Below are 269,614 nucleotides of genomic sequence, written 5' to 3' on the forward strand. Positions count from 1 at the left end.
GTCCAGATCGAGGGAACTTCTCTCTAAATAGGCTTCAATGTGAAGGGATGATGGTAAGAGAACGATTTGTAAGAGAACGGATGGTTAAGATGAAAAACTTTGGACGGTTGGAAATTAACGACCGAATTCTCAGTAATTTTTGTATCGATCTGATTATAGAACAGTATCTTATCCACAGTGAGGGTGTTATTTTGGACGGTCTAGATTAAACGACATGTGTGTCATATGTAGGGAGGCAGAGAGAATGCGTATCGATTTTCATGCTCCGCCAATGCACCGAGTAACTCCTATTAGCTCTAAACGAGGAACGTGGATTGCGTGTCTGTGGGGCCCACAGTGAAGTTTATGTTTTATCCACTCCTTCCGTTATCCATTTTTTTAGATAATTTTATGGTAAGAACGCAAAAATGAGGTAGATCCAAGGCTTAAGCGGACCACATGGTGGGGATTGAACGCCCACCATTAAAAACTTCTTTGGGGCCGCAGAAGTTTTGATAAAGTGATAAATGATATCTGTGTTTTCCCTTCATCCAGGTTTAAGTGATCTGATGAATAGGATGGATGGCAAATAAACATCACGATGGCCCTAAGAATATTTCAACGTGGTTATGTTATCACCATTGCCTCTTCTGGTGTGGTCCACTTGAACCTTAGTTCTGCTTCATTTTTGGGTTCACACTCTTAAATTATCTTTAAAAAATAAATGGACGGTATGGATAAAACACATACATCAACCTGGGACCACAGAGCCTCTTCCTGTACAGAGTGGTAATCTCTATCCCGAAATGAGAGGTTGGAAGGATGGAGATGTGACGGCTCCGTTAAGTTGTACTCTAAGGGCGTGTTTGGGGCAGTGGGATTAGAAGGGATTAGGTGGGATGGGATTCAACTGGCCCGGTACCAATGCCACTCCATGTTTAGGAAGAAAGGAAAAGCTTGGAATTAGATTAGATGGAATTGCATTGGGTCTCGTGCTAATTTCACTCAAGGTTAGCAAGTTGTGTAGGTCCCACCATGATGTGTGGGCTATATTCACACCGTCTACTCATTCTTTGAGATTATTTTAGAGTATTAGGATTGAATACTCACCGTTGAAAACTTTTTTGAGTCCACATAAGTGTTGGATCTACCTTATTTTTAGGCTCATGTCATAAAATAAGATTATAAAACGAATGAACAATTTAGAAATAACACGTGTGGTATTCTCAGTACCTTCAATGATGGCCGGTATATCCATTCAATAAACATTACTGAAATTGAACTTTCGGAGTCGTCCGATCAGTAGCCATAGATCCCACAAAAAAGAACCAAACAGCTTAACGGTCAAAATTCAGTGCTTTAAAGTAAATAAAGTTAGACGTAAATTTAAATTTTGAAATCCAATCAATTTCAGTAAAAATAGACGGCACGGATTGAATCTTCACCATGCAACTTGTGCTGTAAAAAGAGATTACTCCACCGTACTAATGTTCTCCTAATCATACCGTACTATCTCTCTCGATTTCCAAATTGTTCGTTGCTTGGCCTTCAAGCCTTCACTCCTCGACAGACGAATCGAGTTGTACAAGGAGAAATGCTATGATACTCTGGCAAAGTGTGATGGATGATACGCACAAATGTCGGTGGATCAAAGGTTTTTATTGCTTAATCAATCTGATTTTCAGATCCCGACTTAGTTATTGTGTAATTCATGTTCATTGTTGTATGTTATTTTTTTCTATTTCAGAAAAGTTTCATGTCTATGAGGTGTATGAAAAGATCTTCTTAAATACTTACATTGATTTAATGTCACGTGCCATCAAGTAACCAATAAAATAATATAGTTGGCACAGTCAAAAACAAAACACAGTAAAAAAAACAAAATTAAGCCATGACAGAAGAATATAGAACTTGGCCTAAAGAAGAGAAATAGTCAACATCAGATTTATTTATTTTTTTCAAGTAAGAGGTTTTTGTTGCATGGACCATTCACTATCATACTTTTAAAAGCAACTGTTTGGATCATTGCTCAGTGGGCCTAGTTGAACAAATTGGAAGCCCAAACAAGAGTAAATCATTTGGTGAGGCTGGAGTAACATCAGGAATGATAGACTATGTACATGGGGCCACTTCATGTGTGTGTTGTATATTGACACTGCTCATACGTTTTTCCAACTTATTTTAATGCATGAGTAAAAAATGAAATAAATTCAAATTCCAAGTAGACATACCATAGGAAACAGTGGTGATTGAAGTCACACCGTTAAAAACTTTAAAAGGCCCGTGGTAATGTATGTTTGATATTTAACTTGTTGATAAGGTCACACGGATGTGGATAAAGGAAAACACAAATATAAGCTTAATTCAAAACTTTCGCAGCTCACAAGAAGTTTTCAATAGTTAATCACCATTGTTTCCTGTAGTGTGGTCCACCTAAGATATTGATATGCTTCATTTTTTACACCATGTCATAATATAAGCTGAAAAAGTAAATGGACAACATGGATATACAAAATTACCTAAAGGTGGACCCCACTACCATAGCTTAACCAAACTAGTATTATCCCAACTAAAGGTGCGCATCGAGTCAAGTCGAACCGAACTGGGTCCAACTCGACTCAATCCGATTTTTCCAGGAACTTGACCCGAACTCGATTCGATCCGGGATTGAGTCCGGCAAGGCTAACTTGATCCGATCTAAATCCTTGCTGGCCTGACCCGAACCGAGTCCGATTCGGTCAGGGAAACCGAATTGAGTTGGATCGAGTTGAGTTTATCCAATCGAGCTGAATCAAGATCGGGAAAAAGAGGGAGAGAAAGAAGGAGAGGTGGGAAAGAAGGAGAGAAAGGAGGAGAGAAAGAGGGAGAGAAAGGAGGAGAGATGGGTGGGTGCGGCGCCGTTTGGGTAAAGAAAGAGAAGAGAGGGGTTAGGCTTTCGTTCGGATGAGGGGGATAGTAAAAAAATGAAAATAAAAAAGTATTACTTATATAGTACCTGACCGAATCGGATCAGACGGATCGGTCCGGATTGACCACGATCCGAACTCGATCCGATGTGCAATCGGATCTGAGTGGTCCTACTCGAGCCACATCAATCTAGGCCTTCTGTTCGGATCGGGTCGGATATGCTGGATCAGGTCAGATTCTGCGTAGCTCTAATCCTAACCTAGCCGAATCCGCTCCCGCACAATCAATCACATCCCAACAATGTATCTCACCCAATTAATGGTGAAAATGTTGTATGAATTACAAAAGGAAGCACCCAACAGTCCACGCTCAATGTTCCCACATGGCCTGCATTTTTTGGGAAGGCCTAGATCGCAACCATGTGCGATGTTAACACGTATCATAAAACTCTCCATCCACACTGTTGGATGTGGACTTTGGTCGCATTACATGCTAACTAAGATGATCACATGCGTCCACATGTTAAACATTAGATCGGTGTAGGAGATAGGCCACCCAAAAAACAATGGATAGTCCATTCATGAGGTAAACTGCATTATTGGCATTAATTTGACAAAGATGATATAACTCAACAAATAGACATGACCACCTTATCATTGAACCAACATTATTTTCATGGCAAACATCCCCCTTTTCAACGGCTCAGATGTTCTAGACAAGTGACATGTTACCATAGAGAGGTCAAGCTGCATGTGTGTACATGTCAGTTACCTCTATCACTCCTAATACACTAAGTCTAGAAAAACTTTAATACTCAATAGAGTGTGATGGTTAATGCACTGTATTAGATATTGACTAGAAAATAAAAAATAAAAAAATCTCACTCAGTATAAGTCATCCATTCATCGTCTCAACATCTGTATCTATCTAGATAATATATTACATAAGCAACTATCCGATATATTTACCTTCCTAGTTAATTTCTATAACGTAAAATTAGTCATGGACTCGTTTATGGTTAAGATGGACCGAAGAAAAGAAACTAAGAAAGCTCGAACACAGTTAGCATATTTCAATCGGTCGACAAAATTGGTTGACAGGTCGAAATTCCGCCAAAAATTTCAGATTGCTTGTTGTCTGATTTCTACCAAGTTATATAGGTTGAGAGATCTCGTCAACAATTGAAATCTAGTTTGATCGGTCGACGGATTGAGTCGATAGGTCGAAAATCATAGAATTTCTTATTTAAATCTCTAGTCACTTTTTGGTTGTTTCAACCAGTCGACAAGTGCAAGAAATTTGTGCGAGTTTCTGAATTTGTTTCCTCATTTGATTAGAATTCTTTGATTACATTTTTAGAGTTTGTTTAGGATTATTTTAAGGGTGTTAAACTTATTTTTATTAATCGTTCATTCAATAAAATCAATTTCTTATAAATTTTATTCTTTCTTCTCATGGATTTAAGATTTCTTCTTGTGAATTCAATGTAGCTATCAATTAAGGAAGACAATGATCGACCTCATCATGCCCTTCCCTACATCATTTTAGTTATAGAACATTTAAAATATTTAAAAGACATCAAATTTATTTTAAACGAACTTGGATATATTTTTAGAAATTGATAAGCACCTTAGATAGCTATTGTCATACAAACCTTTCAACATTATATATATATATAAAAGCATGTAACAACTTATATTTTACTCATATGTTTTTAGTTTTTTAATGCGAGTAGTCTATTCATACTTCCATGTGTGCGGCATGCAACAAAGCTCAAAAGTATGGTGATTATGCAATAAAAGCTTTGTGAGGCCCATTGTTATGACCATGTGAAATCCATACCGTATATGCATCAACTCATGTTATAAAACTATCTAAAAATAAGGTAGATCAAAATCTTGTATAGGCCATAACATAAGATAAGCTATCCATCTCCAAAACCATAAGCATCAAAAAAAATTTTGATTTCTCCTATTTTTCTTCTCTTTTCCCAGTTATCCTCTTTTTCATTTCACATCTTCTTTTTACATGTGTTGTATGTGTCACTTCCATTAGTTAGATGGTTAACATGTAATTCCCCGAGTTTTCATGGCCCGAGTTTACACTCGTGGCCAAGAATTTTGGGTGTTAATAATATAATAATTGAATGCTTCAAAATCACACCTTATTTTTTTTAGATCATATTAATAAAGACAACCATTCACAAGAATAAAACCAACCATACTAAAATTCTTATTACATTTAAACGTAAAAATTCAACTAATCATTTATTACTCACTCAGGTGGGAACTTATTACAATTATGCAAATAACAGCATGAAATGTAATTAAAGTTAAACTGAAATAAAAGCATCGACAGTATAATATCATGTCACTCGTAATCGTTCATAGGGAGATTATGCATCTCTCATATCTTCAACCTGTGCATTACATGCATCATGTATATGGTTGGAAAAAGTTAATGTTTTACTCATAGTGATGGTTATCCTTTAAGATTAACACAATTTAAGTAATTTATAAAAGTAATACAATATAAAGGTTCCGATACTTTTCATACTCCACTACTATGAAGGGTATTAGTATACAACTAAACTATATAAATGCATGCCTAACATAGTGTGTGTGGCTCATCATACACAGTGACCGTCACATTGTGAAATATAATTCATAAAAATTTGGCTCACTCCACATCCCATAATTACGGAGATTCGTTGGCGCGTCCGACACTACCATAGATTTATGTGAGCACCTCAATGCTTTTTAAATTGTTGTTTATCGTATAAATAAAATGTCAAGTCTAATTTTAGCTAATAAAATCCCTTATGAAATGCTCTGATACTGTTATAAGAAAAATTGATGAATCAATAAGACAAAGTCAGGTCGAAACTCGTGCACTTTATCAGGTCTGTCAACAACCGATACGACTAAAGGCTCAACTTATGGCCCCAAATCGAGAAGGAAATAAGGTCGGACTCGACCACTTGTTAGTCCTCAAGAGCAGGTCGGAGAACTCATTGATCCGCCCGATGTCAAAAGGAACTCAACTACAAGTCACCAAAGGAGTTAGGTCGGCATAGCCACAGGTTGTCGTGACCCCTCTTCTACTAGTCCTGATCTGGTCCCAACAATGTGTACTCAAGATCCTAGTCGATAATCTATGAAGGTGGCCACAACATAGATCTGCCTATGATTTTATCCGAAGATCATGAAAGATCCTCACGACACGTTTAGGATCCGAATCCCTCTATAATAAGCACCTACTAAACAAGGAGACCGCCTCCTACTCCACCGCCCTCTCCCACCTATAAATAGGATCATCCCTAATGGTGAAAGATACACACAATCTTAAGCCCAAAACCATGTTCACTATCAAGACCCAGGTTCTTTACCTGACTTAGGCATTGGAGGATCCCCTGCAACAATCAGGGTATCCTTTATTCACTCTTTGTGCAGGTATTCGAAGGTTCCGAGAAGGCAACCCAGATTTCTGCATCAACAGATACCACAAAGAAAATAAAGAATAATTTTTTGAAAGTAAAATTTTTCACTTTGTATCTCTCATTAGATGGTATAAATTTATATACATAAAACATTACTATGATGCACTGTAAATTAGGATATGTTACAGATATAAGTATTTATAAATCATGCTTTAGATATAATGATATAAATTTTGAAAATTAAAAATATTATTTCAAATCATTTAAAAATCCATTAATAGATTTTGTATTATTATGGGGGTTATTTATCCACCATATCCACCTGCTATTTATCCATCACTCAATCTCTTTGATATAATTATAATTATTTAGAGGACACCCTCCCACTATTATAAGTATATGTACATAGCCTAAAAAATTAGTTATACTTAATATCTATTGTAATTTAAACAATAAGAGAACCATAATAATTGGTTTATTACTCTCATATTGATTTATACATGGTTATATCAACTACATAGTAATATATAATAAAGTTATCTCGCAATACCACACATTACAACATATGATCAACTATTATACAATCATCATTATGATAAAATGTGCATTTATATATAACTAGTCTAAATATATCATGTCCCGAAATTTGAATACAGAGTGTGCACCCTCATACCCGAGTTACAAACTATGACTCGTAAATGGAGTATATACTTAAATCATATGTTCATATTGTTTTTCAGATGATTAGTTTACATATACTCTAAGTCCACAATCTCAAACATTTAACAAGACATCTCACATTCAATTATTCTAATCATGCACATATACCAATTACCAAGAAAATTCATAAGCATTCAGCCCACAAGTCTAAAATATTTACAAAAACTAAGTATTTTACTATTGCCCACCCATTTCGGACTTTATTAAGCCATTAACTAATAAATACTTTAAAATATTCAAAATGTTCCAACAACTTAACTAAAATTAACGTAGAAACATAACTAAAGAGAATAATATAATTCAACTAAATATGCTAGTGAATTAACACATTCAGCTCATCTTCATCGAGATTGGGACACTGCCATTGTGGATCGTCTACTGGTTCACCTTCCTACCCTGAAACTTGAGCAACGATTTCATCGTCAACTAAATCTATATGGCTTTTTCATTAATATAATGTCAGCTGGTCAGGCCCAATGAGTGAACCCATCATAGTTCATGCACATCATAATTAAAATAGGAATGCATGAATGTTATGATATGCATGCATGCGTGAATGCATCAAGTGGGTTGATCAATCTACTTTCTTAAGTTGGATTCTATCAACTCACATCTCCCCTTCTTGGGGTAGGCTTCTGTTATCTTAGTAGGCTTCCACATATTGTGGGCATACAAGGATAGTTCTTTAGGTCACCTAGTACTGTAAGTACCTACAGGTCATCCAGGGAGTGCCCTCTAGTATTCAGCACAATTATACAATGTATGAGAATGATTGATGCATCAAATTAATAATTATCACACACACACACACACACACACACACACACACACACACACACAAGCAAATTCAGTAAAATATTCAATACAAAGAATCACATCAATAAAACAACAAATCAATCAACTATTTTAATAACAACAACGGAAAGGAAACATGTTGGGATTACTCACCCGAACTCTTGTGATGTGGAATATGATATGTTACCCCAATATTAATTAGTTTGCAATCACCTAATTACATAGCCCAATTAGTTCATTGGTTTCATTTATCTAAACTTATATCATCAGTTCATCTTTAGTTAATCGATTCCCCATACACCCGGAGAATCCAACCATTATATTTCACCCACAACACATACAAACAATTATCTCTCCATGTGGGGTCCATTTGACTAACCAAAGTAATCTAATTATCCCGATATTTTCAAATGATTAAGGGTTACTACCAATTTATATTAATCAAAACATCAAAGTTCAAAAAAAAGACCCCATCGATGAGACCTTCGATAGCATCAACACCCATCGAAGATCATTTGATGTCATTAAGTAGCAACCTCCAAAACTGTCTAGCAATCAATTGGATTTTTGTTTTTTAAGATTTTCTCGATTGGATTGGGCATCTATGAATGGCATCGACATCTGCTCGATGGGATCAAGTAGTTTATCAATGCAATCGACGGACCCTATTACACACATATTTAAGACATTAGACAATAGTCGGCAACGAGGATTTTAAAGTACCCTTAGTATTGATGCGAAGGTTTTCAGTTTAAGGTCAACAATGGGCCAAAAAGAGACAACGGTGATTCAAGATGTCGACGACAATATTCATTGATGTTCTTCTTCTTCACTTATTTTCTTTCACTCTATGAATTCCTGTATGTGATAATATCAAAATTTTGAAAAAATATCAAATTGTGGGCATGGCCAAAGTTACACCTTACGATAAATCATGTAGATAGAGATTATCAGCCAAGCTCTAGCTTGACTAAATCTAGTCCAGCCGATGATTTATGTGGGCCATGTCAATCTGATCGAGTTCTAACTAGGGGTGTACACGAACCGAGCTAGCTCGGTTAGCTCGCTCGACTCGACTCGAAAAAGCTCGATTCGAAGCTGAGTTCGGGCCGAGTCGAGCTGATTTTTTGAGCTCGAAAATGAGTTTGAGCTGAGTTCAAGAAGGGCCCAGCTCGACTCGACTCAGAGCGAATCTAGCTCAAATCAAACCAATCCGATGACTCGGTTACTTTGCCATTGATGTTGCTCACCAACTGTTTGATAAAATGACTCAACGAAACGTGGCTGGTGGTAAAGAAAGTATGTACATGAAAGATAAGGTTCTAATAAATATTTAAAAGCCCCCAAACAAGGAAACAAAAAAATACTAATAATAGGGGAGCAGAGGTGGCAACCCTCAGAGCCCCAATGTGGTCATGGGGCCCAACTGCAGGTCGGTCCGTTGCGATGTGATCCTTCTCTTTCTCAGCTGCTCAGCAATGATGAAGGCAAGCTTAAGGGACTAGGAGGCATTGAGCCTTGGGTCGTAGTGTGTGTGGTACCGTGAGCTTAAGTCATCAAAGGTCACAGTTCGAGACCCCCCAATGCACTCTGTCACATTCTGGCCGGTTATCTCAAGATGGACGCCTCCCAAGTGGCTCCCTTCTCCCTCGTGCACATCAAAGAAGGCTCGTACCTCAGCCCGAATTACATTAAAAAAAAGGTATGTACATGAAACGAATACCCTTTTTCTCTTTGTTTTTCTTGATTTTTATGTTGCTTAGAAGGTGTTTGATAAATACCTGTAAAACCATTGCTTCTGTTTGTAAAATAGTTGAATTTTGAAGTTGTAGTTCAGGTGTTTGTGGAAATGCCTCAATGGCGAACTTGGCTCGAACTTGGCCCAAGCTACTGACTGAACTGAGCCGAGCTGGCCAGTCAGGCTCAAGGATTGAGCTAAGCCGAGTTCGAGCTCAAGTTAGCCAGTGGCCGAGCCGAGTTCGAGATAAGGCCAGCTCGACTCATTCGACTCGATGTACACCCCTAGTTCTAACCATGGTAACTAATCGGGCCCGTACGTGGGCTTGTGCTTGTCTAAGTAGGGGTGTGCATCGCGCCGAATCGAGTCGAGCTGGCCTCAGCTTGGCTCGGCTTGGTCACCAGGCACACCCAGCTCGAACTTGGCTTGGCTTGATCAGCAATCGTACCAGTTCGAGCCAGTTTCAAGTTTCGAGCTTTCGAGCTGAGTTCAAGCTGAAAATCAAAACAACAACAACAAGGAACATCATACAACAACATCTCCACAAAATCCAACCAAAAATCAAAAACATGAATGCAAATTCCAAGAGAAAAAAATAAAGAAGAAAATCTAAAACTCACCAGTCTACGGATCTTCCTAGCGGGAGAAGACAACGAAAAATCAGACGTTGGACGTCAGACGGTGAAAAATCTAGCCATTTCGCTGCAAAAGGCTGGTCGCTGGTCGGATGGTGAGACGACCAAGAGAGGCGGAGGTCAGGTACGAGCAGGGAGAGGGACGAGCAAGGAGAGAGGATCGAGGACTCGAGTGTAGGTTGGGATGAGAAGGGGCCAGGGCAGGGAGAGGGTGCTAGGGTCGGGCGGGTGTATTTTGAAAAGGAGGGAAATGAAAAGGGATTTAGGGTTTTTAATATATATATATATATATACACTGAGTCGAGCCGAGTATCGATCCGAGTCAACTTGAGCTGGGGTCAGCTCGAACTCATTTTCAAGCTGTAAAAAATAGCTTGACTCAAATCGAACTCAGTTTCGAGTCGAGTCGAGTCGAGCTTTTTCAAGCCGAGTCGAGCGAGTTGACCGAGCTGGCTCGGTTCATATACACCCCTATGTCTAAGGGACACTCGGCCCAACCCGACTTATTAAGCAATGACGGGAGAAAATAATAGGCATGCTAACTCCGTGAGCATACAGACACAAGAACACGTGCCAAACGATGACATGTGTATGAGATCTGAGCTTTTTATTAGATGTGATCCATTATTTAAATACTAAAACCTAAAAATAGGGGTGCGGCCACCGAGGTGTGTGGGACCCCTGACTGTGGGGCCACGATGATGTATCTGATTATATCCATGATGTCCATCCGTATTGAAAGCTGGCATGATCCAAAAAATGAAGGAGATCCATATCCCAGATGGACCATGGTATCGGAAATAATTGTAATTGGCCACTAAAACCTTCTTGTGGATCACATATGTCACGCCTCAAACCCAAAAATCGGATTCACAGAAATCCCGATCGCCGAATCCGGTGCTAACAGCCTCCGTAGTACCCCATTCTCGGCTCCTAGCATCCATACGTCAGATTCCGATTCTGAGATTCTATAAGGAGGAAATTTTATTTATTTATTTATTTTCTTTTTTTACATTTAACTCGCAATAAGCATAACCATAAGATTACCCAATTCACAAGGCAACATCATCATCACATATCCACTAATATAACCATTTGAGTACAATGCTGAAAAAAGAAATACATAAATCGAAAATCAAGCTCCAGAGGATCGTTGCATGCTCCAAGCTCAACTCTGCTACAACCTAACATCACCTGCACGCATCTATCGTGCATAAGCTTATAGAAAGCTTAGAGGGCGGTGTAAGTATGTGCACAAGGTAAGTGCCAAGTATTCAATACAATGCCATTATCATACAAACTGGAAATTCTGGTAATCCGTAAATCGTACAATATTGGAATAAGCAGAGATACTAGCAAGATCATGAATTATCTGAGTAAGCAGAAATACTGACAAGAGCAAGAATTATCAGAGTAAACAGAAATTCTAACAAGATCATAGATCATACGATAACAGAGTAAGCAAAAATATGGACAAGTTCATGGGCCAATCAATATCAGAATACGCAATATATAACAACTATACAAACGAGGAGTCATAAAGAGTCAATATCAAATGTCGAGAATGCAATGTAATGTATAATTCCTTATGTGTTCACAAATACGTCAGCTGTATTTAAACCATAAAAATGCAGAAACACAATAACCCAAAATGTCGTATGCCGCGAATGTAATGCAATATGCGGTGCGAATGGAATGACCATGCTGGAGTGTGAAGTCGGGATGATAGTACGTAGTATCGCAGGCTATGGGGTCCATCACAAGTGACTTCTATCCAAACCAGTCCCATACCTAAATTTGGATAGTCAGACTCAATGTGGTAAACTCCTGATCTCAGGTTAGTCGCGCCCCCCAACCGAAATCCTAGTCATTGCGAAGGCACACGTAACAACTAGTTGCGCACCACCAACCCGAGTGGATGGTGAATGAATGAATGCATGAATGAATATGCAACTCCTGCCCACTAAATCCACATATCAGTACAGTTCATCTCTGGGATCATCAGCGGGGTTTAGTACACTCCAAATGGCATTATCTCTCTCCCAGCAGCACAGTCCAAGTGAGCGTAAGAAACCTCACTATCCACTGGCCAATAGTCTGCCAATACCTATCCGGCACGTAGATAGCGGACCCATTCACGAGCTGGTCAAACTCGGCTTAGTAATGCCCCCTACCCTCGAGCGGGTAAGGCCACACCCCCTCCCAACCGACCACGACACAGTGGGAGACGCGACCTCCTGGTATTCGGCACTTGGGTGCTCATGTTTCCACTCGGTCTCGACGTTGGGGCGTCTCTTGGCTTCGAAGGTTTAGAGATTTTCATCCAGGGACATCTATGGCGCCCGTATGCTAGAACCAAATATTTCCGGTGTCCCATCTGGCCATCCACGATATGCCTGTGGAGGCTACGGCCCTGATGTCGCTAGGGCACACAATGCAAGATGCATGAGTCATACAATACAGTCATGCATCAATCTTGCGCATACCATGCACTCATGTGAGATAACATCCGCCTATCAGGGAGTCTCATAACAATCTGCCCAACGACATATGCAATGGTCAACCACATCCCATAACAAACATGTAGATGATGTGTATGGGCATGTATCATGATGTTATGCTATCATATACTCATAATCAGTATCAATAATTAGCATTGATAATTAACCTCGACAATGTGGACATTTAACCAACATTGCCCCAAGGAATGACCCATATAGAGCCTAGCATATAGTGGACACATGGCCTCACACAAGGATCTAATATACAACATCATGGGCCTCACTCAAGAGCTAAATACACATCACGATGGGCCTTTCACATGGGCCTAACATACATCACAATGGGCTCCATCGTCTGACCCTTAAATGCATCATAATGGGCCTTATCACATAGACCTCATATTCATCAAATTAGGCTTAAAACACATGCCGAATATACATCACAATGGGCCTCAACTACGAGTCGCATATACACCGTATAGGTCTCGACAATCGGCCTCGACAATTGAAATCGGCCTCGATAATTGGAATCGGCTTCGCTCAATCGGAATAGGCAATCGGTCATGACAATCAGGATCGATCGATAATCAGAGTCGGAAAATTGGTCACAACAATCGAATTGATCGATAATCAAAATCGGCAAATCTGTTACGTCAATCAGGATCGATAATCGGTCACGACAATCGGGATCGATCGATAATCAGAGTCGACAAATCGGTCACGACAATCAGATCGATCGATAATCAGAATCGACAAATCGGTCACGACAATCGGAGTCGGTAATTGGTCATGACAATCAGATCGATCGATTATCAGAATCAGCAAATCAGTCACGACAATTGAATCGATCGATAATCAAAATCAGCAAATCGATCATGTCAATCGGGATCGACAATCGGTCACGACAATCGGGATCGATCGATAATCAAAATCGGTAAATCGGTTACGACAATCGGATCGATCGATAATCAGAATCGGCAAATCGGTCACGGCAATCAGAGTCGGTAATCGGTCACGACAATCGGGATTGATCGATAATCAGAATCGGCAAATCAGTCACGACAATCGGATTGATCGATAATCAAAATCAGCAAATCGGTCACGACAATCAGGATCGATCGATAATCAGAATCGCCAAATCGGTCACGACAATCGGATCGATCGATAATTAGAATCAGTAAATCGATCACGACAATCGAGATCAATCGATAATCAGAATCAGAAAATCGGTCACAACAATCGGATTAACCGATAATCAGAATCAGCAAATTGGTCACGAAAATCAGGATCGATTGATAATCAGAATCAGCAAATCGGTCACGACAATCGGATTGATCGATAATCAAAATCGAAATCGGCCACGACAATCGATCGCTCGATAATCGAATCGCCAAATCGGTCACGACAATCGATCGATCGATAATTAGAATCGAGAATCGATCACGACAATCGAGATCAATCGATAATCAGAATCAGAAAATCGGTCACAACAATCGGATTAACCGATAATCAGAATCAGCAAATTGGTCACGAAAATCAGGATCGATTGATAATCAGAATCAGCAAATCGGTCACGACAATCGAGATCGATCGATAATCAGAATCAGCAAATCGGTCACGACAATCGGGATCGATCGATAATTAGAATCGACAAATCGTTCATGACAATTGGGATCGATCGATAATTAGAGTCGGCAACTAAGTCACGACAATCGGATCGATCGATAATCAAAATCGGCAAATCGGTCACGACAATCGGGATCGACCAAATAAGGCATAAGGGAAGGTCATAATGTGGACATTAAACCACCATTGCCTAACAATGTGGCCATTTAACCGACATTGCTCCCAAGGAATGACCCACACAAGGGATTCATACACAACTTAACGGGCCATACATACATCGCACTGGGCCTCAACCATAGGCCTTGAATACATCACAATGGGCCTTGCCAAATGGGCCGAAAATATATCACAATGGGCCTCGTATACATCAAGTGGGCCGCACCAACGGGCCTCATAAACCTCAAGTGGGCCGTATTAATGGGCCGCACCAACGGCCCTCATAAACCTCAAGTGGGCCGCATCAATAGGCCTAATTACATCATATTGGGTGGGCCCTGCACGGCCAGCAAGTGGGCTTCCACCTTCCAAATGGGCCCACCAAATGAATAGCATGGATGCACAACACCTATATCCTAGTGTTCCACGAGGCTAGGTACGGTGCAGCTGAAATAGATGTACGGCGTGGCTAAAATACATGCATCAAGGTGGGCCATACGTCCATCAAAATGGACAGACAGTGTGAATACAACACGTTCATCAAGGCAGGCCTCATACAGACAGGGTGCGCCCCACAGCACCGTCCATGTACAAATGGTGTGGATGTAAAACACATCAACTCAAGGTGGGTCCCACTCCTTGCCATGGTGGGGTCCACATCCAATGGATGGACGATCTGAATATACACATGCCTCATGATTGGCCCACAGAACTTACTGATGGAATACAGATGGATGGCGTGGATAGAAAGTACATCAGAGGTGGGTCCCACAAAAACTTGCTGACGTCCAAGGGGTAGCAGCTATACAGCATGTGTGTATGGTCAGGCCACCGTCCAGATGGACGGCTGGATGGACAGCGTGAATAAAGCACATACATCACAGGGATTCCACCGTCCTGGCTCATGGATGATGTGAATATAAAATACATGTAATCAAGGTGGGACCCACGTTCAAGGATAGACCATGGGGATATAATAAATACATCAAGGTGTGGCCCACCGTCCAGGCCTGCTGGACGGTGCAGATACACCAGGTACATCAAGGTGTGGCCCATTAGAACTTGCTGACTTTAATCATACCAGCTGCATGCTGGTGTGAGGTACGGCAGCCAACCTGCTTCCAATCAACAGGCGGGTCCCACGTGGGGGCTAGTAGCGTGGATAAAACACTTAGATCACGGTGGATCCCACGTCCTCAGATGGACGGTGGGATACAACATGTGCAGAATGGTGGGTCCCCACCTTGGATGGACGGTGTGGATAAGACCCATACGTCACGTGTGGTGGGTCCCACAAAGATTGCTGACGTGTAAGGTACACCAGCCAATCCGTTCAGCCAGATGAGTCCCACAACGTGGCCCACCTGAAATGCATTATACTGTATAATATAATATCATATATTATATAATCAAATATAATATAATATAGTATTTTATATATATAGATATATATACACACACACATTATATATGAAAGGAGGGAGTGGCTGCCCACGGTGCAGATCACCTCTGATAAAGGTGGGTCCCACGGCTGCTGATGCAGCAGGTGAAGTACGTATATCACGGTGGGTCCCACGTGGGGCCCACCATATAATATTATGTATATTATTATATTAATATTTACTATATATTATAATACTAATATTTATTAATATTAAGCCAGCAAGTGTCCAGCGTGCTAGATGTAAACCATGTGAGATCCCACCGTCCTTGATGGATGGTGAGGGCAGAATACATACATCAGATAAGGTGGGGCCCACACCATCATAAGGGAGAGAGAGAAAAAAAAACGTAAAGGGGAGGGACCCCGCCATTATTGGACCCTCCCAATACAATGCATACACCAAGTGGGTCCCACAACAAGTAAGCCCTAAAAAAAATGAAATCAACGGCGGATCACCCACCTTTGATCTTCTTGGACTCCTCCTTCCACCGATGCAATCTAGAGCTCCAAGGGGTGAATTTTAACGGTTGAGATCGGTTTTGAAGGGTTGGATTGAGTGGTAGGGAGTGGGCTACACAAAGCTTCTCTCATGGAACTCTCTTGCTTGGACGTTAGATGCTCCCTTGGTGCTTGGGAAGGAGTGAGAAAAAAATGAGAGAGAGAAAATGGGTTATTGTAAGGGAGATGGGATGGAGGGTATGGTTTCTTTTGACTTTTGGTAAAAGGGAATGGTTAGGCATGGGTATTGTTGACTTGGTGAAGAAAGGGGTATGGGTGAGTGATAGCTTGTGATGGAATGTACTTGATTTGTACATTGATTGATTGATGTGACGTGTCATAGAGATTCTCTCGAAATTCGTAATGCGCGGCGTTTTCCTCGAACTGAACACGGGCCCATATCTCCTGGCCTAGGACTCGCCTCGACGCGCAAGATGTGGCATTGGAACTACGATGACGGCGTGGTCGCAATGATACAAGTTTCGAGTTGAGCTGACTCTGATATGCAGGACTCGATTTAGAATCACGCGCAAACATCGGATACATGTCGAGGGTCGTCGGAATTTAACTGGGAGGACCACGGAAGCCTACAGAACGGTACGGTTTAAGATACGGGCCTTACAACATAAGCTTTGGATCTAGGTGATATTTATATGGTCGATCTCTTCGTTTAGGTCTCTGTGACCTTATTAACAGGTTGGATGGAAAATAAACATTTTGGTCGAATTCATGAAGTTTTTAATGGTGTCGATTAATCATGACTGGTTCTATGGTGTGATTCACCTAAGATTTCGATCAGCTTCAAATTTTTAGATGATGCCCTAAAATGAGCTCTCAAAATGGTTAGACGGCGTAGATTTAAGGCACATACATCATTGTGAGCCCCACACTCAGGGATCCCACCATGGATCCGCCCCCACATTTGAATCTGTAGGTGGGCCACACCGTACCAAAACAAATAGACGGCTGCCAAAAATTAGTCATCGGTTTACTTGGTACATTGTGGCCACATGAGAGGTAAAACTATCTTATTTTCGAGATTATATTATCTATCTACTAAATTGTATCCCATATGAAGCCACATCACGGTATAACCGCTGCCTGAAGTCCCACTTAGCAGTATCAACGGTGTAGTTCAATTCACACTATTTCCTACAGTGTAGTCAACTTAAGCTTTGGATATTCTTAAATTTTGGTACTTTGCCCTAAAATAATATGGAGAAACAGATTGATGGCATGGATATAACATATACTTCATGTTAGACCCCACTCACGTGTGCACAATCCGATTTCGTCAAAGCTAGATAGAGCTTAGTTCTTACACACATGTTCCACGCTAGCACGTACCCCTTTGTGTAAATGGTCAAGACCCCACCCACGCGTGCAATAAGCAAACCTTTGCCCTAGGAGAGAATGAAGGGGTTATGGCACATATATGAGATATGTCCCTTCACCAAGTAGGGTTAACTGTGAGTGAGTCTTGTCGGAAGTGCACTCGAAAGCGGATTGGCTGGTGTACTACACACCACTGACGTGGTTGGTGTGTTGACGTCACCAAATTCTGTGGGTCCCATCATGAGGTATGTCTTATATCCAAACCGTCCATCCATTCCGCGAGCTCATCAGAAGTCTTGAGTCGAAAAGTACGACAGATCCAACTATGAGGGATTAAACGTCAATCATTAAAACTTTTGGGGTTGACAGAAGTTTTGTAATAGTTGTTTTTTTTCTCTTAATCCAGGTCTATGTAACTTTATGAATAGATTTGATGGAAAATAAATGTTAGGGCTCACTTTACTAATGTTTTAATGGTGAGAATCAATGTCCCATTGCTATTTTTAGAGTGGTCCACTTAAGCTTTAGATATGATTCATTTTTAGGCTTATGTTAGAAAATGATATGATAAAATGGATGAACATTATACATATAATAAATACATCATTGTGAGGTACATGTAACTTTCATTTCCTTTGAACCCTTTGTACAACTTGGAGCTCGAGGGGAGGGATTGGCTAGTGTACGGGTAGACACCAGCTATATAGTTGGTGCATTGACATCAACAAGTTCTATGGGTCTCTCACGAGGTGTGTGTTATATTCAAACCATCCATCCATTCTGCGAGATTGTAGTAAGGCTTCAGACGACAAATAAGACATATCTAACAATCAAGTAGACCACACTACAAAAAGCAGTAGGGGATTGAACGTCTACCATTAAAACCCTTTTGGGGGTCACGGGAGTTTTGGATCAATATGAAATTTGTTTTTCCTCTTCATCCACGTCTATATGACATTATGAAAAGATTGGATGGAAAATAAACGTTATGGTGGGCCCTACAAATTTTTTAAAGGTGAAAATCATTATCTCCACTATTTGTGGTGTGGTCGAGTTGATCTTTGGATATAATTCATTTTTTGAATAATACTCTAAAATGATCTCCAAAAATGTACGAACAGCGTGATATAATAAATACATCATTATGGGGCCATGTAAATTTGATCTTCTTTAAACCATTCGTACAACTCACAACTCGAGGAGCATCATCGCTCGAATTCCCATGACACTACACCAACTATATAGCTACTGTGGTACACCAACCAATCCGCTTCCCATTCTTACGGCCATATGATTTGACGTTCTGGGGATATTTACAGTCAGTTCAACCAATGATCCTTCGGCGTGGCTAGTCTAACATACACTAGGGGTGCACACGGGTCGATTCAGTCAGGTTCTGGGGTGCAACCGGAACCAGACCGTTAGCACCCTAGAACCGGACCGTGAAAACCGGTTCGGTTCCACTATTCTCGACGAGAGAGAGAGAGAGAGAGAGAGAGAGAGAGAGAGAGAGAGAGTCTCGAAGTTGAAATCAGACAACAGCTCGAGGGCGAGAGAGATGGGTTTTGTGAGAGAGACACTTACAGTGAAAATCAGAAGCTGGATGATGGGGAGAGAGAGAGAGAGAGAGAGAGAGAGAGAGAGAGAGAGAGAGAGAGAGAGAGAGAGAGAGAGTTGCAGTGGAAATTAGAGGGTGAATGATGGCTCGAGGGCTACGGCCAGTTGCTGTGCGTCGCAGCAACAGAGTCCTGGGCCCTAGGCAATTGCACGCAGATGGCGAGAGAGAGGGAGACGGTGAGAGAGAGATTGGGCAAGGGCTAGGCAGCCGCACACACACACTCACTGAGACTTGAGAGATGGCGAGAGAGAGGGAGAAGGCAAGAGAAATAGATTAGGTTCTCTCTCTCTCTCTCTCTCTCTCTCTCTCTCTCTCTCAAGTTCAGATCAACGATTCAGATCCACGGTTCGGTTCGGTTCTACATGCCCCTAAATTCGGTTCTTGGAATTTTGGATCCGGATCTAGAACCCATGCAGTCTAAACCGGACCAAACCGGACCGTTGGATCGGTTTTGGTCCAGTTCCATGGTTCTACCGGTTCAATGCACACCCCTACCATATACTAGTTATACGATTGATGTACTGACAAAAGCAAGTTCTGTGAGTCCGAAGTATGCGTTATATTTAAACCTTCCATTCACTCGGAGAGCTTGGCATAAGGCTTTTGCAGAAAAACAAGACAGACATAGAATTCAAGTATTGGATCAATATGATATTTCTTTTTCCTCTTCATCCAGTATCTGTGACCTCACGGAAAATGAACGTCATGTTGGCCCTGTGAATGTTTTAACATTGAAAATCATTATCAACAGCTGCTATATATGGTGTGGTCCATGTAAGCTTTGGATATGATTCATTGCTGGGTTGATCCTCTAAAATGATCTCTCCAAATGGCTCAACGGTGTGGATATAATAAATAAATCATTGTCGACCATGTAATTTTGATCTCCTTTTGACCTACAACTCGGAGCGCGAAGAGTGCCAGAGATTGCTTTCACGACACGTATCGACACCAGCTATTTAAGCCTGGACAGCAGTTGGCTCACCTCGATGATATGTTGTATATCCACTCCGTCCATCAGTTTTTCCAGGCCATTTTAGGACATTGTGCCAAACATTGGGAAACAGTGATTAGTGAACGCTCACTGTTAAAAAATTCACAAGGCCCACTTAATCAGATCCGGAATATTTATTTGCCATCCAACCCGCTGATAAGGTCATCTAGAACTTTTGTGGCCCAATAATTGCTTTTAATGGTCATTCACTACTTTTTCCAGTGGTGTGGTCTATGATAGAATTGGTTTGTTTAAGTTTTGGGATAACATCCTTAAATGATGTGGTCCATGACAGTTTTGGTTCTGTTTAAGTTTCAGGATAACATCCTTAAATGATCTGAAAAAATAGATGGACGGCATAGATATGAAACATATTAATCAAGGTGGGCCCCACACGGTAAGGGTAACATCCACTGAGATGTTACCCGGGTAACAGACAGCTAATCCGCTCCGGACATGATCACGTGTACTAAGGCATTTCAGTCAGCCTCTTCAATCTTTTTGCCTAGGCTCCTAGTAGCCAGCGGTGCTAGAGTTGGGGTGGGCCCACGCCTGGCCCAACATGGTCTGGACATAGGTGCAGCCAAATAGATGTGGGTGTGGGCATTCTTTTGAGCTCGATTGATAAGTGGGCCAGCTGCTAAAATATTTCATCCCATATGGCTTCGGATTCAGTAGTGACCCCTCCGAAGCTCCATGGGGCCCACCATGATGTTTTTGTTTTATCCATGCCGGTCATCCATTTTCCCAGCTTATTTTAGTGCATCATCCCAAAAATGAGGAAAACCCAAATCTCAAGTTGATCGCATCATTGGAGGGCAGGGGTTGAATGCCTACCGTTGAAAACTCCTTGTGAGCCACATAAATTTTCAATAATTTTTTATTATTTATTATTTTTTATTTTTGTCCCTCTTCATCTAGGTTTGTATGACTTTATAAATAAATTGAATGAAAAATTAACATTACAGTGAGCTTTAAGAAAGTTTCAATGGTGGGTGTCACTATTCTCACTATTTCATGTGGTGTGGTCCACTAAAGCTTTGGATTACCTCATTTTTAGGCTCATACATTAAAATTTACTTAAAAAATAATAAATAACGTAGGTAAAACACATACATAATTATGGAGAGGTCCAAGAAACTTTGCCAGTACTAAATTGGAGAGGTAACTATCAAATCCAAGTCCAACCTTTTAATATAATTATATATAATAAATAATATATATTCCATGTATTAAAATAGTTGACTATCTAGATAAACCTATCAACTATATACTTTGAGATAGATGTGTGGCCCACCAAAGGTATCAAGCACCAGGTATCCTATGTGATTATGGAAATTTGAACAAGTTTGTTATGGCAAAAACTCATTCTTCCATTGCTAATCCACATAAGCCTTTAAAAAAAAGATATATGTACTAATTAAAAATAAAATCCTATTAGGCAAGGAATAATTAAATAGCCGACCATTCAATTGGATGTTTACATCTCATGAACAAGCAAACCTTTGACACGTCACGTGTATTAGAAGGCTTGAAAATAACTTCGATGGGAGTGCACTTGCGCGACAAGTTCGGTATGTACCCTAAAAGAGGAACAATGCAATTTTATTTTATTTTTATGTAGAAAAGATAATACCTTTAAAACTAACTAGGCAATGAACCTGACCCAAATCCGATGGATTGATCTAAATCGAATTAAATATCATTTTTAATTGATGCTAAAAATGTGAGATTTAAACCCAACTTAATTTCTTAATGGGCCCAAATAATGAGACCTGTTATATTAAAATTGGGTCAAGTGCATTTAATATTCGGGTCCGAATTTTTGTCGATATTAAAAATCTAACGATATTACTATAGAATTTTTATTAGATGATATTATCTAATCTTGTCAAATTTTAAATTTTCACAGCTTTATGTGAAATTGTCTTGATTTTAATGGAAATTTTGTTTAGAATTTAAAAGTATTTAGTTTATACTTTTATATTCAATTTTTTAAAATTATTTTTGAATTCATAGTAAACATTTTTAAAATTTTCACTATAATTATCCCAATAATATTGTGAGCAAAATGTCATATCTAAAAATTATCCCAATAGAAAAGATCTATCACAGTAACCCCATCTGGGATTTTATGTTCAATGTCTTGCTTTCTAGAACCTTCTAGAAGGATTGTTTTAGGCAGCACGTGAAAGAGAGTGGTTAGGTTTTACGAGGGTAACACGTTAGTGGGTGTTACCCATACCACGGGGCATCAAGATATAAATCCCAAGTGGATCACACCACAAGAAACAGTGCTGATTGAATGGCCACTATTAAAAACTACCTAGGGTCCATCATAATGTTTAATTTTCATCTGAGGCAAAGTAGACCTGGATGAAGGGAAAATACAAAGATTAGCTTAATATGAGACTTTTAAAGCCCACAATAAGTTTTTAATTGTTAATTACAAAAGTTTCGAGTGGTGTGGTCCACCTGAGATTTGGTTCTACTTAAGTTTTGTGAACAAGTCCTAAAATGAGATGTAAAAATGGATGGACAATATTGATATACAACAAATTCATCAAGGTGCGCCTCATATAATCGTGGTAACACCCACTAACATGCTACCTAGGTAACACCTAATCCACTCGCTGTGTAAAACACACCCAAGCTCTTAGAGCCCCACCATATTCTACATGTAAATCCGCTCTATCCGTCTATTAAATGTGATGACTCATTTAAGTCGTACACACAAGAGATACGCCCAATAGAAAACTTAGATAGGCCCAATGGTACAACCTCTATGAGATGTGGCTTGCATGATTCCTTACTCATGGCTTAGTGGTAGGTTCACAAGAGTTTCAGCATAGAGGTTAGAGTTGTACATGAGTTGAATCGAGTCAAGCTTGGCATGGCTCGGCTCGACTCAGCCAACAGCCAACCCTAGTTCAAACTCGGCTCGGCTCGGTCATCGAACCTGATTGGTCCGATCGGTTTGGTTGGTAGCTTAGGCTAGCTCGAGCTGAGTTCTAACCTGTGTGACATTTTCTTAAACATATAAATTGCATCTTCAATCTCCTATACTTCGAATACAAATTAGTAAGAGTACTTTGCAGGCATTTTATCAAACACTTAGACATCAATATCAAGATATGAGGGCAGTCCAACAATGTAAAGTTTTTTTTCGTGGGGATTTATTTCTTCAATCTTCTATTAAATACCCATTTTGTGAGAATACCCTAATATTAGGCGAATCTAAAAAACAACACTTTGTTGAGGCATTACATCAAATGCTCAGCGAGCAACATCAAAATCAGAATGATCAAGTCACCGAGCTAATTCGATTCGAGTTAATTAAAGTTGGGGTTCAAGTCAAGTCAAGCTTGGGCAAGCTCAAACTCGGCTCAGAAAAATTTTGAGCTCTAAAAACCAGCCAGTTCAAATCTAATTTCAAGCTGAGGAGAGTTAAGTCGAGTGAGCTGACCGAACTAACTCGACTTGTGTATAGCTCTAATAGAGGTTATAGGTTCAAGTACCCATTGTGGTGTGTGTTAAAAAAACCATGTTTGAATGGACTGGTTTTGTTTTTTTATATTCGTTTCATGTGATTACACCTAATTAATGGGTTTGATATAACACCAAGGTGGCCCCACACACAAGCTTATGATTGGCATCGGTTGACCCTATGTTATTGTAATTTGCGTATGGACACAAGAAGGTCAAATGCTAGAATTCATGTGACCGCTGACCCCCATGTTACTCTAATTTGGATATGGACGCGCAAGGAGGTCAAATGCTAGAATTTAGCCGATCGCTGTTTAGAATTGAAGCAATTGCTATATAGAAATTATGTTTTCTCTTTAGATATGTCTATCTTATATGTAATGTGAGTAGCGCTGGGATATTTTTGCCTTATAAATAATTCTCGTATGGAGAATTTTGAATATTGAAAGGGCATAGAAAAATATCTTTAAAAAAGTTCGAGATATTTTGGGAACTAAAGAATATAGTTGTTATATATTGTATGATTCGGATTACACCCGCTACAAGCATTTAAATGACCTAAATTTTACCCACGAAAATCAATGAATTCATGCAAGTAGCCCGCTATTCTCTTCTTTGTAAGAAGCCGGTTGTGACAGTACTACCAGGGAGCCATGCAACAAAAGTTATGTGAAAGCCACCATGATGGCCATATGGGATCTCATTTGTATATTTATTACGCCACTATCATGCTAGGATGTTACCCTGAAAATGAGGTAGATATAAAACTCAAGTGAGCCAAACCAGCAGAAAAGTGAGCATGAGTTGTCCATAGTTGAAAACCCTCGTGTACCGTGTAGATGCACCCTTTTCATCCCTGTGCATTGCACACATTCCATACCCCTAGTAAATAGTAACTATTAAAAATAATATTCATGTTTTGGAGCTAATTCAAATATCTAAACTACTTTAATCTATGGTTTAACATTAATCAAAATTTAGGATTGTTTAATAAATCTGATTCTGGAGTTAGGCTCCATTTATAATGATGCCATAGATTTGGATGGTTTTTATTCGCGCTCAGTCTATAATCAAGCTAATATTTGGATGGTTTGGATGGTTATGTCATGTGTGCAGGCTTTGCACTCAAGCATATAAATGATCACATTTAGCTGATCCATGATTTTTTCTATCTCTTTAAGTAGCAATCTTAGGAGAAGGGAAAATAAAAATAAAAACCATTCAAGTTCCATGGGTTATTAAAGCTTCTCTAGTTGAGGAAAGGCAAAAGCCATTGCTTTGGAGAGATGTTGGAAAGTCCTGTATCAGCGAGCAGCGATCTTTGGTTTCTTCACAATCAACACACTGCAGTTAGCATGGTGCGCGCAATAGTCACTCACACTCCCCAGAATTACTCTGCAGAAGGAGAAGAAAAATCCCACAAATAATAAATCACTAATATTCAAACCAAACACATAAATAAAGAGATTGTTTGATCACATTCGCATGTATTACAAGTCCTATAATGTGCATTGGGTCCCATCGCGGAGATGGACCATCCTGAAAATTAAGCTAGTCCACTCATCAGGTAGGCTACAGTGTTCAAAACAAATCAAAGGCTTAAAGAACTTGGAAATTTTTCCTAAAACGGTTCGTTTGTTTTGAACACCGTGGCCCAAACAGATGAGTGGTATCAACTGATTTTCAGAAACACCCAAATGGGATATATTAGCATAATCCAAGATTAGAATTTTATAAATAGGTTAGTATTTGCCAGATATGAATACAGTTGTACATAGGTATTTTTCTATTGTGTATAATACAATTACACATCTCAAGGAATAATATACACAACATTCCATAATGTCTGTCTAAATTAATAGGTTGGATCTTGGGCACTTATGCCATGTTGGCACATATGTTGTGGTATGGATCGACTGCCTTGTTGATCAGCCGGAGACTCGACAGGTCAACTCAGTTTCGTGGGTTTTCAAATATTAATTAAAATTATTATTTTTTCTTAATCAGCTTGAACAGTTTATGAATGATAGACCTTTTCTAAGATGGATTAATTTTCATAGATATGACTTGAACAGTTTATGAATGACAGACCTTTTCTAGGATGGATTAATTTTCATAGATATGGTTGCATTTACGTTGAATCACAATTGAATGGAATTGAATTTCTCCAAAAAAAGAAATAAGAAAAAGAAGAAGATTGCTACTCTTTCTATAAACTACATGAAAGATGGAATAATGATTTTCTGACAGTGGCCTTGAAGCATTTTATTCTACCTAGCAACGTTTCCAAAACACAGTAAGTTTATGATGGGTGCATAAGCAGATTATGACATCTATTATTATTATGACCGAGCGATATGATTATGTGACCGATTCGAAGAGCGAAAACACGATACTTGGTGGTCCACTCAAATCAATCAGACCAGCTATTTCACATTCCTAATCCAATGGCAGAAATGGTATATCGACGGCACGTTCCCACTCAACTTATGAGTGGATGAACCCCAGACACAATACACATCTTATCTCATCCCCTGTTTCCTTAGCTCATATGTTAGTGAGGTTGCACAATAGTGTTGGGACAGCTTTTCCCAAAAAAGAGTTGGTGTGGCTTTTCCTCCCAAAAAGGATTGGAGAATGGAAAGAAAATGAGAGAAAAAGATCTATCTATATGAGAAAGAGAGAGGTTATATAGGCCCCATATGTGGGGCCACAAAAAGTGAAAAATCTAAATGGTGGGTGTCTCTCTACCCCCTCTCTCTCTATCTCTCTCAAAGGCGATTTGGTTTGCTTGGTACCCTTAAAAATTATTGCCAAAGTTTTTAAAACATGAATAATTTAAAAAATTAAAAATGGAATTTCCTCCAATCTAAGAAGTAATTACCTCTTGAAAGCGCCGTAGCCATGGCTACCTACAACTAAGATATCTGCATTGTGCTTATCAACGGCCTCGCAGAGCACATTTCTAGCATCTCCCTCCATCACTTCCTGTTTATAGTCCAAAAACTGCAATACCAACAACCACAACAATTCCAAAATTATGATAGCAGCGCCACAGAGTCGACTCAGTCGAGTTTTGAATCGAGTCACTGCGATTTCAAACTATAGCAATGACAAGAACATGCTATGAATGTGAATGACATATAGGTCTAATGTCAAATAATGGATGACTGACAATTCATGAACTCATAACATGTAGGGTGAGTTTGGTTGCACCATATATCATGAAATTCCTTGAATTTTGCACCAAATTAGAGTGATTAATCATGGAATATCATGAAATTCCTTGATTTTTGCGCCAAATTAGAGTGATTAATCATGGAATATCATGAAATTTTATGATATTTCACGCAACCAAACGCATCTAAAAACAAGATAAAATAATGTAATGTCATTTTCGCTTATTAGATAATTTGTGATTACCAACTTCACATTATCATCATATTGTTTGGACCCTTTGAAGGATTGTTCTGACCCTTTTAATGTTATTTGTTTTCGTTATAACCGTAAATTTTTACAAGCTATAGGTTGGATGGCTGAAATCATCTAATCAAAATGCTTCTCTAGAATCATAAGCAATCTGAGGTTGGCTTATCAAATAGATGTTCCAAGATTACAATTGGACCTTCTTTTACTCCTTTATCTCTACCGTCCATTTTTCATACTATTAATTGGATGGTTAGGATCATTTCATCAGTGTGATTTTGTCCCACCCATTGTGACAAATCTCGTTCTTGGCAAATTTTCCCGGCCCTGGAATTTCACTGGAGATTTACGAAATTTTATGTTTTCCTTGTAATATTATTGAGAAAGTCTCACTAAAAATTTATTAATTTTTTATTATAAATTAATAATAGTTTCTTTAATTTTAACAAAATTTTATGTCTTCCTCGTAATATTATTTAAAAATTCGCACTAAAAATTTATTAATTTATCAATTATAAATTAATAATAATTTCTTTAATTTTAATAATAATAACTTTGTGCAACCTGGTGTAATTGGGTGAATTATATAGGAAGAGCACGGAGAAAAGAGACCGAGAAGATCACTATTTTCTTCTTCTATAGAAAGCTCTAAAACAATTTGAAAAAAAAAAACTCTTGAAGTAGAAATAAATTAATAGTAATGGAAATTGCTCTTTACTACATGCTTGATGTGGCATTGGACTCCATTTATCCTGAAATTGTTTTTAAAAAAATCCTTTCCCGAAATTGTTAATTTACTAAAAATGGTAAAGACATTTAAACCTATCCAAACTTGTTAATCATTCTTAAATAACTCAAATAAAGAATTTGAGTTAATACTATACTTTTCAAAGTCTGAAATGATTTTTAAAAAAAATAATCAAAACTTACAGCAGAGATTGGATCCATTACAAAGCTTTTTAAGTTATGCTTAAACTACAAACTGACATGTAAGGCCCACTATGATGCCTTCTTGAGATCTAATCCATCCATCATGTATGCCTCGTAATGTTCTCCTAAAAGCCCTAAAACCAGGCCGATCCAAAAATCAATTGGGCCACACTATGTAAAATCATTCCTTTAACCTCCAAAATCACATTTGGCCCGCCCGATTTTTCCAATAGACTAAATTTGAGTATCGATTCATCTTCTCAAATAGGTTAGGTCGTAGAGCTGGGCATGAGATGACTTGACTCGTCCAACTCATTTAGATCTAACTTGATTCAAATAGAGTGGTCGTCCAATCCGAACTCGAACCGGGTCGTGCTCGAGTCATCCAGTAACTCAACTTGACCAAAATCCAACACGGATCTGGCTCAGCTCTATCTGAAACTCAACTCATATATATATATATATATATATATATATATATATATATATATATATATATATATATATAAAAACAACATTTCAGATCTAAGACGATGTGTGGCTGATAGAGAGGCTGCAATTCTGGCAAGTGAATCTAAGTTTTGAGTCATGATTTCAGCTCGTGGATACCTGCCGCACCTGACCCGACTCAATGCCAACTCGACTCAACTCGGTACTTGTGACCAGGTCAGACTCGGTCTAGATTAGTCCAAGCAAGACCTAGACTCGGATCGGGTCAGACATGTTGGACTCAATACTGAGTTGGGTCGAGTTTGGGCCAGTTCTATTTCAAAACCGGATCGAGTCGGATCAGCCCTAACTGGGTCCGATTCGACTCAATGCCAAGCTATGACGCATATAACAGAGTGGAGCCAGGCACAATTGTGGAAAGCTTTAATGCCAGGTGTTCCCCTCCCAGCCACTAGCTTTTCAAGTTAAGCCTAACATATAAAGATTAGTAGTGAAGCCGGCATTTATTAAAAATAGTAATCGAAAATGATGTTTTCCTACGAATTCCGTCTGAGCCAATCAACTTCATAGATTGGTACATCAGGTCTCATCAATACTTTATTTTCCAAACCTATATTAAAGGGCTGGATCCACTTCAAAGCTTTGTAAATTAAGCTTAACTTACAAAACATTTTTGTGGGTACACTTATATTTTAATGAAATCCAATTTATCCATCACATGTGCTCCCTCATGTTTTCCTTGCTTGCCAAAAATTAGGTCGATCCAAAACCCAGGTGGGCCGCACTAGAGGAAACGGTTGGGATCAAATGCACACCATTAAAACCTTTTAGATTACATGTGAGGTCTACCTTGTTTTGTACACACCATCCATTTCATTCATAAGAGTAATCCACATCCCAAAAATTAGGTGGGCCAAAAAATACTATTTTAGAGGTTTTTGGCCCACCTGAGTTTGAGATTAGCTTGATTTTTTGGGTCTTAGGAGAATGTTATGGGGTGTATGTGATGGATGGGTTGGACATCATTAAAACATTACAATGGGCCCCACAAAATGTTTGTAGGATAAGCTTATCCTTCAAAGCTTTAAAGTGGATCTTCCCTTTATCTTATAATAGTGATTGTGATAATCACTTGCAAAGTTAGGACTGTCAGAAGTTATAATGCTTATTAGCAAATTTTCTCCCTAAATCACCATTAGCATTGTCAACGGGCCGGGCCTGAGGTAGGTCTAGGCCCGGTTTTGAACTGCGGGCTGGGCCGTCAGGCCTGCATTCAAAATTCTATATTTTTAGGCCCAGGCCCATCCCATTGACACCACTAAACACCATCAGTGGTATCATGGGCCCAGTTGGCCGGTCAGGCTTCCTGGCCTGGCCCAGTTTGGGTATATCAGGCCCAATAATGAAGTCGGGCTCAAGATGCAAGCCCATGTATAAATCCGGTCGGGCTTGTACAATGAGCACAAAGACCTGTTGCCCCGGCCCGTCACACATACACATGTATGTGTGTGTGTGTGGACCTCATGGAACTTTCCATGAGGTCGAGCTGTGTGGGCCCCACTGTGAAGTGTGCCAAACATCTACCCCATCAGCCAGATGCACCATTCCATGGTGGGCCATAGGCTTAAAAATCAAGTCAATCCATGACTTGGTTGGGCCACACCACACACAACGGTTGAGAGGAGTCACCCTCCCATTAAAACATTCATAATCATTTATTGGGCCCACTGAGATTTTGCTCACAAATCTAGCCCATCCATTGTGTGTGTCCCACTTGGATGAGGGGTCAGACTAAGTTTCAGCCCCATCCAAAACTCATGTGGGCCCCACAAAGTGCTTCTATATGTTTTAGGCATATCTTCACATAGTTTTAGCTGGTATAGCTCACTGTTTTTTTTTTTTAAAAAAAAAAAAATCCACGCACACATACCCCTACACACTCACACCACCCACTTGAATTCCATAAAAGGCTGAGTTTTGGGATATCCCATAACCTAAAGGGGACCCATCAAATGCACGATGTTAATGTTTAACACATATCATGGTGTAACCCACACAACTCGGCCTCATAGGAAGTTCCCACAAGGTCGACTTTATAGTACCATTTCTGTGTATATATGTGTATGTGTGCGCGCGCGCGCACGTCCACATGTGTGTATCTGTCTCTCATTTTAGGCATTAGGCCAAACCCGGTACAAAAATTTTGGATAGACCTGGGTTAGACTATTTTGGCTTGTGATGGCACGGGCATGGTTTGGACTTGCGGTTAAAAAATGCAGACCAAGCCTGGACAGAGCCTTTTTTTTTTTTCTTTAATACACAGCACACACACTCATGCTGGTGGAATTTCACCACACCCCTAATCGCCACCTACCTCGACTTATCTTGATCGTGGTGCTACATATAGTTGTTCCCAACATATTCTACATCAATTACATAACTTGGTCTAATGAGGTTGACACAACTGTAACCAGGTGTATCTTTTATCTAGGTGTAACTTGGTGTAGCTTTGTGTAAATTGACATAAGTAGATGTAACTGAGTGTATCTAGGTGTAGAACTATATTATTGAGTGTGTGGAAGCAAGACCATGCATCTTGGTCAGCCATGTTAGGTGTATGTTCTGAAATCGAGCTTCATCCATACATCAGGTGGGCCACACCAAAGTGAACAATGAAGTCTAGATAACCTTGGATGTAGAGATTATTTGAGAAATGTGTAGGTAGTAGCACTTACTGATCTTTTATCACAAATCTCCTTAACCTTTTCAGTGACTAAGGTTGCTGTTTTCTTCAGATCCGTTTCGACCAGTGAAACAACATCTCCCACGCCTGTTCTCATGGTACACACCAAGTTGTCAGTTTTCTTCATATGTTTTGAACTTGTAGGAAGAAAAAAGGACTGTTTCAGCCCAATATTCAATGATCCTAGCCGTTGATGTGATGGGCCATGGTCACAAAAAATCACCCAAAAAAAATCTCAGGTGGGAAGGTAGTTACTTTTCAATTCGTTGGAAGAATATACACCAATGGCTATTTCAATAGAAAAGGCCAAATATTAAAGGGCTAGGATCTTCCAACGGGATGAACATCCAGTAGCAAACACTAGGACCACCAAACTAATGAGCCCAAATGTACAAATTGAAAACCCAAACACTGTAGATATTGTCAAGCTAGCATAGACAGCCACTCAGCTAGGTGGCGTTTGGCACCGTAGGGCCCTCTGTGATGTTTGTGTCTCATCCACATCGTCCATTCATTTTTCCAGCTCACTCAATTTTAGAGCATGAGGCTAAAATTGAAACATAGCAAAAGCTCAAGCAGACCACACCACATGAAACAGCGGCGACAAAACGGCCACCATTAAAAACATATCGGGGGCACAAAAGTTTTAGTTCAAGTTGAAATATGTTCTCCTTTCGTTCATGTTCGTTTGACCTCGTCGACAAGTTAGATGACAAATAAACATTAGGATAAGTTTATCAGTGAATGTTATTATCCCCACTTTTTTCTTCCGGTGTTCCTTATTGAACTCTGGGTCTGCTTCATTTTCTGGCTCATGTTATAAAATGAGCTCTAAAAGTGGAAGGACAGCGTGTGCATAAAACACATATGCCGGGACTCTGGGCATAAAACACATATTGTGGTAGGCCCTGCACCCAACACCACCTAGCTGGGTGGTGTTGGGGTCACCACTCAATCAGCTTCCCCTCAACTCAGGAATTAGGGGATTAGTGGCCCTGCACCAAAACACCACCTAGTTGGATGGTGTTGGGTCACTACTCAATCCGCTTCCCCTCAACTCAGAGGTCAGGGAGTAGTGGCCCTGCACCGAACACCACCTAGCTGGGTGGTGTTCGGGTAACCACTCAATCCGCTTCCCCTCTCTCATAGGCAAGGGTTTAGCTACTCACAGCTTTAGTAGCTATCTCCTTGTTGAAGTGATGTCACTGAGTTTTGTGGGCCCATCATGACATGTTAATGTTATATGCACACTGTTCATTCATTTGGATATATCATTGTAGGGCATGAGGCAAAGTATGAGTCAGATGTAAAGCGCCAGTGGACCCACTACAGAAAACAGTGGGGATTGAACGCCTACCATTAAAAACTTTTTGGGGCCCCAAGTTTTGGATCAAGCTAACACTTTTGCTTTCCCTTTCTTTATGTTGTTGTGAACTTATGAACATTCTGGATCTCAAATAAACATAGTAACAGGCCTTAGGAAAGTTTTAACAGTGACTTAGCTTTGGATCTACTTCTAGAAAGATAGAAGGATGACATGGATAAAATAAATACTTTATGGTGGGGTCCACAGAGCACCGACCACCATGGTGGTAGGGGAGTAGCCAACGTCTCCTCTTAGCTGGCACCTTGAGCACCGAGTCCTTGACACTGAAACAATCACACTCAAAACTGAAAATCGGATTGCGTACTGAGTTAGTCAGGAAGCTTTTATCAAACTGAATAAACTCTGTTGGGCCCACCGTGAATGCATGTAGTTTATCCCGTCCATCCTTATTTAAAGATTATTTTAGGCGTTGAGACCAAAATTGAAGTATATCTACACTTCAATTGGGCCATACCACGTGAAACAGTGGAAGTATTGATTTCCACCATTGGAACCTTTCTAAGGCACACAGTGATGTTTATTTTCATCCAACCTGTTCATGAGATCAAACGAAAATGGATGAAGGGAAAATAAATAAATAAATATCAGCTTGATCTAAAACTTACGTGGCCCCCAGGAACTTTTCAACGGTATAAGTTCAATTCACACTATTTACGTTGGTGTGGTCCAATTGATCTTTTTATAGGCTTAATTTTTGGGTTGAAGCCCTAAAATTATCTGGTAAAATGGATGAACGGATTGGATAAAAAGCATAAATGAAGGTGGGCCCCACAGTTTACTCAGTACGCTTACCGTACCAAGTTACTCAGTAGGCAATCCGCTTCCCCAATCCATAGAGTTTTGATAGAATGTGGGGCCCATTCATCGGGTAGTGGACACTCTTAAAATGTCCAAGTGGATGTCCTGATCCAGTTGGCCTGGCCCACTATCCACACACTCACTTAATGATCATAACCGTTCAAAAGGTCAGAAATGGATGGCTGAAACAATTACAAAAGCCGCACATACTTTTGAGCTATTGATGCAATCCAAGATGGGGTCCACCCCAGGAGGAGAGATGGGATGGAGAAATCTTACCGGGTCCTGCGAAGCGGAGTACAGAGAGAGCCTGGATCTTGACATGGATCAAAACAAGCTTGAATAGAGATTCACAAGTAGGGATGAGATTATCCAGAGTCCATTCCAGAGAATGCAAGCTCTCACTACTGCTGTCGACACCGATCACAATCACTTTCTTCATCTTTGTGTTAGACGACTCCGCCATTTTTATCTTTTTTGAATTTTTCAATAGAATATCGGATCAGATCTGAATTATCTGAATTACTATTGTTGTCGGGTCGGGTCGGATGTTTCCTTCATGATTTTGATGAAAAGCTATGGAGTGAGGATGAGAGAGTATCTGAGTGTTGTTTTCTTTTCTTCCTTCGCTTTTTATAGAGAGAGAGTCGGGTACCGCGGATTGGCTACTCCCCTGCCACTAGCCCGGTGGCTGGTGGTCAGTGCTCTTTGGGCCCCAGCATGACGTATGTGTTTCATCCATGCCGTTCATCCATTTTTACAGATCATTTTATAGAACGGTACCAAAAATGAGAGGGATATAAATCTCATGTGGACCACACCACAGGAAAACAACAGTGATTAGATATCTACCATTAAAATCCTCCCAAGGCCCACTATAATGTTTATTTGACATCCAATGTGTTGATTAGGTCATACAGACCTAGATAAAGGGAAAAAACAAAGATTATCTTGATCCAAAACTTTTATGGTCCCCAAAAAGTTTTTAATTGTCCAATTTCATTCAACACTGTTTCCTGTAATGTGGTCTACTTGTGATTGGAATATACCTCATTTTTTGTCTAATACCCTAAAATGATATATAAAAATATATGGATGGCATGGATGAAATACATACATCATGATGGGTCCCACAGAACACCGACCACCAGCCATTGACCGGTGTGTATGTGTAGCCAATCCGTTTCCGGGTACAGCGGGACAGACTGTGCAGGTGGAACACAGCACTGAGGTGAGTACTGTGTTCAGGTAGCAAAGTTCTGTGGGGCCGGCATGATGTATGTGTTATATCACACTTTCAGTAAAAATTTCCACGACATTTTAGGATAACACATACATGGTGGTGGGGCCCACGTAACTTCACCACATAAACGCAGCACCGACCTAGGTGCTGTGGTCCGCACTACGCAATCCCAGTCGAGTTGACTGAAGAGTACTTGACGGTTATTATCTTGAAGAGTTTTATGATACTCGGGCTTTATATGATACTCGATATGTAGTCACTAAGATATTATACACGTGGCTTATATTAACACAAAATAAGGTTTGTTGAATAATCATTGCTGTTCATTCGTGGAAACTTGCTTGTGGACGTAGGGCCGTTGGATATTTTCATTTTTGACTGTCCAATAAATGTCCACCAATCTGATAATCATATAATTATGGTTAATTATTTTGTGTACCGTAATTTGGACGGTTAAGATTTTGGTTACTTGTATGCCACGTGTGCAATTCCTATGTAATTTCTAAGTGCGTGCGTATCATACATCACACTCTGCCAGAGTATCGAATTTTGTAATGACGACCGAGTCTCACTCGCGGAGGAAGAGAGAGTCTTTTGGATGTTTTCGCGAGGAAAGTAGTTTGGAAGAGCTCGGAAAAATATCGCGAAAAATATAACGAACTGAGATATTGAAAATCTCAGCACATTTTAAAATAACGTGTTTTATCGCGATATTATCATATAAAAAAATAAAAACTTTAATGAATTAGACACATAAATAAATATTTTATTCTCAGTGAGATTTTTTTAATAATATTCGTAGAAAATTTGAAATTTTGAAAATGTCCCGAGAAATTGCTCAGAACGAAATTTATTACAATACACCAAAATCGTACACACCGGGCGTAAAATATCCAAGCTCTATTGGGGCCACCATGTTGTATATGTAAATCTACTCCGTCCATCCGTTGATAAAATTTACTTGGACCGTACATACAAAATATCATCCTGATAAAAAATTCTAATGGGATACAACAATGGGAACAATGTATAATTGCTACTAAAAGGTTCCGGTTCTTGCGGTATGGCCTACCTCAGTTTTGGAGCAGGCCAATTTTTCTATAATCACTTGATCCTTACCTGTTACACCTGATTAACCGGTTCGATGAAAGAAACAGATCATGGTGGCCCCCATAAACAAACCTATTGTAGCCTATGGTGTGGCCCACCTGTACAGTGCATCTGGCTGATTTCTTTTTCCCGTTGGACTATATTTCAGCCATCCGATCGGCTGGCAATTGAACCTGAAAAAATCACAAGCATTGGACGGTTAGGTTGTCCAACCAAATCAACAGATCCCATAATGTTCGTCACGTGTGTATCTTTTCATGAGAGAAATGCATGAAACACTTATGCAATTACAATGAGCTACGTATTATTAACATTTCTTTCCAAAATTATCCTTGTGCTTTCCATGGTAACATACAAGCACCGTGAACCCCAGCACCAGCAAACACCAGCCAGCTACCTGTTGTCAAAGCTCCGTGGGCCCCACCATGATGTATGTGTTTTATCCACACCATCCATTCATTTTTTTTTTTCATATCATTGTAGGGAATGAGCCCAGAAATGAAAAAAAATCCAAATTTCAGGTGGACCACACCATAGAAAACAGTGGGGATTGAACTATTACTATTGAAAACTTCGCGGGGCATAAGTTTTGAATCAAGCTGATATTTATGTTTGCCCTTCATCCAGGTGTGTGTGACCTTATCAAGAGATTGGATGGCAAATAAACATTATAGTGGCCCCTGGAAGTTTTTAAGTGTGGACTTCAATAAACATTGCTTTCCTACGGTGTGGTCTACCTGAGATTTGGATTTGCTTCATTTTTGGGATTATGCTCTAATATGAGCTGGAAAAATGGCTGGATAGTGTGGATAAAACACATACATCATGACAGGACCCACACAGCTGGCTGGTGTTCGAAATATGGGGAAACATCCAATGGATAAGTGGACAACTATTGAGTGTTTATTAGCCCTGATTTCGTATCGATATTGCATTCATGGTGTGGCCCACCTTTGGACGGCTCCGATCTTCTGCATGGATGACACGAGGAGAAAAAAGCAGGGCCCCTGGCAGGCCATTTATTCCAACATGGTAAGGGCATCTCCCCATTGTGAAGATTATCGTGGGGACGCGGATTTCATGCGAAAGCCTTTCGCAGGAAGTTCCTACACTGGAAAATTGGGTGGGGCCCAACGTGATGTTTTTAAGAAATTCATCCCGTACATCCATTTTATAAGCTCATTTTAGTACTTGAGACCAAAACTGAGAAGGATCCAAGACTCAAGTGGGCCACACTAGAGTAAAAGGTGGGTAGAAAAATTCCTACCGTTGAAAACTTTCTGAGGTAGAAAGTGATGTTTACATGACATCCATACCGTTAATAACGTCATTCACACTTGGATGAACTGAAAGCACAAATATTAGCCTGATTCAAAACTTCTGTGGCCCACAAATATTTCAACTGTGTACCTTCAAGAATCACATTTTAGGTCCACTTGAGTATTGGATACGGTTCATTTTTGGCCTATCATACTAAAAATATCTCGAAAAACGGATGGCCGGGGTGAATTTCTCAAAAACATCACGTTGGGCCCCACACAGGTTTCCAGCGCAGGAACTTCCTGCGAAAGGCTTTCGCAAGAAATCCGCGTTCCTTTATCGTGGGGAGGATCTGCATGAACCCCGCCACCTGCAAAGGTCGTTCATCCAATCCAGTTTTTTTTTTTTTTTTTCATCCAATCCAGTGTTTTGTTTTTTGGTTGGATCAACAGACCATCCAACTGATTCCTTATTCTAGGCACTTGTTTGATCAATGTCAATCTATTGTAAAATGTAAGTAGATCAGCGTTCATCAATGATCGCTTGCAACACCTGTGACCTATCTGGACCTTTGAGAGGGTATCAAAAGATTACCGATGCATCTGCGCCATTCCCTTTCCCATCAATAACCATGACATGTATTTCACACATATACATGCTTATTCATTTGATGATCATATGGGGCACACATTGATTTTTAATCTACCCTTGCAAGAATCAAATGATCATAAACGAGGAACTTGGTCGAGGCCATAGAGATATCTGATGCCTTGGATGGCCCTGATTCTGCACATTCCTGACCTGGCACATGGCCCATGTAAGGCCACACATGCGTGACTTCTTGGTATGCCGCGATAGAGTAGCGTACGCCCATTAGCCGTGCAAGAAATGCTCGAGGTATGTGCATTTGAAAGAACTGAACTGCCTGGATGACTGCGATAACCTGGTCAGTGAGGTTTCTTTACCTGTGAGCAGGTAGGTTCTCATCAATGGCCACCACCAACTTAAATAACCAGGCATCCTGATCAAGTCCATACCAACTGTTCATTTCAGAGGGGCCAATGCCCTTCAATGGAGTGGTGGTTAAGATCGTCCAATCAATGAAACTTAGGAAATGACCCATCCAAGACAAGCAATGCTTAGGCCTGGTGAAGTTGTAATATCATTTCATATGAACATGGCTTCTACTGGACAATACATTGCACATCCATCACATACTGCAGAGGACTGCAAATGGGCAAGAAAGGGGTTTCCACATTAAAAGACCCAGACCATTTATCAGGAGCATCTCTACTGATATGAACTACCCCCTCTTCTAACCATCCATTTTACCCATACCCTGCCAAACCAATGGGTAAAATGGTCGAGATGAGTGTAGTGTGTGTGAGTGATCGAGGGTTCAATCCCTGGTAGTGTTACGTTTCAGAAAAAAAAATAAAAATCAATGGTCAGGAATTGATCATCAAATGTTCAAGATCAATAAACTAAGAACACAAATTGCAACATGAACTCTTAAAATGTCTCAAATCTCTCAATATCCATGTAGAAATTTTTTGGTATAAGAGAACAAAAACAGTAGAATCAAAGTAAAGAAATCATACCAGATAGGGATCTAAGCCGTAGAGAGTGGCTCACTCAAAAAGGCCTGTCCTGGCTTTCGATTAGCCAATGGCCCATGGCAACCGAACAGTTTTGCATTGACTCCATCAGGAGAAATCCTATTCTCTTCCTTCCACCTGAGGTAATCAGTTCGGCTGAATTTCGTGAAGCCCCACTTCCTACTCACGATGATCTTCTGTCTGCCTGGAAACTTGAACTTTGCCCTCCTCAAAGCTTCCTGGGCATTTGCCCCATTGTTATCCTTGCAACGGACAGACAACAGCACCTGCCCAATGCTGACCCTCGCGCACGTCCCTTGAGGCTTCCCAAAGGCACCCCGCATGCCTGTCTGGAGCCTATCAGCCCCAGCACACGAAAGCATCTTGTTGATACGCAGGACATGAAATGGGTGGACCCTCACACGGAGGTGGAATGCGTCCTTACCGGCAAACTTGGTCATATACTTGTTGCACGCAATCCGGGCAGCCTCGAGAGCTTCACTCGACACGTTCTCTTTCTCCCAGCTGACAAGATGGACGCAGAAGGGGAACTCATCTACACCCTTCCTTTTCATGCCCACATCGTATATCCTGATCTTGGGATCAGGGACACCACGGCAGTATCTTGATTTTGGGTAGGGCTTGTTCTTGATTTGCCGGTAGCATCTAGCCGGCCTTCGACCCATGATGCTTCCCTGTTAATGAAAACAAAATAGGAAAAAAACAAGAAAAAGAAATCATTAGGTACATTTACTTCATTGAATCCCATTGACTGGGGACTTGTCCGAGTCGAGTCTGATCTGGTTCAGTGCCACGAGTCACCCCCTAACATCTCCAAGCCAGCTTGACTTGGACAAGTCATCACCCTAGTCAGAGTCCCAAATCAACTCAGTACCGAACAAGTCCATCTGAGTCACTCAGAAGACCATGCTACATGAAAAATGTTACCTATGTAACATGACTAAATTTTATGGTAATTAAAAGCGGAAAAAAAAAAAAAAAACTCCCTCAGAACTATTCTTGGATGTCAACAACTATATTCAGACAAGGCTGAAACTATTGTTAATGTTCAATCACTGGGAGATACATTTGTACAAAATGAATCATGATGAAAATCTTAAAAGGCTATGCTTCAAAAGATATCTTGGCATCTTTTACTCCAAGCATTTGGTGACTGGTGGACCCGACAGATGACAACTCAGCAAGAACATGTGGTCTTGTGGAGTCCGGATCAAAATCTATGAAGAAAATACTGAGATTTGTTTTCTTTACCACACAAAACAGCCACTAAACAGATTATTGTGGCGAGGACAAACCAAAACAACTTTTAAAAGATAAAATGAAAAACATAGGTCTGCAGCCACAGAAATTGCGGCACCAACGATCAGTGTACTACAAATATTCAAAACCATCAAGGAAAACACTCCAAATTTAGGAGCTTTGTCTCAGCCAAGATGATGAAAACCGAAAAGAATAAACTGGGAACGGAATGTGAAGACCAAATAGCAGAATGAAATATCCGTAGAGGTGCTGTGTTAAAATTCAAGAAAGCACAGGACCGAACATGGTCTTACAAGAACCAATCCCATCCACAATGCTTCCATTTGAAAAACATTGGAATGCAGTCTTTGCTCTATCATATCACAGCAATTTCAGAAGATATCAGATGAAATTTCACATAATCAATGCAAACAACTGCACAAATATCCCTCAGCATTTGAGAATTCATCAATGGAGATCAGCCCACTACTTTTATCATGCATAGCATTCTTCATGGGGATTCAGCAGACTGTTAAAAAAAAAGGAAAAAAGAAAAAGAAAATCTAAAAGAAAATGAAAATAAAAAGAAAATCTAAAAGAAAAAATATAAATTATTCTAGAGGCAGGAAAATATGTCTCACATCAAAGATCTTTGGTCTCTTCAGTTCAGGTCTCCATAATTTTCCGCATGGATTATCTCGGAAGAACGAAAGTTATTAATTGATCATCATCAGAGATAAGATCTTCAAGGCTTATCGAGTATTGGACTCAGCTGAAAACCATCCAGTTGACCAACAAAAATTCAGGAACTTCTAATTCAAATATTTTACTTTTTATTTTGCAGAAAAAAGCCCATGTCATAAGGTATTTTGGGAAAAATAATACTTCAACTGTATAATCAAATGAGTAACTTTTTTTTTTTGAAAGCCTTGCCCTCAATTAGAGGGGGGGCCTTCAAGAAATTCTCAATGGTGCACGGGCAGACCCGGGCCAAATTGGGGTTTTGGAAATAGTTTTCAACAAGCAATTGACGTGCTCCCGTAATAACCTCGTTAGTTGTGTCATTGCCCCAAGTGCAAAGATGCTAGATTAACTCATATTTGGGGCCTCATCTAAAACTTGAAACTCCTGCATGCATTATCACTAACAACTTGAACTTTAAGAATCTTGATCGTGCATTCATGCCAAACACATCAATGTCCGCTCAACTAAAACTCTGCAGCCAAATGCAAAGTCCAGCTTTTCTAAGGCTAGACAAGGAGTTCATAAATGTCGGCTAGCAACCCATGAAAAAACACATGATCCAAAAACCACAAGAAAACAATTGACCCTGTGAAAAAATCCCACATGGATCAACAGCGAATAAACATTGAGATCACACTATAAAACCAAAGAAGTAAAGACTCATAACTCAAGGGAGAAGGATCCAAAAAAGGGGAACCCAAATGGGGAAAAAAGAGAAGCTAAAACTAAAAAGAAGTCCCTTCAGTTCAGGTCTCCAGAAAGTTCCGCATGGATTATCTCAGAAGAACGAAAGTTTACTTTGAATCATCCCCAGGGACAAACAAGGCTTTCATTAATGAAAAAAGGTTCTCACTAGTGACCGCACCTTCATAATGTTCTTTATTCAATTATAACAGGTCATACTGGCAACTTTTTTATCAATATTCTAATGGGCCCTCATAACAAATTTAAAGGCAAGAAAAAATAGAACAAATATGAAAATGAAAAGAAAAAAAAAGAAAGGAAGAGCCATTGTGAAACCCATTACAACCACTGTAATAATCTCATCACGGTATTTTTTTTTAGGCATTTCCTTCTAAATTTTTGGCCCTGTTTGGTAGATGCCTAAAAATGAGTTTATCTCGTTTTAGTTTGTAGTCATTTCGTACTAGAGATCTTGATCTTTACCACATAATGAGTTTATGTTAACAGATATTATGTATTAGAGATGTTTTTCATTAACTACAATGTGACTTGATCTTTTTCATTAACTACAATGTGACTTAAGTCATATTTAGGCGTCTAACAAAAAGGTCAACAATGTCACAGTGGACTTAATAGGAGCGAGAACTACTTCTACAGTCAGCCATCGATCGAGGAGCTTAATATAACAAGATCCATTACAGTTATAACTTCTGTTAAACAAACAGAGACAAAATCACCATCGTCTGTTCTTTTCAGATATTAAATTTTCACAAGGACTACTAAACCTCCAATAAACAAAGGTATACAAAAAGAAAGAAGATAATTTCAGAAGAAAAAACACACAATGACATCTCATTTGCTGTACAAAAATAGGGGGAAGAAAAGGCAGAAAGGAAAACAGATAATTCAGAACCATGGAAAATCAAGTCTCTTCAGTTCAGGTCTCCATTAACTTTCCGCATTGGATGTCCTTGGAAGAACGAAAGTTTTCGATTGATCATCCTCAGAGACAACAGACGAACTAGAAGGTGGACTCCTATATGACTGTTCATTCTACCAAACCATCCAATTTTTGGCTCACATTTTAGATGGAGCACATCTACAAAATCACACTGACCAAGAGATTCTAACCATCCAATTGATGGATATCAAATGTATAGTAAAAGTAAAACAGTGAGTGGTCCAAAATCTGTAGTCAAAATTAGATTGTTATTGTTTTCTCAGTATAAATTTTGGGTTATGCTACATATCCACAAATGGGTCAGTAATTTGGATGGTCTGGATTGCCATACAACTATGCCATGTGTAAGGTTCAAGAGTAACCACCAGATTTTAAATGGTACTAAACTAGCATATGAGTCTAAACCCTGACTAGAAATTTGAACATTACAAGAAACTACAGATCATAACCCAAATCAGCATTCAAACAATTGAATTTTTTTTCAACAAAAAATGGTGGACACATAAACAGCACGATGTGATATACAACTGCTAGAGCTGATAATTTGTACAATATGATCAGATTTTTGGTTTGCACAAGCGGGGTCCATGGTTCAGTGATCCAAACCATTTGATATCATGAGTCCCACCGTGAATGGTGCATGCGCCAAAATCTTCCATATGGAAAGTTCCCAACCCATCAAGTAAAAGGTTAAAAAGCATGAACCTGCATTCAATCAAAACAAGCCTAATGTTCAACAGCTGGATTGTTTGGTGTAAGGATCATCCACAGCTATGGTTGTTATATGAAAGGTTTTGGATCACTGAAACAAGAGCTACTTGTGTGCAGACTTGAAAACACGAAGTAGTCCACCTTCTGCCTTTTCACAAGGACTACTGAACCTCCAATTAAAAAAGGTATATACAAAAAGAAAGAAGACAATTTCAGCAGAAAAAACAGACGATGACATCTCATTTGCTTTACAAAAAAGGGGGAAGAAAAGGCAGAAAGGAAAACAGATAATTCAGACTCATGGAAAATCAAGTCTCTTCAGTTCAGGTCTCCATTAACTTTCCGCATTGGATGTCCTTGGAAGAACGAAAGTTTTTGATTGATCATCCTCAGAGACAACAGACGAACTAGAAGGTGGACTCCTATATGATTGTTCATCCTCCCAAACCATCCAATTTTTGGCTCACATTTTAGATGGAACATATCTACAAAATCACACTGACCAAGAGATTCTAACCATCCAATTGATGGATATCAAATGGATAGTAAAAGTAAAACAGTGAGTGGTCCAAATTTTGTAGTCAAAATTAGATTGGTATTGTTTTCTCAGCATAACTTTTGGGTTATGCTACATATCCACAAATGGGTCAGTAATTTGGACAGTCTGGATTGCCATACAACTATGGCACGTGTAAGGTTCAAGAGTAACCACCAAATTTTAAATGGTACTAAACTAGCATATGAGTCTAAACCCAGACAAGAAATTTGAACGTTAGAAGAAACTACAGATCATAACTCAAATCAGCATTCAAACAATCGAAATTTTTTTCAACAAAAAATGGCGGACACATAAACAGCACGATGTGATATAACAACTGCTTGAGCTGATAATTTGTACAATATGATCAGATTTTTGGTTTGCACAAGTGGGGTCCATGGTTCAGTGATCCAAACCATTGATATCATGAGTCACACTGTGAATGGCCAATGCACCAAAATCTTCCATATGGAAAGTTCCCAACACTTCAAGTAAAAGGTTAAAAAGCATGAACCTGCATTCAATCAAAACAGGCCAAATGTTCAACAGCTGGAATGTTTGGTGCAAGGATCATCTACAGCTATGGTTGTTATATGAAAGGTTTTGGATCACTGAAACATGAGCTACTTGTGTACAGACTCAAAAACACGAAGTATACTGCAGAAACTCAGAATAAGAGTTGGCATGATGCCTCCCAAACAGCATCATCAGTTCAGCTCACATCTCTACAGCCGGACCCACTTTCAAATGATCCAGGGCGTTCATCTGGTGGGACTCAATTTTAATGGATCACCACCCTTGTCTCGAAATATGACCCAAATAGTTGACAGATTTTTCAAGCTGAATATGGACCGGTCGATAAATTGTCCATTTGCAGGCCACAGGCACAATCATCCAAACAGACCAAATCTTGGGGCCCACAAGATGAACATTTTTCACCACCGAAAGGTGGCCCACACCTAAACAGTTTCTGAGCTGAAGAAAATATCACATCCTGTTGGGTCATCATGCATCATCTAATCAGCTTTGGAGATTTTAAGACCCAAAATTTTCAGATGGAGGTATTATAGAACATTCGGTTTTCAGCTTGTACAAGTGGGGCCCATTGTTCAGTGATCCAGCCATTACAATCATGGGTCCCACTAGTGATTCATGCAGCAAATATCTCCCAGATGGATTGAACGCCAACCACAAGATTCAAACCTCAAGTGAGTCACACAGCAAGAAACGGGAGGGATTGAAGACCCACCATTGATACCTTCTTAGGGCCCACAGAAGTTTTGTTTCTGCCCTTCATCCTGGTAGGAATCAGGATCTCCACTGTTTCCTGTAGTGTGGCCCACTTGAGTTACCGATCTACCTAATTTCTGGGCCCATGTCCTAAAACGAGCCGGCGAAACTGATGGACGGAACGGATGTCAGACACATCGCGGTGAGCCCCACAGGGCTTTTGTTTACAAGGGCTCAGGGGCTGAAATCCCGTCCCTCTATCAAAAGAAAAAATAAAAAAAGCAAGAAAATCCACACATGAATGTAAATCTCAAGCATCAAAACGGAAAAACAAGAGCAATTTCTAAATAGAATGCATTTGTAGATCGGAAAAGATATCTTACGGTGGAGAAAGATGGAAGATTGGTGGAAGTTCTTCCCTTGCCTCACCGCCTTCGATGAAGAATGAGCTGCGATGTTCGGGGCCCATTTATAGACGGCCCAAACCCTAATTTTCAACCCTAAACTTACACTCCGAAATTGCCCAAACTACCCCTTCCCACATGTGCCGAGACGTTGTAAGACCCGCGCACACCCTCCCTGCGCACGTGCCAGCCTGTGAGCGTGCGGGACATCAGGGCCGTGCATAAGATGCCTTGCTGTGGACGTCGCATCTTGCTACGGTCGGGTTCATCCATTCGTCAGGTGGACCATGCGTGCATAAAGATGATGAATGGACTGCGGTAGCCTGACTATCATCGCCGTGCTGACGGCCTGACTTGCCCTGAAAAGGCACAGCGTGGGGACAATCAGGAAGCAGATTGCCTCTTGCCCCGGCCTGGATGGTGATCTTTCCAGACAATCACTGTGGGCCCCACCGTGATGTATTGATTTTATCCGCAATGTACATCCAATTTTTTTTCTTCTGAGATCATTTTATGGTATGAACCAAAAATGTATTATATTTTCTGGTCAGCTCGTTAATGCGCCCACACTGTCAGTTGACACTTCACTGTTAGCTAGCCCCGTTAAGGATCGATACCGAGACCTAAGGGCGTGTTTGGTTTTCGGTGAAATGGTAAACGCAGTGTAAAAAAGTAATAATTATTTCCCTCCTGTATTTGCAACTTACTTGATATGATTACATACTTTTGGACACGAAAACCAAGAATATTACAAAATATCTGTGGGTCCCACTGTGATGCATTTGGCTTAGTTCATCCATTATTCCAGTTGAATTCATAGCATGAGTAAAAAATTGAGGCATATCCATTACTCAATTGGATCACGCCATACAAAAAAGGGAATCGAATACTTGCCGTTAAAATCTTTGTAGGGCCACTGTTTCTTTTGGCGTGGGCCACTTGATTGTTGGATCTGTTTCATTTTTTGTCTCATGTTCCAAAATATTGTAATAAAACAGACTGACGGAATGGATATATCATTCGCATTACCTGGCAGTTCAAAAATTAAAATTATATCTTTTGAACCAATTTCACCGGCACAAATTTCCATGAATTTTCAAACGCAGTAAAATTGTAATAATTACTATTTTCCAGGTATTTCTCATTTCTTTGAAAAACAAACAAACCCTAAGCGTTGAAACGAGGTATCTTTGACTCAGTCTACCACTTGAGATACGAGGCATATCAAAGGTTCAAATGAGCCCCAGGGAGTGGGATTGAACGCCTACCATAAAAATTACTTGGTAGCTGTAAAAGTTTTTTATAAATATGATATTTGTATTTTATAATTTGTATAGCTATATATGACGTTACGAATATATTGGATGACAAATAAACATAACCCTATAAAAATTTCAAGAGTGGGTGACATTGTCACTGCATGGTTCGCTAGAGCAATTGATCTGCCTCAATTTTGAGCTCATATCATAAAGTGTGACAAAAAAAAATTATATAGCTAACACGGATAAAGTGCGGTCAACTTGAACTTTTGATCTACCTTAGTTTTGAACTTTTGATATCACGCTTCAAACCCGAAAATCGAATTCACAGGAATCCCGATCACCGAACTCGGTGCCGACAACCTCCGTAGTACCCCATTCTCAGCCCCCGGCGTGCATACATCAGGTTCCGATCCTGGAATCCTACAAGGAGAATTTTCTAACATACATTTGTCTCATAAGAAGCATAACCACACGTATACTCAAATCATAAAGGCAACATCATTATCACATATCCACTAATATAATAATTTGAATACAATGTTGAAAAGGAAATACATATATCGAAATCAAATCTCCAGAGGACAGCTGCACGCTTTAAGCTCAACGCTGCTGCAACCTAACGCCACCTGCACGCATCTATCGTGCATAAGCTTACAAAAGCTTAGAGGGTGGTGAAAGTGTGTGCACAAGATAAGTGTCAAGTATAATACAAAACCCATAAATTATACATCATCGGAATAAGCAGAAATACTAACAAGATCATGAATCATACGATATCAGAGTAAACAGAAACACGGACAATTCCATAAGTCAATCAATATCAGGATACGCAATATAAAACAACTATGCAAATGAGGAGTCATAAAGAGTCAGATATCAGATGCTGAGGATGCGATGCAATCTGCAATTCCTGATGAGTCCACGAATAGCATCAGCTGTATCTATATCATATAATGCAGAAACACGGTACCCAAAATGTCATATGCCATGGATGTAATGCAATATGCAGTGCGAATGGAATGACCATGCTGGAGTGTGAAGTCAAGATGATAGTACGTAGTATCGCAGGCTACGGGGTCCACCACAAAGGACTCCTATCTAAACCAGTCTCATACCTAAATTTGGATAGTCAGACTCAACGTGGTAAACTTCTGATCTCAGGTTAGTCGCATGCCCAACCGAAATATTGGTCATGCGAAGGTACACGTAACAAATAGTTGCGCACTACCAGCCCGAGTGGATAGTGAATGAATAATTGAATGAGCATGCAACTCCTGCTCAATAAGTCTACATATCAGTACGGTTCATCTCTGGGATCATCACTGGGGTTTAGTACACTTTAAATGGCACTGCCGCTCTCTCAGCCGCACAGTTCAGGTGAGCATAAGAAACCTCACTATCCGCCTGACCAATAGTCTGCCAATACCTATCCGGCACGTCGATAACAGACCCATTCACGAGATGGTCAAACTCAGTCTAACAATACCCCCTACGCTCGGGCGGGTAAGGCCACACCCCCTCCCAACGGGCCACAACATAGTGAGAGAAGCAGCCTCCTGGTATTCGGCACTCGGGCGCTCATGTATCCACTCGGTCTCGACGTTGGGGCGTCCTCTGTTACTAAAAGGATTTAGGAATTTTCACCCAGGGCCATCTATGGTAGCTCAATGCTAGAACAAATTTTCGCTGTCCCATCTGGCCATCCACGATATGCCTGTGGAGGCTACGGCCCTGATGTCGCTAGGGCATACAGTAATCATAATGCAAGGTGCACGAGTCATACAATCTAGTCATGCATCAATCTTGTGCATATCGTGCGCTCATGTGAGATAATCTCCGCCTGTCAGAGAGTCTCATAACAACATGCTCAATGACATATATAATGATCAACCGCATCTCATAACAAACATGCAGATGATGCGTGTGGGCATATATCATGATGTTATGCTGTCACATACTCATAATCAGTATCAATAACCAGCATCGACAATCGACCTCGACAATGTGAACATTTAACCAACATTGCCCCCAAAGAATGACCCACATAGATCCTAACATATAGTGGACCCATGACCTCATACAAGGGACAAATATACAACACCATGGGCCTCACTCAAGAATTTAATACACATCACGATGGGCCTTTCACATGGGCTTAACATACATCACAATGGGCTCCGTAGCCTAGCCTTCAAATACACCACAATAGGCCTCATACAATCATAATGGGTCGCGTCACATGGGTCTAATACGCATCACATGGGTTACATCACGTGGGCCTATATACATTGGATGGGCCCCGAATAAATCACAATGGGCCACAACCAATGGGTCCCAAGTACGTTGTAATAGGCCTCTCACACGGGTCCATTATGCATCACATCAAAATGGGCCTCAATGGATGGCCATAGATACGTCATATTGGGCCTCATATACATTAAGTGGGTCACATCACATAGGCCACATATACATTACAATGAGCTTCTAACACGGGCCACATATACATCATAATGGGCCTCCAACACGGGCCTAATATACATCACAAAGGGCTCTATAGCCTTATATATATATATATATATATATATAGCTCTATAACCTTATATATATTACATTAGGCCTCGACAATCTGACTCGGCCAAGATACTTAGCCTTGATAATCAGAATTGGTAAATCGATCACGTCAATCAGAATCGACAATCGGCCACGACAATCGAGATCGATCAATAATCAAAATCGGCAAATCGGAGTCGGCAATCGGTCACGACAATCGGAATCAATCGATAATTAAAATACGCAAATTGGTCACATCAATCGAAATCGATCGATAATCAGAATCGGCAAATCGGTCACATCAATCAGAATTGGCCAAACAATCAGCCTTGACAAATCAGAATCGGCCTTGATACTCGGCCTCGACAATCGGAATCGGCCGAATAAGGCCTAAGGAAAGGTCACAATGTGAACATTCAACCACCATTACCCATCAATATGGACATTTAACCGACATCACTCCCCAAGGAGTGGTCCACATAGAGCCATACGTATAGTGGGCCCATGACCCTACACAAGGGCCTAACATACATCGCTATGGGCCTCACTCATGGGCCACATATGCATCACATTGGGCTACGCCCATGGGTCTTGAACACATCACAATGGGCCTCGCATGTCAAGTGGGCCTCATCACATAAGCCTCACATGCATCACATTAGTCCTCACACAAGGCCATATGTATCATCATAACGGTCCCCATATGTGGGCCGCATGTACATTACAATGGACCATATCCCATAGGCCCCGAACACATCGTAATGGGCCACATCTCATGGGCCTTGAATACACCACACTAGGCTACGTCCCATAGGTCTTAAATATATCACAATGGGCCTCGTACCTGGGCCTCAAATAAATCACAATGGGCCACATCCCATGGGCCTCTCATACATAACATCGGGCCTTGCCATCTGGGCCGGAAATACATTACAATGGGCCACAACCCATGGGCCTTAATGCACAATGGGTGGGCCCTACACCTGGGTCTAATATACATTACAAATGGGCCCTGCACAGGGGCCTCATACACAACAAGTTGGGCTTATTAATTGGCCCTAGGGAGAGTGACAATGTGGACATTTAACCAACATTAATCTTACAATGTGGATGTCAAACCAGCATTGCTCTCAAGGCATGGTTCGCAATAAAACATCATTACACAAACCACGGAAGAATCACACATTGTAATGGACCCTAAGGACATCCCGTTGGGCCTCGACCCATGGGCCTTGAATACATCAGAATGGGCCTTGTATACATCAAGGTGGGCCTCAATGGAAGGCCATAAATACATCAAGATGGGCCTCCTTAAATGGGCCTTACATATATATATATATATCAAAGTGGGCCTCAACGGAAGGCTACAAATAAATTAAGATGGGCCTTATACATATACCAAGGTGGGGTCCACTTGAACTATAGGTCTGTCTTATTTTTAGTCTCAGGTATTAAAATGTGCTTTCAAAATGGTTGGACAGCTTGGATGCAACACATGTATCATGGGGGGGTCCCGTAAGGATGGACGATGTGGAGAGAACACATACATCATTTGAGGGTCCCATCGTCCAGTACTGTGGACGGTGCAGACAAAACACATACACCATGGTGGGTTCCACTGTCCACTACCATGGACGGTGTGAAATAAACACATACATCAGTGGGTCCCACGTGGGGCCCACCATAACGTTTATTTGTCATCCAAACTGTTGATAAGGTCACACAGACCTGGATGAAAAGGAAAAACAAATTTCATATTAATCCAAAACTGCTGTGACACCCAAAAGGGTTTCAGTGGCAGACGTCGAACCACACTGTCTCCTGCCGTGTGGGCCACCTGAGTCCCAAATTAGGTTGATTTTTTGAGGGACCACAGCCCTAAGGGGCCCCATCAAAATGCACGGTGTTGATTTGTGGTACACATCATGGTGGGGCCCACGGCTGGGACCCAACTGTCCCTGCCTCACTCACTCATGGCACAGCAGCGTCCTGCGCTGCTGACATTGCAGCAGTAGGCGCTGCTACCTATTATATATAATTTTTTTTTGAAAACTCATTTTTCTGAGGTTTTCTACATGTGACGCCCACATTAGGAGGATCCACCCCTGCCCAATGGTTCCTATGGCTCTAGACAAGCCAAACATGCCCAATATATGATATATTTTGGTGTATAGAAACGACATGGGATATTTCAATAGTAAACACGCTATTTGCTATGCTATGGCCCGCCCGAAAGTCGGATTGGTCTCATTTTTTGGCTCAGCGCCTAAAATGGTCTGGGAAAAGGGATGGACGGTGTGAATTGGGTTCGTACATTAAGATGAGGCCTACATGAACAACCCTTCCCAAAAGCTTCTAACCAAAGCTAATATTTATTTTTTTTTTCCAAGTTCACGTCCAGACGCTGGACTGTTTTTGGGCATGCAAATATGTTTAAGGTGGGCCCTGCTCAGGTGGGCCACCAAATCGTGGATGGCGTGGATACAACACATATAAAATGGGCCCCACCCACAAAAGGCTTGGATCATATACATGCTTCTTGGTGGGGTCCATCCAGGTGGGCCACATAGCCATATCATCTCATAAAAAAAGAAATAGAGAGAGAAAAGGAGAGAGAGACACACGTGTGATGGAGGGACCCCGATACTATGGGCCCTCATTTGCAACCAATTATACATCAAGTGGGTCTCATAACACGTGGGCCCATTAAATCAAAGATCAACGGTGGAGATTCCTTCTCCACCAAAATAGAAGGTCAAGATGACCTCTAACCATGTAAAGAAAATAAACATTATGATGGGGTCCATGGAGAATGACCTCATCATGGAATGATCATGTGGATCAAAGTGGGTCATCGGCCACACCTAGGGTCCAAAGTGAGGTCCATACCATCAATCGGTATGCCTTACTTGGCCCATCATCAAAACATGAAAATTCTAGCCTAATAAGCACCCGCCGTTCGATTTTCTTGGTTCGTTGGAAAGCCGATCTCCTTGTGCTTCTCTTTGATTGAGGGTGATGAGGTTTAAATGGATAGGATGAATGATTTGGGTTGGGAAACTGGGCCACACAAAAATCACTTTTCTCTCTTTAGAAATGTTGGACGTCCACACTCTTTTCTTTCTTTGGTGTTACTTGGAAAGTGTGGAGAGAAAGAGAGAGAAAGAGGGTTGTAAGGAGAGGTGATATGTGATGGAGTGATGGAGTGATGAGAAGTAAGTGATGGGGTGATGGGCATGTACTTGACATGTATGGGTGTGTAAGAGAGAGAGAGGGAGAGAGTTGACTTTGGGGTTGCTTTTGGGGATGAGACATGTACTTGATATGTGAGGTGATTGATTGGATTGATTTGACATATTGTAGAGATTCTCTTGGGATTGCAAACGCGCGGTGTTTCCTCGAACTGAACGCAGGTCCACATTTCCCTGCTAAGGTATCAGATCGGTATGCAAGACGCGGCACTGGAACCGCGGCAACAGTGTAGTCGTAATGGTACAAGTCTCGGATTAAGCCGACTCAAATTTACGGGATTCGACTTGCGATCGCGCGCAAAAGTCGATTATACGTCGCAGGTTGCTGGAATTCGACGGGAAGAATCGCAGGAGTCGACGGAACAGTACGGACTATGATACAGGTCTTACATTTGATCTGCCTTAAAATGATCCAAAAAAATATATAAACAGCAAGGATCAAACTCATACATTGCAGTGGGCCTCACATAGCCCTTGCCTGATGGATTATCATCCAACAGGGGCAGGACACTATCCACTTCCAAACAAACATGCATCAGATCCACTATATTCATCAGGTGGAGGTCACTTTTAGCATGGATCTAAAAATCAGTCCAATCCAAGATTAGGTGGGCTACGCAGTAAGGAAAGTGCAAAATCTTTAAATTCATATGGTGTTGCCCGCATGAGCCTTGAAATGCCCTCATCTTAAGGGAAATCCATTCAACAGGGGCAGGACACTATCCACTTCCAAACAAACATGCATCAGATCCACTCTATTCATCAGGTGGAGGTCACTTTTAGCATGGATCTAAAAATCACTCCAATCCAAGATTAGGTGGGCTACGCAATAAGGAAAGTGCAAAATCTTTAAATTCATATGGTGTGGCCCGCATGAGCCTTGAAATGCCTTCATCTTAAGGGAAATCCATTCATCTTGGTGCGGCGCATTGGATGAGTGGATTGGATAGCACGCAAAGTTGGCAAATCGTACATGTAGTTTGAATGATTTTAATGGTGGGACTTTCCTCAACCGTTTCCGATATATATCCCACCTGTGAGAGTTGAATTGCCTATTTTTGAGCCAAGGTCCCCACCATAGTGTGGCTCACCTGATAGCCAGGTAGATCTCATCCATGCTAAGTTGTTCCGCATATGTCGCGGTAGTCATGCCTTCATTTGTTCATAATGGATAACAAAGAGAACGACGGTTTATAGCCGTGGAGTTGTCCGATCCATAAACCAGCTTGATTTTGCATTTGGCCACCTTGTCCACATGGCTTGGCCTATCAGAGGATCTCCAATGCAATTTTATATTTAACGGCACTAAAGTGGTTAGGGAAATAGGCATGCGCCAAATGAGAGAGAAATAGAAGGAAATGATGGGGCTACAAACATAGAGAAATGGTAGGTCACTAACTATGAGGGACCCATCCACACACTTTCTTGTTTTGTAGCCATTTGAGTTTTAAATCTGCATATTGTTTAGGCTAGTGTCTTAATATGAGGCAGCGTAACCAATTTATGGATGGATGTTACTTAGTCATCATGATAAACCCCACAAAGCCTTTGTTAGACGGGTTCATAGTGTGGACCACCTGCAAAACACAAACTACTTGTCCGTGATGAAAGAAGGAAGGAAGGAGTGGGTGAGATCTTAACTGTCCATTGACATAGCTTAATCTCGAGCTTTTCTACACGTGAACGTATTTTTTCAAAATTTTAAAAATATCCCCAGTGTATATTTAATATCTCATAAAATTTCAAAGGTTACTGCTTTTTAAAACTAAATAAAAGTAAATGCATGAGTAACAATATATTTGGCTCCTAAAATTATATATAATAAAGATTCATGAGATATGGCACACTCATGATATCTACTACCTAATGGGTGGCGTTGCTCTTTTACTCACGTCACCTGCTCGAATATCTACAATGCGATATATGATATGCATGTACTAAGAAATGAGGTTTACCCAAATGCATGCATGAACTTTAGCCTTTGAATCTAGGTCATCTCCCAATGATCTAAAACATTTACGTGAGAAGTCTCACTTTTGTGAGATGGAAAGACAACAAATAGGAGATCTTAATTGGATTATTTCAATCCTTTTATAAATTTAGCTCTTTTGCTTTGAACATGTGAACATTGACCAAAATATTTGTATTAATTGATGAGTTGCAAATTGCAATATTCATTATGAGAGTATCTTTGGGCATGATTCCTACCATAATAATAATAATAATTATTATTATTTTAATTTGTTTATCTAATTGATAATGGCCCAAGTCTAACTACCAGAGTCCAAATCCAAAATGAATCTTGTTGTTACATTTGTTGTTGATGTATTAAATTTGTTAATAACCGGGTTTGTTGATACTATCAACTAATCACTCAATGCCATCAACAGATGCTCGATTCCATCGAATATTTTAAAAATTTTTTATGTTGGTTGCTATAACGTTTTAATTTTGGTACTCGATGTCATTGACAAATCCTTAATAGGGTATTGATGCCATTGAAGATGTGTGCAAAATTGTATGAGTATGCAAGTTGTTTCCTATTTTGGTTGTAACACTTTGTATATTGGATGTAATTAGTATTTGAGTGAGAGAGAGGGAGAGAGAGGGAGAGAGAGAGAGAGAGAGAGAGAGAGAGAGAGAGATGTATACTAAGGCTCTCTAAATTGTTTATAAGGGTCAAAGGGCACAGGTAGGGCTCATGAAATATATTAGAGGCTTATTCAAATTAGTAAGACTCTCTCTCTTATAATTTTTGCTTTCATGGCGCATTACTCGTCGCTTCGTATCGTGGTTTTTTCTTACTGGGGTTTTTTCACCTACAATTTGAATTATTCTTGTTTGGACTTAGCTGTATTATTGCACATATTCTACTTGATTTTTCTCTAGGTGTTTTCGTAATTTCCAACAACATCGGGGCGCATTCAAGCAAGACTCATAAATTACTTAGAAATTGCATAATGTGGCATACCAGAAAATTAAACTAAATTGTCCAAAATGACCTAGAAATTATTCAAATGAAATAAATCATGGCTAAATTTTAACTTAAAATAAAAGACATGGAAAAAAAAGCAGCTTATGTGTTGGTAGTTAAAATTAGTAGAGCTGAGAAAATATTAGATGCCATGCTCAAGTCAATAAAGATATACTAACACAATAAATTTAAAAGACTTAGAATGGGAAATTATGAACTAGAATCCATTTCAATGAAAAAATGACTGAATTTCATCCACAGGTGACTTTAATAAGACAAGGAAAAAAGGTCACACATTCCTTACTCGCACAATAGGAAGCTTGATCTATGCCATGTCATACAAGACTGGATCTCAGTTGTGAAGTAGGTTATGCTGGTAGATACCAAAATAACCATGTTTTGAAACACTAGTGAAATTTGAAAATGATATTTAGATATTCAAAGGGCATCTTAGTTGTGTTTTCAAGACAAGGAAGCATGTGCTTTTAAGATATTCAAATGCATATTTTGTTGGGGATAACGGGCATGTTTTTCTATTTAAAATAATGTTTATGGTCTAGTAAAAAAACATAAGAATGCGTTGCTAGATATGTAATACTATATGCGGAATTGAAGATGATCGAGCTATGCATCAAGTATGGAGATCTGGTAACTCAATTAGTGATGTGTATTATTATGATGTCATCGTTGTAGGCTTGATGCCGCAATTTGCCTCACCTCACACCCTTAGAAAAGCACTATGATGGGATGAAAAGCTCCAGTCATGTATAGGCTTGGGGACCCAGCCCTATTTATATAATTTAGAGGGTTGAGGAGTTTGAAACCCATTGAAACTCCTCTCTCTAAAGCTCCACACGAATTGGGTTATTCTAATCCAACTAGAGCACCATATGCGTGACACAGTTGTAGCGCACCACCCCTTACACGACTTTAAATGAATCACAATTGAGTGAGGTCCACTAATACTCCTGATCACACTATTCAGCCCCAAAGGCAATCCAAGCCATTAATCAATAAGGCCAGTCTTACAAAATTCTTACAAGATATACTCAAAAAATTGAGTTTGTTGATCGAAGCATAGCTTCTACTATTGTCACCTGAATAATGTGTAAAGAATATGAAGCTTGACATAGCCCGTCGTAGTAGGTTCACATCTTTGTTGATAGGAAAGATGTAATTTTAATACTAGGATGTCAACCCTGGTTAAGCTGACCTAGAAATGTGATGGGCCAAAATAGACAGGCTCAAGCTAGGCCTATGACTGTAATGCTCACCTGTGCTCAAAACAACAAAAGAGGTTTACTTTCGAATGCATTAAAAACTTTAAATTGGCCGGGCGACGGGCCTTTCGAATGCATTTATGAAATTTGTAATAAATGGGACGGACTATTAGGTCTGGCCTAAGCTCTTGGGGGCATATGCCAGCCCAATTTGAATTTGGGTTGAGTGGGCCATGCCTGAAAGCTTGAAGTGAGTGGGCCATGCCTGAAAGCTCAAAGTGCCAACCCGGCCAATGATAGCCCTAGATGCATTTAGGTCATGATCTAATCATCCAAACCATTTACACATTTCATCGAACCAAACTATTTATAGAGAGAGGATGCCTAATTTTTTTCTTACATTATTCTATTTGTACCTTTGATTATTTAAAAATTTCCATTACAAGCTTGCCATATAGGGCTAGGGCTAAGGTGCAACTCTGGCAGGTTGGGTTGAGTTGAGGGTCGACCCGGGCCTAACCCAACCTCAAGAGGACCCAACCAGTAACCTGACTCAACCCAAATTCCAACCTGAGGTGTTTTACTTCAACCTGGCACAAAGTCTTCTATACTCAACCTAACCGGGTCCAACTGGACCCGAATACATGTGATTATTCGCCCACAAAATTGCTAAACCTGAACTTAACCCAGATTCAAATCGGGTTGGCATTTCGAACCAAAACCCAACCAGAGGACCTTGACAACCGGACCAGACCGGACCCAAACTCGTGTTGGGTCAAACGGGTTGAGGTTGCAGCCCCGTTTTCGGGTCTGTTTAAGGCGGACGCGGTTTGACTACTGACGACTGCTACCAGCCAGGTGGCTAGTAGTCGGTGCTATGTGGACCCCACCATGATGTATATATTTCATCCATGCCGTCCATCCATTTTGAAAGATAATTTTAGTTATAATATACGAAATTAAGCATATATAAATCTCATGTGGACCACACCATGGGAAAACAAAAGTGATTAAATGTCCACCATTAAAAACCTCCTAGGCCCCAATGTAATGGTTATTTGACATCCAACATGTTGATTAGGTCATACAGACCTGGATGAAGGATTAAACAAATATCAGCTTGATCCAAAACTTTTGTGGCCCCCAAGAGGTTGTTAATGGTGATCGTTCAATCAAAACCGGGTGGTCCACTTGAGACTTGGGTCAACCTAATTTTTGGGATCATGACATAAAATGATATGAAAAAAATGTATGGACGGCATGGATGAAAAATATACATCATGGAGGGGCTCACAGAGCAGAGACCACTAGCCAATGGCTAGTGGCAGTGTCACCAGCCAATCCGTTTTCATTTAAGGCTAGGGCCAGGTCCGGCACATTGCCACTGCCACTTTCCTCGCATCCCGACTCGGAAAGAGTATAGACAGGCAGGGAGAGAGAGAGAGAGAGAGAGAGAGAGAGAGAGAGAGATGGCATGGAGAGAGCTTCTATCTCGGAATCTGAAAGAGCTACGTTTCATCTTCTGCCAATCATCCCCTGCTAGCTCCCTTACTCGGTATTTTTCTTTTCTCTCTCTCTCTCTCTCTCTCTCTCTAATATTTTTTTCTCATTCCTACCCTTTTCACCATCAATTGCTTTCGATCTGACCAACATCAGATGCTTTTATCTGATATTTACTTGAATTTCACCTAGGTCGAAATCTGTTTTTCTCAGAGTACATCCACCCCCATTGATTTTTCGTAAACCCATCTCTCACTTTGGGAATTGAAATAGTACATGTTTCACTTCTTCTATTCCTAAAATACGAAATCAGTCTATGCAAATCAATCAGAGTGGGGGTAGATTTTATTTCTCTCTCTCTCTCTCTCTCTCTCTCTCTCTCTCTCTCTCTTCTCTATTTTCTGTGTTAGATAACGATGCATCGTGCAATTATGTTTACAGCTTGTTGACGTAGGAGTTCATGAGTCCAAACATGTTGGCCCGTGGTTCAGTGGTCCAGACCGTTGATCTTGATGGACTACACCTTGTATGGATTATGCCCGGAAAATCTGATCAACGAGATAATCCTACTATCCAAGTTCCTAGATCAGTGGCGTTGGGCAAATTGATGCAGCATCCATGCTCAACAGGAAATATGCTACTGATTGAAGGGTTAGGATCTTCCAACATGGGAGATTTCTGGGCATCTGCCATCCAATGTGGGGCCCATCAGTTCAACACCGTGGACGGCTATGGAGACATGGACCCCCACTTGCAGAAAAATGATTATTTCATGGTTCAAAGATTCTTTGCATCGTGTGCAGGGAATTTGTGAATACGAATTACAAGGATTTGAAGACCCTGAATCCGAAACTCCCCATATTAATCCGAGAATGCCGCGGAATCGAGCCTCAGCTTTGGGCAAGATATGGTGTGATTTCTTGATATATCTCATCCCATCTCTTTCAATTTTCAAATGTGCAAGAGAACATGTTTTTTCTTTTAGTAATTGGTAAAATATTGCCATATCTTAGATTTTCTTTGTTTTCCGTTTTCACCTTATTTCTCTATGATATCATCATACTCATGAATTGTTGATATTTTAGGATGATTAAGGTACATACTTGGTTAAAATTGTATAGGATATGGTAGTTATGTTGGAGTTGTGCCCTTGAAAACCAATGTAAATATTATCCATTGATGACATGGACAGTATTAGTGATGTTGATGATCTTGATTATGGATAATGATGACCAAGGGTCCCATATGGACATGTGATTATGCCAGAATTAATGTGGGATTATCCCAAACATACATAAATGTGGGTTTAAAGAGAGGGATTCCTTTGGTTCTCCTTGGGCACTTGAGAGTGGACACAATGGTCGCTGACCAAGGGAGAGTTGTGGGCCATGAATCTCACTACCTTTTTATATCATGACCACCTAATAGGTTACACGATAAACATGTGGGTTGTTACTTTGTGCGCGGTCAACTTGTATGGAGGAACTAATGATAAGTCAGGATGGAAAGTCTCCACCATCGGGCATGATGTCAAGTTGGCATGCATTTGCCTTACCCCATGTAGGAGTGTGAATGTGCCATGATATAGGCTCTTGGTTTCTACTTGTTGGGCACTTGCATTGGTGGATCGAGGTCAATTCTCTAGTCCGGGAGGCCCATCGTTCCTGAACTATGATTGACTTGACGATGCATTGAGTCTAATTAATACTTAACCTGAGGAGTATGAAGAATCAAGGTCTTGATTATATGTGCTTTGTCTCACTTTACGAGGTCATCATATGACCAACAAAAGTGGGTGTGGTTGGGTGCATCCATCAAGGTCTGTTAAGATCCACATGGGCCAACAAGAGATCCATTGGTTTCCTAGGAACTCAATTATGGTAAAATATTCATCAAGTGATTTTTCCGTCGGGCCCAACGCTCAAAAGGTTTTATAAATGTTTTTAATTGTTAAACTTTTGCTTTGACCATTAGAATAGTTTTGATCACACTTGATGATGATATGATGGTTTACCACTTGCTCTGCATGGGTATTGAGCTAGTGGTTGATGGTGATGACATATGAAAGATTAGATCAATTTGGATACATTGGATAAGGTAGGGTCACAGACTTCCAAAGTGGATCAATTTGGACACATGGGATAAGGTGTGGTTATAGACTTCCAATGTAGTGGGACATATTGAAGAATGTAGGGCAGTAGAGTATCATAAATGGTGTCTTTAGTCTCCCTAAAATCCTAAGTCCTCCTTTGATATACATCCTATCTCAAAGGGAGAGGGACACAACACAAGAGAGAAAGAGAGAGCCTTGGGCGTCACTTGCACACACACACAGAGTTAGAGAGAGAGAGAGAGAGAGAGAGAGAGAGAGAGAGAGAGATTCTCACATTTCCTTTGGCCCTAATCCCAAGGGTTGTGACTCAATTTTTGTCCATTTGGGATATATCAGGGAGTGACCTTCGACATTCTAATTGAAGGAATGGCGTCCGCAAAATCAACAATTCATCAATAGTGCCAATCAGGTAAATCCTAGCCATATGATTTGATTTTTTCTTTTCTAGACATCTGGAATATCTAAATGGGGATCCACAGGGCTGTAAAATTAAAATATGGGCTCTCTCTCTCTCTCTATATATATATATTAAAATTTTTTGGTCGCGTTTCAAAAATCCCAACAAGGTGGGCATGAGATTAAATAAAATTTCGATTGTTACTCTAGTAATTTGAGAAAAGAAGTACATAAAAAATCCTTTAATGGACACTGTTCACAGCCCCAAGTGTAGGGTCGCGATGCAGTAATAATCTTGGTGAGACCGATGTCGAATCCACAGGGACTAATCTTGTGTGTATTCTGAAAACAACTAGAAGTAGAACTAGAAGAAGATGTGAATCTAAATCTGAAATTGTAGAGAGAGTAATTGTGAATTGTTTAACTAAAACTTGCAAATTTAGAGGTGGGAACTAGGGTTTCTAAGGATCCACTTGTAGCTTCTCAGGATGCTACTATGCTTGATTCAAGGACACAACTGGAATCAGAGTCCTATCTTATCCAGTTGGAAGAAGAGACGGTCAGATCTCTGAACTTTTCATAGATCTAGTAATCAAAGAAGGAGAATTGGGAAGATTGGACGGGATTCCGTCACCTAACCATGCCCATAGGACGATGACAAACAACAGGATTTACCAATTCAGCAATCTCAAAATAAAAAATGAACATATTCAAAGCTATTGCAGATCTATTGTAATTTGTCACAACAAACCATTAAAACTGAAAATATTCCTTATAATCAAATTAGAATCCAAGAGAGTTCAACCAAAACATGAATTAAAGCAAAACAAACATCCCAATCACACTACAAGCTTCACCTCTTAGCCCTAGCTAAGAGGTTTAGCCAACCACAGACATGATTGGATCTAAAACCCTAGAAGAAAGTATAAAACTAGAAGAAAGCATGAAAAACTAAGGAAGAAAGAAGAAAAACGCTTGGTGACGGCTCTCCACCCTTGTGCTTTGCTCCTCCAAACCCTAGATAGATCCCAGGGATGCCCTGGGGACTCCTATTTATAATTGTGCAACACCTTCTTTCGCACCGACTTGGAAAAATTCAGAAACTGCCTCAAATTTATGCACTCCGCGTAACTCTGTGTAACTCTGCGCAAATCGTTCGATGACATCGAACTGCCTTCGATGTTATCGAAGGTGCCTTTTATACGTGCTTTTTCGCGCTGTTGTAGCTTCATCCGGACTGTGTAACCTTCTATGTCATCGAACCTACCTTTGATGCCATCGAGCGTTGTTTGAGGAATCGATAATGCGTCCAAAACAGTCTAGAGAGTTAATCCAATTTCTTCAATAAATTTGATGCCATCGAAAAGGTCTTTGATGTCATCAAGTAGGCCTTCGATGTCATCGAGCAGGTCTTTGATATCATCGAGGAACACGTCAAGCAATCAAACATTGTGCCCAATATGTCCAGCGAGTTTTGCCGAAAATCCATAGGAAAGTCGATGTCATCGAACTGATTTCGATGCCATTGAGCAAGGCTTCGAGTCATCGAAAAAGTCCTCGAGTCATTGAGAAATGTCTTCAATTTGTCCAGCTACGAACTCAACTTTTATTAATAAATTTGATGTCATCGACCCGTGTTCGATGTCATCGAATGGTGGCTTCGATGTCATCGAACTGTGATCGATGACTCAGTTAATGTGAATTCTGCACTTGTTCTTTCGACTTCGTTCCTTATCTACTTGGTTATCTTGAATTACGTAGGCAAAGAATGGATCTTTGTCTCCTAAGATCCATTCTTTGCCTAAGTAATTTTTTAGCATCAAATCCATGCTTTAAGCACCTTTTCCAATCCAAGCACTCAAATTCACCTTGCAACACAAACATGAGTAAAATAGGACATTAAGCAGTATCATGTTCACAAAACCAAGATATAAATGAGGGATAATATGCAATATTTGACCCTCAACAGACACTAGTTAGGAAAGTGGCACGAGGTGGTGACTAATATGCAGTGGGACTAAAATGCCGTAGCATAACTGAAAGTAGGAAAAAAAGAGAATCAAATTGAAAATGGAATCCAATTCGATGTCGGAAGCTAAAACATTAGGGGTTGTTAACTTGGAATTGGAATCCACTTCTAGAAGGGCTAAATTCCATGTTTTTGCATCTTGGATTTTTGATGAATCTCAACAGGGTTAAAAATCCAAAGTAGAAGCAACTTTCATTTCCTTGGCAAAAGATGGCTTGCAAAATCCAACTTGGCAATTCCTCCTTAAGGCCTCTCTCTCATGACATGCTTATTTAAGAAGAGTAACCAATTGTCTCTCCACAGTGCACACCCAAGCCCCCCAAAGCAGTGCCCCCCCGAGAACCCTCCATTGCTGTTGTCGCCCACCACCTGAAAACCCTTCACAGCTGCCTTCCATTACACAAGAACCCGTCAGTGTTGCCAGAGGCAAATCTGTGATTACGTCCCCACTGACTGTGATCAGTCACTATTCTTGTAGGATCCAACCTCCAGGTAATTTTTATTATTTTTATTATTATGATGATAATGGGGTGGGACCGTGGGAGAAGAAGATGACAAGTATGGGTGAGAGAAGATGGATCCCCATTGTAGTTTTGTCTTTTTCTTTCTCCTTTTATGGTTTGCTAAGCCCACGTGTGTGAAGAAGGCAGCTCATGTACACACCAGCATGTGCTAGCATGGCCAGCAGGTTTGGTATCCATGTAGTTTGTTAGGTGTTATGACTGTGTAGATGTTCCTGCCAAAAAAAAGAGAGAAGAAGATCTGGTCCATTTTGCAGGTTGGCCACAACATTAGAACCAATTGGGCGGATAAGGAAACCATAACAAATGTTTTTTTTTTTTTTTTATCCTTTTCAATCGTACATTTGTTTTGTTAACAGTAGACCACCTAACAAGTGACCCTATCTGAATCTTGAGTGAGTTCATCTACACAATGGTAGGCTTCTGATGAATGGAGTGGATCTTGTACCAATGTGCCATGGTGGCACGTGTAGTGTGTACTTGACCTCTTCCTTGTACACACGTGCGGGCTTAACACAGCTTTTTCTTTATGTATTTTTGCAAATAACTTTGATACTTTGGTACAGCATGATGGATGATATGCAGGCATATACATAGCAACTGAATTTGTGGTATACGAGTAAATTGTCCAAATTGTGAGTACCAATTTAGATTTATCAACCCAGTTTGATTTATTTATTTATTTCCACATATGGGGTTTTAGGTTGAATTATGAAATGAGTAGACCTACTTTTGTGGGCTACCTGATGCTTGGAATTGCCTCATTCTTGGGACAAGGTTATCTTATAATGGGCTTAGTCCAATGATTGTCTTACATGTTGGACGCGTACATTATACTGGTGATATGATTTGCCTTTTCAAATTCATATCATGTGAATATACATAGTAGAATTCTTGAATATTCTTTCCTAGCATCCAAAAACAGTTTTTGGATACCACATAATGAAAATCCAGGTGGCCAAATACAACAAACAAAATGTAAATATCAGGGGAATCCAAACCATGGATTTGGATTCGTAAGTAATCTTCCAATTCCAGGTTGCCAAATGACCCCTTATGGTAAGTCAGTTTGAGAAGGTGGTATATTTAGGATAGTGGGGAGATTGTATTGGTGTTTTCTAGTCCTACAGGACTTGCAGGACTCAAATGAGGCATAAACCTAGGCACTTGAGGAAGGATGGGGAACATTCTACAACGTCAGGGTTGGTCTTTTATTTTTAATGAAATTTAAGATTTAATACGGGTTTGGAAGTTGCTACATTAGGTGGACTGGAGCTTAATTCAGCTATTTGTAGCATTAGGTTAGCTTGCCATTTTGAGCTGGCTCTTTGTGGAGAAATCCGTGCGAGCAGACCTCTTGAGGCACAATATGCATTTCCCTAACAACATGACAACCAAAACACCATTAGTTGTTCTGGTGGTGCTAAATGCTGTTTTGTACATGTCTCTAAACTGGGCCTTAGCCATGATACTAAGGGTTGCTTGTGATCTGTTTGGCCCAAAATGGGCCTGCTTGCTGATTCATTTTTTGACATAATGTATCATCCCTATGAACTCTAGGATGACTATTGTATAATTTTTTATCTGAAACTTAGCTTAAATATGTGTGGAAAGGCTTGTAATGGGAATTTAGAGTTTACAGGTCATCATCATCATTGTCTAAGTCTTAGCTAATTGGGGTTAGTTACACAAATCCTATTCCACCATTCAACTCTATCAAGGACAACATCCTCAGTTAAACCATTGGTCATAAAGTCTTTTCTTAACTTCTATCCACCTCCTTTTGGGCCTTCCCTGGGCTGTTTAGAGCCTTCAGCTTGAACCTACTCGCTCTTAACCAGTGCGGTTCTTGGATTCTATTGCAAATGGCCAAACCATCTAAGTCTACTTCCCTAATCAGGTAGTTTTGGGATTTTAAGTTGTTAAAATGGGTAATTTTTGGAAGAAAGAACCGAGGAGTGTAGAAGGAATCTTTCTATAAGACCCTAAGAAAATTCTAGAAGATACAAAATCAAGGGCTAGGGTTTGTTGAAGTAGTCTATAAATAAGGATGCAAGGATCATTTATAGGGTAAGCAATATACTCTCACATATAGGTATTGCATTACTATAACTATATGTTATCATAATCGTTATAGCATCCTGAATTGTAATCGAGGATAAATTGTATCCCATCGCGAACTATGTCGCAAATCATAAGATTTTTCTGATCTTCTTAAAAAAGTATCATAAAAAATCTATAAAATTGTAAATAAATTAGGAAAAAAACACACATCAATCCCCCATTTTCTCATGAATATGCACCAAAAAATAAGGCTAATCATGATATTATCATTTGAACAGCTTGTATTTATCAGTTTGTGTCATTTTGTTACACTCAAGTTCATCAATGGACCTTTTGCCCATTTATATTTATTCATCTGTATAATTCAAAAAGAAAACAAAAATGTCCAAAAAATTATCCAACCCATCCCTCAAAATCTATGAATCATCTTCTCGGCCCTTATTCTTGTCATTTACATGGGCACCATCATCTGCATCATCATTGATATCAATGTTGGCATCATCTTCTTCTTTAGAATTTGAGAATTTGAGGTGGAACAAATTCTTTTTTTTCTCCCACTTTTGCTTTACCCTTAACTTCTAATAGAGAGTTTTATAGGACGTAGAAAATAGTTTATGCTTATTAGTTTGGCATAACTAAATCACACTATTCAGTACAAGTCTACAACATTCAGTAAATCTAAATCGTATCACGTTGCCCATCTCATTGTAGCTAGATCCTCCACCTTCATCACTCTCCACCACTCATCATCAAAGTCCATAACTGATAAGCAAATTGGCTTAAGCCCTTGATTCTGCTCTCCCTTCGCTTGGAGCACTTAAAGTTAAAGATCGTATTTAGCAAACACGAGAGGATTCAGCCTCCTTTTTTATATGTATCTGATTGAACAAATATTTTTGTAACTAATTAAAGTATATAATTAAGCATACAGACTGAGATTCATGAGACTATTTGAATAATTTTCTACTGCTTGAAAGTGCTCCAATTGTGCTCACTATCAATAGCACTACATGTTAGACTCAAAGTATGAATTGCTAGCTTTTGCAGTTTTGAACATCGATCATCATAACTCTCACACCATAAACCTATATATCATTTATATAAAGAATGAAAGATTAAACTAAATAACTTGAAAAATCAAATAGACGTTTAAGCAACAACTAACAATCGCTTAAAAAAATAATAACAACTAGCAAACAAAATAATTCACATGTTTTACTTGGTAGCTTTGTCTTTCTTATTAATTTTGGGGTCTCTCTTCTAAACAAGCTCATCGCCTTCTTATTAAACGTGTCCATATACTCATTGATAATGATTATTTCCCTTGAATCTAGACCATTCTTTCAATACAATTATATAGGCCTGTTTCTATTTTCAAATCCACATGGAAGTTCCACATGTAAGGGCCTATCAAGCTGAAGATTCCAATGCTCATCAATTACGTTCCAAATCACCAAATACCGCCTTTTAACATCTTCTAAACTCGTTGCTATTTGTTCGTTCGCCTGATTCATCGCCTCATAAATGTATCTCATGGTTGCCATCTCATTTGCATTAATTAACTTCAGTTCCCTAACTAATGCGAGCATAGTCTTCAAGCAATACTTGAGGATGATAGTAGTCCAAGTTTGTTAAGGTCATGCCACACATGTGCTTTCCTTTTGGCGGCTTAGAATACAAGCTCTTTTCCATGCCTTTGAGGTAAGAATTGACCTCAAAGGCTGAAACCAATCTTTTACTCATATATGCATTTCAATGTTAAGTAACATGTAGCAAATCGTGACATCGTTGGTTTAATTAACTCGCCATTTGTATGTGTTGATGGACCGCGATGATCTCGCAGGTGAACTATAATGGTCTCACATGTGGTTGTGTGTGTGTGTGTGTGTTAATTTTTAAAGGAAAAAAAAAGATATAACACAAGGCCAATGAGCTTTGCTTATGTAATAATTTAAGCATGGAGGGCTATTTTGTACTTTTTAAGGGCGTGTGATGCTACTCTAGCCTCTCTCTCTCTCTCTCTCTCTCTCTCTCTCTCTCTCTCTCTCTATATATATATATATATATATATATATATATATATATATCAATGCTAGTTAAGAACAGGGTATGAAAGTGAAATTGGTCCAATACCTTGGTTCTTTCCCTTTCTCCTCTTCCTTCTTTTATTTCTCTAAGGTGAAATCCTAAATCGTTTGGAGGCTGATTTACACTAGTCACTTTTTCTCTTTGTTCAACTACCATATGGTGGGTTGTGTGGTTGTGTCTCGTGAATAGAGGTGGGCAGGATTCGACCCGACTCGTCGGATCCGACCCGAACCGAAACCCAGGGTCGGGTCAGATCGGGTAGACCCACTCGGATCCGACGCCAAACCGAGTCGAGTTTGGGTCATGTAGCAACTCGATCCGGTCCGGTCCGATCCGATCCAGACCGGAATTGGGTAGTATAAAGTCTATTTTACTTTTGTTTTTAAAAAAAACCTTTACCCTTCTTCTACCTGAACCCTAACCCTACCCGAGCCGGCGCCGCTAGAACCTATGCGGCATTGTAACCCGAGCCGACTTCCTCTCCTTCCCTCCTTTCTCTCCTCCTTTCTCTCCCTCTTTCTCTCCCAATTTCCCTCCTCTCCTTCTTTCTCTCCTCCTCTCTCCCTCTTTCTCTCTTGATTTCCCTCCTGTTTCCTTCCTATCACTAGAGTCTCCGACTCGGCTTGACTCAGCCCAGTCCGAATCAACCGGACAGACTCAACTCAATCCGACTCGGTTTCCTTGACCGAGTCGGACTCAGTTCGGGTCAGGCCAGCAAGGAATCGGTTTGAATCGAGTCAGCCCTGCTGGACTCGGTCCCGAATTGGATCGAGTTCGGGTCAGGTACTTGCAAAAACTGGATCGAGTCTAGTTGGACCTAATCCGCTCCAACTCGACTCGATGCCCACCTCTACTCGTGAATGTAATTGAGGCCCGCTTATGTGTTCAACCAATTGTGATGGTTCAAAGTGGGCCATTGTGTGCATTTATGGCGAGATTTGAAGATCAAGTGTAAAAGTCATGAATGAATGTGAATCATTTTTCGTATTTGTTATCAAATTGGTTCGTTCGTGTGTGGTGGTGATAATTGATATATACTCTTTTAAAGCAAGTGTTGGGTAAGTTTAAGTTCAAGATCTTCCTTGCATGTTTGATTTCTTCTCTCCCCTAAAAATAGATGTCAAGAATGATTACAAGATAATCTTCTATCTCCATCTGAATTGATGAAGTTTCAAATTAAATTGACCAAACTTAATAGTGCAAATTATTTACAATGGGCTACCTCAGTAGAATTTCAAGTATTTCTTACAGGAAATTGAAAATTGAACTTCCCTTAAGCCTGCTGAAAGTTCAATAGATTATGAAGATTGGGTTGAAAAAAGATGCTTAGATTAGATCCTTAATATGGAATAACATGGAACTTCATATTAGTGCAAATGTTATCTTTTTCAAAACAACAAAATAAGTGTTGAAAAATTTGAAAGAAATGTATTAAGGTAAGAAGGATTTAACTCGTATATACGAGTTGCTTGAGAATATCTTTACTTTTCAGCAAGGAATTAAGAATGTAGGTGAATATTATTTGGTGTTATGGGGTATGTGGGGAAGAACTAAATGTATTATGTATACAAACCCTATCGATTGATTACAGGACCATGAGAGGACGAAGAGAGGAGTTTCATTTTGCCAAATTCCATATGGTCTTCGTCCCAAGTTTGAACTTGTGCAAGCTCAACATCTTGGAGGTAGTGAAATTTCATCTGCTACGGAGGTGTCTGCCTGTGTTCAGCATGTAGTTAGTATAGATACATAAAGTTCATCTACATCTTAATTGCTATTCATCTGCTAAGGGGGAGAGAGGAAGTTGTGGTGGATGTGGTCATAGTGGACGATTTAGTGGTATAGATTCAAGGTGAGGTTGTTTTGGAGGTAGGAATACTTGGGGAGGTTGTGGTCCAGATTTTGGTGGCAACCGTGGTCGGTAATTGGTAGGGCTCTCATTTTGGCCTTTCTAATCACATTGTCAATACGTGTTGGGATCTCATTGGTCGACCAACTTGGGCGAATGAGGTTCGATCTTCTAATGACAGTTCCGAGGGTTATGTTTCCCACCCCATCTCAGCTCATTCTGAATTAGGTGCTGCATGTGATACAATTACGGTCCAAGGATTAGTATGCCAAATTGCTAAAAGATCGTTCCACTCATGCATCCTCCACTGTTACTCTTGTTCAATCAGGTATGATGTCTTGCTTGCTCTAAAAGTATCCCCTGAGTTACTGATTCTAGAGTGTCAGACCCTATGACTGGTGCACATAGTGTTTTCTCTCGGTTAAATAAGTCTACTCCTATTTCCTTTGTGATATTAGCTGATGGCACTACAACTTGTGTCTGGGTTGGGTATGGCACTACAACTTGTGTCTGGGTTGGGTATTGCTTATCATACTCCATCTCTTCCATTGTGAAAACTAGCGTATGCTTTTTGATGTAGAGAATTTGATACTATTGTTCGATCTGATTACGAGTTGACCTTGACTGGCAGTCATTGATTCCCAGTTGAGTTACAAGTTTTTAAACTTTGTTCCAGATGCGGCTTTCTATTCCTTGTTCCAAACCTTGTTTAGTCTACGATTTTTGGTGAGATTTGCAGTCTCTGTTGAAGGCTGAATGTTTTTTATTTGTTTGTTTAATTCATGTATACTCAAAGACTCCAAGAGGTTAATGTAATAGCCGACTCTTTTGATAAAAACGGAGTGATGAGAGAATCACACTCCGTTTGTTCCCATCTCTCTCTGTCAATTTGGCTTTTGCCGTTTTGTGGTAATAAATCACCATTAACTTGAAAAAAACTTATTTCTGTTGGCTTTTGTGAGAGTATGATCTAATGTTGTTTTCCTGTCTGAATGGATTTCATGTGTTCTCTATGCAGACATGGGTGTCGAAAGATGTGTCCGTTTGGATGGTCTTACTCAAGCACAAATCAGCAAGAAACTAGAGGAGCTTGTCAAAATAGGTGCAGCCCTTAAAGGCTGATGCTGCTGAATGCTCAGTTATTCTTCATGTTTTCTTCCAAATCGAAATAAAACAATTGAAGACGATGACATTAACTGTCTGATTATGGGAACTTCCTCCCGAAGATGACAGCAGCTGTCCGCTTTCTTTGTTGATCTGATCAAGCTTTCCTGTAAGATTCATATTTCCTGAAGAACTTGCATTTTGTTGATCGACCCTTTAATAATTGGCAGTCTGATCATCTCATGCACCTGCGTTCATCTGAGAAATGCTAATATGCTTGCATCACTGACAATGCAGCTCCCTCCTACTATGGTGTGGTGATTGGGACTGTTGATGTGGTGGGCCACTGCATGGATAGGCAATGGCCCTGAAAGCAAGGGACTCAGATTGGGCTAGCTATCTGATCAGTAGACCTTAGAGAAACGGTTCACATTCAACCAGGGAAACTCACACAACTGGATACTCGAGAGGTATCCAATCACTAAAACTTTTGGCCTATACACCATCCACTTGGCGTCCCCCATATCAACAGTCCTGATCAGCACACGTGTCTGACCAATGTATCGTGATGAGCAGCATGTGAGCATCTCTCCCGTGGCACATAAATATTCCATTTGCAGAATGGTATTAGATAGGTAATATTTCAATCATCACATGCTTGTAGACAGGAATTTTAACTTTAATATTGGTTTTTTTTTTTTTTTCTCTTGTTGAGAACTGTTGGCCCACTAACTTTAATACACGGGATTAGGTGGGATGGAATTGCATTTGGTCCCGAGCAAATTCCATCCAGAGTTTGGTGAGGATGGGAAGGGTTGGAATTAGGTGGAATGGAATTGCATTTGGTTTAGGATTTCCTTTGGATTTTGAAATCCATTGCACATGTGGGCCCCACATTGATGCGTGTGTTTTATCCATGCCATCCATCCATATATGCCCTTTACACGTGGCATTCTAATTATATATCTGTACAAGTGACGGACATTCGCTGTGAATTTGATCCATTGATTACAATTCCATGGTCCACCAAACTGGGTTTTGCTTAATCCATCCTTCAAGAATTTTATACCAAACATGGGGATTGGATGCCCTACATACCATGGTATTTTCAGACATGCAATCTTTACACAATAATGGTGTAAATCCCATCTAATACAATTCCATACCATTTTAGCCCACTGACTAAACAGGCCTGTGATGTTTTAAGTTCCATCCAACCCGCCTATTATTTGCACCCACCATGTTAGGCCTCTCTATTCAAAATCCAGTGCGAACCATTGCTCAGGTGGGTCACACCAAAAGAGCAGTGGGGAACATTGGGTAGGGTGATTCTACTATAGAAACTTCCAGATGTAATGTGGGGATGCAACCATCCAAACCAATCACCAGGTGGGATCCACCAGGAAGAAGGGACACCAAAACTCAGGGCATTCCAAAACATAGATAGACCACACCATGTGAATATATAGGTTTTAGGCGTGATTGTACATTGCTCCCTAGATTCATAGATGGGCCACACCTAAATCTCTAACAGAGGCACTAGATTAATCATTTGGATTCGGCACACACATCACCAGTGGGCCCATAACAGACCAAAGGTATTGTAATTATCATACGAACGTATACGATCATTCCTCAAATGTAATATCTCTAGTGAGGAAAACAATGCCTCTGTCGGTTCACCGTCCTCTAAAATCATGTTCTTTTAAAAGAAAATCATGCTCCTCTACAAGAGTGGCTAAAAACAGCTGATGGACTTAAAGTTTAATTGAGGATATGGTCTGTGATAGGGTGGAATTGTGGCAAATGAACCAAGGTCGGGTGGGCAAAATCAAAATGATAAATAGGTTTGACCCGACAGGCCCTGAGCGAAGGGTTAGGATAGTTGGAGCAATCTAATTTTGAGGTTACGGCCCGTTCGGCGGTGGTGGCGCAATTTAGTTTGAGTTAACATAAGCTGTTTGCCTGTGTATCAATCGTCATTCGGCCTGAGTATGAAATAAACCCCATTGGAAAATGGCTATGAATTTTCATTTGCAGTCTAGCTCTAGAATGCAGAAAGAGCCTGACATATTAAGCTTGCAGCCATTTACAAATGGTGATACGTCAGTACAGTCGTCCAAACCATGGTCCTATTGTCAATCAGACAATTTAAAATCTGATGGTTCAAAACTTCAAACAATCTTAAACATTAATGTCTGTAATTGGATATGGATTTATTTATTTATCATGAGAAAATGTCACAGTGCTTGGGGAGTACTGTAAGTTATGGTGAGTACTGTCGTTTGATCCTTACGATCCATTTAAGTCAAGAACACATTTCAAGGGCTATTATGCAAAAACCGGACCTATTGAATGATCCAATCCATGGATCGGATGATTACGATTGCCTAACAAAAATGTTTTTTTTTTTTTTAATTACTAATCAAAAGTAAATAGATGGATCAAATTATTGATTGGAGCTATTTTCTGTAAATGATCTTGACCGTCCATATTAAAGGCCGTTGATCAAATGGTTAATGTTTGTCAAACTGATGTGATTTTTGCTTGGTATCCACTCAATATGTGTTGAAGCTAATGAACATTCTAGATCAATGGATTGGGCTGTCCAAATGCTCCCATTTGTTAGTTGAGCTTCAAAATCAATCACACACCCGAATCATAGGCTTGTATTAGAAGCATGGGCCCCAGCCTTATTAGTGGGAAATATATATCATGTTGCATGGAGCATCTGTAATGGGGTCCATCATATCAACGGTTTGGATCAGCTAGCCATGGGCCTAACAACCGAAAATCAGCAGGTAAGCTTCATGAGGAGCGCTCTCAGTGTAGTCGCCTATGTTAGATTCACAAGGTTTCAGGGATTCATCAGATAGATGCACGGCAAGCGTGATCTGGTACATTCCTCGTACCCAAAAATCAGATCAGTCCGTTCAATGGGTGGGCTATTCCAGTCTGGGAACAATGGTTGGTTAGGAAAAGGAACAACGGTCCATATTCACTTACTCGTGTGGCCTTCTTAGACCAGCTGATTATGTGTCTATGTCAAGCTGACTGTGGGAGCCGCCTGATGAATGGTTAAGATCTTACACGTGTGCCAATTGCCATGTTGACAGTCATTGAAAATTGGAAACTCGTGGTAGGGTAAAGTGCAGAACGCAAACTGCAAATGCCATTTAGGGAGCACGGACGAGGCGCACGTGCGTCAGATCCGAGCCATACATCAGGTGGAGGTCACTTGATCCCCCTCAGGCGATTTATCTGTTTATCCACGCCGTCCATCCCTATTTTCAGATCATTCTAAGGTATTATCACAAAAATGAGGCAGATTCAACGCTCAAGTGGACCACACCCCAAATAACTCTTGCATTTAATGCAACCCAAGCTTACTGTTTGGTGTGGTCCACTTTGGGGTCGGATCTGCTTCATTTTTGGCATCATAACTTAAAATGATATGAGAAAAGGGATGAACGGCGTGGATAAACAGATACATCATAGTGGACCCCACACGTATCTGACCGTTCGTGGCTAAAGACGGGCGGGGTGGGACCCTTGGTTGCATAAATGCACAAAGCATTGAATGCAAGAGTAATTTGTGGTGTGGTCCACTTAGCGTTGGATCTGCCTCATTTTGTGCTCATGCCTTAGAATGATCCGAGAAAGGGGATGGAGGGCATGGATAAACAGATAAATTACGGTGGGCCCCACAAAAATCTGTCCGTTGGTGGCTAGAGACGGGCGGCGTAGGACGCAATCCGCTTCCTCTCCAATCCAATCAGTGGCCCCCACTCATTTCACATTGAGACGGGGATTGTCAGCAGCCGGCTCTAAGCTTTGTGGGTCCCACCGAGATGTATCCTTATATCTACTCCGTCCATCATTTTTTCCATTTCATTTTAGGGCATGAGCTCAAAAAAGAGGCGGATATAATTTTCAAGTGGACCACACTATAGGAAACAGTTGAGATTGAACGCTCACTATCGAAAACTTCTTGGGGGCCATTGGATCAAGCTGATATGTGTGTTTTCGATCAATCCAGGTGGGGCTGTCATTATGAACGGGTTGGATGACAAACAGACATCACGGTGGGCACTAGAAAAGGTTTAACAGTGGGGATCTTTACCTCTACTGTTTCCTAGGCAGTGGTCCAGTTGAGCTTTGGATCTTCCTCATGTTTGTCCTCGACTCTTAAAACGAGCTTCCAAAACGGATCTACGGAGTGGATGTAACACATACATCACACGCGATGGGCCCCACAGAGCTTCAGGTTGCCGGCAATTCGTGTACCGCGAATCGCCTCAACGACTCAACGTCTCTCGCATTCTCCCCACAACAAATTCAATTCAAAAACCGGTGCTCGTTCCATCTCCAAAAGTGGAGAGAGAGAGAGACGATGATGGAATGGAGATCGACAGCCAGAAACCCTAATCCCTCAAAATCCCCTCCTTTTGCTACTTCAACTACATACGAAGACCCCTCACTTTCCGTCTCCGATCAAAGAACTCTCTATCTCGTATCGTCTCTCCCTCTCTCTCTCTCTCTCTCTCTCTCTCTCTCTCTCGATTTCTCTCAAATCTTCTATTGATAGTAATTTTTCCCTCTCTCTCTTTGAAATTATTATTAGGTGAATATCTTCATCGTGAATACAACTCGTTTTCTCAATAAATTCTCTGCCATCTGCGAAGAAAAGCTCTCTCACGTCCACAGGTACTGTTATACAGAAATAGTCCTCAATTGAAGGCATCTCTTTCTATTATGCTGAGTTTGGGTGCGCAAACGAATTAAATTGCGAACTTCCACTTAATCAAGGGGTCATTTGGCAGCTTGGAATTGGATTTCCAGGATTTGGAATCCCTGAGATTCTTAATCTATCAGTTGTGTTTGGCGACCTAGATTTGAATCTTTGGAATCCAGAAACTGTGTTTGGTTACCTGGATTTTCAAGCTGCAACTCTCCCCTTTTTATTAAATTATGAAAATTTTGACTTCTGGGGAGGAGTGCAAATCCAATGATTTTGTAAATCAGCATTTGTATAGGAATAGCAATGGCTCAAAATAAGGATTTGGGGAAAATCTGGATTGCCAATTGCAAGAATTGGGGCCTTTCGGATTTGGAATTGAAATCCAGCCCCAAGTCCAGGTTGCCGAACGACCCCATATTAGTTTATAATTGCAATTTGATTCATTGGAGCATCCAAACACGCCCTAAATTTCTCGGTTCCTTGAATTTACCAAAATTAAAATCAGGAAACTAAGCTTAGTTCTTTCTTGTCTCCAATTGACAAATTAGATTGAATTGTTATGGTTACTGGGTCTCCAATTTCACTTCTTCTCAATGTTTTGTCTGCCAAGATCAGTATTTCTCAATGAAACATGGGGTAGGTCTGTCAGTGGGCCGGGCTGGCCTTGTCAGGCTCACAAGCCTAGCCTGCTATAGGATGGACTTAGGGGTCGTTTGGCACCGTGGATTGGAGGGGGTTTCAAGTCCCCTTGGTTGTTTGGCAGCATAAAGTAACTGGGGGTTTCAAATCCAGGGGGTTTCTAATCCCCTCTTTGAGGGGGTTTGCAATCCACGGTGAGAGCTTGGATTACACCTAAAATCATTTCAATAGTTGCAGGTGTAACATGTGTGTGACTGTACACTATCATTCTATTGGGCACATGGCCCACTAATGATGATCAACACCGTCCAAACATTGTCCATGTAAATCAGCATCGTCCAAACATTGTCCAGCACCATCCAAACATTGTCCATATTAATCAACGATTAAAAATCATTGGTTAGTCACTCAAACATGATCTTGTGCTTGCGGTCCATCCGAGACTTGGAATTTCATCATTTTCAAGCAAAGCATATATTTCAGCGGGCTTATCACAACCATAGTGTCAAAAATTATATATCTCACTAATTAGGGATATTAAAGTTGATTTAGTAATTAAATTCAAACCCTTGTAAATATACCATGCATAGGTATTTTTGAATTAAAGTTGATTCACACTCCAGGGTGCCAAACACACTGGGAGGATTGCCAATCCAAGGGGTTCCAAATCCACGCTCCCAAACAGGCCCTTAGGCTTCAATTTAGACCACCAGACCTGGATTTCCCTGATTTGCAGGACTAATAAATGAGCGGGTTGGGCTCTAGCTCTGCTTTGACTGGTTTTGATTGAAACCTGGCCTGACCTAGGGTCTAGGTCTATTTATAGATGTATTACCCTGGGATCAAGCCTAGGCCTGAAAGTCAGGTCCAAGAAATTTCCTACATAGGCTCGTGTCTAGGCTCCAAATTGGCAATTGACAACTGATGAATTGATGCAATTCTGTTATTGTGTCGGTGAGGTCCGATAGCCAAATTGCAAGAGGGGACGAAGAGTACACCCACAATAATGTTGTAGGGAGGAGCAAACAACTTCGTTGGAATTGCAACTTCTTCTCTTCTTAAAAATACTTAAATAACCCTAAAAAAATTTAGAACATGTAATGCCCCCAACCTAAATAACCCCCTTTTATATACCGTAAAAGACACCTAAAATTTCCATGAATCTTTAATTAAGATTTTGCAACTATTAGATTTAATTCAAATCGATCGTATGTATATCAATAACTGTATACCTACAAAGATTTGGTCACTTTACAATGGCCTAAAAATAGTAAATGTAAAGCTAGAAAATCATATCCAAAATCGTAGTGAATCTTCGAAATCAACAACTGTATCATCAAAATTAGCGCCCCTATCTTCCAAAAATAGTAAATGGTAGTCTTTGAAATTTCGACCCCACATCATCCCCCTGCCGAGGTTGAGAGAGAACTTGATTCCAGTTAGTTTGATGCTTCATACAAGTAGTAGAGATCTAGATCAAATCTTTTCAGCTAGTTATATGTGATCCATGTGCATTCACAATAGGGCTTGTTCTTCCATTTCACCAAGTATTGCTTGTACTGGGGTCATCGAGTATTGATAGTCATGCACAACAATTGTTCAACTATTTCCTTTTATTTCTTTTGAAGTTGTTTGCCCATGTTAATAATAACTTTGTCTTACATAGCAGGCACCATGCCAATGTGCTTGAAAGTCATCTATCAACTCGATCTTATAAGCGTTGTCACCCAACTTCCTCTTGAACCGATATGACCCAATCTTCGTGGGCTTGAGTTTGTTATAAGTTGCCTCAGAAGTCTTTCTTTGCAGAATAAACTATTACCAAGTAACCGTTTTTACGTATCTTCTCATGACACTGTTCATTTGCATCTTCTTGATGCTCGGCGTTGCTCTCTTTAATCTTCTTCTTTAATTGAGCTTGTAAGTCCCGAATATGTTTAGTGAAAGCTTTTTATTTTTATTGTTGCTCACTCGATTTTACGAGTAATGATACTAAGTCAAGTGCATGATATGGATTTCTCCTGTATATAATCTTAAATGTGGATTTTTCCTATGATATGATTTACCGATCTATGTAGACAAACTTGGCTTAAAGTAAAGCCAAGTTCTAGTAGGATACGTTGTTGCCTATGATACTGCTCAAGAGGTTACCAAGGTTCTTGTTGATAATCTCAGTTTGGCCATCTATTGGGAGTGATACGTGCTATAACTGAAACTTAGCCCCAACACTTCTGCAAAGTGCATCAGAAGTGACTCACAAACTCCAAATCGTGATTCGAAGTTATAGTTTTGGGTAACTTATAAAGTCACACAATTTCCTTAAAGAGTATGTTGTCGATATGTGTATTTTTTTGAGAAATTGTCCACTAAAACGAAAATCGAATATGTACTTCTCTGAGTATAGCATGAGCTAGAATAAGGTCCATGGAAATATCCACCTACACCAGGACTAGAGTAGGAAAAGGCATATAATGGCCTATGTTTTGCCCATGAAAGTCCTGACATCTTCGACATTATGCTACTTATTGTTCACTTCCTACACCACGTGGAGCCAATAGTATTTTTCCTCCACAATAACAAATGTTTGATCTCTTTTGAAGTGTTCATCAAGTCCCGTTCGTGTAGCTTAAATAGAATCTTTTCTTACAACATTCCTTCTAGAATGCTTTACTGCAGTGTTCAAAATATTGGTATGGCATTACGTATCACATCCTTGGGATACAGATACGTATTGGTTATCCCATAGGATATATCGTTTGTATCGGGTAATTTATCTCACTTTTTGGGAAACATGGGGAAACATTTGGAAAATGGTTGAATTTTTCAATGCTACTTCAGGGATTGTTAAAAATGACCTTAATGCACACTTCTAAATCATACCATCTCAAAAAAGAAGTGCGCATAATAGGTTTTCTTTGTATGGGGTCGTAAGCTATGTGTTGTCTAACTGAACTAATGCAACTATATTCAAATTGAATGCATAACATTTAGAGTGTATGTGATGATCATTTCATCAACCACTCCTAATTCCTAAATACTTCGAAATTAGTCTCAATTGACAGCTGGTTGAAGGGAAATTTTGAAAAAATAAATAAATATTTTAATAACTTTTAATTAAAAAATGATTTTTATTTATCGAAAATTGACAAGGACTTAACAAATCAGTAGATCGGCTCTCATACATGCTTGATTTCATGTCTGGAGTGCAACATTGCAAGCAATTTGGGAGAAATTGGGGAAATTTCGAATCTTCTCCAAAAATTTCAAAATCGGACCACCTACACTCAAATTTCAAAATTAAAATGTATGTGATGATCATCAAATACTCCTAAATACTTCGAAATTAGTCTCATTTGACAGTTGGTTGAAGGAAATTTTTGGAAAAAAACATGATGAACATGAAGAACCAATGGATATCGAAATTAAAGCTCCAACTCCATGATTTTTCATGCAAAACATGAAGAACCAATGGATTTATAACCATTTAACGCTGATTTAACATAATTTCAAAAAAAAAGGGATCGAAAATTGAAAATGCTCACCAAATCGAACATGTGGGATATATCGGCACTACCTGTGCGTTTCGTATCGCACATGTGGGATACAAGATATATCGTGGGATATATTGGCCAATATCGTCGATATTTAAAACATTGCTTTAGTGTACTTAGATAAATATCTACTGTGCGAGATTAATTCATGCATTGGATCTCGGTTATCCACACATCTATCGAGCCTCTTGATGAAATTACCGAGCATCTTGATGAAATGAGGTCCTCTGATAGCCTCCACAATGAGTGTCTCTAATTGCACCATCCTCATACTATAAGCGTTTGTGTTTTGTTCTGACTTCTAACTTTGTGGCACAAAAGGAATGTCTACTTTCTTAAAAAGCTATCCACTTTGCATGACGAGCATTCAACTTCTTCTAGGAGTGGAGATATCTCAATGCCTAATGGTTTGAGTATGGAATTACTTCTTGATGAATCACATGGTGACAATGTTAAAAAAAATCAATATGCCTCTAATTTCACATTGCATGGATCACTACATAGAACTTGAGATCATACGCGGAGTAGTTCTTTTATGCATCATTAAGCTTCTCATAAAAGTAAACGATTGGATTTCCTTCTTGACTTAGCACCACAACAACATTTGAAGCATCATTTTCCACCTTGAAGACTTTGTTGAAGTCCAAAAGTGTAAAAATTAGCGCCTCTATCATATTCTTTTTTTATGGTGTTGAAGCTCCTGTCCACCACGTTGGTCTATTCAAACATCCCTCTATGCATGCAGTCAATAATGCGGTAATAGTGCTGAAATTCTAGATGAATCTTTGGTGAAATGTTGCCAACTCATGGAAAGAATGGACCTCCAAAAGGGTTTTGTGTGTGGGTCACTCTGTAATCATGTTGATTGTCTCCCCCCTCCCCAACACACACACACACAGAGTACTTAGATTGAACTCTGATTCAAAACAGAAACTAGGGTAAAACTTGAATTCCTATACAGATGACACATGTTTACACATCTTCCGTGTGGGCATATCAATAACTATATGGCCTTAAAAGTCTGTCTGGTTGGTTTTTGTATTAAATACCCACAATATGGTGTATAAAAGGTATAAGAAATAGTTAGGTGCGATCAATGTATTCTGTATTGGTAATGGTGGCCGTAACAGTCACCACCGTTACTGATACGAGCATCGGTAGTAACGACCTTTACGACCTCCGTAACGGTTCAAAAATATTTTTTGCTTGAAAAATTCTAGAAAATCTAGAATAATGTAAATATTCCAAATCTGTATTCATTTTTATTTTGAGCATGTTTATGGTAGCGCAATAGTCGACTCCTTGGTGAGAATGTTGTATTGGGTTGTCTGGTGAATTTATGTACATGGTTATGTGTCTATGATGTTTACACATTACAATCAAGCATTAGAATTAGAAATTTAAAAAAAAAAAAAAAAACACTTAAACTACTTTTTGTTTTTCATTCTTTGAAAAAATGGCTCTCGATGCCTCTATTCACCCAATTTGCTTCAATCTACTATTTTAATCCTAAAAACTATAGTACGAGTGGTCGAAATCTGCTGTAGAATGATGTAGGAAAATTTTTGTAATGAGAAAAGTTTAAAAATGGATTCAAATAGAAAAAAGAAGTGGCCGTTTTTTGATCATACGGTCCCAAAAAATCAACTGCCTTGTTTTATCCCCGTATTGCGTAACGGTTCTAGTGGTTACGTGTACGCATCGACCTTTATGGCCGTATCGTAACAAATACAAAACACATTGGTTGCGATTTGTTGGGGTCCACAGTCGATCTGATTGGCCATTGGGGCCCATCTCTCACACATGAAACCAAGTAGGCCCCACCTTGCGTCTTCCTTGGTACATGAGTATTGTGTGGTTTGGGCTGTATAGATTTTGAAACTTAATGTCATAATTCGTGTGTGACTCAGTTAAAATGAATCACAATATTTGTATTGCAGATGAGGATGAGTGCACTGTATGAGTCAGCTGAGCTAGGGACTTGGGGTCTTTGATTCGGACAAGTCCCTACCTCTATTCTAAATTAAGGACCTGAATCGTCTCATCTAGAACTGATACCAAGGTAACTTAGAGGTGTCAACTCGATATTGTTCATTATCTGAAACAATGGCTCTCATGCTTTTGGAGGCCAAATGGGAAGAGCAATAGATGGTCATGATGAGTTTGAAGAGTCCTAAAAGCACAGACTGTATGCATTGTTGGGGTACATACAAAAATCTAAAATCCTTATGAATGACGGTAATGTTTCAAAATATGTAGATGTTTCCTCTCTTATAGATAGTTTCACACCAATGGATGTGATTATTTTCACACTAGTCAAATGCAACAGTTTATTGTGTTCATATTGGGCATTGCTTAAGGGTTTTCTATTTTAGGAGAATATTGCGGTTGGATGCTACCCTTACCCTTTTGGAGGCCAAGCTGAGGAGCATAGATGGTGTTGGAGAATGTGAAGAAAATGGTAGCGTTGAAGTCGCTGGACCTTCAAATCAACCAGAGTCGCAAGACCCTTCCTCCGTTGAGAGCTCCTCCGAGCCAACATGCAGATCTGGCAAGCCTTCATGGTTAGTGGATTCCCTCGCCATGCTATTTTCTCTCTCTTTTCTGCCACTCACATCAATTTCACTGTGTTTTGTTTTTGGCATGCATTTAGTGGAAATGTTTGAATTTGCACATGTTGTGTCTCTTCAGTTATTTCTCTTTGGGGAATAATGTTGAGGGGTTAGAGGGTAATTTATCCAAGTCTTGACAGATTCTATAATTATGGATGTTTATTGGCTAATCCATTAGCAAAATTTTGCATCATTCTGTACTGTTCTCTTACAGAGCAGAAGTCTCTAAGAGGGTTAGAAGGTTGGAACATGTTAGGATCATCTGATTCGGAATTATCTTACAAAGCATATGAGCTGCTAGATTCAGTAAAAATGCATTGTTGACATTTAAAGATTTCTTTATATGCAAAATAGTATGTATTTTAGTCTTCTGTACTCCTTATTGATCATTGGCATGTTCATACTTGCTTTCTGAACATATATCCCTGCAGAAATATTTTCAGTTTTGGTTGATAAGGGTTGCAGTAGAAATTTTCGTTTCGCCCATTAATTAGATAAGTTTCAGAAGTTTGGTTTAGCTTCATAACTTTGAGGATCTGACACTATCATCCAAGTCATACACCTTAACGGGAATAGATTCTCTATGTTGAAAAGACATTTTGTGTTGACTTTCATATAAATTGGAGTATTTTTGTCTAATCCAGCCCATACATTATAAGCCTTTCATTGATTAAAGTGTTTTTGTCATCAGGACGCCTACGCTTTGGCCCATCGACAAAAAACTGCCTGCTTTTGAGCTATTCCAAATTCACTTTGGTCCATCAGCAAAACAGAAGTCACTGTTTTCTTTAAAAAAGTCGAAATTGCCCTTGTGCCTTTTGAAATATGACAATTTTGACCTTGTGGCCGCTGACGACTATCTCACTAATGGAGCCTTCGTGGAAGCTAACTTCGGTGGGTCCACTGACACTGCTGATGTGATCTTCACCGTCCATCCATCTTGCCAGGTTGGTTTCAGACGTCTACCAAAACAGGACCCTACGGTAGAAGCTCAAGTGGGCCAAACCATAGGAATCTAGGTATTAAATGCATCCATTGGAAACTTCTTGGGGGCCACTGAAGTATGTACAGTGGGCCAATATTTGTGATTTCTCTACATGTAGGTATGCGTGACCTTATCATCACTGTGGCCCTTACAAAGATTTCAGCGGTTAGAGTTTTTTCCTGTGGTATGGTCCACTAGATCGCCGGCTGTGATTCGTTTTTTGGCCCTTGGCATAAAATGTGATGGCGAAATGGATGGACAACGTGGACAATAGTTATACATCATGGTAGGGCCTGCATTGCTGATCCGGTACCTTCCTTTTGGTGTGGTCCATTGGATGTTCGTATGCGCTTAATTTTCAGGCCATGGTGTAAAATGAATTGACCAAATGGATGGACGACATGGATAATATAGATGTATAATGGTGAGGCCTGCATTGGTGTTCTCGGACCATCTAGGACATTTCACCATTGTTTCCTGTGGTGTGGTCCACCGGAACAACGAATGTGAGGCAAAAAATGAGCTGGCGAAATGGATGGACGGTGTAGATAATACACATACATCATGGTTGGGCCCTACAAAGCTATTCTATCACGCAACCGATTTGTCTCATCTCTTCCATTTCACAGCTAAATAGAAATTTATCTTGTTCCATTTCACAACTCAATAGAAATCTACATTTGTTCCATACCACAATTGAATACAAATCAACATCTCCATTAAACATCTGAATACAAATCTACATTTGTTCTATCACATAATCCAATAAAAATCTACATCTGTTCTACTACACAACCAAATACAAGTATTCATCTATTCCATCTCACATCTAAATACAAATCTACATCTATTGCATTACATGACTAAATAAAAATCTGCATCTATTCCATCACACAACTGAATACAAATCCCCATCAATCCCATCCCTTACACAATAAGCAATAATGAAACCCCCATCAATCCCCATAGTGCAGCATTGTGAGCACTGTTGTAAAGGTGTTGGATGCGTGTATTGATAAGTTTCTTTCTAACAACCTGTATGTATAAAAAACAAGACATGCCGAATTAAAAATTGAACTCATAAGCATTTAGAAACGACTTTTAGTTGATTCCAACTCTTATTAGTTGGAAAAATAACTGGCTGGGAAGTGTTCTTTGAAATCGAGTGGCATCAACATATTAAGTTGAATCTAGTTGAATCAAAATGTACATTAGAGTAGCATCCAAAAGAGAATAATTTTGAATCTTAAAATAAAGATGCAACATCAAGATACCCATGAGAAGATAGATCTAGAGTTCACATTAAAGGTCAGTCATTACCATACAATCGAAGTAAAAATCTGTTTTATTTCAAGTACACAATGAATCTCCACAGATGAATATAGTAGTGAACAAAGACCCACTATATAATATTATAATCACATCTATTGGTTAAGAACACAACATAAACTATAAGTAGCAAAATGTATATGATTGCGATGTTAACAAGGACCCACTATATAATCATTGTACGAGTTCATTCCTCTGTCAACTATAATATCGAAACAGTTGCACTCTAACTAAGCTAAAACAGATTTGAAATGTATACATGAGTGGCTAATGCTTGATTCATTGTAGTCTTTATCAATCACCTATAGAATGGTAAATAAAAAATTAATTCAACATACTATAATTGCTAACAAAAATAAAAGAATTAGAATAAGAAATTGAACAGAGATGATAAGAGTATCCGTAAGTGGTTTATTTTGTTTTCTTCCTGGAGTTTATCAATCACCTGGAAAACAAAAACAAACCAATTAACTCAATTCTTTGTAAATAAGCAGAAATCTGAGTATGAAAATCAGAAAGTGAACATAGGTGAGGAGAGAATCATTTTAAAAGATAAATACAATAACACTAATCACAAATTGCTGCAAATCTCATGCCATACCTAATCAGAAATAAATGACCCGCATGTCTAGGCTGTAGACAAAAAATAAGCTGATAAATAGTAAACAAAACAAACAATTGAAGGTAGAACCCCATAATAAGCTACAAAGAAAACTTCCTAATAGAAATTGTAAGCTGTAAACAATAGAGATTCTTGTAGCACATTCCAAAACAAAATAGAAATCCATGAAGCATATTCCAAAATAGAAATTGTAAGTACACTAATTGTAACCGAGTCACGTAGAGGTCTATTAAATCGAAGTGAATTGTGTTCATCAAGAATTCAACGCAACATAACATACATAGTAGTGAAGATCGCAAAAAAGACGAAGATAAAGATGGAAGATTAAAATTTTTAAAAAAACCAAAATACCTGCATGCTCCACATAACATCCACTTGACACTATCAAACTCCACACAATGATTGCTTGAATGTTCTTCCTCACTCATCTGTGTTGTCGAATCTCGTTGTGCCCGCTTGATTACCGTGCGGGAAGTACATGAATGACTTTACATGATTGTGTTGGAGAGAGAGAGAGAGAGAGAGAGAGAGAGAGAGAGAGAGAGAGGAACATCCAATGCCTCAGATGTAGATTGGTCACACTATACAAAATTAACCCAATATTTTTGCGATAAATTTTTTTTTTGACTTTTTCGAATTAAAGTTTCATGCTTTAATAATTATGAATTAAAATGAATTGAAGTATATGTAATAACTCACCTCTCTTGCAGGACACTTGTATAAGATTCCACATGACAGTCTTTTAGAAAGGATGGGAGAAGTACGTACTGACCAACAGATGTTAGAGATGTTTGATTATTACAAGAATGGGAAGAGAAAGTTGAAAGTGTTTGTTACATTTTTGGAGGAAGAAAGTCATGATGATGAAGGCGATGATGAAAGTAATGAAGACTCGGGTGCCTCAGAAGGTGAGGAGGATGACGTTGTGATCGGCTTAGCAGAAGAAGATGACGTGGCTGATTTTGATGAACTGATAGATCTGGATTCAGTCCATGATTCAGAAGACGAGGACGATAGTGACGATCTTTATGCAGAAGACGAAGATGCTGAGAGGCATGATTTTATCGACGATGAACCCAACTTTTATTCTAAAACAAAATTTTGATAGTATTGATGCATTCCGTATGGCACTTAGGCAATACTGTGTGAGTAGAGGAATAGAACTGAAATTCCATAACAATGATCGAAGGCGTGTTACCTTATAATGTAAGGCTGAAATGTGTGCATGGATGATTCATGCTGGTGTCCACCAGAATAACAGGACTTTTATTGTGAAGAGATATAATGATGCCCACAAGTGCAGTACTATCAATGACAAAGAAAATTGCATGGCGTCAACTATCTAGATTTGGTTAGCCATAGAGGACATAGTTCGTAACAAACCAGGCGTAGTGGTTAAGGCATTGAAAGACGAACTTAAGAGGAAGTATGGATTGACTGTTAATTATAAGAAAGTTTGGCATGGGAGAGAGTAGGCCATCGACAAGATTCTGGTTCACATAAAGAATCCTACCATCTAGTCCCACAATTCGCTCATGCTTTATTGACGTCGAATCCTGGAAGTATTATCAGGATACAAGTAGAGAGTTATGACAACTGCCATTTTAAACGGATGTTCATGTGTTTTCAGGTTCTGTTATGGGCTTCCTCAGTGTTGCTAGTCCATTCATTGGTGTCAATAGATGCCACGTGAAAAATAAGTACAAATGTGTGATATTGACATCCAAAAGTATCGGCAGGAACAATTGGATTTTCCCCATAGCCATTGCCATGGTAGAGGGAGAGAATACTAATAGTTGGAGGTGGTTGTTTAATGCACTGCATGATGGGCATTGACACGCCAAGGGAGCCTGTGATCATGTCAGACAGGCAGAAGGGCCTGATCGAAGCCGTGGATGAGGTATTTCCATATGCATATCATAGATTCTGCGTCCACCACCTAGATCAGAACTTCCAAAAACAATTCAGGGGCAAAATTTTTAAGGATAGGGAGATCAACGCAATCATATATGTGGTATGATTTTGATGAAACTCTAAGAGAAATAAAGAAAGAATCTGTACCTGCTCACGAGTGGATATCTAAGGTTCCTTCACGGTACTGGTCAAGGGTATATTTCAGCGATACCTCTTGCGTTGATCATGTAACCAACAATATATCAAAATGCTTCAACAATTATATAAGTGAAGCTAAACCAAAGCCAATTGTTGAGGCCATGAACTTGATAAGGGTGAAAATAATGAATACTTTTGCGATAAGGAGGGTTACAGTAGTTAAATGGGATATATTGCCCGTTCCTAATGTAATGAATGTAGAATTAGACAGGCTACTTCCAAAGAATTAGAGGTTATAGCTTTAGAGGGCACATTGGTTGTGAATTTGAGAAAAAAATCCCGTAGTTGTCGATGGTTTGATGTTACAAGTATACCCTATAAGCATATGCCATTGCATCAATCTGGGTCATCAAGGGTATTGTGGAAGAGTTCCATTCGCCATACTATACAGTTGTGAAATTGAAACAACTTTATGTGCATCCTATTAGTGCGATGGGAGACCACTAGTTGTGGCCACAGGTCGATGATGTTGTGCTCCCACCTGCTACTCGCTGCCCTCCTGGTCATCCAAGGAAGCTGAGGATTCAAAGTTAAGATGAGTCCTGACCTTCTTCATTGCAAACTACGTGTAGTCGATGTAAGCGCCTTGAGCACAACCGACGCTCGTGCAAAGAATCTATAAATCAGAATTAGGTAACTCTTGACGTACACGTGACTTTATATTTCTCATTTTATCCTAACTCACATCGTGCATCTTACATATAGGTATACACATGTTGATGTTGTTGTGGTGCTTTTTATCTTCTAGATATTTTCCCTTTAAACCAAAACCATTAGTTAGCCTATCAAATCCTCTTTTCAACAAGCTATACATCACCCAATTTTGACACTCAAGAACCAAAATTCGATTGAAAAACCAAGAGGCGCATGTGCTATACTATGCAGGAAACAATTCTAAAAATTATATCCATGCTCTTGCAAGAAAATCTGAAACCCAAAATCCAAATTCCTTTGAACATTTGACCCAATTTTTACCAAACTACCCTTAGAATCCTAAATTCACCCCTAAGCTATCATATGTTTAGAAAACTAACATTTAACTAACTTAGTGAAATTTCAAAACTATTCTTGTTAAGCCATGAGTTGCTTTCAAGTGTTTTGATTCCAACCACTCACTCCCAAAGCCTCTAGAAACCTCTTAAAACTTTCCCTAAGCACAATTGCCCCCCAATCCTTTACATATTACTTTCCAACCATCTAATCAACAACCCACAACATGCGACTTGTCATTCATTCCACGCTTCACCACCCCTGGATCACCACCTTTGACTACAAATTACAACTTTACCATGCTCTCTTTTATAATTAGAGACCTATTGTACCAAGAGAGGGGTCTTGCCTCTTAAAATTCTAAATCAGCCTAACACTATGAGCCCAATTTTCATATAGAGAAAAATTCTGCAAGCCTTGTGGAGATGTAAGAGAACATGAGGATGGGAGTAAGAGGTTAGGAATTCCTTCTTTATCAAGGCCTATGTACAACTCTATTCTTAGGATTGATAAGCTAAGGCTTCGACAACCTTGAGGGATGGAGAAATTCACTTGTTCTTCCTCCCCAACTTCTCCTTGAAGGCTATACAAGCCAAGACCCTCCAATAATTGAATACAACCCGAGTCTAAGGAGAGCAAGTCCAAGCTCCAAGCATAAGTATTTTGGAGATTAAGCGTCATCCAAATATGAGAAAATATGTGTTTGATCAAATCTCCACATCCCCAACTCTATTCATCTCTCATTTCTTTTTCTTCTTCCTCAATTCTATTTCTAGCATTATTTTTTAATCTTTTCTTTATTGTTGGGAGCGAAACCATCTGTTTGTTGAAATTTCGATAATTGGAATCTCTCTCTCCTCAAGTACAGACTACAACCTCGTAGGTAGAGTAGGTTCCTAACTCCTTCCTACTTTATAACTATGGTCTATATTTAGGAATTTGGTGAAAAAAAGACCTCGGTGAAGTCTAATTCCCAAAAAACTAAGGAACTCATTCTATTTGATTTTTGGACTATCGATAGGATTTCTAGCCTTTTCTTTGAACCACACTTAAAAGCCCAGTGGTGACTTCGAAATCGACTTTATTAAGCATCACAATTTTGGTGGGCCTTTGTCTTTATGTCGACAAGATGACAACCTATTGGGGAATACCGCCTTTTTTTAAAAAAAAATGTAGACCCCATTTAAAAGAGGTGACTTGAGAAATTTTAGTTATTGGAATCTTGATGATCATATTGGCAGATTCGGAATTGGCTCCATCTAGACATTTCAGCTCATTTTCGCTTGTTTTCTTGTTTTTTGGAAGGAATCTTTTTCATTACTCTCATTTCTTTTGCTATTTCTTTTTGTTTATTTTTCATTTCAATGTATCAAAAGTTGTAAGCTAGAGGGTTAAATTAGTGAAAATCACACAAATGACATTCAAAGTGTCTCGCGGTGAACTATTTCATTTTATTTGAGAACCTAAATACCTAGTGCCAAAATATAGAGCACATTCTCATTCTTGATGGTGGGTAAGGACTCCAAAAAGGCACATGTCTACAGCATGCATCTGAAATTGTTTCATTAAGCTTGACATATATTGTTGGGAGAACATAGATGTTGGCGTCCCTTGGTGTCATTCTTTAGAGTAAGGCAATATAACTTATGAGCACACAAGCACACCCTTTGGCCTTGTATGGAGTTGAAAGTGGAAAGGTGAGGGAGTTGTGTGAAAAAGAATTCTTGCAAAAAAGTAAGAACAAAGAAGTGGATTTTTTTTTTGAAAGAAAAGGTCACTAAGTTGAAAGCAGGACACCATTGATAGCAACTAGCAAGTGTTGCCCTTGGAGGTTCTACCTAGCCACGCGAAGCTCAATAGTTACAAGTTCAAAGGCAAATATGCCTCAATCAAGCAACTCCGGTGCGGCCAACCCACCAAATCCTCAAAAATCCCCCTTCAATGCTCACTCTTTCACTCTTTTGTTAATATGCTTGTTCAATTCTTTTCTGATAGCACTGCATGTAGCACAAGGCCTTTAGCCTCTTCTCATTAATGAGAGCCAATTGTTCGAATCAAGCCCACCATCTCTCACCTTCTTTCATGTTGCTCTCCATTACAATTCTTAAAAAAAACTGATTTCAACTTCAACTAGAAGAACAATCTCCTTTCCATAAGTAGGAGTGTGTGGCACCGCACCTGTCAAGCTTTGAATTGACATCGATTGGTAGCTCTTGATACAGAATTGTCGTAGGAAATCATCTACCTTCCTATTCCTGAAATTAATCCCTTTATTTGTGATAATGGCATTTAACACACTAATTTGATGTAATTTTTCATAAAATTGACCACTTGGGCAGTGGTAATGGTGGTGTAGGATGCTGCTTCTACCCATTTGGTAAATAATCAATTGCCACCTGAATATACTTGTGCCCATTCGATGCCTTGAGGCTGAGTTTGCCAATCATGTCGAGCCCCATGTAGAGAATGATTGGGGCGTTATTAGATTATGAAGCTCATTAGCCGACACAGGAATTTGGTTGTCGTGTTCTTTACACTTAAAGCACCTCCTGACAATGCTGACAACAGTCCATTTCCATTGTCATCAATACAACTCAAGTTGCATAACTATTTTGCCATCATAAACCCATTTACATGCGGGCCATTGACACCTTGATGAATTTCTTCCAAAACCTCAGATGCTTCGTTTTCGTAGAAGAACCTGATTGTAGGATCTTTTGTATGAAACACACCCACTAATGGTGAATTGAGTGGCCAGTCACTGAATTGTCAGCTTTTCCATGGGAGATGCATCTTTTGGATATCACCAATCTTCTAGATAACACTTGATGCATGCATATCACGGAAGGCTATCTGGTGTTGCCTTGATTTCCTCAATTTGGTTGCAAAAAGCCGGTTCTCATCAATGAGGGCCAACTGTTTGAAACGAGCCTGCTGCCACTCACTTTCATCCACCTTGCTCTCCATTAAGATTCTTGAAGGGATTCAACTCCAACCGAAGGAACGACCTCCATACCATAAGCAAGTATGCATCACACTTGTCCATGTTCAAATTGATGTTCGATATGCCCAAAGCACATAAGGTAGCTTTTCATGCTAGTCATCGTATGTCTTGGCCATCTTTTCGAGGATTTTGATCGAGGTGTTGTTTGTTGCCTCAACCCCTTTATTCTCGTGGTCTATGGAACTATTGTAGGAAACCATATACTTTCTTAGCCACGATATTAGTCCCATTATTTATGATAATGGCATTTAACACACTGAACTAACCAATGATGTGATTTTCATAAACTTGACCATAATGGCATTTAACACACCGAACTGACCAATGATGTGATTTTCATAAACTTGAGCATAATGGCATTTAATACACCAAACCTACCAATGATGTGATTTTCATAAACTTGACCACTTGTGCAGCTATAATAGTGGTGTAAGATGCTGCTTCTACCCATTTGGTAAAATAACCAACCGTCACCAGGATACACACATACCCATTCGATGCCTTAGGGTTGAGTTTGCCAATCACGTTATGCCCCCACATAGAGAACGACTAGGGTGTCATCAAATTATGAAGCTCATTAGCCGACATGTGAATTTTGGTTATTCTTAGTACTTAAAGCACTTCCTAACAATGCCGACAACAGTCCGTTTTCACTGTCACTAGCAAAACCCATGTCGTAGAATCTTTTTTGCCATCATAAGCCCATTTACATGCTGGCCACAAACACCTCTGTGAATTTCTTCCACACGTTATCTATACGGAATTTGATATATACATATATATATATATATATATATATATATATATATATATATATATATATATATATATATATATATATATATATATATATATATATATACACGGAAACGCTCACCTGCGAACCAGTTCGTACGTACTACGTACGAACTTTTTTGAGAACCCATCATACGTGATGTGGATCCAAAATCTGAACCGTTCATGTGAAGCAGCACCTCCTGAAACCCCCCGGGCCCAAGTTTTACTTTGATCTAAAACTTTGATGGGCCATGAAAAATGAAAACAGTTTCCTCCCTTGATTTGCATTTCTCTTTGCTATGGCCCACCAGAATATTAGATCGGGGTGAAAATTTGTCACATGGGGTTTTATGGGATTCCGCATCACATGGACCGTTCAGATTAGACACCCATGGCACGTGTGCAAAGGTGCGCACGTGCGTAGGTGCGCAGGGAAGCATGACTCTCTATATATATATATTGTTAATTTTTGTATGAAACACTCCCACTAATGGTGAATTAAGCAGCTAATTGTGGAATCGTTCACTCATCTGTGGGAGTTAGATATGACCGATCTTTTAGATAATGCTTGATGTCTGCATACTGTGGAAGGCCATCTGATGCTACCTCAATTTCATGAATCTGGACACAAAAAGTTGGTTCTCATCAATGAGGCCCAACTGTTTGAAACGAGCTCACTGTCACTCTCTTTCTTCATCCTTGCTCTCCATAAAGATTTTAAAAGAAGGGATTTCAACTTCAACTTGAAAAATGACCTCCATCCCATGAGCAAGTGCGTATGGCATCACACCTATCGAGGATCAAATTGATGTCCGATATGCCCAAAGTGCATATGGTAGCTTTTCATGCTAGTCACCATATGTCTTAACCATCTTTTTGAGTATATAGATCGGAGTATTGTTTGTTACCTCAACCTCTCTATTGACTTGTGGTCTACATGAGGTCAATAGGTACCTCTTGGTATGGAATTGCTATAAGAAATCATCTACCTTCTTGTTCACGAAATTAGGCAGGAAGGTATGCATGCTTGCTCGCAAGGTATGTTGTTTTACTTTTAAAAATGGGCACTAAGGTTCATCAATTTCTCAATTCTCCCAACAATAAACCTCTTTACTTAGTGAACCAATCTTGGGTGCGTGTCATGGAGGTTGTCCTTACCCATTGTTAAGAACGGCCACTAGGTTCCTAGGTTCTCAAATTAAAATAAATAGCTCACGGCAATGCGAATGGATGTTATTCATTTGATTTTTGCTAATTTTTAACCTTTTGGCTTGCAACTTTTAATACAATGAAATGGTAAATGAACGAAAAGAAAAGGTGAAAGAGATGAGAGTACAAGAAAGATGCCGCCCCCTATAGAAAAGAAAAAGAAAACAAGCACAATAAGCTAAAGTGAGCTGGAGTGTCACAATTTCTTGATTCTCCGCTCTTGAATTGGGTCTACATAAAAAAGATGGTGTTTCCTGGTGGAGTCACCATTAGTCGACGTAACGATTAAGGCCCGCCGAAATTATGGTGCCTATAAGGTAGATTTTGGAATCATCGCTAGCCTTTTTAGGTGTCAATCAATGAAATCTTAAAATCCTTATTTATAGCAAAAAACAAAAAAAAAGAAAGTAAAAAAGAAAGAAGGAAGAGTTCTTTCAATTTTTGAGAATTTGACTCCACCAACGTCTTTTCACCAAATTCTCGGGTGAAGACGTGAAGGTTATAGAGTAGGAAGGGGTTAGGCACCTACTGTAACCTTGAGATTGCAGTCTCTACTTGAGGAGAAAGATTCCAAATATCGTAATTTTGATAATAGTTGGTTTAGCTCACAACAATAAGGAAACGATTAAAAAAATGAAGCTAATTGGGGATGAAGGGAGAAAAGAAGGAAGTTGGGGATGTGGTGACTTGATCGATCACGTCTTCTTGGGATGAACCATGTTCTTTCAAAATACTTGCGCTTGGAGCTTGGACTTAATTTCTCTGGACTGATATAGCATTTGATTGTTAGAGGGTCCTCCATTGTATAGCCTCCAAAGAGAAATTGAGGAGGGAGGAAGAACAAGTGAATTCTATCCCCAAGGGTTGTGAAGCTTTGGCTCACTACCCTTTACTCCATAGCCTTAGGGGAAAACAGAATTTCCATGCTCATATTCTTGTAGTGTTTCATAGGACTTGCAGAATTTTTCTCGAAGTATGGAAATTATGCTCCTAGAGTTTAGCTATAAGGACTTGGAATTTTGAAAGGCAAGATTCCTCTCTTGGAGCAAGGAGTCTTTATTTATGGAAGAGGGGTGGTAGAAATGTAATTTGGTAGAAGAAGATGGGTGATCTAAGGTGTAGTAAATTATGGGATAAATGACAACCAGCATATTATGGGTTGTTGATTAGGCAGTTGGAGGGTAATTTGTAGAGGATTGAGGGACAACTAAATAGGGAAAGTTCTAGTAGGTTTTTAGAGGCTTTGGGATTTAGTAGCCAGGATTGAAAAAATTGAAATCATTTCATGGCTTAGGGAGGGGTAGTTTTGGATTTCACTACCTAAGTTAGTTAGGAGGGTAGTTTTGTAAAAAGATGGTGGTATGGACAAACATGGATATGATTTTCAAAATTGTTTCATACATAATCAAGCACGCACATGTCTTGGTTTTTAAATTGGACCTTGGTGCTCAGTACAGAATTTTGTGATCTAGAGGATTCTGAAAATGGGATTTGATAGGCTAACTAATGGTTTTGGTTTTAAGGGAAAATTTGTAGGCGTGAAGAAGGTATGGGATTTTTTAATTGGACACTTTTTTTTTGGTATTTCTGTTGTGTCTTGATGTTCATATATTGGATCGAGTTGAAATTAGGATTATTGAAATGTAATGTGATGGGCTTCAAGATGGATGTATGAATCATAGGATTTGGATGTCAGAACACTTGGGATGTGGATTGTTGTTGCTGCTTTTTTTTTTTTTTTTTTTTTTGGGGGAGAGATTCGGGTTAGGTTGGGTCTTGCGCCCTTGGGCCCAATTCCGTAGATTTTAGGGGATTAAATGAGGTTTCTGGGTTTTAACTGGGCTTAGTTTATGTTTGGCCTTGCCATGGATGGGCTTCGTCTCTAAGGTGGATATTGAGTAAAAATTCTGCAAACCTTTCACTTTTGGACAATGTAAGACCATTTCCTCATAATGGGTAGATTAATTAGTCTAAACATTGTTGATTGGGCTGTCTACAGTTCCCCTTCTTGACAGAGTTGTCTTATGTCTTTGTTGCACATGATTGAACAATCTCAATCTGCTCTACATCACTCTTATTGGGCCACTAAACCCTAACTACCCAAGAGGCACATCTCTTCATCCATGCTGCTCAAATTTATTGGAAACATCCTCCTTGACCTCTATATCATTTTGAATGATAAAGTGAAGACAACAGAATATATCACTTTGAAGGATCTCCTGACCATCAATTTAACGGAAGCAACTAAAGTTGCATTCCAGATATTGTCGCCACTAGATTTAAAGCCTTCCCCAGTTAATCCCCTCTCTAGTCTAACTGATCAAACACGGCATCATCAGCAAAGAACATATGCCAAGGGACCTCATCCTGGATACTGGTGGTTAATTCATCTATAATAAGCACGGAAAAGTAAGTGCTTAATGTGGACCCCTAATGGAATCCGAGTGCTACTAGGAATGCATCTGGCTCACCACAAGCCATTCCCACTCTTGTAATAGCACCCTCAGACGTCTTTAATGATGTTGATATATCGTCCAGAGACCCTTCTCTTACTCATCGCCCACCTAGAAATTTGCCTTCCTATGAAATGACCAATTCTACATTTCCTTGTTTGATGTAGAAGAGAATGCAGGATATACCTTTTCCAAACGAGGGGGGGGGTTGTGGCGATATCTTTCATCTTTTCTTTCTTCTTTTTGTAGACTTTCACATCAAACTGCAGAAATGGCTTCCTACATCTTGCCAACTGGTCTATATTCTGAACAATTTCAACCAACTTTTTTGGCATCTCAACTGGTTTAGCGATTTTATGTTTAACTGCAGAAGTTCAACTTGATTCAGACTCCAGGAACATTTGGAAACTTCTAGGAAATATATAGCTATGCTGGAAGGCCTACGGGGTTTTATTTTGCAGCCCAGACATTTGAGGGATATTAGAACCAAAATTGTGTTGCTCGATACAACAGATGGCTGTTTATTAAAGAATTCTTCGTCCCTAGTTTCATCCTTAACCACAAGTCGTGTGGTTATGACTTCCATTATTTAAATCGGCAGATAACAGCAACCTTTTCTGATATTCTAGAGTACACTTGTGAGCTTTGGAAGTTAACAAACTAAAAACTTTGTTATAATTCTTTAACGGCTGTGACTAAAATATTGGAAGGTTTATCTACAGCCCATACCGCCATGAAAGGTTTGACTGAATGTATGGTACTGTTACCTCACATTTCTAATATGTGATGCATTTTCTGCAGACAATGGATTAGGTGTCTAAGCGAGTTGGAGGCCTTTCTTTCACATTATGAGCTAATATTATCATGATTCAGATTTATTTTTTTTTAGCTTTTTATGTAGAACCTTCTTTGTAAATTGTGTGCAATTAAGCTTTTTGTCCATGCTAATGTTATACAGATGGTGCGTGTATTCTCAGTGCAGCTGTTAGTGTCCAACAGAAGACCTCAATCTTGTCTGTACATTCTGAAGGACTACAAGTTCAACATTTGACAGAATCAATACCTTGCCAGCATATCTCAATGGTACATGCCTATTTTGTTTTTGCTGAGTTCTTTTGTACACTTGTCACTTTATATTTATTAAGTTTGCTATTTTTCTCCTCATTTTCTAAAGTTTTTGTTCTATTTTATCTGAACTTTTCCCCCTTTTTTTATTATTGTTATTTACCTTTTTCTTATTGGAAAGACAAATAACCTGATCAACTTCCCTAGTTGCTGAACTAGCTCTCCAAGCCAGTCTAGATTTGAGTCTTAGTGTTGGATTTTGTGTTGGACTTCTCGTAAGAGTCAAATGACATGCCGTGGTGCACATATTACATAACCTCAGCCTTTACATATTTTATTCATCCATTATGTGTGTGAGAAGAGGCCACAGGCACCCCTGCCTACCCACCAACTATAGCAGGTTACTACAGCAGGTAAACCTTGGATTCTTGAAGGCATTGGTTCGTTCTTTCTCCCCTTTCTTGTCTGCCTTCCGCTCTCCCTGTTTCATACCCGCAGTCTGAATTGGTTGATCCCTGCACTCTCTGTATCGTACACTTAATTGAACTGCCAAGTTCCTCTGTTTTATTGGTATGAAAACCAGCATGGCAAAACTAACTGATAACCTATGGTTGTGAATGTCCAGCTCCTTGTCAGCCGATGTGATTCATGTGCAAGTTCTGAAAAGTTTGCAGCTTTGTGATAATGCAACATTTTTCGCAGTATCTTCAGTTCTCTTTCTTGCCTTGCCTGTAGAATGACTTGAAATTCTTGTTTCAGTCTGAGGATGACCCAAGGCTGTCAAAATTTCGTAGGATGCTTCATTTTGGGGTGCCAGAGCAGGTATGTGTATTTTTTGTTTCCCACATTTTAACACTCTTTTCCCTTTTCTATGTGCTGCCTCTACACTTGGTAGCACGAACTTGACTTCTATACCTACTTTGACAGATGATGAAAATGTTGAGAACTTGAGAACTGTATCCATCAATATTAACTTCGAACCTTAGTAAGGGGTCCTTTAGATGCCTGTAAAATCCTTACTTGTGGAGGGTTATTGGTAAACACTTTACAGGTAGGCGTTTGAATGGCAAAATTTGCCTGTTAATAAAGTTATAAATGCTTTACAGGTTAACTCTCCCCTTTTTTTTCTGGACGAAAACCTATGTTTCACTTTCAGACTCAGTTAAAGTCTCCACACCTGAAAAGACATTATATATAGCAGAACAAGATGGTTGATATACACGCATGCTGTGTGGGGCTGACCATGATATGTACAGTACATCCAAGCTATCCATCATGTGCTGCCCATCGCGCTCTCCTATGGCTGCAAAAAACAAGCCGAGTGATCATCAGGTGGGCCACATGATGAGGAACAGTTGGGATGGGACATCCACCATTACAAACCTTCTAGATTATGTATGGGGCCCACTGTGATGGATGCAGGACATCCAATCTGTCCAGCATGTGCATCCCTTGATACAATCATGGGACCCAAAAAAAAAACCCTCATGTGTTTTGAAGATTTTGGTGGGATTTACTGCCCCAAGCTCTATGTGGTGTGAATACCTCCTTTTTATACATTGTAAACACTTTTATCCAAACACATAAACAGTTTTGCTGTAAACACTTTACCAGTTAAAAACCAAATAGGATAGCATGTAATCAGTTTTACTCCTGAAACTCTTTGTAAAGCGTTTACCACTTACAACAATAGTCATCCAAACGACAAAGCATGCACTTTTTACTATTCTTCTTGAATCCTGGATTTACAGTTTGTTTATTTAATTGCCTCTATGCTCTGTTAAGTGGTTGTATCTTGTTGCACATGTCTAGGCTGTGAGGATGCAAATGAATATTGAAGGAATGGATCCTGCTATTGTGAACCAGTTTGGAAGGAAATAAATTTTCAGCAAGGCACTTACTTTCTTTAACCACTGGTTGTTCAGTGTTTGGCGGATAGTCTGTGATAAGTTTGGTTACAAAGTTCATTAACATATCTTTGTATGTAAAACAGAGTTCACAGAGACTGTTCCACTGAATAGATGATGGAAAAGCTTCTTATGAAGTTTTGAATAACGTCAAATAAGAACACTAGAATGCAGTTCATCTCTGAGATGCACCACAGGGCACTGTTTATTGAAGTCTTTTTGACAAGGTTGCTGACTTGCTGGTGAGCCTTGAACTAGTGCCTTTACTTTTAGAGTTTATTTAAGACTGACTCCAAAGTAAGCATTACAGCTGTCAATCCTTTTTGTATCCCTTGTGATTGCTTTATGTTGACTCGTCCAGCACACACTGTTGAACTCTTAGAAGAAATACTTCATCAAAATAACATGGAGAAGAAAGAAGAGTATTATCTACATGTAATAAAGAGAATTATGCACACACAAGCCGTCTCTCTTTACATTCAGCTTACCCAACTGGTCTATGTGCTAAAGCACTAGCTTATCACACAGGCCATTGTTATGTATGGACCCAGCTATCAATTTGAGATGGCCACATAGGCCACCCAATCTTTTCTAGGTCCTCATTGAACAAACATAGAATTTACTTGGCCTCATTGTTGGTACATGCAGTACCTAACGTGAAGGAATATGACAACAAATTGCCTTGAGGACTGATAAATATTATTCCAGTGCCTGCTCCCAAAGTTCGAGAAGCACTATTGAAGTACATTTGCCATGAGTTTGGTGATTCAATAAACAATATTTGTTCATCTGGAAGTTCATCGGAGCTTACTTCATTGTTTGAAACGGGATGAGCTATCAAGAAATCTGCTACTGCTTGTCCTTTCACTACTTTTATTGGTTCATAAGAGATTGTATACTCCGAGAGGTGTATTATTCATGCCATCCATCCATCTTGCCAACTCACTCAAAAAATAAGGCAGATTATGACTTCATGTAGACCACACCGTGGGAACGAGGGTAGATAATGACATCCATAGTTAAAAGTTAAAAGCCTTCTAAGGCCCACAATGAAGTGTGGCGGTAATCCAACCTGTTAAGTCAAACAGACATGGATGAAGGGAAAACACAAATATCAACATCATCCACAACTTTTATGGCCCTCAGGAAGCCATCAACTATAGGTGTAGTCCACTTATGCTTTGGATCCTTCTCAATGTTGGGCTCATGCCCTACAATGAGCTGGTAAAATGGATGGATGGCATGGATCCGACACATACAAAATAGTGGGCCCCATAAATTTTAATTCTCAATACTTAGTTTTAGCATCAAAATCTATTAGTTGCCTGGTCCTAAGGGCATTTGGAAAGAATTCCTTTTGTAAATAATAAATGCTTCTTTATCACAAATTATGACCCATTATTGAGGAAATGAAAAATAAAAAATAAAACCCTTAAAGAAAAGGTATTTAAATTATTTCATTAGGTGTTGACCTTGCTTTCTAGCTAGGGAAACTTTGATACTGTGAAAGGGATAAACGGGTGGTAACTATCTAACGCTAAGAAATTGTACAGGCGAAATACCATAGACTCAAAAATAAATTATATAAATTGTTGATGTAGGATGGAAATAAGTACAATCTCATGGACAATCAGGATTAAAAGAAATTGAGCTGAAAAGTTTAGCCAAGGTCAAACTCACACTATAGCTTTTAATGGCAATAACTATTGGCTCAATCATCCATTTTGTGCTTTAATATGTCATTGAAGGCAATTGACAAGCTTGACATCATTGCTAATGCCAACAATTTTGGAAATTTTAATTGTTTTAGCACTCAAATATTATTTTTAAGTTGAAAGTTACCCATTTGTGAGTTATAGTTTTTGCTATTTTAAATTAATTTAAAATTTAGAATCTTAAAATACTTGTGTCTTTGTTTTGAGTCTTCTAAAAAAGCTATAATTAAATGCCTTTGTTATTTTTGAAAAGTGTACTATTTTGAAAAAATTTCAAACTTCTATAAGTTATATTAAGAGAAGTATAAATAGGCTATTTATTATTCTCAATATATTTTCTTTTCTTTTAGAGGTTTTTCTCTACGTTCTTGATTTAAGGTTCCTCGCAAATTTGAGGTTTATTTTAGCAGTGTGGATCAGATCATCTGCGTGGCTTCTCATTGGTGTGTACTTTTTTTTTTTACACACGCGCACACCCCCACACACTCACGCTAGTGGAATTTCACCACCTATGGATACTCGAACCCTTGATGGGGTGTTGAAACTCGTGAGAGTCTACCACCCGAGCAAGAGTAAGGATCCTCATTGGTGTGTACATGATTGCTGATGACAACAGCTAACAAAACACCTGTATTTTCTTCCTCGTTAGTCTGTGTACCACATAACACTACTTTTTACATGCGGAGCTTCTTTGGGATCCACTGTGATCTGTGTTAGATTTTCGGATCATTCTAAAGCATGATCCCAAAAATGAGGTTCATCCAAAGTTCAAGTGGACCACAACACAAAACCATGAGTATTTAATGAACTACCATTGAGTGCTTCCTAGGCCAACCGTGAAGTTTATTTGTCATCTAACTTGTTCAGAAGGTCACACAAACCTGGATGAAGGATAAACACAAATATTAGCTTACTCGAAGTCATATGTAGCCCCAAGAAGCTTTTAATTGTGAGCATCAATTCCTACTGTTTAGATCCACACCATCCATTTGAGCTTTGAATACGACTTGCTTTTGGGCTCATATCCTAAAATGATTTGAAAACCAACTAGACAGTGTGGATCTAAGAAATACATTATCTTGGAGCCCATGTAAATTTCACATATCAAGAAATTCAATTGCCTGATGTGTGGTGCAACGCATTCAAGCGAGGGAAAGAAAAGAGGAACATGTGGAATTTCCATGGGCCTATTATGATTTACTTGTTAGATCCATACTGTCCATCCATCTTAGCATATCATTGCAGGGCATGTGTCAAAAACAGAGGTGGATCCAAGGCTCAAGTGGGTCACACTACAGGAAAATAGTGAGAATTAGACGCCTACCATTGAAAACTTTTTAAGGCTCTATTCAAGTTGATATTTGTGTTTTCCCTTCATCCGGTATGTGTGACCTTATGAAGAGGTTAGATGACAAATCAACCTCACAGTGGATGCTAAGAAGGTTTCAACAATATCCATGTGGTGTAGTCTACTTGAGTTTTAGAAGTGCCTCATTTTTTGGGCCATGCTTTAAAATGATTTGAAAAATTAACAGACAATGTGAATCTAACACATAAATCATGGTAGGACTCAAAGAAGTTCTACACATTAATAGTTGTGCTGTGTAGTATGTAATTTATTCGGGAGAGAAAATTGTGTGTACTATGAGTTAGTGTCATTGACAATGATAAAGAACGCCTAGCGTTCAACATAGAGCGACACCCAAAATTTCCCAATACTTTTAACATAGAAGAGTAACAAGATGATCTCTTCCTTTCTTTTCTATCACCATGATGTTTTTTATTGGCTTCTATTAAAATGGATCTTAAATATAAATACGTAAATATATTTTTTAAACTATTTACTTAATAAATCAATTAAAATAATTAGTATCTTAGATTCAACAAATAAATGCTTATTAACAAAAGACAGGAAAGCTAAATTAATTTGAATTTTGAAACAGCCTATCCAACGTGGTTCTCACAACTCAAACGGATGGATTAGACCCGGTTTGCCTTGTGAGCGACTCGCAAGTGGATGGTGCTCCGTGGGCCCACCATAATATAGGTATTTTATCCATGTCATCCGTTCATTTTGCCAAATCATTTTAAGGCATGAGCCAAAAAATGAGGTAGATAAAGATCTCAGGTGAACCACACCATAGGAAAAAGTGGTGATTGAATGCCCACTATTAAAACCTTTGGAGGGCCACAGAAGTTTTGGATCAAGCTATTATTTATGTTTTACCTTCGTTCAGCTCTCTGTGACATAACCAACAGGTTCGATGGCAAACAAATATTACAATGGGACCTAGGAAGTTTTCAATGGTGAGCGTTCAATCACCACTAATTTCCTATGACGAGGTCCACCTGAGATCCAGAGATAGTGCTTCATTTTTGGGCTCATGTTCTAAAATAACGATCGAAAACGGATGTACAACGTGAATAAAACAAACACATCATTGTGGGGGTATGCAATACGTGTGGAAACGGATTGGTACCTCCCCTTCCCAGTAGCCTGGTGGCTGCTGGTGGCTGCTCTGTGGGCCCCACCATACTGTATGTGTTTCATCCATACCGTTCATCCATTTTTAAAGATCATTTTAGGCTTGACCCAGGAAATGAAATGAAGGGATATAAATCTCAGGTGGGCCACACCACAGGAAAACAATAGTGATTGGATCTCTGCCATTAAAATCCTCCTAAGGCCCACTGTACTGTTTATTTGAAATCCAATCTGTTGATTAGGTCATACAGACCTAGATGAAGGGAAAAAAAAAAAAACAAAGATCATCTTTATCCAAAAATTTTACGGTCCCTAAAAAGTTTTTAACGGTGGACGTTCATTAAACACTGTTTCCTGTAATGTGTCTACTTGAGATTGGGATATATCTCATTTTTGGTATCATATCATAAAATGATCTAGAAAAATAGATGGACGGCATGGATGAAACACATAGATCATGGTGGTGCCCACAGAGTGCCAACCATCAGCCAATCCGGTTCCGATCCGTGTCCGGCTGGGTTATATTCTAATACGTGTGACGCGTGTATGATAGGTGTACATGGACGCCAAACACACCCTCATGGAGAAATGTATTATGTGCGTGCGAGATAATCTATCCAAACAGTCCATTCTCGTACAGATAGGGTACATGCACCCCAAACACATCCTCAATGACTAATCAAAATATACGGTGGTCCCCACTTTATGGACGGTAAGGATTTGAGGGGAGTGGATTATGTGCAGCCCTGACAATTGGCTTATATGTATTGTATATCCATACTGTCCATCCATTTTCTCAGTTTATTTGAGTGCATGAACCCAAAACTGAAGCAGAATCAAATCTCAGGTGGACCACACCATAGGAAATAGTGTTGATTGAACGTCAACCATTGAAAACTTCGCAGGGAACTAATTTTTATTTATCATGCAACCTGCTGATAAAGGTCATATGGTGATGGATGAAAAAAAATAAAAAAAATCAAATATTAGATTGGTCTAAAAACAACTCTATCCATCCATTTTAACATATCATTTCAAGTCATGAGCTCAAAAAGGTGGTATATCTAAAGCCAAGTGGGGAAAACACCGATATTAAGTTAATAAACAAGCCTTCCCTCGTCCTTGAGAAGTTTTCAATGGTAGGCATTTAATTCTCACCTTTTTCTTGTGGTGTTGTCCAATTAAGTCTAGGTATTCCTACAGTTCAATCAAACATGAGGCTATAGTGTGATTGAGTGTAGGTATATAAAAGTCATACTCTACTCAATATTTGATTCAACACTGATAATCTCATAAGACTTGAATAAGATTGGATTAAAAAATTCAACTGTCGAGTCAGCAACCAAATGTAATAAGTGACCAGGGGATCCGCAACAAAATTGAGGGAGTCTTTTATGATGAATTCTTACTATCTTATGTTAATGATTTTTCTTTCACCACCGCTTGCATCTAGTGTATTTTTTAAAAGAACGGATAAATGAATGAAGGCTAAAACAATGTCTATTTCATTAATATGTAAACATGGCTCTTTACAATCAACAAAGTAAAAATAACTAAAGACAATGAAAAGATAAATGCCTAATCTGTTCATTTGGACAGACGATCCATGTAGATGATCGGATGCGACGAGAAAGATTAATCATCCAAGTAAAGAGTCGGTTGATTGGGATCCAAAAATTTAGGATTGTGAATGTCTATGCTAATTCTCCTATATAGTAATGGTGGCGTTGGATAGTAGCAATTTATGCTAAGACTAAATTATGCTAAGAGAAATGTAAAAATAGATATAAAAGTTGTATAGATTGTGTTTGGCGTGGGCCTCAAGCTTTTCATTGCACATTCCTTTTATAAGTTGTTGAGGGGTAAAATTATCATTGAGTTTCCTCGTTGATCTAAAATCTTTTTACATTTACGGCTTGCATTTCAATTAGGGAGATATTTATAAACATGAAACCATTAGTTTTCAGACCTTCACATTTACGTATATGCTTTTTTATTAGAGAGCTTTGAGACACTACAGTATCTAGATTTGGGCTCAATTAGAGCCATCTCCACCATTCATCTCGGATATGACATCGATTAAGTCATTATTTGCATCTAAATGACCCAATCAACACTATCTCCACCTTTTGACGATTTTTCTTCCTCTCAATGGTGGGACTACTTGAACCGAATCCACCAGATCCTGACCTTCTATTCTCTTAAATCCGATCAACACATGAATATGGACCTGATATGTTGGCATCAACCCTCTCCTTAGTTGGGTATGTATTGCAACCAATCCGCTCGAATATTGGTCTGATATTTGAATATTTAGAATCCTTGTGATCATCATAAGGGCTTCGAATATCTTTGAGAAGGTCTTCTATTTTAGAAGAATTGCAAGAGATGACCTTATCGAATGTATTATATCATATCCGTGATACGACTGTTTCCCTCGGTAAGTCTTTTAGGGGGTGTTTGTTTTTTCAATTCAGCCATGTAAATGCATGAAAATGTATGTAGATTAGTAATGATTAATTACCCATGTAATTCCTGCAATTTTTTCTATGTTTGTCAATAACAGCTTGCTTTTTGGACACTAAAATCGAGAAGAGTGAGAATTTCATGTGGGCCCCACTATGATATGTGTGGCTTATCCACTTTGTCCATCCATTTCATGGGCTTATTTGAGGGCACTAACCGAAAATTGATGTAGATCCAAAGCTTAAGTGGACCACACCACACAAAACAGTACGTTGAACGCCTACCATTAAAAACCTTTCATGACAACGATTTCCAATGGTGTGGGCCACTTAAGCTTTGGATTTGCTTCATTTTTTAGGCTCATGCCCTAAAATGTTCAGATAAAAAAGATGAACGGCGTGGATATGTCACATACATCACAGTCGACTCCACATATCTAAATCAGCCTTTTATGGACTGAGTTTCAAGGTTGAAATACCCTCCAACTATCAAACAATCTTAAATAACAATAGTGAGCTATTTACTTATATTTACCACGGAATTGAAAAATCAAACACTTCCTTATAAGCATGCTGGATATGCTGCTTTAATGAAATGCCACATGAATCACGCCATGTGTCATTTTACAATTTGATCTCCTAAAGGCATATGTACGATTATGTGCTCTGCATTGATAATGGAAGACATCGTTGAAGAGAAGAAGTGTGAAACATATTTTCAGGTGCGAGTATGATTCTACCAACATCGAACCCATAGTGTTGATACATGTCAACTTCTTATTAGTCTATGTTGCCATGCTGAAAATGAGTGTAAACATGATTTACTTCCTTTGGAGCTCATAGACAAAATGGGTGGATAAGGATCAAGTAGCAAGGGTGGGATGTGCTTTGGTGGAATCAAAGAACCACCAAGCTTTGGTGGAGTCAACAGATGTGTTATAAAAGTAGAGTTGTACACAAGTCGAACAGAGTCAAGCTTGACACAACTCAGATTGGCTTGACTAGTAGCTAACCCCAACTTGAATTTGACTTGGCTCGGTCCTCGAGCCTATCTTGCTATCTCGGCTCTGTTCAATTAGCAACTCGGGCCAGTTCGAGCTTGTTCCACACTTTATAAAACATGTATAATGCATCTTCAATTTTCTCACGAAATGTAAAATAGTAACAATATTTTACAGGTATTTCATCAAAACACCTAGAGAGTAGCATCAAAATCAAACACCCGGGCAAGCAACATCAAAATCAAACGGTCGACGTATCCATTCCTTCTCCGCCAATACTTCGTTGAGTCATTTCATCAAACACCCGGCAAGCAACGTTCATATCAAAATAATTGAGTCACCGAGCTTATTCGATTCAAGTCGATTCGAGTTGAGGTTCGATCCGAGTCAAGTTGAGCTCAGGCATGCTCAAACTCAGCTTGAGATTTTGTCGTCTGAATCTAATTTTGAGCTGAGACGAGTCGAGCTTTTCCGAGTTGAATCGAGCAAACTGACCAAGTTAACTCGACTCCTGTGCAACTCTATGTAAAAGGTGTATTGCATGGTGCCACCTTATTGGTGCATTGACATCACCAAATTTGTTGAGCCCCACCATGATGCATGTGATATATCTACACTGCCCATCCATTTTGTGGAATCATTTTAGCGCATGATCCTAAAAATGAGGCAGACGTAAACTCAAGTGGACCACACCACAAAAAGTAACGAAGATAATGACACCCATCATTTAAACCTGCCTGGGATTCACAACGACGTTTAACTGCCATCCAACCTGGTTATAAGGTCCATCCAACCTAGTTATAAGGTCACACACATAGATGATGGAAAAACACAAATACAAGCTTGATCCAAAACTTCCCTACCATAGTAGGCTTTCAATCTCTATTACTTTCTACAGTGAGGTCCAATTTAACTTTAGATCTGCCTCAAGTATTTCGGCCCACACCCAAAAACAACTTGACAAAATGGATGGATGATACCCATATAACATCATGGTGGGCTAATTTAAGGGAATGAGTCGAAAAATAAAGCAGATAAAGATTTAACGTGGGCCACAGTACAAAAACAGTAGCGATTGAACTCTCACCGTTAGAAACTTTTTGGGCCACAAATTTTTTTTTTTTTTTTGTCAAGTTAATATTTGTATTTTAAACTCATCCAAGTCTGCGTGAACTTATCAACCGAATGAATTGCAAATAAACATTACAGTGGGCCTTAGTAACTTTTTAACGGTGGGTGTTCAGTCACCACTGTTTTCTGTGGTGTGGTCGAATTTAGATTTGGATCTGCTTCATTTTTCAGCTCAATCGCTAAAATGAGCTTGGAAAAATGGATGGACGGTGGATATAAAACACACACACACACCACTGTAGGCCCCACTGTCCCGGAACCACCAAGCTCGGTAGGTCCCGGATCCACCGAAGCCGAGTCCTGTCACGCTTTCAAAGAGAGATAATAGTATAATTACCCTCGATCGTCCCTTTCCTCTCCCTGCTGATGTAGACACCAGTCCTTGCATCGACTCCCAACGTACTCGCCCTCTCTCTCTCGCTGGTAAGTGAGGAACGGCAGCAGTGAGAGAGAGAGAGAGAGAGAGAGAGAGAGAGGGGTAATTTCGTAATAATGTCGAAAGCTGCAGCTTCGTCTCGAGTCGGAGGAGCCCCGAGATGTAGCCCTAGCGCTAACCCTAACCCTAACCCTGATCTCAACACGGCTGGTGACTGGAACCAAAATCCTTCGAGAAGAAATCCGTCGAATGCAACGACTGCGAAGAAGCAGTCCGACACCGCCTCTACTTCGAAGAGTAAGGAGACTCAGCTCAATGAACAATTTCCTCCAGGTACTTCAATTCCCCCCATTACTTTTCTTTCTCTCTTTTTAATTTTTATGGAATGGATTGTGAATTTTCTTTTACTGAGCTCCTTTTTTTTTTTTTTTTTTTTTGTCGATTTCACCGATCCTTGAAAAAAAAAGAAGAAAATTTGGGTTATTCCATGTGGACTGTATTAAAAGTTTTTTTTTTTTTTTTTTTAATTTTTTATTTGTACTTGAGTTGTTTTTTGTTTTGTAATTTTTTTTTTAAAATTCGGCAGTTTTGATGCATTTGCTTCCTTTTTTATTGATGGAAAAAGAAATAAATTGTATGTTAGATTAAGTGATGGGGACATCATGCGCACACGCGCACACATGCCTCCCCCCCACGCACGTACGCAAGGAAAAGGAGGGCCACATCGTCGATCTGGCTCGATGACGACGTCCAGGGAGGGCCTCCTAGTTAGAAGACAGAGTTTTGGTTCAAGAGAGTGGGCCCGATAGTCAAGTAAAGTCCATCATGGGATCTCATGATTGTGACCCACTAGTCGAATGAAGTTCATACTTTAGGTTTTGCGTATTTATATTATTTAGAACATCATGAACGCTTTAGATTTCTTTAATTGGTTTTTATTTTAGTTTACTTCATCGCCAAGTAATAGGTTGCGTACATGACGCGAGTTTTGGGGTATAGGGTTTTCTTATAAATAGGCATCCCTTGTAGTTCTTTTGATTCAATGAAGATTAATAAAAATTATTACGTTTTCTTGCTCCTTTCCGAGTTATGAAAACCTAATTGGGTGTGAAGCCTACCCTTCTTCGAAGGGCTAACTACTGTGGTGCGAAGTCACATTTATCCCGATTCGCCCCCACCTTCTACCATCCATATTTTTCTCTCCTACAAGCATTCCATCTGCAAATCCATCAATAGTTGCAACCGTTTTTCTCTCTACAGCAGATTTCTAGAATCTGGCCCTGCAGGAGAGCTGAAATATCGGCGGAGCACCACGCACAAACCGTGCATCGGATCGAGCTGAGATTTGGGGTTTTTGGAGTCCATCCCTGGCCGACCAAAGCCAAGGTGGCCCTTTTCTGAATAGTAGGCCCTACACACATGCGGTCATGATCACACGCACGTGTGTCTGAGCCATTGTCGCTGTCTGCACGCGGGGACTGTCTTCCGGTTTAGGTTTTCTTCTTATTTTACCCTCTCATACTTGTTTTTCATAGACCTTAACACTAGATTGCATTATCCTTAATTTATTTGCCCATTTTTCTCACCTTAAGGCTCCTTGAATTGAAATTGGTGAATTCCTTGGATTAGAGACTGATTACTATGCATGTGTGGTTGATTTCTATTTCCCTTTGAGCATCGTTTGGTCCATAATTTTATTGATCCAGTCCTAGCCTGTGTAGGCCTGGACTCGTGCAGATTTCCCTTTACTTGAATGTTTGAGCTTTTTGTGTAGTTGTTTCTGAACTAATGTGATCTTAAGCCTGAATTCTTGCACATCATATTTGAATTTCATGTCATCAAATTTGGTATCAGAGCCTAGGGTTCTTTTAGGGGAATGCATTACGTGTTTAGGGTTTAGTTATTTATGTCCGTTACGCATCAATTCTCATCATATATGGCTGTTTAAAGGTCCATAAACCCTAACATAAGCTGCTGAAATTTTCTGTTATCCCCTTATTTGAATTATTTTAGAAATTAACTTAGCTTTTTATTTCTAGGTTTAGAAACTAATTTTTTTAGAAACTTTCTTAATCTGTTTTAAGAAACCAATTTCCTTTCCTTTTTCTTTTTTAGAAACTTACTTTCTATTTTTAGAAACTTTCCTTTTTTTTTATATAGAAATTAGGCTGTTTTTTTAAGAAACTTTCTTAATTTGTATTTTTAAAAACTTTCCTAATTTGTTTTTAGAAACTTTCATTTTTTAGAAACTAGGTTGTTTTTTTTAGAAACTTTCCTAATTTGTTTTTAGAAACTTTCCTTTTTCATTTTTAGAAACTAGGTTGTTTTTTTTAGAAACTTTCCTAATTTGTTTTTTGTTAAAAACTTTCCCAATTTGTTTTTTAAGAAACTTTTCTAATTTGTTTTTAGAAACTTTCCTTTTTGGTTTTTAGAAACTAGGTTGTTTCTGAAAAAAAAAAAAAACTTTCTTATATTTTGACTACTATATCGCTGAATTGTAGTAACACCGTGTAGTTTCCCTCATATAGTCTCATAGGATCATTTAGTCTTATTTAGTTACATATAGTCGTCATAGAAAGTCATTAGGTGGAGTTAGCAGTTGTATGCCCCCACGTACAGGTCGTGGTTGGTTTGCACCCTACACTAAACATGGAACGATTGCAAGAGTCACTAAATAAGCTGTCCCAGCAGATTGAGTCTTTGGGTAAGCGCTTGGATGTGGACCAATGCTTTGAACAACATGATGTGCGCATTACCCAACTAAAGGCCTCCGCCAGGACAAACCCCACCATTGGGGTGGATGTCCAATCTCAGGCAGGTGGCCAGGAAGATAGATCAATGAATAGAGTTGGCCAAGGAATCAGTTATGGGCATGCACCCGCGCACCCACCCTATGAGGGACATCAAGACTACTATTTTGAGGGGTGTGTGGCTTTGTGGCTGGAGAGAGTGCACCAGAGGCTAGTGTAGAGTTACCCACTGACGCCATTCCGGTAGTGTATGAGTTACGTGATGTCTTTCTTGATAATCTACCGGATGAGTCTCCCCCTAGGAGGGATATAGAGCACACTAGAACATGGGACACTGTACCACCTATAGCCGAGTTTGCGTTTAATAGTTCTGTCGATAGGTCTACAGGTCCAAGTCCTTATGAAGTCGTTACTGGTTATAAACCTGAGAAACCTATTGATCTTGTCCCTATGTCATTATCCCATAGGTTGTCAGAGCCTGCAGAGTCTTTTGCGCATCGCATTCATTCATGACATCAAGAAATCAGACAGAAGATCACTACTAGTAATGAGCATTACAAATTTTCTGCAGACCAACATAATTGTTTCAAGGAATTCAGTGTAAGGGACTCTGGGATGGTCCGCATTAGGCCCGAGCGTTATCCCCAGGGTGCCGTTTATAACTTACACGTGCGTAGCGCTTGACCCTTCAAAATTATAAAGCGAAACGGTCTCAATGCGTATGAGATAGATCTTCTACCTTCCATAGAAATTAGTTCCACATTTAATGTGGAGGATCTGGTTGCATTTCAAGGGGTCATTGATGCATTGTTCAGCGTTTTGCCTAACCATCTTGATTTCCCAAACCATTCCCTTGATCCACGGCCCCCTCTCGACCCATCTTCCCCGCCTCTACGTCCTATACCTATCTGTCCCGACCCATTTTTTCAGCCTCTACCTTCCAAACCTACCTTTCCTGACCCATTTTTCCAGCCTCTACGTCCCAAACCTACCTGTCCCGACCCATTTTCCCAACCTCTACCTCCCATACCTACTCTTCCTGACCTTTCTTCCCAGCCTCTACCTCCCATGCTTAACCTTCACACACCCAGAGAGGAAATAGAGGATATCCTGGACCATCAGATAGTTTTAACGTCGGGCGGCAGGTTTCAGAAGTACCTGGTTAAATGGAAGTCATGTCCAACTTCAGATAGCACGTGACTCACTGAGGAGGAGTTTCAGAGACTTGATCCTGACATCATGGAGCAGTTCAGGAGTTTTATTTCGCCAGTGACGAAATCTTCGCAGTCGAGGAGAATTGATGGGGACATCATGCGCACACGCGCACGCATGCCGCCCCCCTACGCACGTACGCAAAGAAAAGGAGGGCACTATCATTGATCTGGCTCGATGACGATGTCCAGGGAGGGCTTCCTAGTTAGAAGACGAAGTTTTGGTTCAAGAGAGTGGCCCGATAGTCAAGTAAAGCCCATCATGGGATCTCATGATCGTGGCCCACTAGTCGGATGAAGTTCATAGTTTAGGTTTTGCTTATTTATATTATTTAGAACATCATGAATGCTTTAGATTTCTTTGATTGGTTTTTATTTTAGTTTACTTCATCGCCAAGTAATAGGTTGCGCACATGGCGCGAGTTTTGGGGTATAGAGTTTTCTTATAAATAGGCACCCTTTGTAGTTCTTTTGATTCAATGAAGATTAATAAAAATTACTACGTTTTCTTACTCCTTTTCAAGTTATGAAAACCTAATTGGGTGCGAAGCCCTCCCTTTTTTGAAGGGCTGACTACCGTGGTGCGAAGCTACATCTATTCCGATTCGCCCCCACCTTCTTCCATCAATATTTTCTTCTCTTACAAGCATTCCATTTGCAAATCCATCAATAGTTGCAGCCGTTTCTCTCTACAGCAGATTTTCAGAATCTGGCCCTGCAGAAGGGCTGAAACTTCGACGGAGCACCACCCACAAACCGTGCATCGAATCTTGCTGAGATTTGGGGGTTGTGGAGTCCATCCCTGGCCTACCAGGGCCAAGGTGGCCTTTTTCTGAATAGTGAGCCCCACACATGTGCGGCCGTGATCACACGCACGTGCGTCTAAGCCATTGTCGCTGTCCGCACGTGGGAACTGTCTTTCGGTTTAGGTTTTCTTCTTATTTTACCCTCTCATACCTGTTTTTCATAAACCCTAACCCTAGATTGCATCATCCTTAATTTATTTGCCCCTTTTTTCACACTCTAGGGTTCCTTGAATTGAAATTGGTGAATCCCTTGGATTATGGACTGATTACTATGCATGTGTGGCTGATTTCTATTTCCTTTTGAGCATCGTTTGGTCCATAATTTTATTGATCCAGTCCTAGCCTGTGTAGGCCTGGACCCGTGCAGATTCCCCTTTACTTGAATGTTTGAGCTTTTTGTGTGGGATGTGGAATTAATATAGATTGTTTTGAAATTAGTATGATCTAAAGCCTGAAATCTTGCATATCATATTTAATTTTCCATGTCCTGCATCATTAAGTGTAGTGAGGAAATGTGGTGATTGTTTGAATTTTCTGCCTTTTAATTATGAGGAGATGGAAATAGTATGTTTGATTGATGATGGTGTGTATGATGGTAGTCTTTTGGGATGCCTCACTTCTATTTGAATTGGTTCGGCACTATGTCTGCTTGTAATTGGGAAGCTGTATTTTCATGTCCTGGTTTTGATTGCTGGAATTTGTTTAGCACAAGTTCAGAATTGTTGCTTCACAATGCATTCATTGAATGTTACTTGTTGAATGTTTGCTAAATCAGATTGTTCTTTTTTATTATTTATTTATTTGTTTGCTTCAAATTGTGAATTGAGATTTTTCTCACCAACCCATTGTTCTAAGCTTGCCCATGTGGGATTCTGGTCTGGCATGATAAGAAATGAGACAGGTTACCTGTATTTCATTCTCACGACCTATACTATAGGGATCAAAAGTAGTGTTACCCAAACAACCAATCGCCTTCGTTCCTGTCCCTTGTCACACTATCTAGAGTATTAAGTCATTTTTGATCCAGATTGCTATTTTTCCCAACCCAAAATTGTGGTTCTATATTTTTATTTTTGGTAAGTTGCAATTCAAATTTGTATTTAGAATGTGACGAGTTATGCAATAGGAGGCACATATAATATAGTACTATGCAGGCAGGATTTATAACAATAAAATTCGTCATTTTCACATGTAACTTTCAACTCAATTTACATTTAACTATATTATGTATACTGAGTAGCATGTACTAGAGCAACCCATGTGATCCTACACCTAGCATACCACATATTGGAAAATAGCATATTGCGTACCGGAGCATCATGAGATCCTGGTAAACTTGAATCAAATACTCCATTGGATCCCTTCTCAAGGGACTAAGCATTCATAAAGATAATTTCTGGGAAGGATTATAGTGGAAGGTTGTTGGCAAACATTATCTCATGGCAATCAACGAGGAAGAGCCATAGCGTTAAGTTTGCATAGTTGACACAACTTTGTTCTAATCCCAAAGGAGGTTAATGACGCTGCGGTCTATGAGAGAGGTTATGTTTGTAGTGCACTCTCTGCCCCTTGCAATTCCCTTTTCTTTTCCCTTCTCTAATAAAATCATTATTTATTAAAAAGAACCCATACTACCTTTTAAAAAAATAACCCTTATACTAGACATGAATAACTACACATGCCCATGACCTAAACCACATTAAATTCTCTCTCTCTCTCTCTCTTCCCCCCCCCCTCTAAAGATATAATCATGGACCCCATGCTTTTGCGTTTCCTTCTTCCTATCCATAAGCACCCCTACATCTATGTACTAGTGTGAATACATATATAGATTAGGTTAGGTGTACTTTTTTGTATCTAAATACATAAATAGATTAGGTTGGGTGTATTTTGGTGTCTACATACCAACTTTTGAAGTCTACACCTCAAAAAATAGAGGGGCAAATAATGTTGATAAACAAGGAATAAAAATGGTTAAGCTAAACTTCAATGTATGCTCGTGGATGCATGCCACATTTTGTTGGCGAGACTATGGCTGTGGAACTAAGGTATGATGCATTTGACTCGGGCTAACACCCACCTTCGTCCAAGATGGTATTAACATTAGATGATACCCAATTAAATATATTGCAACACCCAAATGTGATAAAGAAGAGGGATACAAATTTCTCAGTGTAAAAATGTTTGCAGAAGAAAGCAAGGAGACATCCAATTATATGCCCCACCTCTCGTATAGAAGCTCTTTTGTGAGTATGAAGAGTTGGTGACTGAAGAACTCCCAACTGGATTTTCTCCTATGAGGAACATCCAATTGACTTGGTTCCAGGTTCAAACCTATTGAATCTTGCACTTTATTGAATGAGTGGAGCTGGACACACTAGGGCTCAATGGACAAGTCGTTGAGTTGCTACAAAAGGCGTTAATTTGGAAAAGCATGTCATTATGTGTTGTTCTTGCATCGTTTACTCCTAAGAAAGATGATCTTAGAGCACTTGTGTGGATAGTCATGCATTCAACTGGATTATCATCAAGTACTGATTTTCTATTTCGCACTTGGACAATATGTTGGACATTCTGCATGGAGCAAAGATCTTTTCAAAGATTAGCCTCAGGATCAAATATCATTAAATCTTTATCTGGCCTGAGGACAAGTGGAAGACTGTCATTTACGACTTGAGATGGGTTAGAGTGGCTTATGATGTCATTTGCGTACATGGCCTTTCAAATGCAGTGATCACTTTCATTAGGGTGATAAAAGAGGTGCTTTGTCCCTTAACGGGGAAGTTCTTAGTTGTTGATTTAGATGATGTTCTTGTTTTTAGTTTTGATTCATCTATTCACTTTCATTATTTACAATAAATATTTGATGTATTGCGGAGGGAATCACTATATGTGAACTTGAAGTATTCCATTGTCAATAGTGTTGTGTTTTTGTGGTATATTTTGTCTGTAGAAGAAATCAAGGTTGACCAAGAAAAAAATCGAGGCCATTGCAAAGTGGCCCATCCCACAAACCCTTTTGGAGGTCTGTTCTTTGCCAGACTTGGCAACATCTTAGTTGAGATTTATGTGGAATTTTAATAATATTATTGCACGTTACCTAATGCATACATAGAGGAAAGTTTGAATGGACTGGTGTTGGACAAATGCTTGAATAGTGTAAAAAATAAGTTCACAAAGAGTCCAATTTTTTGCATTTCAGGAGTTTAACAAAGTCTTCGAGGTGGCAAGTGACATTTCAAGTATTGCTATTAGTTGAGCTATTAGAAAACTGTTACGTAATGACTGTAAAGGCTATTACGTAATGGTAACGGTGGTGCCTGTTACACGATACGGGGTCATAATGGGCACCCCTTAAAAAAGGTGTTGCAATGAGTTGTTACGCGGTGTAATGGTCAGATGCCCTTCGTAACAGTCCAAAAATGATTTTTTTTTTTTTTTTAATATAAATTTGTTGTTTTGCTTCAAAAGTCCACATTTCTTGGTTTTTTTACTTTCCTAGATTGTTCCCAAGGCAAATCCGATTGTTTGTGTGCATTCCTTCGAAATTAAAACTTCAAATTGAAGTGGTTTGGATGGATCGAAGCTTGAGTGGGCCATTTTGGGAGCATTTCATTGCCCTTTTACTTGAAATATTTGGGAGCATTTCATCAATATCTTTCATATCTCCTGGGTGATGCCGAAGTCAGTTGATCATTTTTTGTGGGCTTGGCATGGAGGCGCAGTTGGTAAAAGCCCAGAAAGCTGTTTGGCGGCTTGTCGCAATGGGAATATTTTGGCACATTTGGAGGGCTTGAAACAAATGATGCTTCCAAAACAAGGTTTTTTTTTTTTTTTTTTTTTTTTTAAATAAAATAAAATTTGCGGAGGTAATTTGTTTGGTTAAAATTGATGTTTCGAATTGGGTCGCTTATGTAAAATCAGCATTGTCTACTGATCTTTCTTTGTGGTTTTTTTTTCCTACTTTCCTTTTGTATTCTTTCCTGTCTTTTGGAGGCGTCTCAATAAATTTCTAGTTATCCCTCTAAAAAAAGTGGGCCATTTTGGGAAAAATCGAAAAATAAGTACCATTTTTTTAGTGATTTGTTGTTGGAAATGATGAAATCAAAAGATGAAGACACCAAATTGACTATATCTTGATAAATTGTTTTTTGGTCAATTTGGTGTTTTTTTCATTGTTTTTGAAATTTTTAAAAGAAAAAGTAGGGATTTTTTTTTTTTTTTTGAATTTGATGCTTTATTGTCGGAATACATATAGAATGGTTGCATCTACATTCACATGAAGTAGATCAGTTAGAAGAATGCATTTTTCTATTTTCTATTTTTATTTTCAGATAATTTTTAATGAATATTGAAAATTCGGAATTTTTTTTAGAAAAAATAGTTTTTTTTTTTTTTTTTTGAATTCGATGCTTTATGGCTGGAATACATGTACAATGGCTCTAAATGGATAGGTCGAGTACTGTGATGACATTGGTGTTGTGGTTGAGTAATAATTGAAGGAATCATGCGAGTAGAGCAACATTTGGCACATCAAAAGGGATAGGTTGTGGGGTTTAATAATGTGCCAAAAGGAATAATGATTATGATGCAACAGAGTTTCTAAGAGTTGGAGGAAGAAATACAATGCAGAAGGAAAGAATGCTCTTGATGTGGCCTGACAAGAGGTGTTTGGTCTTGATTATATTGGCGTCGGTAATGTTGATAATGTTGAGTCTAGTGATGATTCAAATCGGGAGGTCATGTTAGCGAGGAGGGAGCATGCCTGCCGCTTGCGAAGATGAAGAGTGCCGACGCATGTTTGGGGGAGGGGGTATGTACATGACGTAGGGGGGCCAGTGGGAATGGGGCTGGGAGCGTGAGTCTGAGTCAGGGTGGGGTTGGGAGGAGGGCTAGGGTTGGTGGTAGTAGTGGAAGTGGGAGTATGTTTGGTGGTTTATGGCGTTCCTTTAGTAGGACTTTCACGCGTTCCCGCTATAGAAGACGATGTGGATGATGTAGTGAAGCTCGGGAGACCCTCATGTAATCCAATTCCATTTAGGAAGGAGATGACAAAAACATAAGAAGATCAAACAATTGTGGACCAGAACTGCAGTTAAGAAGCTTGGTAGGGCAATTACTAACCTATTCATACATGGCAACATAACTGCAAATGTTGCCAACTCTCCTTATTGGCAAGAGGTGATTGATGCAGTTGGAGAGGTAGGTGGAGTGAAAACACTCATAGCTTGTGACATTAGGGGGAAGTGGACAGATGCAGAATATCGATATGTGAAGGCGTACGTGGTCACCTTTAAACCCATATGGTAGGCTAGAGGATGCACTTGTGTGGCGGTTAAATTAGGACGACCAGACATAACATGATCAATTGTACTGCCACTTGGGAACAATATTCCATAAATTGATTTCTGAATGCGTCTTTTGTCCAATAAGCTTGGACCATATTTATGATGTTGACCCATTTCTACCTTGGTTGGAACAAAGGGAGAAACAGGTAGAAGATGCTAATGAAGAAGTTGATGTCAACGATCTAGAAATACGTGCGACACAATAAGAGTCATGCAACTGTCTTGGATCCAGAGAGGGCTCCACCTACCAAAGATTTGACTCAGGAAAGCAATAGTGAAGAAACAGAGATAGATGACGTCGATAGTAATGACGATGCATATGCTGGTCCTACTTTTGGTGTTGGTTAGCACCAAGGTGTCCCGTATCGGTATCGGTTGGCGTAACGGTGACCTCCAAAACCGATACGGATACGGGGGCGTAACGGCTTGTAACGGCGCAAATTTTTTTTTTTTGCCAAAAAAAAAATGAAAAAATATGATTTAAATCCGGAATATTCTAAGCATTCCAAATATGCATTCATTTATAAATTGGAACATGTTTATGGTGGTGTAACGGTCCACTCTTTGGTGAGAAGTTGTATCGGACTGTCTGATGAATTTATGAACCAGATAACCTGAATTTGACTACAAAATTCATATATTTAATTTTCTAACTATCTACTATCAATGATAGATATATTAGAATGAATGTAATATGAAAATATCTTATATTTAGGTGTTTGCAATTATTTTTGAGGGCCAAAATTCATGCGTAAATAGAAAAAAAATATATAAAAAATATAAAATGGCACCCCAAATATGTAAAATGCACATTAACATGTTCTACTATGATTAACACATCATATGGCATCATTAAAACAACAAAAGAATCATTAAAAAATGATTTTTTGAATTTTCAAAACAAGGGCCGAAATAAATGCCTAAATAGAAAAAAAATATAAAAAAAATATAAAATGGCACCCCAAATATGTAAAATGCACATTAACATGTTCTACTATAATTAACACATCATATGGCATCATTAAAACAGCAAAAGAATCATTAAAAAATGATTTTTCGAATTTTCAAAAAAAGGGCCGAAATAAATGCGTAAATAGAACAAAATATAAAAAAATATAAAATGGCATCCCAAATCTGTAAAATGTACATTAACATGTTCTACTATGATTAACACATCATATGGCATCATTAAAACAGCAAAAGAATCATTAAAAAATGATTTTTCGAATTTTCAAAAAAAGGGCCAAAATAAATGCGTAAATAGAAAAAAATATATAAATATATAAAATGGCACTCCAAATCTGTAAAATGCACATTAACATGTTCTATTATGATTAACACATCATATGGCATCATTAAAACAGCAAAAGAATCATTAAAAAATGATTTTTCGAATTTTCAAAAAAAGGGCCAAAATAAATGCGTAAATAGAAAAAAATATTAAAAAAATATAAAATGGCACCCCAAATCTGTAAAATGCACATTAACATGTTCTACTATGATTAACACATCAAATGACATGATTAAAACAGCAAAACAAACATTAAAAATTGATTTTTCAAATTTTAAAAAAAGGGGCCAAAATTCATGCGTAAATAGAAAAAAATATAAAAAAAATTATTAAATGGCACCCCAAATCTGTAAAATGCACATTAACATGTTCTATTATGATTAACACATCATATGACATGATTAAAACAACAAAACATATTAAAAAAAGTATAAATACCTATTTTTGACGAATTTCTGAAAAATGGCCCACCGAGCTTTGATTCAAAAAAATCTGTAATATAATGTGTTTTTATCTCAAATACCTAGCCAAGGTTGGTCGAAATTAGTAGTAGAAGGAGTGAGAAACAGTTTGGAAGCAAGAGGTTTCAAAAAAACAGCTTAAAATGAAGAACCGTTACTGTTACGTATCGGCCGTTACGGCCGATACGTAACCGTTTTGGCACACCTTGGTTAGCACACTGTACAACCTTCTACAGATCACGAGGCTGATGAGCATTGACAAACTAGAGGAGGCTAGACTTATGAGTGCACTCAGTCACGATACCCTAGCTCGGAGAGGAGGGGAAACATCATGAAGAGCCTGACACCAGTGGCACTACATGAGATGGAGCATCATGGCATCAAATCACTTACGAATATGGTGCGTCATACATCCATGGACACTATATGGAACTTGTTGAGGCACATTCATGTTTTACTAGTCCTGTTTGAGGATCTAGCTCGGATCCTTACTCTTGCTCCGGTGGTAGACTCTCAGGAGTTTCAACACTCGGTCAAGGGTTCGAGTATCCATAGGTGGTGAAATCCCACTGTGGCGTGAGTGTGTGGGGTGTGTGTGCACGTGTTAAAAAAAAAAGGATCTAGTTCATTGTATGGTCAATATGGGTGATACAGATATCAGGGTTTGAATCCGAGCTACATGTCACTTTCAGTCTCAGGGTCTGAATCCGAGCTACATGTCACTTTCAGTCTCACTTTTAGACTCAGTCCGAGCAATACCAAGGGTGGGGGTACAAGTACGCTATGTTGGCAGCTACGGGTTATTGTCTAGCACTTATTTTTACTTGGTTTCCACTCACAGATGCCTAGTGGTAGTGGGAATCATAGTCAATCATCCTTGGGATTTATAAATATGGTCTTCCCCTTCATATTTGATTATTCTGGTGTATATGCGGCACTTATTCCACAACTGCAGTCGGACGACGATGACGTGAGGTCAATTAACCACAGACAACAAAATTTTCTTTCTGGTGGTGACTAGAGTACTAGACTAGTGCTAGTGGTGTGAGTGACATAAATGGTGTATGTAACTGTAAATTGTAATTTTGTTATATTAGTACTTTTATATTTTTGTCCATTGTTATATAAATTTAAATAATTAATTAGGTATCTTTACTACATCCATCATTGACACTATATTGTCTTATTTATATTGAATCGTTGATAAAATATATTTAGTAAATGAAATATAGACTTTTGCAGCCAATCCAAGCCTATCAAGTTCATAAAATAAGCAGAAAGGCTGAGGCTACATTCTTACCAAAGAGTGGACTGTTACTCCATCATAAACATGTTCAAAACCAGAAAAGAAGACTTATTTGGATTCCTCCGACCAAAAAAAAAAGAAAAAGAAAAAAGAAAACCCAACCGTTACAGGGGGGATGTAATGGCTATTACCTGCAACGGTAAAGTGGGGACCATTACGCCCACCATTACCGTTACAAAATACCATGGTATTAGTGCAACGCTAATTTAGGAAGGAAATCAGATTGCTTTCTTTCACAAGAAGCTTAATAATGATGCATGATAGAACTATGCGTATGATCTTGAGTTCTATGTAGTGGTCACGACGCTACTAAGTGGAGCATTACTTGATTTATCAGGAATTCATTCTATACTTAGACCATAAGGCATTGTGATATGTCAACTTCAAGAAGAAGCTGAGTGCTTGTCATAGCAAAAAGACTACTTTTATACCTTCCTTTTGTGTCACAAAGCGGCAGATGCCTTGAGTTAGACGGTGGTCCTACTGGAGGCATTCTCTGTGGAGACCATGGGATTTGAGGCATTAAAAGAATAATACTGGGTTCCTGCAAGGTGCTCGACAGATGTGTGGATGATCAGGACCAAAGTATGAATTCATCTCATACAATTGATATTTATTTAAGTGTTCACACTAGTATAGTCCTCAAGGATCGCTGCAGGAAAAGATTCTATTTGAGTTATATGGAGGAAGATTGGGTCAACACTTTGAAAGAAGAATGGATTGATGCTTCGAAAGAGAGAAAACTTGGCAATCGTGGAGGAAAATACTACTGGCCTCTAACATGATGTGACACTAAATGATTTGGAGAACAATGTCGTAGATGCCAAGTTTTCAAAGATCGTGGAGAACACTTGCCTTTATTCACCTCTTCTCATTCTGGTTGTGCTATGGGTTTATACTTCTACAGACTTCATTGTGGGTCTTCCTATGATCCGAGGGGGAGCATATTTGATTTTCATTGTAGTGGTCTGTTTCACAAAAATGACCCTCAGCATTCCATGCAAAAGGATGATGAATGCTACACGTTGCCAACGTATTGTTCACAAAGATTGTGTGACTTCGCGGGGTATCGAAAACATTGACTTTGGACAGCAATTCAAAATTTGAAAGGCACTTCTGGTTCACTTTACGGAAGCGTTAAAGGATTAAGTTTCATTTTCTAGTGCTTATCATCCTCAAACATGCAAGCAAACTGAGGTCATCAACAAGAGCCTTGGTTACATCTTGAGCATTGTGGGCAACAACTTATCTTTGTAGGGCTTGACTTTACTGAGTTTACCCATAGCAATTTAATAAATTGTACCACCAGAAAAATCCCCATTCGAGATCATAGATAGGAGAAGTCCACATTGTGTACCTTTGTATCCACAGGTATAAGATCAAGTGAACAAAGATGTTGATGCTTTCTCCAAGCACACACCTAGATGAAGAAGAAGATTTAAAAGAGCAATGAAGCTGCATATACACATTGCTAGGAGTATTTATTAAGAATGTGACTTGGTTATGGTTTATTTCTGCATTAAGAAGGTGACTTGGTTATGGTTTATCTCTGCAAAGAAAGGTTTTTGAGGGGAACTTTAATAGGAAGATTGGGCCATGCCGAGTCAAGAGGAAGATGGGTGACAATGTCCATGAGATCGAGTTGTTAGATGACTTATGTATCTCAATGTCTTTTACAAGTAATGAATTGATATCTCATTGACTTTCAATGTTGCAGATTTTTTCGAGTACCATGGCAAGGTGCTAGACATGTAAGATGAAGTTACTGATGATATGGATACACTACTTCCAAAGAAAAAAGGAGAAAGAAGTTGAACAAGTGACTTTCAAAGAAAAAAAATAAAAGAAAGAAGTTGAACAAATGACTTACAAATAAAAAAATAAAAGAAAGAAGTCGTACAAGTGTTGCATATGAAGACCATTAACACTAGACGAGGCTAATACAAGCAGTTCTTGGTAAGATAGAAGAACAAGCCTTACCTGAATGCACATGGATCAAATGCAATGAATTAAAAAAGATTGGATTTGAACCTCTACCACCTATAAAGCATCTAACTCGCTGGAGTCAAGTTCTCTCCAACTTGGGGGAAGTGATGTAGGCCCAAGGTCCACCATGGACCGAGCAAGTGTTGAATTTTGGGCTGTTTGTTGCTAGTTTAAGGGCCAGATGTCAGAGACTGCCCTTTACCATTTTTGGAAGATAGGTAGCTGATTTTGAAGATATGGTTGTCGATTCTCTAAAGATTTTGGGGCTTATTTGCCGGATTTATGTCTACTATTTTTATGCAATTACGATAAGACCAAATCTTTGTAAGTAGAATTGTTGCTATCTTAGATTAGATTGATTTGAGATCTTGGGTGGGGGGGGGAGGGAAGAGGGTGGTCTGGGAGGTAAGGCATTCCATTTTTCTGAGTTTTGTTAGGTTTATTTAAGTATTTGTAGTTTCAGTTTCAACAAAGTTGTTTTATCCCTCTTTACTCCAATATTCTTGTGAGTGTATTCTTCATCCATTTTTGCAATTTGGGTATCGAGATCTCACTGATTTATTAATGGTAATCTGAACTAATTCCTTGTTTACACTCGTACTGCTACTAAAATTGCATTCTATATACTCTTTTTAGTCCAACACGTCACAGGATTTAATCGAATCACTAATTTTTAGTCAGAAACCCTAGGACTTTACTATGTTGTTGAATGATCTTGCATGCGGATACATGGTTTTGTCAATGAAAAGGGTTAATTGTGCAATATGAGGATGCTTGCTGCAATACTTTTGAACAATTTGATCTTTCTAAGGTATTGCTTTGACCTCATTTTGTGTTGTGAACATTGGGTTACCATCTATAAGGATGAATATGGCAAGACTCATTTCACTTGAATTTTTTTTTCCTAAGATTGATTTTTTGCTATCTGAAAGTTTACATGTTTCTCCTCTTTTAATATTTGTAGGTCTTCAAATGGGATTTAGCTCATGAACTTTTCAGTTATTTATTTATTTATTTATAATAATAATTATTTTTTAAATTATCTTTCTGAATTGGAATATTTATCATCTTTTTCTCATCTGGAGTATATCTTTGCATTATTTTATTTCTCTGAATCCTAATTTCTGAACTGGGTTATTTTTATTTTAAAGAACTCTCAGAGACAGGCAGCGAAGAGACAGAACTTAGCTGTTCTGAGGGAGATGATTCATCATGGATCACTTGGTTCTGTGGGTTGAGAGGAAATGAACTCCTTTGTGAAGTTGATGAGGATTATATACGAGACGACTTCAATTTATGTGGACTGCAAGGACAGGTTCCCTATTATGATTATGCCTTGGATATGATCTTGGATGATGACTCTTTGAGTGGTATGTTCTTCATATTGATTCCTTTCCATTTATTTTGCCTTGGATTCATTCTGATTCATCTTTATTGAGACTTGCACCCTGTATTATTTTGAGTAACTGAGCATGAAATGAGCTTTTGGAAAAAGAACCAAAATATCCCCTAACAATTATCTTTCCTCTTTTTCTCTTTTTAAAAACTCTTAAATGAATTACACGTGAACCCTTCCTTCTGAAAAATCATTAATCTTTTTGTGTTCTTGAAATGTTAGGAACCATTGTTTGTGGTGGTTTTCCTATGTTTTTTCTCTTACTCTTCGTGGTTCAATTAGATTAATGATTATTGTAGAAGTAATATAATTTGCCTTCATTGAATGTTGTTTTAGCTGAGGTAGATAGCGATGAACACAGTCAAATCGAATCTGCGGCAGAGTTGTTATATGGCCTCATACATGCCCGGTATATCATAACCAGCAAAGGATTAAATGCTATGGTAAGGTTTCTCCTCATTTGGTGACCCTATAAAGAGACTCAAGTTCACAAGGTGATATAGTTCTTAGTTGACCACTGTTGCAGCATGAGAAGTATAAGAGAGTGGATTTTGGAAGATGCCCTCGAGTTTTTTGTGGAGGGCAGCCATGTTTGCCCGTGGGATCATCAGACATCCCTCACAATGGTTCTGTGGAGATATACTGTCCAAAATGCAAAGACCTTTACTTACCAAGATGCAAGTACCAGAGCAGTATCCTTCTATTTCACGCTTTATTCTGTTATGGAATTTTCTTGTCAAAAGCATTTTAATGTCAATTGAACTTTGTAATTTCTTTCTATCTGACGGTAAACTTGAAAAGACATTTAGCATTAAATGGAAAACAAGTTCACCACAGATGCTTAAAACATGCATGCATTTCTGATACTGCAATCCCATAACGATGATGTTATTTAGCTATTTTGTTTTATTCGAAAATGTGTATGCAGTAGAAGGTGCACACAATATTCTAGTCTCAATGTTCATGATTTTATTCTAAATGTGGGAAATTGAAACATTTATTGCCATTTATGCACCAAATGTATTACTTTTTTTTATATTTTTAATAAAAATATTTGTATGAGAAGAAACTCTGAAGGTTTGGTCTTCTATAGGGAACCTAGTACACTTGCCATTTGTAGGTATGATATTCATTACTCAATGCTTGATCAGAAGCCTTCTAATCTTTGGAGGCCTTTACAGGCTCATCAATTTGAAGTTGTGCATTGTGCACCCAATAATGCACCAAAGTAAGCACTCTCTAATATTTCGCCGTATATTTTGTTATAATTGTTTTGTCATCATAGCCTTGTCTTATGTTATGTTTAATAATCCTCTAAATTTGCATTCGGAGCCTTCTTTCTATGTGAAGGTTGTTGGCCATAGTTCATTATATTGGCTGATTAATAGCGTATTCACTGATATGTAGAGGCAACTGTAAGATCCAAATATGATCTCTGAATGGGATTTGGGGGGTTTGTGGATTAACAACAATAAGGCATGAGCTAGCAATTATGCATATGGGCATCTGTATGTTCATGCATTTTATTTTCCAAAACACGCCACCATCATTGCCTTGCCATTTTTTTTTTCTTCCGGAAAGGTGGGAGTACACCTGTAACTTTGTTGATGAGAGAAAAAGTATGTACAAACATTTGGGTGGGCTCCACAAAAACAACGGGCCTCACCTACCCTTGCCCATATGTTAAGCATGCTGGTCATTATTTCAATAGACATTGTATCCTGCCACACCTCCCTCAACTTGGGAGCATATGATGCTCCACTATGAGTCAGAATCTCCAACAAATTATAGTAACAAAAGTTGTTTAGAAACATGTGAAGGGAATTTGTTAAAGGGCTGGATATGGGCTGTATGGATGGTGGTACACGGTTGGATATGAAAAAAAGAGTTGGCTACAAGTTGCTTAAGTAGGATGCTTACTAGAAAAAAGTGGTGCAACCAAGCCCTTCCCACATAGGGTCTTTTGATTACACTTGTGGGCCAGGATAACCCCACATGTCAGCCATGGTCACATGTGTGTTGGCCATGGTTATTGTGGTTATTTTATGTTGATTTTTGCAATGGGAAGAACTAAATTGTTCCTACTTGCTGGTTATTATGAAATAACTAAGGAAGGGGGCATTTTGGGACAAAGTGTTGGGCGGTTAAGGATCAACATATTCGTAGGATGAGTGTAGCTGAAATGAGGATGTTTAGCTGGATGAGTGGCAAGACAAGGATAAAATTAGAAATGAATGCATTTGAAGGAACCTAGGAGCGGCACCAATAGGTAATAAAATGAGGGAAAGTAGGCTTAGGTGGTTTAGTTATGTGCAACGGAGACCAAGAACTGAGCTGCTAAGAAGGTATTAAAAAACGGTTACATAATGGCTGTTACGTAATGGTAACTGTGGGAACTGTTAACGGCCCTATGCCGGTCCATTACGGGATCGATACAATTGTCTTTTTTTTTTTGAAAAAAAAAGGGCTGTAACAGGGGTCATAACAGTTGTTATGGCCCATATCATAACTTTAACGGCGGTGGCCATTAAGACCACCATTGCTGTTATCGAATACCTTGGTTAGGAGTGAGTGAGTACAAGTTGAATGTAAGGGGAAGGAGAAGGCCCAAAAGGACATGGGTGGAGGTAGTAAGAAAAGACTTGAAGACCTATGGTATAATTGAAGTTATGGCCCTTGATAGTGGAATGGCGGAAAATGATTCATGTAATCGACCCCAAGTAGTTGTACAAGACTTGGATGATGATGATGAACTAAAGGGATGCATTTTGGTATCTTCACCCTTATTAGGGTCCTATAGCCTATGTTTGGGCGTGTAAAGGTGTCATGCATTGGGGAATGAAGACATTGCTTTTTGTGTTTGGTGTTATTTGTTTAGAAGATGCGAAGAGAGGGGACTTTGTGATCTCTAAGTTGTGACTAGAGAATTGTGGGTTGACCCTACTATCTTTTCTTTTTTTTCTTTTCTTTGGGCCATTTGCATTCTCTGGTTTCTTTAGAAAGAAGGGAGTGTAAATGAATAGATTCTTGGTTACAAATCGAGGACATACTACTACTTGATTGTTTCCACTAGCTGACATGTAATATAAAGGAGAATTAGGCCAGTCAATTGTTTCTACTAACTGATTTGCAGCAGAAGCAAAAATCCAGAGAATCTGAACATATATATATATATACCATCATTTTATTGAACCAAAGAGGGGTGATAAGGCGTCATCCAAGAACAAAATAAAAGATAACCCAAATCCCTTAGGAGTCGTTTGGCAGTGTGTATTGGTGTGCATTCGAATTGCCGGGTAGTTTGGTAGCGTGTATTCAAGATGGATTTGGAATCAAAGGTATTCAAAATACCTCCCTTGTTTGCGATTTGAAAATGCAAGCTCAACCTTTGATTCCAAAACACAATCCTCACAACGGATTTCCAACCAACCATTGAAGGATTTCTGTTATAAGATCGGCATTCACACTCTCTTCTTGCTACTCCGTCTCCCTCTCTATTTCTGGGGGAGATATCTACTTGCCCGCAACCACAAACCAGTGAGAGAAGCTACCCACTACAACATTGATCCAGTGAAACAGGTCACGCCTCTCTCCGCCTTTGTACCTCATTGTGGTGAATTAACAATTTAAAGGCTTTATTTTTTTTTTTTGAAAGGGTGTAAAAAAAGTGGTTTGTTTTTAGGTGGCCCACTATGATGTTTACGTGAAATCCACTCCGATCATAAGATCGATCATCCCAAGTAAGGTCTAGGGCTAAACAATCAGGTTGACCTGGGTTTCAGGTGGGCCACACCAAATGAAATAATTGGGAGAGACTTCCACCCTTTATTGTTGCATGGCCCACTGTGATGATCATATGAAATCTAAGCCAACCATTGCATGGCCAACTAAAAATTATGCTTGGAGACAAAATTAGGCCCAATTGTGTTTTAGGTCTACATTGTTTTCAATTGTGTAGTCCTCTAGAATCACAGAGGGGATAGAAATTTGGGCATGGGTCTAATTTGAGGTGACGCACTTGGTGGTCAAGGTGTATCTTAAATAGAGATGATGGTTGGCCACCTTATTTTAGGGCATGGCCATCTTAAATGTTGTAACTGGATGCTATAAGTATTCCACAATGCCAATAGTGAATGATGCTTTGTGGGCGTCACCATGATGTATGTGTTTTATTCATGTTGTCCTTCCATTTTGCCAGCTCATTTTAGGGCGTGAGCCCAATTTGGTGGACCGCACCATGGGAAAACAGTGGTAATTCAACACCCACCATTAAAACTTCATGGGGTTGATGGTTACCCTACGCCTGATGATGCAGGACGATTAACTACTTGCTCTAAAAGCTCGAACTGTTAGAGTATGGCGAATATATCTCTTTATCTCACAACCCAGGCCCCACATCTCATGGGTTAGGACCTCGGCCGAACCCCCTTCGTGGGCTCCAAATCACATGGGCCGCCCACCCCGAGTGTGTCCCTACATCCCACGGGCTACCCCACTCAAGCCCGGTGTGAAATGCGCATTAATCACCCCCTGGTAAGGAGTCTCGAACACGAGACCTCCCCTGTGGACCCCAAATTGCATGGGTCGCTCACCCCGAGTGTGCCCCTGCATCCAACAGGTGACCCCACTCGAGCCCAATGTGAAAATGCCCTTGTATTAATCACCCCCGGTGAGGAGTCTCGAACGCGAGACTTCCTGCTCTGATACCAATTTGATGTAGGACGATTAACCACTTGCTCTAAAAGCTCGAACTGTTATAGTATGGCGAATAAATCCCTTTATCTCATAGCTTAGGCCCCACATCTTATGGGTTAGGACCTCGGCTGAACCTCCTTCGTGGGCCCCAAATCACATGGGCCGCCCACCCTGAGTGTGTCCCCGCATCCCACAGGCTACCCCACTCAAGCCCAGTGTGAAATGCGCATTAATCACCCTTGGTAAGGAGTCTCGATCACGAGACCTCCCCCGTGGGCCCCAAATCGCATGGGTCGCCCACCCCGAGTGTGCCCCTGCATCCAATAGGCGACCCCACTCGAGCCCAATGTGAAAATGCCCCTGCATTACCTGACCCGTTCACAGCCCTAACTGGAGTAAACTCTTTTTATACTTCCTTTCACATGTGTCAAGCTAGCACACGTGAAGTCCAAGTGTAGATTCCTTCAACCAAAAGTTAGGCGATTCCTTACATGTCTAAACTACATGGTTGGTTAAAAAAATATGACCAACCGTCCATATCAACATACATGTAAAAGGCCCACCTGATGAGTGGATCTCCTTTACTTCTAAGCTAGGCATTCATGGTGGGCCTAACGTGATGAATGTCTTGGATTTTAAAATCTTGGCCATTCAATTAACTAGTTAACATTTCATGCTTATGAATAGATCTATTTTGGTGGTGTATAAAGAGAATTATAAACCTTGATGGATTAGGATGCAAACGGTGTTGTGCACCATATTCTATAAAATGGTGGTCTATGATTCGGGTGATCTAAACCATTGCTTAAATGGACCCAATTGTGGACAAGGAATGCCTTGAAATTTTTCCTCACACACTGAAGGATACTAAACCTATGATCTGTCACCTACAACTAGACACTTTAGGAATGGTTTGCGTTGACTTCAAGGTTCCATGGTTCACAACATTTTGGGAAGTTCTTCAAAGGCACACCATCACCTTTTCCTGACATGTTTTCCATCAAATATACAATCCATTAGAAGGGAAAAATATGTCTACATTTACATTTCCACTGCATCGTTCAATGATCTAGATCATGGATCTGCTGGACTGGACCCAACTTGAATTGATCATGATGACAAACCTTTAAGATTAGAAAATGATAAGCACCAAACTTGGTCCTTATCCACTTGAATGTAGAACATTGCAATATTTGTTGCCTTGACCATTTACTTATTGGCAAAAATTGAAAGGTAAAGATCGTCCTATTGAGGAGATTATTGGGCCGTGGTCCAGCTAATGGGACCAATAGAGGATTCGTTCGGATCATGGAACCATAGACCCCACTTGTAGAAATTGAAACCCGCAGGTTGAAAAAGTAAGTTTAAATAGGCCCAACTTGAATGTAATTATTGGATTTGGAGTTGGTCTATGCTCTCCTAAATCTAAAAGTGATTTACAAAAAAGTAAAAAATAAAAATAAAAAAGGACTTTGGGACTTCTTAGATTGCGTAGGTTATAGCGAATGATATTAGATGTGGCACGTTTGGACTCGTGGTCAAACTTGTGATTCGTCCCATCAGGTGTAGAATAAGTTTTTCCCCTTTACTTCTAACAAATATCCTTTGAACATGCTAGAAATGATAAATTTGGATAATTCAGACTCAGATACAGACCATGTAACTGAGTAAGTGATTATTATATTGACAGCGGTAGCTGTGGTTACATTAACGACAATAGTGATTTGCAATGCTGTATCCATAGTAGGTGCAATGGTTGTTGCACATTATACAACAATAGAGGGTGAACATGATTGTTGACATGCCCAGAATTGGACAAGTCTCCAGTCTACAAATGCGATTCTTAATAGACCCGGTACAACGTGCTTTGACCATATTCAAATGAATAAGGATTGTTTTATTCATTCAGAAGATATAATTGGTGAGAGTTGTCATTTGTTTGGCACGCTCAAAGTTAGCTTGGAAGAACAACTAATAATATTTTTGCATACCATTAGCCACGACGTAAAAAATTGCTTTCTACAACATCATTTCAACCGTTTAGGAGAAACTATAAGTCGATACTTTAACAAAGTAACAAATGCAATTATGAAACTCCATTACATATTTATACCACCTCTAGAGCTGAGTATCCCTTCGGAAATACAAAACCATGAACGCTTCTTTCCATATTTTAAAGATTATATCGGCACTATTGATGGTACACACGTCCCAACAAAGATTCCAGTGAATGATCAACGTTTATGGAGAATAGAAAGGGGTACATATCCCAAAATGTTTTGGCAGCATGCTCATTTGATTTAAAATTTCTAGCACATGGGAAGGAAAATTGTCTGTACTTAGGGAAAGTACTATTTAATGCCAGTTTTCCTAATACCCTTGGCTTCTTAGCACCCGATTGAGGCGTCTGTCACCATCTGAAGGAATTAAACCAGGTTGTCTCTCGAGGGAAAAGAAAGAGTCATTCAATCTTCTTCATTAAGAAATGCCATTGAATGTGCATTTGGAGTTTTTAAAGCACGATTTCCTATATAGAAGGCCTTCAACCCAGAATGTATCCTGTACCTACATTAACAAAACCTAATAAAAGCCTTTCAATTATGTGCAATTTTCTATAAATGGATTGGCAATATCTTTGAATATTTTGTGAATGTCTATGGAAATCATATCAATTTAAACACATTCAAACAAATATGACTAGTCGGCTTAACGTATTTAGGGATTCCTTTAGAAAATTTTAAGGGCTCGTTTTGTTGCTTGTATTGGGAATACTTTGGATTCGAAATACGTTGATTTCGGAGCATCCTAGTTTCGAAATACTCCAGTTGTCTTTAACACCCTGCATTTGGAATGCATTGGATTCCAAAATTCTTGTTGGTAACTCGTATTTGGAAAGCATTCAAATTTTGCAGTATATTCGTGGGAACCTAAAGGAGAGAATAAATCATCTACAATACTCCAAGGTGGTTAACATATGTCACGACATAAATAATCATTGCAATAGGCTCATTGAAAAGTAGACTTTGGAAAAAAATGAGGTAATTCCAAACTTCAGGTGAGCTTGCTAAATTTGATACTTGAAGCAAAAGCCCATATATTAAGGAAAAATATATCTACTCCAATGTATGTGTGGCCCAAACATAACATACAAACTACATACCATAAGCAAACATGCATTAATAAAAAAAAAAACAATAAAAAAGAACAAATATCAAATATGTAAAGTTATACAGGCTGAAATGTGTGAAATTAACAAAGCTATAAGATGAATAGTTGTATGATGAAGTGTTCTTGGAACACATCTCTCTTGACTATTGTTGTGATAACAACCAATTTAAAGTAACAACATATACTGCGATAATTAGTTTGATCCGTGAGAAGTTGGGCATCGAGCTTATGCCCAAGCATTGCAAAAACCAAATCAGGGTATTAAAAAGGACTATTGCATTATGAAAGCTCTACTTGATTTTAGTAGATTTGGATGGGACAACACTCTAAAGTGCATTACTGCTAAAGCAGACATATGGGAATGCGTACATTGAGATAAACTAATGAAAAATTATTTTCACACAAAGTCTTGATAATCTGGCATTGTTAATGTTTTTCTATTTCAATGGCCACAAAAACGTTGTTAAGTGAAGGAGTTCCAGAAGAACTCCCTTCCTCAATATGATAGTATGGCAATAATTGTCGGAACTGACTACGCTACTAGCAACAAGTCACAAGCGCATATTGAATCAATTGAAATACCTAAGAATCCCACATGGGGGGCCATTTGACTCAAACCCATATGAATCTAACCCCATTTGCCAGTTGTGTTTGATTTTTCCGATGTGGGTACACAACATGCATCATCACCAATATTTGGAATAATTGATACTTCACAAGCTAGACCATCTTCATCAAGACTGCAAAAGAAGAAAAAGAAAGCCAAAGTTCCACATGAAATGATAGATGAGATCAATGGCTTAACTTTGTCTGTCAAATAATGAACAAAGACAATGATGGGCATGCAAGAGTCCCTTAGTAGTTTTGTGCAAACAATAATGTTGTTAACAAGAAGAGTAACTTTGAGCCGTACGTAATTTAGTGTCTGATGAACACAACCAACATCAACGGAGCGTATGGGTGGAGAGCATTAAAGCATCTTATAGAAAACAAGGGTGTCATGTTCTTTCAATCTTGTAGTTTTGTCAATTTTGCATATTTTGGCTTGTATAGCTCTAAATATTTGATATTTGTTGTTTTCTATCCTTTTTTTTCCCCCCATTAATGAGCATTCATGTATGGTATGTAATTTACATGATTTGTTTGGACCACACACATCAGAGTAGATACGTTTTTTGTTAACATAAGGGCTTTTTCTTTAGGTATAAAATTTAGTGGGCTCATTTTTGCAGCCCACTTGAAGTTTGGATTACCTCTTTTTTAAAATTCTACTTTTCAATGGGCTTATTGTAATGATTATCTATGTTGTGACACATGTTAATCACTTTGGGTTATTATAGATGATTTATTTTCTTTTAGGTTTTTGTGAATATACTATAAAATTTGAATGCTTTCAAAATACAGGCTGCCAAACAATTTTTTTGGAATCTATGGTATTCCAAATACGGTGTAAAATACAACTGGAGTATTTTGAATATAGGGTATTCTTAAACTAGTGTATTTCTAATCTAAGGTATTCCCGATACAAGCTATCAAACGAGTCCTAAAGAATTTCGAAAGGGTTCCCTAGATACGTAAGTCGATTGGCCCTTTTTATTTGCACGTGTTTAGATTGATATGATTTCCACAGATATTCATAGAACATTCATAGATGTTGCAAATGCATGCAAATGCATTCATAGAAGATTGCACGTAACTGAAAGTTTTTATTGGATTTCATTAACCTAGGTATATGCTACATTTTAGGTAAAAGCTTTCAATATAGGAAATCGTGCTTTAAAAACTCTACATCATATGATGTGCAGAGAGTATTGCTCTCACAATGGATGCAGGATTGCAAATCGTTGTCGCATATAATATAATTGCAATTGTTGTTGTAAATATAATAATCACTTGCTCAGTTACATTATCCGTACTTGAGTCCGAATTATCCAAATTCACTATTTCTAGCATGTTCAATTATCTTTGTTGAAAGTAAAATGGCCAAATTTTATTCTACGCGTGATGGAACGAATCATAAGTCTAATCACGAGCCTAAACTCGCGTATACAACATCATTTGCTACAACCCACGCATTGTAGGTAGTCCCAATTTCCTTTTTGTTTTTTATTGTTATTTTTATTTTTATTTCTAAAGCACTTATAGATTGAGGAGAGTCTAAAGCACATATCAACTAATTTTCGAGGCATCCACTATCTTTGGATCGGGCTTAGAACTACTAGCTTGATCAGTGGGCCCAACATGTCCAACCCAATTAAAATCAGTTTTTAGGCTGGGCTTGGTTGTAAATCATTTTAGCCGCCTGACCAAACTTCATGGGTAATATGATAAAAAGATGCCATTCTAATTCTCCTTCCGTTAGGTAGAAAATGCATCTTGAACATAGACCACTGGTTTAATACCTCCATGTCCATTTGTTTATACACGTGGCCCACTTGATTAAGAAATGGATTCTGTAGATTCAAGTGGGAAATAGGGATTTTATTGGATTTTCGGGCCGGGCTGGGTCAAGCTAGGGCCCAACCAAATTTTCACGCTCAGGCTTAGGTCTACTGTGCTACACCCATGCCAAGTTTTGGCCAAGCTCTGGGCCAGGGCCTCAAGAACCAGGTCAGGGAAGGCCATTGACAACCCTAGATCTAGTATCCTGACATTTTCATGTTCGTATGAGTTGGGCTCATGGCTGAGGCCAATAGTGATTAACCATGCACCAAAATCAACATAATAGGTCCACCCTCATGCATGGCTTAGATTCCCCATACATTTGCAAGGTTGGTTTTTTATCAGGTGCTGTGTAGATAAGCTCACTTTGATGGATACCTGCCTCACCCTAAGGCTTCACTATGATCAAGTGGCCCCTTTGTGGGCCTACATTGCAATCAACCGGGCTCTTCTTAAAATGAGCTAAAGAGAAGTAGAGGGGAATAAATTTGCCACCAGCCTGTTGTGATACGTGCAAGTAATTTGGTGGGCCATGCAAGTAAGGTCCATCGGCTCATCATGTGTACCACAATGTGCATTGAATGTCATCTGTGGGCTAGGTTGTGTCAGGCCCATCAACTCATCATGTGTGCCACAATATGCATCGAATGTGGGCTACGAACTGGTTTGTTTGGCAGTCCATTTCTTACAACATCGTGGCCATACCAACGAGCGTGCCTGTCACATTTTTCCAGTTGATTCATTTGGCGGACCATGCTATGACCTCGAGATTTGGATCTGCCCCATTTTTTGGCTCATGCCCTAAAATGAGCTGGAAAAATGGATGGACGATGTGGATAAACCACATACATGCTCGCAGAGCACCGTTCAGCAATGATGTGGCTACTAGCAATGTTCAGAATACTAAACGCCCCCATACTGGCGTTTTAGATGGGTCATGCCCTAAAACGAGGTGGCCCACCATTATGTCTATTTGAAATCCACCCCGACCACCACGCGCTTCACCTCATGTTAGGCCTGTCCCACCGTGAATCAAGTGGACCACACAATTGAAAGTAGTGTACAAAGCAACGCTAACCCTCAAAATTGTTTCCATTTGTGTGGCTCACCTAAATCACGATTGGGCTTGATTTTTTGTCCTCGGGCGTAATTTTTAGTGGGCCCTTGTGTGGATGCCTTGGATTCTACGCAGTTTGGAGTAGGAAACAGGACACCGTTGGTCCGACCGACAACATGGAGACCTTCGGCCAGGAGACAATAGCAGAGCAGGGGACTTGTTGGTCTGGGTCGGTTCAACCGACAACACGTTGTCGGTCCGACCGACGACGGTATGCGGTTTAGTGTAAATCGGGGTAGTTAAGTTTAATTGTGATAAGGCTTTTTGCGAGATGAGAGGGTTCTTTACACTTGTAAGGGCTTGAGAAGGGATTTTTTCAAGGGGCTAGGATTTTCTTATGTGTGCATCACAAGGATAGATCAAGTGATTCTGTAATCAAAGAAAGTGAGTGGTGTAAACTCTAAGGCTTTGGATTATAATGGAGATCTCTGTCACTTTATGTTGTGGTTTTTTCCCGCAAGGGTTTTCCATGTAAAATCAGTGTGTTCTGTGTTTGGTTGCTTGATTGTTTTGATTATTCTAGTTATTGTGATTGTTCTATCTTCGTTGAACATGCTTTCACAAAGCACACAGATTGACAATGGTATTAGATCCGAATTTCTAATACCTAGGGTTGATCCGGGTTTGTTGGGTTTCGGGATTACTACAAAGTTGTATCTGTGCCGAGCTCGGTTTATCAACAAAGTGGTATCAGAGCGTCATGTTTAAGGACGTTCGGGAATTCAACGAAGATGTCGGTCAAAATTCGATATCCAGAAATTCGACGGGAAGAACAATTTCAGTTTGTGGTAGCGGGAGGTTAAGGATATTCTAGTATCGCAAGGGTTGAGCAAGGCAACGTTGGAAACTAAACCGGAGAAGATTTCAGATGATGATTGGAGTGAACTCAGGAAGAACGCTATGAGCACCATCTGTCTGTGCCTTTCGGATGAAGTCATGTACAATGTTCTAGATGAGGAATCACCCCTAGAGATGTGGAAGAGCCTAGAAGACATATACACAGCGATGCCCCTCATTAATAATGTGTTTGTGAAGAAACAACTTTTCGGGTTACGAATGAAGGAAGGATCCGATCTCCTAGAGCACATGAACTCGTTTACAAAGGTATGTAGCGAGTTTTTAAGGCTCGGGAGTGACGATCGAGGATGAACATAAAGCGGTGCTACTTTTAGCATCGCTTCCCATATCACACGACCATCTCGTCACTATTATTCTGTATGAGAAGAATACTGAGGCTAGAAGGAATCACAACAACTCTCATTTCGAATAAGAAGAGGAAGAAGTCAAGTGATGAGGACTCTCAGGTGGAAGGGTCAGGAACGTGGGAGATTCGTAGAGCGATCTCAGTCTGATAGGAAGAAAAAGTCTAAATCGAAATCAAAGGCCAAGAACAGATGCTTCTATTGTGGCATGAAGGGGCACTTCAAGAGAGACTGTCAAAATGATGACCTAAAAAGCAAAGGTAAAAGGAACATAGGTGAATCGGCTAGCATAGTGGAAGAGAGCTCAAAAGGTGATCTCTCGGTCTTCTCAGGTACGAATCATCTTACTGATACTTGGATACTCAATTCAGGATGTTCGTATTATATGTGCCCGGATAGGACTTGGTTTGATTTCTACAAGTCCTATGGTGGTGGGAGTGTTCTGATGGGGAATGACACAACACATAAGGCCATCAGAATAGGGACCATTAAGGTAAGAATGTTTGATGGAGTCTTATGGACTCTCTAGGTGATGTTAGGCATGTCTCAGATTTGAAGAAGAATTTAATATCCTTAGGCATCCTAGATACGAACGGGTGCACATTCACTGCATTTGGCGGTGTAATCAAGGTCATCAGAGGTGCAATGGCGTTAATGAAGGGACAAGACAAAAAATCTGTATAAGGTGGTTGTGAGCATGGTTATAGGTGAGGCTGCTTGCCACCACCTCACACGTGGAATCTGGCACAGATGACACTAATATGTTGTACATGCGGTTAGGGCATATGAGCAAGGTATTTCGTGGCCGTAACGATCACCACCATTACCGATACGGGTATCGGCCATAACAGCCGATACTGGGGCTTAACGACCGTTACAACCCCCGCAACGGTTGAAAATTTTCTTTTCCCTAAAAAATTCTGAAAAATTATCTAGAAATTCCAAAATAATGTAAATATTTCAAATATGTATTTTTGTTTTGAACATGTTTATGATAGTGTAACGGTCCACCATTTGGTGGGAGTGTTGTATCGGCTGTCTAGTGAATTTGTGAACATGATTAGTATGTATCTAATGTTTACACATCACAATTAAGTATTAGAACTAGAAAAAAGGTATAAATACTACTTTTTCAATCTTTTAAAAAGAAGGCCCTCGGAGTTTCTATTCTCTCAAATCACTTCAATCTACGGTTTTAATCTTTAAAATTATAGTAAGAGTGGTCGAAATCTGTTGTAAAATGATTTGGAAGAGTTTTTGGAATGAGAAAGTTAAAAAAGAGGAGAGAAATGGATTTAAATAAGGAAAAAAGTGGTCGTTTTTCGACCGTTGCAGGGATAACCTTTGTTTTGCCTCGTAATGGCCTTTACGGCCACCATAACGGCCGTTATGGTCCGAAAAAGCCAACTGCCCCATTTCACCCCCGTATCACGTAATGGTCATGGCCGTTACCTATACGTATCAGCCTTTATGGGCGTATCGTAACGAACATGGAGCACCTTGCATATGAGCGAGAGGGGTACGATGAAACTCCATAAATGGAAACTGTTTAAGGGAGTTAAGGCGTGAGGGTGAATTTTTGCGAGCATTGCATTTATGGGAAGCAATGCAGGGTATGGTTCAAGCCTGCTACACATACTAGCAATGGGGTGCTAGATTACGTACATTTCGATGTCTGGGGGCAGGTGATAGTACTATTTAAGGGAGCATGATATTTCCTGAGCTTCATAGACGATTACTTGAGGAAGGTTGGGGTCTACTTCTTAAAACACAAGTCTAAGGTGTTTGCCAAGTTCAAGGAGTGAAAGGCGGAAGTAGAAATGAAAATCGTGAGGCATGTTAAGTGTCTCAGGTCAGATAACGGTACAGAGTACAAAGAGGCGGAATTTAAGAAATTCCGCAAGGAACATGGCCTCACAAGGCACTTCTCAACTCTTGGGACCCCACAACAGAATGGGGTTGTAGAGAGGATGAACATAACTCTATTGGGGAGGGTGAGAAGTATACGGTTGCATGCGGGGTTGCCTAAAAGCTTCTAGGCAGAAGCGGTGAACATGGCATACTATATTGTGAATCGGTCATCCTCTACAATGCTAGACTCCAAGGTTGCAAAGGAAGTCTAGACATGGAAGGATGTTAATTACTCAGGATTGAGGATCTTCGTGTGTCTGGCATATGTTCACGTGCAGAGTGGATAAAGGAGGAAGTTGGATCCCAAATCTAGAAAGTGTATCTTTGTCGGGTATGAGGAAGGTGTTAAGGGCTTACTAGCTTTGGGATTTAATTTCTCAGAAGGTGGTCATTAGTAGAGATGTTGTTTTCAATGGGGCATCGATGTTGACGACCAACAAGGATGCCGTAGGGAAGTTAGAAACACATGGCGAGGCAGAGAGATTGCCGGTGCAGTTGGAGCTAGTTGAGCTGGTTACTGAAGAAGAAATTTAGCAAGAGCAAGAAACTGACCAAAACAATCAGTAGGATACCTAAGAAAGTATAGCCAGGAACAAGGAGAGAAGAACCACATAGCCCTGTTCGATACGTGTTCGAGGAGATGATTTATTTCGCATTGTTTATAGGGAGCGGAGATCCCTCCACCTTTCAAGAGGCTAAGTTTGGAAATGATGACGACAAATGGATGTTGGCTATGATAGAGGAGATGGAATCTCTGCACAAGAATCACACATGGGAGTTAGTGGAACTTCCAAAAGGTCTATAGGGTGTAAATGGGTGTTCAGAAGGAATGAAGCATTAACTGAAAAAGAGGGCGAAAAATACAAAGCACAACTTGTAGCAAAGGGGTACTCATGGAGGGAAGGAGTAAACTGCAATGAAGTTTTCTCTTCGGTTGTGAAACAAACATCAATCAGGTTGCTATTGGCTATGGTAGCGGAATCCAATTTGGAATTGGAGCAGCTTGACGACAAGTGGATGTCAGCTATGATAGAGGAGATGAAATCTTTGCACAAGAATCATACATGGGAGTTGGTGGAACTTCCAAAAACGTTAAAAGGCTATAAGGTGTAAATGGGTGTTCAGAAGGAATGGAGCATTAACTGAGAAAGAGGGCGAAAAATACAAAGCACAACTTGTAGCAAAGGGGTACTCATGGAGGGAAGGAGTAAACTACAATGAAGTTTTCTCACCGGTTGTGAAACACACATCAATCAGGTTGCTATTGGCTATGGTAGCGGAATCCAATTTGGAATTAGAGTAGCTTGATGTGAAGACGACATTCCTTCATGGCAACTTGGAGGAAGTTATTTACATGAAGCAGCTAGAAGGATTCAAAGTGCTTGGTAAGGAAGATCACGTGTATAGGTTGAAGAAGTCATTGTATGGGCTTAAGTAGTCTTCGAGGTCGTGGTATAAGCGGTTCCATTCTTACATGGTGGATATTGGCTATATCAGATGTGAGTATGATTGTTGCGTACATTAAAGGGTGCTTGAGGACGGGTCCTATATTCTATTGATGCTATATGTTGATGATATGTTGATCGTTACAAAGTACAAGAAGGAGATACTCTTGCTTAAGTCTTTGTTAAGCAATGAGCTTGACATGAAGGATATGTGCGTTGTAAAGATACTAGGCATGGAGATTCACAGAGACAGATAGGCTGGGAAGCTGTGGCTATCTCAGAGGGGATATGTGCAGAAGGTGCTAGAGAGGTTCCACATGGAAAGTGCTAAGCCCGTTAGCACACCTCAAGCAGGTCACTTTAAGTTGTCAGGTAGGCTGTGTCTGAGCACAGAAGAGATTTCATACATGTCACAGGTGCCGTACATGAGTGCAGTGGGGAGTCTCATGTTTGCGATGATTTGCACGAGGCCGGATATCTCACAAGCAGTTAGTGTGGTCAAGAAATATGTGCGAATCCAGGAAAAGAGTATCAGAATGCTATTAAGTGGATTGTCAGGTATCTCATGGGCACAATTGACACTAGAATCATGTTTGGGGGGCATGAAGCTTCAAGTGGAGTTATAGGCCACGTGATTTTAGATTATGCAGGGGATTGGACAATAGAGGCGGAATACATGGCTGCGATGGAAGCGTCTAAGGAGGCATTATGGTTGAAGGGTCCAATAGGAGAACTCGGGTTGAAGCAAGAGGAAATTCGATTGCATTGTGATAGTTAGAGTCCTATCCATCTAGCATTGAATCATGTGTATCATACGAGAACCAAACACATCGATGTGGGGTTCCACAAGATACGTGAACTCATTACTTTAGGAGAGATTCAGTTTTAGAAAATTCATATGAATGAGAATGCCGCGGATATGTTGACAAAGACGGTGACTACAGACAAGTTCAAGCACTACTTGGGCTTAATCAATCTTACTAGCCATTGATGAGATTGGGCACTATTGCACAAGCGAACAAATGGAGTTGCGTTTCGGGTGGAGGATGCAGGGAGTGTCTACGCTCAAGGTGGAGGCGAGTACAGGAGATCTTCAGGGTGACTTAGCAGAATACAAGTCTAGGTGGAGATTGTTGTGCGGATGCCTTGGATTCTGTGCAGTCTGCAGCAGGAAACAAGACAACGTCAATCTAACTGACAACGTGGAGACTTTTAGCTAGGAGACAACTGCAGAGAAGGGGACCTATCGGTCCCATTGACAACGTTATGCGATTTAGCCTAAATCGGGGTATTTAAGTCTTTGTGATTTGGGCTTAAGTAATACATGTGTTTTCTCTCCAAGGGTAAGGGTTTTGCGAAGTGAGAGGGTTCTCTACACTTGTAAGGGCTTGGGAAGAGATTTTCTCAAGGGGCTAGGGTTTTCCTAGGCGTGTATCGCAAGGGGAGATTGGGTGATTTTGTAATCGAAGAAGGTGAGTGGTATAAACTCTTTAAGGATTTTGATTATGGTGTAGATCTTTGTCGCTTTGTGTCATGGTTTTTTCCTGCAAGGGTTTTCCATGTAATCTTGGCGTGTTTTGTGTTTGTTTCCTTGATTGTTTTGTTTATTCTAGTTATTGTGATTGTTCTATCTTCGTTGAACGTGCTTCCACAAAGCGCACGGATCGATGATGGTATTAGATCCAAATTTCTAATACCTAGGGTTATCCGGATTTGTTGAGTTTTGGGATTACAACAAAGTTGTATTATATTCGAGCCTGGTTTATCACAACAATCATGTTATGGTTGGATTAGTTTTCATATAATCATTAAGATGAGCCATGTAAGAATAAAGGGTGGACATCACTCTCCCAATTGTTTCATTTAGTTGGTCCCACTTGAAGCTCGGGTTTGCCTGATTTTTTAGCCCTAGACTTTAACTTACGATATGGTCAAAGTGGATTTCACGTAAAAATCATAGTGGGGGCACCCAAGCCCAGGCCACTTTCGCTCACATTTGTTTTAGCAAAGAAAAGAAAATTTTAAACTGTTGGTTCACCATAGTGAGGTGGTGAGGAGCTTTCTTGTAGAGATGGAGAGAGGCAAGATGTAGTGAGGCAGCAGATTTTGAGGATGGTGTAGCTTTGTTGCGGGTAGCTTGTCTCGCCGAATCGGAGTTGCAGTGGGCAACTTCTCTTGCCGGATCATGGTTGCAGGTGGCGTGGATATCTCCATCGAAGAGAGAGAGAGAGAGAGAGAGAGAGAGAGAGGAGTGCAAATGTCTCATTTATATAGCAATCCTCCAACAGTTGGATTTTCATCCGTTGCGAGTGGTTGCATTTTGGAATTGAAGCTTGCGATTTAAAATCAACACCAAAGGAGGTATTTGGAAAACCCTTAATTCCAATCCACCCTAAATACATGCCGTCAAACGACCCGGCGATTCAGAATGCACGCCAATACCAACCCCTTCGCACTTGAGCATAGCAGTTCATATGGCCTACGTGCCCATTGTTTGGTGCATGCTTTGTATGGCCTACGCTATGCTTTGTGGGCAACTTGCATGGCCACTCATCCTCTGGAGGACGATATAATCAGTGCTCGGCATTCCCCCTCCAGTGTGCATTTTATGTGAGCAACACTCATTGCCCAATGTATAGCTCTTTGTGTAGCCAATGCTCACTATTTGTTGGGCAGTCAATGGAGCCTTCACCCAGGAGGCAAGGATGCACTTGCTATTTAGAAGATAGTTTAGTTTAGGGTGCTAGCTCTCACTGAGCTGGGCTTATTGTTTAGAATGCAGCCCAAGGAGCCTCGCTCACTCATTACTTAATGTGCATTATTCCCTTGTTTATCGAGGCTACGCTCACTCGCACCTACCCTCATTTTACCCAATACAGGGTCCAGAGCTAGTTAAAGCAATAGTCCAGCCTATTACATTCGATTCTTCCCGAAAAGCTCCAAAACTTGCCCGCCTCCTCCCATAAGGACCAAATTCGAGCCATCAGGGACAACCTCCATATGGCCCCATGGCCAAGCTATAAGGAAATTCCTCATCGTTTCTAGCAATGCCCATGATACCCCGAACAGTGTGAGAAAGCTGTCCCACAGCTCATTAGCAAACGAACAATGAATAAAAGGATAGTCTACTGTCTCCTCATCTTTCATACACATACTACATACATTCGGCATTAATATCTTTCTTCCTTTTTCTTTTCTTTTCTTTTTATTTTTTTGAAACACTGATTTCTTTATTGAATAGGGCTGATGCCTAAAAAAAATTACAAAGAAAATAGTAAACAACAAAAACCAATTACAACTCTAGTCACCATGCAGGAAACTGATCGGTTACAATATAATTTGTGGCTCTTGCCCAATCTATAAAATCCTGTTTCGCTCTGTTGAACACTTACAATCTCGCCCTTTCGATTCGTGAAGAGACTATTTCTTTCCATCCAAATACTCCATATACCTGCTATTAAACAAAGGTGCCAGATTTGCTCAATGGAGTTTGGGATAACCCATGAGACTCCGAACAATGTAAGCAAACTCTCCCACACGTTTGTGGCAAAATTGCAATGAAGGAAGAGATGGTCAACTGATTCCTCATCCTGATAGCATATTAGATACACATTCGGAATAACCATTTGCCACTTGCCCAAGTTATCAATCATTAGAATCTTATTCCTTCCCACTAACCAAGCTAAGACTGCCACCCTTGGAGGAGCGCCATAATGCCAAATATGGGTTACCATACTTGCTCGGCCCCTCACCAATCATCAAATAAAAGGATTTTACTGAAAACTTGCCTAACTTTTCTTTTAACCACATCATCGAATCTCCTTCCGAGCTTATAGGATGGACTTTAGATAGCATATCTAGTAATCTGTTTAGATCTTTCACATCTTCATCATTCAAATTTCTTCTACAAGGGGGAACCCAAATAGTTTCCTCACCAACATTAGAGAAACAACTATCAACTGAAATAATTGCGTCTATCGAAATACGAGCCAATAGGGAAACACACTACTTAACTTCCTAGTACCAAGCCAAACATCCTCCTAAAAAAAAAAAACTTGTTTTCACCAAAGCCACCGATTTCCAAAGTGATGATGCATACAAAGAAGAATATTTTGCTTATCTACCCCATACTTCCTACCCACCACTTTCCAAAGGTTACACTCTTCCATCCCCAATCTCCAAAATCCACTTTCCTAGTAAGGCTAGATTCATATTCTCCAAGCTTCTTAAACCGCACCCCCCTAATCTAATGGGTTTGCACACTTCCCATTTCATTAAGTGAAATATGTGTTTTTCTTCTACCCCCTCCCTAATAAGGCAAGTACCATCTTTCATCAGCAAAGATTATCGACTGTTAACACCTTTTTGTTCCCCACTAACTAGGCCAAAACTACAACCTTGGATGGAGCCCCGTAACGCCAAACAAAAGCTGTATGGTGAAACTGACTTTCCGAAGAGGACACATTGAATAGTCTATACAGAGATTTTGTGGAGCATCGGCCTGACTTCTCTCTGGTCCACACCATTGTATCTTTATCCCCGACCACTGGCCTCACATAGCGTAACATCTTTAAGAGGTTGACGAAATCTTCCATTTCTGGTCCCAAACCATCCCTTCTCCCACTAGAGACGCACATCGCGTTATCAGAACAATTCTCCTTCAACGAAATTCCTGCTGGCCTGGAAAAACATCATGCAACCTAGCCAAATATCTTCCCAGAAACGTATCCTCTCTCCATTTCCCAAAGAATAGCTCACCCCCTCCTTAAATTTACCCCTTAACGTAGCCACTGACTTCCATAAATAAGATGTAAAAATAAGAAAGCCTACTTTTTTTTTTGTGATCTTTTGATTTCTAAGTGTGGAATGCAATTTTAGGCAGAAAACAGACCTCTACCCCTTCTTCTTCAATGGAACTTCCGGGGATGCTAAAAAAGATATCAATACACACTTAAATATCAAAAGATCACAAAAAAACAAGTGCACGTAATAGGTTTCCTTTGTACAGTGTTCTAAACAATGCGTTGTCTAACCAAAGTGATGCAACTATATTCAAAATAAATTCATATCATTTATAAATCTAAGAAATGTATGAAAACATGAGTAATATGTTCAAAAGCAAAAGAAGTAGAAATATACCTGTGCTGTGTATGGTTTGACTCGGAAATACACCTAGAATTTTTCTAAAAATATTTTTAATAAATAAAGCATTTTTTATTTTTATTTACAAAAAAATCCAAACATCTCCGTCAATCTATATATCAGCCTCTAACATGTCTAATGTGATTTTTCCATAACTGTATTTGCAATTTAAATGGGTGGAATGGAGGAAATTTTGGATGTTTTCCAATTTCCCCAAATTCGCAAATTAAAGTGCAACTGATATTAATATCAGCAAACACTTGTAAACACCTGGAAATTAAAGGCCAAATAACCTCTTGATCAAACTAGATGTTTTGAACAAAATATTTTTAGTTTTTATTTATTTATTTATTTATTATTATTATTATTTTTTTTAATAATTGAAAAAAATCTGTAAACCTCTTTCAATTTGTAGATCAGCCTCCAACATGTCCTAATCCCCAAATCGGATGCTGAAATTCATGATTGAGCATGCAAAGCCTGCGAAATTATGGATTTCCATCTTAGTCTATTGTTTCCAAGTGATTTACAAAAAAAAAAAAAGAGAGAGAGAGAGAAGAAAAGAATCAAAGTGGAAAAAAGTCATCATTTGAAAATCGGCCCACCCACTATCCGATCCTGATTTCTGCAAAAAAAAAAAACCAGTTTTTTTCTCTAAATAATGGAAAGAATGGATTAAAAGTTGAAAACTTGATGAAAATGGATTTCGTAAGTTTTTTTTTCCTCTACTTATTCAAGTGACCTTGTGATACAATGTCAGTAATCAGTATAGATGTATCAATGATACTATCGTCAATTTATATATCAACGATATATCGCATTGTATCGATATAACGTTGATATAATGTGATATGTTGCGAAAATATCATCAACACCAATAATTCCAGTTACTTCCTGGGGGTTTCGTATCAGGTATCGATATCGCAAATGCTGGTTATGCAACATGGCTGACCAACCAGTTGTGGTACACATACACTACATTTGCCATGTGCCAATGTGTCTGTCCGTCTTTGACCTTCAAGTGCCCTTCATGTGCCACCTTACATTGTCAAGCACCCCACATTTTCCACTGTACATCTTCAAGCACTGCATGTGCCACATTCTGTACATTTTCAAGCACCCCACATTCCACATGGGTCACTATACATTTTCAAGCACCACACATGTCAATGCCAAGTTGTCAATGTGCACATGCCCCCATGTGCCAGATTATCTTTTCTTGGTCTAGGGTGCTTGACAAACAACACCAGTATAGCTAGTCCTAGGCCCGGACTTGTTCTAGTCAGCATGAGCAAGATAGCTTGTCTGTGACTCAACATTGCTTGGTACCAAATGACCCCTAGCCTAATCAACTGGTTCAGGATATGGATTTTAATGCGGAACATGGTAAATTGACCAATCTGACATGATTCCATGCATGCATCTTGGTGCACAGATTTGTTCGTTCTAGCGTTACTGTGTGCTTCAATGAGCTAGTTAGCTGATTTAGGATATCTCTAGGTATGTGGCAGACTGAGAACCATGTCTGGATTGGACAGACTACAAGCTGGGCAATGAAAACTTGAAGTTCAAAATGGTCTTGAATGTCTAGTTACATTATCATCTGTGTCAATATCTTCAATATGCTCCACTTCTGTTTGTTCTTGATATTTTGTTCAGATATGGATGGTGCTTACATAGGCACAACATTCCCTCACCTATACTTAATGACCTACCCTTCTGCAAAGCCAGTGAAGCCAGTCCAAAATTATGTTCCTCGGGTTTTTGGGTTCAAGCTGTACAAGGGTTCCAGATGACCCAAGATGGTTTGTGCTGTCCCTTTCTCAGAGTTTCTTTGCAAATACATTGGCCAGTAAGCATTCCGAGGAGGAGATGGATGGATGCAGCTGCCTGTGATTGAATTCCTGATGCTGTACGTCCGAGCTAATCATCTAAAACTAGAATTGCTTCAGAAGAACGGGTGGGCCTCACGAGACAGCTCACAGCACAATTAGTTTCCAGGTAGCATCTTAAAATCCTATGCCTGGGTGCTTTTCCTTTCCATATTTCTGTATTTACATATGAACCAAAATGCATGTAAATGCTGATTATATTCAGTGTCATTCATAAATCATGTTCAGTTGTGGCTGACCAAGGTACTAATCGGATCATAATAACGTAGAGTAGATGTATCTGTGTTACTGCCTCTACTCTATATCCCCTATTGGTGTATATGCTAAATCATATACCCTGCTGTAAAATTTGAGAATTGTTTTCCATTTTTTTGAAGATATTGGAATGTTCTATGTCATGAAACCTAAGTTCTTAACAAGATTCAGCATTCTACCAAACCTGCCATATTATTTTCTTTGTAAGATGATCTTGGCCTGGCAACAAACGGGGTTTTTATTGTTTTATTTATTCATCAACTCTGCCAATCAACAGAGTTAATGGTCTAAGAGGAATTGTATGATCCTCGGTCTGCAGAAATCCATAGAATACTTGGGTTTTCAGTTTGTGTAAGTGGGGTTCCTGTTTTAGATTCAGAGTGTTTGTCTGCTTAGCCTACTATGGATGGAATCTGCCCCAGAAATTTCTTCAATGGTATAATCTTAACCTTTCAGCGTGTGGCTGTAAAAGTAGATGGTCAAGTATATCAAATGCTGCAATGGGTGACATTCAACTGAAAATTGACCCAACTTTCATGGCTACAGTCCAGTCTTGGAGTCACTGGGGCTTGGTCTGTCCACAATGGGCACCAACAGAGCAGTGGTGTAGATCATAAGCTTTGGGCCTCACTTCTATGAACTGAAAACCTGTATAAGCTGTGCATGTCCTTAGGTTGAGGATCTTATAATTTCCTCATGACCTGGTTTTGGCCATTTCCAGAAAGGAACAGAGTTGTTTGTTGATGCCACAACAGGTTGGTATGTTAGTCTACTGATGGGCTTGATAAATATGACATTTCAAAAATAGGGAGTGGTAAAATCTTGGCAAGTGTAACATTAAAAATGCAGGTTCACTTGATAAGTGTACTGCTGAAGGGGTCACTGCCAAATCCGAGTCCCTGTGCAAGTGTCTTGCATTCTCGAGTCCATGCCATTCATCTTTTAGAGCCTATCTTAGATGGGGCATGCCCCAAAAAACTCCACCTTCGGTTTGATGGGTTTTTGAACCTTTCCATCTGCAATCTACGTCCTTCAATCAGTAGCCATGATCGACCAAGAAATGTGATTTTGGGGGCAGGACAGAGTAGGCATTAAGCCAATGGTAGTCTTATTAGGCAGAATTTACAAGATGGAACACATTCAACATGGAAGGCCTATTGCTTGTCATGCGTATGCATTGTTCCCAATTTGCATAGTAAATTGACAGAAGGGATTAACTTGATCAGATTTCTTAGCACAATGAATATCGATACCTTCCATTTCTTAGGTATGGCCCACCTGATGTGTGCTTCAGATCGACAGTGCATATGTAGACTGCTAGCGTGCACACACATACACACCAGGTAAACCAGAAACCCCCATCATGAGATTGTGCAAACTGTCTTTTAGTATAGAAATGGCTTGAAGTGGAAAGAGGTGAAAGGTATATTTGTTGCTCTTGGGATTGGAACACGTCCGCTTTGATTCCATGTCAAACAACCACTTTTCTCTAAAAACTCGAGGTATTAGAGGATGGCATATCAATGTATATCAAAGGGACCTTAACACTCAAACAACCACTTTCTCTAAAGGTTCGAGCTTTTAGATCAAGTGATGATTTGACATGGTATTAGAGCGGAAGGTTTAAGTGTTCGAATCATGGAATTAGCAAATATACCAGCAAAATATATTCTCCCACATGGCCGTTTATGGTATGTATTGAATGTTCCTCCACCCTTCCTCAATATGTTCTCAGGGTAAAATCATGCCTGAAACTCTAAATTCCCGTGCTGTGAGTTCACATGGGGTAGCCACATGAGGTTGATACGTGCCTTATTTAGTGCATCAATTGGGACCTGACGGGTAGATGAGCTGGCCCAAAATTAGGCTGGTCAGCTCATTAGGTGGGCCACACATGTACAGAAAATGGATGGTTTCGACTCTAGCTCTATTATTTCCTTACAAGGTTTGCTGTTACATCAGGATTGTAACCGTTTATATATGGGGTTATGTTTCATTAATCCAAACCTTTTGCCTAGCCATGCAGCATATTGGAATTTTGACTTTTTGATCATTTAATTCATTTCATTCGAATGTCTCCCTTCACCATTGTTTTGTGGGTCGATAATAGGATCTAATAATATTGTGTTTTTCCTTTTTCTTTCTTTCCTTTATATATATATATATATATATATATATATATATATATATATATATTATTTTTTTTATAATTAACTTGCGGAGGGCCTAAATTGGGTTCATGTGTGTGTGAGGAGGATGTGAGGTCGTACCTTGATTCAAAGGTTGATTGAATTGTTGGTGTCTCATTTACGGGGACAGGCAAATTGAGACTGGACACAGGAACCAGGGTCGTCTAGGCCACCTAAATTTTGCTTTGTTCAAGCAATTTGAGGAAGCGTAAGAGGCTAAGCCTTTTGAATGAGTTTTTTTTGCTTTGTGACGATAGACATGAGTCTACAACTTAAGAACTTTTTCTTTTAATATAAATTGCTACCGAAGTTCAATGATAAAATAGAGAAAAAAGATGTAAGTCAAAAATATTTTTATATTAATGATTTTTACAATAATGACACTCATGATTGACTCGAGGGACGGTGATCCGTTCATTGCCTAATTGGGACTGAGCTTCGTGTCGGCTCAGTCGTGATGTGGAGGATGGTCGCTTGTTCGTTGCTCTGTCGAAATGAAGCCTCGTGACAAAATGATCGATGGAGGGCGGATCTTCGATAATCTTTTCGTTGCTCGGTTAGAACCGGGCTCCATGACAAGGGAGGTGACAACTTGTTCATGGTCTTGGTTAGAATTAAGCACACGGCAAGATGGTCATAAATTAATTATTCATTCTTTGTCTAGTGTGGACCAAACTTCGTGGCGAAATGGCCAACGGAATCACCTAGCATGTAGTAGGGAAGTCCTACAACCTTCCATTCAAATTTGAATGATTTTCCTTGTGAGCCAGCAAGATGCCGTTAATGAAGGGTGGAGAGATAAACTAAGAACTAAAAACTAGTTGCCCCATGCTATTAGCAACGATGAGACTAAACTTAAACTAAAATAAAATAAAAGTGATAAATTTCTCATGGTTGACGGATAAATAAAGTGTTGGTTGGTTGTATTGGCATGAGGCCTTGAGTTGTTCTTCGATTGCTGCTTTTATGGGCTTCTGAGGGGTGGTGGTCTTACGCAGTTTGCAACATCGTGAAAGATCTCGACGTTCAGCTATGCAAATCTTTTTGATTCTTTTACATCAAGTAGCATATCGCTTATAGCTACGGTACAAGAGACTCACTTTGGATTGTGTGTTGATTAAAGTCTTCACATCTCTAGTCTCCTATAGTAAAAAGTTGTTGGCTGTGGCATGAGTAGAAAATTGCTTTTGGCAAAGTTCTAGCATTTAATGCTAGATAGAAATATTTTTTTTTATAAAATTCTAGCATTTAATCCTTGAATAGAGAGACTTGGTTTAACAAAAATTTTGCTTTATGGAAAATACTTTTAATAAAGCTCTAATATTTAATATTTTCTCTCAAATATGTCTCTAATTCTTCTTTGAAGTCATCTATACCACATGTGGCACGGCTACCATGTGACGTCTCTTGGACCGCTTGATTTGGTCATACCAAATCATGTGTAAACAATGCTCTTAATTTGTGAGTAGAATTTTACCCATCATTTAACATGAAGTATCGGCACATGATGGTATCTCATTGGTCTAAGTATGCCAAATAGGCCTAGATCCCAAAACCCTATAGTCCTTACTCATGCCTCGGTAGTAGATTCACAAGAGTTTGAGGAGGAGGTGATGGGTTTGAGTACCCATTGTTGGGGAAATCCCACAGTGATGTGAGTGCGTGTTAAATGAATAAATATACCGAACATTGCTCTCTGTGCTGTGTACCCCCCAAGTCTTCGATAAAATGATTCTTGGGATGGACACGTTTCAATGAACCTCACCAGATGCACGGTTTGGATTCTACACACATACACATCGAAGGTGGGCCCCACACAGCTTAAACGTAATGGTAATTATCATGGGTTCGGATGCAAATGAATAATTTCCCAACAACCTTGTAGCAAACCTTTTTCAATCCATGTGTTTCCAGAGGAGATTGAGCAAATCATAGGCACGGTAGTTTCCACCTGATACATGGCTTAGATGTCCACACAAACACATTGGCAGACAGCTATGTGAGCGTGCGGGCCTAGCAAACCTTTCCTACCAGATTTTATTTGTTGAAAAGAGGTGGCCATGGCAGCCCTGGCCTAATCATTGCTGAGGAAAATAGAGAATAGAAAGGTGGGTCCCACTTGGGTGCACGATCCCAGCCATCCCTAAGATGGGTCCTACAGCATAGAAGCCCTGCTGAAAATAATCACGCCACTTCACTAAGTAGGTGGGCCACAATTTATAAATGATGGTGACTAAAATAGCTGGGGCAAAGCTACGTTGATGAGGATAGGTGGGTCCCACCTTTCATGGGGCAAGTCTATGATGGATGATAGTGATATGTGCGTCCCACCTTTCAGCGTACCCAGAGAGTTCGCTGTGGTAACAAACTATGGACGGCGGATATTGCATGAGAAGCAGGTCCTCATGAGAAACTTATTAGTAAGTAGTCAGAGCATGAGAATCCATGATCCATGGATTCACATTGCGTACAAGGCAACCATAAAAATCCATACCAGCCATCCAAATTCTGGATTCACAGCTAGGGAAAATTTCTCAACGGCTACCATAAAACTAACAAAACGCCCCACGAGTTGAATGGTTGAATTGAAGTCTATTCGTACCCCGTGCACCGCAATGCATGTATGCATGAGTATAAATGGTGATTGTCTGCCAGACTCCCAATGATTTTCGCAGGAGTTGGGAAGAACGTGTATCAAGTACTCATCCTACGCGTACCCTTGTTTTTGGGGCCATCTCTCCCACGTGTGCTAACATGAGAATGATCCAAGCCACTCATCGGCACTCTCCCTTGCCCAAATCTTTCCATTAGGTGGTCCACATTTATAAAAGAAATTAATGGTTGAACGAGCTCACAACCAATGCTTCATATCAAAGTACGGCTAAAGCAGTCATCTGGCCAATAACATCCAACTTACAGAAACCAAGGTTCAGCCCAAAGCAAGCCGGACTTTGGTGGACCATCACAGCGCGGCCCAACTGCCACGCAGCTTGGATAATGGCCTTTTGGAGGTGGGTGTGTATGTGAACCTTCGCATTCACCTAGTTGCAGATTGATCCGGACCGTCCATTTGACCTGACCCACTTTTCATGTCCTGCCTTGAAAAACCCATAGTGCTCAGAAGATCCAAACCATTCAGTCAGCAGCCTGCAAAAACCAATGGACAAGATTGTACATAGAATATAGATTCAATCATGGATGATTTTTGCACAGCAGCGAATCGGATGTCAAGTCCGGATCTAATGAATGGTCTAGATGGGTGATGTGGATGCCAGAAAATACAAATGCAATGAGATGGATGGGAAGGTATCCTTACTCTTAGCCCACTAGATCATTTTCAAGCTACATATTTTGATAGAAGAAAAACAGAAACTTACCAGCATATCCTGATAATTGGCCACAACAATCCTTTCAATATGTTAGCATTCACGATGGAAATCATCAAGACAGCCAAATGCTCAAAATCCTCTCATTTCTACTCCAGCTCTACCATCCCGCCTTTCCGGCAAGTGACTAAATGCAGGCCATTTAAACAGCGGCAGCAACAACCATTTCTGTTCCCGCAAAAATGCCGATGGGCTCAATTGCATTAGACCGCATTCCCAATTTGGGGTAGGTCCAAAGATTCCAAACTGGCTCTAAGAAATTCAAGCATTGAGAAAGGCACCCAATTTAAAGTAATTCAGATTAGGCAAAAGCAAAGGAAAGAAGGCATTGAGATATCCAGGGCAATAGAAGTGTGATTCCTTCTGCTTTTGTACAACGAGATGCACGAAGAGGGATATGAGAGATTGCACAGGAGGAACTGAATAGAGAGCCATTATTGTTGATGTACGCTTTCAGTCTCCACTACAGCATCGTTTGTGAGATTCTGCGCTTCCAAAAGCTTCATTTGATGCTCTGCGTGTTCTCTTTCGCAAGCACTTATGCCCATGATAATATCAAGCATAGTGCCAGTAGTGCCGAAGAATACAAGGGGTGCCAACGACTTCCGCCGTATCCCTACTGGAATCGCCAGCAGAGCCCCTGCAACAGAGAACACCCACGTGCCTAGAGCACTGCAAACATCAAAAACAAAAGTCTTGGTTATCACTGGATTTCAAACACTCCCTTTGCCTAGCCAAATGCACTCCCAGCAATGCATCGGGTGGGCATTGATGTAGATGGCCTGGCTGAAACCAGAGCATCAACACATCCCACACATCGTTGCAAGATCACAAGGAAGACTGGATTTATGGAACTTCTCAGCAGCAGCTAGTTGTAGATGAGAAAGCTGTGCAACTAGCAGCATGTGGAGCCCAGATCCTTACTCTTGTTCGGGTGGTAGACTCTCAGGAGTTTCAACACCCGGTCAAGGGTTCGAGTATCCATAGGTGGTGAAATCCCACTACGGCGTGAGTGTGTGGGGGTGTGTGCGTGTTAAAAGAAAAAAAAAAAAAAAAAAAAGCAGCATGTGGAGCCCAACATGGTGTGCGTGCAGAAGGCCAACCTGTCCAACACGGTCATCCCACTATGAAAATGAGGCGTCTCAAAAAATCAGGCCAATCCAATCATTGGGTTGGCCACACCAAATGGACAACCACCCAAAAACCCTCAAAATTCATGTGGTCACCCACCTGATGACTGGATGGGCCTGATTTCTGGGGTACCCCATTTTCATGGTGGGGGGACTCCACTCAATGGGTTAAATGCCCTGCACACACCATGGGCCCCATACGCAGCCAGTTGCATGGTTTTCTCATCTACAACTAGTTGTGGGTGAGACATTCCCAGAAACTCATGTATGACATATGCTAGTTGACTTTTGTCATTGGGCAGATTTTGACTTGGATTTTACAAATAAATTGTGGAGTAAACATGGGATGGGTTTGGAACCCAACTTTCCTAGTTGATAAAGGAAGTGGTTCCTGCAACATTTGTATATGGAAGCTATCAATCCTTCTCACCTTGTCTATTTAATGAAAATAGAGAGAGAGAGAGAGAGAGAGAGAGAGAGAGTATCAGAAACAATGCTTACTTGGAAACAGAGCAGTCTTCCAGATGCTTTATCTCTTGCGTGTTTCCTTTCTCCATTCTCTTTCTCTCTCTGTCTTTCCTTCTTTACTTTAGGTTTTCTTTTTCTGTCTTGGAGCTGCTTCTACCTGTTTTCAATGGAACATTTTCAGTGTTTTTATAGTTCCATTTACTTGCTAGTGTCGTGACTTAACCTACGCCCACACACTTTTCATTGGTTAAGAACAATTTTTATTGGGAAGGGGTGGAAACAATCATGAAAGGCACACCACGATCTTATGCACACACAATGGCCTTGGCATGCACCATATATGAAGCATACAAGTATATCCAATCCAGACCATTCAATTTTTGGGCTCTTCGATAGATGGGGCAAGGCTTAAATATACAATGGACAGATGATCTTGAATGTCTAAAATTCCCATTAAAATGGATGGTTGAAAAGAAAATTGATTGACAGTGCAAGTTGAACTGTTGAAAGTGAATGATTAGGATTGTCCTATCAGTGTGATGTTTTGAGCATGCCAATCCACAATCAAGACTTTAGAATGGCACTCACAAATGTTGTTCCGTTGTAATGTGATGGATATGGATCTTCTTCAACATGTGTTCTGTTGATTAGAGTGTCATTTACACATTTACTGACCTCTCTATTTAGCATCTCAAAAATAGAACTAACATCTAGAGAGTAGATATCGAAGGACAAGAAAGTGAGAGAAGTCATCAAAACTAACAAGATTGACACAACCTGCAATTGAATGGATGTACCAAGTCACTACCAACTTGTAATAAGCAAAGAGTAAGAGAAAAGTTCCCTCTTTTCATCCAAAAGCAATCATTCAACAATAATGAGAAAGGAAAAACAGAAGCCCCCTCCAAATTTGTATAAACAGCCCTTACATTTGTCACTCATCAACCCTCAACCCAACTTTCAATCTCAGCCGCTAATTGGACTAATATCAGCCCTTACGAGAACTAAAGCAACTTTTAAAAAAAATAAAAAAAATAAATAATTTTAACACATGCACACACCCCCCACACACTCACGCCTTAGTGAGATTTCACCACCTATGGACACTCGAACCATTGACCAGGTGTTGAAACTCCTTAAGAGTTTACCACCAGAGCAAGAGTAAGGATCCAGAAGACTAAAGCAACTTGCAACCATTATATTTGCCTCTAATGAAATCCCTCCAAGTCGGGGAAAAGTTGCACTCAACTTTTGCTTCCCCAACTAAACATCCTCCAAAACCTAATCTTTTCACCATTTCCCAAAGAGAAACTTACCCTTCCCACACTTTGTTTTTAACGACACCACCAATTTCCAAAGATATGAAGACTTAATCAACAATGAAGACCTAGACCATCTAACCCTTCTTGCATCCCATATTTCCTACCCACCACCACTCTCCACATGCTATCCTCTTCCACAAAGAACCTTCAGACCCATTTCCTAACAACGCCAAATTCATTATCTCCAAACTTCTCAATCCTGCTCCCCCTTGATCTCAAGTCTTACATAGATCCTCCCATTTCATAAGATGGAATTTGCTCTTTTCTTCCACTCCCTTCCACAAGAAATCCCACCTGATATTTTTTAATTTATTCAAAAACGTTTTCAGGCACTTGAAAATCGTCATGAAGTAAACCGGAAGATTAGACATTGCCACCTTATTTAAAGTAATTCTTCCTCCCAAGGACAAGTGCATACTCTTCCATTGCATCCTATGAACATGTTGTTCCTTAGCTGCCCAACATTCTATGCCCTAAAGCATGGTTGGTTTAAGTACAAATAGTAAAGGACGATCAAATAAAACCCTAGAGATACATCTCCATTTCTTCCACCCCGCTTGACTTCTATAGCAACATCCTACCCAATCTCTCCACTCATGAATCGACCAAAAATATCGAATATGGTAATTTTAGGGAACTTCTTGGTCAACAATCTTAACTAAGTCCTCATTTTTACTCATGTTGTTACTAAAATTGCACTCCATATACTCTATTTTAGTCTAACTAATTTTAAATCCTTCATATTATAAAGCACCCCTTCATAAATCTAACTTTGTGTTTACACCCTCCATTCATAAATCTAACTTTGTGTTTACACCCTCCATTCATAAATCTAACTTTGTGTTTACACCCTCCCTTGTCTTTTCAATCAAAACTATGTTACCTACAAACAACATGCACTAAGAGATTTCTTCCTACAGATGCCTCATTAACTCGTCCATAACTAAGCGAAAAGGTACGGGCTCAATTCCAACCCTTCATGCAAGCCTATAGTAATTGGGAACTCACTTGTCTCTCCCTTAGTGTTCCTCACATTTGTAACTGCTTCCGCATACATACCCTCTTGGAACTCCTTTCTTTCCCACCTGATTAACTCTCTGGAGATCCTATCACAAGCTTTCTCTATGTCAATAAAGACCATGTGGAGATCCTTCCACCTCTCCCTATATTTCTCATTTTTATTTTTTTTATAAGCAACGATCAGAGATTCATTAAAAAAGGGGGGAACAAACAACAAGAAAGCAAAAGCGAAAAAACAGAGGCACAAAGCTGCTGAGATAGCAGAAAGCCCCTAACTACCTAAAAAAGTAAAATCAACACTAGACAAGTTCTTGACATTAATAGCCCATTCTAAAATCATCCTTTTAGCCCTAGCCCCCATCGTAGCAGCTGTAGAAGAACGGTTATTGAAGAATCTCTCATTCCTTTCTTGCCAAACCGCCCACCAAATAGCGAGAATAGACATACGCCAGATCTGCAATTTGTTGTTTCCGAGAGTAACCCCATCCCAAGCCATTAGCATCTTCGCGGCGGACTCCGGAGCGCACCAGGAAATGGAAAAGAGCCCAGTGAAGTGAGAGAAAATAGCTAAGTAGGAAAATAGCTTCAATTGTAGACCTCCCTTACATAAAACCAAACTGATTTTCTAATACATCCGTCTCATGCCTTAGTATTTGCTAATCACTCTTTCTCAAAGTTTCATAAAAGGGAATTCTTTAGCGTGATCACTCATTCCCATCTTCTAAACGAGAATTCTTTCATAGGTTTTGGTTTTATGGAATCCCTTCTAAGGTGGATGCTTTCGTTTAGTTGGTGGGGAGGAAGAGAATCTTAGTTATCGATAACTTGCAGAAAAGGGTTATGATTCTTTCCAACATTTACCTTATGCGTATGAGTGAGGTGGAATTGATAGACCACCTTTTCATGTATTGTTCCTTTGTAAGTCAGGCTTGGTCCCCCTTTTTAGCATGCTTTGGAGTGTTCTAGGTTATGCCTCAGTTTATCGAAGATCTATTAAAGGTATGGCACGGTAGAAAGCTTCCTAAGGGAGAGCTAGTGGAATCATGGTCATAATAGCGGTCTTATGGGATATATGGAGTGAAGATCCTCCAAAAAAATATATGGGGTGAACATAATAGGCGATGCTTTCCTAAAAAGAAAGGATCATGGAAGGAAATAGTTTGGAAATCCAAAAGGAATGTCACAGAATGGATATCAAGGGCAAAAACTATAAATGCAGATATAGTATTTGCTTAGTTTGTAATGTTTTTTGGGTTGTATTTTTTCTGCTTAGTTGAGCGGATCATTAATAAAAAATTCTATTTACCCTTAAACAAAAGAGAGAGAGAGAGAGAGAGAGAGAGAGAGAGAGTTTCATAGTATTGCTCATAAGTTTAATCCCAACCATCCATTCCTTAAATATAATTACTTCAAAATTGATAGTTTCCAGATGATGCTCTTGAAAAAATATAGGTAAGATGATCCTCAAATAAGGGAATTGTTGTGGTAGGAGATGAACCAAGATCGGCAAAAAAGTGGGAGATCTAGAATTTCAAATAGCATGAAAGGTTATCTGAATTTATTCAAGAGAACTGACCAATACAGAAGGAGGTATCTTCACTTGGACCAATAATTATTTATATATATATATATATATCTGAATAAGAACACATTCAATAGGTTTTTGGTGTCAGCTAATTGGGATAAGCTTTTCTTATGAACAGGAATTTTTGTTAAAAGAAAACAAAAACACAAGCAGCTTCAAACAAACAATTACAACTAGGAAACACCAATCTGTCCCATCTACAACATAGTTTTAAGCTACATTTTAAAACCCAAACTGGGTCTGGACCCGTTTCTACAGGTCGTTGGGTCCTACCGATTGGATCCATCCTGCCCAGTTTTGGCCTTGAAACCTACATAATTTAAATCTCTAATAATGGAAAGAATTTAGCAAGAAATCTGTTGCAACAAAGTGGGTTGGACTTGGGGTGCTTGATTTTGCATACAAGTCATGAGTCTGAAGTCAAAACTTTTATGGGTGCATTTTTTCTTTTTTCTTTTTATACTACGGTTCATGCACAGGGAAGACCACCAAATGCATGGTCTACACAAAATATAGCCTGCTCAAGCATGGTATTGAAAAACAGTTACGTGTTGGACAATCTGTAAAGAAACAATCACTCCCTTTATGCGATAGGGGGTGAACTGATCCTTAGTGAAAAAATGGGCCGTGTCAGTTAGGACCTATTTGGTCGACTCAGTATGTTAAGTTGACCCTGCTCGACAAACAACATTTTACTAAAGAATAGCTTGTTACACCATCAAATACATGTAAAAAAAGAGAGACATTTGGGATCCTCACTCCAATATTTTTTGAGATTTTTCCCAAAAAAAGAAAAGGACCTTATCCTCACACGAGTCATACAAACACACAAATTAAACTGATTAAATTGTTTGACCCAATATACACGAGGCAGACATTAACACAAATTAAAACAATTAAATTGTGGGACCCACTATCATCGCTGAGTCACAGTCCCAAAATTGATTAGTTTGAAGTATCCTAACCTGCACTTGTTTGTTGAAATATGACCATTGGATATTTTCCATTTTAACTGTCCAATAAATATCCCGAATCCCAATAGTCAAATATTCGAGTAAGCATAATTTTTTGTTCATGACACATCTAAACGGGGATCCCCTTTCTTTTTTGAGAGAGATAGAATGAGATACTGGGATCTGTAATTTGGACTGTCTAATTTGAATTACTTGCATTCCAAGTACACAATTTCTAAGTTTTTTTTTTTTTTTTTTCCTCTAAAAAAATTGGGGCTTTTTGATCTCTTCGAATAGCAGGCAAATTCTATTTTAGCCTTTTCCCAGCCCATCCGCACACAGGCACACGTGACAATATGTACCATGTCTGCTTGATCTAAGCCTTGCATTAGGTGGGTCAGTTTATCTCCTGTCCTAAAAATCAGGCTATTTTACAACTCGGGTGGGCCACGGCATATGAAACAAATGGACGGCTAGAAAAAAAAATGTCCTAACCATCAGTTTACTTTGTACATTGTAGCCCACCTGAGATGTGAGAGACTTTCCTCTTCTTCTTTTTTCTTTTGGGGCATACCATTTAAGCATCATATCCAACCAGATGGAAAGCCCAGATTTCTAAAGAAGAGACATGGGAGAGAGAATCAAACCTCACAAAATCAATTTATTGGGAAGTGGTGTTTGGAGGAAGAAATTCACCTGTAATTCACTTACAGGCAAAACTACAAGGGAACTTCATGGGGTTGCGGCAAACGTTCTAATTTTTCAAAAAGAGAGGAAGAGGGGGGAACACACCTTTCTGCTTTCTTGAAATGTCACCGATCGAAGGTACGACCCACCAGATCGACGGCGCAGAGAGAGAGAGAGAGACGTACGTGTGTTTGGAGAATGAGAATCTGGCGATTTCAAGAGAAGGAGAAGGGTTTCTTTAGGGTTTGAAGCCCGCTTCCTTCGTTTTCTTTTTTTAATTTCCCTATCTTTGTTTCTTTGAGAAAGGGGGAGGAATTGCCAGCAAAAGGGAGCCAGGTGGGGCCCACCGTGATGTTTGTAAGAAATCCAATCCGTCCATTCGTTTTGCCAGATCATATTACGACATGATCCCAAAAATGACGTAGATCCAAAATTAAAGTGGGCTGCATGACAGGAAACAATGAGGATTGAACATCCACCGTTGAAACATTGGGCCGCATGGCTAATTTTTTTGTGTTTTCAGTTCATCTGAGTAGAATGAAATTAGGAACGGTATGGATGGCATCAAGGAGAGGTTTCAACGGTAGACTTTCCCCCACCCATTTTTTATTAATTTTTTTTCCATTCGTCTCATTTTTGACCCATAACGTAACATGATCCTGCAAAATCAACGAATGGGATGGATTTCTCACAAACTTCATGGTGCCCCCACTTCGACTGTCCCAGGCAATCCACGTCCAGCATCCTTTACCACGCTTGTTGTAGGCGGATGGTACAATGCCTGAGTTGTGAGGTCACATCCGTTTTAAGTTATTTTTTGGGACTTTTATTCAATAAGCACTCTCATTGATAGCTAAGGTGAGCCACAAAATATTAAACGGTGGGGATGTGAACGCCCACCCTCAAAACTTTTCTACCGCCCATCAATAGTTTTTATATGCTATTTAACCCATTCATTTAAATCTACTCCATTTTTTACCTCACCTCATGAACTAATTATTGATTATCTAGTTTGCTCATTTGGGTCTAATAAGATTATTTTCACCTTTCTCTCTTCTTAAATTTATTGTTGAGACTTAAAAGATATAATTTAATAGGAAGAATTAAATAATGATTATTTACTTTTGTATTTTTGATAGTCGCCTCAAATTTAGGGTATTAGCTAAAAAATGAGGTAGATTGAAAACTCAAGTGGACCATATCATAGTAAATAACGAAAATTAAATGCCTAATGTTAAAAACTTCTTAGGGGCCACATAAGTTTTGAATTGAGCTGATGTTTGTGTGACCTTATAAACAATTTGGATAACAAATAATCATCATTATGGAGCTTATGAAGGTTTAAGCTTTCAATAGTGCATGTCGCAATTCCTACAATTTCATGTGGTGTGTCCACGTGAGCTTTGGATCTACCTCATTTTTGGGCTCGTCCTCTAAAATGAGCCGGTAAAATGGATGGGCGACATGGATAAGTCACGCATATCATCTTGGGGCCCATAGATTTTAATCAATACTCAACAATAAAATGCATGACACCCAAATAGTAGCGTGCCACTTGGAAATTAATTATTGGCCTGCTAAAAAAAAATACCTAGCAATCATACAAGGTGTCTGGGGGCACCAAATCATTTTGAAATATCATGAAAATTACGCAGAGCTAGACTTAGGTATCATTTGGTAAAACTTAATTTCATCCCCTATTACTGAAAATTGTGATTTTTAGTGATTTTGGAAATTTAGGGTGTTTAGTAAAGACAAAAATGTTAATGCTAGTTTTAAATGTGAGGTTTTTTCTTTTTTTAGCGACTGCTCTCTACTTAACAGTTATCGATTAATGCCATAAGTGATTTTTCTTTAAACCTTTGAATGGTTGTTGGTGAAACTATCGCTAACGACATTTTAAAAATATAATATTATCCTTCCAGGCTTTCAAAACTTATTACATGTTAACGTGACAAACTTATTACATGTTAATAAGTGCCAAAGGGCCCCACCATAATGTATGTGTTATATACATGTTGTCCATCCATTTTGCTCAGTCCCAATGCATGAGCAAAAAATGAACCGGATACAAAACTTAAGTGGACCACACCAAATACAGCAAGGGGGACAATGATGCCCACCATTGAAATCTTCCTAGAACCCACTGTGATGCTTATTTGTCATCTAACATATTCATAAGGTCCATGAACCTAGATAAAGAGAATGCACAAATATCAACTTAATCTAAAGCTTCTGCCAGCCCAAAAAGTTTTCAATGGTGTCAAAATTATTGAAGTTTTTCCAGGACATTGTCCCAAAAATGAAGCATATCTAAATCTTAGGTGGACCACATGGTGGGAAACCATCGTGATGGAACGCCTACCATTAAAAACTTTTTGAGGGCTACAAAAGTTTTTAATCAAGCTGATATTTGTGTTTTCCCTTCACCCGTGTTTGTGTAACCGAATTAACAAGTTGGATGGCAAATAAAAATTATGGAGGGCCCTAAGAAGTTTTCAATGGAGGGCGTTCAATCACAGACTATTTTGTGTGGTTTGGTCCACTTGAGATTTGGATCGGCTGTATTTTTTTTGCTCATGTCCTAATACTATCTTGCAGAATGGATGAGCAAAGTAGATAAAACACATAATCATGGTGGGGCCCACGGAGATTTTCTTGCACTGACCAATACAGAGGTGGGTACCGGCGGTTTCACTGCCGAGGGGATGTGACTTTGCTGCTGCGACCCTATAACCAGCGATGTGGGTGGGCCCTTGGCCCTGCCATGATGCATGTGTTATATCCACAACATCCATCCATTTTGTCAGGTCATTTTAGAGCATGGGCCTGAAAATGTGGCAGATCTAAAGGTCAAGTGGACCACACCACTGAAAATGGTGGGAATCGAACACCTACCATTGAAAACTTCTCAGGGTCACAAAAGTTGCAGATCAAATTGATATTTGTGTTTTCCCTTCATCCAAGTCTGTGTGACCTCATCAACATGTTGGATAGAAAAAACCATCATGGTGAGCCCTAGGAAGGTTTCAACTGCAGCATCATTGTTGCCATTGCTTTCTATGGTGTGGTCCACCTGAGATTTGGATCTACTTTAATCTTAGGCTCATACCCTTAAATGAGCTGGAAAAACGGATGGTATGGATATACAACACATACATCAAGGTGGCCCCACGGTCAGGGTCACACCCACTTGGCTGGCTTTGGTTCCTTTTAGAAAATTTTGGTAGTTTGTCAAAATGTTCAAAATGGTCGCAGCTCATCTATCCTACACCTTAGCGTTGCATAGATCTATGCCTGTCCGGATCATCTTAGCTGTAGGTCCCATTGTAAATGGATTATAGCCTCATCTAGAGATCTAATGATTCAATTTGTAGCTGTCAAATGAATGGTTAAAACTAAATTAGTGAGGGTACAATATCAATGTGGTAATTCAGATACATTAAAATCATCCAATCAGTATCATCTTTTGAGTTATTTCTCCATCTAAAATGGAGTCCATCAGTAGTGAGTCTTGTCTCACCAATGTGCTTTCAGCACAGAACTAAGGGGCACACATTTAAAAACTGAATATCTGAGCATAACAGTGTATATCCCTGCCTCCATGCACGTGGCAAACATAAAAGATCTAGACCACTCATCTACTTGACTTTATTTGGTGAGAAATTAATAAATTTTTATTAGATTTAGCAAAGGTGTGCCAAATTTAGAAGCACAGTAATAACAGGTTTTGTCTCATACTTTATAAAAGACAGAAATTGGAACAATAGAGATAAACATGACAAATTGCCAATTTTAGACATTTGTAATTTGTGTTTACCGAATAATTTTATATATATATATCCCTGCCACCGCTACCAGCAAGCTGCGAGCTACAAGAGCGAGCCTTTTGAGTGATACTAGGGACGGAGCGAGCCAAGCAATCAAATACGCGAGCCAACTCTGGTTTCGTCCCGAACCTCCCCTTGACCCATCCTGTTTGATTCTGATTGTGGGGCATTCCATGCACCTGCTGGAAGAGGCTTTCCCGTGGGCTGGGAGAGTAGCCGCCTCTTCACTCTACTTCAGCCGATTCAGATACCGAATCGTATCTCTTGGAGAGAGGTGCAGAAGCTCCCCCTTTGCGAGTCATGCTCCCCTGTGCACCTACGCACGTGCGCACCTTTGCACACGTGCCATGAGTGTCAAATCTGAACGGTCCATGTGATGCGGAATCCCATAAAACTTTATAATACAAGTTTTCACCCCGATCTAATATTCTGGTGGGCCATAGCAAAGAGAAACGAAAATCAAGGGAGGAAACTGTTTTCAGTTTTCATGGCCCATAAAAGTTTTAGATCAAAGTAAAACTTGGTCCTAAGGGGTTTCAGGAGGTGCTGCTTCACATGAACGGTTCAGATTTTTGATCCACCTCACATATGATGGGTTCCCAAAAAAGTTCGTACGTAGTACGTACGAACTGGTTCGCAGGTGAGCGTTATATATATATATATATATATATATATTAAAAAAAGGGTACTTACTTTCAAATATCAAAACTTTTATTAGATAAATTACCAAACAGGTTTTTTACTATTTACCAGAAGTTTTCAAGTTTTTGACAGTTAAAAATTAATTTTCAGACCTTATTTTTCAGTTTACTAAAGGGTACCTTATTAATCATGAAATTTCATGATATTTGGTGCAACCAAACGCCCGCCCTAACATATTTTCACCAAAGCCTTATATAGTATTTTATACTATTTTATCTTCGGTTGAGTAGGAGGCTGAACATTTATTCTCTACACACATGCTTACCAACGGTGCAGCACAAACCAGGGCTGCATCAAACTTTGAAAGCACCCACCTGATAGCATGCCATCACACACTCATATACATGCACCACGCCACGTATGCCACCTTATACTCCAATCACTATCAATACACGCAAGCTCTCATCTATTGATGAGTCATCACACATCTAGTACCTAATCCCACTATCACACATCTATTGATGAGTCATCTGATCAATTAGCTCGCAAATGGACAGGATAGAAGACCTGCCGCCCACAGTAGATAATGAACAAATAAAGGTTAAAATTGGACGGCTGTGATGCAATTCTTATATGTAAACCAGGACCTAGAAAAGATGAGTCCAAAAGAATAAAAGCACAAACTCTCCAGATCTCGTGGATGAACAGGATGACGCAATGACTGAAAATAGCAGCATTCTTGACTCAATTACTGGCAAATCCGCAGGGCCTACCTGATGAAGGGCGCAAATGCAATTTCTTAAGTAATTTCCAAGTGCCCGGGCATCATCTATCACACTGCCAGAGTAAGAAAAGTAAAAAAGTAACAACTCAAGGTTGTGCTGATTGCTATCACTTAGCAACAGCTCATTAGCACCAGCCAAATTACACCAGTGGCCTTAGCTATTTGCTTAAGGGACCAGTAAGCTAACTCAATTTCTTCTTCGCTCAATGTCGAATGGCCAGATGAATTCATGGATATCTTATGATCTTCCAATCAGGGAATTTCTTAGGAGCACACCCCACCCATTGTGGGCCCACCAGACCAACGGTTAGATCAATGAACCATGGGACCCACGCATATGGAGTTGGGAGCCACAGCAACATTGCCAAGGCAATCCAAGAATTCCTCAAGAGTAACTTGAAGAAATCAAGATACAAATGGGGGAACCATGCCAGGCCCTTCCTTAGACAGCAAACTGATCGGTCCACCCAAAACCGGGCCCATAAGGTACCTTGCTGCAACCAGTTGAACTGTTCAGAAATGTATTTCAAATGAGTGAGAGAGAGAGAGAGAGAGAACCAGTTAAACATAGCATGTGGGTGGCCCCCCATCTAGGTGGACTAATCACAGACTCACATCACCTTGGCGGTACTCAGTAACATGAAAGTACTCATTTTTTAGATTGGCAAAGTCCCAAACATCCAGATGGCTTAACTAACGTGCCCCTTACCGTATATGTGTGAACAAAATTCAAAAGCGTATTTACAAGCTTCTTTCATAACATAAAACAAAACCAATAAAATGAATGGTTAAAACAGTAAGAAATTACCTCTCCCATCTATGGCTAATAGGTATGTCGCCGATTACTGATTACTAATGCAGTTCATAGATCTCCAAGGTCTATGAGTGGAAGAAATGCAGGGATTTTGGTAGCCTCTGACAAAGGAACTTGCTCACTCGTGCCGTCAATACTAACCAAGGTATAACTCCAATCTACATGTGCATTAATAGCAAAGTAATTAATGTCAATCTACGATAAACATGGGAAGAATATGTATGTTTTTACCATGACATAGCCTGGTATAGATTCTCCAGCTCTCCATGACAATGCCTTCCCTGCAAAAGAATATTTGAAAACATTTTTTTCAGCTTATACATTTTGGCAGGCAATCAATGCAAAACCAGTAAGCTTCTAAATAAGGGTTTTATCGTGAGCCACAACTGGCACAAACAGATGCAGCTACTGGGTTGATGATCTCTAAACATGAAAGAGAATGCATTGATGATTTTTTATTTTTTATTTTTGGTCATTTTGTTAGTTGGGGGGTGATCAAATCTTTATGATCCACTGATCAAAATCACACAATCAGAACCGTAAGATTTTTTGTCCTTGTCTTTTTGTTTGGAGGGAGAGGGGTGATCAAATCTTTATGATCCATAGATCAAAATCACAATCTGAACCATTAGATGTGTTCAGAACGTCGATGTTAGACTACAAATTAAGTTTTAGCCAATTTGGAATTTTGACAACTTAATAGTTTTTTTTTTTTTTGTTATATAAGCAACGAAAGGGAAATATATTAAGAAGAAAAGAGAAAGTACAGAAAACAAGAGAGGAAACGACTCTGCTGAGATCGCAGAAAGACGTTAATCCCCTAAGAAAAAAAAGTCAAAATCATTCAACCCTTTTACATTAGCTGCCCATGCTATAAGAATTCTTTTAGCCCTGTATCCAACCACAGACACTGGCGAAGAGGAGTCGTTGAAGCATCTGTCATATCTTTCTAGCCAAACAGACCACCATATTGCTAGAATGGCCATCCTCCAAATGGTAGTCTTGGCCTTCCCTAATCTGACACCATGCCAGCTGTATAAGAGGTTGAAGGCTGAATCGGGAAAGCACCAGTTAATCTTGAAACGCTGACAGAAGTCTCTCCAAATGTGAGTAATGTAGGGGCAGTGCACAAGGAGGTGGTCGACTGATTCTGCATTGCGCATACAACAGAGGCAGATGCTGACAATCTGCATACCTTTTTTTCTCAGGTTGTCCATGGTTAAAATTCTGTTCTTCCCAACTAGCCAGCCAAAACAAATAACCTTGGGAGGGGCCGGGTAGCGCCAGATGAAAGGGGAGGCTGTTTTATCTTGGGAAAATTTAGGTTCGATCTGGGAGTAAAACGATTTAATCGTGAAAGAGCTGGACTTATCAATTTTCCATATGGGTCTGTCAGGTACTGCAGGAGTCAGCACAGTCTTCGAAACGCATTGAAGGAGCTCCATGAATTCTGAGAGTTCGTTGTCACGAAGATTCCTTAAGCACCTGATATCCCAAACAAATTGGGAAGCCGTTACTGAATAATATTGATCGACAAAGACATTCTTAACAGGAGCAAGGCGATAGATATTAGGATAACGAAATTTCAGCTGGGTGTCTCCGATCCATGGGTCTTCCCAAAAACGGATAGAAGATCCTTTGCCCAGCTCGAAGGAAATATTTTGAATAACCAAAGGCTTAGATTTGAGGATTCCTCTCCAGACGTGGGAGGCCCTATAGGCCGAGGAATCTTTTGTCCACCAACCTCCCGGGGAAGAGCTATACTTGCCTTTCATGATCGTTGTCCATAGAGTATTATCTTCAGCTGCCAGTCTCCAGGTCCATTTCCCAAGCAAAGCTTGGTTCATAGATTTCAGATGTTTAACATTAGCTCCTCCCTGATGGACCGACTTGCAGACCTGACTCCATTGGAGCAAATGAATGTTACTGTGGTCCTCCTTCCCGAACCACAAAAAGTCTCTTCTAATGCGATCTATAGACCTCAAAACTGAAGGTGGGCATCTGAGCAGGGACATGAAATAAAGCGGAAGACTGGATAGAGCGGCGTTGATAAGAGTAAGTCGACCGCCGAGGGAGAGATAGAGACTCTTCCATCTAGCGAGATGTTTATGAAATTTAGCGACCACTCTGTCCCAAACCGATTTAGGAGGAGGACCAGCAGAAAGGGGGAGGCCCACAAAGAAAGTGGGAAAGGAATCAGCTGCACACCCGATAATATTTGCAAAGCTAAGCAGGGTCTCAGATTGGACATTAATCCCGAACATTTTCGATTTGGCCCTATTGATTCTTGGGCCAGAGACTGCCTCAAAACAATGAAGGGCTGTGTGTAGTTCGGACCAATTCTTTCCAGATTGAACGTTCAGCAAGCTGCTCTGCTTCGTCTAAAGTGTTTATCATATAATTTTACATAAGCATGTAAAATTTCAGGCCATTTGGATCAACGACGAATGAGCTGTCATTTGATCATGCAAGATTCCAATCACGATCATTGATTTAATACATGATCAGCACCGAGGATTGATAGGATAACATCACCACTTTCCAGCATATGATAACACTCCCATTAAAAAATCATGGCTTGGGGGTGCTTGGTAAGTGGGGATTGAACCTAAGATCTCAATGTTGAAAATCAGGTTGTCCGCCACTGAGATACGGGCTCAAACCCGGCTGAGCGTTTTCATAGCAGATTGCTACCAAACTGAGGATGAGCTTTGAGCCGACTCCCAAACACAATCCTTTTTTTTTTTTTTTTTTTCTCTTTCTTTCTTTTTATTGGTCTGTATTGCATTCCTTCAAAAGCGAATTTATTTCTAGTAGGAATTGCAGGTTTCATACACTTCTTTTTCTTTTTTTAAATGACATCAAGTTCATGTTAGTAAGCAATTCAATTGCTATGCCTGTTCTCACCAGTTTCCCTTGTCAAATATATAAGGGCCAACAACAGAACTCAATTAAAAACCCAAATCTTCATGACCTCTTATGCACACATTTCACATGACAAGATCATCAGCACCCTTCCCTTGGTCCCACTTCACAGGAAATCCCACTAAATTCATTAGTTCAATTGCAACTATGATTGGCATTCTCGCCCACAGAGTGTAATAGACTAGCATGCAGGCAGCTTTTGGTAGGAACCAACCCCTCTAGAAGCCAGGTCACCATCTAGTTCTTATCATGATTTTTTCCTTTTTGGTGACTAAAGTTATCACAATCAAAATAGGAAGTACAGAGACTGCCAATGCTGATAAAAGGTCTACAATCTAGAATGCCTTCACAAGATTATCCACTGATTTGGACTCATGAGGAGCATTTACAAAAGAGAACTTTATGTTTAGCTAGTTATGAATACAAGGTAGATGCCCTATAACATTCATAAATCTATTTGGAACATCACTCTTCATAGAAGCCAAGAAACCATACAAAAAGAATGCCCTCCACAAAAAGCTTTTCATGTGAGGACGAGTAGGCTAGACTTAAGACCTTCATCTAGAACTCTATCTTCTGCTCAATTAAAACCCATCACCTATCTGACGAGAGAACGAAAAACTGATTGACAAACACCCTTCAATGTGGGGTTGTACATGTGTTGGATTCAGATAGGACCAGGGTTGACCCGAATGTGACCCAATTATGTAAGGTCACTAGATAGGGGAAAGACCTTACCCAGATCTGAAATGAGAGACAACTGGGTTCAGGTTTACCAGATCCACAATTCAATTATAAAATGAATCTCTAACCGAATCCCAAATTATCATAAGAATACACTTGTCTTGGATTGACAGTGGCATTTATTGCATGGGTGTTGAGTGACAGATTTTTTTTATGGGTATGATGGCTTTTATTTCACTCCAGCATGTCAGGGATGGTGAAGGGAGAGATGGATGAGTCAAAGAGAGGGGTTAGTGTGCATGTGTGTGAACGTGTGACAGGGACAGACGAAAGCACCCAACAAGTATGAAGAGTTGGGAAAGAAACACGCTTGTTTTAGTCATTGAGCAGGCTACAGACAATACAGTGCTTCTTTTATGGCCAGTTTCGGACAGGTTGGACTTGGATACAGATCCGACCCAGTTAATGATTGGATCCTACAGTCTCAACTCTAATCAGATCCAATGGACCCCAAAATGTTGGTCCAAACTCCAAACTATGGCAGTGCAAAGCATGAGGAAAGCAGCAATTCAGAGTTGGGAAAATGGAAGCATGTGTTACAAAAGTTAGCAAGTATAAACATAAACGACCGACACCTCTATTGTGATCCCTTCCACTAATAGCTGATATCCTTGCTTCGAACTGACTTAATATGGCAGCTAAAGAACTAACATAACTTTATTGACAGATGCAGGAGAACGCTTTGCTCCTGCTCACCTCAGCTAGCCAAAAGTTTGCTCCTTTGTCTAGCCTTATGTAATAGAGCGCCGGCTCGCTTTGTGATGCTCTGCTCACTGCTTTTCGACCTACATTTGCAACTCTAGCACAACATCACTAATGATGGGGCCTTGACAACCTGACACACTTCAGCACCCCTTTTCGGGGGCCAAGTTTGCAAATAGGAGAAATCTTTCCAAGAATATGGCCTTCAATGCCAAATAGGACAGAATACCATCCTTCAAACAGATAAACAATCCTAGACTGTGGCCTGAAACAGCAACCAATGGTAAAATAATAAGATGTAGGATTCTAGAGATCTAAGTGACCATACATTGAAAAGAATACCACTGCATATAGCGACAAGAATGCCAGTAGGTGTGTCTAGTCAGGAGACAACTTGCCCCGGCACACACACATGCGTGTGTGTGTGTAAGAGAGAGAGTAATGCTCTCCCGGGAATCAGTTTTCATGGGAACTTCATGAGAACTTTTGACACGTGGTGCGGGCACAAAATCCAGATGGTTCACTAGACGAGTCACTTCATGAAACCCCCAGGGCTAACTTTTTGGCCTGATTCAAAAATATGGTGGGCCATAGCAAAGTGAGAGGCAAATCAAGGGCCTGGGGGTTGTTCACTTTGCTATGGCCCACCAAATTGTTGGATCGGGCCAAAAAGTTAGCATTGGGGGTTTCCTAAGGTGACACATCTAGTGCACCATCAGGATTTTGTGCTCACATCACGTGTCAAAAGTTCTCACAAACTTCTCATGAGAACCGGTTCTCATGAGAGCATTTTTCTACACACACACACATGTATGTATATGTATAGATATACATACACACATTATGAATACACACACACACACACACACACACACATATACAGAGAGAGAGAGAGAGAGAGAGAGAGAGTAGTGTTCCCCTACAGAGGAGTGTGTGCACGTAGCTCCCCTGCACTACGTTTTGCATGTACATATGATGATGTATGCATAGAAATTTTAATGGATAATGGGCAAATTTTATTAAAAATGAGGAGTTACAAAGAACCAAAAGGCCAAGGAGAAGAAAAGAACATCAAATGAGGGGCCAAGTATCCCTAAACAAAGTTCCACTTTAACAATATCCTCTTTCACAAGTGAGTTCACTATATGGTTAGCTTTCCGAACTCCCAAATTTCATTGAAATTGTAGGAAACTTACCAACGTTTCAAAGATTCTTCGGACACCTACCAGGTGACATTTTTCAATCCCCTTTGACTGTGATCCCACTGGAGAAGGAAGAAGAGAGAATGCAAGCCCTCTCTCTAAGTTAGCTGCCCATTAAGTTAGCTACCTGGTTTGATGCAATTTGGCTTTGCAATTCTACATATTTGCAACTGGTAGCTGCCTATCTAGTATAAACTCAAGTTGGTAACTGGTTTATAGGTTTGACAATGATGAATAAGTCAGATGAATGCTAATGAGATGAATGCGAGCGATGAGTGGCTGATGATTTACTGACAGTTGATCAGAATTGATGGTTTTGCTAACTTGTAATTTTTTTTATATATAAATATTTAAACAGAACTTCTAACGCCAATTTGTCAATTGTTAGGTTGTGATGAAGGTTTAAAGTATCGTCCAACACGAGTAGGTATCACCCAATACAAACCAGTTTCCTCCATAAACAATACAGCTGTATCAGCCTAACATGGCTGATATGGAGCAAGATAACCTGGTTTCGATGGTGACCAATATGGTACACCAAAACCGATTTTCAATCCTTCTTTGTGATCTGAGAACTACAAAAGATATCATTCTTCCTTCAATAATTAACAAAACCTTTATTATGATAGCAGGAAAAAAAAAAGAAGCAAAAGCCTAAGGTGAGGACAGCTAGGAGTCAATGGGAAATGACTCTGTCAAGACCACCACCACCCTTATCCCCCCACCCCACCCACTTGCCACAAGAGTTGGCTGATCACTTGCCACTCAAAGCAGGGCTAGAACATACATAGATTTAAGATATATGGCAATCCCATAATAGCCGTTACTACTTCTTTACGTTATGCAAGTTACACCTACTGAATCGAGTCCCCAACAGATGAGTAATCAATCCTCATCCATCAATACTCGTTCTCAGACAAAAATTTCATTGCAAGTTTCACAAAAGTTCTGAGATTGTCTGCTCCGTGCATCATCGGCAGAATTCGATCAATAATCATTGATTGTGTCAGTCTTCACAGGTTCCTAGTGCATCTTATGCAATCATTTGGAAGAGCTTGTTCACTCAAACTAATTTCAAGCATGAAAGAAAACTGAAATATCTACAGGCAAAGGTTCTCTTTTACCTGATTTGTGCAAAGAAATGGATGGGGAAGAACATCTCATACAATTGTTAATTTAATGAAAAGAGATGAAACAGAGTCAAACAAGGAAAGCATGCAAGAATGACCAAGACCACTGATGTCAAAACCAAATATTGTGCTCAGACTATTACCAAAAGGTTGCAGAAGTTGCTGAGGAATGGCAGCGAGAGGAACACCCCAAAACCACCAGGTGAGACCAAGATATGTCACTACCTACATGAATCCAACCAGTGAAACAGTTGTTCAGAACCTTAACAGAGAGAGCATGGAAACCATTTAAATACATCCAAGGGTACCTTCAAACTCCCCAGGGCTTGCAAATACAGATCATTGGACCCTTTTTTTCCCTTATTGTGCGACTCCTGTACTGGAGATGGTATAAATGTTCAAGCATATAATTTTATTTTTGGCATAAGAGACAAAACATTGTTCCAATGTCATTTTTAAGCAAGGGGGAAAAAAGGGAACGTAAAATGCAGTATAAGAAAAAAGACTAAGTAATGGTTTTTTTTTTTTTTTTTTTAATGCAAAAGATGGGCTTGGCATATACTGTGGATATGGGCCTGTGGGGCCCACTTGTGTGAGATATCATCCCCATCTAGAAGGAATCTCATGGCATGGGACCCATCATCATAGTTACCGTCAATCTTCTGACTCTTAAATAGTTCGGCGATTATAATTCGGCCATTAAGGCTTTTGGTGATCATCTCAACATTGCATGAATATCACCTCTTAGCTATGATCATTATGTATCAGCATTAATTATCGGTATTTCTAGAGTAGGATGCTCCTGCGACAGTCATTTATATAACATATGAAACCTTTCATCACGGGTCCATACATCAATTGGGGGCAGTGATTTAAACACATCAAGCCAACTACTATCATCTACAAATCTCTACCATAATAATCACTGAAAAGTAATGCTAATCTTACAAATGGAACCAATTATCACCGTTGATGATGGATCCGTTCATTAGCGTTCACAATCACCATTGATGATGGATCCAATCATTAGCTTTGATCATCATCGTTGATGATGGATCTAATCACTAGCAGGTCTGTGATCAATAGTGATTGAACGGTTATATAGAAAGATTTACACTCAACACGCAATGGGCAAACACGTCCAATTACCAATAGTTAAAAAGCAAAAGATCATGTTGGGTCACAGATTTTTGGGCATCATCTCATAGTGTGTGGCCCACCTCTTACTTCCACATAATAGATCATGATCACATTATCAAAATGCATTTTTAAGGGCATATCAAAATCCATAATTATGAATATGGAATCCAAAATTTCTTTATTTAATGCCTTTATTTTGATACATACATCACAGGAGATCTGGAAACGGACCTCCCCAGTCGCCATTGGTTGGATCTAACCGAAGAACCCTTAGTCACTTATTAGGACTTGGCCTAAATCAGCCCACAAATGGCTGATTCAGGACCCTTACCAAGATTAACTTAATCTCGACTATTGAAGGGTTGTAGGCTTTTATCAGAGTCCATCTCGATTTATGCACAAATGTGGGGTCCGCATATGTTGTCTAGATGCCCAAAAGCAGTGTATGCTAAATGGATCCAGGCCCAGATTTGAACCCACTTGTTTAATGGGGCAATGGACAGCACACTTGCAGCAATACTTGTTGTCCATGGGCTTCACTAAGTGGGGTCCATCCAGTGCAACAGATCTAAGCCGAAAAAGATGGCAAAAATACCCCTTAGGAAGCCCATTTAAAACCAAGCCCCCATTTTGGGACCCACTAATCCCCTTCTTCCTCTTCTTTTAATAAAGTTTGATGAAACCCATCTTCCATCCTCCATCCATCCCTTATCTATGGCAGCCAAGGTAGGTTTTTACCCGTTCCTAAAGTGAGCCCACATGCCCAAGCTTCAAACCCAAGAACCCCATCTTCTCTCCTCTTCTTCTTGGTTAAGGTTTTATAAAATAACCACTTTTTTTCTAATTAAAGGCAGCCATTGTTGCATCTCTAAGCAAAGGTGAAGGAGCTGCCACTACCTCAATGGCCAGTGGACGCAGCCCGACACCAACTTTCCAGACCCCTCTCCCATTTTCTTTATTTCATTTTTAATTTTTATTTCTTTATTATGTTTTTTCTATCTTTTCCCTTTTCATTTCTCATCAGTTGGTCATGTTTGTTGATACCATCCTCGATGATGGTGCTCTCTTGGATACAGTTGGTTGAGTTTTAATCAGAAATGGGCATGAAAATAATGAAAAATATATGAAAAATAAAAGGCATTAAAATTAATAAAATTTTAGACTAGGGTAAGGTAGTTACCTCAACATGACTTCAGAAAGATTGGACATCCATCATAGCTACTCTGATACCACTTTGAAAGGCCCAAATGGGTGAGCCCACAAGAATTGACAATATCTACACAATCTTAGGGACCTTTGCACAAAGCCAAAGATGGACGGTCTATGTCTAGCAGTCCATCTAACTACTAAATGAGCAATGAGTATCTGATCACCTCTTTGATTCTATGGTTAGAATGGTCCCTAAACACAATGGACAGTGGGTACTATTCCTATTGATTCTCTCTAGGAAATTCTCTTGGTTGGAATGCCTCTACCAAGGAATGCCTCCCTCTTAGAATCAAGAAGATTGGGAGTAAGGTAATGCCAAAACAATTATGCAACGACCATTACGTAATGGTAGCGGTGGTAACAGTTATGAGTAATAAGGCCATAACAGCCGTTTTTTTTTTTAGAGGCCCGTAATCTGTAACAGCCCATAACAGGGCCCCATATCGTCGGTAATGGCCACCAGTATGGAATACTTTGATTGGCTTATCCCTATGACATCGGAATTATCTACCTTATCCCAATCCCTCTCTTGTTCAAAATTTAAATTTAAATTTTGAGAGAAAAAAAAATTTGGGAAAGGATTCCTAGGAAAAGCACCACAGAGGAAATCATGTGGAATTCACCTACAAGTGGTTGTCCACGAGTAGGCCCCACATGTCCATATCCAACAACTAGCATGGTAGAAAGCAATATGCTTTGACTATTTGCAAATTAGATGCACCTATCTCCAGACTAAAAAACAAGGTGAACTTGGGAGTGTGATAAAGTGAGGAATTGCTTCCTATGTGTCTGTGTACTTTGCCTTTAATTTAATTAGGGAAAGAGGAATAGATTGGGGGGGGGGGGTATGGTTTTTTCTTTTGAGAGATAGGGGTAGTGGGCATGTTTCTATCATCACTGTCTCAAATGAAAGGACACTTCCATCGTTTTGTCAAGTGTAAAACGTGACACATGATCATACGCATCCTTTGCCATATCAAAAACTAAACATCTGATTTCGCTTTAAAGTCGAACCATGCATCCCTTTCTACCATTTCATTACCACCTTAGGCCCATTTTTGCCAAAAAAAAAAAAAAAAAACTCGTTTTTATGTATTTTATATCAATAATGTTAGGCCCACAGCATACTTTTTAAAAGCTCCTTCTCCTTGGCTGCTGCCGCCCTTCTAAGTTTTGCAGCTTGAGCAAATGTCGATGGCCTGCGGAAAAAAATTAAAAAGAAAAACTGCAGATTGTAAACTCATATTATTGATCAACTTGAATGTTCAAAACAGAACAAAAGAATTTATTTCATATTGGAAAGGTAGCAGCAGTCTGAGAAACAGTATCACTTCCAACTTTTGCTTTTGCTTCTCAGCAAGCTGGGATGAGGTACGCACATTCCAAATTTAGTTCAGTCGTCTCACACACTAGTAGCACATGAGAAATTCACGCACCTAGGTGCATTTGGACCCACCTTGGTGAAATTGGAGGTTTTGGGGTGGTGGTCTGTATTCGTGCTACTACCTGCCTATGGGTGGTTTATTTGCAACATGCATCAGTTGTTGAGGGAATCAGGGAAACAATTGTTTCCTTTGCTAACAGATTTTCATTCCATTAACAAAAATAAGGAACTCAATAGTGCAATCAATTTTGTACAACCCATTACAGTTTTGCTGAACTATAAGCCTCTAGTCATTAATGAACAAAATAAATGGTAAAACTGCTCTGACAGATTTAGTAAGTTGTTTGAGGTAAAACATTACTGAAGTTCAATCGAAAACTAGAACTATTCATATTTTAACAATAGAGAAGCCCCAACTTTCATTGACAAAGATTAGCTTTCATATTTCATAAGGTGCCTTCCAAAAATCAGGATAAAGGAGTCCAATTTAAGGATTGGAATCACCCACGTAGATAAGGAGCTCGCTTCTTTCAAAAGTTCCTTTATTTCCTGTTGCAACTTCACTTCTTCAGCACTCTTCAACCCTCTCTGAAAGGTAAGCAAAATATCATTATTTATTTGTAAAAAAAGAAAAATGCATAATAGTGAGATAATCAACATGGGCTTACTTCTACAACGGAAGCAAGGATTTTGCACAGTAAAGCAACAGACTCAAAGACCTTCTAAAATAACCAAATGAAGCAACATATTTCGAAGAATTGAGTTAGCATTTCCTACTTTCTAATCATTATATTATTTATTCCTTGCAAATTTGCCAGTTTATTCTGTCAGATACAATAGATTCCTTCTACAGATTCCTTGTCAGAAATTCACAAACAATCCTAGTCGACTCTGTTTTGCTAGAGACAGACCCAATTGCCACCTGAAACATATGCATGTTCAAGAGGACATGGTGTGGGAGTCATCGGTTTTGGACAAAACCAACCTAAAGCAGTTTGTGGAGGTGGGTGGGACTCTCTGAAACAGTTTCCAAATCTTCATTTGTGCTCATGAAATGCAGTAAATCCATAACCAAAGAGGTCATAACTGGTCTTCAATGACATTGCATCATTTCCCCTTTACATCAATCATATAATAAAGTTAATGAATCATTAAAAATACATATAATAAAGGTGATGAAGCTTGAACAGATTTAAACAAGTCTTGACTCGCCAAATGCAAGGACAATGGAAGTTGCACAATTACCTGAACACACGTCTAGTAGGTTGACAATGGTTGCCATTGTATAGAATCAATTCCTAAGGAACCTTCCCCAATCTGGCTTCTCATTCCAACTCTCCTATTTTCACCACCAGAACCAGCCATAATCACAATTCATCTGCACGCCCCAACTCCTAACTCCATACTCTCCTAATAGAAGCCTATCTCTTCTTTTTCCTGAAAGAGAGCACAGCGCAATAGAAGCTGATCGTATTTGTATCAAGTTTCCCTCATACTCCTTTTACCATAAGAGGACCACATTTGTCTAATCTATAAAGCTTGCTGATGCCTTAAGAAGCTAGAACATGAGATTTCTCTGTCATTAGCAGCTTTGGGTGTTTGGATTGGTGGAAAACAATGGAAACCGTGGAAATGAAATCAATTTCCCTAGATGTAACATTTTCCCCTGTTTGTGAAAACACATTAAGGTGTCGAAATCAACTTCCACTTCACAGTTTTCCTCAAAAAATGAGCCACCATTTCCCAAAAAAAAAAAAGAAAAGAGGGTATTATGTAGATTTCCACGGTTACGAGGGAGCTCTTGTTGTGTGACTGTTGGCCTTTTAACATTTCCATGGAAAACATCAAAACCAAACAATGGACTAGCTGTTGGATTCCGCAGTTTTCCATTTCCTTTGGATTCCATAGGGGTTTTCCATGTACATGGTTTGGATTCTCACTATCCAAACAGCTCCCCATTACTTCCTTCAAACTAGAGAGATTAATTTGTTTATAACCTCCTTAACAGAATGCAAGTCATTCAACAAGTTGCATAATCCAATTATATCCTGCACTGACACCTAAATTCTGAAGGGTGTTAACGCCACGTGTCCAACTTAACATCAAATGTAGTCCCATAATCCCATTATTGCAGAAGTTTTTCATTTTCAACCAAATTTTCACAATATTCATACAATAATGTTTTTTTTCTCAAATGGGTTCAAACCAGAATCCTCATCCCATTCAGCAAATGGGTTGAGTCAGGGCTGATACCAACTGAACCTGACCCCGTTGCCAATCCTAAACAAAACTAGGTCAAGTTATCCAAAGTGCCATAGAATACCACCGTGCAAAAGTGCCATAGAATGCCACCGCGCACATCATTCAACAGTGACGATGAAGGCCACAGGCCACAGCCCACCTTAGGACCCAGCATGTGCTAATTTTGAACTGTTTAGTTATGGATTTGGGGCCTAAATATCAAGAGCTATAATCTACTATTTATGGGAGATATGGGAGGATGTGATGGATGATAGGGGATTGATTTAAAGATGTGATGGATGACAGGGGATTGATGGACAGATGTGATTGACGATTTTGATGAGTATTTCCTAAATTTGCTTTTACCATCTTGGGTAAATTAGATTGATTCAGAATTAATCTCTTAGCTGGGGGGATCATCATTAAAGATTCATTTAGGGGTCGTTTGGATGCCTATAAAGTTTTAAGTATGCCTATAATGTTTGCGGAAAACCTATGCCAAGGTGCTATGATTTAGAGCTTTGGTAACGACCGTGCAACTGGTGGAGGTCGTTCAGCTGGCAACATACCACCAGGTGTGAGTTCAATGGGAAGGATGGAACCGGAAGATTCAATGACCCATACTGCTGTAGATCTCAATGTATGGTGAACGTGGTCTCGAGATTTGATGGTCATTTGAGAGTCATGAAGGCATTAATGTGCCCCAAGCAAGCCCATCAATGAAGGGAAACCACTCTGCAAACACAAATAGCACTGTGAACTCCAGGAAGAGGGCAAGAGTGTCCCGTCCAGTCGAAATGGTGGGTACAGGGATGACTGAAATGGCAAATGCACGTGCATTGAAATTAATTGCAGGCTATGAAACAGGGCAAAGACTACTCGCGAACGTCTAAAATCATACCAACATTGCAGCAGGTACAGGAACTTTCTCCACATGAGGTACTATCAGTGATGAAGCTACTGCCGAAAGAAGTGTACGGTGCGGCTTTTCTTAACCTACCTAAAGATTTTAGGCTGTCTTTCCTACTGATGCTGTCGAGGGCAAACAAGGCAAACCTCTGATAACAGTTGCCCGGCAATCTGAATGTGTTAATGGTTTTGGATTGTGGTTAATTGCCTTTTTGGACTATTGTGCATTGAACCACACACTATCATGATGGTTACGGTCAGTTTTTTTGGACAAATAACTACATACTTCTTTTTTTTTGTTTAAGTGGACACTTAGCCCACTTAACTCAAACAAAACAGCCCAAATTGCAGAAAGATGGTACACAGATCTTCATGCTAAATTCAAATTAAATGAACAATCCTAACCTTTGATTAAGGGGCTTTTTTTTTGTTGAATTTGGACCATTGATTGTTTTTCATTTTGGCTGCCCGCTGATGAGCTGGTTAGGAAATTGGATAAGTTTAATTTTCAGTCTATGCACCATCTGAATTGCAGTCCATGATTTGGAGGTTTAATCTGAGTTTATTTGTATGCCACATGTACAATTTCTTAGCTCTCACATATCAACTGTCACTCTCTGCCAGAGAGTCAAGATTTTCTCCTAAACTATGGTTAGTTCAATTTTTAGCACTTGAAAATCATTATTAAGCTTAATGCTTGATCTAGACAGCCTAAAAAGCCCAAAATTACATGTAGTTTGTTCTCTGGTCCACCCAGATTGGGGCCCGCAATTTGGATTGGCCAAATCAGCATACAGATGTCATATGTAGGGCAACAGAGAGACCAACCATTGAGCATGTCCAAGGTAGTGCATTTCTTTTAATTATCAGAGAGAAGGGTAGAATAGTCATTTACTCATTTCGCATTTTTTTAAGTGTTGCTTTCGAACGTTAGGAATCTCAATGGGGCAGAAAGTTCACCAACCAGTTGGGTGGATGGTCCAAATCCTCTAGAGAAAGGGCTCTTTTCAGTGCCAATGATGGAAATAAAGCAGAGCTCAACCTAATGAATTAAGAGAAGATATGCTTTCAACTCAGCAATTTAAATCATGTGGTATCGATCCAACTTACTAATTTTAATATCGAAACCGGATCAATCTCAGAAAGGATAAACGGTGGTTATTTGATGGACCCGTGATTTATTTCTCTTTAAATAGATTCTTACCTGCTATAAGTAGTTTATGGCGTGCAACACACGTGTCAACTAACCTCACTAAATAAGGTAGCCTGACAGTGAAGATGACCCAGTGCAAAAATGGCTCATGTACAAATGGTAATGAATTGTACTTGTCTGCTGTCCACATTCAAAATGTGCCATCTCCGTCGCCAAATCCCCGATCAACCGAGTCCATACTTAGATGATCATGCCAATCACATCCTACTGGCCATTCACCCTAATTGTTTGTTCAGATGAACGATCTTTTACTTTATTTGCTTATTTTACTGCTACTAATTGTACTTATCTTAATTCCAAACCAATAAAACCGGCAATCTAACCTTTATTTTTAATTCTATTTGTCAATTATTGCATTACCGAGAAAGTTGAGGACTACAGTCATCGTTGAAAGAAAAGTTCTTAACTCAAGGCAAAAAGATCTCATTCAGAAGGACTAACCCTTTCCTTCCAAATCACTTGATCGTTGCACATTGGTAGTTGAACAATCAGGTCAACCTTCATAGGTCTAATCCTACGATTGATTTGGATCTTGGGTTCGCAAGTGTTCAATCAAACTCAATTCGAGTACAACACTGGCACGCCCGACACTATCTTAATCACACACGTTTGACTAAATATAGGTCGTTCATGAACTTGTATAGTCTTGTGTCTGATTGAACCACAACACTATTTTTTGGCATGCCCGGTGGGACAATGGTGTACTATTTTCGGTTTTTCTCAGTAAAGCACAATGGTTAGTAAACCAAAAAAGGCAAGTTTTACCCCTGAAGTTGCAGAAGAGCCACAATATGAGGAATAGCAAGTCGGACCCGTCGATGTGGATTGTGGACGCAAATTCATCTTCTCAACAACCGACCCTAGAAGACGTCGCGAATCACACCCTCAAGATGCGAGGAGATCTGCGACAGATCGTAGAGTGCGATAGGGCCCAAGCAGAGTCATCCACCAGAGCACTCAAAAGCTTCCTTGAGAGACTATTGATGACGATGAACATTCAACTTGCTAACAGTTCCCCTGTGGAACTAAAAGCAAAACAACCAACTGAGCCCCCCACAAGGATCAGCCGAGCCGAATCCCAAGGTTGTATTATACCACCTCCAACAATGGCAAGGAGAAACGGCCGAAATGGTTAAACAAATGGCCAAAAGAAATTCGTTGACCCCCAGAATGTCAATTCTGCATAAATCAGAATTACTATCCAACGGCCGAATACCCATGGGGCAACCTCCTATGGCGCCGGCTGTTCATCAAAGCTACCAGAGGACTGAGATACCTGGGGAGCAACCTCCTTTCGCACCACCTCTGGCGGCCATTACCCAAGCAACGTAAAGGCAATATCCTGCGCAACTGCAGCACCCTCTCGTCCGAGATGACGTCATTGGACTCATCCAAGAATATGGCATCCAACCAAATGACCGACAAGTTTCCCATCTAATTTATCGAAAACCCTATCCCGAATGGGTGGACCAATACTTTAAGCTACCCAGAGGATTTTGGTTTCCCGAATTTACCCTGTTCTTTGGAGATCGTAAAATGACAACGGTTGAGAACATCAATCAATTCACCATACAATGTGGCAAAATATCGACCCATGATTTTTTTAAACTTGAGTTGTTCGGAAACTCCTTAACAAGAGCAACTTTTACTTCGCACATTAACCTTCCTCCCAACTCTATCGAAACCTGGCAGGAGATGGAGGAGAGGTTTAATATGCAATTCCACTAAACCAAGCCTAAGGTCTCCATGGCCGATTTATCCAAACTTCGTCAATTGCCTAATGAATCGACCAAGCGATTCATCGCCTAGTTCAAATCCGCTAAGCATCAATGCTTTGTGACTTTACCCAAGGCTAAATTCACTAAACTCGACCTTGACAACATGGACTTCAAGCTTCGCAAGAAGTTCAAAGGCATGTACTTTAGCGACCTGTTCGAATTATCGACCAAGGCCACCCATTATGAATGGATTCTCTAAGAGGAGTCAGAGAATGAACTTGTCATAAGGGACGTATTATCGCAACCCTAACTACGAGTTGGTCGTCGCTGAAGTGGTAGCTAAACAGTTGTACGAATGCTCGGCCTTAAAATGTACAGAGGTTCAGACCTTCGCAGGGGTGAACCCTCGAATGGGTATCTCCAAATCTTCAACACAGTACTCCTTCGACATCTCCAAGGCCAACGAGATCTTTGACCTTCTGTTAGAGGTCAGATTTAACAAACTTCTCAACTATTAGAAGATTTCGTCAGCCGAAGAATTGAAGAAAGGGAAATATTGTAAATCGCATGGGTCTAAAACTCACTCTACCAAAAATTGCCATTTACAGGAACGTAGTTCAAGAGAGTATCGACAAAGGCCTTTTGAAGTTCCCCGACAAGGAGGCAATAGGGGTTGATCAGGATCCTTTCTCAAAGACCGCCAACATTGATGTCGTCATGGCCAAAATCAAGACGATTGGCTAACATCATGTAGTGTGTGCTTAACTTCGGTTACAATCATAGCGTCCAAACATGAAATCAAACATGTATACAACTTGATCTACACATTCTTGACAATTTGAGAATTTTTTGGAAACGTATAATTAAAAATGTTAAAAATAATTTTTTCAAAGTCCACAGGTATATTTCTAGTTTTTATACTTCTTTTGCTTTTGAATATAGTGTTTGTGTTTCCATACATGTCATCTTACATTTATAAATTTATGAATTAACTTTGAATATAGTTACATCACTTTAGTCAGATAGTCGACAAGTAGGAGGCACATAGTTTTTTTTTTTTTTTTTTGAGGTAACAAAATTTTTATTAAGGCACTCGCCAAAGGCCAGAAAGAATACAAACACTAAGACATAGATAGAAGCAAGGGAATAGCTGCCTTAGTTGCTTTTAGAACTGAAGCCCATTCAAGAACAAATCTCTTGATGATGCCCACCATCCTGTCAATTGGAGAGAGATCATTCCTGAAGCACCGTCCATTCCGTTCTTTCCAAATAACCCAAAGGATAGCCATTCCACCCACCCTTCCCATACCAAGCCGATAAGAGGGCCTCCATAGATTTTGACATCACCCAAGACGTATTAGTCAACCTAGGGAAATACCCCAATACCTCCCACGTGAAAGGACAATGACTAAAAAGGTGATTGATCAATTCTGCATTGTCCATGCACATGAGGCATATGTTCAAAAGAATGAGAGACCTACATTGTAGGTTATCAACTGTCACCGCTCTCTTTCTAGCCACTAGCCACACAAACACAGCCACCTGACGAGCCCTGTAAAACCAGTGGTGAAAAGGGTGAATAAGAGGGGGATTATAAGGGCCCACTATCAGAATCGAGAAGAAAGAGCATAGGAAGATCTATTAGAGAAGTGAGCGAACCAAATCATAGAGTCTTCTTCTTAAAGTTGAAGGGGATACGTTGTTGAGGAGTTCCAGATGTTGCGCTAACTCAGCAATCTCTTCCTCCAACATATTCCTTCAAAAAAGAGGACTCCACACAACTGACATGCCACAAAAAGAATAGCAATGCTGAACGGGGACAAAACGGTCTGTGGCTATCATGCAATTCTAGGGAACATAACTTGGAGCAGCTTATCACCACACCACACGTCAACCCATAAACGTATGCGGTTCCCATCACCAAGACTAAAAGCCACTCCCTACCGAAGGAGATGCTCTATAGTTGCTATTGACTTCCAAACCGCAGAGGCCCGATATAGGGAGGAGGATTTGATCATCTAACCTCCCACCTGCATGTCATACTTGCTAACAATAACCTCTTTCCAAAGCCCTTTCGATGTGGTTCCCAATTTCCAAAGTCACTTACTGAGAAGCGCAGTATTAATAAGACCAAATTCCTTAAGCCTTGTTCCCCCTTTCGAAATAGGCTTGTAGACCTCCCCCATTTAAGGAGGTGGAACTTGTGTCCCTTGTTAGCCCCTTTCCAAAAGAAGTCTCTTATCATTTTTTCGATTCTATCTGGCACCGACTCAGGGCATTTGAAGAGAGACATGAAGTATATTGGGATGTTGGAGAAAGCTGCTTTAATGAGGGTTAGACGATTGCCAAAAGATATGGTCTGAAATTTTCAACTAATTAGCTTCCTCTCCTTCTACTACTAATTTCGACCAACCTTGGCTAGGTATTTGAGATAAAAACACATTATATTACAGATTTTTTTGAATCAAAGCTCGGTGGGCCATTTTTCAGAAATTCGTCAAAAATAGGTATTTATACTTTTTTTAATATGTTTTACTGTTTTAATCATGTCATATGATGTGTTAATCATAGTAGAACATGTTAATGTGCATTTTACAGATTTGTGGTGCCATTTAATAATTTTTAAATATTTTTTCTATTTACGCATGAATTTTGGCCCCTTTTTTTAAAATTTGAAAAATTAATTTTTAATGGTTGTTTTGCTATTTTAATCATGTCATTTGATGTGTTAATCATAGTATATATCCCCAGGGGGCAATTCCACGTTGGCGTTGAGCAACTCGAAGGGGGGGGGGGGGGGCACCCACCCATACTGTTAATTCTGCATAAATCAGAATTACTATCCAACGGCCGAATACCCATGGGGCAACCTCCTATGGCGCCGGCTGTTCATCAAAGCTACCAGAGGACTGAGATACCTGGGGAGCAACCTCCTTTCGCACCACCTCTGGCGGCCATTACCCAAGCAACGTAAAGGCAATATCCTGCGCAACTGCAGCACCCTCTCGTCCGAGATGACGTCATTGGACTCATCCAAGAATATGGCATCCAACCAAATGACCGACAAGTTTCCCATCTAATTTATCGAAAACCCTATCCCGAATGGGTGGACCAATACTTTAAGCTACCCAGAGGATTTTGGTTTCCCGAATTTACCCTGTTCTTTGGAGATCGTAAAATGACAACGGTTGAGAACATCAATCAATTCACCATACAATGTGGCAAAATATCGACCCATGATTTTTTTAAACTTGAGTTGTTCGGAAACTCCTTAACAAGAGCAACTTTTACTTCGCACATTAACCTTCCTCCCAACTCTATCGAAACCTGGCAGGAGATGGAGGAGAGGTTTAATATGCAATTCCACTAAACCAAGCCTAAGGTCTCCATGGCCGATTTATCCAAACTTCGTCAATTGCCTAATGAATCGACCAAGCGATTCATCGCCTAGTTCAAATCCGCTAAGCATCAATGCTTTGTGACTTTACCCAAGGCTGAATTCACTAAACTCGACCTTGACAACATGGACTTCAAGCTTCGCAAGAAGTTCAAAGGCATGTACTTTAGCGACCTGTTCGAATTATCGACCAAGGCCACCCATTATGAATGGATTCTCTAAGAGGAGTCAGAGAATGAACTTGTCATAAGGGACGTATTATCGCAACCCTAACTACGAGTTGGTCGTCGCTGAAGTGGTAGCTAAACAGTTGTACGAATGCTCGGCCTTAAAATGTACAGAGGTTCAGACCTTCGCAGGGGTGAACCCTCGAATGGGTATCTCCAAATCTTCAACACAGTACTCCTTCGACATCTCCAAGGCCAACGAGATCTTTGACCTTCTGTTAGAGGTCAGATTTAACAAACTTCTCAACTATTAGAAGATTTCGTCAGCCGAAGAATTGAAGAAAGGGAAATATTGTAAATCGCATGGGTCTAAAACTCACTCTACCAAAAATTGCCATTTACAGGAACGTAGTTCAAGAGAGTATCGACAAAGGCCTTTTGAAGTTCCCCGACAAGGAGGCAATAGGGGTTGATCAGGATCCTTTCTCAAAGACCGCCAACATTGATGTCGTCATGGCCAAAATCAAGACGATTGGCTAACATCATGTAGTGTGTGCTTAACTTCGGTTACAATCATAGCGTCCAAACATGAAATCAAACATGTATACAACTTGATCTACACATTCTTGACAATTTGAGAATTTTTTGGAAACGTATAATTAAAAATGTTAAAAATAATTTTTTCAAAGTCCACAGGTATATTTCTAGTTTTTATACTTCTTTTGCTTTTGAATATAGTGTTTGTGTTTCCATACATGTCATCTTACATTTATAAATTTATGAATTAACTTTGAATATAGTTACATCACTTTAGTCAGATAGTCGACAAGTAGGAGGCACATAGTTTTTTTTTTTTTTTTTTGAGGTAACAAAATTTTTATTAAGGCACTCGCCAAAGGCCAGAAAGAATACAAACACTAAGACATAGATAGAAGCAAGGGAATAGCTGCCTTAGTTGCTTTTAGAACTGAAGCCCATTCAAGAACAAATCTCTTGATGATGCCCACCATCCTGTCAATTGGAGAGAGATCATTCCTGAAGCACCGTCCATTCCGTTCTTTCCAAATAACCCAAAGGATAGCCATTCCACCCACCCTTCCCATACCAAGCCGATAAGAGGGCCTCCATAGATTTTGACATCACCCAAGACGTATTAGTCAACCTAGGGAAATACCCCAATACCTCCCACGTGAAAGGACAATGACTAAAAAGGTGATTGATCAATTCTGCATTGTCCATGCACATGAGGCATATGTTCAAAAGAATGAGAGACCTACATTGTAGGTTATCAACTGTCACCGCTCTCTTTCTAGCCACTAGCCACACAAACACAGCCACCTGACGAGCCCTGTAAAACCAGTGGTGAAAAGGGTGAATAAGAGGGGGATTATAAGGGCCCACTATCAGAATCGAGAAGAAAGAGCATAGGAAGATCTATTAGAGAAGTGAGCGAACCAAATCATAGAGTCTTCTTCTTAAAGTTGAAGGGGATACGTTGTTGAGGAGTTCCAGATGTTGCGCTAACTCAGCAATCTCTTCCTCCAACATATTCCTTCAAAAAAGAGGACTCCACACAACTGACATGCCACAAAAAGAATAGCAATGCTGAACGGGGACAAAACGGTCTGTGGCTATCATGCAATTCTAGGGAACATAACTTGGAGCAGCTTATCACCACACCACACGTCAACCCATAAACGTATGCGGTTCCCATCACCAAGACTAAAAGCCACTCCCTACCGAAGGAGATGCTCTATAGTTGCTATTGACTTCCAAACCGCAGAGGCCCGATATAGGGAGGAGGATTTGATCATCTAACCTCCCACCTGCATGTCATACTTGCTAACAATAACCTCTTTCCAAAGCCCTTTCGATGTGGTTCCCAATTTCCAAAGTCACTTACTGAGAAGCGCAGTATTAATAAGACCAAATTCCTTAAGCCTTGTTCCCCCTTTCGAAATAGGCTTGTAGACCTCCCCCATTTAAGGAGGTGGAACTTGTGTCCCTTGTTAGCCCCTTTCCAAAAGAAGTCTCTTATCATTTTTTCGATTCTATCTGGCACCGACTCAGGGCATTTGAAGAGAGACATGAAGTATATTGGGATGTTGGAGAAAGCTGCTTTAATGAGGGTTAGACGATTGCCAAAAGATATGGTCTGAAATTTTCAACTAATTAGCTTCCTCTCAATTCTTTTAATAATTGTTCCAAAGATGCTTGGCTGGCTTACCCATGCAAAGAGGAAGACTCAAGTACAAGGATGGAAAAGAGCTTGATTTGCAACCAAATAAATTTGCCAGCCAACATAAATCATCATCTAGAACATGGATCCCAAGCATCTCACTTTTAGCCACATTAATCTTAAGCCCCAAAATAGCTTCGAAACAAACAAAAATCTTGCATAAATTGCCCACCAACCTCATATCTGCATCACGAAATAGTAAAGTGTCGTCAGCATACTGAAGATGACTAATTTGTATGGTATTCTCAGCGACTTTGAAACCTGAAATGGTCCATGTATAGCATTCTGCTTAAGGCCTCCCCTACAATGACGAAGAGGTAAGGCAAGAGGGGATCTCCTTGCCTTAAGACCCCTCGAGGCCTTAAAGAAACCTTGAGGTGCCCCATTGACTAAAACAGAAAAGTGAGCGGACTACACACGCCCTCATCCAACCTTTCCACTGGTGACCACACCCTAACTGATCTAACATGTAGTTTAGGAATTTCCAATCGACGTAATCGTATGCCTTTTCCAGGTCTAGTTTACAAACCACCCTCCTAATCTTTTGTCTGTGCTAGGAATCAATGCATTCGTGCGCGATTAAAGCAGTGTCGAGAATCTGTCTCTCAGAAACAAAAGCCCCTTGATTATTGGCAATGACATTGGAAAGGACTTTCCCAAATCGCATAGCTAGGACCTTGGATAAGATCTTGTACGCGCCTCCTATCAAACTTATGGGACGGAAATCTTTCAATTGTTCTATCTCTTCCAACTTTGGAATAAGAACAATCAACGAGGCCCCCAAATCTTTCGATAGTTGACTCCACTCGTAAAATTTGCCCATGAACTCCATAACATCTTTTTTATGGTATGTTAGAAAAATTGGAAAAACGTCATAGGGAATACGTCAGGATCGGGAGCTTTATCACCACCTAAGGAATCGATAGCACATTTAACCTCCTCTTTTGAGAAAATACCCTCAAGAGAAGAAGAGTCTTTGACGGAGATTTTGTTGAAGTCCAAGTTGTCAAGACGTAGCCTATTCTAAGAGACACCTGAAAGAAGATTCTCATCGAAGGATACAATCAATTCACAAATGTTATCCTTATTCAATATTCTCTTACTGCCCACTATCAAGCTGCCAATGCAGTTGCATCTAGCCAAAGCAGTAGGTATGTTGTGAAAGTAGCAAGTATTTTTGTCTCCCTTACGTCTACCGCTACAGTTATGGAACACCTTGATTGTGGTCTGCATGACCAGATTTATTCTTGGGAGAGAGTATTGAAACAGTTGGCAAACCTAATGGACTGCTTGAATATTACACATGTCAGCCACGCTGGCATTATCATGAGATATGTTGGAAAGCGTGCCTTTGAAAACCGAATCCAGACATGAAAAACATATTTTTAATATCATTTATGAAATTACATTAATGCCATATGTATGTCCATGCTTGAATTCATGAGTTATACTTAATAATAACAAAATAAAAATAAAAATAAAAAGGTATTTTCAACAAAAGTCAGTATTCATCTGAAACTAAACAGAAATATTTTTAAAATACCATTAAGATGCCAAAATAAATGCATGAACCATCCTACATCAATTGGAACCATCCACACTCAAAATTAATAAAAAAAATGACAATTTTTTCGTATTTTTTATAACATTAACCTTCATCTAAATTAAAAAGTAAAAATAAAGATTTTTAGCGATATTATCGAAATATCATTTGCTACACTAGTGATACAAGAGACACCTGGAATTTACACAGTGGAAAATATTGGCGATACATTGGAGATATCGATACATTGACAATACAAGCAACACCTGGAATTTACAGAGTAAAAAAATATTGGTAATAAGTTGGCAATATCGATACATTGGCGATACTTAGCAATACATCGCCGATACCTAGAATTTTTTATACTACTAGTGTTATCGCTATCGCTACCAGTGTTATCGATATCGTTGAGCTAGAGATAGAGATAATTTCAAGGATATTTCGATAATATCGAGGATCATCCTAATTCAATTGCCCCACATCCCACAGGTGCACGCTCTGCACATGTGTACAAGAAAAGGGCCACCTTGCATTTTTAGCCCATCACTACGTCCCATTTCTTTGAAATCTCTAGATTAGGAAATCTGCTCTTTCTTTCATATCTTTATTTTAGGCATGGAATAATTTGCGCCGTTACGGGCCGTTACGCCTCCGTATCACCGTTACGCCCCCGTATCCGTATTGGTTTTGGAGGTCACCGTTACGCCAACCGATACCGATACGGGACACCTTGGATCAATTGGACTGTCCAAGTGTCCAGACTCTTATCATTTTTTCGATTCTATCTGGCACCGACTCAGGGCATTTGAAGAGAGACATGAAGTATATTGGGATGTTGGAGAAAGCTGCTTTAATGAGGGTTAGACGATTGCCAAAAGATATGGTCTGAAATTTTCAACTAATTAGCTTCCTCTCAATTCTTTTAATAATTGTTCCAAAGATGCTTGGCTGGCTTACCCATGCAAAGAGGAAGACTCAAGTACAAGGATGGAAAAGAGCTTGATTTGCAACCAAATAAATTTGCCAGCCAACATAAATCATCATCTAGAACATGGATCCCAAGCATCTCACTTTTAGCCACATTAATCTTAAGCCCCAAAATAGCTTCGAAACAAACAAAAATCTTGCATAAATTGCCCACCAACCTCATATCTGCATCACGAAATAGTAAAGTGTCGTCAGCATACTGAAGATGACTAATTTGTATGGTATTCTCAGCGACTTTGAAACCTGAAATGGTCCATGTATAGCATTCTGCTTAAGGCCTCCCCTACAATGACGAAGAGGTAAGGCAAGAGGGGATCTCCTTGCCTTAAGACCCCTCGAGGCCTTAAAGAAACCTTGAGGTGCCCCATTGACTAAAACAGAAAAGTGAGCGGACTACACACGCCCTCATCCAACCTTTCCACTGGTGACCACACCCTAACTGATCTAACATGTAGTTTAGGAATTTCCAATCGACGTAATCGTATGCCTTTTCCAGGTCTAGTTTACAAACCACCCTCCTAATCTTTTGTCTGTGCTAGGAATCAATGCATTCGTGCGCGATTAAAGCAGTGTCGAGAATCTGTCTCTCAGAAACAAAAGCCCCTTGATTATTGGCAATGACATTGGAAAGGACTTTCCCAAATCGCATAGCTAGGACCTTGGATAAGATCTTGTACGCGCCTCCTATCAAACTTATGGGACGGAAATCTTTCAATTGTTCTATCTCTTCCAACTTTGGAATAAGAACAATCAACGAGGCCCCCAAATCTTTCGATAGTTGACTCCACTCGTAAAATTTGCCCATGAACTCCATAACATCTTTTTTATGGTATGTTAGAAAAATTGGAAAAACGTCATAGGGAATACGTCAGGATCGGGAGCTTTATCACCACCTAAGGAATCGATAGCACATTTAACCTCCTCTTTTGAGAAAATACCCTCAAGAGAAGAAGAGTCTTTGACGGAGATTTTGTTGAAGTCCAAGTTGTCAAGACGTAGCCTATTCTAAGAGACACCTGAAAGAAGATTCTCATCGAAGGATACAATCAATTCACAAATGTTATCCTTATTCAATATTCTCTTACTGCCCACTATCAAGCTGCCAATGCAGTTGCATCTAGCCAAAGCAGTAGGTATGTTGTGAAAGTAGCAAGTATTTTTGTCTCCCTTACGTCTACCGCTACAGTTATGGAACACCTTGATTGTGGTCTGCATGACCAGATTTATTCTTGGGAGAGAGTATTGAAACAGTTGGCAAACCTAATGGACTGCTTGAATATTACACATGTCAGCCACGCTGGCATTATCATGAGATATGTTGGAAAGCGTGCCTTTGAAAACCGAATCCAGACATGAAAAACATATTTTTAATATCATTTATGAAATTACATTAATGCCATATGTATGTCCATGCTTGAATTCATGAGTTATACTTAATAATAACAAAATAAAAATAAAAATAAAATGGAAAGAAGCTACCTCTTCAAATCAGTGTTTTAAATAGCGGTAGCGTGTTGCGTAGCGTTCTACCCTCCGTAGCGTGTAGTGAAATAGCATAGCGTGTAGCGTAAGCTACACAATACTTCTATTTTTTAATTTTAAAAAATATATATATGTGATAAATATTAAATAGTAAGAAGTTGATGGATAGGGTCTTATTATTTTTAAGTTAATACATGTCTCGTGTACAATTTTTTAAGGCCCCGAATTAGGCGGGACTCGGATTGTGAAGTGTAGCACACAAGTGTCAAAGTTTTTGGGCCCCACCGTGATAAATGTGTTATATCCACACTGTCCATCCATTTTGCCAAATAATTTTAGGGCATGAGCCCAAAAATGAGGCAAATCCAAAGCTCGGGTGGACCGCACCATAAGAAACAACAATAATTAAACGTCCACCATTAAAAATTTATTGAGGGCTACAAAAGTTTTAGATCAAGCTGACATGTGTGTTTTCCCTTCATCCATGTCAATGTGACCCAATTAACAGGTTAGATGGAAAATAAACATTACAGCGGACCATGTAACAAAATAGTGCAAGTGCACTGTTCAATGTGCACAGCAGAACACAAGATAATAATAATAATAAGTGCGTGGCTATGAAACAGCCACGCAGTCTATTCCGGAAATGAAAAAGAAGAGAGGGGGATACCGAAAGAAAAGAGGGAAAGAGAAGAGAGAGAGAGAGAGAGAGAGAGAGAGAGAGAGAGAGAGAGAGAGAAGAAGAAGAAAACATGTGCATTACCGCAGCAGTTCGAGAAGAAGAAGAAGAGGAAGAAGAAGAAGGAGAAGAAGGAAGAGGAGAAGAAGAAAGAAAAAGAAAAAGGTAGGAGCGTACCTATTTTTGTCTCAAGATGAGATTGAATCGGTGAAAACTGCAAATGTTGGTTTGCCTCTGTAGCTTTTCAAACTCAAGATTGAAAAGTGGGGAGAGGAGCAATGTCAGCAGCGTCGCCTGGCAACAGATTTTCGACCTCAACATTGAAGGGTGAGGAGAGGAGCAGCGTCGGGCGTCGGATTGGGCCTGTGAGAGGATTTTTGGTCTCCAAATGGAAGGGTGGGGAGAGCATGCTTCGGTTTGGGGGTGGAAGCCCTTTCGAATTAGGTTTTTTCTTTTTAACTTAAGTTTGGCTTGTGGTGTGAGTTCACCATTGTTAAACTGCTGGAATAAAAATACCAATGGTGGCACACTACCTGCGCTACACGCTACGTATCCGTAGCATACGCTACGACCTCTATAGCGCACGCTGCAGGGGATAAACGCTATTTGTAACGCTACGTAGCGAAATCGCTATGCTACGCTACGTAGCGTATGCTACCGCTACGCTATGGGCGCTACTGAAACTAAACAGAAATATTTTTAAAATACCATTAAGATGCCAAAATAAATGCATGAACCATCCTACATCAATTGGAACCATCCACACTCAAAATTAATAAAAAAAATGACAATTTTTTCGTATTTTTTATAACATTAACCTTCATCTAAATTAAAAAGTAAAAATAAAGATTTTTAGCGATATTATCGAAATATCATTTGCTACACTAGTGATACAAGAGACACCTGGAATTTACACAGTGGAAAATATTGGCGATACATTGGAGATATCGATACATTGACAATACAAGCAACACCTGGAATTTACAGAGTAAAAAAATATTGGTAATAAGTTGGCAATATCGATACATTGGCGATACTTAGCAATACATCGCCGATACCTAGAATTTTTTATACTACTAGTGTTATCGCTATCGCTACCAGTGTTATCGATATCGTTGAGCTAGAGATAGAGATAATTTCAAGGATATTTCGATAATATCGAGGATCATCCTAATTCAATTGCCCCACATCCCACAGGTGCACGCTCTGCACATGTGTACAAGAAAAGGGCCACCTTGCATTTTTAGCCCATCACTACGTCCCATTTCTTTGAAATCTCTAGATTAGGAAATCTGCTCTTTCTTTCATATCTTTATTTTAGGCATGGAATAATTTTAAATATTTTCTTATCTAAGTATCTTCTTATTTTAAGCATTTTCTTAATTAGAATGTTTTGTTATTTAGGTTCTTTTCTACTTTCATAAATTTTTAGATTCCATATCTTTTATTGTAGATTGTAAGGTTGATTATAAATAGGACCTATGGCCTATGGAATAAGACAAGCTGATTAATATTCTCTCTTTATGAATCCTCTTTTTTTTTTCTTTTTTTTTTTTCTATGGTGGTTGTTGAAGGGAGGGAGAGTGGTGTCTAGTTCTAGACTAGAGGACTGTTGAGCTTGCTCACAGTCTTGCATTTGTGATCTCTAGCATTCAGCTAGAGGATTGTTGGGTCTTTTCCCACAACCTCTTTCTTTTCTTATTGATTTATCTGCCTTTCCTTTCGAGTTTTGCATCAAATTCGAACAATGCTCCCTCCCTTAACCAAACTTGTCTAGAACGTTGTCGCCATTTGATTCGAATGGATAAGATTTCGTCCTAGCGATGAATGGAAAACTGCGTTTGAGACAAATGATGGATTGTATGAATGGCTAGTTATGCCCTTCGGCTTGACGAACACACCTAGCACATTCATGCGGGTGACGACACAAATTCTACGGTCATTCATTGGCAAGTTTGTTGTCGTATGCTTCGATGATATCCTGATCTATAGCCATTCACGAGAAGATCATTTAGACCATCTTCGCCAAACAATGAGAGGACTACGCCATGAGAAACTCTACATCAATTTGAAGAAGTGTACCTTCGTGAGTTCTAGCGTGGTCTTTCTTGAGTTCGTCGTTTGAATAAAGGTTGATTCAGAAAAGATAAGGGTCATTGTTGAATGGTCTACTCCCATAAACATTCATGAGGTTTGCAGTTTTCATGGGCTTGCAACATTTTATCTGAGGTTTATTCGGAACTTTAGTTCTATCATAGCACCAATTACTGAATGTATGAAGTCCAATCCAGTTGAGTGGACTAAAGCAGCAACAAAGGAATTTCAAAAAATCAAGCGGAAAATGACAGAAGCTCCTGTGCTTAGACTTTCTGATTTCAAAAAAATGCTTGAAGTTGCTTGTGATGCATCGCACGTAGGCATAGGAGGTGTCCTTAGCCAGGAAGGACATCCGGTGGCCTTTTTCAGCAAGAAACTCAATGAGGCACGAAAGAAGTATTTTACATACGATGTTGAGTTTTATGCTATTGTACAAGCTCTGAAGCATTGGCGTCATTACCTCATTCATCGAGAGTTTGTGCTCTATTCTGATCACAGGGCATTGCATTACTTGAATTCTAAGCAGAAGTTGAGCGCTAGACATGCTAAGTGGAGTGCTTATCTTCAAGAGTTTACATTCAACCTAAAACATCGCGCCGGTATTGAAAATAGGGTAATGGACGCTCTCATCTAAAAGTCACACATAGTCTACCTTATTAGTTTCCATTGTTGGGTTTAACTATGCCACATATGACAATTTTGGGAAGGTATTTTCAACGCTCATTTCCGGTGCAGGCACCGAGTACCCAAGGTATAGCTTGCACGATGGGTACTTATTTTTTGATATGAGGTTGTCTTCCTAAGAGTTCCTTGCGAGAGCTTGTTATACGAGAGCTTCATTCAAGTGGCCTGGGAGGTCACTTCGGTATCGATAAAATAACGGCCCAGGTTGATGACCGTTTCTACTGGCCAGGTCCAAAGAAAGATATTGGGATCATTGTTCATCAATGTTAAGCGTGCCAACTAGGTAAAGGTAGCAAGAAGAATATTGGTCTTTATACGCCATTACCCGTCCCAAATGCTCCATGGGAAGACATTAGTATGTATTTCGTCCTGGGATTGCCTAAGACTCAACGTGGCTATGACTCCATTTATGTTGTGGTTGACAAGTTTTCAAAGATGGCTCATTTTGTCCCTTATAAGAAGACATCGGACGCCATGTACATTACCAATGTTTTCTTTAAAGAGGTGGTTCGTCTACATGGTGTTCCCAAAACTATTGTATCTGATCGTGACATCAAGTTTATGAGCTACTTCTGGCACAACTTGTGGTCTAAGATGGGAATTAAGTTGAAATTCTCGAGTGCTTATCATCCACAAACAGATAGGCAGACTGAAGTCGTAAACCGTAGCCTTGGGAATCTACTTCGATGTCTGGTTAGTGATCATATCAGTTCATGGGACATCATGTTACCACAAGCTAAGTTCGCTTATAACAATTCTATGAACCGTACTACAAGACTCTCCTTTTGAAATTGCAACCGCGACAACCTATTGATTTAGCCCCACTTCCTAATGTGACTTGATCGAGCCAGGACGCTGAAGCTTTTTCACAGCATGTTAAGGAGATACATGAAGAAGTTAGGCGAAAGATCACCCATAGTAATGAAAATTACAAGGGATATGAAGATGTTCAATGACGTCTTGCACAATTCCAAGAAGGAGATAGATCATGGTGCGACTTAAGCCCGAGCGGTTTCCAGCAGGCTCTTATACAAAGCTCCACTCCAAAAAGATAGGTCCTTACCACATTTTGAAGAAGCTAGGTGATAATGCATACATAATCGAGCTGCCACCTAAAATGAAGATCAGCCCCATTTTTAATGTGGAAGACCTTACAGTTTATCTTGGACATCACATAAACGAGAGCATGAAAGAACAGGCTATCCAGATACTTGAGGCATCACGCTAGCTTGAAGAAATCATTGAGGACGTGTTGGATGATCAGATAGTTTCCACACGCCAAGGGGGTATCAAAAGTTTCTTGTCAAATGGAAGGGCCGACCAAGGTCCGACACCACATGGATTTTAGCAGAGGATTTCAAGCGCATCAACCCAGAACTTTGAGGAGTACATTGCCATTAACTCGACGAAGCCGAGTTTTTTCAAGCCAGGGGGAATTGATGCAATCATCCCACATCCCACACATGCACACTCCGCACGTGTACAAGAAAAGGACTACCTTCCTTTTTTAGCCCATCACCACTTCCCATTTCTTTCAAATCTCTAGATTGGGAAATCTGCTCTTTCTTTCATATCTTTATTTTATGCATGGAATAATTTTAAACATTTTCTTATCTAAGTATCTTCTTATTTTAGGCATTTTCTTAATTAGAATGCTTTGCTATTTAGGTGCTTTCCTACTTCCATAGATTTTTAGATTCCATATCTTTTATTACAATCACATATTGTAAGGTTGATTATAAATAGGACCTATGGCCTATAGAATAAGACAAGCTGATTAATATTCTCTTTATAAAATTCTCTGTCTCTAGTTCTATACTAGAGGAATGTTGACCTTGCTCATAGTTTTGCATTTGTGATCTCTAGCATTCGGCTAGAGGATTGTTGGGTCTTTTCCCACAATCTCTTTCCTTTCTTATTAATTTATTTGCTTTTCTTTTTGGGTTTGCATCAAATCCAAACAATGCTCCCTCCCTTAACCAAACTTGTCTAGAACGTTGTTGCCATTTGATTTCCTCTTCTTTCCAACGCTTAGCATATCTAGCATAAAGTTCTGATCTTTTGTCCCTATTCTCAACTGATAGTTCTCTGTCTCCTTCTAATAGGTCCAGATCGCGCATTATGCATAGATTAGGATCTTACATAAAGGAAACCTATTATGTCCACATGTTTTTTGAGATCTTTGATTTCTAAGTGTGTATTAGTGTCTTTCTTAACAATACCTTAAGTTTCATTGAAAATTTTGACCAATTTCGCAATAATTTTCCATGTTTCCCAACAACAATGATAAATTACGCGATACAACCAATATATCCCGTGCGATAACCAATATGTATCTGTACCCCAAGGGTGCAATACATTACGCGATAACGATACAGAAACCATTGATTGCGGTTACCATGAAACAGGGAAAAGACTATTAGCAAATGTCTGAAATCATACCAACATTGCAGCAGGTACAAGAACTTTCTCTGCATTGGGTACTATCAGTGACGAAATTATTGTCGAATGAATAAGTGTACAGTGCAGATTTTCTTAACCTCCCTAAAGATTTTAGGCTGTCTTTCCTATTGATGCTATTGAGGGCAAACTAGGCAAACTCTAATAACGATGTCTGGCAATCTGAATATGTTAGTGGTTTTGGATTGTGCCTTGAACCGCACACTATCGTGATGGTTATGGTCGGTTTTTTGCACAAATACCCATATAATTTCTTTTGTTTAAGTGGACACTTAGCCCACACACACATGATTTAGACAATTGATATTTCCTAATCAGCTGCAATTTAGGTTGGTTACGACTGGTAATGTAGGAAATCTTATATCTTGGCAAGTTCCTTTTTTTTGTATTGATGATGAATGCTAATTCAGGAAGTCGTTGTTAAAGTATTGCTTAAACCATATAAAATGTTGTGCACTTCTGTTATGGACCCATTTATAGGTACATTTGAGAAGAGGCCACTATGCTTACATGATAAAGTACGGTATATTACTACACTATTTGCATATCATTATTTGTATTTCCTCATGTTTAAGTACATGAGATGCGTGGACATTAACGAGTTGATTTCAATGGAAGGTGATGGTGGAATTTGTTTTCTGATTAGTTGTGGATGATTATGTAATTAGTTTAATGTCCAACATTTGTTGATTACGTTAAATGTGCATACAGTGCAGATGGGAAAAGCATACATCGTGTTCAATGGCCAGACTTCGGGCATGTAAGAGGAGAAACTACCCATTCGAATGCAGCTCACCATTTCAGATTTCCATTGTTGATGTGACATTTACATCAAAAATTCAAATAGGAGTTCATTCATATGATGACTATTTACACCTTTGGAAGGAAGAAAACAAACACCCTCAATTGAACTTTCCTCTGCTCAGAGAAGGTAAACAATGATGGCCCATTTACAGGGATTTACGTATGTAAATAAATTTAAAAGGGGGGAAAAAAAAAAGGCAGCCCTTTAGGGTCTATAAAAGAGGGGGTGGTGCAGGAGGTAAGACGTTTGATATCGATAAAGCATTTCTCCCTGTACTCAGATATTCTTGTGGGTTCGTGATCACCGTTCAAATGATAGCATGGACCATCCCTTGAAATAACCCAACTTTTATCGAACGATTCATTGACAATGACATCCAAACCAACAAAAAAGGAAAACCATCGGCAGCATCGGATCTGAAGATCAAAATGTGTTCAGTGAAAGAGGATCTTCTGAATCGGATCGTTAGGGATAAAATAAGGATGCAATAAGTACCTTATTGTGGCGTTCGAGAAACATCGAGATGAGTTCCAGAGCGAAGACGAAAAGCAAGATCAGAGGAGCCGCGAGAGAAGGAGAATTACTAGAAGCGTTGTTTTCTAGGGTTCCTTCCATCGGCTATACGGGAATGGATAGCGAAATGGAATGAATGGATTGAGATCTGGAATGGCGTTTGGATGCCAGGCGATTGCGTTTTAAAGAGGGAAAATCCGAAATAGTGTGGTGCTGTGGGATTGCGGCGAAGAGAACGGAGGTTCCGTTCTATCTTGCGCCGGTGCGTCGACTCGCGCCTTCTGTCGGGAACCGCACGAGTGGCCGACTCTTTGCACATGTGCCGGATCGGGTTCGTTGTTGGGAAGCGGATTGGCTGGTGTACCACACACCATCTATTAGCTGCCGTATGTACGTGTCGTGCGAAGACGAGCACTGACGCTCCTCGAGCTCCGAGTTGTACGAACGGTTTAAAGGAGATCAAAGTTTTATGAGCCCCATAGTGATGTATTTATTATATCTACACCGTTCATTTATTTTTAGAAATCATTTTAGAGCATTATCCAGAAAACACGAATCATATCCAAAGATCATATGGACCACACCATCAATAGCAATAATGATTTTCACCCTTAAAAAAGTTATAGGGCCCACCATAACGTTTATTTTCCATCCACTCCGTTCATAAGGTCACATAGACCTGAACGAAGAGGAAAAAAAATTAATATTGATCCAAAACTTCAGTAACCCCAAAAAGGGTTGGTAGACTGTTCAATCTCTGGCTGCTTTTTTTTAGTATAGTCCACTTGATATTTAGATATATCTTATTTTTCTTCTAAAGCCGTAATACGAGCTCACCAATTGTGGCAATTTGGATATAAAACATACAGTGTGATCAGCCCAACTTGTTGACCTCAATACAGCACCCGTGTAGCTTGTGTGATGCATACCAACCAATTCACTTCCTCACTAGAAATTAACGACTGTAGACCTCACTTTTTATCCAGTGGTTTTTAGAAAACAATACAAACTTAACATACGAACTTAGACCTCTCGTAGGAGATCAAGTTCTAGGACGAAAATACCCATCTTTTCACTACCTTTTTCACTGCGTTGCTTTCCCTCCCATTTCTGTTGCTTTCACCCCTTTCCACTACTAGTTTCACTGCCGGTTTCTTAAAAGCATTGGAGTGCATCCTCCCTGTACATCTGTAATCACACCCTCTTCTGAAAATGGTAGGTCCAATGAAGAAAGCACGCACCACAGGTATATTTTAAACTCTGTTAGGCCCACATTGAATATATGTAGTATATCCACGCCATCCATCTGTTTATCTATCTAATTTAAGGAGTTGAGCCCCAAATTGAAGCATATGAAAAGATTAAAGTGGATCCTACCACATGAAACAGTGTGGATAATGATTTCCACTGTTGAAACCACAGTAGACCTAACAGTGATGTTTGTTTGTTATCAAACCTATTCATAAGATCATACAGACATGGATTAATGGAAAACAAAATTATAAGCTTGATCCAAAACTTCCGTGGCCCCTAAGAAATGATCAATAGTAGAAGTTCAATTCAAAATTATCATGTAGTGTGGTCCATTTGAACATTGGATATGTTTAGATTTTTGGGTTCAAGCCATGAAATTATTGATTAAGTTTGCCCCACTGATTTTCTAGTTTGCCCCTCTTAATTTCATATTTGCACCGCTGATTTTCTAGTTTGCCTCACTGAATTTCAAGCTTGCCCCACTCAATTTCATGTTTGCCTCATTGAATTTCATGTTTCCTCCGCTCAATTTTCAATTTGCGCCGCTCAATTTCTAGTTTGCCCTGCTGAGATTCATACTTGCCCCATTGAATTTCATGTTTCTCCCATTGAATTTCATGCTTGCCCCGTTGAATTTCATGCTTGCCCCGTTGAATTTCATGTTTCTCCGGCTGAAATTCATGCTTGCCCCGTTGAATTTCATGTTTCTCCCGCTGAAATTCATATTTGCTTCGATAAATTTCGTGTTTACCCTACTGAATTTCTAGTTTGCCCCGCTGAAATTCAAGTTTGTGCCGCTGAATTTCAGCATTTGCCCCACTCAATTTTTAGTTTTCCCCGCTCAATTTCATGTTTACCCTGCTCAATTTATAGCTTGCCCCGCTCAATTTTCAGTTTGCCCCGCTGTTTTTCTAGTGTCCCCCGCTGAATCGTCAATTTGCCCCGCTGAATATCTAGTTTGCCCCGCTCAATTATTTAGTTTGCCCCACTCGATTATCTAGTTTGCCCCGCTCAATTTCTAGTTTGCCCCCTAAATTTCATGTTTACTCGAATGAATTTTCATTTTGCCTCGCTCAATTTCATGTTTGCCCCGCTCAATTTCATGTTTGCCCCGATGAATTTTCAGTTTGCCCCACTCAATTTCATGTTTGCCTCGCTCAATTTCTAGTTTGCCCCGCTCAATTTCATGTTTTTCCTGCTCAATTTTCAGTTTGCCCCTCTCAATTTATAGTTTGCCCTGCTGTTTTTCTAGTGTCCCCCACTGAATCATCAAATTGCCCCCGCTGAATATCTAGTTTGCCCCGCTCAATTTTCTAGTTTACCCCGTTGAAATTCAAGTTTGCCCCGCTCAATTTCATGTTTGCCCCGATGAATTTCATGTTTGCCCCGCTCAATTTGAAGTTTTTCTCGCTCAATTTCATGTTTGCCTCATTGAATTTCATGTTTGCCTCGCTCAATTTGAAGTTTGCCTCACTTAATTTCATCTTTACCCCGTTGAATTTCATGTTTGCCTCGCTCAATTTCATGTTCGCCCCACTCAATTGAAAGTTTACCTCACTCAATTTCATGTTTCCCCTGTTGAATTTCATGTTTGCCTTGCTTAATTTCATGTTTGCCCCGCTCAATTTCATGTTTCCCCCGCTGAATTTCATTCTTACCCCGCTCAATTTCATTCTTGCCCCGCTCAATTTCATGTTTGCCCCCGCTCAATTCCTAGTCTGCCCTACTCAATTTCATTCTTGTCCTGCGTATTAGGTCGTATTTTTTGAACCCTAAACCAATCGCAAGACCTTGACAACCTGAGTCAACCTGACCCCATCTCAAGTTGGGCCAGTCAATCCAAACCCAAGTTATAGTGAGTGATAGGTTCGGTTGGGTTGAGGGCAACCTGAGCCCAACATGACCTCTAGTTGTGGTAGTTACGTACTCATCATTTCTTACAATCTTCATATATGGGATACTGTTTCTCCTTTTCTTTTGCTTTTTTGAGTTTACATTTGCCTTGATATTTGTTAAGCTTAATACATTTGTACTTCTTGTAGTGTCTCCTTTAGCATCTCTTGTAAAAATTGCTGCTGCAGTAGCTAATTGATTCATTTTCTTTTACTGGCAAGAAACCAAATATTTCAGTGTAAGAAAATGGGTGTTAGTGGTATTATTACATTAAAATGATTTTATGTTTTATTGATCATCTATAATATGATTTTATAAGTAGAAATGGTGGCATGGATAGGAAGAAGATCATTGTCATAGGTATTATGCTCTAAACCTCTGCATTCTTTTTTCATTGATCGTCCAACACATTCTACAATTTTTCCTTTTCATAATGATGGGGCTTTTTCTGAAGTAACTGCCGTGTGAGTGTAGCTTTAAGGAGATCTACTCCATCAATCAGATAGGCTGCTTGATTTTAACCATTGATACCAGAATAAGTAGAAGCGTTGTCTTCTAGGGTTTCTTCTATCGGCTATAAGGGAATGGATTGCGATCTGGAATGAATGGATTGAGATCTGGAATGGCGTTTGGATGCCTGGCGATTGCGTTTTAAAGAGGGAAAATCCGAAATAGTGTGGTGCTAGTGATGCCTATCTTGCGTCGGTGCGTCGACTCGTGCCCTCCTGACGGGAACCGCACGAGTGGCCGACTCTGTGCGCATGTGCCGGATCGGGTTCGTTGTTGGGGGACGCGGATTCCCTGCGAAAGCCTTTCGCAGGAAGTTCCTGCGTAAGGATAATGGGTGGGGCCCACTAAAATGTATGTGAGAAATCCATTCCGTCCATCCGTTTTTCGAGATCAGTTTAGAATAACAAACCAAAAATGAGATGGATATAACACTCGTGTGGGTCACACTAGAGGGAAATTTGGGAAAAGAAATTCCTACCGTTGAAACCTTCTTAGGCTCCACCTTGATGTTTATATGCTATCCAAACCGTTTAAAACGTCATGCCCAATGGAATGAAGTGAAATCATCAAAATTATATCCTGATACAAAACTTTTATGACCATAAGAATGATTCAACAGTGCTCACGGAATGCCCACTATTTCCTCTTTTATGGCCTACATGAGTGTTGAATACACCTTTTTTTTGTCGCACGTCATAAAATGATCTCGTAAAATAGATGAATGGGTGGATTTCTCAAAAACATGGAGGTGGCCCCCACGCAGCATCCTTGCGCAAGAACTTCTGCGAAAGGCTTTCACAGGAAACCCGCATCCGTTGATTGGCGGACCCAGCATGTACATGCCTCATGGACACGACTTGGATGCGACGCCAAAACCAGCTACCTTGGTGGGACCCTGACCGTGGGGCCCACCTCAAATGTATGAATTGTATATCCAAACCGCCCATCTGTTTTTTCAGCTCATTTTAGGTAATGTTCTAAAAAACAAAGCAGATATAGGTCTCAAGTAGACCACACCATGGGAAACAGTGGTTATTGAATGCCCACCATTTAACACTTCCTACAGTCCACCGTAATGTTTATTTGTCATCCAACCTGTTGATAAGGTCAACATATATTTGGATGAATGGAAAGCACAAATATCAACTTGATCTAAAACTTTTGTGGCTCACAAAAAGTTTTTAATGGTCGATGACCACTATTTCGTGCAGTGTGGTTCACTTAATTTAACAACTGGAAATTTTCAATGTAAGTTTACTAGTACGTAAAGATGTACAATTACACTCGTTCAACTATATACTTATAGATCCGTTAATTTTAATCATAATATGACGAACCATTAAATACATTAGTATTCTCACCCGTTTACTAAACTAATAGTTAAATTGACCATTCATTTCTAGATGAAGACCACTTTCAATTTCGACCACCCGATCATACTAAACTAACTACATGATCCTCATGTCCGCTTGTACACATGTTAAATTAAATTTATGATTCATTTATCTTGTTTGTAACTTATAAGTAAGCGTAACCTGGTGTTAAAATTACCATCTAGATAATTTGTAAACATGAACGAATCTTTAAAATCGAACAATGTACATTTTCAATATATACCACATCCAAAAATTACTTTTAATGTATCCGTTTGTGAAATTGATCATATAATAACTCGTAAACATGATTAATATCATAACCATCTAATTACTTCAATTTTAGACCATTAATAAATCGTTCATCACAATATAATCTGCCAATTAGTCCATCTAAATGCATAAATAAACTGTTCATTAAAGAGATCATAGGGTATACATAAAAACTACTGGTTAATTTTTACATATGATATCAATACATATTGTTTTAAGTTATAAATATGCATAAGTTATTAAAAAGGCGTCTTTGTCATCCTTAAGAGATCAAGGCTCAAACTTAGACTATTTATAAGGTACGCAAAATAGTAGGCTGTGGTAAAATTCTACCACGAATAAATGATTCAAATGTCAGTTTTGAATATTAGAAAATCTTTGTTAAAAATAAAGAAAGATATACTTATTTTCTCATTTGTATATATCCCGGTACGGTTCTCATCTCTCACATGTATATAGGTACACACATGTGAAAGAATGTGGTCGATGAGAAAATAATAAATAAATAAATAAAATAAAAATAAATAGAAAGAGATAAGATAAGAAAGAATGAGGTTTCAATAGTAAGCATTGCACAGTAATGTGCGGCCCACCTAAGATTCGATTCAACCTCATTTTTTAGCATGCATCCCAGCATGTTATGACAGTTAGTGATCGGTGTTGATTTCATACAAACACCTCGGTAAGGCCCACAAGTCACTGTCAATTAAAAAACAACATGTATGTAGCACGTGTCTATGGAAAGCCTTAAGCCCGGCCGTCTCTCCCACTCCCTCCTTCACCTCCTTTGATTCATATCAGGCAGCAACCCATTCGACTTTGCATGCCACACATCTTTGTGGAGCCCTCCTTGTCGATCTAGACCGCACATCATTTGATGTTAATGGTCGACATCCCATCTTTTTTGTTCTTTATGTATAGCCCAACTGAGATTATGATAGGCCTCATTTTTTAGACTTTTACCCATCATGACATTTTAAACCGAGTGGATTGGATTCTTTAGATTTTTTGTTAAACCCCACATAATCATCACAAGTGAACCACGCCCATCCTGACTCTCTCTGTGTGCGAAAGGAATTCAAAGCAAAATGAAAATTTCTCCGAACTTCCTCTCTATGATACCAAATATTCGAAATCATTGAATTATAAAACCCACCAACAAAAGATCGTTGGAGCTTCCAATTGTTGTGACTCCAAAGTTCCCTTGATCAATTTGATCCATCCAGTAACTCCAGAATACAAAGATATACATTTAATGAAAATCCGTCATTGATGTAATAAATATCTCTATCGTTATAGAAACCACTGTCCATTTTGAAATCCAGCCCACTCATTGTGTGGCACTTCTGTTGCACCTGTAATCACTTCTTATCTCAACATAGATACTTTTTTCAATTTATGTATATTGAACATTCTCTGACCAACATTAACACCCAATCATGTTGTTCTTCTCTCATGAGAGGAGGTAGAGAATTTTAAAGAGTCCACATCTAATAAGTTCGTTGTACTTCTCTCATTAAATTTTATGCTTTTAATATAATTCAACTTAATATATGCAATTAATGGTATAGAGCAACAACATGATTATCTCATTAGTATGGGGAATGTATAATAAAAATAACAAGGAAATGCTTGGATTTATGTGAAACTATTTTTCCATAGATTTAGTTTGGTGTCGGGTGCTTGCTCTATATCCGATCCATTAATACTAAAAGAGAAAATATATTAGAGCCCCAAATTTTGAGTCAAACTAATCAACGGACGAGTCATAAACATAAGATCTAATCATGGTCATTGGATTGCATATTTAATCCTATAATAGATCATTGTATACATTAGATCCAATCTACACTATTTATGTGAATTATGAAATATATCTAAAACTTCATCTAGAATTCTAAATGAATTTGATCTTATGGCGAGCCACAATAATTATAAGAATGATTGTTGTTAAAAGAAATCTGAATCTTAGATGGTTTAGAATTAGAAATTCATTAGTTATCCCCTCATTTGATCATGTGGGAGCTGATGAATGATTCAGATATGACCATATGACCAATAAACATTTTAAAAGTAGGAAAAAAAAAATAAGAATACTAAAAGTTATAAATCATATCATCATAAACTAGTTTTTATACCATTTGTTGATCAATCAACATAACAGTTCAATCGATTAAAAGAAGTAAATCATGTTCAGTAACTAAATTCTGAAAATCAAAATGAATTTTACTATTGAGAGGTCAGTTTGGTACGATTCGATAGATCGACAATCTGCTGAAACATTTTATTTGATTTGTAAATGCTAACTAAATTCTGAAAATAAAAATGAATTTTACTATCGAGAGGTCAGTTTGGTACGATTCGATAGATCGACAATCCGCTGAAACATTTTATTTGATTTGTAAATTCTAATATTTTAATGTGTAATGTAAAGTAATAATAACCCTCAATCATCTTAAAATGTTAACGTGGTTAGATTACCTTAAGTTAATTAAGTGGGCCTCGCGATGAAGAATAACCATCTATAATCACATGTTAATAATGAAAGCTAAAAGAGTTGAAGCTGATGGTTAGATTCTTCACGTGGACCATAAGTTACATTTGATCAACCCAAGAGAGGGTAATTATATATACGTTATTGAAATTTAAGTATGCTTTGCCTGTGTTATGTATTTCGGTGGTTGTCACCTGATTGATTTTGGGGTAACGTCTCAGAATCTATATCACGAAAATATAAGTGAGTAATCCCAACATGTTTCCTCTCCGTTGTAATTAAAAAAGTTATATAGTTGTTCTGTTATTATATTATTTTGTATGAATTGTCTTGTTGAAATTGTACAGGTTTGAATGATATTATGAACTATGATGATATATGTGACAATTACTAATATGACGCATCCATCACTCTCATACATCCATGCCATGTATAACAAATTATATGTTATTTTCCTAGGGGCTCTCCCTGAATGACATATAGATAATTACAATATTGAGTGACTTAGAGAACCATCCCTATATGCCCATAATATGTGGAAGCCTACCAAGATGTTGGAAGCCTACCCAAAAAGGGGATATGCGAGTTAATGGAATCCAACTCAAGCAAGTGGACGGATCTACCCACTTGATGCATTCACGCATCCATGTATCTCATAACATTCATGCATCTTTATTTTAATTATGATGTGCATGAAACATGATGGGTTTACTCAATAGCCTGGCCAACTAACGTTGTAAATTGACAAGCGTACAGAGGTGAATGGAACAGGAAATCCAAAATAAATGTCAGGAAATGGGACCAATTGACGGATGAATCGTGGGACCAATGGTCGTACGTGGTAGAAGATAAATTGATTACGCTATATTAATGAATTATTTATATATTTACTGTTTAGGAGTTTGATTTCTTTATTACATATGTTTTTACACAAATTTAATTCATCATTATTTATAAATATGATCATACGAAACAATGTTTGATTTTTTTTTAGTTGAATGAAGTTTCAAATGAGTGGGCTCAGATAATTCTTATTCAGATGATGTGGTTTTGAATATACAATAATGAAAATTATAGGAATTTAACACAAACGTGGATGAATGGATGTTAAATTTAGATGTAAACTTAAAATTCATTAATTCGTGCATCCAGACAACTGTATGAAAAAAGAATTAAGTACACTCAGTGTACGAGTTATCAGCTGAAACTCAAGTCTGAGGGTACGCACTCTGTATCCGAATTACAGGGCGTGACACTTAAGATCTTTCTCATGTGCATGTCTCTAGTTCCTTTTGAAGTCATTTACACCACATATGAATGACTGCCATGTGGTGTCTTTCGAATCGTTTGATTTGGTTGTGCTAAATTGAGTGTAAACAATGATGGAAGACATGAGTGGCGAAGCAAAATTTTACCCATTAGTTAACATGTTATGTTAACACATGACGACATTTCATTGGTCAGAGCGGAGTGCCAAATATGGGTATAAACAGCTGCAACATAGGAATGGTATAAAATCATACCTAAAACTCCAAATTCACATGGCCTAGTGTGACTCACATATGTATTGTAACTCACTCACCCATATAAACAGCTGCAACACGGGAATGGTATAAAATCATACCTAAAACTCCAAATTCACATAGCCCGGTGTGACTCACACATGTATTGTAACTCACTCATCCTCTTATAGCACATTAGATGAGTGGACTAGATTGCATATACACAGCATTGTGGACCCCACACAATTTCAATTTGGAATATTTTATTGGTGGAACTTTTGGTCTCAACCGCTCCCCGGGATCCCATCCACATAGGGGTGTACACGAACTGAGCTAGCTCAGTTAGCTTGCTCGACTCGACTCGAAAAAGCTCGATTCAACTCGGTTCGAAGCTGAGTTCGAGTCGAGTCGAGCTGATTTTTTGAGCTCGAAAATGAGTTCGAGCCGAGTTCGAGCAGGCCCCAGCTCCACTCGACTCGAATCGAATCCAGCTCGAATCGAACTCGGATCGAACCAGTTCGGTGACTCAGTTACTTTGCCATTGATGTTGCTCACCAAGTGTTTGATAAAATGACTCAATGAAGTGTTCGAGTTGAGCACATTGGTGGTGTAGCTACTAAAAATCTGGATCATGAGAACTTGGGAAGGTCTTCTCCTTCTGCAAGCAGGTGAAATTTGTCAAATTGAGGAGAGAATGCTCTCAGGGAAAAGTCAGTGTGAAGCCATTTTTCTTTGTCGATGGTTTCTGTTTTCTTTGCCATTATTTTGAGCATTTATATTGTATTGCCAGCAATTCTGCGGTGCAACACAGACCAGCTGGCCCAGCTCGGCATGTGCTAACTCAGGGTGATTCTCATGATGTCACACGTTTTGGTGAAGCTAACTTCAACAAACATCCATCCTTCAATAACCTTGTGAGTAGCAATGAGATAGATGATTTGAATGGAGTTGGGCTCCAGAATGGGATATACCTGTTGTAATCTCATTTTCTGCAGTGAAACGATAGTGGAGAAGTTGAGTATTATTTTTTTTTTGTTGTGTTCAAGAGCTCTGCTGTAGCAACTCTATTTTTTTTGCATTATTTAGAAGGTGTAGTCCAGGTATTTTGAAGGTACAGTGTCGGTATTTGAGGAAATGCCTCAATGGCAAACTTGGCTCAATCTTGTCTCGAACTTGGCCCGAGCTGCTGACCGAACTGAGCCGAGCTGGCCAATCAGGCGCTCGAGGACCGAGCCGAGCCAAGTTCGAGCTGAGGTCAGCCAGAGGTCGAGTCGAGTCGAGCCAAGGCCAGCTCGACTCGGTTCGACTCGATGTACCCCCCTACATCCACATGAAGTCCTTCCACATTAGCGAATAGTCACATCCCCAGATGACTAATCGTAGACATGCAAGCGTTTTTCGATGCTGATCAGCTCATCAGGTAGGCCACACATGTATAGAAAATGAATGGGTTATATTCTAGCTCCATTATTTCCTTACAAGGTTTGCTGTTAGATCAGCACCATAGCCGTTCATATGAGGTTATGTTTAATGATCCAAATGTTTTAAATATCGGCTCAAAAACTGTGAGATCCACAATATAAATGGTCTGGATCATCGAAATATGGTCTCAGATCCAACCACTACAGTCCCAATGTAAAAAGTAGCAGTATGCCCAGATGTATTGTAGTAAACCAATTTCTTTCTTTCTTTCTTTCTTTCTTTCTTTTTTTAAATTTTTTTTTAATTTTTTTATATATATAATCAATAAACTTGGGAAATGATCACATGCATTCTAACGCATGATAGCACTATATATTTCGAGCTGTGAGGCCCACCGCAGTTTTTGTATCCCATCCAAACCATGCATTGGATGTACCTGTCGATGTTAGGCCTACATCTCAATATCCAGCTTGATCAATAACTCAGGTGGGCCATACCAAACAGAACAATGGGGTTCATCAGGGAGGGGACACCCTCATGGAAACGGCTTGGCTACTCTTCCTGCCACCAACCAATGGCTGGTGGTCGGTGCTCAGTGGGCCCCACAATGATGTATGTGTTTTATCTATGTCGTTCATATATTTTTATAGATCATTTAATGGTATGAGACCAAAAACGAGGTATATCCCAATCTCAAGTGGACCACATTAAAGGAAACAGTGTTAAGTGAACGTAGACAGTCATAAAAGTTTTGGATCAAGCTTATCTTTGTTTTTTCCCTTCATCTGAGCCTGTATGACCTAATCAACAGATTGGGTGTCAAATAAACAGTACAGCGGGGCTTAGGAGGATTTTAATAGTGGATATCCAATCACTATTGTTTTAGGGGCTTAGATTTATATCCCTCTCATTTTTGGGACCAAGCCATAAAATGATATGTAAAAATGGATGAACGGAATGGATGAAACAATACATCATGGTGGGGCCCAAGAGCACCGACCACCAGCCACCGGGTTGATGGCAGGGGAAGTAGCCAATCCGTTTCCACCGTGGGCTGGCGTAGAGCCAGACCCTGCCCTGGATTAATCAGCCTGCCTGGCAGGCCAGCAAAAATAGAGAATAGAAAGGTGGGTCCCACATGGGTGAAGGATCCCAGCCATCCCTAAGATGGGTCCTACGGCTTTAAAAAAATCATGCTACTTCACAATGTAGGTCGCCACAAATTATAAAACAAGTGAATTGCCAAGAAAATTAACTAAGTTTTTCCTAGCCGTCCATTCACCATGGCCCACTGTTTGAGTGGCCAGGCCTGAGTTTCAGGCCAAGGCACCTTTAAGGTGGGACCCTCGAGATGACTGGATCTCGGATTTGTGAGAAACACAGATTGGACCATTCATCATTGGATGGGCCCTGGCCCAGCCCAAAGTTGGGTCTTCAGGGCCCATTTCCACTGACACAAATTTCCTTTTAAAAAAACACTGTGGGCCCACTAAATGTAAAATCCACTCTGTCCATCATTTGCACCAGCCCATTTTCCCACGGGAACCTAAAAATTAGGTAAATCCAAAATTCAAGTGGGCCACACCACATAGGAAAGGGGAGATGGATTGCCCACCATTGAAAGGCCCACCATGAATGGACGGATAGGAGTGTGGATGCCATCCTAATCATATCTGAAAATGAGACAGGATGTAGCGGCCCACATCATCCCATTAAATAAATGAAGGAAACACCTGAAAAAAAATAAAATCCGTCTGCCTCTATTTATAAGAAAAGTTACCACCCAAAAGAATGGTTTTGAGCAGAGAAAAAGGTAGGTAAAATCATCATCATCGACATTTCCATATATAACACTTCTCATTAGATGATCGGAACCATCCAATTAATAGCTTATGAGAAGACAGATGGTTAGAACATAATGATCAGTATTTAAAGGGGCAGGATCTTCCCATCCTCAATGCAATGGGAAGCGGATTGCATACTGAGTAAAATATGTGGGGCCCACTGTGATTTATGTATTTTATCCACTCTGTTCATCCATGTTTGTGTGATCTTATGAACAGGTTGGATGATAATTAAACATCGCTGTGGGTCCTAGGAACGTTTCAACGGTGGAAATCATTATTTCCACCGTTTCCTGTAGTGTGGTCCACTTGAGCTCTGAATATATTTCAATTTTGGTATTAACCCCTCAAATGATCTAAAAAAAATAGATGAACAGCGTGGATAAAAGACATACATTCACGGTGGGCCCAACAGAGTTTATTCAGTACGGTAAAGCCTAATGGGTAACTTAGTACCCAATCCAATTTCAATGCAATGGGAGGCACCTGGATGGTCCAAAAATACAACAGGATAAAATATTAACTTTTGTATGTCAGACGCACATTTCATGGGCCACATCAACGACTGAAACACACGAACTATCGTACCACACATATATAAAGATCTTGACCGTCCATTGGAATCTGCCGGCCAGTGTAATATTTGCGTGATAACCCATGAACTGTAGTTCCATCAATTGGAGTATTCAAGTGCCTAGATGCAATTAGTGCTTTGGAAAGCTAGGTGATGCTTTCAGCAATTAGAGTGCAGTAATTTTGGGTGCATTACTCTACTGTTTCACCGGTCAAGTAACCACTTTTTCCAAAGAGCTATAGCTTGAGTTCTTAGAGCAGGTGGTTGTTTGCCATCACTTGGCACCAAGGTGCTCATATTGCAACTAGCTTCACGGTTTATGTTGTGAAGGGATATGCTCAGAAAGAATGTATGGACTTTAGTGAGATATTTCAGGCAAGCATTTATTAGATTTATATCGGCAGCAATTGTTCAATACAACCGAAAAATGAAACAAATGAATGTAAATAATTCTTTCCTACATAAATCAAAATACTTGTGGAGATTTGTGTGAGAAGTCCTTATAAAACTTTTTCCATACTGCGTTATGGATTATTGTTGGCATGTCTCAAGTCTCCAATATTTTTGCAAAGATGGATAGCTTAAATTGAATTCTTCCATTTGGTTCGGTTTCCTCTTCCTCTTGTCATTAGACATCAAGCTTAATGCAAAAAATCAAACTTGCTCTATTAATACTTGATGCAACCTTATGCAATTGTAATGGACAACATTGGACAATTTACATATGATGACATGGACAATTTGCATATGACGACTTCAAAATTATGTATCTTCTTGATTACAACTCCAATTGAGGTAATACAAGAGTCAAATTGAAGCTTGACAAATCTAATTTCAAGAAGAAATAAATAAAAAATAAAAAAAAAACTCAAATGGTGCTGATTTTAGGACGTTTTAGAACTGTTTAGAAAATCATTGACTTCAAGTAGTTGGTACTTCTGGAATTTTAATAATTTTTCTAAAATTTGGAATGTGATGAAATTAAATTTGATGATGAATTATAACAAAAAAAATAACTACATAAAAGTATAAAAAAATGTCACAACCACCATACCTGTCAAAACTTAAAATTTCTATAACTACAAAATGCCGATAAATTGAGAATTACTTGACTAGTGTGGGTTGGAATCACTCATAATCAAAGAGAAATCACTCTACTCTCTCTTCTACTGACAATCTGCAGGAAACAATATGTTTTTTAAACTCAAAATTTGAATTTCTTTTCATTATAAAATAGGTCCTTTTGTAGACTAATTGCAACCACCCTTCATAAATACATTAATAACAACCATGTGTTTCTAATGTGTTACTACATATCTGCACAATAAAGAAACAACAATAGTACCAAATTAGACATTTCCAAGACATACTTCAATTTCAAACTCATCCATTTTATATGCATGCAATGTAGTCTCAAAGTCATGCATCATGAATGCACTTGGGCTAGAAATGATGGGTTGGATACCAACCTAGTTGATGGGTTGGGCTTTCTCCTTGAATTGGGCCTACATCAGCTGTGTCCCAAAGCTTTTTCTTTGCATTCTTGGTTATTACGTGAAAGGGGTGTGACTTATACATAAAAGTATATTTTGATTTTCGGAGTCACCACTTGCCAAATAAAGTTTCAAATCTTTAGCCAGCTAGAAACCATAGAGTCACTTATGGGGTGAGGAATTGCAAAATTCTCTGAGTCGAATTATTCATATGGTTGATTTGCTACTGTAGATCCTGTAAAGGTCTAGGTGATCAAAGAGAAAGGGATTAGGCATCTTCTTCTACTTGCACAACATGCGATCTTTACTTTGCGTGCTTTTATGACTTTCAGAGGGATTTAGTAAAATCTCGGTATTATATATCTAGACATGCTTATATAACGTATGAAAGGCCAGACATGCAAAAATAAAAAGAATCTTAGCCTTACTTTGCGGAGTCGAAAAGGCTCTATGTATACAATATAAAGACAAATACAATCAACGAAATGAAATTCTTGTCTTACTTTACATAGTTTAGGGCTCCAGCAAGACAAATGTAATAAAAAAAAGATGCAAAGTAAAAGTAAATGCAAGTGCGATCTGATATTGCAGGTATATTAGGAATGTGTGAAGTGAAATGAAGTCATAGTTTGATTGAGATGTGAGAAAGAAAATGAGTGATCAGACACCCTTCTTATTTAAAAAAGATGGTCGGATATCTTTGATTTTAACCATACTCTTAACTTTGCTAGCTTCTTTTAATGTGTTATTTTTTTAGGGGCTGGCCTCCTAGGTCAGGTGGGGCGTTGGCGTCAGTTAGGAATCTTTGAGGTTTTTGAAAGACAAGACCCTTCTCCATTGTTTTATCTTATCCTCTCTGCATCCCCACCCCAAAATGGTAGCTGCCATACTGCATTTATAAACCGACATTGTTGGTTCATGGTGAGCTGATGGTGTCATCACGCATTCTTACTTTGAGATTTTAGCATTCGGAGAGTTCGGTAGGATTTTTGTTAGGTATAAAGTAATGCCAGGTACATTGTCGGCTCATAACAAGCTGGGGTCTATCTTGTCCATTTTCACACGTGCCCATCTACTGGGGTATTTTAAGGTTTCGGAGGCCTAGGTGCGCTTCTAATCTTGGCTACCATCGTCCAAGGTTGATGGATTAGTCTTGTTAGATGTTTTAGGAAGGTGTCATGGTCCCTTTTAGCCTATCTTATTTGATTTTTCGTTGCTTCTTGGGGTGGCCAATATCAGGTTTATTGGATAGATGCATAGTCAAGGTTTTTGGGGAGTATGGATTAATAATGGGGATTTGGTTTGCCAACTTTTAGATCCGCCGATCAGGTTCGTTAATTGTTCTAATGATGTTTTGTGAGTCCTCATTTGGTCAATTTATGTGTCCAATAGTTTTTTGAGTTGCCCATGAATAATTTTATTGAAGCCTAATCAAAATCCCGGAGAGTAGCTTTTTCTCAATTTAGGTCGGGGTGTCTAAGACACGTTGACGTCAGCATCACTCATCTACATTGTTAATTAAGTACAACCCACTTTCATAGTTTACCTTGAGAAAATCATCTCGATCAGGTGCTCCATCCAGTACGTGCGTGTTACAATGCATGGAAGGATAATTCTTAAAATATAGGTCCAATCACTAATGTCTAAGACCAACTGATGGCTATATTCTTTACCTAGTAGTGGAAGAAAGAGTGGACAAAACCTAATAGACAGTCAGGAGAGGTGATGTGAATGCCAAAGTCCAAAGGCAGCTACTTACACACACACCCAAAGGTTTTCATACACTTCTGTCACTGGATTATTTATCTATATCTAATATAATTTCTCTATATATAATTAATATAGAGTTGGGTTAGGTTAACTAAGACCTTGATTTAGAGAGGGTTGCGGACAGTTTCATGGCTAAATGGATAAAAAAAGGCCCAGTCAACGACAGAAGTGATCCGGACCGTCAAACCTTAAATCGGGCGTATCTCGCAATCCGGAATGAGTTACCCAACGTACCATATATAATTTTGGGGTAAGACGAGCTACTTTAGCCACCCAAGCCCTATGCCGGGTTGCCCTTGCCGAATTTGTGAAATACCATCAAATCAATTGTCAGAATCCTATTTTATTTTTGTTTTTACTATTTATAGTAAGTTTTAGTTTGAGTATAACTCTTCATTCGTTAGACTTTAGGAGTTGCGCCCAATATAAAAAATGCTTAGAATATTTAGGAGAACATCATGGTTTAGCCAAATAGGACACTTACTATTTTTGGCCGAAAACCATGCGCACTAGTAGACATCACAATCGTCTATAAATAGTAAGATTACTATTTATAGTAAGTTGTGATTTCTAAGAGTTTTAACTGTAGTTTGATTCTGAAACTTCTCTCATGGCTTAGTATCCTATTTAAAGGGTTGTAAACTTGTTTATTTCATTCATCAATCAAATTATGAATTTTATAGAATTTATTTCTATATTTTTTGCTTTTTCCTTGTGGATTCGAAAACTCTATGTGAGGAGTCCAGAAAAGCTTCGTGGATTCGGAGTAGTTATCCTTGAGAAAGACGGCGCTCGACCTCATCACATTCATCCCTGCGTCATACCTCAACCCGATCTCACTTGGACTGAGGCCGGGTTGAGGCTTTTCATTGCAACCCAACCCAACCTAAATGTCAACTGAGGTCAGGTTGAGACTTTTTACCCCAACCCAATCTAAGTCAACTTAACCCAACTCAACCCTAACCTAATCAAAATTTCAGGTTGGGCTAGCCAAGTTGCTACTGTTTAGCTTGACCCAATTTTCACCCCAGATTGGAGTTGGTGTCCCACTGCAGTGGGGTCCACAATAATTTAAGAGTGCTCGTTTCACCCTATGTAATCACTTCAAATGTCGACGCCACATGTGTGACGATTACACATGAAGCATGGCATGATTGAGAGTGACACGAACCAACATGTGTGATTGAGACATGTACGAGTGACATTTAACTTAGAGGTCTTCAATTTGTCTAATAAAGAATTATTTACGTCATCATATCTCATGCATTTTATTCTGTTTTTATAACTTCTCTCTCTACTTCTTTTCATTTATCAACTATTTTATTAACAAATCACCATCTTATAAATAAAGGGCTGATATTAAAGGATCAAATGGGCCATGACAAAGTCCTTGATGTGATGCATCTAGAGTGTATCAATATAAATACATTATCAATATTGTTGTATTTTAAAATAATTTAATGTTTCAAAATATCCGTTGGGACGGGCCATGGCTGTGACCATAGGTGCGCATGTGCCCTACGGATGTGTCTTTTCACTTAAGTCTAAAAGGTTTCATTCTTTCAATTTTTGTTTTGAAAAGTTATGTTTTTTAAAACCTAAGGGTCGCACTAATTGCGTTTAAACCCAATAGTCACAACCCTTTTTAAAAGAGTATCTCTACACCCTTAAGGGTGTTTTCACAAAGTCTATAAATAGACTTTCTCTCATATGTTTTAAATTAGTAAGAAAAAGTTTGTTTTATATTAAAAGTATGGTTTAAGTATTTTCTAGTTCGGGTTAACACTACAAGTGGTTCGAGCACATGTACAGTGAGTGCACCACTGGGACTGGGTCATAGTCGTTATATCCTGGAGGTCGATTGTTCTGGAAACCTGTTACATTTGGAACGCTGTTTAAGGAGAGCAAATTCGATTTCAAGCCGAGTGACTCATGTCATGCCTCGACTTATATAAACCGATAAGTTTTTTCTTATTCTCAATTTAAAATTATTTTGTTTAAATAGTTTTCCTAACTCCATATCCCAACAATCTTGAAATCGAATTTGTTTGAAAAACTATTTTAGAATTACAGTTATATCTATTTGGTTGGAATAACTCAAAATGAAACCACACCAACTCGATTTGTGAGCCATAGCCCATATAATCAAGAGTTGTCATATCCCACATAATGGTCAGGATCTTGTAGATACTTGTAATGTAAGTTCTTTGGACTACATGTACAAAATCATGTATAAAAGTGAATGTATGCACCAACTGGGAATGGTTAGAGAACTTTGAATCTTGATATCTATAAATGAGAATGGTTAGACTATGATCAAACATATGAGAGGCTTGGATTCCTGGACAATTAATCAGTTTCTTTGTAATTCCCGTTAGCACAGAGTATGATCTTCAAGTTGTCTGATGGGTCGGGCTAAGGCCATCTTGGGTATTAGAGCTATGACCTACATATGGTCATTATGTCCTAAACACGTCATTTTATCACGCACATGTAAAATTCAAGAAATCTATAGTGCCTACCTCTTGGATAATTTTAAGCCCTGTTCACTCGTAAGAAAGCCTGCATTTAATAGATTTTCTAAAAATTATGATATGAAATCAAGGAGCCTTTATTTTTATATATTAAAATTTAAAAATTATTTTCTCATAGCTTAAGCCAAACGTAACTTTCACATAAAATAAATCAAACTGTCAAACCATACTAAGTAAGATATACACTAATCTCAATATCCATGTACAATGAAGATCAACCCAAAATGCATTCCAAAATGGGATTTTGTGTTAGGATTCCCACTATATTAGGAATTCTTCTTTGTAGACCACCATGCATGGTTAAAAAGAAAAGTTTGAAAAGAAAAATGTGAAAGAAACTTAAAAATGCAATCTTCTAAAGCATCTTCTAAAATGGGTCTGATAGGTCGATGGTGTGGTCACTATCTCATAAGTCTGCTAGTTGCTCACATGCAGATGGGTAATATTCATTGTACAGTAAACTGGATGAAGGATCTAAATCTATCATGTACGTGCCAGAAATAGAATTCTTGATATTGGGAAATGTAGTTGCTAATTATGTGCCTTCCCATCAATTTCAAGTTGGTGTAACCCTTAAGGGTTCTAACAAGGAGCATCTGGTGGTTATAACAGTTCTATATGAACTTGACATGTTGCATGAGAGCAAACGACATTCTGATAACCCTTGATTTAGTCCACTGATCTGATGGACCTCACATGGGAGCAAAATCGTTAGACCATGTATAATGTGTCACAAAAATATTCTTCCATTGGACAATCTTACATGTGCAACCAAGTTATCTGGCTTGACGGCCCGCATTAGGTCTTATCATGACCCATCTGGTCCACTCAGTTGGGTTAATCCTAGATTAATTTACTTACGGTACCTCACCACGGGTAATGTAAACGAACTGTCCTACGGCAAATCCTACGTGGACGCCCAAGGACACTGTGCTGGTTGGATGGGACGTTACATAGCTATATTAATATTAATCTTTAAAAATGCAATATAATGCACGGTTACATATTAAGGCGTCACTGCACACATGTTTGTAACATGAGTAGTTCATTGGTGGGTCATTCTTTGTATTTATAGTGACCTAAAAATTAAGTTATAGTGTGGACTAACCATTGGTATGAATGACCTTTATAATAATGAGTGCACACAAAGAATAAATGAGTATGTTATATTAAACTTGATCAAATCAATGGCCGAGTCTATCAAACCATGGGCCCACTTATTATTGTGTATCTATAGATAATGCACATTATTCCTTTTGTATCATTGCATGTATCTTATGGCCTTTTATCCATCCTATGTGGATTTATGATTGATATGTTTGAGTCTTGTTTCCATGTGTCACATGTACAAAATATAGTCTTTCCATTATAATATGAAACATTAAACACTGTATGACTCTTGATTATAGAAATACAGAAATTATACATATGTGAAAAAGATCCCATTTATAAATGTTTTAAATTGTGGGGGTTATGTATTTAGATGCACTACAAAGGTCTAAAGTTATAAATCCATACAAATATTATATTGGCCCATGTAGGATAATTGGGCTGGTGTATTTTTAAATTAATATTACCTTTTGTGGGCCCAATAGATGAAAGGTCTAAATCTTACATGTGTGCTACTTTTCTGAATATTAAGTGCTTGATAACTCACATTATATAAATGTTTGTTTCTCTAGAGTTTCACTTACTATGAAGCAAAGGGTGACTTGATTTTCTTAAGTCGACTAGTACTAAATGTGCCTTAATTTAATGTTAATTTTGACTTACATTTTATTATATAGAAAGTGATATTATAGAATATTGGGTCCAATAACAGATGGACTGTTGGCACATATCACTTAACTGTTTGACATACTTATCATTGCTTTTCTATAAACGGTTCATTATTTGCTCTTATATATAAAGTTATTGATAGGGTGACGAGTGCACATGCTAATTTATGAGATAAGTTACATTCACTTTGGTATCATTCACTATACTTTCTAGACAATATTACCTACTTAGAAAGACAGGAAATATTATTTCCATCTAATCATGTGCCAACCTAGGACACGTGTTAGATCCAGTCAATTCATATGAAAGTTCCTTCGAAAGATTTTTCTTAACTCTTGGATAATAGATTTATCAGGTGGGCCATAAATATATCTATCAAGGCTAAATCTGAAATTATGGGGGTTTACTCGGATGCATAAATCACTTAACGCATGAAATCCAAGTTTAGATAATATGTATTTGATAAATGAGTTGACATAAAATTAAAGATTTACACTAAGGAAACTATATATTGAATGTTATAAATCAATATGCACATGTTTTACGTTGATGTGTAGGTCTTTGCGACAAGGTGCCTGGAATTAAATGTATTACATGTTTTAATGATCAAATTAGTAGCCATCAAATGAATGGTTAGAAAGAATATTGTTAGCAGACTGAATTCATAATATGATTGTTGGATCAATGAGATTTTTAGGCTATATTTTATATTCTCATTGGAGGCTAGATTTGGACATTTGGGATTGGTATTCATATGAGACTATAAGTTTATGAGATGAACTATGTTATTTTACCATCAACAAATGTATCTAATGACCAAACTTATGTACTTATGAAGCTCATTGTTTAATCCGTTGATTAAGATACTTCATAATGAACTTGGACATTTCTCCTCCATATTCAGTTGCCAAATATCCATTGATTGTATTGAATTCTAATAATTAATTGATAAATCGGCCAACCTTTCATGTGTTAGGGAACATGTGATAACATGATAATGTTGTAATATGATTACATGAACGTTATACTCTATTTTAGTTGTCATATATCTATGCATGACATATTACTCTAGTCTCTTTGTACTGTAGATACAATAAGTTCGACTGACTTTACCACAAATTGGTTAATAATGGGCAAGTGAAGTTGGTTGAATGGTAAGAGTACATTCAGGGCTAAGAAAGTTGGTTGTATTTAGAACTGGTGATACGAAAATTATCATAAAAAAAAGGATGCTCAGTATCTTTTGCATGATGAAGTCATAATTGTTGACTCTGTGAGCTTAGAAATGAGGTTGGTATGCGTTGGCTTGAGATATGAATAGTAAAAAAGGATGCAACTGACTGCCAAAGAGTTGACTAAGGAGTAAAAGAAGGAATCCGCCTAACCAAAGGCTCGTTTCTTAATAGCTAGTTGGTGAGGCAATAACTTGCCAATACGTTGATCCCTAGCTGATCTGAAAAGATGATTAGCCACATTGGGACTAAGATATGACCAAACTCGTATGAGAGTTAACAATGGTGAATTTTTCGTGATAGGCGAAATCCTGATGGAGTAATGACAGGTGGAGGTAAAAGGCCCACAGGTCAAAACTTTTAAATCATTTAACCAAATGACTATTTAAAAGATTAGTCAATGATACATCGAAGAGAATGTGACTGAGTCTAATATATGCACTATCAGTGTTGGCAACCCAACCTATACAAGTATAAATCTTATGCAATAGGTTTAATGAGTAAACAATAAGACACGAGATAGACGATTGCACTGATATAAATGAGCCCCTTGTATGGTGTACAGTACGAGTAGTAATGAAGAAGGATGAGTTTTTGAACTCTTGATGAATCGATAGTCATATATTTGGTGGTGTATCCAATTGTTGTGCATACTTGATGGAATTCACATATATGGGTGTGGAGGTGGAGGCCGCTTCTTATGAGAATCTAGGCGAATTTTCTAGAGCACTCATGAAATCCAGATAATAGTGTATGACCGAAACACATCGAACCGCAGAATCACTTGTAGTGGAAAAGTTGTGTGAGTGGCATGTACTTGCGATATACATAAAAAGGAATTAGGTTCAAGACTATGGCATCACCTGATTCCTGTAGACCTGTCATGTTTATTCTAATGTCGGTTCAAGTCTATGGTGACATCAACACCATTGCACAACATTTCCATCTTAATCCGAAATATTAAAAATTTTGAGACATGTAGGGGATTGTTGTATTTTAAATTATTTAAAATGATTCAGTGTTTCAAAATATCCCTTGAGACGAGTCATGGTTGTGCCCATAGGTGCGCATGTACCCTACGGATGTGTCTTTTCACTTTAAGTCTGAAAGCTTGCATCCTTTCAATTTTTGTTTCGAAAAGTTTTGTCTTTTGAAGCCTAAGGGTTGCACCAATTGGGTTTAAACCCAATAGTCACAACCTTTTTTGAAAGGGTGTTTGTACACCCTTAAGGGTGTCTTTACAAAGTCTACAAATAAACTTTCTTTTATATGTTTTAAACTAGTAAGAAAAAGTTTGTTTTACGTTAAAAGTATGGTTTAAGTGTTTTCTAGTTCGGGTTAAGATTACAAGTGATTCGAGTCTGTATACAGTGAGTGCACCGCTGGGACTGGGTCATAGTCGTTATATCCTGGAGGTCGATTGCTGTGGAAATCTGTTGTACTTGGGACGCTGTCCAAGGTGAACAAATTCGATTTCAAGCCGAGTGACTCACGTCACGCCTCGACTTTTATAAACCAATAAGTTTTTTCTTATTTTCAATTTAAATTTATTTTTTTAAATAGTTTTCCAAACTCCATATCCCAACAAATATAAATACGTTTAGCATTTCTACCGCATGCTATGTTGCCTAGCTAAGAGAAAGCAGAAACAGATTGGCTACTCCCTTAGACCTCAACACGATGTATGTGTCTCATCTATGCCGTCCATCCATTTTTACAGATAATTTTATGATATTAACCCAAAACCAAGGTAGATAAAAATCTTAAGTGGGCCACACAGTGTTGATTGAACTCTCACCATTATTAACTTAGGGCGTGTTTGGACGGGTGCTGGATGTCGACTTACGGCGACATACGGGGGTTATTCCATAACCTCCCATCCCACCAGCTGTTTGGGCAGACCTTGTACGGGCGATTTCGCTGCCTCGTAATCGCTGCCTGGGATTTCAATAGGGTTTGGCGAATCCCTCCCCCTCTTCTCTCCATCCCACCAAATCCCATGGGATTCGCGATGTGATTGAAGGCGATTTTCAGACGGCGGGCTCAGGCGTTTCGGTCGGCTGATGGAAGAGAGGAGGCACTGTGGCCTGGATGGTGGTGCATGTATAAATAAGGTAAATGGTGGGTGATGTTTGGGCAGAAGATCGCATGGGTTTGGTTGTCCGACTCCCTCATCGGCGTTGAGGTGGGTGATCTTCGGTCGTCTTTAACAGCCTTGTCTCACAGCTACGGTCGGACGAGTTCGACCAATGGCGTATCCAGCCACTCACGGAGTTTGCGGTCACTGTTGCAGATCCCTGAGGTGATCCATATTTGATAAAACAAACACCATGGTAGCCCCACACATATCAATGGTTGGCGTTCCATCCTCATTGTTCCCTGTAGTGCGGCTCATATGGGTTCTGCATCTGGATGATTTTTAGCCCCAGGGCCCGATTGAGGAGTATGTCTAATAGAAGAAGTGGATTTTACAAAATTTTAAAAGAACAAGAAAAAGTGATGGATTTTAGTAGATGACGTTTGGGCAGAAGATCAAGATTGATCATCCATTCTGGCCAGCTAATCAACTATTCACGTGAAAATTCTTACCAAAAAACATATTCAGAAGGTCACGTAAATGTGGATATAGTGAAAACACAAATATCAACTTGTTCTGGTCACTAATGTTGCGAATACATGTTTTTAATGGTGGAGGTGTAATCCCCACTCTCTGGTCCACTTGAGACTTGCACCAGCCTCATTTTTAGAATCATATCATACTATTTAGTGGGAAAATCAATTAACGGCATGGATGATACATCACGGTAGGCCCCACAGAGCAGTACGCGGACGGAGAACTGTCCGTGCGATGGGACAGTCGTCCGTGCGGTGGTAGCATTCAATCCGCGTCCACGCGTGTATATACCTATTCGGCCGGACGTCTACAACCATCCCACCACCTCCCAAACACGTTTTCTGTGGGATCAGATGAGGACCGTCCAATCCCACCGACTGTCCAAACATCCATGGGACAGATCCCATGGGCTATCCCGTCCCATGGGATCAACCGACATCCACTGACACAGCCTTGCAACCTTAAAACTCATCCAATCCCTCCTAATCCTCTTAATCCGCCCGACCAAACACGCCCTAAGTTCTCACTTCATTTCGTTTTTGGGAATTTATCGTTCCGAGAGTCAAAGCCTGTATGACCTAATCTACAAGTCGGATGTCAAATAAAAATGGCCCTAGGAGGTTTTTAATGGTAGACGTTCAATCACTATTGTTTTCCCATGGTGTGGTCCACCTGAAATTTTGATCTGCCTCATTTATGGGTTAAATTATTAAAATAATGTGTAAAAATGGATGGGCAGTTTGAATAAAAGACAGAGACCATGGTGGGCCCACATAGCACCGAACACTAGCCACCTGGCTAGTCGCAGCGTCACTAGCCAAACCGCATCTAGAGAAAGCATAAGATTGAGAATCGAGTGATCGTTGGCCCCGGGATATGCAGTGTATTCGGGATTAGGCCGGTGATCCAGACCGATGGTCTGATGTAATCTATGGTGGATGGACCATGACTAAAAATGTTCAATGTAAGAACATCCTAACCGTTTATTTTAAGGGTATAAGTAGGAAGGATAGGATTTTTGGACTTTAAAAAAAAAAAAAAAAAAGCATGCCTCCCTACGTCATGGGTTGCATGCTAGTGAAATCATGTGGTTTGCCTTTAGAAATTCCAAAAATGAGGCGGATCCAAAATTCAAGTGGGCCATATGAGATAAATGGTGGGGATTGAATGCCCATCGTTAAAACATTCGTGGGTCCACCTTGATATTTACTTGCCATCCAAACCCTTCATAAGGTCATACCTACTTGGATGAACTGAAAACACAAAAATATTAGCCTGATCCAAAACTTGTGTGTCCCATGAATATTTCAATGGTGGGCGTTCAATCCCCACCGTTTCCTGTCGTATGGCTCACTTAAGTTTTAGATCCACCTCATTTTCGGTCTCTGATATGAGCTGGAAAAATGGACGAACGGTTGGATTTCTCACAAACATCACAGTGGGCCCACCATATCGTGCATGTGAAATCTAATCCGTCCATCATGTAATGACACACAAGAGATCAACCCTGAAAAGCTCAGATCGGCAGTTGCACCAATCGAAAAAAAAAAAATGTAAAATTGTGACTCAAACCCAAGTTGTGGATCCAGATGAATTTTCTTTCTTGCCTAGATCTTGGTGGGCCACACGAGCAAAATCGATGGTTACTGTCAATTCGAAGGCCATTGTACGTACGGCTAGAATAGTCCATTGAATGTGATTTCAAGCATGGCCCATCTATGGAAAGGATCCACTAGATCAATGGTTTGGATACACATACGCCATCTATGGAAAGGATACCTAGATCGATCGGTTGCAGGGAGCTGTTACAAGACAATGAGACGAACCGGAACATGGTACATCTATCTCATTTGTCAATCAGGTCCATAAATGCATGTGTAGAAAGCTATCATGGATTGCTTATTTTTCAAATATCAGACCTATTATAGAATCCTATCAATCACATCCATCCAAATCCCCATGCTGACCACTAGGATAATCCAATCCGTGTGCATTTTGAACCATTTATAACCAACGGTAGGTAACTAGATGGACGGCCCAAATTGATACATTATCCTGCCACGTGTCCTTCAGAGAGATATATGATGCAAATGAAAAGACCAAGCTGGAGTGTGAAGTCGGGATGATAGTACGTAGTATCGCAGGCTACGGGGTCCACCATAAGGGACTTCTATCCAAACCAGTCCCATACCTAAATTTGGATAGTTAGACTTAATCTAGTAAACTCCTGATCTCAGGTTAGTTGTGCGCCCAACCGAAATCATTGCCATTACGAAGGTACACAATAATTAGTTACGCACCACTAGCCCGAGTGGATAGTGAATGAATGAATGAATAAATATGCAACTCTTACTCAATAAGTCCACATATCAGTACGGTTCCTCTTTGAAAAATCACCGGGGTCTATTACACTCCAAACCAGATTGCAACCTCATCGCGCACAACAAGGTGAGTGGAAGAGACCTCACTATCCACCTGCCAATATCGGGCTCAGCTCGTCGATAGCGGACCCATTCCTCGAGCTAGTAAACTCAGCCTAGCATTGCTCCCTCCTCTCGAGCAGGTAATGCCGTACCTCATTTCAACCGACCACGACACAGTGAGAGACGCGTCCTAACGGTATACGGCCCTCATACGCTCATGCATCCACTCGGTCTAGACGTTGGAATAACCTCTGGAACCAAGAGGGTTTAGGAACTTTCACACAGAGATATCTATAACACCCTATATAGAACAGATTTCTGGTGTCCCATTTGGCTATCCACAAAATACCTGTGGAGGCTATGACCCTGATGTCGCTAGGGCGTACGGTGGTTATATCATACAAATGCGAGATGCATAGTTACACAGTCCAATCATGTATCAATCTTGTGCATGTCGTACTCTCATGTAGGGCAACTCCGCCTATCAGGGAGCCCCATGAGCAACCTGCCCTATGACATATGCAATGGTCAATCACATCTCATATCAAGCATGCAGATGATGCGTATGGGTGTGTATTATGATGTTATGCTGTCACATACTCATAATCGGTATCAATAATAGGCATCAACAATCGACCTCGTCAATGTGGACATTTAACCAACATTGCTCCCAAGAAATGGCCACATAGAGCCAAATATATAATGGGCTCATGGCCTCGCACAAAGGACTAATATACAACACAATGGGCCTTACTCAAGGGCCACATATACACAACAGATGGACCTTGCTCATGGGCCTAATACATATCACAATGGGCTTCATCGCCTGGCCCTCAAATGCATCACAATGAGCCTCATTACATAGGCCTCGACAATCGGCCTCGACAATCAAAATCGGCCTCGACACACGAAATCGGCCTCAACAATCGGAATCGACACTCGGAATCGGCCTCGGCACTCGGTCTTGACAATCTGAGTCGCCTCGATACTCAGTCTCGACAATCGAAATCAATCGAAAATCATAATCGGCAAATCGGTCACGTCAATCGGAATCAATCGATAATCAGAATCGGCAAACCGGTCACGTCGATTGGAATCGGCAATCGGTCATGACAATCGGAATCGATTAATAATCAGAATCGACATATCGGTCACGTCAATTAGAGTCGGCAATCGGTCATGACAATCGGAATCGATCGGTAAATCAGTCACGTCATTCGGAATCAATAGATAATCAGAATCGACAAACCGGTCACGTCGTTCGGAATCAGCAATCGGTCATGACAATCGGAATTGATCGATAATCAAAATCGGCAAATCGGTCACGTCAATCGGAGTCAACAATCGGTCATGATAATCAGAATCGATCGATAATCAGAATCGGCAAATCAGTCACGTCAATGGGAATCAATTGATAATCAGAATCGGTAAACCGGTCACGTCGATCGGAATCGGCAATCGGTCATGACAATCAGAATCGATCGATAATCAAAATCGGCAAATTGGTCACGTCAATCGGAATCAATCAATAATCAGAATCGGCAAACTGGTCACGTCGATCGGAATCGGTAATCGGTCATGACAATCGGAATCGATCGATAATCAGAATCGGCAAATCGGTCACGTCAATCGAAGTCGACAATCGGTCATGACAATCGAAATCGATCGATAATCAGAATCGGCAAATTAGTCACGTCAATCGGAATCAATCGATAATTAGAATCGGTAAACCGGTCACGTCGATCGGAATCAGCAATCGGTCATGACAATCAAAATCGATCGATAATCAAAATCGGCAAATCGGTCACGTCAATCGGAATCAATCGATAATCAGAATTTGCAAACCGGTCATGTCGATCAGAATCGGCAATCGGTCATGACAATCGGAATCGATTGATAATTAAAATCAGCAAATCGGTTATGATAATCGGCCTCGATCGCTAATCGGCAATCAGCCACGACAATCAGGATCAACCTCGATGATCGGTCGATCAAGGTTTAAGGGGAGGTCACAATGTGGACATTAAACCATCATTGCCCATCAATGTGGACATTTAACCAACATTGCTCCCAAGGAGTGGCCCACATAAGGGATTCATACGCAACGGCCACACATACATCACATCGGGCCTCGCCCATGGGCCTCAAATACATCACAATGGGCCACAACCCATGGGCCTCGAATACGCAATAGGTGGGCCCTACACATGGGTCTCGTATGTATCAAATGTGCCACGTATCTGGGTATCGAATACATCAAATGGGCCGAAAACACATCTCAATGGGCCATAGCTCATGGGCCTTAGTACATCATAATGGGCCGCAACCCATAGGCCTCAAATACGACAAGTGGGCTGCATCAATGGGCCTATATACACATCAAGTGGGTCGCATTAATGGGCCTGTTACACAATACAATGGGCCTCATACTTGAGCCACAAATACACAACAGGTGGACCCTACATATGGACCCAATATACATAACAGGTGGGCCCTGCACCTGGGCCTCAAGTACATAACAGGTGAGCCCTGCACATGGGCCTCATATATATATCAAGTGGACAATGTGGATATGAAATACATGCATCAGGTGAGTCACACGCCCCATGGACGGTGTGGATAAAACATACATCGTGTGGAGTCCATGTTCCGTGGACGGCATAGATGGAATACATACAACATGGTGGGCCCTGCGATTACACAACAGGTGGGCCCTGCAGGGTCAGCAGGCGGGCCACATGTGCCATCAAGGTAGGGCACACCATAACATCAATTTCTATTCAAACTGTTCATATGGTGACAAAGACCTGAATAACAAAACAAATATCATATTGATCCAAAGCTTCTGCACTTCCAAAAAGGGTTTCAATGGTAGACGTTTGATCCCTCATTGGCTGCAATGTGGTCCACTTGATAGACCACGTGGATATAGAATAAATACATCAGGTGTGGGTCACACGTCCATCAAAATGGACAGACAGTGTGAATACAACACTTGCATCAAGGTGGAGTCCACGTCCAGCGGACTGGACTGGACGGTACGATTATACCCCTCATCGGCGTGGGCCCCAACAAAACAGATGGATGACGTGGCTATACAATACATGCATCCAAGGTGGGTGGATGGTTTGGATTAACACTTACCGCATGTTCAGGCCCACACAGCTGCTGCTTAAGCAGATGTGCGGTTTGGATTAACACCTACATCATACAGGACCCACGGAACTGGCTAACGTCAATGCAACAACTGCTGCTGGTGATGTGGCCTGCTGGACCACCGTCCAAACAGCGTACGGCTGGGATAAAACACATCTTTCATGGTGGGTAGCCACCGTCCAGTCCTGCTGGATGGTGTAGGTAAGACCATACATCATAGTGGGTGCCACATAGCAGTGGACGGTGTGGATCTCACACATCCAAGAGGTGGGTCCCACATACACGTGGCCCACCACTTATATATATATATTATTATTATTATTTAATATGTGCTGAAAGGTGGGTGGACGGTGTGATAAAACACACATATAGTATGGGTCCCACTGTCCATATCTGGACGGTGGACTGCAAGGATGGAACGCATACATTTAGTGGGCCCACCTCCACACGTGCAGCACGTGTGGAGTGGGTCCACACGGACGGTGTAGGATATATAATACATACCTCATACAGACCCACGGAACTTGATGACGTTGCACAGCAGCAACTGCTGCTGCTCGTACAACAAATGGACGGTCGGATGCAACACATGCCATGTGGGCCATGTGGACAGCAAGAGAAGTACGTACATCATGGTTGGGCTCTCTAGCATACAACGCTGGAGATGGATGGATAGTGGAGAAACACGTACATCATGTGGGCCCAAAGAACTTCTGACGTCAGCAGCAACCACAGCTGCTGGGTGGGCTGCTGGCCCACCAACAGATGGACGGCATTGATAAAATACCTACCTCATGTAAGATCCACATCCCACGTGACCTGGGCGGTCTGGATGGGTATCAGATGGCCCACACCATCACGCAGGCCCCACAGAACTTGGTGACGTCACTGCAGGTGGGAGCCATGCGTCTGAAGGCATGGATGAAATACACACTTTAAAGGTGGGTCCATTCTCCCCTTTAAACGGTCCACGTCCCAAGATTGGACGGCCATGATCTAACGCCTGCCTATGGTGGGGCCCACCGAACTTGGTGATGTCCTACAATTACTAGGTACGGTGGTCCCCAGCGAATGAACGGTTTGGATATCTCATGATCAGACCTGCAGTACTGGCTAACTTCAGTACATCAGCTATATAGCTGTGTAAATACACCAGCCATTCCGCCAGCAAGGTGGGTCCCATGTGGGGGGCCACCATGTAATATAATATAATACAATGTATTATATTTATTACGATTATTAAATTGCTGGAGTCCAGTGTCCAGTTGGACGGGTTGGATGTAAATCACATACATAATGACGGGCTCCACCGTCCCAGTTGGACGACTGGATGAATCACATTCATCGGGTGGGTCCACACGACTGCATGGCATGGATCAAGTGGGCCACACTCATCACAAGAGCGAGAAAGAGAGGAAAAGAGAGGGAGATAAGATGAGGTGGGAGGAGCTCCACCACTATGAGCTCTTCCATATAAGATACAATGCATACATCACGTGGGTTCCACCATGTGGGCCCTAAATCAAAATAAAAAAAATGAGATAATGAACACCCACCTTAGATCTCTTCTTCATTCTTCCGCCAATGCATACTAGAGCTTCAAATGAACAACTTCAACGGTCGGGATCAAACTTGGATGGTGGAGATGGGAGATAGAAGTGGGCCACACAAAGCTTCTCCCATGGAGAGCCATGGACGTGGGTTGCTTGGGAGGAAAATGAGAGAGAGAGAGATGAGAGAGAGGGGGAGATGGGTGTGATGGGTGAAAAGGTGAGTGATGGGTGTACTTTGTGTAAGAGGGTGTTGACTTTAGGAGTTGCTTGGGGATGGGGTGATGTGTACTTGACATGAAGTGTGATTGATGAGATTGATGAGACATGATTTGAAATCTTTTTTGGGTTTGTAAATGCGTGGTGTTTTCTCAAACTGAACGCGAGCCCACATCTTGTGGCCTGGGTATCGCCTCGACGCGCGAGACGCGGCATCGGAACCCCGGCGACGGCGTGGTCGCTAGGGTACAAGTCTCGGGTTGAGCCGACTCCGGTTTGCAGGACTCGGCTTAAGATCGCGCGCAAATGTCGGATAAGAGTTGAAGGTTGCCGGAATTCGATCGGGAGGATCGCGGGAACCTATGGAATGGTACGGAGTAGGATACGGGCCTTACAAGAACCGTCCGTGCAGTGGGACAGTCGTCCATGCGGTGGTAGCATTCAATCCACGTCCGCGGGTGTATATACCTATTTGGTCGGACGTTTACGACCATCCCACCACCTCTCAAACACGTTTGCTATGGGATCGGATGAGAACCGGCCAAGACCACCGACTGTCCAAACATCCATGAGACAGATCCCATGGGCTATCCCGTCCCATGGGATCAACCAACATCCACTGACACAGCCCCGCAACCTTAAAACTCATCTAATCCCTCCTAATCCCTCTTAATCCGCCCGGCCAAACACGGCCTTAGTGGGGCTACAAAAGTTTTGGATAAGCTGATATTTGTTTTTTGCCTTCGTCAAAGCCTGTATGACCTAATCTACAAGTCGGATGTCAAATAAAAATGGCCCTAGGAGGTTTTTAATGGTAGACGTTCAATCACTATTGTTTTCCCATGGTGTGGTCCACCTGAAATTTTGATCTGCCTCATTTATGGGTTAAAATATTAAAATAATGTGTAAAAATGGATGGGCAGTTTGAATAAAAGACAGAGACCATGGTGGGCCCACATAGCACCGAACACTGGCCACCTGGCTAGTCGCAGCGTCACTAGCCAAACCGCATCTAGAGAAAGCATAAGATTGAGAATCGAGTGATCGTTGGCCCCGGGATATGCAGTGTATTCGGGATTAGGCCGGTGATCCAGACCGATGGTCTGATGTAATCTATGGTGGATGGACCATGACTAAAAATGTTCAATGTAAGAACATCCTAACCGTTTATTTTAAGGGTATAAGCAGGAAGGATAGGATTTTTGGACTTTAAAAAAAAAAAAAAAAAAGCATGCCTCCCTACGTCATGGGTTGCATGCTAGTGAAATCATGTGGTTTGCCTTTAGAAATTCCAAAAATGAGGCGGATCCAAAATTCAAGTGGGCCATATGAGATAAATGGTGGGGATTGAATGCCCATCGTTAAAACATTCGTGGGTCCACCTTGATATTTACTTGCCATCCAAACCCTTCATAAGGTCATACCTACTTGGATGAACTGAAAACACAAAAATATTAGCCTGATCCAAAACTTGTGTGTCCCATGAATATTTCAATGGTGGGCGTTCAATCCCCACCGTTTCCTGTCGTATGGCTCACTTAAGTTTTAGATCCACCTCATTTTCGGTCTCTGATATGAGCTGGAAAAATGGACGAACGGTTGGATTTCTCACAAACATCACAGTGGGCCCACCATATCGTGCATGTGAAATCTAATCCGTCCATCATGTAATGACACACAAGAGATCAACCCTGAAAAGCTCAGATCGGCAGTTGCACCAATCGAAAAAAAAAAAATGTAAAATTGTGACTCAAACCCAAGTTGTGGATCGAGATGAATTTTCTTTCTTGCCTAGATCTTGGTGGGCCACACGAGCAAAATCGATGGTTACTGTCAATTCGAAGGCCATTGTACGTACGGCTAGAATAGTCCATTGAATGTGATTTCAAGCATGGCCCATCTATGGAAAGGATCCACTAGATCAATGGTTTGGATACACATACGCCATCTATGGAAAGGATACCTAGATCGATCGGTTGCAGGGAGCTGTTACAAGACAATGAGACGAACCGGAACATAGTACATCTATCTCATTTGTCAATCAGGTCCATACATGCATGTGTAGAAAGCTATCATGGATTGCTTATTTTTCAAATATCAGACCTATTATAGAATCCTATCCATCACATCCATCCAAATCCCCATGCTGACCACTAGGATAATCCAATCCGTGTGCATTTTGAACCATTTATAACCAACGGTAGGTAACTAGATGGACGGCCCAAATTGATACATTATCCTGCCACGTGTCCTTCAGAGAGATAGGTCTATCTTATCTAGATCATCTGGGCTCTATGGTATCACCTTATGTGGGTAATCTTATCTCAAGGAGAGAAACAAAGGTATCTTGTGTGGGTCCCACATTAGGATGAAGGCCTCATCTGTCCTTTAAAAACAAGAGGCCAGGATCTCCTATTCGATTACGCCCAGAAGCTTCTCGACAAAACAATAAAGGAGAATAATGTGGGCCGGCCCCACCGTTGAAGCCGGCTTTCATTGGCCGTACATTGTGGGGCCCACCCACAAGTAACCAAAATCAACTGATGTCATTATGCGGCCCCAAGAGCTTCATCCTTACTAGATGCCAAACACATAACATTCCCTTTCCACAGTTCGTACATGCACAAACACAGACACGTGCATGCTTGCATGCACACATCCACGTACCTTAAAAAATGTGAATTATAGCTCTTATATTATCCTTGGAAGGACAGGCATTCAGCTGTAGCCATGAAAAAAAGGAAGGAGGACAAGCATTTCGACCTGTGAATACTTGAATTTCTTGTTGGAAATTGTTAAAAATAACCTTTCTATATCCTTTTTTAGTTTAGTAAGTACGTGTGAAACAATCTCGCTTTGCTAAAATGATAAATCACAACCACACCATAGAAGTAAATCATCCGGACCAAATCAATCTCCAAAGATGATTTCATAAGGCAAGCAATCGAACCGTACGTCCCAAGGCTTAAATTTCAGTTTTGATGGGCCCTACATCAGAGGTCATGATCCCCACGGCTCAATTGTCCGTACAAACATGACCAATATCTCAAGGCCCATGTTAATTGGGATATTAAATGATGTTAGATTGATATAAGATTGGTTTTATTTAAAATTTATTTAGTTAATATATATATATATATATATATATATATATATATATATAAATATATATATAAATATATAAATATATAAAAGTTAAGATTGTATGATTCTCATACCATTTGAGTGAGATATAATCAAGTTATACATGCTTGTATTATTGTAAGACAATTTCAGAGCAGTTCAACATATTAATTATTGCATGGTTGGACACATTGCCTTTCACAAGGATGCCTTAATTGAAAGATCCGCAAGCCTCTAAGGCCCCATATGGGAGTGTGGATTTGGAAGCCCTGGATTTGAAATCCTTTTATTGTATTTGACAACCCGGATTAAAAATCAACTTTAATCCAAAAGTAGTTATGTATAGTATATTTACATGGGTTTGAATTTAATAACTAAATCAACTTTAATATCTCTAATTAGTGAACGTATGTAATGTTTGACAGAATGGTTGTAATAAGCCCATTGAAATATATACTTTATCTGAAAATGATGAAATTTAAGTTTTGGATGGGCCACAAGTATAAGATCATGTCTGAGTGACTAACCAACTATTTTAACTGTTGATTTATATGGACAATGTTTAGACAACATTGATCATTGTATTAAGTAATTATAATTATGCAGTTGATAATCTATAGAGCTGTACACGAGCCGAGTTAGCTCGGTAACGCGCTCGACTCAACTCGGCTCGAAATGAGTTCGAGCCGAGCACGAGTTGATTTTTGGTGCTCGAATTGAATTCGAGCCGAGCACGCACAAGCTTGACCTTGCTCGACTCGAATAGTACTCGAAATCGACTCGACTCGGCTCGACTCGGTACTTGACCAGGGGTATATATACCCAATCGATGTGCAACACCCCCACCCAATGAGCGGATCAGCCTAATTTCTGTAGCAAATAATCCTCACAGCGTGACCCATTTTTCACAGAGATCAGGTGTCTGATGGAAAGACAGCTTTTGCGATCATTTCTAGAGAGAGAAAGATCAAACCAACATTAATATCCAGCGGGAACAGCAGCTTAAGATTCATCAATAGGAACCGAAGGGGAGGGGAAGGAGAGATTGTCTCCTCCTCTGGTGTATCCATCGTCAGACTCGAGCCGAGCGTCGTCTCCTCCTCTGGCGTATCCTTTTCCTCACCATCTCCCTCTCCTCAATCTCTCATCCGGTGTCAGTCATTCCTCCCGAAAACTCTGTTCGATATCTGCTCGAACTCGGATCAAACTCGGATGAGCCGAGCACGAGCCGGGCATCCGAGCCGAGCCGAGTACGAGCTGGGACTCGGGCAGTGCGAGCTAAGCACGAGCTGGGCAATACTCGGCTTGACTCATGTACAACTCTAATAATCTAATTATTTTGGGATATCATTAATGGGCCATGTGCCCATAAATTAATAGTCTAATGACACACATGTTACACATACAACTCTTAGAAGGATTTTAGATGTAATCCAAGCTTTCATTGTGGATTTCAATCCTTGTTTGAGGGAATTTGAAACCCCCTATTATTTTATGGTACCAAACAACCACGGCATTTGAAATCCCCTCAAATCCATGGTGCCAAACGACCTATAAGTCTAGCTTTTGCGTTCTCTTATCTTGTACGAAGTTTAGCCATTTCATCTCGAAATCACCTACTCAGGATTTTTGTTTTCAAATGGTTATTAGGTTAATTAGGAACTTATTTGTATTGGTGGTTGTTATTAGAGTGATTTTCTATGGGCTAAAATATACCAGAATGGTATCTTATTGGGTGAGAATAAGTGGCAAGTTGTTAATTGGCTCTAAAATCACTGATCAAAGGGAGGATTTGATTTTATTGCTACTGTATCACGCGCGCAGCATCGGCATCGTCATTGAATTCATAACCATGCTCCGCTTACACAAATGTGACCACACAACCATGCAAGTTGTAAATATAGGCACTTCAAAGCCAGAGTCTCTCAATCACTGTCCATGGATTGTATATGAAAGGGACCTAAAAGCCTTTTAATTAATGGATGAATTAATGCAGATCTCATTTAAGTACTAACCATAGAAAAGAGGATAACGGTCTATTATTGTACTTCTTTTAACATTCACTTTTCATGTGAAAATTGAGACCAAAGAAACTCTTTTGATGGGCCTCACTTTATAGCTTCACTGTCCAGTACATGGGCCATTCTGATTAATGGATGATTGAGAGAAACTTGCCATCTTTAAGAATCGAGTTCCAAAAGTATCATCTCATTCACATGTGCAAAAGCACGCAAGTCTCTCTCTCTCTCTCTCTCTCTCTCTCTCTCTCTCTCTCTCTCTCATATGTGCAAAGGCACAAAGTCTCGTTAAAGCTAGCTAATAAGAGCCGCCCATATCTCTCTCTCTCTCTCTCTCTCTCTCTCTCTCTCTCTCTGTGATAGGGACCCCCCATCTGTCTTTCTATAACTTTGAAGGGCAAAAAGTAAAAAATCTATATTTGTTAAAGATAGAAAAGAGCACCCATCACAAGTTCCTCAGCATCATAAATCCATGGAAGTTTCATGATCCAAAACCGTTGAGCCAATGGTAATTCGAAAACTAGCCACAATGCTACATTCAACCACACCTTTCTAACAAACCCTTTACTTATCTTATGACCATGGGACCCAAATGGGCCCCTTTCCTACAAACCCAATAAAGTCACGTGGGCCCCATTTTGGCTCCTTATTTGTCATCTATATTATCTGAACCGTCCATTCATCTGGACTCTATTTGTGGTCTTTGCCTTAAATGTATACCACAAGTCGGTTATCATGCATTTTTAATGACTTTCAATGATTAGATTAGGTTTAAACATGCATGATGCATGCAGCTAGAGCAAGACTTAGAAACATGCATGATGCATGCAGCTAGAGTAAGACTTAGAAACCCTAATGGCTCCACCGATTTTTTTTTTTTTCCACACCTATTAGTTTCACCAATAGATTTTTGTGGCCCACTATTGAGTGTCCGAAAGTTTTGGAATTGATTAAACGGTTAGAATAACCCGATTAGTTTGATTTTTGGCCTATTCGATGTCTTTGGACGGTCTGGATGGATGGAAATGCAGGCATTGTGAACTATGACACAGCTCACCAGTGTGGTTGTCATTAGAAAAAAAAACATTAGGTTTTCTCATAAGACGTCCATTGGATGGTCCGGATTTATTTTAATCCATCCTTTGAGGAGCAATAAAATGCCTCCAATGTGTATAGTGTAGGGCATGTGTAACCCACCATCTTTTATGGACCACCAATAATGATAAAAAAGGTAAAAGATTGGGTGGTATATATATATTCAGGGATATAAGCCATTAAAAAGGTGTCCCATCTATTCAATGGCGTAGATGATCAAGCTTGCTCTTCCAATGTGTCCTATGAGCTTTTAGAATAGTGAGCAACGCTCATGAAGTCACGAATCATGAAGCATTCAGTTGACCCGCATGCTTAGATGGTCTGAGCTGTTCATCTTTTGGGTACTACCATATATGCGTCTGACCTTAGCTTAGTTGATCATCATGAGTACCTGTCGTTGAATGTCTTCTGAAGAACCTAATGACCTAAAAACTGTTTTGACAGTTCACAATCGACTCCACAAATAAATGGTCAAGATTATCCTTCCTAAGGTGGATGATTCTGATAATCCAACCATCTCTATATGTGGGACCCATGGTGCAAAATTGAAGCATTGGTGGTACGAACTCTTTCAATGTATTGTAAGGTGGAATGAAATTTCTTTTTTGGGGTCTGTTTGGATGCTGGTAAAATTCTAAAGTGTAAACAGTTTACAACTGGTAAACCATATATCTCTCTTGCTCCTCCCATTTCCTCTTGAAAAGCTGAATAATAGTTTACTATATAAACTTTTACCATCAACACTAGTTTCTTTATACCCTTTGGGATTAAATGGTATTGAGTTGCATTAGATGGAATTAAAATCATTATTCCACAATAATTGCATGTTTGAAAATACCGTTGAGGTCAAAATCTGGGCCACCCTACCCTCCACCCCATGTGGGGAACCCTTGACGAACCTTGACCCTGCACAAAAGGTGAGCAAAGGAAACCCTGGCTAAGCCGGAGGACCCTCCGATGCCTAAGTTAGGTCAAGAAAATCCGGGTCTAAGTTGAAAAGTAGAGGGAGAGTGCAGCATTTTGCATACCTGTAGCAATGGGGTCTTGACGTATTTATACCTGACTGTCGGATGGTTTGAGTCCGTTAATCTCGGCACGATTCACTCAATCAGGAGGATTTTTAGATCGCAGGAATATCGTACGCAATTCAAGGATTGTATAGGATATTATGCACATCGTGCATATCGGCGAGCGAAGTAATCGGCCACGTCCACTTATGGTCGTTTTTAATCTTAGCTCATGGAACGCCCACTTCAGGATCTGGCCTCGGCTCGATCCTTCTGACAGATAAGGTCTCAATTAGAGCGGTTACAAGCCTTCGTAGAACAATGGCCGTATTTACAGTCCAAGCCGAGCTGATGGCCTTGGCCTCTTGCCAGTCAGACGTTCTAAACGGCTTTTTCATGAAGTCTGAGGTGAAGTGTCGGGCCTATTCTATCGAGTTGGGTTTCCTCCTATTTTGGTCTTAGATTGTCCCGAACTGAATCGGTCATTGGTCTCAGAGCCGAAGCAACTGAGGCTCTCATTGGTGAATCCTTCAGTTGTGGGCATCACATAGGGTAGTCGTCTGTTCGATCGGGTCAGCATGATGTTAGCCCTCGGAATTGTAAGGGGCTCGGATCTTCCCATAACAAATACCATGATATTTTGACAATCTAATCTCATGTTTAGGATCAAATTCTTCCTTTGAGAAAAATATGGCATTAAGTGAAATGTGTTTAGTGGACCATGAAATTGCAATCAACGGATCAGATATCACAATTGATGTTGGTTACCTATATGCATATGCAACTTGAATGTCATATGTAAAGGGCACATATGGATGGACAACGTGGAAAAAAACACATGCATTAATGTGGGACCCACAAATGTAGTAGATTTCTATAGCAAAAAAAAAAAAAAAAAACTCATCATATCTACTACTGGCATTGGATGATATGATACTCGGATAATCTAATCTTTTCCATCGTTTTCAAATACAGGATGAAATTTGCATGGACCAAATGCAATTCCATACCACATAACTCCATTTCCAAACAAGCTTAATTAAGGAAGATACCTATGTCACAATGTTACTTTCATGCAATATTTAGGTTTTAACTCTTGCTCTTTATTTATAGGAAAAAAGAAATAATATGATGGTTTGTGGGATCATTGAATATATATACACACTAAAACAATAATCTTCTCCCTGAGCTCTTTAAAAGGGTTCCCTTCTCTCTCCACTACCTCTACACTCTTTATCTCTCCTAATTAAGTCCCATGTTTGCATTTTTTTAACGGGCCTTCTTCATTCACACGCACTGAATACATTTAAATTACTGCACTTACTTTTGTGGTTTATTTCATGAGGCAGGGAACGACGTGATGAGGTTGATCATTGTCTTCCTTGGGGAATAACTATTCCGAATTCATAGAGCTCTATGTACTCCTCACAAAGCTTACTCAAAATTATGAGGGATAAAATTAGAAATAATTTCTAATAATTTTGAAATAAATTAATTGATGATAAAAAAATGAATTAACAATCTACATAATTAGCTATAACCTAGGATTAGGGGTGTACACGAGTTAATCCGAGTCGAATTGGGCTCAACCCGGCCTGGCCTGGTCACCAGCCACACCCAAGCCAAACCCGCCCCGACCCGACTCGGTCACCGGGCCAACATGTCCAGCCCGAACTAGGCCCGATTAGCAATCGGGTGAGTTCGAGCCAATTTCGGGCCTGCTTCATCTACAAAGGGACGGATGACATTCTCACTTCTCTGTCTTAAATGATTAGAATAAGGATTTAGGATATATATATATATATATATATATATATATATATATATATATATATATATATATATATATATATATATATATAAATGGCCGAGTCAGGCCAAGTCGAGTTGGGTTTTGGACCGAGTCGGGCCGAACTGGGACATATTTGAACTAGGCCCGAACTCAGTTTCCGGCTGAAGAAAATGGCCCGTCCTGGCCTGAACTCAGTTCCGAGTCAGGCCAAGTCGAGCTTTTTCAGGCCGAGTCGAGCGAGTTAACTGGGCTAGCCTGGTTCGTGTACAGCCCTACCTAGGATGAAGTTTTAGACTCAAACTCAAACTCCCTAAAAACACGGCTTACTATAAATAGTAAACTTATTATTTATAGATGGTCATGATTCATACTAGACTTCATGGTTTTTGGTCAAAAATAGTAAGTGGTCAATTGGCCTAATCCCGTTATTCTCCTAATTTTTCTAAGCCTTTTTCATGTTGGGCACGATTCCTACGACTCAAAGGATTAAAAGTTATGATTGAACTATAACTTACTATTTATAATAAAAACAAAAATAAAATAAACTTTTGACCGTCAATCTGATGGAATCTCGCAAGTCTAGCATGGGTAACCCAGCTAAGCGGGTTGGTTGGCTAAAGTAGTTTCACCTACCCAAAATCATATATGATATGTTGAAAAACTCATTTTGATTTGAGAGATACAACTATTTTAAGGTTCTGATGGTCCCGATCACTTCTGTCCGATCGGGCTTTCTCTAGTCCATCTTGGCCATGAAAGTGCCCGCGACCCACTCTACATCATTTTATGATTAAATTAGCCTAATATCTAGCCTAAGGCTTTTTTAAAATGGCATCAAACCAATGGCATATCTTAAATCCCGTGCTGATGTGCAATCTAAGAATGATGACACAATTTACAACTTTGGGTAATTTTATCTGGTGTGAATACCCACTTTTTATTCCGTAACAAAATTTCACCAGTGCCCAAACTAGTAAAGACTTACCAGCACCAACACATAACATAATGAAATAGTTTACCTACGACGTACGTGAGTGGTCATACATGCATGGACGGTCCAAATCGTCAAGGCAACTATGATTGAAATAAAAGTTCAAAAATTTACGACCATGTCATGTCTCGTTTTGAAAATCTAGCTACGACGTGCACGCAACCATGTCAACTTCATTTTCGATTGAAGTACAAACTCAATCAAGTCACAGAATCAATGATAATTTGGAGTATTCCATTGGGTTTCCTCCATTTATAAGAAAAAATAAATAAATTTAAGTAGACCAGAGTCTAGACTTATTTGAACCATTTGGATGAAAATTTCTAAGTATTAGGTTGATTTTTGTAACCATATTTGCAAATTGATGTCATGGTTTTGGTTAACATCTCACCCAAATAATTGAAAAGGAAACAATAGCAACCATTCTTTCTCACCCATTAAACAATAGATTATCTTCCTCTAATGATTTGATTGCCTCAATTTAACTACCCATCTTAGAGAAATGGCTTGGCTACTTACCCTGCCACTAGCCAATGGCTAGTGGCCGGTGCCCTGTGGTCATCCATGCTGTCCACCCATTCTTCCAGATCATTTTATGCTATGAGCCCAAAAATGAGGTTGATCCAAATCTCAAGAGGACCGCACAGTGTTGATTGAACGCCCACCATTAAAAACTTCTTGGGGCCACAAAAGTTTTGGATCAAGCTGATATATATTTTTACCCTTCATCCAGGTATGTATGACCTAATCAACTGGTTAGATGTCAAATAACCATTACAATGGGGCCTTGGAGGTTTTTAATGGTGGACATTCAGTCGCTACTGTTTTCCCATGGTGTGGTCTACCTGAGATTTAGATCTACCTCATTTTTGGGATTAAGCACTAAAATTATATTTCAAAATGGATGGACGTTTAAGAGAGATATGCATCCTTTGACAACTCTACAAGTTTCCTAGTCATCCTAATCAGATGATATGATCATTTCCAAAAACAGGCGATCATGATCAGAACCGTTCATCAGGCTATCCCTACTGTGTAGATGCCATATTTCAAAAACCACACTGATACAATCATCAAGTGGGTTGCGCGAGTACAGAACAAATGAACATCTCGACCAGTGATTCAAGTTCAAGGGCGAGATGTTCATTTGTTCTTAGCCTGATTAGCCTGATTAGCAATATGGTATGTTTGTGGTCGGGACTACTCTATGATGAGTGGCTCCGATCTTACACACATGTTACTCAAATCCACATGTGAGGTAACTTTCAAAAAATGTCACACAAGGTCAGCAAAAAAAAAAAAAAAAAAACTAATGACGCCATTGACAACTGTGAGTGAGTGTGAGGATAAAATAATTATATATTAATTAATTAACACAAGAAAGAGAATAGTGACGCCATTGAAATTGATAAAACATGTGAAAGTGAATTGCAATTAGGTTTGATTTTGAGAGAGAGAGAGAGAGAGAGAGAGAGAGAGAGCATTATGAAGTAGTGAGGTTGGATTTCGTGGGTAAAGATTGTATGGAGTGGAGAAAGAGTAAGGTGATGGCATGGAACCTAATTCCATCGCTTTCTCGTGTCCAAATGATATATTCACACAAATGAACGTGCCAAAACCCACCAATCTTTCTTTCTGCCACGTGTCGAATTTTGGGACCTTACGATCTCCCCAATGGAAGTGGTACTTTCCCTATCTTTATGCCACGTGTCAAATTTTAGGACCTTACTATCTGTCCAATGGATGTGGATTGAGGAGGTCTTCATGCTATAAGCTTGGTGTGGATTCTATGTGGGGCCCACCTTGATGTAAGTGTTTTATCTACACTATCCATTTATAATTTTTTTTTCCTCTCATTCTAACGCATGAGTCCAAAATTGAAGCATATCCAAAGCTCTGGTGGATCACACCATAGGAAATAGTGGGGATTGAACGCATTCTGTTAAAAACTTCTTGGGAGAATAGTTTTGGATGAAGCTTATATTTATGTTTTCCCTTCAACCATGTCTTGTGTGACCTTATGAATAGGTTGGATGATAAATAGACATCAATATGGGTCTTAGGAACGTTTCAACCGGTGGGTGTCGTAATCCCCTAAAATGAATTGAAAAATGGATGGACAGTGTGGTAAAACACATACATCATAGTGGGCCTCACAGAGTGAGCTACTGACTACATAATTGGCATCGCTGGCCAATGTCATTTTGCCACATCAGCATCGTCATTTGTTTATGTGCTTGCCTTCCTTGCAAGTCATGATTGTCATCTTGTGTTGCACCATTGTGATGGCATGCTGAGATGGTCCAATGACTTGATTGCATATGTGACATACCCATTGAACCTAACTTGATTTTGACCCATGTGGGTCCAATTTCTTGGCCTGTTTAAAAAACGGGTTGAGTTCGGTCTACCATTTGTGGGCCTAGGTTGGAAGACTGGTTGTCGAGCTATGTTGGGTCCTCCCTTTTGGACCTGTTTTTGGATGGTCTCCTTTAGAAATGGCCTAGATACACACTATAGCTTTTGATGGTCATATATAACTTTCTGATTGGTTAACTGACGCAGAGATGAACGTGATGAGGTTGATCACTGTCTTCCTCAAGGATAACTACTCTGAATCTACAGAGCTTCTCTAAACTCCTCACAGAAACTTCTCGAATCCATAAGGAAAGAAAGCAAAAAATAGAAATAAATTCTAATAAATTCAAATTTTAATTGATCAATAAAATAAACAAGTTCACAACCCTTTACATAGGGATAACGTAGGCAACATCAATTCACCCATTTATTTGACTTCATTATGTAAAATTTATTTTTGAGAGTTGTAGTTCATCAAGTGTAAGAACTTTGCACTATAAATTCAGGCTTTAATGTTTATATGATAGTGTAACACCCTGAAAATCGGGGGTCGCGCATACACTCGACTCCCGAGTTCTCGGGTGTCACTTATAACCGATTTTTCTTGATATGCATTTAATCGGGTTAAATGCGCAGCCTGGAGTTCTTGGAACATGAAGCACAAACGCACCTGTCGACTGAAATGAAAGAGAACTAGCATATGTATATATATATACACATATACATGACCAAAAAATAAAGGGGTCGCACATGTCGTCACCCAACAAAATCATAAAAGAATAATGTCCAGAAAGAATAGAGTTGAGCCCTCTGCACAGCGATCCAGCGTGCCATCTACAGGTCCGAAGAGGGCCCGTACATCGGCTGGAAGTAAGAGAACTCGTCCTCGTCCTCGAGGCTCGTGTCGCCAGGCTCCACGAAATCTATATCACCTGCATTTATGAATGGGTCTGGTTGGTGTTTTAAAACACCGTCCCAGAGTGGGAGTGAGTGATCAACTCAGTGGGTGCTATTAGCCATAAGTTGTAACAAGCATCAATTATAATAAGAATTTAATGAAAAGCAATCAATCATAAACATCTATCTAGTCTTATTAATGTGCATGCATGCAGGATGATATGATGTATGCCCTCGCCACAACACTCCCTCGAGCGACTCCATCTAACGATTGCGTAGGACAACACTCTCTCAGTGCCACCTCGACTGCCGAGTCACCAACTTAGCCAATGTCATGCAATGATGATGTTAACCGGGTTCTTAGTTAAGTCCATTCATCCAGCAGATTTGGAAATCTGATACACCCCACATATCAAATGCCCTGAACTAGTTGCGAGGCCAAGACCCCCTAATATGTGAGGCCAAGACCCGCGATCCTTGACCCGTCGGGTTTTCCCCATCCCGACTTCAAGCACATGGGGGTCTTGAATGTAGGGTCGCTCGCGATTACTACGGGAGGCGCGTCACCCCAGCGTAGGCCGACAGTTCGGACACAATGTCCCATTCCACCATGCCCGGCTCTCGAGACTGTGGATCAATATTCCATCCGGTATCGATGAGCTACAACGGTGGTAGGGTGTTCCAGTTTTCATACATATATGAGCAAACAAGGTTAACAAACTAAGTGAATCAGCCAGTGGACTAAACCGCACGAGCCCAGGTAAGTATGTGGCGGAACGACATCGGGTACAAGCGACCCATGTAGCCTAACTACTCCGCCCACATGTACTCGCCCAAACCCATGGGTTTAGCCTCAAGGTGGTCCTACCAACGGAACCACCTTCGCTCTCCTCATGTTCCTGACCAACCCAAGGGTAGGAATAATGACTCATAGCATGCCAACTACCAATGTAACATCAAGCATAATCAACACCATGTTCTCATGTTGCTCAACATACAATTCAAATTTCTTTAGCGAGCAAACTATTAATATCATGAATAAGGTGTATGTGTGTGGTGTGGGTTGGCGAGGAAGTTAAGCACTTCCTACACCTCAAGGGATCAAATACATAAGAGCAAATGAATCATACATAATATGAAGCAACACATATGAGAAAAGAAATCAACCAAACATGAGCATGTAATCATCCATACACTAGATCATGAGAGAGGCAAGATTAACATCAAAGAGAAATAAACATGCAAATCATACAATTCCAACAACATGTCATCCCTAGGTTCCTCTAGATTTTTCCATACAACATACCAAGCAAACAAAATCATTAAACTCCAACTATAATTGGTGCTAGGCCACCTAAGGATAATAGTCCGCACCTATGGATCGTTGAGATCTTAGAAAACGACCTAGAAACGCCAAACTCGATGTTGATCGGTCGGAATCCTAAGACAATGCACTTGCATGTTAGGATTTCATACAAATCCTAGCTCAACACAAAAGATTACAAAAAGGATGGGTGCTTACCTCCCCAATCGGATGAAAATCACTTGTATTTGTGGATGTGAGATTTCTTGAGTAAAGGGAAGAGGGGTTTCTAGATCTCACCTCCCTTAAGCCCACCTTTCTCTCCCTTCTTCCTTCTCTCCTTCTCTCTTTCTCCTCTTTTCTCCTCTTTCTCTCTTTCTCTCTTTCTCTTCTCTAGGGCAAATTCTTATGGGGAGAGAGGTGCCCAAAAGAAACCCCTTTTATAATGCTAGATTTGGTAACAATAGCGCCAAGTATTGGGTTTTTACTATACTAGACCCATGAGAGGGTCTTTCTAGCCTCTAGGGCCCACTATGGGGTGTACAAGTCAATATACACCGTAGGATAGCTAGCTCTAATGCTGATCTACGTATGGATATGATCGACCCGTCATTTGAATGTGCCAATCAACAGATATGATTAGAAGTCTGTTTAACGGTCACCGATGGTCGATCAGGGCCGCGGCTATACGGATATGAGTAGAGAAATATCTTTACTCCACATGTGAAGTTTGGTTGTAAACCGAAGGTTCGAAATCCTCAACTTTGCATAAGAGCGGACGACCCAATTCACTTAAGTTCTAGCTCCTTTCTTTAGGGTATATGCACTTCTCATGCACTCGTCCTTCGGCTCAAGTTGAGCGGTCTGGACCGTACCCAGGTTCGATTCCCGCAATGGACGTCAAACCTAATGAGACGGACATTATTCTATAGTTTTGGAACTAGTGGTCCACCAACGAGCGGTCTAGAGCTTGTTTGGATAACAGAGGCAGTTCTGGCCCTTCGACCATGAAACTTATAGGATAGGTGCTTCATGGCCCGATGAAAGGCCATGCAAAATTTAGGGATGATCGATATGGGGTTTGGTCGCAGGGGTCTGATTCGCGATCAACAATTACCGTGTCGGGACCCAGTTTTTGTGGGCGGGCGTAGAAAAATTCTTTAGACTTTCACCGTAAATGTAAAATCCAACGGCTGAAATGCCTGAAATCTCAATTTTATTTACCAATGCGATTCCATCGGCATTGGTGGTACACTTGGCAAGTGCCGATGGGGCGGCTTTGAATAGTTTATTTACGGATGTCCATTGGGTCCGTGGTCCGCGATGGACCACAAGCCCGATGAGATCTTGATTTCCTAAATTTTTAGATTTTTCTAACCCTCCTCGGTCCTGGGTGGCCCACATAGGTTGTCGTTAAGTGTAAACGGGCCATCGGCTTGACAGCCCGCACTCGGTGGGTCCAATGTGAGTGGATCATGGGGCTAAACTTGATGTTCAGGTGATCGGGCTGATTCGTTGGCTTCCTCGATTGATTAAATGGACTTGTGCGGTTCTTTATGGTTCCACCCGTGTTTAAACTATTATTGAGTGCTAATGACCATTAAGTGATATTATAAGTTAATTAATAAAAAAAAATTTCAAGGATTTTTTTTGGAAATCCAAATTGGGTGCAACTCTTAAAGCCTAACGGATGAAGAGTTATAATCAAACTAAAACTTACTATTTATAGTAAAAACAGAATTAAACATGGAATTTGACCGTTAATTTGATGGAATCTCGCAAATTTGGCATGGTCAATTGGTTGGCTAAAGTAGCTCGTCCTACCCCAAAATCATACATGGTACGTCGAGTAACTCATTCCAGTTTGCGAGATATGCCTGTTTTAAGGTTCTGACGGTCTTGATGACTTTTGTCTCTGAACGAGCCTTCTCTGTTCCATCTTAGACATGAAAGTGTTCGTGACCCACTCTACATCATTAACTATCTCATGCATTTTGTATACTACTGGGAAGTTGGAAAACTTTATACCCTAAAACATGACCTAAGGTCTATCGCACCCCCCTAATGGTTTAGCCAAATTCAATTGTTTTAGGAGTAAAATTAGGATTTTAAGTTAAAATTGTTAGTTCCTTGATATACATTGATATACTATACTCTAATGACTCAAGTTTTTAGAGAAAGTAGTTGTTTGATATGGTATTAAAACAAAATGTTAAGTGTTTAAATCATGAAAAAATAATAATTATGCTTCCGAATATACTCCCACAGGGCACGGAAACTAAGATTGGCCTAGGAACCGGTCCACTCTTACCCAATATATTCCCATGAGGGGGAGTGTTAGTCTCCTGATATACATTGATACAAATAACCAAATAACTCAAGCTTTTAGAGAAAGTGATTGTTTGATTTAACATCTGATTGCTGAAAGGGAATCTAGAAAAGAGAGAACTGAGCACGGGCAAGACGTTCAACAATCAAACCCATTGCAACCCTAATAATTAGGCTTCAATGATTACATTGATCTTCAGTTTTTAATGAATGTTAGTAATTGACTTTTTTTATCTCGATATTCTAAACTCACCAGCTTGTAGATGTGGTCGATATTATCCATAAATCTCTTATAGCTTCAAATCCTTAGCATGGACAGCTCCAATCATCAAAACAATTAGCATATGCGAGCCCAGTGGTTGACATACGCAAAAAAGATCCCACTTTACATGAGTTGACTCAAATGAGTTGCATCAGACTCGCCCAAGAAGCACATATTCATAGACTCGAAGGGGGGAGAGAATAAATCTATTAAAATTTAGTACTTTAAACGTAATTAAATTTTCCTAAAAAGGAAAATAAATAAATCTTAAGAATAGCTCCAAATCTTCGGAAACGGATTGGCTATTCCCCTCGCCACCAGCACAGTGGCTGGTGGTCAGTGCTCTGTGGGCCCCACCATGATGTATGTGTTTCATCCATTCCGTTCATACATTTTCACATATTATTTTAAGGCTTGATCCAAAAAATGAGATGGATATAAATCTCAAGTGGACCACACCACAAGAAAATAATAGCGATTGTATATCCACCATTAAAATCCTCCTAAGGCCCAATGTACTGTTTATTTGACATCCAATATTTTGATTAGGTCATACAGACCCAGATGAAGGGTAAAAACAAAGTTCAGCTTGATCCAAAACTTTTATGGCCCCCAAAAAGTCTTTAATGGTCGACGTTCATTCAACACTGTTTCGTGTAATGTGGTTATTCAACACTGTTTCCTGTAATGTGGTCGACTTGGGATTGGGATATATCTAATATTTGGTCTCATACCATAAAATGATCTCAAAAAATAGATGTACGCATGGATGAAACATATACATCGTGGTGGGCACAAATAGCGCCGACCACCAGCCATTTTGGCAGGAGTAGGCAGCCAATCTGTTTCCCAAATCTCCCAAATAAAGAAATTATTGGACAATATGTATACACGCATGCAGGCACATACATGCAATCTTAGCTGGAAAATGGGGCCCATTATTGTGGGCTATCAATGTCTCATGGTTATGGATGTTTAGGTCCCATTTGGATACAATCAAATAATTTACTTTTTCTACCTAGAATAGTAGATAAGTAACTTATTTGAGGTAAATAAGTTTAGTTTAAAATTAATTATAAGTAACTTTTTTTACTTGAAAGTTAATAATCACTTCAACTTAATAAGTAGAAAGGCTAAGAAAAGGTACTTGGGGCAAAAGTAGCTTAAGTAACTTATGATCCAAACGCCTCCTAATTTACTTGCTAGATCACGCATGAAATTTGGGCCATGAACTCTCTCTCTCTCTCTCTCTCTCTCTCTCTCTCCAAGTGCAGCCATGAACCCCTTGGTAGGATATAACTACCATGAGAAGCTCGTTTGGGAAGCGGTTCTCACGGGAACTTGAGAACTTTTGATATGTGATGTGAACAAAAAATCTGAACGGTTCACTAGATGAATCATCTCAGGAAACTTGTAGGGCTATTTTTTTGGGGCCTGATCCAAAATTCCAGTGGGTTATACTAAAGTGAGATGCAAATCAAGTTCTTGAAGGATTTCACTTTACTATGGACCATTGAATTTTTAAATCGGCCTAAAAAGCTAGCCTATACTGTTTCTTTTGAGGTGACTCATCTAATGAACCGTCCAGATTTTGTGCCCACATCATGTGTTAAGAGTTCTCACGAAGTTCTCATGAGAACTTGTTGCAAGAGAGCATTTCTGTAACTATTATAACTTTTTTCTTCATTTGACTAGAGACAGATGTTAGAATAAATATTGCTAAAATTTTATATTTTATACTTTTGTTATAAAAAATAAAATTAATAAAAATCATGACGCCATGTGTTACGACGCGCTCCTCCTTTCTATCAATGAGTTCTATGAGACCACAGAATAAATTGACAAATGGAACTAAATATTTATACCATTATTTTAATAAATCATAAGTAGAAAGGCCGTTATGACCGGTTTTCGGCAAGAGACAAACAAAAGTAAAATTATATCAGCCATTATATAATTTTGTTATTTAGATCACATATACTTTTCAAGGAGAATAGAGACTATAATTAATAATCTCATGTTATTGAAATTGCATTATATAAAACTCTTGTGGACACATGGTTCTAGCCGTTGATTGAGAGATCATGACCACAGAACAAGAAGCAATAAGGGGAGTGTCACATATTAGAAAACATAGGTTATGTGGCTCTTCGAGTAGCATGATTGCGTCCATGGAAAAGATGATCAGACACCCTCAAAAGCCATTTTTGCCGAGCTATTAGCATAATGGTTCGGTTTTCCTGATACCATGGCTCTTATTGTGGATGGCCATGCATGAAAGGTGTTGTTGAAGGTTCTAGCTGTAGTAAGTCTTGCCTTTCCTTGGTTGAGAGTGACCTAATGCTGTCTTTTCTTTCTTAATAGTCTATTTTTTGGTCACCTATTGAAAGGTAGGATTCTTCCCATGTAATAGATTTTTCGTTCATGGGTTATCTATGGTATATCAATGGTTTGGATTATTAAAACATGTGCTGCATTTATTCCAATAGGAAACTTGATTGGTATTGTTCCAATAATCAGTGGATCCTTATATATCTTCAAAAACCCAAAAAATTAATAATCAGTGGATCATTATATATATTCCAATAATTGATGTTCATCCTCATGAGGTTGACCCAAAGACTCTCCTAGAACTTCACTCAGTATTTAATAATTATAAATTAAAAATATGTAAGTATTGGAAGGTACCTAAAATAGTTAGATCTAGTGTAAGTGAAAAATAAAAAAATAAAAATAGAGAACGGAAATCAAACAAGTAGTTGGCAAGGTGCCTCTCCTTAAGTCGAGGTCAAGGGTCCGATTCTTGGCTCCCCATAAAAATGTTATTGGTACAATAACATTCACCCCAAGTCATGTCGTGTGGTCAAGTTGACTGGCCAGTCTTCCCAAGTCATGATGAAGTTAAACCCAAGACCATGTTTCCAAGGGATTCAGCTTGAAATCTCACTGAGATCAATTGACTTAACTCACGGAAAAATTATATATATATATATATATATATATATAGAGAGAGAGAGAGAGAGAGAGAGAGAGAGAGAGAGAGAGAGAGAGAGGAATGCTCACTTGTGCACCCGTTCTTAAGAGAGCTTATGAAAACTTTTTGAGAATTCATCACTCTAGATGTGAGCCCAAAATCTTCCCATGAGGTTGATTCTTGCAAGAACTTGTGAGAACTTTTTCAGAACTCATCTCTTGTGATATGAGTGTAAAATCTGAATCATCCATATGATGCAGCACCCCATAAAACTCATAGGACCCAAATTTCACCCTAATCCAAAACTTTGGTGGGCTATGGTAAAAAGAAACAATTTTCTCCCTTGATTTGTCTCTCTTTTACCATGGCCTATCAAAGCTTTGAATAAGGGTGAAAGTGGGACCCTAAGGGCTTCATGGGTGTTGCATCGCATGGACCATTCAGATTTTAGGCTCATGTCACAAGAACTCTAGAGAACTGTGTGCACTTGAGCATTATATATATATATATATATATATATATATATATATATATATATATATATATATATATATATATATATATATATTGGAAATGGTAATGAGGTCGACCTCATGGGACTTCCCATGAGGTTCCATGAGGTAGAGCTGTGTGGGCCCCACCATGATGTGTGTCGAACATCAACACCGTCAATCAGATGCAGCATTCCATGATAGGCCATGGACTTAAAAATCAAGTCAATCCATGACTTGGGTGGGTTATAGCACATACAATAGTTGAAAGAGGTTATCCTCCCATTAAAACATTCATAATCATTTGTTGGGTCCACCGACATGTGGTTCACAAATCCAAACCATCCATTGTGTGTCCCACGTGGATGGGGGGTTAGACTAAGTTTCAGCCGCATCCAAAACTCATGTGGGCTCCACCTACTTTTATATGTTTTAAGCATATGTCTTTGCATGGTTTTAAATGGTATGGCCCATTTGAGTTCCATATATGGCTGATTTTTGGGACATCACATGCCCTAAGGGGGACCTATCAAATGCACATTGTTGATGTTCGACACACATCACAGTGGGGCCAACACAGCTTGACTTCATGGGAACTTCCCATGAGTTTGACCTTATAGTACCACTTGAGTTTGAATGCGCACTTGAATGTATGACCTCAAGGTTAAAATGTGATCTATCTACCACTATGCAATGGGTTTAAACCCTCATCCAAGTTATCTAAATATTCTTTCAACTGCTTAAAAACTTTTATACCATGTCCTTTCACATTACATGCTTTTGTATGTTTTGAAAAACTAATTTTCTTTACCTTTCTACCCCTAAAAAAACCATACTGATGTTTTTGTAAATGAGTAAATTTCCCTTTTATCTTCTCACTCAATGTGCAGAGAATAGTTTGGTTTTGGAGTTATTAACAAATACTTGAAGGAAAATCTTTCATGTTTGTGAAATCATGGAACATTTCTTGTAAGGGAAACATGAAAGTTGCCTTCCAATTGTAGGAAATGAATGCTTTGCACTCCTTTTCTCACTCAGTTGTTTAAAGTAACTTTTAAGTAATGGAAGCACCCAGACGCAACCAAAAACTTGTAGTTGTTGGGACAATCTCTAATAGTGGAACAGCTTAGTTGTAAAAATTAGCCCTGATCCAAGTGAAAAGATATCTCTAAAACACAATGCTTGTAATTCCAAATCTTAGGTGAAATAGCCAAAAGTAAAATAAGAAAATGGAGAAATTAATCTTGATAGGTGGAACTCTAGAAAACATGATCACCCTACCAAAAACAGGTTAATCAGAACAACCCTACCAAACAAGATCACTCTTTGGATATGGGTTTAATCAGCATCTTTAGGCCAAAGTTCTAAAATTCGCTGAGTCAACTCAGCGAGATTTCGATCCTAGTTTCTATGAAATTCGAATCCAATCGAGTTCCTCCATAGGTAAACTAATGACATTGTTAATAATAAAGGATGAAATCACACCCACAACTTCTATCACATCATGAGATGAACCTAACCCACATATTACTAAATAAAGATGCTAGGGTACGGAAAACGGTCAATATTTTTGGGTTTACTTTCACTAAGACAGTAACGATTTAACATGCATGAAATCCACGCTGTCCACCACATACACCTCGCCTTGGTCCCAAAATTTAGGTAATTCAACACTAAGGTGGTCAAATGAAATAAAAAATAAAAAATTATACTTAAAACCTCTAAAGTCACAACATATGATCACATGAGTTTTAGAATACTGTAATTTTTGGTTAATACCTTCATCAAGAGGCGAGTCAGATGAATGGATTGGATGGAATATAAACACCATGTTGGTCCCACACAAACTAATGCATCTAATGAAAATTCCACTCACATGGCTCTAAATTTGTGAAAGAAACCCAAGTAAGTACTTAATGCGACTGACGCTAGCACCGCGTGGGTCATGATTCAATGGTTTAAAGTAAGATTTTATATTTTATATTACTTATATCATGCTAGATAGACATTCTCTTTTAATTTTTTTAAACTTATAATTAAGGGCTGGAGGATAAATGGTTCAAAAATCTTTTAGTCAGCCTTATTTGACTTTGCGTGGCTTACATTTCAGGTATAGCTTGGGAGGTGATGAATAAAGAATTCCTTGATGCTGTGAGATGCTCCTCTTGGATCACGAGCCTTTAAAGGCTAAATGCCCGGATGGGGGTTGTTAGGAGCCATTGGATAAATTGAATTTCAACGAGTCTCAGAATCCCATGGGGAATGTATTATGAGCTGGCCTCATGGGAAGCCCATGTGGTCCAGCTTTGTGGGGCCCATTGTGATGTGTAATGTAAATCCATTCCATCAATCAGATGCATATTTCCATGATGATACTTGGACCTAAAAATCAGGTCAATCCATGACTAATGTGGTAAACACCATATAAAATGATTGAGAATGGATGCCTACCTGTTGAAACCTTCCTGATTTTATATAGGGCTAGTGAGATGTGTTTTAGATATCCAGACCATCTATTATGTGTGTCTCACTTGGATTATGGGTCACTCAAAATTTTCGTCCATTCCAATACTCATGTGGGCCCCCACAAAGTGCTTTTATATGTTTTAGTCATGATTTCCCATGGTTTCAAATGATGTGGTCCACCTGAGTTCCGGATACAGCTTATTTTTGTCACTTCCCATAACCTAGAGGGAAATTACCAAATTAATGGTGTGGATTAACATTATACCTCAAGGTGGGGCCCAAATATCTCGATTTCATGGGAAGCTCCCACGAAGTCAACCTCATGGTACCATTTCTGTGCACGCGCGAATGCATTTATTTGATACGGTCACAAAGTGTGATGATCCATGCTGGTCCACTTTCTTAGGTACGTAACATAAAATGGTTAAAATAGTGGGCCCACCTTAAATGGGTCAGAAATGAACACGCTTTTGGTTGGATGATTCAGACCGTCCATTGATGAATTTGTTTCTTTCGCACCGTCCATTGACTTTTTCATTTTTATTTGGTCAGTGGGAAAATTAATAGTATAAATCAGTTTGGCCCAGATGTGGTATGCATCAGATGTTCCGGTCTAAAGCAATAGGCTATTAAACTCGTCACGTACGGCAGGAATGCTAAAACTTACGGTGGTATCGCGAAAATGTGGGGTCCAAGTGATTTATTCACATTATCCAAACCGTCTATCAGATGGGTCACCTCAGAAAACCGTTAAATATCGTACCTCAGGCCCGTCTTAAATTAAGGTAGGCCAAAGCAAAAGGAAATATTTATTAGAGAACGCCGACCGTTGAATTTCAAAGGGGCGTACCTGAGTCGTAAAACAGACTGAATCCTGGGATGACCCTTCATCTGAACTAGATGAAGGATATAAACGGCCTTGATCATATATATAAACAAAATTGTGAACCCCACACTAACCAACAGTGACGTTCCCTCTCAATATGTACCCTGATCTGTGGCCCATATAAGTTTTTAATCCAGCTGATTTTTATCCTGTGTATATTTTCTGATGTGACCCATCTGATGAACGATTTGGATTTCGTCAAAACATCACTGGGCCCCACATTTTCCCAGTTCCACCGTAAGCTTACAGTGGTCCCGGTACCACTGGAACGCCTAACGCATATAAAACATTGGCCCATTTGAATATCAGTACCGACCTGATTTTTGGACCTAATACATAAAAACAGTGGATAGGTTGGACCTATCATCAATGTGTCATGCTGGCACATCTAGTGGCGTATACATGAGCTGACTTATGCACGCTCGAGGGCTGTCCAATGCTTAAAAAATGTCACAATGAATATATAAATATGGGTTGCGGGGGACGCGGATTGCGTCCTACTGATCCGTCCGGGCAGGGCTCTGTGGGGCCCAAAGTGATGTAAGTGTTTTATCCATGCGGTTCATAATTTTTCTCACATCATTTTCATGTATGATACAAAAAATGAGACAGGTCCAGGGCATAAGTGGACCATAAAGATGATAAAAAGAAATGGATGGACAGTGTGGATAAGATCCATACATCACGGTGGCCACTCAAAGCTCCTGGCCGTTCCCAGCTGGAGACGGGAGTACGCGTCCAAACAGCTAATCCGCTCCCATAAATGTGAGGTTAGCTACTCCCACGCGTGTGTAACACAGCCCATCTACACGATGGCACATGTACCAATCCAGCATACATATGCTGTATCCAATCTATCCATTAGATGGACCCCACAAATATAATTTCTGACCGACATTTCATGGTGGTCCATTCGTAGTGGAGCATATGGATGGCTAAGAGAACCTTTTGTAGCCGTCCATTATTTTTTCTCACGGTGTAAAGCTGACTAGTGGTTTTAGTTGCCCACTCGCAAACTGCAACTCACCTGATGTGTTCACAAGCTTGCTTTTTTGTGTCAGACCATCTAAATGGTGTGGCCCACGAGAACGACGGCTTGGATATACCACATATGCCAGCACGCTGCATGGTGAAAACTACAAAAATAAAAAACCAACATATCATGTATTGCTAGTGGAATTGCATTGAGATGGTGGATGAGGTACAGCTAAAGGATCCTACCCAACCCATATGGCTTTAGGGTCTATCACTTTTATTTGAATGCAATCTCAACGAACTTTTAAACCTCTCTAAGTGAAAGCAGTGGGTTATCTGTACCACATCGGTTATAATAAAATAATATACTTTGGTTACATGACCTAGCTAGGATATGTTATTATTATTATTACTATTATTTTTTTTTTAGGTATTTGGCTGCATCGATGAATTTTATGCCATGGATATGCATCGTATCAGATCTTGAGTTTGGATTAGTGCCACTAAAGTTTGGTGGTATTGGACCTTGAAGTTGGAATAGACAAGCTTGGATGCTCTGGTAAGGCCGTAATGGATGATACACATGCACTAATAAATTGCATACATGGGATATAAGTTTTTTGATATTTTAGAGAAAATTAGGGTTAGGGTTTAGACTCTCTCATTCTCTTTTAGTTTACAGAGAATGAAATAATATGGTAATTCGAGATACTGCTCAATATACATATACACGTATTAATACCATCTCTTAAGCTCTGGCATAAATATTTATCATGCTGACCTTTGAAACAACATATGATAATCAAGATCTAGAAGCAACTTTAGTGAAGACATTAGCCTACTAATCTTTGGATGAAAGATGCCATACACAAATAATTCTATAAACAAGCTTGTTTTTTTAAAGAAGGTGACAATTTGCTTTTATGTGTTTGTTGATTGATGTCTTAAATATGTAATTCAATATGCCTGGCGATGACAATTCGATGCTATCGCGAAGACCTTGATGCCATTAAAGTCTCACTCGATGTCATCAGAAAATTCTGAATTTTCTCATGCTAGTCGCTGGATACTTTTGTGTCTTGGTCGATGATATCGAAGACTGTTTGATACCATTAAAGTTAGTTTTGATCACATTAAAGACTTGCTTGATGCCATCAGAAAAATCATTTATTATCATGTTTTATCGCTGAAGTGTTTTGGTGTTAGTTCAATGCCATCGATGGTCTGTCGATACCATTGGAGTCCCATCGAAGTGCCATCGAATGGATTGCGCAGAGTTATGCAGATTTGCTAATAAGCATGATTTATTTCGGATTTTGATTATGATTCTTCCCAAAGCTATTTATAGGGGAGTAATCGGGATTGGGGTGTATTTCATATATCTTTAATTCATTCCCAGGATTCTTAAGGGCTTAGAAGGGGAGATTTGATGCTTGTTCGAATTAGGTATTCTCTTGTTTTCTTGTATTTTCTGTTTTCATAGTACATTACTATAGCTTTGTGCCATTGTTTTTTCCCGCAAGAGTTTTTCCATATTAAATTCAGAGTATTTGTGATTGTACTATTAGAATTATTTACTTGATTCACCTTTGTGTGCTTTCGCGGTCCCCCAACAACTGATATCAGAGCAAGCATTGGAGATAGGGGATGAGAGAGGTCTATTAAGACTTTCTAAATCGTTCCTAAGGATTCAAGGGTATAGATAAGGCTTGTAAAGTATATTCGAGGCTTGTTTGAATCGATAAAACTATATTACTTGTAATTATAATGGTTGTAATAAGTATATTTAAATATATACTTTGCTTGAAAATGATAAAATTTCAAGTCTCAGATGGGCCTTAAGAACAAGATCACATATGAGTGACTAATCAATGATTTTTAACCATTGATTTATATGGACAATGTTGGGATGACATAAATCATCAAAGTAAAGTAATCATAGTGATGCAATTGAAAATCTAATTATTTTAAGAAATCATCAACAAATCATGTGCCTAATATATTAATAATCTAATGACACACATGTTACACATGCAACTCTGGGAAGGATACTTTATTACCTAAAATATATTAGGGGATTTGAAATCACCTTAACCCTTAACTCCATGGTGTTAAATGACCCTTTGATGTTGAGAGGGTCACAGACAGTTTCATGGCCAAGATGGATCAGAAAAGGCCCAGTCGATGACATAAGTGATTCGGACCGTCAAACCTTAATCAGGCATATCTTTTAATCCGGAATGAGTTATCGGACATAAAATATATGATTTTGGGGGTAGAACGAGCTACCTTGGCCATCCAACTCTGCTATGCCAGGTTGCGCAAGCCGAATTTGCAAAATACCACCAGATCAATTGTAACGCCCCGAAAATCGGCACCCGAGTACAAAGACGCTGATCCTGAGTTCCTGTATGTTAACCTAATGAGAATGCACGTATGACCTCATTCAGATTCATATTCATTTCGCACACGGATAATCAGAGTAAAGAAATTCACTTAGCAGATCCAAAGCGAGGTAGAGATAACTAAAGATTAAGAAATATAGGGCTGAAAGTCAAAAATATAATTCCAATAGTGATGATCGCCTAAAATAGGATTATACAAGCCACAATCCACAATATACATACCCAAGACGGTTAAAGTGTAAAGCTTTCAGTTTACGCTCAATTCTCCAAAACATAACGGCATTGGCACAACCCGACATAAGCTTACTTGTTTGAAGTCTCCTTAGTACCTGCATCAATGATACGCCTGGTTGGTGTTTTAAAACATCATCTTACGTGGAAGTGAGTAGCTAACTCAGTGGTTCCATTAGTTTTAAGTTACACATGTTATCAACATAATCAGCGCAGTTAATGATAAACAAGAAATCAAACAGTTCCTAAATACTCTCGTTAAATGTGCATATGAAGATATGACATGATGCATGCCTTTTCAAAATAACACTCCCTCACACGCGACTTTAACGCCTATTTCGTAAATACCAACACTCTATCATCACGTGACAGCAACGCCAGGTCGCCACATCCTATGTAATGCAATACGATTGATACATATGTTAGCCGAGTAATTTTTAAGTTCCATTCATTCAGCATATGGGCGAAGCTAGGATACCGATATTATATCACTAGTCCTTATTCGGATAACATGGCTCGTTGTGGCACGTAGCGACTCCTCACCAGTGTCTCTTGATCCAAATTTAGGTATCACCCATCTATCTCACAAATCAATGATTCCAAAGGTACTACATGATATCTAAATGTATGAGGATCAACATGGTATGAGTCGTCACCCAATTCCGGATATGATCACTTAATTCTGAGGTGCAGGCTTGTCACATAAAACCAAAACTTATAAAGAAAATGGCTCGTCACCCAATTCCATTCACGTATAGGTTGTTCGAATGGTACTCTAGTACGGAACTATCGGCCAAGTAATTTAATGGGGGTCCTTCAAACAATGATCTGTCACCTCCATTAGTGCTCACTGGTCACTATAGGGAGGCTCGTCACCCAAGCGTTGGCCGACATCTCAGACACGGTATCCCATACCACCATACCCGTCTCATGAGTCTTAATGGGATTGTATCACACTAACGGTTATGAATGGACTCATCCATTGGGAACAAGGTATTTTAGATCTCATTTAGTCCTGTCATACATTATAAACATATATTATTGTTGGCTAGTGAACTAATTTGATTGACATGGGAGAACCCCAATGCAACCAGCATTGAATGCAAGCATCCCGTGTAGTCCAAATACTGTCGGTCGTCTGTGTTCAACTCGGGTTGATTGAATAAGCCTAAGATAGTCGCTCAAACTCAGGTCACCCCTTTAGTTCGAGTAGTTAGTCAACTGACCCAACATTGTAGAAATCATAAGTATAACTATGGACTAAGCACTACATTACGTAGTTATAGCATATGTTTTACTACACAACCACTTAGGCATTTCATCGAACACATGAGCATCAATAGAAGCAACACACAACCACTTAGGCATTTTATCAAACATGTAAGCATCAATGAAACAACATATCTACTTAGGCATTTTATCAAACATGTGGGCATTAACAACATATTACATTCAATCGCTTAGACATTTTATCAAACATATGAGCTTACATATCCAACCAATGACATATATTATAGACAAATCGAAATGTTGACATATTAGCATGCACAAATTCATTTACAAGCATCTAATCATTAACTGAGACCTTCAAGGGTCAATCAATAATAACCTAAAGATAATGGTCCACACCTTTAAGAAGAAATCTCTGATTTTGAACTCCTAGGGTTAGGAATTTGAGGAAAAATAATTTCTACACCAATTTCAAAGCAATTAGGTGAGATTCATGTAATTCAATATAGAAAAGCATAGGTTAGGAAGTAGGGTTTGTTTCTTACCTCTTGATCGTGAGTAGGATGGGTTCGATGGAGAAAAACAGTCGAAGTTAGGGCTTGATTGAAGAGAATCCATTAAGAACACCTCAAGATCTTCCTTCTTCTCTCTTTCTCTCTTTCTTTCTTTTCTTCTTGAAAAAAATTCGTATGAAGAGATGGGGTGCCCAAATGGAGGCCTTATATAGTTTCAAAAGTTGTGCAAATGGCTCTAAGAGCTAAGTTTTCATTATACTAGCCCTATGGGAGGGTGTTTCTAACCTCTAGGGCCCGCTTTGGGGGTGTACATATTGATATACACTGTAGCATAGTTAGCCCTAATGATAGATATATGATCGGCCTGTCATTTGGATGTGTCGATCAACAGATATGATTAGAAGTCTGTTCAACGGTCACCGATAGTCGATCGGGGCTGCGGCTATATAGATATGTTTGGAAAAATATCTTTAGTCGGTACCCCAACTTTGGTCATGAATTAACGGTCTGAAAGTTACAACTTTTTGAATGAACAAATGGACTTATTTCACTTAAGTTTCATATTTTCATATAAGATATTCACACAACCCAAGCACTTGACTTGCGAGTCCAAGTTGAACGATTCGAGACACGGTTTTAGCTCAATGTCCTGCGATGGATGTCAAGCCCACTAAGGCGAATATATTTCTATAGCCTCGGGTTTAGTAGCCCACTAATGAGTGGTCTAGAGCTTATTTAGATAATCAGAGCATTTCTGGAATGAATTGGGTATCAAGATTTCTTATGCGCAATGATTATGGTTTGGATTAGTTAAGTTCATGGTGTGGCGTATTTGTAATTAGCGAAAACAACGATTCGATCCTAATAACCCTAAACCATTGGTTCTTAGGTTAAAAAAGTAACTGGATTGATTTGTTTTGTTAATTAAGATCTTACCCCTAGTTGCTTCAACTTTTGGCAAGTCTTTATTTAATTACGATCGCCTTGATTAGTCAGTGATAGGTCGGTTAAATTTAGACTTTACGTAAACAAATCTCGAGGGCTAAGCTCAATGTTTAAGTGATCAGGCGGATTCGTTAGCTTCATACGGTTGATTAATCGGATTTGTGCGGTTCTTTACTGGTACCACCCGCGTATAGGTTCACTTCGAGTGTTAAGGACCAATAAGCGACAATGTAGGCTAGTCATATCGAAGATTTTCAAAGGTTTTTGGAAATTCAAAATATTGAAAATCTGGGACGTTACATGGATGATTGTTTCCCTATCTTAATTTTGTTTTTACCATAAATAGTAAGTTTTAGTTTGATTATAACTCTTCATCGGTCGAGCTTTAATAGTTGCGACAAACGTGATAAATGCTTAGAATAATTAAGAGAGCTTAGTGAAGCCAAATATGACACTTACTATTTTTACTCAAAAACGATGCACACCAGTAGACATTGTGGCCGTCTATAAATAGTAAGTAGCAAATTCGTGAACTCTTTTATTTCATTCATCAATTAATTTTAAATTTTATAGAATTTATTTTCTCTTTTCCTTGTTCTTTTCTCGTGGATTCCAGAGTCTTCATGAAGTTCCGTGCATTTGGAACAGTCATCCTCCCGAGGAAGATGGTGCTCAACCTCACGTCTTCCCATGCGTCACCTTTGATGGGTATTCAGTCAGCTTAATTTCTCGTCGTTTGTTAGACTTCAAGATTTTTGTTTGCTTCGTTTCTTCTATCATATTTTGAAAAAACTGAATAGACAACGTAGATAAAATATATACATCACGGTGGATCCACATTAAGAGTCAGAACGGAGTAATAAGAGTCCATGGATATTTTGGGAGGCGGATTGCCTGCCGAGATCTTTTGCAGAAAGTTTCCCCCTGTGTAGCTATGTGGGCCCTCCGTGATGTCAGTGAAAAGTTCACTACGTTTTTTTTTATGAACGGAGTGGATTTCTCACAAACATCTGCATCCGATACTTTCACGTAACTTCAAAGCACTCGAGAGTCAAGTGGAGTGATTTTATACGGTACTTACCTGTGTTTTTCCACATCTTACATTCTAACAAGTGGGGCCTATGGCTTGGTGATCTAGATCGTTTATCTGTTGCGATGATATACAACAGACGGTTAAGAAAAATATACAACAATGCTCCAGAACAACTCAAAAGGTCTCAACGCTGACGGCTAGGATCTCCCAATTTATTTTTAAAAGTGATCAATCCATAACGGAATAAGATCAACGGTCCAGATTACCAACTCATGGGCCCCACTCACGAGAATTGAAAACCACCTAAACTTTGAAAAGACGCAAAGCGCGTATCGTGCAAGTACTTCATGTAGCCTCCAGCTAACGGAAACGGATTGGCTACTCCCCCTGCCACCAGCCATTGGCTGGTGGTCGGTGCTCTCTGGGCCCCACCATGATGTATGTGTTTCATCCATGCCATCCATCTATTTTTATAAATCATTTTATGGTATGAAAGAAAAACTGAGGTATATCTCAATATCAAGTGGACCACATTACAGGAAACAGTGTTGAATGAACGTTGACCATTAAAAACGTTTTGGGGGCCATAAAAGTTTTGGATAAGCTGATATTTATTTTTTCCCTTCATCTGGGTCTTTATGACCTAATCAACAGATTGGATGTCAAATAAAAAGTACAGTGGGCCTTAGGAAGATTTTAGTGGTGGATATCCAATCATTATTATTTTCCTGTGGTGGTCCACTAAGATTTATATCCCTATTATTTTTTTTATGAATTCTAGAAATGATCTGTAAAAATGGATGAACGGAATGGATGAAACACATACATCACGGTGGGGCCCACAGAGCACTGACCACCAGCCACGGGGCTGGTGTCAGGGGGAGTAGCCAATCCGTCTCCCTCGGTTGGTAGGACCCACCTGACCAAACCTCTCCCGTAGTTCGGTTACGCGTTACCGGCAGCAACCGGTCAAAGACGAAAGAGGAGCCATTCAAAGGAGAGGGGTAGGTTTGGTGAGCTGAGAGAGATCGAACCGATCCATGCCTGCCTCAGCCAATAATCAGGCCCCACGTGTCCTACATATTCATCGGCCGTTACATCGCCGCTGCCACTATATCAAGCTTCTGAAAATGACAAAGCATGCCATTACTTTTCCAGGACAATTTACACGTGGCACAGGAAATTCCTGTAATCTGTAGCTGTGTGGGGCCCACCAAGACGCCCTTCAAATATCCACTCTTTCCACCAGCTTTTCAAGATCACAAAACGAAAACAATTATAAAAAAATAAAAATAAAATCAGGGAGATCTAAGACTCAGATGGGCTACACCGTACTAAACGGTGAGAACGGAAACGTCCACCGTTGAAACTTTCCTGGACCTGATCATAACGTTTGTAATTTATCTAACCGTTCAAGAAGTGTCTGCGCATGGGTTTAAATGGATATGGTGGGAATGGGTTTTAAGACCCCAATGTTCTTACAACGTCTCCTGGACCTTCTTACTTTGGGTTGCGAAGCACCTTATTGGAATCAGCGCCGAAGCAATTTACAACCTTACTTTGGATTTCGTTTAGTTAGCGGTCGAGTGCTATGTGGACCCTACCATGATATATATATATATATATATATATATATATATATATATATATATATATATATATATATATATGTGTGTGTGTGTTTTATCTATGTTGTCCATCCATAGATAAAAACCTCCTACGGCTAATTGTGCGGTCCACTTGAGATTTGGATCAAACTCATTTTTAAGCTCATACCATAAAATGACACGGACGAATGGGTGGACGATATGGACGAAACACATATATCATAGTGGGCCCCACATACCACCCACCAGTAATGGCGGGATGAATAGTAAATCCGTTTTCCAAAACATAAATTGGGATCGCCTCCATGGGATTATTATATTTTGATAATTTCATCCCACTTAAACCCATGCCCCCAAACACCCCGTCCTGGGGCGCGGAATAGCTACTGAACAGTTCAGTAGCGATGTTGCTACTGAAGTGATGTGGTCGCGTTTCATTGGCGCAAAACTTAGGGCTCGGTTGAAAGCATTTAATGCACCTCCGTCGTAAAAAAGAAACGCCGTTACTGGTCACGTTTGTACTCGATCACAGAAAACCAGTCCTGGCTCTTCCTGTCTCTCTGTTTTCCTTGTGATGGACACATCTCAAGATTCAGTATTTCTCGTAATAAAAGAATACAATAAAGTACCTTCCACAAGTTGAGGATAGATGTGGCGGATTAGCTATGACATTCCCCGTGGCCGTAGCTTCAAAGTCATACATCCGCTTGAAATTCAAATATCAAAGCAAGCAAATTCGAATTAGTGGAAAATCATGACCCTAATTATCAAAAGAAAATCCCAACTCTTGAAAGATTTGGGAAGAAAAGATAAATTAAAATTTACTATGGGTCGCGCGCAGAAAAGCAGAGAGATAGAGAGAGAGAGAGAGAGAGCGCGCGCGCCATGTTGCAGAGGGAAAAATGAAGAACTTCAGTTGGGTTGTACTGAGTGAACTTTGTTGGCCCCATCTTGATTCTATGTTGTTTATCCACACCGTCCATCCGTTTTTACAATTGATTGGAGCGATCGAGCCCAAATTTAAAGTATATCCAGATCTCAAGTGGACCATACCACCGAAAACAGTGGGAATAATGATTTCCACCGTTGAAACCTTTTTAAGGTCTATAGTGATGTTTATTTGTCATCCAACCTATTTAAAAGATCACACAGACATGGATTAAAAAAAATCATAAATATCAACTTGATCCAAAACTTCCAAGGCCTCCGAAAAAAATTTCAACAGTAACATTCAATTTACACTTTTTCCTATGATGTGGTCCATTTGAGATTTGTATATGATTCGTTTTTAGTCTAATTCTCTTAAAATGTTTGGTAATATGGATGAACGGAGTGGATAAAATACATATATTACCTTGGGGCCAAGGAATTTACTGTGGCGTACGGAGTTGCTCAGTACCCAATCTGCTTTCCGTGAATCAAAGTAAAATGGGGATGTTTCCGAGACCGAGTATAAACTTGGCCAGTAAACGGCGTTTCTTTTTTTGACGGAGGAGCATTAAATGCTTTCAACCGAGGCCAACTTTTGCACCAATGAAACGCGACCACATCACTTCAGTAGCAAAATGGCTACTGAAGTGTTCAGTTGCGAATCCGCGCCCCAACATTTGTAGGATTAAATACCTAGTCTTGTTTTTATATTTACTAAATAAATAAATAAAAAACCCTTTCGTAGCCAGCAAAGATTCCATGGTGAGTGTTTAATTCTGCTTTTTTAACATGGTGTGTCACACATGAGTCTTGGAAAACTGATGGACGGAGTGGATTTTTAAGGAAATCTCTGTGAGACCCACACATCTACCGACTGCAGGAATTTCCTGCGATCGGGGGAACTGGCACAGGTAATCCGCGTTCTTTCCGTGGTCGCCATCAGTCATTAGTGCTCGCATCCCTACTTGCCCGCCGTACACATACATCGTAAGATTGGGAAGCGGATTGGCTGGTGTAACTCACATCAACCATATTACTTCTGTATTTACGTCAGCAAGTTCGTTCTCCTATTCATAGCAGGAGTTATGTGTTCAGTTTAAACAGTACATTTGTTGAACTTGTCTTAATGCTCGAGACGAAAAGTAAGACCGATCTGATTATCAAGTGGAACATACTTCAAAAAGCAGCGAGTGACAGGTGCTTACTATTGGAATCTTTTTTTGACGTCACGAAGTTTTGAGTTACTATGAAATTGTTTTTCCTCTTATTTTGATCTTTGTAAACTCATGAACAAACTTAATGAAAAATAAACATTATGATGGGCCCTACGTATTGTTTAACGGTGAAAATCAGTGAAAATCATTATCTCCATTACTATTTATGGTGTAATTTTGATGATCTTTGGATATAATTCATTTTATGAAAAATGGTTTAAAATGATCTCTAAAAATAGGTGATCAGTGTAAATATAAAAAATACTTCACTGTAGTGCCTATATAACTTCGATCTCCTTTAAACCCTTCCTACAATGGGGAGCACGAGGAGCGACAGTGCTTGTCTTTGCACGACATATACCTACAGCAGCTATATAGCTGGTGTGTGGTACATCAGCCAATTTGCTTCAGTAAGATTGTGGCTGTTCATCGGAAGCAGATTGGCCAGTATACCTCACACCATCTATATATTTGTTGTACCGGCATTAATAAGTTCTGTGTATCTGATCATAAGTTATGTGTTATATCCAAACCGTCCATTCATTTGAAGAGATCATCTTAAGTCTTGAGATGAAAAATAGGACAGATCTAACTATCAAGTGGCCCACAGTACAAAAAGCAGTGGGGGATTGAATGTCTACCATTGAAATCCTTTTTGGGGTCATAGAAGTTTTGGATTAATATAAAATTTGTTTTTCCTCTTAATTTAAGTCTTTGTGACCTTATAAACAGATTGGATAGAAAATAAACGTTATGGTAGGCCTTATGAATTGTTTAACGGTGAAAATCATTATCTCCACGATTGTGGTGTGGTCTAAATGATCTTTGGATATGATTCATTTTTTTGGATAATACTCTAAAATGATCTCTAAAAATAGAGTAACGGTGTAGATATAATAAATACATCATTGTGGGGTCCACCATAATGTATGTGTTATATCCACTTCGTTCACAGTTCTGCCCATTAATATGTAGGAAAGGATTGCGAATATGAGGCAGATCCAGAGCTCAAGTGGACCGCACCCACACCGCTGGAAACAGTAGGGATAAAAATGCCCGCCATTGAAAACTTCCGGCCGGTGAAGGAAACGGATTGGCTACCCCCCCCACCCAATGACTGATGGTCGATGAGTTGTGGACCCCACCATGATGTATGTGTTTCATCTATGCCGTCCATCTATTTTTTTAGATCATTTTATGGTATGAGCCGAAAAATGAGATATATCCCAATCTCAAGTGGACCACATTACACGAAACAGTGTTGATTGAATGTCAACCATTAAAAACAATTTGGGGGTCATTAAAGTTATGGATCACGCTGATCTTTGTTTTTTCCCTTCATCTATGTCTGTTCATCCTAATCAACAGATTGGACGTCAAATAAACAGTATAGTGGGCCTTGGGTGGATTTTAATGGTGGATATCCAATCACTATTGTTTTCATGTGGTGTGGTCCACCTGAGATTTATATCCCTATCATATTATTGGATTAAGCCCTAAACTGATCTGTAAAAATGGATGAACGGCATGGATGAAACACATACATTATGATGGGGCCCACGGAGCACCGACCACTAGCCACGCGGCTAGTGGCAGGGGAGTAGCCAATCCGTTTCCCCTTGGGAACGAGTAGAGTGGCAGATAAACATCACGGTAGGCCGTAGAAAGGTTTCAAACGTGGGATCTTTATCGTCCATTGTTTCCTGTGGTGTGGTCCGCTTGAGCTTTCAATCTGCCTCATTTTTAGGATTACATCCTAAAGTAAGCTGATAAAACTGACGGACGGTGTGGATGTAACAAATACATCACGGTGGACCCCACTCAGGGCTCCAGTAGTCCCCTGCAGGCTATAGGCAATCCACGTCCGAAACTAACGCGCAATTAAGAAAGTAGGCCAACAGTCCACTTTCAGAGCACACGTTTGCCCCTGAGTGGACCGACGAACAAACAAACAAAAATAATCGCACGTGCAAGGGACACGTGTTTCTATGGAATGGGGATATCACACGTGCCATCCCGTGCCGACACGAAACATCTGCTCAAGGCTTGCACTTTCTAGGATATTTCCTCCTGCATGGCTGACTTCTCATGTCATGGTGAGAGGAAACGTACAGGCTCATTGTGGAGAGCTGGTTACCATTTTCAAACCGTCCACAGCTGTGTAAATGTGGCCCACCTAATAAACGGACACCTAGTGATGTGGGCCTTTCGTGCATAAGGACTTTTCCACATCTGCGACCGTGACACGTGTGAGATCAGGTGGGACACATGAGCACGTGGAGTAGGCAATTTGTGATGAACGGACATGGATTGTGCAGTGAGGCGATCACCACCCTTTACTACGGGTGTACACTGAGTCGAACCGAGTGGAGCTGGCCTCAGCTCCACTCAGGCATTAGCTGACCCTAGCTCAAACTCAGCTCGGCTCAGGCTCGGTCTTTGATCCTATTTGGTTGGGACTGTTCGAGCAGAGTTCAAGCCAAAATTTAGCCTTTGCGGTATTTTCACAAACACATGCTGTGCAATTTCAAATCCCCACCGTGTATAAAACAACAACAATTGTTTACGAGCATTTTCATTAAATACCTTCTGCGCAAGGTCAAAAAAAAAGAGAGAGAGAAGGATATTTGTTTCATATACATACCTCATACCTTCCTTGCCACTAGTTGACATTTAGCTGAGTCATTTCATCAAAAACTTGGTGAGCAACATCAATATCAAATTAATTGAGCCACCGAACTAGTTCGATCCGAGTTTGATTTGATTTGGGGTTTGATCCTAGTCAAGTCGAGCTCGGGCAAGCTCGAACTCGGATCAAAATTTTTTCTAGCTCAAAAAAATTAGCTCGACTCCGCTCGAATTTAGTTTCTAATTGAGTCGAATCGAGCTTCTTCAAGTTGAGTTAAGCTTGCTAACCGAGCTAACTCGATTCGTGTACACCCCTGCCCTTTATCGTGGAAGAGGATTGCATACTGAGTAACTCAGTA

The 269,614-nt window shown here is 39.6% G+C and overlaps 7 protein-coding genes and 6 non-coding genes across 26 annotated transcripts; 3 read left to right on the forward strand and 10 right to left on the reverse strand.

Annotated features, from left to right (window-relative positions):
• Positions 1-24,733: 24,733 nt before the first annotated feature.
• LOC131247410 (universal stress protein A-like protein) lies at positions 24,734-34,158 on the reverse strand. Its single transcript, XM_058247713.1, has 4 exons — positions 33,885-34,158; positions 31,413-31,507; positions 26,756-26,877; positions 24,734-25,266 (listed from the first exon to the last, which is right to left on the reverse strand). Exons 1-4 carry the CDS (start codon positions 34,069-34,071, stop codon positions 25,176-25,178), a joined length of 495 nt encoding a protein of 164 aa, XP_058103696.1. The 5' UTR covers positions 34,072-34,158; the 3' UTR covers positions 24,734-25,175.
• A 4,515-nt stretch (positions 34,159-38,673) lies between these two features.
• On the reverse strand, positions 38,674-45,482 carry LOC131246477 (large ribosomal subunit protein uL16-like). Its single transcript, XM_058246644.1, has 2 exons — positions 45,328-45,482; positions 38,674-39,511 (listed from the first exon to the last, which is right to left on the reverse strand). Exon 2 carries the CDS (start codon positions 39,500-39,502, stop codon positions 38,831-38,833), a length of 672 nt encoding a protein of 223 aa, XP_058102627.1. The 5' UTR covers positions 39,503-39,511; positions 45,328-45,482; the 3' UTR covers positions 38,674-38,830.
• Positions 40,521-40,598, reverse strand: LOC131247741 (small nucleolar RNA R21). The gene has a single exon (XR_009172013.1). It is a non-coding gene; the product is annotated as a small nucleolar RNA R21 (small nucleolar RNA).
• LOC131247735 (small nucleolar RNA Z159/U59) lies at positions 40,732-40,814 on the reverse strand. The gene has a single exon (XR_009172006.1). It is a non-coding gene; the product is annotated as a small nucleolar RNA Z159/U59 (small nucleolar RNA).
• Positions 41,008-41,159, reverse strand: LOC131247571 (U4 spliceosomal RNA). The gene has a single exon (XR_009171850.1). It is a non-coding gene; the product is annotated as a U4 spliceosomal RNA (small nuclear RNA).
• Positions 41,556-41,638, reverse strand: LOC131247737 (small nucleolar RNA Z159/U59). Its single transcript, XR_009172008.1, has one exon. It is a non-coding gene; the product is annotated as a small nucleolar RNA Z159/U59 (small nucleolar RNA).
• Positions 42,431-42,515, reverse strand: LOC131247739 (small nucleolar RNA Z159/U59). Its single transcript, XR_009172011.1, has one exon. It is a non-coding gene; the product is annotated as a small nucleolar RNA Z159/U59 (small nucleolar RNA).
• LOC131247738 (small nucleolar RNA Z159/U59) lies at positions 43,489-43,573 on the reverse strand. Its single transcript, XR_009172010.1, has one exon. It is a non-coding gene; the product is annotated as a small nucleolar RNA Z159/U59 (small nucleolar RNA).
• Positions 45,483-57,993: 12,511 nt separating the features above from the next.
• LOC131246478 (NADH dehydrogenase [ubiquinone] 1 alpha subcomplex subunit 2) lies at positions 57,994-70,477 on the forward strand. Its single transcript, XM_058246645.1, has 3 exons — positions 57,994-58,160; positions 58,909-59,015; positions 70,184-70,477. The coding sequence occupies exons 1-3, from the start codon at positions 58,075-58,077 to the stop codon at positions 70,285-70,287; spliced, it is 297 nt and encodes a 98-aa protein (XP_058102628.1). The 5' UTR covers positions 57,994-58,074; the 3' UTR covers positions 70,288-70,477.
• Positions 70,478-74,318: 3,841 nt separating this feature from the next.
• LOC131246479 (uncharacterized) lies at positions 74,319-98,699 on the forward strand. 5 transcript variants are annotated; one of them, XM_058246651.1, is made up of 7 exons: positions 74,589-74,782; positions 74,894-74,976; positions 81,141-81,262; positions 81,576-81,764; positions 96,252-96,376; positions 97,118-97,180; positions 98,171-98,699. In XM_058246651.1, the coding sequence occupies exons 4-7, from the start codon at positions 81,635-81,637 to the stop codon at positions 98,237-98,239; spliced, it is 387 nt and encodes a 128-aa protein (XP_058102634.1). In that variant the 5' UTR covers positions 74,589-74,782; positions 74,894-74,976; positions 81,141-81,262; positions 81,576-81,634; the 3' UTR covers positions 98,240-98,699. The 5 variants fall into 5 exon arrangements, with proteins under 5 accessions (XP_058102632.1, XP_058102634.1, XP_058102631.1 ...); XM_058246648.1 differs by lacking the exons at positions 81,141-81,262; positions 98,171-98,699 and adding an exon at positions 97,286-98,003 and having other exon boundaries at positions 74,602-74,782; positions 96,271-96,376; XM_058246647.1 differs by lacking the exon at positions 81,141-81,262 and having other exon boundaries at positions 74,609-74,782; positions 96,271-96,376.
• An 8,681-nt stretch (positions 98,700-107,380) lies between these two features.
• Positions 107,381-147,426, forward strand: LOC131246480 (putative casein kinase II subunit beta-4). Of its 2 annotated transcripts, none has more exons than XM_058246653.1 (5): positions 107,381-107,735; positions 123,749-123,967; positions 124,330-124,436; positions 124,520-124,685; positions 146,775-147,426. In XM_058246653.1, exons 1-5 carry the CDS (start codon positions 107,555-107,557, stop codon positions 146,909-146,911), a joined length of 810 nt encoding a protein of 269 aa, XP_058102636.1. In that variant the 5' UTR covers positions 107,381-107,554; the 3' UTR covers positions 146,912-147,426. The 2 variants fall into 2 exon arrangements, with proteins under 2 accessions (XP_058102636.1, XP_058102635.1); XM_058246652.1 differs by having other exon boundaries at positions 107,391-107,771.
• Positions 147,427-153,105: 5,679 nt separating this feature from the next.
• Positions 153,106-160,292, reverse strand: LOC131246481 (uncharacterized). Of its 4 annotated transcripts, none has more exons than XM_058246655.1 (3): positions 160,188-160,292; positions 154,469-154,592; positions 153,106-153,509 (listed from the first exon to the last, which is right to left on the reverse strand). In XM_058246655.1, the coding sequence occupies exons 2-3, from the start codon at positions 154,522-154,524 to the stop codon at positions 153,272-153,274; spliced, it is 294 nt and encodes a 97-aa protein (XP_058102638.1). In that variant the 5' UTR covers positions 154,525-154,592; positions 160,188-160,292; the 3' UTR covers positions 153,106-153,271. The 4 variants fall into 4 exon arrangements, with proteins under 4 accessions (XP_058102638.1, XP_058102637.1, XP_058102639.1 ...); XM_058246654.1 differs by having other exon boundaries at positions 160,108-160,260; XM_058246656.1 differs by lacking the exon at positions 160,188-160,292 and adding an exon at positions 160,012-160,034.
• A 4,671-nt stretch (positions 160,293-164,963) lies between these two features.
• LOC131246483 (protein GET1) lies at positions 164,964-199,990 on the reverse strand. 6 transcript variants are annotated; one of them, XR_009171398.1, is made up of 8 exons: positions 199,625-199,988; positions 177,017-177,096; positions 176,253-176,323; positions 173,084-173,154; positions 172,919-173,000; positions 166,304-166,353; positions 166,067-166,230; positions 164,964-165,247 (listed from the first exon to the last, which is right to left on the reverse strand). XR_009171398.1 is itself a non-coding variant. In XM_058246658.1 (7 exons), the coding sequence occupies exons 1-7, from the start codon at positions 199,742-199,744 to the stop codon at positions 166,138-166,140; spliced, it is 567 nt and encodes a 188-aa protein (XP_058102641.1). In that variant the 5' UTR covers positions 199,745-199,988; the 3' UTR covers positions 165,894-166,137. The 6 variants fall into 6 exon arrangements, 2 of the variants coding, with proteins under 2 accessions (XP_058102641.1, XP_058102642.1); XR_009171397.1 differs by having other exon boundaries at positions 164,964-165,311; XR_009171401.1 differs by lacking the exon at positions 173,084-173,154 and having other exon boundaries at positions 199,625-199,990.
• Positions 199,991-269,614: the final 69,624 nt, after the last annotated feature.

The sequence above is a fragment of the Magnolia sinica genome, chromosome 5 (genome assembly GCF_029962835.1).
Source record: "Magnolia sinica isolate HGM2019 chromosome 5, MsV1, whole genome shotgun sequence".
In the NCBI taxonomy this organism is placed as follows: Eukaryota; Viridiplantae; Streptophyta; class Magnoliopsida; order Magnoliales; family Magnoliaceae; genus Magnolia; species Magnolia sinica.

Bases quoted from the DNA above. Each gene is read 5' to 3' on its own strand.
- LOC131246480 (XM_058246652.1), top strand. From the start codon at position 107,555: ATGTCGAAAGCTGCAGCTTCGTCTCGAGTCGGAGGAGCCCCGAGATGT. The intron at 123,968-124,329 runs GTATGTTCTTCA...ATGTTGTTTTAG, and splicing joins GGATGATGACTCTTTGAGTG to CTGAGGTAGATAGCGATGAA. The intron at 124,437-124,519 runs GTAAGGTTTCTC...CCACTGTTGCAG, and splicing joins GCAAAGGATTAAATGCTATG to CATGAGAAGTATAAGAGAGT.
- LOC131246479 (XM_058246647.1), top strand. From the start codon at position 74,663: ATGATGGAATGGAGATCGACAGCCAGAAACCCTAATCCCTCAAAATCC. The intron at 74,783-74,893 runs GTATCGTCTCTC...AATTATTATTAG, and splicing joins ATCAAAGAACTCTCTATCTC to GTGAATATCTTCATCGTGAA. The intron at 74,977-81,575 runs GTACTGTTATAC...TTTCTATTTTAG, and splicing joins AAGCTCTCTCACGTCCACAG to GAGAATATTGCGGTTGGATG.
- LOC131246483 (XM_058246658.1), bottom strand. From the start codon at position 199,744: ATGGAAGGAACCCTAGAAAACAACGCTTCTAGTAATTCTCCTTCTCTC. The intron at 177,097-199,624 runs GTACTTATTGCA...CTTACCTTTCAG, and splicing joins TTCTCGAACGCCACAATAAG to AGAGGGTTGAAGAGTGCTGA. The intron at 173,155-176,252 runs GTATGCTGTGGG...TACCATCTCCAG, and splicing joins GGAGAAGGAGCTTTTAAAAA to TACAGGAGTCGCACAATAAG.
- LOC131246481 (XM_058246655.1), bottom strand. From the start codon at position 154,524: ATGGAGAAAGGAAACACGCAAGAGATAAAGCATCTGGAAGACTGCTCT. The intron at 153,510-154,468 runs GTAAGCATTGTT...TGATGTTTGCAG, and splicing joins GAAGACTGCTCTGTTTCCAA to TGCTCTAGGCACGTGGGTGT.
- LOC131246478 (XM_058246645.1), top strand. From the start codon at position 58,075: ATGGCATGGAGAGAGCTTCTATCTCGGAATCTGAAAGAGCTACGTTTC. The intron at 58,161-58,908 runs GTATTTTTCTTT...CATCGTGTGCAG, and splicing joins CCTGCTAGCTCCCTTACTCG to GGAATTTGTGAATACGAATT. The intron at 59,016-70,183 runs GTGTGATTTCTT...TTCTCTATGCAG, and splicing joins TCAGCTTTGGGCAAGATATG to ACATGGGTGTCGAAAGATGT.
- LOC131247410 (XM_058247713.1), bottom strand. From the start codon at position 34,071: ATGGCGGAGTCGTCTAACACAAAGATGAAGAAAGTGATTGTGATCGGT. The intron at 31,508-33,884 runs GTAAGATTTCTC...CCATGAGAACAG, and splicing joins ACTCCGCTTCGCAGGACCCG to GCGTGGGAGATGTTGTTTCA. The intron at 25,267-26,755 runs GTAATTACTTCT...CTCCTTCTGCAG, and splicing joins GGCTACGGCGCTTTCAAGAG to AGTAATTCTGGGGAGTGTGA.
- LOC131246477 (XM_058246644.1), bottom strand. From the start codon at position 39,502: ATGGGTCGAAGGCCGGCTAGATGCTACCGGCAAATCAAGAACAAGCCC.